The sequence below is a fragment of the Delphinapterus leucas genome, chromosome X (assembly GCF_059928025.1).
Source record: "Delphinapterus leucas isolate spDelLeu-1000000601 "Yukka" chromosome X, BTC_Dleu_Yukka2, whole genome shotgun sequence".
Taxonomy (NCBI): domain Eukaryota; kingdom Metazoa; phylum Chordata; class Mammalia; order Artiodactyla; family Monodontidae; genus Delphinapterus; species Delphinapterus leucas.
Window position 1 is genome coordinate 11,808,545 of NC_143150.1, and position 288,358 is coordinate 12,096,902.

Here is a 288,358-nt window from a genome sequence, read left to right on the forward strand (position 1 = left end):
TCAGTAATTATTAGAGAAATGCAAATCAAAACTACCATAAGGTATCACCTCACACCCGTCAGAGTGGCCATCGTCACAAAATCTACAAACAATAAATGCTGGAGAGGGTGTGGAGAAAAGGGAGCCCTCTTGCACTGTTGGTGGGAATGTAAATTGATACAGCCACTATGGAGAACAGTATGGAGGTTCCTTAAAAAACTACAAATAGAACCACCATGTGACCCAGCAATCCCACTACTGGGCACATACCCAGAGAAAACCATAATTCAAAAGGATGCATGCACCCCGATGTTCATCGCAGCACTATTTACAATAGCCAGGACATGGAAACAACCTAAATGTCCATCAGCAGAGGAATGGATAAAGAAGATTTGGTGCATATATACAATTGAATATTACTCAGCCATAAAAAGGAAAGAAATTGGGTCATTTGTAGAGACATGGATGGACCTAGAGACTGTCATACAGAGTGAAGTCAGAAAGAGAAAAACAAATATTGTATATTAATGCATATATGTGGAATCTGAAAAAACTGGTATAGATGACCTTATTTACAAAGCAGAAATAGAGACACAGACGTAGAGAACAAATGTATGGATACCAAGGGGGAAATGGGGAATGGGATGAATTGGGAGATTGGGATTGACATATATATACTATTGATACTATGTATAAAATAGATAACTAATGAGAACCTACTCTATAGCACAGGGAACTCTACTCAATGCTCTGTGCTGACCTAAATGGGAATGAAATCCAAGAAAAAAAATATATATCTTATATATATATATATATATACGTATATGTATACGTATATATACGTATATCTGATTCACTTTGCTGTACAGTAGAAGCTAACACAACATTGTAAAGCAACTATACTCCAATAAAATTTTTTTAAAAAAAGAACTAAGTAAGCAAATATTATCTGCATCTAAGTTTGGTCCCAAAGTGCTTCTAAGTTTGGTCCTTGGACATTCTGCTAGAGAATCACCTGACATTCTGTTGAAATAAACAGAGACCTAGAAGGCACTCCATACAGACTGACTTTTTAAAATTAAATCAGTGCAGCTCCAGCCACTGAATAGAATATGTTTCTTCCATTATAATTGGAAAAGTTTTGTGGTAACCACTCTTAGGTCAACCCTTGACCAACCAAGTGTGGCCAGAGGGGCAGCATCAAAATAGTTGCTCATGACCTCCACGTATGTGGGAGGAGTTTTCCCAGAAAAAAAAAGTGGGGCTAGGTCAACAAAAAAAGGGACATGAGATAAAAGTGTGTAAGACCAAATAGTTGCTGTATGCATAGTATTATTGATTAATTCCAAAGGGGATTTCTGTCAGAAACAAGCCCACTCTAGTTACATGTTTAAAAGAGCAGGGTGGCAGGCCTAGGTTAGACGTTAAATATATTTTTGGATTGTTTTAACAGTAAGAATTTGGATGGAGGTAAGATAAAATATAAATCCAGAAGTAATATATCTATTTTCAATTCTTTCCTGTCTTTATTAAACATTGGCCTTGATTTCAAAAACTTGCCAATATGCTGCTATTTGTTTGTATGGGACCCAGGGAAACAGCATTAAGCAACTTATTCCTTTAAACTATCATGTTGTTCTTAAAATTCTAATATGCAGCATCATGGTTATTCTTTCAAGCATACCAAGTTGACCTACTTAGCAAGGCTTACAGAACTCTTATCTCTAAAGTAAATCCACAGCCTCTGAATTTATGGAATAAAATATCCAGCATTAAATGGGAGTTCCTGAAACTTTAGATCAGTTAGAAAACTGGTTAAGCAAAATAACTAGTGAAAAGATTCTTTGATTTTTAATTATTTTGTTTCTATCTAAATTGTATAGACAGTAAACAGTTACAAAGATAGAGTTTAAGGTAGTGGTTCCTCAATGAAGACAAACATATGTTAAACTAATTTAATCCAGTGGTCTTACCTTTATCATAACAACTTTTATTTTTTTAATGAAAAGGAAAGAAATACATGTTATGCAAACATCAAATGCATTTCTGGCAAATATAATGAATGACTGATAAATAAAATTTATGAATTTTGTAAAAAAATAAATCTGATGAATTCCACCACCACCATCCAAGTTCAAATCTTCATCATTTCTTACCTGATTACCTACTGAAATAGCCTCCCAATTTGTGTTCCTTTTGCCACAATCCGTCAACCCCAATCTAAATCTAAATACATTAAATATGCAATCTAGATCTAATATACTAAATACCCAATGTAAATCTAACAGACTAAAACCACACTTTTATTTTTAAATAAGTGACATTATGATCTCCCCATGGTCAAAAACCATCAAATGGCTTCTTGTCTTACTAAGAAGAAAATTCAAAGTCCTCAATATATCTGTAAGGCTTTGCATGATCTGGCCCTTGGTTAAATCTCTAGTCCTCATTCTGTACCACTCTCTTCCCCACTCACTTTGTTTCTATAGCACTAGATTCCTTGCTGTTCATTGACCAAGCCAAACACATGCCTATATCAGGGCCTGGGCACTTACTGTTCCATCTTCCTGGCATTCCCTTTCACCAAATAACCACATGGGTTGTTCCTGAGTCTTGCTCCAATGTTACTCTCTCAGAGAGATCTTTCCTAATCCCTCTATATTGAATAGCACCCCTCTTCATCTTCTATCCCCCAACTGCTTTATTTTTCTTCATAGCATTTATAACTTCTTAACATATTATTTCCTTATCTGTTTGTTTATTGTCTTTCAATCCTCAAAGAATAAAAGTTCTATGAAGTCAGGAATTTTTCCTTACTTTGTTAAGTGGGTACGTAGCCTCCCAATAAATATTCATTAAATGAATGCATGAATAATCCTTAAAAGGTCAAAGTAGGTATGTATCTTACAGTTGAGAAAATATAGTGTCACAAAAGGATTTAAGCAAATAATAAAATTATAGGATGTTATAGATTTAATTGATAAATTGGTTTAAATGTATCAAAAGTTTTAAAGACTCCAAGGGTGAAATTGTGAAGCTATTAGCCACAAATGTAAACAGTCATTATAAATTCTGAAAGGATGACATTTGACATCTATAAGAAAAGTTTTAGTGGGCATTTTTACAGTTAAAGACTGACAAATTTCACCTGCATATCAGGCAAGTTAATGGAAGATAGATAGATAGATGATAGAATAAGTGAGTTACTAAAGAAGGTATAACATATTTATTAAAAGGAAATGTGGTTTCTATAAGGGGAATGATGTTCAGCTAATCAGATTAAGTTATTTGTGGATAACTAATAATATGAACGAAACAGAACAAGCAGATATGTTATATTCATTTTCAAAGCACATTTATATAATCTTCAACCAGAATTACCAGGAAGTTGAGAAGATTATTTTCATCATGAACAGAGAATTGTCTTACAGACAAGAAACTAAGATTAGGGGAAAACTGCTCTGGAGAGAAACTACAAATGAGGATATCTCCCAGGGGTCAGCCTAATCCCACAGTTTTTATAAGTGATTTGAAGGAAAGAATGCAATTGACACTAAGCTCTTCTGGAGACACCGAGATACCAAACTGGCAGGGAGAAAAATGCAAGAAAATTACATAAGCCTGTATAAAATGAAAGAAAATTATACATAAGAACAAGGAAAAAATATACTACTTTATTTCAAGCTATGAGTTAAATTATTACTATAAAAAGACTTATGGGTCTTTGGGTCTGCTCCCTAGAACCAAAAATGGTCTAGAAAATATTAAACCTTATTAGAAAATGTGTTGGAATAAAACAAAACCCAACATTCAACTGACATACAGGATTGTGGTATATTCACACCAGGAGTATTGTGTTATCACATCTCAAACAAGTCATAAAAGAGCTAAAGAAAATCCAGAGGGAGGCAACAGAAGTAATCAGTGAAAAGGAAGAACTGCAATACGAGAAAAGAATCAAAAGATTCTCTTTCTTCAACGTGAAAGATAAAAATAATGAAAGCATATCACTGAAGTCTATAAGGTCTTGAACGGGGAGTAGAGAAAGAGAATATGGTCGTGTTCACCACAATGTAATATATCAAAACCAGAGGGGCTCTCCTGAAGCGTGAAAAAAGTTAATTTTAAGGCAACGAAAGAGAAATTCTACTATAGAAAACTTATTCATCTATTTGAAGATTTGATGAGTGCCCGTCATAGCCCAGAAACCCCAAGTTATGAAAAAATTATTTTTCATTAAACATTCCCAGCTGGGAGTGGAAACAGAGATGAACAAGATGTAGTCCCTCTCTTCAATGGGCCCCAGGCTGTAAGGGGATAAAGACAAGTTAAACATCTAATTATAATTTTACCCTATCAGATATACCTGCAGATATCTCTTCAATATATTCATTTCTATTTCTTTATCACTATCCTAGTCTAAGCCACCTCCCACTCTTTGCTTGGGTCAAACAGGCTCTTAAGAAAAAATCACCCTCCTTCAACTCTTTCCTTACTCTGATCTATTCTCCTTACAAAATCCAGAATCATTTTAATAATTAAATCATATCATGATACATTTCTGCATAGAAGATTTCAATATCATCCCACCTCTACATGCAGGCCTCTAAGGACCTGCATGATCCAGCCTCCTGCCCTTCTTTCCAGTCTCATCTCGTACTACTCTTCCATGTTTTTACATTGGCCTTTTTTCCTGTTCCTATAATACGCCAGTCTCTTTTCCATCTTGGGGAATTGACACATGTTTTTTCCTCCGCCAGGACTATTCTTTCTTCTGCTGTTTAAATGGCTGCTTCTCATCCTTCTGAGCTTCACTTAAATGTCACCTCTTCAAAGAGCACTTCTCTGTCCACCAATCTAAACTAGCTGTCCTACCCCATCAGCCTCTATCACAGTACTATGTTTCCTTTCTTCATTGCTCTTAATAAAGCAACATGTCCATCTTTTTGTAACTGGACCATGAGTTACACTGGGGCAGATACAAATCTAACTGCCTTTGTTTGTCTTTGTGTCCCTAGGATGTAGCTCCAGTAGCTGGCACATAGTAAGCACATCTTAAATTGGAACAGAAAAAATGAATATGATAATTTCTATAAAAATGATATTGGGCATTTCAGCTACTTAAGAAAGAGTATAATTCATGGTGTATCTTTTATACGTTCATACATTTTGAATAGTATTTCACATAAATTAACCTTAAAGATGGGAATGCAGGAGAAGGAAGAAATTGACTATCTCATGAAACTTGAGCTAGTAAAAATGCTTAGCTAACTCCATGATTAAGTAACTACAACGTGTTATTAACTAAAACTGGGATGTTCGGGATGACATCCTAGCATTTAAGATCGGTATTAGGAAGTAAGTCATACCCTTAAATGTCATTCTCTTAGTTCCGCATGGACCTGACTCAGGCAGGAGGAGGTCTTTTTATGATCTTATACTCTTATTATGTCTACCAAATTTCCTTTAAAATTTTCATAATCGCTGACATATCCTTAAACATTTACATCTACAACAAAGAACAAGTTTATTTCGAGACAATTGTCAAGAGTCTAAGGTTTAGAAATCTAGTTCACATCGTTATTTTTAATGACTAGAGTCATATTAAAATCTTGAAAATGTTTCAATATTACACTAAAGTAGAAAAGTCTTCCTCAAAATTCAAGCCACTATCTCTCTGAGCTAAAAGGAAGCTCTCACTTCTGTGAGCTCTCAGAACATTTGCATGTCCCTATATTATGAAATACATTTGTTCATGCATTTAGGAAATAAATATTTATTGCCTATTTAATACATAGACTTAATGTGTCTACCATGTCCAGGTCTACCTGGCTAGATCCAGTGCTGTGCACACCTTAGAGTTTATATGGACACTCTAGCTCTGCAGCCCCTATCCTTGAGGGCCGAGTATGTATCTAATTCTTTACTGCATCTCTATCTGACAGAACTCCTAACTCAGTGCTTGACACACATGAAGTGACTGATAAAGGAGAATTGATTGAATCAAAGTAGTCCCTCTAAGACATCTCCCATGGATTTTGATTTCTGCAGCATTGGCTCTATACTTAAATGCTAAAAATCACCCGAAAAACATGTAAAGCCACCATTGGTGAGCATTCAGCCTCACTTTCACCTCTCAGTAAAACAAATCGAGAAGCAGATTTAATGAATATGGAATTCTCACGTTGACATTCCAAATTGGTGATTCTGCCAAGAGAACCTTTATGAAGCCTTATAAAACTGTTATTCTAGCTCAGCAAAATTGTTATTCTGAATCGTTCTTCTTTCTTAACCAAACAAATGTGCTTGACCTCATTAGACTATATTGTAGCAAATTAAAATGGCAGGAAAGAAAACAATTTTTAATGGTTCCTAATACGTATTTGTATGATAGTAATTAATGGATCCTAAGATACTGCCAGACTTTCAAACACACATTTAATACTTAAAATGACCCAAAATTTGGATTTACGTGATACATTTTAACAGGTCATGTGGGGAAATTAAAATCCAGTAGGTAAACTATGAGCAGTTTTAAAAGTCTCTTGTGGGACTTCCCTGGTGGTCCAGTGGTTAAGACTTCGCTTTCCAATGCAAGGGGGTGCGGGTTCGATATCTGGTCAGGGAGCTAAGATCCCACATGCCTCGCCATCCCACATGCCTCGTTGCCAAAAAAACAAAACAGAAAACAGAAGCAATATTGTAACAAATTCAATAAAGGCTTTAAAAAGAATAAAAATTGTTACATGTTCATGAAAGGGCCAGATAGGCACTTTATTACTGACATGGTGATTAGGACAACCATGTACTTTTTAAGAAGTACACCTTAATTGTTCAATTGCCACTATCATCTTTTAAAATTTTAACTTCACAAAAAATAAAGGATGATTCTCAGAATATTCTAAAACTACTGAGTGGCCCCAGTTTTGGTAAATCAGATGAACAATTTCCAATCAGTCACATAGATAATGTGTTATGAAAGGAAACAAATGTGTTTTTTTTCCCTTTACTATTAAAAAAATTATGTATTTGCCTGTTTTCAGAAATGATTTTATCTAAATTAAGGTGACCAGATAATTAGGTATACAGAGATTCAAAGTGTTGATGTTATATATAGAGAGCTGGGTTTTATTTAGGTTATCTATCTTTCTCTTAATAATCTTGCTTGATTTTCATTATCTTGAATGCTTTATCACAGCTGTAAAGTGGAGTCTTTGTACTTTCCCCCTCACAAGCTATTAGTTTTCTTTTCTTAATATAACCATGAAAAATCCAGCTGTGTAGGAAAGACAGCATACTTCATCTTATATTTTCTGTTTTAAGGGTTATCATTCAAAATTCACTTACCTACTTTGAATAGAATTTACCATCAATCAACTATGGTAGTGAGGTGACGCATCCTTTTGTTTTAATTACACAATCTCTGGTTACTTAATATCAAACCACTTTTCAAATCACTGTGAACCAGAGCGCCCAGCCCTACGGAAAAGCAGCCTGCTTAGAAATATTAAATATTCAAGAGTTTTAACGCAAGGCACATACTTTAAAACATTCTACTAGGTCAATTCAGAGAGGTTTACATCTCCTAATTCACAGAAGGATTTTTTAAATTTTAGTAAGAACACAACATGAGACCTCCCGTCTTAGCAAATTTTAAGTGCATCATACAGTATTGTTAACTATAGAGGCACAAGGTTGTCCAGCAGATCTCTAGAATATATCCATATTATAGAACTGAAACTTTATACTTTTTGAACAGCAACTCTCCATTTCCCCCTTTCACCAGCCCCTGGCAGCCATCATTGCATTCTCTGTTTCTATGAGTTTGACAATTTTAGATTCCTCATATAAGTGGAATCATGCAGTGCAGTGCTTGTCTTCTGTGACTGGCTAATTTCACTTAGCAAAATGATTTTGCTCTGTCTTTTTAATACAAGTTGAACTACATAAAGAATTGTTTTGCAGAGTCCACTGACCAAACAATAAACTACCCCAGAATTATAATTGTAGACTCAGGAGGATATCTCCTTGTAAGTTTCACGCTGAGGCTGGTTAAAAATCACTTCTATCTATAGGAGCTTTGCAGATAAAACTTTCTCAAAAGCTCAAGGAACAATTGTTTGGTGGAAAGAAAATTCCTCTGAAGAAATTGCTCTGACGAGCATGTGGATTGGGCCAGAATATCCCTAGGCTATATTCCTATACAGTCCTGATGAGCATCTAAGAAAAAACTATGAGGTCATCACCTCATGGAAATTTATTTTCACCTGTCTTCCCTTACATTTTCATTCCCTGAAATGAATGAAAAGCACATGGAGACTTGTCTTTATGCAATCTTCCATTTTTGTTTTTGGTAAGTGTGATCTGAAAGTGGTGCCCAAACAAATGCCTCTGTTTTCTCCTTCCCTCCTGCTACCTCCATCTGTTTGCCTTTAGTCTTCTCCTAGCCCTTTTCTCCAGCCACTGCCTCTTTCCTCAGGTGGATCAAAATCCCGTGGATAATGTAAAGAAGTCACCAGTGTTCCAGATGTAGATGACATGATGATGCTCTGAGGTGAAATGCAGGACTGTAGCACATCTGCTACCATAACATGCCCATACAATGTAGACATACCACACCCGTGCACTCTACTTATGTGTCTCACCTCTACGACACCTACAAAGGCAAGCCCTTGTCAGAGGAAAAAAAATTAGTGATCTGCAAGTAATCAACATCCAAGACACAGAGTCTCTCACAAATATGGGAAGCAAGATAAATCAAATCATTTAACAATGCATTAATATTCTACAGAATTGGACCAATTATGGACAGCCTGAAAATAAAATAACATCAGAGAATTAGAATGAGTGAAAATGAGAAATGACTTTTTTAATATATTGTATTATAAATTTAGAATCATATAATGTGAAAGACTGGGCTAAATGAATGCTGAGTTCTCTTTCATCTTTTTCATTTTGCAGATGAGGTCCTAAGAGGTGATTTCACCAATGTTTATGCTGTGTGATCTTGTTCAGATGCCTTGATCCTTCTAGACCTTTGGTTTCACATCCATAAATGGGGAGAACTGTTGAGAAAAATGAATGTGATAAATTCCAGTGCTTGACAAGTCATGTCCTGGTATTGGTGACTGAATGATCAGTTCATAAATAGGAGACTTAATGCTTCGATAAATTATCACTTAATGCATTCAAGGGCAATGATAATCAATCAATAATTAAATAAATAAATGCATTTAAATTATGCATGCTAGTTATCTTCTAAATGCTAGTCACTTTGCTGGGTTATTGAAATATAAAGATGGATAAAATATAATTCCAGTCCTTATCTGCCTCACTCACAGGTCTGTTTTGTATCCTGATTCATATATTTATATTTATCTCTCACCTATTTGTTTCTTTAGTTGTGTAGACTTTTAATTGTCTTAAATCCTTGCTGAAAAAAGATTCAGTATAAATAAATAAGGAAATTATTTAGTATGTATATACATGCTTACACACACAAACTAGCCCTTCCCCTTGTAGAACGTTTTTGGGGAGTCACACCCCTAAATAATTGCAACACAATGTGATATACACTGCAATCGAGGTATGTGCCAGGAAGCAGAGAGGAGGATTAGCTCATTTTGCAGTTAGGGGTTGTCCATTGGAGACTTCCCAAAAGAGGTAACATTTGAATGAAGCCTTGATGAATGGGTAAGTGTTTATCAGGAGGAGCAAGGAAACAAGTGAAGAGGCAGGAAAATGTCCAGGGCATGAAGAACTGTCTGGTGTGGTAAAGCACAGGAAGCAGGGCACTGAAGGGTGGTAGTCTGATGGTTAGGGCATGGTGAGTGATGAGGGGAGAGAATACAGAATAAAACCATTAATCAAAGTAAAACACACCACAGTTTTGAGACAACATCTTCAGTCGTCATTAGGTATATCCCAGTAGCCTTCCTGTGTCTACCTGGCATTGTGCACTAAGCAAGTACATTCTTTATCAAAGTAATTATTTAAAATGCCAGCTCCTTTTGCTGTTTAGGCATGAAACACCCAGATTTCCAGCAAGAATTTAGAGATTTCCAACTGAAATATATTTTCATAGTAAAATAGATAAAAGCTTTGCTTTACTGGCCTTAAATGAGGGTATTTTAAAGAAACCCGGGAATAGTTAGAAGCATTTCTGTTCTGACACCTTTTAGTCAGTTGAAGTACAAGAATCTCCTCTCACCACACAGAGCTAAACAAAAGGCTGTCATAGGTGATATGGGGAAAAAGCTTGCTTCGTTGTGTGCTGTTCACATGTTTATTTTTATTTGAAATCAAAATGATCTTTCAGTCCCTCAGATGTCCAGGTCCAATCTATCAGAGAGGCATAGCACATTTTTCCTTTTCTTTTCTGCATTTATTAATAACCCTCTCACCCAACTTCCGCCCACAAAAGGTGTTACAGTTGATCAGGTTATCAGTGGCCTGCACTCTGACTTCACAACCAAGAGGATGGTTCATCTCTAGTGGCTTACATTTAAAGTGAAATTCAAATTATATCAGGAGAATTTCTGGTTCACCTGCCAGACTACAGAAATTGCCTGCCAAAATGATGACCAACACAGTATCTGGTAAAACTTCTGGGCTCTGAATGGCCAGTAAGAGTGTCCTGGAATCCAAGTGGACTCCTCTTATGTTTAGACAATCTACGTAGAAACAAATGTATTTCTTCAGCAAAGAATGATAAGAATAAATATCATGGGGGAAATATCGTCAGTTAACTAGCAGTGATTTGATTCCTACCTATTTGAACTTAAGTAAGTCATTTAACCTATCTGTGTCTCAGTTTTCTCACCTATAAAATGAATATAATAATAGGTTTGGGTAGGATTTTATAAGGTAATCCAGGAAAGCACTTAGCACTATGCCTGGCACTTAGCATGTGTCATAATAGCTATGATTGTTATTAGTACTCTAGCATGACTCTACTGAATCACCAGAAACAAAGCCACTGGAATTACTTAGAAATTATTGAGCCACAATAAACTAATGTATTTTGAACATTATTTAATTCAATAAACATTTACTGTGGGTTTGCAAGTGCTGGGATCTGTGGTAAAGACACATGATGCAAACAATCTCTATTCCCAAGGAGCTTAAAATCTAAAGGGAAATACAGAAACATACATAAAAATTTGATACAAGATTGTGAAGGCTGCTATAGTAGTTATGGAGAGGGGATTGTGAGAACTTAGAAGCTACAGGGCTTGACTCTGATGACATGGAAGGTGTGACCTTGGAAGAAACATTTATTGAAAACTTTCTTTGGGCCAGGTTCTGTACTAGGCACTGGTCATATACAGCTGAAAACAAGACAGACATGATCACTATTGTCATTGGATTTATATTAAAATCCAAGAGGATTTGGTTTGGTAGGGGGAGATGAACTCAATTTTAAATATTTTGAGTTTGAGCTTACTATCGAACATTTAAGCATAGATACCCCTTTTGCACTTAGGATGGTGGAGGTGGAGCTCAAAAGAAAGATAAAGACAGGATTCCTGGAGAGCGAGAACTTTGCTATATTCACCATTGTAACCTCAGGACCAAAATAAAACAAAAAATTAAAAAACTTGGCACATAATAGACATTTGGTCAATATTTGTTGAATGAATTAATATCAAAAGACAAAGATATCATCATCATCATCATCTCTCTGTAGTGTCCTGACAAGATAACCAGAAACAAAGCCACTAGAATTGGCCCAGGTGAAATCCTAAGATTTAATGAGATCACTGGGGGCATTCAATGCTTTGTGTATGCAAGTGTGTATGGTTACTGTTGGATTTGCGTTTTTCTGCATTGATGTTAGCAATTCTTGGGAAATAATTCTAATCTACATTTTCTTATTTGTTTATTTAGTTAGTTAGTTAACTAACTTTGCCAAGCACTGCTGGGAATATGATGACAAACAAGTTATCTGTCTGTCTTGAAGAAACTTGCAGTTCTCAAGAGACATAGCTGACATCAAGGGCAGGGGTGACAGGAGAACATAATCAAAATATAGAAAAAGGGAACAATGATAAACAGTAGTCTGTCTCACCAGAAATATTTCTCTGCTTATTTCCAAGCACTGTTATCAATTTTCAATTACCAAATGTAAAATCAATCCATCTTTTTAAAGAAAATCCACGATCTAATTTCCCCATGATGACATCTAAATATAATCGAAGAGCATATTCAACTATGTCTTGGTAGAACTGCAGGGAGGGCTGCTTTTCATACACCAGAACACAGAGTCATTCTTCTGGGCAGATTAGAAATTCATCACAATGAGCTTAAGTTAATGGACCAAGTCTTTAAGTAAAGATAACAACATTGATTAATGAAAATTATGAAGCGGTCTTATGTTTTTGCACAAGCTGGTTAAAGATGTGCAAATGCTAAAAATGTAGAAAAGTGTCCAGCCTCCAAAGTGACTATGTGCGTAAGCTTTTCCATTACATGTAAAGTGGGGGGAAAAATCTATTCTAACAGCAAATTCCTGCTCAGTTATTTGGGGACAGGGATGGAGGTAGGAAAAACGAGCACTTTCTATGAATCCCGTGGAATAGATTAAAATTTTGGGTGCCCAAGATTTTCAGGTAGTTGGCCTTGAGAAATGAGGTCCAAAAAATAATATGATGATATGATATGGTTGAAAAGAAATTAAAATAGCGCTTCATGATTAGTTCTGTTTTCTAGAAATTTTTCAGAAGTGTATGTTATTTACAGAGATTTTGGTTATAAATATATATGTGTGTCATAGGATTTAACACACCTAATTCCCAGTCTAAATATGCCACCTAGATCATGAGATATACATAAGTATACATAAATATATACCACAAATACACATACCCTCATGGATAGTGTGACCAACTTGACCCAATTTTCTGGTTTTAAAATTGAAAGTTCCATGTCCCAGACGCTCCATTAGTCCTGGGAAAATTGGGACCATTAGTCACTCTACCCATTGGATACATTAGTTATGAAAACGGTACTGCTACACTAAGTTGAAAGTCCAGCATGTTTTTGAAGTATAAGCTGAAGAGAGAGAACTATAGAAACCTCACAAAACCACACATGCATTCATTTTCATTCTCTTCTTGAGTGTCCATCATTTTAGGAACACTGGATGAGCAACCTCTCCATGCTGGTTCATTTTCTTTGGGGAACATATAAGAAAAGATTGCAAAAAATGTTTTCAGAAGATCATTGACACAAATTTGCTCAACAGTGCCTGACACAGAGTAGGCCCTCAATCAATATTAGTTAAATACGATAGGTTACAATACAATATTCTCACTTCAAAGGATTAAATTTGTGGTAATAATAATTTGCAAGATCACTGCATTGGCTGATCCACATAGTCTGATTTATGGGAAAATGCATTTTTGCAATAGCTAGCATTAAACCTTCTGTGTTTTGGCTTTCCAGATGATTCCTGGCACTTTTTCTGATATCCATAATGATAATAATTGCCTTCTTTAAGCATTTAGCATGCTAATTAATGTGGTTGAACTTTTATGTACATTCTTTAATCTGCGCAGTGACTTTTGGAAGATAACTACTGTTATCATCCTTATTTTACAAATGAGAAGACCAAGGCCCAGAAAGATAAAGGAACTTGTTCAAGTTCACTTGGAAGAAGTTAAATTTAAGTCAGCTATATTTACCTAACCATTTAGATATACGGTCTCTCTAATGTATTTCTTCTATCCATTTATTCATTCATTCAGTAAATATTAGTTGGGCACCTACTGTGTTCCCAGCACTGTTATAGACAGTGGGAAATAACATTAATTCAACTAGATTAAGTCACTGTTCTCATGAAGCCAACACTCTGATAGGGGGACAGATAATAAATAATTATTCTATATAGTATCAGCAAAAGATATTGGTCTTGAAAAATGGAGTGCATTAAAGTGATAAGGAGTGCTGAAAAAGGAGGGCACTATTGTAGATTAGGTGGTCAAGGAAGGCCTATCTGGAGGTGATATTTGATCACAGGAGAGAACTGAACAAACAAAAGAGTTAAGAGCATCCCAGGCACGGAGAACAGCAAATATAATAGAGGCCCCAAAATGTGAACTTACTAGGCAAGTTCAAGGAATGGCAAGAAGGCCAATATAGCTAAGGCACAGTGGGTAGGGGGCAGAGTGCTAGGAGGCAGAGGCAGACTGTAGATAGCAATGCTAGGAAATGATGTTTTTCTTGGTAACGATGTATTTCAAAAGAGCACCAGGTACATTTTCCCTATTAATGTCGATATAATATAATTTAAATAAATTAATGTTTCTATTTAAACTGGCTTATTTATGACCATGAATGAAGCAGTAAAAGAGGAAAGGAATATAAAAGACAGTATGGAAGAAACACTTAAAATTTATTGAGACATGAATACCGGTGACCAAATGTGGATGGAATTCTATCAGCCAATGTAGATTAACAGTTTTGTCCAGGGATCAGCAATTTTTTTTCTGTAAAGAGCCAGATATTAAAACTTTTTTAGGTTTCTTGGGCCACATAGTCTCTGTTACAACTACTCAATTTCACTATTGTACACAAACAACCACAGAAAATACATAAATAGATGGGTGTGGTGCAGCTTTATTCCAATAAAACTTTATTGACAAAAATAGTCAGTAGGCCAGGTTTGGCCCATGTGTTATGGTTTGTCAACCACTATTGTAGTTGAAAGATATAATTCTACCTGAAACTATTTCTTTCTCTGCTACATATATCTTTACATTTTCTCTTCCTTGAAAAAGAGAGGCATGGCACGAAAACGAAGAAAATATAAAAGTGAAGGGCACTAAGAGTATATTTTATGAGATCTTCCCACAAGGCAGAAATGAGGTTCTTCCATCCACCCTAGAGCCTGGAGCCTTAGGTATGTATTAGTATGTATTCAGTCAATGCAAGTGGAATTTAATTGTTTTTTTCTATCTTTACTTGGTCATTTGGTGATATTTCATTTGTCTGGATCATCCTTACCATCACCACTGTCAGTGCATGTGAAGGTGCTATGTTATGATGCTATGCCAAACATTGTAAGCAGAGAATTCCTGCCCCAGTTATTATATCAGTTGTGAGAAGACAAAGTCTCTTAATAAAGATAATATTGATTTTTTAGACTCTGTATCAAGTGGCTTTCCATGCAGATAGACAGTACTGCTCTTCTTACAGCTTCCCTATGAGGAAATCTTATGTACTTAACCAAGGGCTAGCTATTTGGTGTTTGACCCAGAGCACTGAGGTTTCTCCTTCACTATGGTTTACCTGAACAGTCTGGGCCTTGATGTAAGAGTTTGCTCACTCTTTCTACTTATTTAGCGCTAAGAAAGTCCCTAGAAAATTGTATCAAATGGTATATTCCAGCATCTAAGTCCATTTTCTTTCACTCTATAAAATAACATGACCAGTTCTTGAGGGCTGGAGGAAGCAAAAAAAAAAGAAGTAGTACATTCAGAACCAGTCCATATAGTGCAAAACTACTGATTCACATATTAAAGAAACTGTAAATTAAACTGAAAATATTTTAGCAAATGATAAAAGCTTTAGTTAGTAGTTTAGCCTGAATCTAGTCTGTGTCTATTGCTGAGGGTTTGGACAAATGACAGTTCTAGTGAAAAAACTGGAGCCAGACTAAAGAGGCATTATCATACTTTAATTATTTTGGACAAGGACATTATTTATTAGTGAAAATAAGAGGGGGGAGTTTTGTTTACTTAATATAATTTTTAAAAAGGACTCTATAAAGTAAGAAGTAAAGATAAAGTAAGTCAAATCACTGAGAAGTAAAGGGAGTCTCTAATTGAATAAATGGAAATTAAAGAAAAATGAGTGAAATAAACAAAGAATATTTTTTAAAAACATCATATTTAATGGCAAAATGAAAATCTTTACTTGAAGCAGTGAAAAGGAGAATAAAGACTTCAGCTGTCCAACTAGCAATGTGAATGACATGTTTAAGAAACTTGACCACAATGCAGACACAGAGAATTAAGAAATGAAAATTATAAGAGAGGAATGTAGATATGGACAGAGGCAGGTTAAGTGGTGTTCCAGAAGAAGAGACAAGATGTAATGGAACTGAAGAATCTAATTAAGGACAGCTTTTCTGAACTCATGGAAGGGCTGAGTAAATACTTTGAAAGTTCTCATCACATGCCAAGAAAAAACAATGAAAAGGCAACCGCATCCAGACATATACTGGCAAAGTTTTTATGAGGTACAAGCATAAAAAAGCCTATAATTATCTAAAGAGGATTACAAGTTATTTTCAAAGGAAAATAAGTAGGCTTTTCTCAAATGTCTCATCTGAAAAAACTAAATGGAGAAAATGATGGAGCAATGTCTTCAGAGATATGGAGAAATATTTCAATCTAAGAATTTTATATACAACTGGAAATGTAAAAGAACAGAAAATGTACCTCCCTATATGATTTTCTTAAAAAATCACTTGAATTGTATTCAAAATAACTAATCTATAAAACAAAATCTAAAATTCCAAAAAGAAGAAGAGATTCGGTAAAATGACTGGCAGTGAGCATTTAGTGAAGTCTATATAGCTCTTTCAAACCTTGTCACCAAACCAAAGGCAAATATATTTTAAATATTCTTGAACAATACGTATATAATGTAAACATAGTGACATTATATGAGTTCACTTTGAACTTCTACAATTAAGGAAAATTGACTAAATAAAAGTTTTGAAAAAGATAGAGGTAACCTCCAGCACTATTTTGGAAATATGTATCTATTGAAGATCCTGGAAAAGACAAAAGAAAATAAAATTTAACAGGCAAAAGACTGACAACAGTGAAAACAGCAAGGGAGAATAAAAAGAAGACACAAAATAAGAGGAGATAAGTAAGTCTAAAAGTGAACTCATAACCCATTGATTTTTAAATTTACTTATTTGTAGAAATAATCATCCATTAACAATATTCTTGATCTATAATTCTGGGTATAGTAACACCAATACAGACTTGGATTGAGGGTCTGGCTACTGAAGAAAATTCAGTTAAATAAAGCCATTGTTTCTAGTTGTATTTCCTCTGATTTCTCTAATGGCTCAAGCTGCTGTATTCAGAAGTTAAATTATGGAGATATAAAAATTGGTCTTTTCTCTCTATATCATACAGCCTTATATGATCTCATCTACAATCACAGATTCTATACATTTAAAAAATGAATTCCTAAAACAAAATAATGGTAAATTGTACTACATTACATACAAGAACTTGTTTTCATTAAAAATCCTCACTGGGTAATGAGAAGGCAAGCCACTGGTTTGTATGATCTATTTGTAATGCATAAAATAGACAAGGGATTAGTATCTAGGATATAAAAAGGACTTCAACAAATCAAAAAGGGAAAGACAGATAACTCAATATTAAAAAAAGTGGAAACCTCAGAGTAACCACAAAGTAAAAACCTATAGTACATGTACAAACTACAAAGAGAAAAGAACCAAAGCATACCACTACAGAAAATCATCAAATCACAAAAGAAGATAGCAAGAGAGGGAAAAGGGAACAAAGGAATTACAAAACAACCAGAAAACACTTAATAAAATGACAATAGTAATTTCATACCTATCAATAATTGTGCTAAGTGTAAATGGAATAAATTTTCCAGCCAAAAGACAGAATGACTGAATGGATTAAAAAAAAAAATAAAGACGATCCAACTATCTGTTGCCTACAAGAGACTCACCTCAGCTTTAAGGACATGCATAGGCTGAAAGTGAAGAGATGGAAAAAGATAGCCCAGGCAAATGGAAACTAAAAGAAAGCAGGGGTAGCTATACTTATATCAGACAAAATAGATTTTTAAGTCAAAGATGGTAACAAGAGACAAAGAAGGTCGTTATATAATGCCAAAGGGGTCAATTCATCAAGAAGAAAAAACAATTGTAAATATGTATGCACCCAACATAAGAGCATCTAAGTATAGAAAGCAGATATTAACAAGTTAGAAGGGAGTAATAGACAGCAATATAATAATAGCAGAGGACTTCAATTACCCCATTTTTAACAATGGATAGATCATCCAGACAGAAGATCAATAAGGAAACATTGGACCTAAACTACATCTTTGACAAGATGTACCTAACAGACATATACAAAACATTCCATCCAACAGGAGCAGAATACACAGTCTTTTCAAATACACAAGGAACATTCTCCAGGATAAATCATATGTTAGGCCACAAAACAAGTCAGTAAATTTAAGAAGACTGAAATCTTATCAAGCATCTTTTCTGACCACAATGGTAAAAAATGAGAAATCAATAACAAGAAAAAAACTGGGAAATCCAAAAAGATGTGGAGATTAAACAACATGCTCCAGGATGGGTCAAAGAAGATATCAAAGGAAAAATCAAAAAAATATCTTGAGATAAATGGAAATGGACACACAATGTACCAAAACTTATGGGATGTAGCAAAAGAAGTTCTAAGAAAGAAGTTTATAGCAATAAATGCCTACCTTAAGAGAAAAGAAAGATCTCAAGTAAACAACCTAAGTTTACATCATAAGGAACCAGAATAATAAGAACAAATTAAGCCCAAAGTTAGCAGAAGAAAGAAATAAAAAATATCAGAGCAGAATAAATGAGAGACTAAAAAGACAATAGAAAAGATCAATGAAACTATTAGCTATTTTTTAAAAAAAATTTTAAAAATAGACAAACTGTTAGGTAGACTTACCAAGAAAAAAGAGAGGAATCAAATAAATAAAATTATAAATGAAAGAAAAGGCCTTGTAACTGACACCACACAAACACAACAGAGTACAAGAGACTACTGTGAAAAATTATGTGCCAACAAATTAGACAACCTAGAAAAAATGGATAAGTTCCTAGAAACACAACCTACCAAGACTGAAAGTTGAAGAAACAGGAAATCTGAATATAAGTGAGTCTACATCAAACTAAAAAATTTCTGCACAAAAAAGAAAACCATCAATAAAATGAAAAAAGACCCTAAGGAATGGGAAAAATATTTGTATACTACATACCCAATAAAGGGGTAATATCCAAGATATATGAGGAATTAATACAACTCAATAACAGCAGCAACAAAAAATAACCTGATTATAAAATGGGCAAAAGACCCAACTAGACATTTTTTCCAAAGAAGACATACAAATAGCCAACATGTACATGGAAAGGTGCCCAGCATCACTAATCATCAGGGAAATACAAAGCAAAACCACAATGAGATATCACCTCACACTTGTTAGGATGTTCATTATCAAAAAGATGAGTTAACACATGCTGGCAAGGATGTGGAAAGAAGGGAACCCTAGTACTCTGTTCGTGAGAATGTAAACTTGCACAGTCACACCCACTATGGAAAACAATATGGATGTTCCTCAGTAAATTAAAACTAGAACTACATATGATCCAGGAATATATGATATATTGTGTGTTTTTAAACAAAGGAACCCACAGAAAATGCTATGTATTTTCTGCATTGCGTGTGTATCCACATTGGTCTATATTTTATTCCTTGAAGAAACCAATAACACTGCTTTTGTTATTCTTGTGGTTCTTACTTCCTGGAATAGTTTTACCTGACTCATTCATCCTTCAGTTCTTAACTCAAAACCCACCTCAATCAGAAGGGCTTCCCTGACAATATAAAATAAAGTAGGATCCTACTTTCTGTTACCATTCTCTAGTCTTTTCCTTGTTGGTCTTTATAGCACTCACATTTAGGATTTTAAATAATTTTGTTTTCTTTCTTTATGTGTTTTTCCTTGGTTAAAGGTAAGAGAAAGGCAGAATTGTACTCTTAATTGTAAACATCTAGTAATCCTGCACATAACTAAGCTTCAGAAGACAAGTTCCACATCTCTTTTCAGTCTTCCCCCTACAGGTTAGACAGCCTTTGATCATTTCTGATAAATAGTTCTACTCTGAATAGTCTTTATTTTTCATTATTCTTCTTAAACATTTTTACCCCCCAAAACTGAGTAGATTGCTAATTTCTGTTGAGCAGAGTGAAGTTAGTATCTCTCTCTTAGACAAAATACTCTTTTTTATGCAGCCTAAGATAGCACGTGTTCTTTGGAAAATGACATGAATTATACCATGACTCATACTGAGTTTACCATTGACATTAAAACCAGATGTCTTCTACAAGTGCTGCTACAAATTTATGCATCCCAACATGGATGTGCACACTGGGTTTTGATCCCAAGGTGTAGATTTATGCTAATTTTTATTAAAATTCATTTTTATATATTTAGTCCACCATCTCAACCTTTCGATCTATTTTTGGATTCTGATTCACTCATCTAAACTACTTGTTATCCCTTACAGCTTTGTATTATCCATTAATTTTATAAACTAATACTCAACTGGTTTTTCTAAATCACTGATAATAATGATAATCAGGGCAGGGCTTGGGCTAGAGTCCAGTGATACATATTAGAAACCTCTGTCCAGTGGAACTACAATCCAATCAGTTCTATTCAACCAGGGAGAAACTCAAGTCGTGCTTATATTTCTTCATGCTGTCTACAAAGATACAATGAGAAATCTTTTCCAAATGAGCTGCTGAGATTCAGATGTATTTTGCTTGCTGCACAAACCTCATCTAAAAGACTACTGAAGTAACATATTAATAATAAATAAAAATGATGATAATAATAATGATAATAACCGTTTATGTTTATTGAGTACTTATTATATACTCCACAATATGCTAAGCATTTTATATACAACATTTCTTTTAATCCTCCCTAAAACATGAAAGATAAGAATCATTTTTACATTTTGAAGGTGGAAAACTGAGGCTCAGAGAAATTGTCAGAAGAAATTATAATTACTCTGAAATAACATCATTGTGAACTCAACAAGTTTTCATTGTTTGTAAGCTAAGAGTACACTTATACTCTTAAAGCAATAATATTTTGCCACGTAGCATATTCTCAAAATAATTTGAAAGTCAAAGTAATACTTCCTGAAACAACAGTGTTACTCACATTTAAATATCAGATGACTAAAGGAGTAAGAGCATGAAACATATTGACAGTTGTAAAGGAGCTGCAGTGCTGCCTCATTCTGGAGGAAATTTCTTGACAATTGTGATAGCCCAGCTACCTCAGGAGTTCTAGTAAGAACTCCATAGCCCATCCTAACGTAACGTTTATGATTCCATGATGCAGATGTTGTCCACACAGAAGACTTCAGTTCCAATCTTTTCTCCTCCTGCTACGTATTGTCACCAGCTCAGACTTGTTTTAAAGAGCAGCCTCTCTCTCATCAGCTATCAGAGCTGAGAGCTCTACCCATGGTTTACTAGTCCATGCAAACCAGAGAAAAGAGACAAGTTCCAGTTGGAATGTGAGAGCCAAGTGGAACTAACAAGAATTGTACTTTAAGAGCATAAAAAATGTAGAAACACTGCTTTCCTAAAATCCTGTTTTATTAACCTTTATCAGCTGCTGAGAAACTGGGACATGATGGAATTTTTGAACTTTCCTGTCAGCAGCGAAAGGGTAATGCTTGTTATGATTGCTATTTGGCAAAAACCCAGCCTCTCATTCCAAAAGGTCTCAAATTAATTCCATTCACGACTGATTAGAGAGCACAAAGCCTACAGGGTTTTGTGGGGGTTTTTTTGCTATTTCTGTGTCATATGTAGGTGAGAAATATTTGTTTCTCTTGATATAAAAGGATCTATGAACGTTGCTCAACAGCTAGAAAATTCTTGACTACCACTGAGTTAACGTAGAAAGTCATTCAGGGAGATCATTGAGAATGCATTAGAGTCTAAATGAAAATGATGGAATTTCACTTTTCCCCTGCTTTATTCATTGGAAAAGAAAAGAAGTTTCTCCTTATTAACAGTTTTTGACATATCCCTACAGCGAGGTTGCTTATTTTTAATCCCATCAATGAGAACCATTGTTTTCCCTCCAGTGATAACACACCCTAATGTGTGAAGGTGCAGACTAATGCGCCTGACTGTGGGTATGTCTGAAAGAAATATTTTTTAAAGGTCAAAGGCAAATTCCTATTTCAGTCTCTAAACCTTCCCAAGCAGCAGGCTTTAGCTGTTTTGCATTATAATGTGGCATCTAAGGCTGTGGGCTTCAGAATCAGTCTTCCCAGTTTGAATTCTGATTCCACCTATAGTTATTTATCCTCTCTCTGCTTCTATTCTCTCATTTTCAAAATGGAGATAATAATCATATAGTAGCTACCTTATTAGGCTGTTGTAGAATTAAATGCATTAATTTACATCAAGGGCTTAGAATACTGCCTAACACCTAATAAGAGTGTTCGCTGTTACTGTCACTAAGGAGTTATCACAGAAATGACTGTTCTAGATCAAGGTTCTGACTTAGCTCTACCATCTGTAACTTATATGACTTGAACAAAACATCTGGCCTCACTTCACTGGGTCTCAAGTTCCCCATCTGTAGCTTGGCTATAATAATGCATATTTCACAATGTTGTTTGATGACAACATGAAGTAATTCAGGCAAAGTACTTAGCATAGTATCTGGCACCAAGCAGGCCAAGGAAATCACTTACCATTAATATCACTGAGTGTGTGTGTAAGAATCATTTATATATTTTTCAATATGAATGAGAAAAAAAATTGCATTTTAAGTAATTTTTAGTGTGCTTACTAGTCATTTGTATGCTTTTTTTCCCTGAATTACTTCTTTATAACCTTTGCCTGATCATGAGTTTGTTTTTGGTTTCATCCTGATTTGTAGAAATATATATATATATATATATATATATATATTTACTGAATGTTTGTGTCCCCCAAAATTCACATGCTGTAGCCCTAACTCCAGTTGTGGCTGTATTTGGAGATAGGACCTTTCAGGAAATAATTAAATGTGGTCATAAGGGTTGGGCCATAATTCATTAGGATTAGTGTCCTTATCAGAGACACCAGAGAGCTCACACTCCCTCTGCTGTGTGAGGACACAACGAGGAGGCAGCCATCTGCAAGAAGTTAGGAAGAGAGCTCTCACCAGAAACCAATCATGCTGGCACCCTGATCTCAGATTTCCAGCCTCCAGAACTGTGAGAAAATAAATTCTGTTGTTTAAGCCATCCAGTTGGTGGTATTGTGTTATGGCAGCCCAAGCAGAGATGAATATATAGCTACATATATCCATATATTCTATCAAATAATATATATCATTAAATATTATTGGATTGAAAATCCCTTTTTACTAAATTTGTAGTATATCTTTATTTATTAAAGTTTTTATGGTATTTTGTCATCTACAGGTGTGTGTGTCTGTGTGTGTGTCTATGTGTATGTGTGTTTAATGAAGAAAAACCTATCAGTTCTTTTCTTTATGACTCCTGAGATTTTTGTCATTCTTAGGAATGTCAAAAATTATAACTCTCATATCCTAGATCTTCTTCCAGTACTTCACTGGTTTTTAATTTTCATGGTTTGAAATTTAACTCACCTGGAATGTATTATTTATATGTTGTAAGATTACTATCATATGTTTACCATCATATGGAAAACAAATTGTCCCAGAACACTTTACTTATCATTGTTTCACCACTGATTTGAAAATTCAACTTTCATATAAAATAAACATACCAAAGCCTTTATCTGAATTCTCAGATATATCAGATAGATCTATTTTCTCTGATAGCAGATAATCTTTTACTACTGGAATTGGATACAAGATCCCATTCAAACTTCTCAGCCTAACCTAGTCTGATGTATTTATTATTTCAGAAGAACGTTATGTTTAGTCTATCAATTTTTCATTGGTTGTTTTAAAATATTCAGAGAATTTTAAACTATTAAAGCTCGTGGTCTAAATTAACATGCAAAAACTAGTTAAAATACTGCCTTCATCTATTTAGTCTACAGAAGGTAATTATAGTGCCTGCTAAATTTCCAGAAAGTATTATATAACCACCACCATAGTGCGATAATTAAGAGCATGGACTCTGGAACCATACTGCCTAGGTTCAAATTCCAGGTCTGCTATTTGTTAGCTGTGGAACTATAGAAAAGTATTTAACTTCTTGGTAACTCAATTTCCCATCTATAAGATAGTGTTAATAAAATAACTTTGTCTCAAACTATTGTGTAGATTAAACAAACTGATATATGAAAATCCCTTAGGAAAAGTTGCTGGCACAGAGTAAGAGCAATGGTTAAGTGTTGGTCAGATAAAATAACTGCTTAGGATGGACATATATACACTACCAAACGTAAAATAGATAGCTAGTGGGAAGTAGCCACATAGCACAGGGAGATCAGCTCGGTGCTTTGTGACCACCTAGAGGGGTGGGATAGGGAGGGTGGGAGGGAGGGAGACGCAAGAGGGAGGGGATAGAGGTATATAGGTATATGTATAGCTGATTCACTTTGTTATAAAGCAGAAACTAATACACCATTGTAAAGCAATTATACTCCAGTAAAGATGTTAAAAAAAAAGAAAAGTGTGTTTGTTCTAAATAAATAAATAAATAAATTTCCTAACTGCTTAGGAAAGTTATTTCTCCTTCCTATGAAATGAAAAATGATCTATAAGGGCACTTGGTATTGACTACAAATTCCAGTTCTGTCAGTGATGGTATCTGGGGCATGAGGGGCACCCAAATTAGGGAACTTTTGGTTAATTTCCCTGGGCCATATAGAGCAAAGTGTTCTCTCAAATACTCTCTGGAAATTCGGAGCCTCAAATATGTTTGCCACCTTCCCCCAAGTCATCACATTTATTAACATCCTTGTCTTATTTTTCTAGAAGCAGGAGCTTCTCGCAGATCTTTTCCCTTTGTGAAAGGATGTATTTCTGTGTGAGGTAGATCTAGGCCACCTTAGTCTGTCCTCTAATGTTCACCTCAGTAGCACTCTACCTGGTTGATAATATCTTTGAGGCCAACTTCCTGTAATGTTTCACTTTTTTTTTTACTTTAGGAGCATTGTATAATAAAAACACCATTAAAGATGCAAAACCAAAGTGAGCCATGAAGCACGATGGGGCCTATCAGCATTCCTAAGTGTGTTCAAGGCAAAAGCATTTCAGAGAGAGGTAAACAACAGTCATTATAGCTATCTTTGTTGACCTCTGACCACATATGCCAGTCACTGTGTTTGATATACATTAATTCTCATAAAACTTCTGTCATGTTGACATTATTATCTCCCTTTTACAAATGAGGAAAGAGGTTCACATAAATTAAATGACTTTCTCAGGGCAACAGCTAGTAAGTTTCAGAGCTGGATTTGTATCCAAAATAAAGTGGGCTTTTTTTGGTTTTTTGACTCTATTTTCTTCTTAGTAATATTACATACATTTAATATTTATATGTATTAAAAAGGATAAAATAAGTTTGGACTCCTCTCTCACACAACATGAAGTTCTGCATGATCTAAAGATAAAAATGTTGAAGTAAAAAATATGTATTTTTGAAAACTTATGTATAATCTAGGAGGCAAGAAAACTTTCTATGCAAGCTGGAAAACCTAGACACTCTAGAGAAAGGACTGACATATTTGGGTGCTTAAAACTTAAAATGTAATCATATGGCAAACGTAAAGGTAAATAAAACCAAAAGACAAATAATAGAGGAACATATATTTGTAATACACATGACAGATAAAGGGTTCAATATCCAACATATAAAAAATTTCCTACACATTAATAAGAAAAGACAAACACCCTAATTGAAAGTGGTTAAAAAGGGTAAAAAGGGCTGTTCAAGGAGGCAGAAAACCACCTTGCCAATAAACAAGTGAAATTACTCAACTTTACTAGCAATCAGGCATATTGAAATTAAAATAACAAGGAAATATCACTTTAAGACCATTAAACATGTTATCACACATTGCTGGAGTGTTGTGGAGGTTAATATGTTATCTCATACATTTGCTGAGGGAAATGTGCAGTATATTAAAGCCATTTGGAATTCAATCTGGCAACCTCTATTAAAATTAAGAATTTACATAAACTTTAACTTAGCAATTCTATTTCCGGAGCCTTCCATAGAAAATAAAAGCACGTGGCATGTGGGATCCTCCCGGACCAGGGCTCGAACCCATGTCCCGTGCATTAGCAGGCAGATTCTCAACCACTGTGCCACCAGGGAAGCCCCAGATTTCCTTATTTTTTACCTAATGTTCTTTTTCTGTCCCAGGATCCCAACCAAGATTCTACATTAAATTTAGTCATTCCATGTTATAACTTCTTAGGCTCCTCTTGGCTGTGACAGTATTTTAGACTTCTTGTTTTTGAAGACTTTGACAGTTTGGGGTTTTGTGTTTTGTTTCTTACATTAGATCTGCAGATGTTATTGCTCTTATAGGTAAAAGTTTTTATAAGTTTCTTCTTCCAGAGAACCTCAAATCAAGTCAGTACCATCAGTGTTATGGACTTCCCCATGGCAATGGTTGAACTAATCTCTTGGCTTTGTCACAGACGTGACACAGATGTTTTTCTCTAGAGGTCTGAGGATCAGGATCATTTTTATTTATGACAGAGGCACAGGGGCAGCAGCAGAAGCATTTTGTAAGGTGCTAGTGAGTCATTTACTCTTAGAAGTATGACTTCAGCATCCCACATAGTTAACTGCTCTTCCTCCACACGAGTGACCATCCAATGGACCTGTATATTGAACAGACTGTCAGTCTTTCTCCTGAGCTCTATATAGAAAGGGGGCCAACATGTGGTTGAGACACAACCAGTGTTCACAAGGTAAGAGTCATTTCTTTGAGGTTAGTGTCAGTCACACCTTATTTTGGAATTGAAACACGTGATTCAATCTGAGAATCACAAATAGGTCCAGGTTGAGACACATGATTCAGGACTGCTTTAAGGAAGGTCCCAATCCAATAATCCTTTCACTGTATGCCAAGTGGCTAAACTGACTTATGTTGGTTAAAGCTTTAGCAGACACTCAGTAGGACTAACAAATGCAGCACAAAGAAGCAAGTTAAAAGCACAAGCTAGCCAGCAGGCAGTAGCCCAAGTGCACGTTCACCAGCATACAGCAGAGCCAGTTAGAAAGCCAAAGCGAGAGAAGAAAGACCCCTGATGGTAAGGGATAGCACCTTGATGTCCTGCTCACAGGGCCAATTGTTGTAATCACACCACAGAGACAGGATGAATCCTTCAACCAAAATTCGGTTTGGATGTCGAGACTGATGACACATACACCTAGAGAGTATGAAAAAATTTATTACATAAGGAGGCTTTCTGGGGAGAGCAGGGCAGGCTCTCGAGCAGGTTCAAGAATGGCTTAAGAGAACAGAAGGAGATTGGCTTGGCTTTTATGGTGGTAAGGGGATGAAGCTGGAGTGTTCCCACACATAGGTCAGGGCTTGCACAGTCTGAACTTCCTCCTGGCCCACAGAAGAGAGAGTACCTGAGCTTTCTTATCAGATATAGGTAACTAGGGGAAGAGGAAGTGGTAGGGTTCTTTTATAGAATAATGTTGTGTAAATGCAAGGTGTTTAGCACAGTTTAGAATTCTCATAACTATTATAACCACACTTATATTGTTTTCAGTTAAACTGCGTTTCACTAGATTAGTATTTCCCAAATTATGGTCCTTTAAATATTATTTAAGGTGGCTTAGAATTATCTTGGTTCATCACAGAGAAACTGTGTAGAAAGAGAAAAGACTGCTATCAAAAGGAGGTCTGACACACTGGTCACAAAAGAGCAGACTTAATTGTACTATCTGCTGAATTATGAGGGGGTTCTAACATTTTCCCCATCCTGGGTGAACACTGTAGCATCCAAAGACTGTAATAATAATTACAGAAATGAACATTTATTGACCACTAACTCTATGTAGGAATTATGCTAAATATTCATATACATATTTAATCTTTGTCACAACCCTATTGAGATAAGTGGCAAAATAGCGGTTTCTGTCATTTATGCCAGGACATCTCCATTCCAATTGCAGAAGCAGAAAAGAGCATATAGGAGGGCACATGGAAATATTTATGGGCTAGGCTCAAAAGGGGTATGCATTACTCCTGCTCACATTTCATTGGGAAAAACTCACATAGCCACATCTAACTACAAGAGAAAATGAGAAATGTAGTCTACCTAGTAGAAGAGGAGAACTTAAATATTGGAGATAGGCTAGCAATCTCTGTCTCCACCATCTTGTTCATCACTATCCCCAATATTTACAGTAGAGCCTGGCACATAGTAGGTGGCCATGAATATTTCTGTTGACTGAATGGGTTTGAACTTTTTTGGTCAGTTATGGGGATTAAAAATATATAGAACTTGGTTAAGCAATGGTTTCCTAGATATGACACAAAAAGCACAAGCAACAAAGAAAGAGTAAATTGGACTATATCAAAATTTTAAAATGTTTTCTTCTGCAAAAAAATACCATGAAGACAGCGAAAAGGCACACCAAAGAAAGATACTTGCAAATCATATATTTAATAAAAGTGTAGTATCCAGAATACAGAAAGAACTCTTACAACTCAACAACAAAAATACAAACAACCCAACTGAAAATCAGGTAAAGGACTTAAATAGACATTGTGCTAATGAAGATATACAAATAGCCAACAAACATATGAAAATATGCTCAATACCATTAGTCGTTAGGGAAATGCAAATCAAAACCATGATGAGATAACACTTCACACCCACTAGGAAGGCTATAACATTTTTAAAAAGAAAATAACAAGTATTGACAAGGATGTAGAGAAATTGAAACACTCATACACTTCTGGTGGGAACATAAAACGGTACAGCCTCTGTGGAAAACATTTTGGCAGTTACTCAACAAGTTAAACATAGACTTGCCATATTACCCAGTAATTCTACTCCTAGGTATACAATGAAAAGAGTTGAAAAAGAGGGAACAAAAAAACAGGTGAATTGAGCAACACAAAAGCAAAGGGCAGATAATGTTTCAAGAAGTAAAAAATGGTCAACTTTATTAAATACCTTTTACAGGTAATATAGGGACAGACAAATGACTATTGAACTTGTTAGTATAGAGGTCATTGGTAAATTTGATAAAAAGGAAATTGAAAGAGTGGAAAATATTTTAATATAAACCTGGATGTGTATTAAGGAGAAAATGTGAGATCAGAAAGTGAGGGGAGGATAGACAATTTCTTTTGAGAGTTTTGGTGCTAAGGGGAGGAGAAATATGGGACTATAGCTGGAGGGGGATTTGGTATTAAGAGAGTGTGTTTTTAAGAGGGTAGATTCTAGAACGCATCTAGCCAATATAAATGACTGAATGAAACTGATGATATAAAACACCAAAGGGATAATTGCAGAAGAAAAAATATTGAGAAAGCAAGAGGGGTATTCAGAGCACTAGTAGATGGGATCCATAGCAAATGTGGAAATGTTGGCTTTACATGAGAACAAGTAATATTTATAGATTTTACAGTGGAGAAGGAAACGATTATGGTATGATTACAAATGCAGGTAAGATGGTAGATTTGGTGGGGAAGATATAAAAGAATTTTCTCTTGACTCTTCAGTTTTCTCAGTGAAGGATGAGATAAGGGCATAAAATAACAAGAGTGAGGGTGGGGTTTTGAGAAATTGAGGGGAAGATAAAGTATTGGATATTCATTTTGTGTAATGGAAATGGGTGTATAATATGGAAGGATTGATAATTTATGTGTTCAAGAATTTAAGGTGATATCAATTACCTTTGTCTTGTAAATTTCTACAGCAACATCCATCACTTGTATACAGGAACAAAGTAGGTAGATAGCTAAATTTAACAAGGGTTGTGGTTTTGCCAGGGAAGTACTAGGGTGGGAAAGTGAGTAGGGAGATGAAGGTTTATGAAAGTAAGTGATACTAATGATAAATTGGTAAGCAATGAGGAAATGCGAAAAGAGAAATGTGGCTGATGCTGAAAAGTAGTAGAATTCACAGATTGGAGTTCAAAATTGAAGAATTTTTAGAGTTGGGTGTGTGTAGATATGTGTACCTGCATGTGAGAGAGGTATTTTGCTAGGAAGAATAATCAGTTGTAGCCCAAGAGATGTATGTTTTAAAATCAGGATTTCAGAGTTGCTGTAATTTTTGAGAATGTCAATGTCTAGTGCATGAGCGTTAGAGTGAGTGGCTTAAGTATGATGGAAGAAAAATATGATTGGAATTGAGGGCATGAAAGATTTGCAAAGCCAAAAATGCTGGATGAATATCCACATAGATGACAGATGTTGAAGTTGCCAAGATGGTGGCAGTAATAAAAGTAGAGAAGAAGAAGACTTAGGAAAGTGTCTAATGAATGAAGGTAAAGAAATAAGATGGGGTAGCACATGATATTATCTAATAGCAAGAACTACAAATGAGCTCTGACTTTTGAAAGAGAAAGGAGCAGAAATGGTTTGAAAGTGACAATGAGTCGACTCCTTGGGGTATGTGAGGAAAACTAACATTTGCTCAAGAGGACTGCAGGGGAAGTGATTTCCTCAAGGCACAGCCATATTCCAGTTATAAAACAGAGATTAAGGGAACACTGAGAGAAGAACTTGAAGCTCCTGGGGAGTTTCTTAATGATAGACTATGAGTTACAGAGGGCAGGAAAGAAGGGCTCATGAAGCTGGGGAGAGAGTTGGGTCCAATTTTGTCAAGTGCAGGGCAATATGTGAATAAGGGTCTAGTTAATGATGGATAATCTGCAGGGTGGTGACTTAAGTAAAAGTGATAAGACAAGATGGGCCTTGTGACTGCATGGCAGATTGGGAGGTGAGTAAAGCCCTCCAGACTGGAGATTGCTTAATCTAGGCTGACCTAGAACTAAGAAGAATCCAGAAACACCCATTGAAACCTGTTTCCTCTAAATATCATGTATCCTGTATGATGATCCAGCATTTCAAAGATAGACTGGTAAGGACATCTAGGAGGGTAGATTTGAAAGGAAAGGAGTGTGTTTGCTCAAGAGTGTGAGTGTGTATGAAAAATATCAGCAGCAAATTCTAATGTCAGAGGGTTCCTACTATAGGCTTATGGAGCCGTGCACTATTCTTGGCCAACCCAAGATGCCTGCACAGATGTGGCCCAGATGCAAGCACCGACACTTACTGGGCACCTGCAAAGCCAAAGCTGGGGAAGATGGAAGGCCAAGGGGAAGTGGTATTATCCCAATACAGGAATGTATTTACTCAGGCTTCCTAAATGGCAGGTGGACAAAAAATGGAAGAAAGGAAATTAAGCTTCTTTTTGCCTAACATCTCTCCTCAGGAAGAAGTACTTGGAGTTGTAGTTCCTACATAAATTCACCTGCTAAACCTCCAGGGAGCTCATCAGTGGGCAGATGTTCCCACCTAAGTATGGTTACCAGCAAACATTTAATCAAAATCATGGCTGCATCTGGCTCACATTAAAAGGGTTCTCTTTGTCATTGTCTTTTAAAAGAACAATTCCCATGCTTATAAATCCAGACTCAGAACATCAATTCAACCTACCTCAGGAGCCTTATGGCTACACCTTCCTGCTGGGAGTCAGCATGGTCCCCAGAGAATCAATCTGAGGAGTATTGCCAAAGTGCTTTCATTTTCAGTGTTTATCCACTGGAATGTCTAAGAGTGAAGAATAGACAGGGCAATACAATCCTAAGATTCAATCTCTTTCATCAAATACAAATAGTGTATATGAGCATCAAGGCAAGAGGATGGAGAACTTTAACTGAAATTCCAATAGAGATCTAAGCGCAAATCCTGGAACCATCCCATGCTAGCACTGTGAGTTAGGATAGGTACTTAACCACTCTGAGCCTGTTTTCTGATCTCCAAAAAAAAATAGAAGGATAATATCTCATACAGCTGTTGCAAAGATCAACTCAAATAATTCATGTAAAGAATATAGCACAACAACCTACAGAATGGGAAAAAATATTTGTAAATCATGTATCTGATAAGGGATTTTTATTCAGAATATATAAAGAACTCTTACACACCAGTGATAAGAAGGTAAATAGCCCAACTTTTTAAATGGGCAGAAGATGTAAATAGACATTTCTCCAAGGAAGATATACAAATGGCCAGCAAGCACATTAGAGATGCTTGACATCATTACTCAGCAGGAAAACACAAATCAAAACCACAGAAAGATACCATTTCATACCCATTCGGATGGCTAGAATCAAAAAGTCAGATAATCATAACTGTTGGTGGGGATTTAGAGAAATCAGAACCATCATACACTGTTAGTGAGAACGTAAAATGGTATAGCTGCTTTGGAAAAGTTTGGTAGTTTCTCAGAGAGTGAAACAGAGTTACTGTATGACCCAGCAATTCCACTTGTAGGTATATTCCCAAGATAAATGAAAATATATGTCCATACAAAAACTTGTACATAAATATTCATAGCAGCAATATTCATAATACCCAAAGATGGAAACAACCCAAATGCCCATCAACTGATGAATGGATAAACAAAATGTGGCAAATCCATACAACAGAATATTATTCAGACATCAAAAGGAATGAAGAACTAATATATGCTACAACAGGGCTGAATCTTAAAAACATTATGCTAAGTGAAAGAAGTCAGTCACAAAAGACCACATATTATGTGATTCTATTCATATGAAATGCTCAGAACAGGCAAATATATAGATACAAAATAGATCAATAATTGCTTAAGGCTGAGGCAGAAGTTGCTGGGAGCATAGGGGATTAATAGCTACAAGATACAAGGGTTTCTTTTTGAGGTGTTGAAAACGTTCTAAAATAGACTGTGGAGGGAGCTTCGAGACGTCGGAAGAGTAAGACGTGGAGATCACCTTCCTCCCCACAAACACATCAGAAATACATCTACATGTGGAACAAGTCCTACAGAACACCTACTGAACGCTGGCAGAAGACCTCAGACCTCCCAAAAGGCAAGAAAGTCCCCACGTACCTGGGTAGGGCAAAAGAAAAAAGAATAAATAGAGACAAAAGAATAGGAATGGGACCTGCACCACTGGGAGGGAGCCATGAAGGAGGAAAGCTTTCCACACACTAGGAAGCTCCTTCGCGGGCGGAGACTGTGGGTGGCGGAGGGGGAAAGCTTCAGAGCCACGGAGGAGAGCGCAGCAACAGGGGTGCGGAGGGCAAGGCGGAGAGATTCCCGCACAGAGGATCGGTGCTGACCGGCACTCACCAGCCCGAGAGGCTTGTCTGCTCACCCGCCGGGGTGGGCGTGGCTGGGAGCTGAGGCTTGGGCTTCGGAGGTCAGAGCGCAGGGAGAGAACTGAGGTTGGTGGCGTGAACACAGCCTGAAGGGGTTAGTGCACCACAGCTAGCCGGGAGGGAGTCCAGGGAAAAGTCTGGAGCTGCTGAAGAGGCAAGAGACTTTTTCTTGCCTCTTTGTTTCCTGGTGCATGAGGAGAGGGGATTCAGAGCGCTGCTTAAAGGAGCTCCAGAGACGGGCGCGAGCCACGGCGATCTGCGCGAACCCCAGAGACAAGCATGAGACGCTAAGGCCGCTGCTGCAGCCACCAACAAGCCTGTGTGCAAGCCCAGGTCACTCTCCACACCTCCCCTCCAGGGAGCCTGTGCAGCCTGCCACTGCCAGGGTCCCATGATCCAGGGACAGCCTCCCCGGGAGAACGCATGGTGCGCCTCAGGCTGCTGCAACGTCACGCCGGCCTCTGCCGCTGCAGGCCCACCCCGCACTCCGTGCCCCTCCCTCTCCCCCCCCCCCCCGGCCTGAGTGAGCCAGAGCCCCCGCATCAGCGGCTCCTTTAACCCCGTCCTGTCTAAGCGAAGAACAGACGCCCTCAGGTGACCTACACGCAGAGGCGGGGCCAAATCCAAAGCTGAGCCCCGGGAGCTGTGCGAACAAAGAAGAGAAAGGGAAATCTCTCCCAGCAGCCTCAGAAGCAGCGGATTAAATCTCCACAATCAACTTGATGTACCTTGCATCGGTGGAATACCTGAAAAGACAACGAATCATCCCAAATTGAGGAGGTGGACTTTGGGAGCAACGATATATATATATATATTTTTTTTCCCTTTTCCTCTTTTTGTGAGTGTGTATGTGTATGCTTCTGTGTGTGATTTTGTCTGCATAGCTTTGCTTTTACCATTTGTCCTAGGGTTCTGTCTGTCTTTTTTTTTTTAGTATAATTTTCAGTGCTTGTTATCATTGGTGAATTTGTTTCTTTGTTTGGTTTTTCTCTTCTTTCTTTCTCTTCTTTTAAATTACTTAAAATTTTTTTAATAATAATTTTTTGTTTTTTAATAACTTTTAAAATTTTTATTTAATTTTATATTTTTCTTTCTTTCTTTCTTTCTTTTAAACTTTTTATTCTGAGCCGTGTTCATGACAGTCTCTTGGTGCTCCTGCCAAGTGTCAGGGCTGTTCCTCTGAGGTGGGAGAGGCAAGTTCAGGATATTGGTCCACCAGAGACCTCCCAGCTCCGCGTAATATCAAATGGTGAAAATCTCCCAGAGATCTCCATCTCAATGCCAAGACCCAGCTCCACTAAATGACGAGCAAGCTACAGTGCTGGTTACCCTATGCCAAACAACTACCAAGAAAGGAACACAACTCCACCCATTAGCAGAGAGGCTGCCTAAAATCATAAAAGGTCACAGACACCACAAAACACACCACCAGACGTGGACCTGCCCACCAGAAAGAAAAGATCCAGCCTCATCGACCAGAACACAGGCACTAGTTCCCTCCACCAGGAAGCCTACACAACGCACTGAACCAGCCTTAGCCACTGGGGGCAGACAACAAAAACAACGGGAACTACAAACCTGCAGCCTGTGAAAAGGAGACCCCAAACACAGTAGGTTAAGCAAAATGAGAAGACAAAGAAACATACAGCAGATGAAGGAGCAAGGTAAAAACCCACCAGACCTAACAAATGAAGAGGAAATAGGCAGTCTCCCTGAAAAAGAATTCAGAACAATGATAGTAAAGATGATCCAAAATCTTGGAAAAAGAATTGAGAAAATACAAGAAAAGTTTAACAAGGAGCTAGAAGAACTAAAGAGCAAACAAACAATCATGAAAAATACAATAAATGAAATTAAACATTCTCTAGAAGGGACCAATAGCAGAATAACTGAGGCAGAAGAACGAATAAGTGACCTGGAAGATAAAATAGTGGAAATAACTACTGGAGAGCAGAATAAAGATAAAAGAATGAAAAGAACTGAGGACAGACTCAGAGACCTCTGGGACAATATTAAACGCACCAACATTCAAATTATAGGGGTCCCCAAAGAAAAAGAGAAAAAGAAAGGGACTGAGAAAATATTTGAAGAGATTATAGTTGAAAACTTCCCTAATATGGGAAAGGAAATAGTTAATCAAGACCAGGAAGCATAGAGAGTCCCATACAGGATAAATCCAAGGAGAAACATACCAAGACACATATTAGTCAAACTATCAAAAATTAAATACAAAGAAAAAATATTAAAAGCAGCAAGGGAAAAACAACAAATAACATACAAGGGAATCCCCATAAGGTTAACAGCTGATCTTTGAGCAGAAACTCTGCAAACCAGAAGGGAGTGGCAGGACATATTTAAAGTGACGAAAGGGAAAAACCTACAACCAAGATTACTTTATCCAGCAAGGAAGTTATTCAGATTTGACAGAGAAATTAAAACCTTTACAGACAAGCAAAAGCTAAGAGAATTCAGCACAACCAAACCAGCTTTACAGCAAATGCTAAAGGAACTGCTCTAGGCAGGAAACACAAGAGAAGGAAAAGACCTACAATAACAAATGCAAAACAATTAAGAAAATGGTAATAGGAGCATACATATCGATAATTACCTTAAATTTAAATGGATTAAATGCTCCCACCAAAAGACATAGATGGGCTGAATGGATACAAAAACAAGACCCGTATATATGCTGTCTACAAGAGACCCACTTCAGACCTAGAGACACATACAGACTGAAAGTGAGGGGATGTTAAAAGATATTCCATGCAAATGGAAATCAAAAGAAAGCTGGAGTAGCAATTCTCATATCAGACAAAATAGACTTTAAAATAAAGACTTACAAGAGACAAAGAAGGACTGATCAAGGGATCGATCCAAGAAGAAGATATAACAATTGTAAATATTTATGCACCCAACACAGGAGCACCTCAATACATAAGACAAATACTAACAGCCATAAAAGGGGAAATCGACAGTAACACAATCATAGTAGGCGACTTTAACATCCCACTTTCACCAAAGGACAGATCATCCAAAATGAAAAAAAAAAAATAAGGAAACACAAGCTTTAAATGATACATTAAACAAGATGGACTTAATTGATATTTATAGGACATTCCATCCAAAAAACTCCAGAGATAAACCCATGTACATATGGTCACCTTATCTTGATAAAGGAGGCTAGAGTATACAATGAAGAAAAGACAGCCTCTTCAATAAGTGGTGCTGGGAAAACTGGACAGCTACAGTAAAAGAAAGAAATTAGAACACTCCCTAATGCCATACACAAAAATAAACTCAAAATGGATTAAAGATCTTAATGTAAGGCCAGACACACTACAACTCTTAGAGGAAAACATAGGCAGAACACTCTATGACATAAATCACAGCAAGATCTTTTTTGACCCACCTCCTAGAGAAATGGAAATAAAAACAAAAATAAACAAATGGGACCTAATGAAACTTCAAAGCTTTTGCACAGCAAAGGAAACCATAAACAAGACCAAAAGACAACCCTCAGAATGGGAGAAAATATTTGCAAATGAAGCAACTGACAAAGGATTAATCTCCAAAATTTACAAGCAGCTCCTGCAGCTCAATATCAAAAAAAAAAAAACAACCCGGTCCAAAAATGGGCAGAAGACATAAATAGACATTTCTCCAAAGAAGACATACAGATTGCCAACAAACACATGAAAGAATGTTCAACATCATTAATCATTAGAGAAATGCAAATCAAAACTACAATGCGATATCATCTCATACCGGTCAGAATGGCCATCATCAAAAAATCTACAAACAATAAATGGACAACCTGGAAGAAATGGACAAATTCTTAGAGAGGGTGTGGAGAAAAGGGAACCCTCATACACTGTTGGTGGGAATGTAAATTGATACAGCCACTAAGGAGAACAGTATAGAGGTTTCTTAAAATACTAAAAATAGAACTACCATACGACCCAGCAATCCCACTACTGGGCATACAACCTGAGAAAAGCATAATTCAAAAGGAGTCATGTACCACAATGTTCACTGCAGCTCTATTTACAATAGCCAGGACTTGGAAGGAACCTAAGTGTCCATCGACAGATGATGGATAAAGAAGATGTGGCACATATATACAATGGAATATTACTCAGCCATAAAAAGAAATGAAATTGAGTTATTTGTAGTGAGGTGGATGGACCTAGAGTCTGTCATACAGAGTGAAGAAAGTCAGAAAGAGAAAAACAAATACTGTATGCTAACACATATATATGGAATCTTAAAAAAAAATGGTCATGAGGAACCTAGGGGCAAGACGGGAATAAAGACGCAGACCTACTAGAGAATGGACTTGAGGACATGGGGAGGGGGAAGGGTAAGCTGTGACAAAGTGAGAGAGTGGCATGTACATATATACACTACCAACGTAAGGTAGATAGCTAGTGGGAAGCAGCCGCATAGCACAGGGAGATCAGCTCGGTGCTTTGTGACCACCTAGAGGGGTGGGATAGGGAGGGTGGGAGGGAGGGAGACGCAAGAGGGAAGAGATATGGGAACATATGTATATGTATAACTGATTCACTTTGTTATAAAGCAGAAACTATCACACCATTGTAAAGCAATCATACTCCAATAAAAATGTTTAAAAAATATATGGAAAAAAATAAAGTAAAATAAAATAGACTGTGGTGATGTTTTCATGTATCTGTGAATATATTAAAAAATATTGAACTGTACATTTCAAAAGGGTGAATTGTACATAATGTGAATTATGCCTCAAAGTTGTTTAAAAAGCCTGTGTGGTAGGTAGAAAAAAAGAGTATAGCACATTACCAAGAACATAGTAAATGCTTATTATTATTCTATCGTGATTCACTATATTCCTCTGACAAATTAGTCAGGTTCAAAATCAAACTATGCCAAGTGATTAAATTACTAAGAATGAATTAAATGTGACTCATAAATCCTAATGATTGAGAGAATGATCTTTGGAGCTAGGCAACCATAGATCTACCATCACTAACATATGACCCTGAACAAAGTAACTTCTCAATTTCCTCATCTGTAAGATGCAGGTAATAAAAGCACCTGCTTAATTTAATATAAATATTGTTAGGAGTAAATGAAATAAGCTATGTGCTTAGGCCAGCACAGTGAGTAGAACATAATTGGTCTTAGCAAAAATTAGATCTCCCTATCTTGTGCCAATTTCCCACGTGTTCTAATCCCCTCAAAAGGTCTTTTCAATGTTTAATATGCTAACAATTTTTATTTTAAATGTCAAACTTTTCCTGAAAGTTGCTTCCAATAATGGTTCACTACTTGAATAGTATCAGCTGCCAAAATGTCAATTATTCCAGAAGGCTACATTCTTAGTCTCATTGTCCTCTACCGATAACTTGTTGATGGATACAAGTCACTGATGCTGGTTGAGTTAGGAGGTATTCTTCTTTTTTTTTTTTTTTTTTTTGCGTCACGCGGGCCTCTCACTGTTCTGGCCTCTCCCGTTGCGGAGCACAGGCTCCGGACGCGCAGGCTCAGCGGCCATGGCTCACGGGCCCAGCCGCTCAGCGGCATGTGGGATCTTCCCGGACCGGGGCACGAACCCGCGTCCCCTGCATCGGCAGGCGGACTCTCCACCACTGCACCACCAGGGAAGCCCGCTATTCTTCATTTTAATCAGCCACTGATGCATCTTTGCCATTTGCTTGGCTATCAATAAGAAAATCATTCATTGAGAAGTCAATGGAATAAAAGTGATTCAATAAATATGGCTGCCAACATTGGAAATGAAAACTGCTACCAGCTAATTCAAGATTGTGCTAAAGTGAAGTCTTCCACAACCAAGGTTTTTTTGTTTTGTTTTTTTTCAGATTTACTCAAAGTCAGTGACCTTAAATAACTAAAGAAAAAAACAGAACAAGATGTTAAAGAACATGTCAAGATGTGCTTGGAAATCAATACACAGTTGCTTTTAATAAAAAGAAAGGAAGACGAAACCTCCACAAAATCCCTGCTGGAACAAATCATGTTTTTCGCTCCAGGGATTAAAGAGAGGAGTAATTCTGTCACAACCATGTATCATCCATCCAGATGTGTGAATTTTTTTCAAGTCTATGAAACCTGCAAATTCATTCAATAAACCAGAAACACATTCATTTAATTTAAAGATAAACATATGTACTTTCATAATCAAGCTTAAATTATATTACAGTGGAATTAAAATACATTTTTATACCTTATAACCTTATTCAGAAATTCAGCATAGGAATTGGCTATAAAAGTCTCAGACTTCATAAATAGCTTCCAAAATTGTGCTTTGGCTCTGGAAATTTAAGTGTTTTTAACTAACTTAACAGAAGCATTAGCAAAAGGAAAACATACATTATAGGTTATTTCAGGGAAAGCTGTGCCCTGCAGCACGTCTCTAGACAGGGAATGGCACATATCAAGTTCATTGTCTTTTTGCCAACGTGTAAGCAAGCATGTGACAGGCCAGTGTGAGAATTTAAATTCTCAAAAGAAATGTCATGATGCTGCTTCTGAGAACAAGATGACATGAAGGTCATAGCGATTGTTCTTGAGGGGAAAATCTCTTCAAAGTTTCACTCTGGTCTGCACAAGTTAGTAGCTTTATTTCCGTCCACTCTTCCCCTCCCCAGTTTTAATTCATTGGGCCATGCTCACAGCCTCAGATATACCCTACTCTCTCCTTGGCTTTGTCTTTTCTGAAATGCCCCTGTCTGTTTTCTTGCTGGGCCATGCCAATGACACTGACCGTGTAGATGCTTCTGTCTCAGAAGTCCTCAGGGTTAGGTCATCCTGCCTCATGACCATGCCCTTATCTTGAACACTTTCTTCATGTTAATAGGTACTGTCATCAGAGATTTCACCAGTGCCAGACACTGTTCTAAGAGCTTCACATGCATTACCTTAATTGAGCCAACAATCCTAAGAAGTAGATTTTCTTAGTAGCTCCATTTTACCAATAAGGAAACTGAGGCTCAGAAAGGGTATATGTTTATAGGATATAGGATATCTGGTATTTGCCAAAGGACACAGAAAGTAGCAGAGTTGGTATTTGTAGTCAGAATCTATGATGCAAAATGTTATATAATACTGTCTCATTCATTTTTCATCCTTTGCTAAATTATAGATGAAAAACAGAGTATCTTAATTTGCATTTCTTGATTTCTACTGCAGCAGAAACAGAATGCTCCAGGAAATATGGGATATAAGATATACTGCATATGTTTTCTTCGATTTACTCTTTAAAAAACAAACAAACAAATTCAGAACCTTAGAAATTAGAGTTTAGGAGAAATAAAGGCAATATTACTGGAAAATGTGGCTGATCTCTTCCCCAGTGACTATTCTCAGGCTCTCAGAGGTGAGATCCCCAGCCACCACCACTGCTCTCTGAACTACTACGGTTCTAAGCATCCCACCTCCTCCACGGTCGTTGGTGTCCAAGGCCCTGCCACCTCAAGGCACAGCCTGGGAGGGCAGTACAAGTCCCTGACATCAGCAGAACTCATGATTCCTTGTCTTTTCTCCTCATCTGAAAGAGTCAGCCTTCTGTTCTTGAGTCACATGGCCTCCAAGCCTCCTGAGGGTCGGTCAGACTAACCTTAATTCCTTCTTCAGCCTAGTCTAGATGTTGCAAACTTCAGTTCTATAAGTCACATGTAGAACTACCAGTGAAACTTTAGTTCTACAAGCCAAATGAAGATGCCTCTTTGAAATCCCTCACATTGTTCTTCTCTTCTTAACATTAGTTTCCAACAATTGAAAACTGACAGCATTAATGGAAAAACCCAGACTTACTTCCTCTTCCTACCCTCAAAGATCTGGGAATACTAGTCCACATTCTTTGCAAGGCAAAATCTCTTGGATCCAATAGTAACTGCTTTCTTTAGACAAGCCATGCACACTCCAGTTCCCCACGTTTCTTAGGTAAACTGCCTGACCTCTACAGATATTTGAGTTCATGACTTTGAATCTAGAATTTCTAAACCAAAGTCTGTTTAGGGTTGACTTCTAGGTACCGGGAAATTCTGATTTTTTGGTTTTTGCAGGGGTGGGGGTAGTTACTGAAACATAAAAGAGCTATTAACATGCCTCTACCTAGGGATAAGCCTACATATTAGGAACAAAGTCCTAGTTAACACTCCTGGGTGGGGGAGGGGTTGTATACAGTGTCTAGCACATAGTAGGTGGTCAGTAAATATTTGGTGAATATATGGAAATGTTTGTCGTTTCACTACTGTCAAACGCAATGAGAACAAATATGTCAAGTAATTTTTCAGTAAGTAATCCACTTAACGCCAGTAAAATTAAAACATCCTTCTTAATTGACCATATATATTTTTCTTTGGGGAGTTACCTAACCAAATATTTGCCCATTTTCCTATTGGAACATTTATATTTTCCTTATTGTTTTCTAAAAACTCTTTAGTAATTCCTGTATGATACATGCATCCTTTTTTCTGGTTACTTAACTTTTCATTTTATATATGCTTTTATAGAGAAAAGTTTTAATTATTTTTATGCAGGAAGAGCCTTGCATTTTTGAAGCACACTTAATCCACAATGAGAATAATAATTATAATAGCAATAATAATAATATCAATAGATTTATGCATTCCTATTTTATTTTCACTACCCTTGTGGACAAATGGTAATGGTAGAAGAGCAATCTAAGTAGCAGGATGCTGGGATTACATGACTGATTACAGGTCAATTTACATAGGGAACTAAGAGAGTGAATTTCTGCCTTTTCCCAGTTCAAGGTTCCTTACGGGAATTGATGTCAAAAGATACAGTAGGTGAGACAATATATATTTCTAACCATATAATACCTACACTACCTTAAACTAAGTCAGTGGAAGAAGAATCAGATCAACAATGCCCAAAATCTTCTCCTGGAGTCAGCAGACTCAAGTTAACTCTTCTATACAGAACACCAGTTGTGTTCCTGATGTCCTCATTGCTTTGTCAATGGCACAAATTCCTCCCAATATCTTTCCCCTAAGTGGAACTAACTTGACCGAGTGCTGTTCTGCTTCTAATTATTCTTTACTTCTAGGACTAACAAATTTTTCTGTAAAGAGAATAGATAGTAAATAGTTTAGTCTTTGTGAGCCATATGGTTTCTGTCACTTCCCCTCCTTCTACTCATCTTGTTCTTCAAAACACATTTTTCTTTATGTAACGCAGTTAGCTTAGAGAGTGGAGCATGAATAAGAATATAAACCTTATTTTTTAATGGGCCGTTTCTGTTTACCTCAGGATCACCTACCTGTTCACTGCTTTTATATGTAGCCCAAATTGGGTGTAATCTAATGACTCACAGGCAGTGCTTTGCTGGTGCTGGAACAAACCAGCTTGAGAGAGTTGATTGTATATGTCTCTTCATAACTTTGTGTTTGGTGATAGTATACTGGTAGGCTGAAATTAGCCATAGCGAGAGTATTTGCTCCATGAAAATAGGCAAATGCTACAAATCAGGTGTATTAGTTTGCTAGGGCTGTGGTAATGATTACCAAAAACTGGGGGGTTTAATCAACAGAAATTGATTGTCTCATAGTTCTGGTGGCTAGAAGTCTGAAATCAAGACTGGCAGGGTTGGTTCCTTCTGAGTCTATGTGAGAAGGATCTGTTCCAAGCCTCTCTCCTTGGCTTGTAGATGGCTGTCTCCTTCCAATGTTTCTTCACATTATCTTCCCTCTATGTGTGTCTCTTTCCCTCCACATGGCATTCTTTTATTAAAGTCATGAGTCATATTGGATTAGGGGCCCAATCTACTCCAGTATAACCTCATCTTAACTTAATAATTATATCTGCAAAGTGAATATTTAGAAATAAGGTCACAGTCTGAGGTACTGGAAACTAGAAATTCAGCATATGAATTTTGGGAGGATACACTTCTACCCTTAGCATCAGGTCTTTAAGTTTTTTCAGAGAAATGGTTATTAAATATTTATCAGCACACCACTGCCTACAGGCCTGAGATTGCTCTATTCCTCAATTAGGATTCCACAGAGGGCAGAGAGGCAAGCGATTTAAAATAGAAAGGTGAACACCTGATGACTGTAAGTAACCAATGAGAACTAGTGGTGCTATGAACCCACTGTTCCTCTTTCTTGAAAGAAGGAACTAAAGAAAATGTAGAGACCTGAAACCATAAAAGTCCTAGAAGAAAACACAGGGGAAAAGCTCCTTGACACTGGTCTGGACAATGATTTTCTTGACATGACACAAAAAGCACAGGTAACAAAAACAAAAATAAACAAGTGGGACTACATCAAACTAAAAAGCTTCTGCATAGAAAAAGAAACAATCAACAAAATGAAAAGGCAACTTACAGAATGGGAAAAAATATTTGTAAACTATACGTTCAATAAGGGGTTAATATCCAAGATATATGAGGAACTTACACAAATCAATAGCAAAAGTAATAATAACCTGATTTTAAAATGGACAAAGGATCTGAATAAACATTCCTAAAGAAGACATACAATTGACAACATGTATTTAAAAATGTGCTCAACATCACTAATCACCAGGGAAATGCAAATCAAAACTAAAATGAGATGTCACCTCAAACCTGTAAGAATAGCTATTATCAAAAAGTGAAAAGATAACAAGTGTTGGTGAGGATGTGGAGAAAAGGGAACCCTTTTGCACTGTTGGTGGGAATGTAAATTCGTGCAGCCGCTATGGAGAACAGAATGGAGGTTTCTCAAATAATGAAAAAATAGAACTACTATGTGATCCAGCAATTCCACTTCTGGGTATACTTTTATGAAATCAGTATCTTGAAGAGATATCTGTACTCCATAGCTAAGATATGGAAACAATCTTAAGTGTCTGTTTACAGATGAATAGAGAAAAAAATGATATATATTGATATATAATTATATATATATATATATATATATATACACACACAACATGGAATATTATTCATCCTTTAAAGAAGGAAATCCTGCCTTTTGCAACAGCATGGATGAATCTGGGGGAGTTTAAATGAAATAAGCCAATAGATAAAGATGAATGCTTTATGATCTCACTTATATGAGCAATCTAAAAAAGTCAAACTTATAGTAACAGAGAGGAGAAGGGCAGTTACCAGGAGCTGGGGGACTGGGCGATATAAGGAGCTGCTGGTCAAAGAATACAAAATTTCAGTTACAAGATGAGTACGTTCTGGAGATCTAATGTACAGCACATTGACTATAGTTAGTAATATCGTATTGTATACTTAAAATTTGCTAAGAGAATAGATCTCGTGTGTTCTCACCACAAGAAGAAATGGTAGCTATGTGGAGCGATGAATAGATTAATTAGTTTGATTGTGGTAGTCACTTCACAATATGTATATATATATATATCACTATATATATATATATATACACACACACACACGTTGTATACCTTACATATATAAAATTTTTATTTGTCAATCATGCCTCAACAAAGCAGAAAAAATACACAGTTTTTCAATATAAGTGAAGTATCTCAAAAAACTAAAATGTAGAAGTAGTAGATAAGATTCTCCCACAAATTTAGGAAGGATTACCTAGGAATAAATTGTATATGTCTCATTAAAAGGCATCAGAAAGGATGACTACAGTGTCTGCGAGCGCAAAGTAGTTGTTGGTACCTCATACATACCTGACTTCAGTTTAGAAAGTACAGAAACTTAATATTATTCAGTTATCATTAAATTGATTTTATTAAATGTGAATAGCAATAATGACATGACAGGAGTATATCCACCTGAGTCTAAAGCAGATCAATCTATGAGCCTAAATGAATTCAGGAAAAAAATCAGTGAAAATGGTAAATTAGTCCCTCTCTATGGAATTTTCTACTTTTCAACCAATTACTTTGATATCACATTAGTTACAGGTAAGACCCTAACATATGCTAGCTGAGTAGACTGAAATAGCAGGGAATTAGCAAGGGAGAAGCTTGGGCAGACCTCTTTCAGAGCTGCATTGATTCTTTTAGAAATGGTGACTGAGCAAAGTCATGTAAGTTTGCTATGGCAACAGAGAGCCTAAAATAACTTTGCCTGAATAAAATGAAGGCTTCAGTTTGCCCCTCCAGAGTCATAGGGCATTTCATTACTGAAAGCAGCCTCTAAGGTGTAAGGTGGATACTGTGTGAAAGTTCTGGAGTCATATTTAGATAACTAGCAGCATTTTACCTTTCCTCTGTGCTGCTTAGAAACACATGGTGATTCACATTTCTCCTGCAATGCCATTTGTTTGGCCCACCAATCATTAGCATATTTTAGGGAAATTATTTTTCTTGCATGAAAAGCTAAGACAACAGCTCTCATGGCCAGATAGATGAGACCAGTTTGTTATAAAATCTAGCTAACCAAATACGGCTTGGCTATGCTCATTAAAAAAAAAAAAGACTGAGCATGCTCAATGTGATATTTTTTCATGTTTTTGGAATGGGCACTTAGTAAACAGGCCAAAATGTCTCACCAACTCTCTGGTCATTTTGGTCATTAAGGATGACCACCAAAGAAATTCCTAGGATCTCTTTTTCCGAGGACTGTAAGTCTCACAAAGAAGCAAAGAAGGATTATGTCTGTTGTCTCTCTCATTCTCCCTTCCTATCATAGTTCTTGGCAGTTAACTGATAACCAATACAAGTTTTGAATAAATGAATCAATAAGTCAAGCAAGCATTCAGTAATCAATGAATGCTTGCATTGGTGCTGCCTTCATGGGAAAGCTCTCTGTCATCTCTGGGGTCATCCTTACACTCTAGGTTCTTTTTTGTTAATTAAAAAAGTTACAGCTTTATTGAGGTATAATCAATATGCAAAAAACCGCACATATTTAATGTATACAATTTGATAAATGTGGACAATACATACACCCAGGACGCCATCACCACAATCAAGCTAAGAGTCCTGTGATTATATAGAGGAAACGAAAAACAAAAGAGGTATTTACCCTTTCGTAAAGGTATTAAGTCTAACAAAATAAATCACAATGTAAACTCAGAAATTGTCTTTCCCATAATGTATTTGGGGAACCAAAATACACAGTAAGTTAGTCAAAAGAAAGCTAAACTGTAAAGCATTTACAGATAAGGTTAAATGCAATTTCTCTTTCTGATAGAATGAATTAATAGGGTAATGTTTTGTTCAGAATCTTTTTGTTCATTCAGGCCTTGCTGATAAGCAATTCCAACTTCCATCTCCAAATAGATTAATCATATTTAATGTGTTCTTTGGCACAGTGGCATGCCTAAAGCAAGCAGGTGGAAACTGATTTTGCCAATGTCATTGGGATGTGTTTTTGCCAAGCTCTGAATATTACTTAATGGCAATTCCAAGACAGATGGCATATGTGTTTCAGCTGAAGGAATTCCTTTCACTCAAATTCATTAAATGTGTATCTATGCAGTCAAGTCTGTTTCCCTATGCATATACTAAGTAGGTTCCTTGAAATCCTATGTCTATTCTGAACCCAGAAACACTCTGCATCATTTTTTTCAATGTTGGAAAAAGCAGACATGTGACTTCATAGGTGTGTTATCCTAACTCCCTATTAGTGACTATAGAATAATGGTCGCCCAAAGATTGCCAAGTCCTGATTCCCAGAAACTGTAGGTATGATTTGCAGGTATGATTAAATTAAGGATTTCGAGATGGGGAGATTTTCCTGGATTATCCAGTTGCAACTGATACAACTGCAAGGGCCCCTACATGGCAACCAGGATGGCAGAAGAGTCAGAAACAGGGAGATGGCATCATAAGAAAGACTCCACCAGCCTTCGCTGGCTTTGTGAGAGGGCCACAAATCAAAGAACGTGGAAAGTCTCTAGAAGGTGGAAAAAGCAAGAAAACAGATTTTTCCCTAGAAAGGAACCTTCCAGAAAGGAAGGTAGGCTTGCTGACACTTTGATTTTAGCTCAGCTGAGACCCATTTTGGACTTCTGAACTCCACAACTGAAGATAATAAATTTGTGTTGTGTTAAGCCACCTAGTTTGCAATCATTTGTTACGGCAGTCCTAAGAAACTACAGCGAGCCTCCTAGATTCACAGGGAGAATGTCCATAGAAAGGACGAAAGATAATACTGTACACGTTTCCTGTAACAAGTCCTAGGCAACACAATTGTCAACCAACTGGGGATGACACTTTCGGGAATCAAAAGAGAGAATAAAGCTGTGAGAAGATGTTAGATCTTATTAGTTAAGAAAAACATCTAAACCATTATCTCTGTCTAGATTGGAGGAAGCAATTAGCTTGAAGGGCAGTAAAGTGAGTTTTTAGTTAATCTGCACCTAAATAATACATTTAATGGAGCATTTTCCAGCAAGAGAAAAGGAAACTTTGTGGAAAGAAGCTTCTGTAAAGGCAGTACTATACTGTCAGGAGCTTGACAGCTCAGATTAGCTGAATTCAACTCGAATTGCATAAACAATTGCATGAAAATCAAGCATGATTGAACTCTAACTCAATCATTATATTCCTTTTTCACTATGAAGAAACAGTGGATATGAAAACAGGGATTTATATGCCCAGTCTGAGGTATAGATGAAATCATCATCTCTTGCAATGCATCAAGGAAGGCTTTGTGGAGGAGGGAAGGAGCATAATGCAGTAGGCTAAAAGGAGGGTATCATAACCATTACACGTGTGACCCGACACGGTCACAGAGACAGGAATGAAATGATTACCATCAAAAAGAGGAAGAGGCAAATAAACTCACAGGTTTGATATAAGAATCTATTCAAATTTTCTGGATCTATGAGAAGAAGCCAATATGCTTTAGGGCTGGGATACCAGTGAGGTCACATTCAAGGCAATCCTAAGAGAGAGATTAACTTGGAAATACATGCACACTGAATCCCATCACCTGAATGAGATGCTGCATCTCAATCCCCCCCCAAAAAACTATATTTATTCTTAACTTATTCTTAAATTAATATAGATATCCAATGTTGTAGTTGAAGAAATAAGCCTTAGCTATTCCTCTAAGGAATTCCTCTAAGCTATTCTCTAAAGAAAACTTTAAGGAATTTGGGGAGCTCATGGGTAGTAAACTCATTCAAAATGCCAAAGAGATAACCTAATATGCTTGGATTTATGTGCAAAGTAGGAAATCGTCTGTCTGGAGACAGTGATGCCAAGTGGAAAGAGCATCAGTCTAGGATGCAGGAGACCTGGGTTTTAGTTCTGACACTGCCACCACCTGGCTGTGAAATCTTCAGCAAGTCATTTCTCCTCTCTGGGTCTCAGTTTATGTATCTTGAAGTTGAGGGGGATTTAAATAAATTGAGCAAAGGTAGGTTTGGAGAAAACATGATTCTCCCAGTTTCTTTTTCAGCAACGGTAGATACTCCTAATGAATCATGGCACCATTTTCCCTGAACCTGCATAAAGCCTCACAATTCTCAACTGAGCAATCCAGGCAGCTGCTAGCAGATCATCAGAGTTAATATGAAAGGTGAAACTTATTCCACTTCCTTGGAAATGATCTCTAAAATGCCTTCCAGTTCCAAGAACTTATGTTCCTGTGCTTTTTTTGATTTAATGATTCCTGTCCTAGCTATTTAAAAATAGACGTGATAAGCATAGATCTTCTGCAATTTCATTGACTCACTTCTCCTAAGAGTTCCTTTACAAGCTTTTATGAAATTTGGGAGCAGAGAAAAATTTGTGTATTATAATGAACATGGCTTATAGAGTTTTTCCTTGTGCTAAGAAAAAGGAAGACAAGCTATAGAGAATCACGGAACAGGTGACTGCTTGGCATTGATGCACCTGGCCTTAATCTGCCTCTGTTGTTCTACTGAAAGTAGATAGCAATTCAACAATAAACATAATGATGACCTGAGAAAGCAACAAAGTGAGTCTAGAAGGCTAAAATTTAGTTATACTATAAAGCTAACTAGAAGCAGGAAAACAAGATGCTCGGGAAATAAGTGGGCAGTCCTACGTGGTGAAAAGAGCACAGGCTCTGTAATCAGGCAGATGTAGGTTAAGAAACAGCACTGCCAGTTGAGATCTGTGCAACCTTAGGCAAGTCACCAGACCTCAATTGGTCTCTCTCTGTCTTCATATGTGAAAGTGGGCATAATAACTATTCAAGGGGGTTGCTATGAAAATTAAATGAGATGAATTTATTAAGGTCAGTGAGAAAGTTCTGCACATCACTTGATGTAGTAAGTGCTCAATAAATGTCAAACTCCTTCCTTTCTTCTAAAGAGAAAACATGATTTGAAGAACCTTTCCTTATGCAAAAGCCCGTATATAAAGACTGCTGCAAACTTACTTCCTGAGGTGAATTTTTTAAATTTAGAAATAATTTTTAGAAACTAATTTTGATGTAAAGAAATCACTGTCAGATTAACTGCTGCCAAAAGAGCCTTTCTGCATATTTATCTCAAGGTAGAGATTAAAAATTGGAATAGGAGGCCGTTTTGTAGCTCAGCTCTGAGAAACCGATTGAGCTGGGATTTTCTGATTAGGTTGGTGACATAAAAATGTTATTTGGTAGAATATAAAATCACTGGTAGTAATTCTACATCAAGCTGAATTTAAAAGACAAAGAATAGTACATATTAACCAACTCAGCTGGGGCAGAGGTTTGAAAAATGTGGCTTGCAGGCCTTATGGTCAGATGGTTGGGGGGACGAGGGAGGCAAATCAGCCATTCCTAGAGAAGTAGCCTTGTCACAGGATACGCTGCAATGTTTGCCAGCAAGACGACTGGGAGCTTTCAGGATACATTTTGCTGTCTTAGAGGTTACTATAGAAATGCAGGAACATAAGAATATAAAATAATGCAAAATCATGAAATCCTTTACCTCTTGAAAGGAATGGGAATAAAAATATGCAATATTGGGACCTTTGAATCCCACAAGCATGCAGTCTCCAGCACAATATGGCCTGTACTGAATAACAATCTCATCAGGATGCCTAGAGAAACATGATTGCTATTTTCACCCCTGCTCCCATCTCAACTGGCTTTGTCCTTGGCATCTGTATTTGCAGAGTCAAATATTGTAGTGCAATTGGAAGAACTAGTATATTCTCTGGAACGTAAATAGGATTTTTTTTTTGTTTATAATTCTTTAAAGTCTATTTATATTACAAGTGTTCTTTTTTACTGAATATATTTGACATATAACGGTGTGTAAATTTAAGGTGTACAACATGTTGATTTGATACACTTATTACTGTAGCATGATTGCCATTGTGATGATAGTTAGCACCTCTATCATGTCACATATCATCATTTCTTTTTAATGATTGGAATAATTAAGATCTAGTCTCTTTGATTATAATACAATATTGCTGCCTGTATTTGCTATAGTGTGCATTCTTTTTTTTTAAAGAGTTAAATAGATATATCCTTTACTTAGTGAATTAGTTCTCGTAAATAGGATTTTTAAACTCTTAGAAAATGGGTAGTTTGTGAAAAATTAATTCTATCTATGGAAAAAGAATTGTCATTTGAAGGATTTCCTATTATCAGAGTAAAGTTTGATGAGGTTCCCTTAGATCTTTAAATGCAATTCAAAAGATACAATAGGCATACATTAAGTCATACATGCACATCTTATGAAGAGCCGCAATTAAAATGGCAGAATGGTAGATGAGCAACACAGAAGGCACTTATTTTTCTTACCCTACATCTGATGGAAGATATTTTCCGGGTGCCATTATATTCCCTTCAAACTCCTACAAGGAGAACTATGTTAATGGAGGGGAGAAATGTTCAGAGCTGTGAGACAGGTATACAGCATAAAGTGCACAAAAATGTGTTTCCCTAAGACACTGTGATTGATTCCAACTCGCCTTGGGGCATAAACTATATAACTCATATTAAGGCCAGCTGCTAGACTCAAGATACAATCTGACAGCGGATTGCATTCAAAGAAACAATAATATATTATAGTGTGTGTGTATACATGTAAATATATTATATATATATATATTAAGTTATATATATATATATTAAGTTATATATATAAATATAACTTAAATTCTTTCCTTTTTCCTCTTTCCTTGACTTAGGCTAAAGCCTGACTGGCTGAGGCTAAGAAAGCAGTTGGGGCTGAGTTGTTGGCTAGAGCTGAGGAGGCAGCAAGTTAATATTGGGGCCCACAGAGCCAGGATAGGGGATGTACTCAAGGCCAGAGAAAGTAGCTAGAGATGGCAGAGCTGGGGTTGAGATGGCAGTTGGGGCCTCTCATCGGTTGCTGTTGTACCCTGTCACTTCATTCATGCGGGCTTTATACAGCCTCTCCCCAGCACAAACACATTAGGGAGAGTGGCTCCAATTAGTTCTTCTTCAGAATCATCTCTGATTCTGTCCCCGCTTTCTAACCTTAGGCCTACAATCCCAACTATTCCCACTACTTTGTGGCTCACAAATTCTAAGTAGGCCTGGTTCAATCCCTTTCCCCACCAATCCCTTAGGGCCTAAGCCTGTGTCTAGAAAGGATCACTACGGACATGGTGAGGGAACCAAGCATGGGGCACAGAGTCTTTTGTCCTTGCCACTTAGGCCACCAGGCTTCCCTGTGTCTACGTGTGAGTGTAGACGCTGGGTGCAGTGTGCCCAGAGCACTTAGCAATGACTGCAACTCAGGCAAGTTGCTGAGAAGAGGCTGAACTGTGGCCTGGGCTTTCTAGAGTGCTTGGTCCCCACAAAACACAAACATGACATAAAGGGGCAGAGGCTGCTAAACCTAGAAACATACTGAATGGCTTCTCTGATCCCTCCATATCTCCCAAATAATATCTCCCCAGTTATATCAAAAGAGTAACATTCCCCCATAGGGTTCATGTCAGCTAACCAGTTGTACAATACTATCCTCTTTCACGCAAAACAGCTCTATGTATAGGTATGTATAGAGTGGATTTTAATAGTTTCTATAAGGCCTTACTTAACATAATTCAGTGATATCACGGTTCTGATCTAATCACTGAGATCAGGGCTTATATACATAAAACAATACACTCAAGAAGTTTAGTGTATAATCAAATACAACCAAAACCAAAGAAATAGTTCCAGTCTCCAAATGCTAGGATACTATGATATCTATCCTTAAATGAGAGCATTTGTAGCATGTGATTATTTAGTGATCATGTCAACTAAACATTGTACATCTCCTCAGTAAATCCCAGAGCACAGTCTAGGCATCCTAGATCTTTTCCAGAATCGGAATTACTTGTTCTAGAAAACAGAAGATACAGGGGATGACATGATAGGACAAAAGAATGTCTCTTCAATAAATGATGCTAGGAAAACTAGTTAGGAAAAACTGGTTGGGAACGCTGTTAGGTAAGAACCGTTATCTCACTTCAAATACAAAATTCAACTCAAAATGGATTAAAGACTTAAATGTAAGACCCGAAACCACAAAACTAGAAACGTATGTTAGAAAAAAAAAGCATAGGGGAAAACTTCTTGACACTGGTCTGGGCAATGATCTTTTTGAATATAGCCTCAAAAGCACAAGGCAACAGAAGCAAAAATAAACAAATGGGATTGCATCAAATTAAAAATCTTCTGCACAGAAAAGGAAACAGTCAACAGAGTGAAGAGACAATCTAAAAAATGGGAGAAAATAACTGAAAAACATACACATGATAATGGGTTAATATCCAAAATATACAAAGAACTCAAACTCAATAGCAGAAAGCCCCCAAATAACCTGATTTAAAAATAGGCAAAGGACCTGAATAGACAATTCTCAAAAGAAGACATAAAAATGGCCAACAGGTACATGAAAAAGTATTCAACATCACTAATTATCATGGAAATGAAAATCAAAAGCACATGAGATATCACCTCACACCTGTTGGAAAAGCTATTATCGAAAAGACAACATGTAACAAGCATCGGCGAGGATGTGGAGAGAAGGGAACCTTTGTGCACTGTTGGTGGGAATGCAAATTGGTGCAGCCACTATGGAAAACAGTATGGATTTCTCAAAAGTTAAAAATAGAACTAGCATGTGATCCAGCAATTCCACTATTGGTATATACCCGAAGGAAATGAGATCAGTATATTGAAGAGATATCTACACTCCCATAGTCACTGCAACATTATTCACAGTAGCCAATATATAGAAACACTCAGGCATCCATCAATGGATGGCTATCATTATATATATATATAATGGAATACTATTCAGCCATGAGAAAGAAGGAAACCCTGCCATTTGTGACAACATGGATGCATGGATCAATCTAGGGGACATTATGCTGTGAGAAATAAGTCAGACAAAGACAAGTAGTATATTATCTCAGTTATACGTGGAATCTAAAAATAAAAGGTCGAACTCAAACAGAGAATAGAACAGTGGTTACCAGGGGTTGGAGAAGGTGGGGGAAATGGGGAGGTGTTGATCAAAGTGTACAGAGTTGCAGTTATGTAGACAGATAAGTCTAGAGATCTAATGTACTGGCATGATGATTATAATTAATGCTGCACTGAACACTGGAAATATGCTAAGAGAGGAGATTTCAGGTGCTCTCATCATGCATAAAAAATGGTAAATATATGAGGAGACATGTTACTACCTTGACTGTAACAATCATTTCACTGTGTATTTCAAATCGTCATGTTGTAAAGTTTAAATATATATAAGTTTTATTTAAAAATATATAAATAGGGCTTCCGTGGTGGCGCAGTGGTTGAGAGTCTGCCTGTCGATGCAGGGGACGTGGGTTTGTGCCCGGGTCCGGGAAGATCCCACATGCCGCGGAGCGGCTGGGCCCGTGAGGCCCGCGTACCACAAAAAAATAAAAATAAAAAAAATTATATATATATATATATATATATATATATAAAGAATTAAAAAGCTGTAAAAGGGAAACAGGTTCACAGATATAGAAAAACTAGTGGTTACCACTGGGGAGAGGGAAGGGGGAGGGGCAAGATAGATGTATGGGATTAAGAGATACAAACTACTATGTGTAAAAGATAAGCCACAAGGATATATTATATAGCACCGGGAATTATAGTCATTATTTTGTAATAACTTTTTTTTTTTTTTGCGGTACACGGGCCTCTCACTGTTGTGGCCTCTCCCCTTGCGGAGCACAGGCTCCGGACGCGCAGGCTCAGCGGCCATGGCTCACGGGCCCAGCCGCTCCGCGGCATGTGGGATCCTCCCGGACCGGGGCACGAACCCATGTCCCCTGCATCGGCAGGCGGACTCTCAACCACTGTGCCACCAGGGAAGCCCTGTAATAACTTTTAATGGAGTACGATCTATAAAAATATTGAATCACTATGCTGTATACCTGAAACTAATATAATATTGTAAATCAGCTATACTTCAATAAAAAATACAGAAAATAAATAAAGAGATGTAAAAAGTTAAAAAAAAAAGAATTTCTCTATATTAAGGCCTATTGTGCAGATAATGGTCCACTTTGTTCTATCTCTAGGAGACATGTTTCAAAAGGCTAAGAGCTATTTCACCACATGGGTAGCTATCTCCTCGTGTACCCACATCACCATACATGCTAGGCATCACCCTCATAACACCCTGTATACTTTCCTTATGCTACTTATCACAGATATAATCAAATATTTCTTTTTTTGTTAGCATCTGTTTTAAACTATCTACCCTAATAGATTTTAAACTCCACTAAGTCAGCAAATTTGTTTCATTTACAATTTTACATTCATTTACATTGTTTCATTTACATTTTACATTCATTTACAATTTACAATTGTATTCCTAGTGCCTAGCACAATTATTAATTCCTAATACATGCTCAGTAAATATGTGTGGAGAGGGAGGACTAGAGGGAAGGAAGAACAAAAGCCAGCAAGAAAGGAAAGATAAAAATAAGGCAGGAAGATGGAGGAAAAGAGATGGATATAAAAATGATTTAGATGGCACAGTCAACATGACTTATGGATGAATCAACCATTTTAACCTAAAGAAAAGCAATTTACATAGCAGTGCATGGCATCTATAGGACAATCACACTTTGTTTTAATATGTAGATTGGATTATGGACTATAACTTGTTTGTAGGAGTTTGAAACAGTCTTGGTTTCCTTATACTATAAATCTCCGTTTTCAAATGAATCCTGATCTGTGGAAGTGTCCTATCCAGAAGTCTTTAAAGTATACATATCATGCATTCAGTAGTGCTACTCAAAAACCTCCGAGTTGTTCTTGACATTTTTCTCATCCTTGCCACACATTTCCAATTCATTACCAAGTTCTGTCAGTGTTGCTTCCTTGATACCTTTTGAATCTGTCTTCCCCTTAGTCTCCACTGTCACAAGTCTACCCTAAGCTATCTTTCCTTTGGTCAACTGAAATTACTTCCTAACTGGTCTCCCTGTTCCTACTCCAGATCCTTCAATTCACTTTCGCTGCTCAAACTAGAGTGTTTCCAAACACAAAGATGGGCATGTCAACTTCATGCTTAAAAGTCATTAGTGGCTCAAGACTCTTAAAAGCCAAAATTCTTAGTTAATTCTTAGATAATGTCCTACAAGATGTTGTGTGGTATGATCTTCCCTTCCCTTTCAAGCCTCCTCTTATAGCACTCTCATCCTCACCCTCTACACTCTAGTCACTCTAGCCTGATTTCAGTGACTTTAATGTATCATTCTATCCTGCTACCAGGTTACTGTTATTGTTTCCTTCATCTAGAATGTTCCTGCATACCTATGCCCTTCACCTACCTAGTCAGGGCCTACTCATGTTTTAGGTCTGAGCTAAAGTAACACTTCTTCAGGAAAGCTTTCCCTTGGCCAACCTTGCCCGCTCATCTAGGTCAGGTTCCTTTTTAATATGCTCCATGTAACCATGTTCTTGACATTAATACATTTTTTCTCAGATTGGAATTATACACTTACTCATGTGATTATCTGATTAATATATATTTTGCTAATTAGAAGATAAAGTCCATGAGAACCACGTCTGTTTTTGCTCAACATTAAATCAACATTTCCTAGCATAATAAATGGCACATTGTTGATGATCAATAAATACCTTTGTAAGAGGTAAAAAAGTAAGTGCGATCAAAGAGGTATAATTTTTTAAATGTTCTCATAAAACAGGAAACTTTTTTGTAATTCTATTTTTAACCTAAAGTTGAAGACTTAGATTTAATATTCAGTTAACTTCCTCTACAACTTAAAAGAAGGGTAACATCACTATTTGGTGACAGTTTCTTTTTATGAAAAAATATTGAAATATCAGGGTTGTTATATTGTAACCTTGTGATGAAGCCAAATTAATAGGCTCTACATCTTGATCTTATCATCAAATCACCTTTCATTTGAATAATGAAATATCTCCATGGAGCCAAGGTTTTATTGTGTTCACATATTTGCCCAGGGGAGAACAGTTCGAGTATCTATTCAAATGGTATGAAAGAGTTAGGGTGATATTATGGGCTATGTTGAGAAATTGATTCACTGATCTATTTTGACAGAAAATGTCCTCAGAGACTGCTTTTACATTTAAAAGCACTGGGTCAGTCTTAGCAGCAACAAAGCCCCTTAATTGCTGTTATTTAAAAATTGTGATCTCTCTCAGGCTCCTCCTGGCTAGAACAACAAAAACAACAAAATAGTTTTCTTTATTTAACTACACATACTCTACTTTTTGTTTGCATCCTTAAACGGTGGGAACCATGAAGGTTGGTTCAGGATTATAGGAAGAAGGTATGGCTACTATTAGTGCTGGATGACTATAGCTTAGGGCTAAGCCAAAGGAGAGTCAAAGCAATTTAAATTGCAAGGTAGGACATACAATTAATACGGGACATAGCATTTACAATAAAAATAAAATCATCTATGGGAACACTGGGGGCTCTTAATATATAAAACAAAAGTGTCAAAATAGGTAAAGTAAGAAATAAGAATTTCTCTACCTCTTTTTAATGAATATGGGTTCTACCACCCCTAAAGTTCTTATCTGAGGACAGAAGATTTCAAACTTGTATTCACTTGACTTTGGAATGATCTTTTTTTTATCTTGAAAGGCCTTATTTTAAAAGTATGAAACTTATAACCACCTTCATCTCTTCCCACATCTGTCCCTTCGCCCGTCCCTCAAAAAGACCATTCACAATACTTTCCTATTCAAAACCTTTCAAGGATTTCTCATAACCTTCCAGATTAATTCAAAACATTTTAGGAGGACATTCAAGTTTCTTTAACATAATTTTCAAAGTGTTCCAAGATCTGGCCCCGGTTCGACTCTTGCCACTTCAACATTCAAATTGATACAAAAAGTGAACTCTTTATAGTTTCCAAATAGATCTTTTTCTCTCTTACTTCTCTGCTTCTGTGCATGTGCTAGGAATATCCTTTCTCCTAAAGTTAATTCCTGCTAGTCCTAAAAGGACCAGCTGAAACAAGAAGCTCTTTTACTGTCTCTGAAAATCTGCTCCCGGTACTACCACTTTGGGCGAGGTATTGCCCATGTGCTCCCAGCTCCAAATGTAAATAAAGAAGCTTTATCCCTTTAAGTACAAGAAAAAATTATTGTCATTAAGGATTTTTAAAAAGTTAACTGTATATATAATTAAATAAGAAGACTCAATAGTGGAACTGAAAAGCATATACATGTCATCTATTCAGCAAGATTTTAGCCAAAGAAGAAATTCCCACAGTTTAAGATGGCCACGTTGGCAGGGTTGGTATTGTTTTCGAAGGCTGCTCCACTGAGTAAATTACAGCTCATTTCCACAGGGAAACAGCAGCAGTGTCCTCCATAGTAACAGCAGGAACTGGTCATTCAATCAACAGGAAGAGAGATAGTGGTAGTGGTGAATGCTTTTGTTGTAAATACAATTGTATATGTGTGTTTGATACACCGAGGTTCTAGAATTAACTGATAGTAAGACTCTAATCTCTTCTCTCCAGGGATCTGACACCTGGATTGGAGTGTTTGTTCGCCCCAGTTGCAATCTCACTCCTAACTATCACTTGGAGATGGAAATGTCATGTAAATCAGCCTACAGCTCTGACACCATTTCCCACTCATAAGCAGGCATCACTAACATTTGATTTCTAGACAATTTTTAGAAATCCTATGTGACCCACAAAATGTACAAATTCTATAAACAATTTACTCATGAAAGTAGATTGAAATCTCTACTCCATGCACATTAGTGACATCAGTAAAGACAGTTGCAGTTCTAGATTTTTTATATTGGTGGAGTCTGGCATCAGCAATGATTGAGGAAAGGGAAGAGAAAGGCTTAATGACCTGTCCTGGGTTGAATTTGCATAGCAATCTCACTGTTTCTTACCTGCATTTGTCTCTTTGGGGAGGCATTTGTGGGGGAACCTAATGAATATTGTGTCCTAAGCCCTTTGTCATATGCCTTGGCATGATCACTCATGGCAGAAGCTACACCAAGCCTAATGTGCAGATTTATGAAGGAATAATTAGCATATTTCTGACCGTTGAGACCTCAAGTTTTGCTTTAAATTTGCTACTGTGTATTTGGGTGATGCTGAATAAGTTATTTTCCCTCTTTGGATTCCAGGTGTTTTTCTTTAAAAAAAAATGAGGACATTGGGCTCCATGATCCTATGGCCTCTTCCAGGTTTCATATCCTATGTTTGAAATTATTAGCTTCAATGAGGTCTGGTGCTTTTTCCTTTGTAAAAATCTAAATCTTGGTCCTAGATGTCTAATGCCATGAATTTCCCCATTCTTATATACTCACCAGTAGTATTTAGCAATTACTGAACACACACCAGGCCCTGTGCTAAGAGTTTTATATATATTAATTCATTTGTTTGCCACCACAACACTGGAAAGTAGGTACTAGTATTATTCTCATTTCTCATATGAAGAAACTAAAACTTAGAGAAGTTAAAAAACTTGACCTAGATCACCCAACTACGAAGTAGCAGAATCCAGATTTGAACCAGGCCCGTGTCCTTAGCTTTGTGCCATGTACTGCTAATGAACGTAATAGAAGTAATGCTAATAAGTATAACATTAATATAAGTCAGGTTTTATTACATTTGGCAATTTAATAAGCCTTACCACTATTGTGTAAATAAGTAGCACGTATAATATCATCGTTTTATAGATAAAGGAATTATCTATAATTCCCAAATATTACTACCTGGTAGTTCAGCATTCTTTCCTCTACATGTCAGTGCTTTCTAATATTGAAGTCTGCAATAACAAGTTCAGATTAACATGCGTTTATTCACCAAATATTTCTTGAAAGCTTACATGTTCCAGGCACTGTACTGAGACTGATGAAAAGGATCACATTTTTAAATAGAAGTAAAAGTATCATTTAGTGCTTTTCACCACTAACTTGCGGATGGCCTTTCTAACAAAGTGGCTTCTAAGTAGAGACCTGAGGGAAAATGATGATGTATAGCTGATACCTTGGAGAAGAACCTTCCAGACAGAAGAATGCAAAGGCCCTAAGCTAGGCTTATGCATTCTGGGTTACAGGAATCATAGATTGGTCAGCGTGACTGGAGCAGAATGATCCAGTAGTAGAATAATAAGCATTGAAGTAAGAGAGGTAATAGGTGACCAGACCATGTACAGTACAGCCTTATTAGGAATTTGGGTTTTATTCTATTCAAGATGAAAAGCCTTTGGCATTTTCATCAACTGAAAGACATGATCTGGCTTAAAATATATAGTAGGGGATCAAGCGTGTAAGAAATAATCATTGGCATTATTACTTTAGCAAGTATTTTCCAGCTGCTCAGATGTTTTTAGAAACATTTTTAACTACCTGACTTCCTAATAGCTTTTTAAAAATAGTTATCAGTACTCAGACTTGTGAAATTTTCTACCACTTCAGGTTTAGGTATAGCTTTCTTCTCTTCACTTCCCTTCCCTTATTTCAAAGGAAAGATAGCTTAGATGCTAGATAAGGGTGGGTGCAAGAGGGATACAAAAAAGAAGGGAGGAATTAACAGTATTTTATCTGACAAAATAGGGAGTTAAGAGAAACTGTTTCTGGTTGGTTAAACAAAAGAATGGAGATTTGAATACTCATTTTGAAGTAGAAGAGGTGCCTGGTGTAGGAACTCAGAATAATGATATACTAGTCCCAACAGGCTAAGTCAAGAGTCAACATCTGACCTGCTCCCTACTATTGTAAATAAAGTTTTATTGACCACAACTACCCTGTGTGTTTATGTATTGTCGATGGTGCCTCTCACACTGCAACAGCAAAATTGAGCAGTTGCAACAGAGTCCTATGTCCCTCAAGCCTAAAATACTTACTTTCTTACCTGTTACATAAAAAAAATTGATGATAACTTCTGTGCTAGATTATGCTGCAATAAAAATTTAGTCTCAGAAATAAAGGGGCCTACCATAACAAAGGATTTTTTTCTTGTGCACATCATTTTCAACACAGATCAGTAGAGACCCTGCTCCATGTTGTCATGCAGAACTAAGCTGCCTGAGTATCCACCATCTTATGATGCCTACATATCAGCACAAAGTTTTAGGGTTTTCCATAGTACAAGAAGAGGTCACACGAAAATGCCATGCCTTCTTTTGAATGCTTTGGGTTAGAAGCAACACATATTACTTCTGCTCATAACCCATTAGCCAGCACTAAGCACATGGCCCTGATAAACCTCAAGGTGGCTTGAAAGCATCATCTTCCATGTAGTTTTTCTGTGTGCTCAGAAGGAGAGGAACTGCCGATGATAGAAATATCTAGAAATATTTAGCATAAATGACATAACAATATTGAGAGGAGGATGGAGGGATAGGAGTGGGAGGCTGCAAAAGACCTAAGTACACATCAGTCATTGCAGGGAATCAGTAGATAATGTCTAAAGTCAATAAACAATGGTGTAACCACATTATTTAGAGATAAGGAATTAACAACAAGAAGAACTAATAGAAAGTCAAGAAGGTGGTTTCTTCTGGCGCACAGAACTGGGGGAGGAGTGGTGTGGGCACAGGACTACTGGGTGTCATTACAAACTCTTCTATAGTCCTCAAGAGTATTACTTATTTGTAACTTAATGCATGTATTACTTGGATGCTTTATTTAAACTGGATCACTCTGGGCATGAATATATAATCTGTCCATAACAGCTTACTGTTAAGATCTAGTGCCCTGACCTTACTAACGGGTTTCTCTTTTTCCCATCTAGCCCTCCTCCAACCTATTCTCCAATTTTTTGTCAAAATGAAATTCTACTTACTCTCTTAAATTTACCACTGTCTAGAGTTTCTGGAAAAATAAGTTATAAACTCAGTGATGTGCTGGTAAATGTTTATCAACTAGCTCTCAAAAAAAAAAAAAGCCCTGATTTGTATTGTTTGTATCTATTGTGTAAATACTACCATCATAACTGATTTCAAAGTACCAACATGATGTCACTAAACACAGAGTTTGGAGAGCTGCACAGTAGCACATCCTGATATAATATCCACCATATAGATACAATATAAGTAAATATCCTCAATAGCATTATAATAGTTAAATGGAATAAAATAATTAGGAAATGATTAGTTTTTTATAGATATTATCTTGGCTTTTCGTATATTCTATTCAATTGCATATTCTACATAATTTAATTTTAGTTAAAATTATCTAAAATTAATATTTTTTAATAATCAACTATAGGTCATGGAATTCTAGCACACCACTGTACATCTTCTTAGTAAGGTCCACAAAGCCCTTCATAAGCAAACCCCAAGCTTAGCTTTCCAGCCAATTCCATTCAGCATTCAGATCATAAATAATGATTAATGATTCCCTAAGTATACTGTTTTATTTCCTTATTCTGTGCATTTATTCTAAATTTCCTCTGCCTGGAGGGCCACCCTTTTTATTACAATAATGGGAACTCTTAATAGTCATACAAGATTCAGATGAGGAGTGATGGCAGTGAAAATAGTGGAATCAATACCTCCAGAAATTTCCTCCTTGGTAAAAGCAATGAGAAAACTAGCATTCAAGCATTATAAGAATCACCTATTTAAAAACGCTGGGAATTAACAAAAGACTAGTAACAATATGAGAATTATTTAATCAAGAAAAATGTTTGAATGCAGGTAAGAATGGTTAGCTTTGTGTTTTACTGAATTGCCCTAGTTCAATACCCAGTCCTTCAGCTCCACAGGAGCCTTGAAAACCAGCAGCCTGCATTCACAGTGAAAACCAGTAGGCTGGCAGCCATTGGAGGGACAGAATACTGTTGGATCTTCTTCAAAGCCACATTCCCAGATATATGTCATTACCTGATGTTTCTGGTATCTCCCTGGAGGATCCCACTTGTAAGGTGGTCTGTATTTGACTTCATTCAGAGCTCACCTACTAAGAAAAGCCTTTTCCTTGGAGTTTGAAGAAAATCATTAAAAATAATTGTTTAAATTCAAGACTGTCTGAGGAGGTGGAAGCAGCTGGAGTGAACAATGGGCTAATCAAAAAGCTTAAAAAGAAAAGCTAAAGAATGAGGTCACTATAAAGACTTAGAATCTAGTAGGCCAAGGGTATGCATAGAACTAAGCATATGGCCAGGGCTTTGTGCATGTTCTGGAAAAACCTAAGAAGACCCTATGACCTCACTTCTGCCTGACCTTGAGGTTTTGTACAAAGGGAAAGTGAAGGATAAGGCAGAGTTGTTAATTGCCTGGCTCAGTGTTAAAGGCATGCCCCAACATACACACAGAGCCCTTTGGCAAAGACCAGGAGACTTATTGGTTCCAACCATTTAAAACAACTTGTGTCCAATCATTAGTTGACAACTAGTCTGAGTAGAAACTTTAATAGTCACACATGACTAAGAATAGATATCTTAAAGAATTAGTTAAGAAAAGTCACTAAACAAATGAATGAACAAGAACAACAATAAGCAGCAACAACAACAAACCCTGAGGTAAAGGAAGAATTTGATTTCCAGAGTTGCTACACTATATTATTTAAAATCTCCAGTTTTTGACAAACAATCATAAGACAGGCAATGAAACAAGAAAGTATGGTCCATATGGGCACTAAAGAGCAATCAAGAAAAACTGTCCCTGAGGAGCAGACATTGGACTTATTAGAAAAATTCTAAACGTATTCAAAGAACAAAAGATAACCATTTCTAAAGACATAAAGGAAAATATGAAAGCCATATCTCACCAAACAGAGCATATCAAAAGATAGAAATTATTTTTAAAGTACCAAATAATAATTTTGGAGTCAAAAAGTATAATAACTGAAATGAAAAACTCACTAGAAAGGTCACTAGCAGATTTGAGAAGGCAAAAGAATCAGTGAATGTGAGATAAGTTAATTGAGATTATCCAATCTGAAGAACAGAAAGAAAAAAAATGAAGACAAACGAACAATACACGGAGACCATCATCAAACATACCAAAATATGCATGCAGTTCTAGAAGGAGAGAATGAGAAAGGGGTTAAATTTTTTTGAAGAAATAATTGCCAAAAACTTCCCAAATTTAATAAAAAATATTAATCTACACATCCAAGAAACATGGTGAACTCCAAGTAAATAAACTCAAAGAGATCTACACCCAGACACACGATAATCAAATTGACAGACATAAAAAGAGAATCATGAAAGAAAAAAGAAGCAACTAATTTTCTGTAAGCAATTCTCAATAAATTAACAGCTGTTTTCTCATCAGAAACCATTGAAGATCAGAAGGCAGTAGGATGACATATATAAAGCACTGAAAGATAAAAGCAGTGAACTCAGAATTTATATCCATCAAACCTATCCTTCAAAATGAAGGAGAAATTGACACTATCATATAAACAAAAACTGAGACAAGTCATCACCAGCAGACATGCCCTATAATAAATACTAAAGGAAGTCCTTTAGCCTGAAATGAATGGAGGCTAGAAAGTAATTCAAATCCACATTAAGAAATAAAGAGTAGCAGTAATGATTACTACAAAGATAAATATAAAAATAGCATAAATATTTTGGGTGTAACTTTTAAAATCCTTTTTGTGAATTATTATGAATCCATGTTGACAGGCATGTAATGTAAAAACATATAATTTGAATTACCATAAGAGCACAAATAGGAAGGAGGAAACATAGCTATATAGGAGCAAAGATTTTGTATACTATTGAAATTAAATTGGTATCAATCCAAACTACATTGCTGTTAATTAAGGTGTTAATTGCAATCCCCAGGGAAACCATTAATAAAATAAATTTAAAATATATTATAAAAGAAATGACACAGGAATTAAAATTATACACTATAAAAATCTATTTAACACAAAAGAAGGCAGTAGTGGATCAATAGAAAAACAAAAGAAACATAATACAAATAAAAAACAAAGAAATATAATGTACACATGAAATATATAAAGTTATGAACCAATGTTACCTCAATAAAAAATAAATCTTAAAAAATAGTAAAATAGCAGACACAAAACCTACCTTATCAGTAATTATATTAAATGTAAATGGATTAAATATTTTAATCAAAAGGAAGAGGTTGGCAGAACAGATTAAAAATAATCCAATTAAATTCTGCATACAATAGATCCACATGGAAAAAGATATTCCATGCAAGCAGTAACCAAAGCAAGATAGAATGGCTATAGACAAAATAGATTTCAAAACACATATTATTATTAGAGACAAATAAGGCTGTTTTATGATGATAAATCTGTCAATCCACCAAGAATATATAAAAATTATGAAAATAATTGTACCCAACAACAGAGTCCCAAATACATTAAGCAAAGACTGACAGATTTGAAAATAGATATAGATAACTCAGCCGTAATAATTGGAGATTTCAATATACCACTTTCAATAATGGATAGAAAAACTATGCAGAAGATGAACAAAGAAATAGAAGACTTGGACAATGCTATAAACCAAATAGACCTGACAGAAATCTATCAAACACTCCATGCAACAATAGCAAAATACACATTTTTCTCAGGTGTACATTGAACATTCTTTAGGACAAACCATATTTTTAGGCTATAAAGCAAATCTCAGTAAATTTACATACAATGTATATTCTCTGACCACAAAAGAATAAAATTAGAAATCAATAAATAAACAAAATTTGGGAAATTTGTATAAATTAAATAACACACTCAAGTAACCAGTGAATCAAAGAATAAATCATGGGTAAATTTAAGAAGCACTTTGAGATGAATGAAAATAGAAATACAACTAACAAAAAGTAATAGGATTCAGCCAAAGCAGTGCTTGGAGAGAAATTTATAGTTGTGAGCACCTATGTTTTAAAAAACTCAAATAGGCAAGGATGTGGAAAAAAGAAAACACTTGGGCATTGTTGCTGGGAATGTAAACTGGTTCAGCCATGATGGAAAACAGTATGGAGGCTCCTCAAAAAGTTAAAAAATAGAACTACTATATGATAGAGCAATTCCACTTCTTAGTATTTATTTGAATAAAATGAAAACACTACCTCAAAAATGTATCTGCAGCCCCATGTTCTCTGCAGCATTTTTTAAAATAGCCAAGACATGGAAATAACCTAAGTGTGCATAGATGGATACATGGATAAAGAAACTGTGGTTATATTTATTTAATGAAATATTATGCTGCCATAAAAAAGAATTAAATTCTGCCATTTGTTACAATGTGAATGGAACTTGAGGGTATTATGCTAAGACAAATACTATATATATATATAGTGGAGGGGTGGGGGACACAAAACAGGTGAAAGCGGTCAAAAGGTACAAACTTCCAGCTATAAGATAAATAAGGAAAAAAACCCAGCAACCTCAAATCAATAACCTAAACTACCACATTAAGAACTTATAAAATAAGAGCAACATAAACCCTAATCAAGCAGAAGGAAGAAAATAACAAAGACTAAAGTAAAAATAAATGAAATACAGATTAGAAAAACAACAGAGAAAATCAAAACCCAAAGTTGGTTCTTTGAAAAGATCAACAAAATCAACAAATCTTTAGCTAGACTGACCAAAACAGAGGATTCAAATTACTAAATTCAGAAAATAGAGGAAATGAGACATTTGTTCACACAAAACTTATACACAAGTGTTCACAGCAGCATTATTCATAATAATCAAAAGTAGAAACCACCCAAATATTCATTAACTGCAGAATGGATAAAAAAAATACGATGTATCCATACAGTGGAATATTATTCAGCTGTAAAAAGGAAAGAAGTTCTGACACATGCTACAACATGTATGAGCCTTGAAAAGATCAAGTCAAAGAGGCCAGACACAAAAGGCCACATATTGTATAATCATATTGTATATACATACTGTATATACATATTGTATAATCTTTTCCACATCCTATTTCCTATTTTTTCTTTCTGTGACTACTTTCTCACAGATTCAGCACTGTCATGATTTAAAGAGTAATTGGAAGAACTTATCACTTTTTCTACAGAAGACAGGAATAAATAAGGAAGCAGAACATTTAGTCTAGTCTCATCTGAGATCTTCTATGTGGGAGTAACTGAAGCAGTCAAAGGCGTGAACTTCCATAGACCCCTTTCACCACATCTACCCACCCAACTGCATCTGTACCATATACCACTCTCCTTTGATCTTGGTTACTCTGGATGAACCATTCTTACTTCTAGTTAAGGCCACTTTCTCCACTGAAACATTAGATGCCATCTTCTCTTGCCAGTTGAAGGATGCTGCTTTAGCAATTATCCCTTTATTTCCAGTATCATCAGATTCTCCCTCTCCATTGAATTATTTACATCAGTATATAAATACACTCTTCCCATATTACCAATCAACAAACAAAAACCATAAAAAACCTTTCCTGACCCTACTTCCTTTTACTCTCTGCCTATTCTCAAGTAAACCCACTCCAATCAGAATTTCACCTTTATCAGTCCATCTAAACTGTTTTTATGAGTGTCGCTAGTAATATCCACATTGCTAAATCCAATTTCAACTCTCAGTTCTCATATTATTCAACCTCTGTACAGCATTTGACACAATTGCTTATTCCCTCCTCCTTGGAAAACTTTCTTCACTTGGGTTTCAGGACACTGCTCTCTTCTTGTTTCCTCTTACTTTTCTTGTCTCTCCTTCTTAGTCTTGTTTGCTGGTTCCTCCTCTTTTCCCTGACCTGTAAGTGATAAAGATTCCTAGGGCTCAAAACTTATATGTCTTCTTATCTGTAAGTGATCTTATTCATTCACATGACTTTAGATACCATCTCGATGCCAATAACTCCCATGTTTATTTCTCCGGCATATACCTTTCGCCTGAACTCAACATTCATATCCCTAACACAACTTAACACATGCCCCAAACCAAGATTGCATTTCTGCTAAAACCTTCTTCACTCTGTCTTCTCCATCTCGTAAATAGCAACATCTTTCCAGTTGCTCAGGCCGCAAATATTGGAGTTACCTTTGAGTCCTCTCTTTCTCTCACTCCTTATATCCAATCGGTCAGGAAACCCTGCTGGTTCTACCTCCAAAATTAATCTGCAATTCATCCACTTATCATTATCCTAGTTGCCAATATGTTGATCCAAGTCACCATCATCTCTTGTTTATACTATTGCAGTAGCCTCTTATCTGGAATCCTGGTTTCAGCCATTTCCCTCCTTCAATCTGTCCTCTACACAGAAGCCACATTGGTCCTGATAAATTTCAAGTGAAATCAAGTCATTCCTTTTTTCAAAACACTCATCCTCAGAATTAAAGTCAAAGCCAAATGCTTCTGTGATCTGCCCACACCAGCCCTCCTTATTCACCCCCAGCTACCTCTGTGAACTCATCTCCTACTACTCTCCTCATTCACTCTACTCCAGTTTCACTGGCCACCTAAATTTCTTTGCATACTCTAGGCACATTCTCGCTTCAGTGTCTTTGAAGTTGTTTTTCCCTTTTCTGGAGTTTTCCTGAATGTTTCTCTCTCTCAAATCTACTTATTCATCCCTTTTCCAGCTCCATACTTTAGTCCCTAGGACAGATTTACTGGTATCTGTTCTTCCTTCCTTCCTTCCTTCCTTCCTTCCTTCCTTTCCTTCCTTCCTTCCTTCCTTCCTTCCTTCCTTCCTTCCTTCCTTCCTCCCTCCCTCCCTCCCTCCCTCCCTCCCTCCTCCCTCCCTCCCTCCCTCCTCCCTCCCTTCCTCCCTTCCTTTTCTGCGGTACGCAGGCCTCTCACTGTTGTGGCCTCTCCCGTTGCGGAGCACAGGCTCCGGACGCGCAGGCTCAGCGGCCATGGCTCACGGGCCCAGCTGCTCCGCGGCATGTGGGATCTTCCCGGACCGGGGCACGAACCCGTGTCCCCTGCATCGGCAGGCGGACTCTCAACCACTGCGCCACCAGGGAAGCCCATTGATTTATTTTTGAATAATAAAATATTTTAAATGGATGACAAGATCATCAGCAACTCAGCAGTCCCGGTAAATACCAATTGTCCCAAGAATTTTCCTGGTCCAGTTTTCCATTACACTTAATGGTGCTGTCATCCTCCCATGGGTCTATGCTCCCAGTGCGGCTGTTATTGTTGATATCCCCTAGCTGACAGACCTGTTCTCTGTTCCATTCCACATATGCCTACTGAAAGTATGATTATCACCCAAGTCCCAGTTGAAATGCTTCCTCTTCCATGAAGCATGGGCAAAACTTTCAACTAGAGATTGGCTTACTTCTTTTAAACTCTTATATTGCATTGTTGTTCTCTTGTAACATTTCACTATGAAATATAGGGAGGAAATTGTGGTGAAGTGGAAATGGCATTTGGACTTAGAACATGAAGGCCAGGGATTCATATTCTAGCTCTGTCATTTACCAAATCTGTGACCTTTGGCATCAAACTTTGTCTATATGGGCCTCATTCTCCTCACCCCCAAGATGTGGGTGATAACCCCTAAGTGGAGTTGTTTTGAAGATCTCAGTAGCTAATACATGGAGAAATATGTAACACACAACTTGAAATATAGCAGATAAATAATTATTAAAACACAAGACTCATATATTTTATCAAATTGAAAGTCTCTTGATAACCAGGGTCATGTCAATTCTGCTTTACACAGCTCTACCGCAGACCTAGTTAGGATATTGCTTGGTCTGTGGTAGTTACACTCAATGTTAAAAGTATTAATTTCTTTAAAAAAAAACAACTGTTGTCCAATACTGAAGACATGTTGTCCTATGGCTTATTCCCGAATCTTCACTTTGCCACTCTAGAATAAAGGTGACTTATCACATATACTGTCTTTGATTTTGGTTGTAAAAGATGTGTTTCAGGAGAGTAGATTGTATTGATTTTTCCTACACGATCACGGCATGTGATGATGATATATTTCATGTGTTAAAAGACTAAGCAGGACCTCACACCCTTTGATCACACACTGTTTATTTTTCATTTACACCACTGCTCTCAGAGCTACTGTGAAGGGAGCAGTAAGACAGTTGTATAACAAACCAGAAATAAGTTTTATTTAGAATGTAAGTTGGCTAATTCCTCGATTCAACTTTTTTCTTTATCTGTGATAACTGTATTTGCATTTGTAATATGGAAAACCTATAAATTATACTTTTCTGCCTGAAAGAAGATTGAAAGGAAAAGAGTAATATGAAAGATGTAATTATAATGTGCCAAAATAGGATCACTGCAAGTTGTTCTCTTTTTAAGAATTTATTTTGGATGACATTTAAATTAAACTGCATTTTAATTCAAGTACAAAGAAGGAAACCCACATCACTAACTAGCTTTGCCAATCAACCTGTCAATATACTAATTATCAAAAACTTTAGCAAGGAAGAATTGTCCCCTTGCAATTCTTGTACCCTGGCCCCAGACACAAAGGCAATTACTTTGTTCAAGTTGTCACCTTGTGACTAAAGTTTGAAATGCACTCCTCCGCAGTGTTAATAGGCCCTATCCATGAAAAAACTTGTAAATTTTGGTAGCTATAGAAATGGCATTTCTTAACTTTAATAGATTCAAATCCTTTAAGGGAACAATTCTGTGTATCCCTAAACTGATCCTATGCATAAAAAATTGCAAGCAATAAAATAACCATGTAAAACCAATCATAATAGCTGTCATTTATTAGACAACTACCAGTTTTAGATTTTTAAATGATATCTTTAATTTCCAAACTCTAAGAGATAAGTACTATGTCCCATTTAATAAGTAAGAAAGTGAGGCTCAGCTAAGTTAAGGAAACTCCACCAGGTTGCATAGTAAGGAAGTGCATAGCTTAGTCAGCTTTTACTGACTAAAGCCCTTGTTTTTTGTATTATGTCAAAACCAGAAAAAAAATTGCTAGCCTTATTCGAAGTGTATATTACTTATGAAACAACTATGGGGTATATAGTGACATCTCCCCTTTCATTCCTGATATTGGCAATTTCTGGCTTCTATATTTTTCTCCTAATTGATGGAAAAAATCTTTAAAACTCATCATAAATACTCATCATTTTAGGCCCTATGCTTTGTATAGATCCAAATTTTTATGTGGTATATGTCATTTTCCTTTAATCTGAAGAACTTCCTGTAACATTTCTTACACTTCAGGACTGCTTGAAAAATTCTCTCTGCTTTTTTGTTTTGTTTTGTTTCTGAAAGTTTCTGTATTTCTTCATCTCCAAAATATATCTTGACTGGATGTAGACATCTAGTTTGACAGTTTTGTTTGTTGTAGCACTTTATAAATTTTGTCAAAGTGTCTTCTGGCTTTCATAATTTCTGACAAGCAGTCTGTAATAATTCTTCTTATTCATCTACAGGTAATGTGCCCTTTTTCCCCTCCTGCTTTAATTTTATTTCTCTACTTATTTTAGCAATTTGATTATGATGACTTAGGCTTGGGTTTCTTTGTGTTTATTCTCCTGTGGCTAACTGAACTCCTTGGTTCTATGAATTTATAGTTTTTTAATCACATTTACAAAATTTTATCCATTTATCCTCAAATGATTTTTCTGCTTCTACGTTTCTCCCTTCTCTTTCCTGAACTCTTCATATACACATATTACATCATATAGCATCATTTTACTTATCCCTAGTGCTCTGTAGATTTTTTAATAAACAGTTTTAGGATAGTTTTAGATCTACTCTAAAGATATGAAACTAGTATAGCAAGTTCACATACAAGAAAATCCCACAGCCAGTTTTCCCTATTGTTAACATCTTACACTAGTCTGGTGTATATATCATAACAAATGAGGCAATATTGATTTATTATTATTAACTAAAGTCAATACTTCATTCAGTATTTCTTAGGTTTTACCTGTTGTCCTTTTCCTGCTCCAGGATCTCATGCAGGGCACCATATTACATTTGGTAATCTGTCTCCTTAGGCTCCTCTTAGCTATTTCTCAAACTTTCCTTGTTTTGTTTTTTTTTTTACATCTTTATTGGAGTATAATTGCTTTAAAGTGGTGTATTAGTTTCTGCTTTATAACAAAGTGAATCAGTTATACATATACATATGTTCCCATATCTCCTCCCTCTTGCATCTCCCTCCCTCCCACCCTCCCTATCCCACCCCTCTAGGTGGTCACAAAGCACCGAGCTGAAGTACTGGTGAGGTATTTTGTAGAATATCCCTCAGCTGGGATTTGTCTGATGCTTTCTTATTATTAGACTGAAGCTATAAGTTTTAGGAAAGAATACCACAGAGATGAACTGTTTTATTCTCATAACATCATATCAGGGCTACATGATACCACATGATATATCACTAATGACATTAACCTTAATTACCTAGCCAAAGTAGTGTATGCCATGTTCTCCACAGTAAAGTTACTAACCCCTCCCTTTCCATACACTATTTTTTCAAAGCAAATCATTAAATGCAGCCAACATTCAAAGAAGAGGGGAATTAAGTTCTACCTCTTGGAGTAGGGAGTAATCAATGTAAATTATCTGGAATTTTTCTGTATAGGAGATTTGTCTCTTTTCATCCATTTATTTATTTACTCAGTAATTTATTTATATCACTATGGACTCCTAGATATTTACTGTATAGTTTGCATTACAATTGAATACTGTTTTATTAATTTTGTTTTTCATATTATTCCAGCTTTGAACACCATATACGGTCAAAGGGGTGCTTTGTGCTGGTTTCTATGTCCTTTGGACATGCCCCCATTCTTTTGCTTTAGATTACTTTGTGGCATTACCAGATGCTCCAGGTTTATATTGTGTAATTCCTGCCCCAGCCCTAGAATCAGCCATTTCTTCAAGAAGCCCTGATTTATTTTATTAGAGAATGATATTAGAAACCAAATTCTGTGTCCTAGGTGTCTTGGTTGCTAGTGAGTTGTCATCAGTTCTAGGCTCTCTCAACTGATACAATGAGTGAGTATATGTATATATACACAATTTTGTATGTACCCATATCTACAAATATTTCTAAATGTATCTATATTAAGCTAAATATGAGTTTATACTGATATCTCATCTCTAACCCATCACCATATATATCATTCTAGCCTTTTGCCTTGCTTGTCTAACTTCCCATTCCAAAAGTGAGAAACTGAGTTCCCATAATCCATCACCTATTTGTTTAGGTGTCCAGTTCCAGTACACATAGATGTCGAGTAGTTTTAGAATTGTTAGCCTGTACCCCAACGGGAAATAATGTCATCCAATAGACTGCAGTGTTTATGTAAATTCTCTTGCTTTTAGTCTCATAGTTTCCATTCATATTCACCTTTACCCCCACCATCCTCAGTAAGGCTATTTAATACATTTGTAATACAGTCAGATTCTGTTATCACAATCTGAATTTTCTATTTTTGCTTTAGTTTAGATAGTTTCTATTTTTTTTCTTTTGCAGTGTCTAATGTTCTGGTAATTTCATCCACTTGGTTTTTAATTTCAGATAGTATATGTTTTATTTCCAAACTCTCATGTTTTGTTTTCTATTTCTCTCCTCACTGTGTTCATTTTTCTTTAAAATGTAGATCATAGTTATATTATTTTAAATAATTATGTTACAGCCCTCATCAGCAAATTCCATCATCTCTGATTTCCACCTGTTTGTGGCTCAAATTTTCCTGTTCAGTTTGTTTTACTAGGCAGTTAAATGAAGATTTTGATTTTAAGGATTTTTTTATTTGATTTTTTTGGATCATGATTTTAAGGCTTTGGATCTTGATTTTAAGGTTTGTTTTTAAGCTTTAGTAGGGTGAGTCTAGAGTAGCCTAAGCTCTTGGGCAAGTCTACTGATTGCCTAAAGGATTAAGTGAGGTCTCTCCATTTTCAGTGGTAGGATTTTGAAGATAGTTCATCCCTATGTGTGGGAAATTAAACAAACAAACAAACTGCCCTTGACATCTGGGAACTTATCTGACACGGCTCGGTTTCAGTGCTGTTAGAAGCTGGCCTGGCACTCATAGCTAAGCCATATTCTCTTCTTGGACATAAACAATCTCACAGAACACCAACTTCAGACCATGATAAACTGAGATAAAACAGGGCCATTTTGTCTAAGCACAAAAATAAGATCACTGTGTAATCCAAAAAGTACGAATATACCCCTCTCCCTGCTTATAGGTGTGAATACTGCTTGTTTTTCTAACTACAGATTTATATTTGCCATACTCTGCCCTCCTTCTATATAAGATTTATTTTGATATCAACTCATAGAATTGCCTCTAGATCTCTAGATTTCTGACCAAATCTAGACCAAAGCCTTACTTTCTTAGACTCTTTTTCAAATCACCCAACCAAAGCCTAAATCCTATAATAGGTTCTTTCTAACACCCTCTTACTGAGATGCCCTGGTGTTCATTCGCCCTCACTGCGATGAATAATAAACCTGACTAACACCATACACAAAAATAAGCTCAAAATGGATTAAAGACCTAAATGTAAGGCCAGAAACTGTCAAACTCTTAGAGGAAAACAGAGGCAGAACACTCTATGACATACATCACAGCAAGATCCTTTTTGACCCACCTCCTAGAGAAATGGAAATGAAAACAAAAATAAACAAATGGGACCTAATGAAACTTCAAAGCTTTTGCACAGCAAAGGAAACTATAAACAAGATGAAAAGACAACCCTCAGAATGGGAGAAAATATTTGCAAATGAAGCAACTGACAGAGGATTAATCTCCAAAATTTACAAGCAGCTCATGCAGCTCGATATCAAAAAAACAAACAACCCAATCCAAAAGTGGGCAGAAGGCCTAAATAGACATTTCTCCAAAGAAGATATACAGATTGCCAACAAACACATGAAAGAATGCTCAACATCATTAATCATTAGAGAAATGCAAATCAAAACTACAATGAGATATCATCTCACACCGGTCAGAATGGCCAACATCAAAAAATCTAGAAACAATAAATGCTGGAGAGGGTGTGGAGAAAAGGGAACACTCTTGCACTGCTGGTGGGAATGTGAATTGGTACAGCCACTGTGGAGAACAGTATGGAGGTTCCTTAAAAAACTACAAATAGAACTACCATATGACCCAGCAATCCCACTACTGGGCATATACCCTGAGAAAACCATAGTTCAAAAAGAGTCATGTACCAAAATGTTCATTGCAGCTCTATTTACAATAGCCAGGAGATGGAAACAACCTAAGTGTCCATCATCGGATGAATGGATAAAGAAGATGTGGCACATATATACAATGGAATATTACTTAGCCATAAAGAGAAATGAAATTGAGTTATTTGTAGTGACGTGGATGGACCTAGAGTCTGTCATACAGAGTGAAGTAAGTCAGAAAGAGAAAGACAAATACCGTATGCTAACACATATATATAGAATCTAAGAAAAAAATGTCATGAAGAACCTAGGGGTAAGACAGGAATAAAGACACAGACCTACTAGAGAATGGACTTGAGGATATGGGGAGGGGGAAGGGTAAGCTGTGACAAAGTGAGAGAGTGGCATGGACATATATACACTACCAAAAGTAAAATAGATAGCTAGTGGGAAGCAGCCACATAGCACAGGGAGATCAGCTCGGTGCTTTGTGACCACGTAGAGGGGTGGGATAGGGAGGGTGGGAGGGAGGGAGACGCAAGAGGGAAGAGATATGGGAACATATGTATATGTATAACTGATTCACTTTGTTATAAAGCAGAAACCAACACACCATTGTAAAGCAATTATACTCCAGTAAAGATGTAAAAAAAAAAAAACAAAAAAACCTGACTTCTTCATTTACACATGTGTTCCTGGAAGGCAGTGACAGTGAGTTCCGGAAAATTTTCAGCTAATGACTCACAAGGAGTCATTCTTTCTCAGATGTCACGAAACTCATCCTACAAATGTGTTAATTAGTAGTCAGACAAAGATTAAAAAGGCCTCCATGAAGATTTCTGGAGTTCTTTTTCTGTATAGCTCCCTCCTCTCCATTATTCTGCTATGCAAATTCCAATTATTTCAACCTACCTGAATTCTAATAACTACTCTTCAATTTAGTGAAACAATAGTGGTTTACTTGGGTTCCTTTTTCCTATGCCACAGTTCAAAATTTACCTCCTGGTAGGGAGCTGGAGTGATTGTAGAGCTCACCTTGTTTGTTTCCCTTCTCTTAGTGATCACAGCACTAATTTCTATACTGATTTCTGAAAAGAGATTATTTCAAATGTTTATTTTCTAATTTTCTCTTTTTTTTTGTATTGGGAGGGAAAGTTTTGGATTGGTTACTCCTTCATGGGCAGAAATGGAAGCTCTTTGTTTTTAACATTGAATCATATCATATATATTTATTTGCTATTTGCTTTCCCCACTTCAACTCTTTGAAAACATATCAAAAATATATTGTAGATAAAATTCTTCACTGTGTTTAATACCTGGTTAATATTTTATAAGATATAATGATTATTATATATATAATCAATGCACTTTTAATGAACATTTGTTTCCATTGTGTATGTTGGTGCATATGGTACCTTTTTTGCCCCTACACATAATGTTGCATTATTGTATTTATTCTGACATCCATATGCCCAACAAACATTCATTGAAATGCTATGTGCCAGGCAGGATGCATTAAAATGATCATGGTTCCAACTGCTAAAACCATGAAAAGTTAAAAAAAACAAAAAACAAAAAACAATGTAATTGGCTATTTCTGAGAAATGTACTTTAATTTTCCAGTGTTGATTTTCTGTAACATCTATTAGAACTACAGTTTATGTATTTTGGTGGATCTACTTTAAATATCTCCAAAATATCTTATTTCTCTCAAAAACGTATTTTAAAACCATAAGTTTATACATAAGTTGTGATTTTATAAGTGTAACTTCAAATGACCTTTCTGGATAGTCTGTAATTGAGAGAGTCAGATCTATTTACTCCATACATTTAATTTTCTAATACTCTATTTAGGGTATTGATGGAAGCAATGGGCTCTAGGTAGTTTGGGGCAGTAGGTTGTATGTGGTTAAATAAAACAAATGAAGAAGAAGAAAACCAAAAAACCTTGAAACTTTTGATTAAAGAAACACATTCGCTGGACTTTCCTGGCAGCGTAGTGGTTAAGAATCCACTTGCCAATGCAGGGGACACAGGTTCGAGCCCTGACTGAGATCCCATATGCCGTGGAGCAACTAAGCCTGTGTGCCACAACTACTGAGCCTGTGCTCTAGAGCTTGTGAGCCACAACTACTAAGCCCGCACCGCAACTACTGAAGCCCGTGTGCCTAGAGCCCATGCTCCGCAACAAGAGAAGCCACCGCAATGAGAGACCCATGCACCCCAACGAAGAGTAGCCCCTGCTTGCGGCAACTAGAGAAAGCCCGCACGCAGCAACGAAGACGCAACACAGCCAAAAATAAAATAAATTAAAAAAAAAAAGAAACACAATCACAAATTTTCACATTAGTCAGCTTTGAACTGTGGGATGAGAATGGCATATAAGGAACCAGAAAAGAATTATAGCCTTTTCTTCCCTCTTGGTAATTTCTTCTCTGTGCTACCTAAGTCAGGGAGAGGGCAGGCTTAGAAAAAGGAAAACTAGCACCTTTAATTAGTGGGAAACAGATAGTTTTTTCTCACTAGAAAATGAAGAACAAAGGCAAAGGTGTTTAATATGAAACTGGCTTTGAAACATAAGCCACAATCATAATTCACCATTCACTGTATTTAAAATGTTACTCTAAGACTTCTAACATTACTCATTACAGTTTATATTTATGTGTCAATGAAGAATTACGGGTTTTGAAGAAAAACGTTTAAAGAATGTTTGAGTAGAACTGTACTAATGTCCCTTTCAGTTAGTTATTTGCCACCCAACTTCCTTTCTAGTTTATGAAATCCTGAGTCTGTATTCTTTAATATATCTTGGGAGTGAAGATATATTCGGAAAAATAAAATGGGGAGCAAGTAGAAAAGAATCCAATGAAATAAATCATTGTCCCAGGCAACTTGAAATATTAAGTCAGCAATATGAACAAGCTATAATTTTTAAGTGCTTACTGTGTGCTAGGCAGACCATAGCTTTAAGCAATATCCATTTTTCCCCAGGTTTATTGAGATATAATTCACATACAACACTGTGTACGTTTAAGGTGTACAACACGCTGATTTGATACACATACATTTCAAAAGGAGTACAACTAGAGCATTAGCTAACATCATATCACACTATTGCCATTTCTTTTTGGTGGTGAGAGCATTTAAGATCTACTCTCTTAGCAATTTTCAAGAATACGATACACTATTATTAATTACAATCACCATTAATCTGATAACTGGAAGTTTGTACTCTTTGACCAATATCTCCTCATTTCCCATCCCCCTTCCCCCAGCCCCTGGTAACCACCACTCTGCTCTCTGTTTTTATGAGTTTGGCTTTTTTTAGATTCCACATGTAAGTAAGATCATGCAGTATTTGTCTTTCTCTGTCTGACTTATTTTACTTAGCTTAATGCTTTCAAGTTTCATACATGTTGTCACAAATGACAGAATTTCCTTTTTTCTCAAGGCTGTATAATACTCCATTATATATTATATATTTATCATTATATACATATATAATATCACTATATATGTACCATAATTGTGATTATGATACTACATATCACATTTTCTTTATCCATTTATCTGTTGACAGACACAGATTGCTTCTTTTTTGTTTCTTTTGCTATTAAGCACTATGCTTTTTAATCTTCAAACCAGCTTTATGAATTACATACTCTTATTATTCCCCATTTCACACATGAAGTTATTGAGGCTTGGAGAGGTTAAGTAGCTTGTGTAAGGTTATGCAGCTAATAAAAGGTAAAGCTAGGTTCCAAACCCAGGTCTGTGTGAATACGTCATCTTAATTCTTTCCTCCCATGTTGTGTTGCCTCTATATGGCATCTCTGTAAAATTCTTAGTCTTTTTAAAGGGAATAACTGTTTCCTATAGCTAACTTCCATTGAATGTTCTCAGGAGAAACATTTTACATAATGCGTATGACTTCTGGTTCTAGGACTAAGGTTGACACCATAACTTTGGATATCCATTTCCCTAATTCTATTCTTCTATTTGGAGGTTAATGTGGAGAGCTGAGGCAAGACATGGTTAAGAACTTGAAGACTCCACTTAATGTCAGCTCTGCCTCTAACTGCTCTGCTGCTCCTGATTGGTACTTGACTTTTCTACCCAGGGGCAGGAAATAAGGTTCCTATTACGCTAAGATCAATAATAAGACCTTTCCCAATATCCCATCATCTACATGGGTTTCAATGCCTTCTACTCTACAGAAGAGGGAACATATGTTCTTTACGTTGTGCCAATTGCTATGTAAGCTCAACAGATACCAAGGCAAATACGGCCCTTTTCCTGAAGAGTAGTTCACAACCCACTAGAATAAACAGACATTAAAACAAATAATTAAAATTGATGTGTCATGGCCTATAAAAGGCAATGTTTAGTAGAATTCAGAACAGAGAACGAGCAATTTTGTGAGAAAGAAATCAGAGACGGCTTCAGATAAAAAGTGATGTTTGATCTAGATCCAAAGGATACTAATGATAATAATAATAAAAATATTTGCTGAGTGTTTGTTATGGGTCAAATACCCTGGTAAATGCTTTATATGCATTATTTTCTTTAATTCTCCCATCAAAACTATAAGCCAATTACAATTATGACTATTATTTTACAGACTCAAATTCACACCGTCAGTAAGGGCAAAATTGCAATTCAACGCCATGACTCCTCATTTATCAATAAGTATATATTATTTCAGGAGCTGTTCTAGATTGGTTGTTCTCAACCATCTCAACCAGGGCTAATTTTGCCCCCTAGAGGATATCTGGCAAAGCCTTGGGACATTTTGGGCTATCTCCACTGAGGTGTACTGCTGGTATCTAGTGGTTAGAAGCCACTAAATATCCTACAATGCACAGGACAGCCATCCACAACAAACAGTTATCTGGCCCAAAATGTCAATAGTTGGTTAACAAATCCTGCTTATGTTTAAATGTTCAGGGTACAGCAGGAAAATAATGGCCCTAGGATCAATCATCCTACACTCTTTTAGGTACAGAGAGAAGACAAACAAAATTGATAAAACTATATATAATATAATGTCAGTTTGTGACAAGTGCTATGAAGAAATATAAAGCAGAGTATGAAAATGTGGAAAATATATGCTAATTTAGAAAGGGTGGTCAGAAAATACCTCTTTGTGAAAGTGACACTAGAGCAGAATGGAATAAAGGAAAAAGCCCTGTGGATGTCTAGGGAATAGAAAGTGCAAAGGCCGTGAAGCAAAAGCATGCTTGGCGTATTCCAGGAATAGAAAGGAGGACAGTAAGTCTACAAAGAGGTAAATGGTGCACAGAACGCTAGAAGATTATGACAAGGAGGGAGTGCAAAGCCAGATCATGTTAAGACTTTGTAATCCATGATAAAGAGACTGGAATTTATTCTGAGTATAGAAGGTAAATAACATAATGAGATTTGCACTTCTTTAAGAAGAACACTGTAGCTTGCATGGGGAGGCAGACCATCTGAGAAACCCCTCTTTCCATTAGTACATCTGGCTGAGAATCCAGACCAACATCCTACTAAAAAGAGGTTAAAATGCTGAATTAAAAACCACCTTCTTAAAAACATTGGAAAACTGGAAAGCTAGTAAGAATTTATCAAGCCAAAATATAAATGAAGACAGGATTTCTGAAACCAATGAAACTAATTTTGTTGCCAAACCTGTAGAATTTGAGCTTTCTTTGTATGATCTAAGAGGCTGCAGGTGAAAAAGGCAATGCCTAGGACTTTCACAAGATGGAGAGTCTAATAGGAGACCCTACTTCCATAAATGTTAGACCCCATAAATTTACAACTTCAGTGTAAAGGTGATCTAGAAGTAAACCTAACTTTGCTCCACATATATCGCTATTGGACAGCAAGGGAAATTGCCTTAGAAATGCATACAGATGAAGGAGGGAGACACATAGATTTTGTAGCTTACAATTGCTCTCTGGGGCTGTTCAATCCTGTTCTTGAATGCATTTCCTCAGTTTTACATTGGATTCCTGCTGGGTCTTCCTGTCCTTATGGATTGGGAGGTCTGACAGGATCCAGCTCTTAATGTGCAGCTCTGGCTCTGTGATCACTTGGAGTCCCATGGTTAGATATTCTGACTCTACCATCCAGTAGAGTAGCACAGCAGGAGCTGCTTTTCAATGGTTTATAATTCTCTGTTGCAGATGGCATAAACTTGAGATTAGCATCTGAGTGGAGAGCTACAATATGCACTACACCAGCCTACCATGAGTTGGAGAGTTGTGCTAATTGTAGATAATGTCTGCAAATCGTGCCATGACATTCGAGATCTTTCAATTTTGCAGTATTTCCCATTAGAGATCCCTTGCAACTCTAAAACAATCTAACAAATTCCATTTCACTAACCGTCTAATCTATGATCAAACCAAATGAGATTATTTCCTGTTGTATTAACTTGGCTGCTACTTCTACCTTTCTTACATTGTTCCTCCTTCCTTTAATCCTTTACCCTTCCACTTTCTCCCCATGTTTAAGTGTTGCTGATCCCTAAAAGGCCAGCAAAAATATTCCCTAAAGCCCTCCCTAATGCTTCTAGTTTGTCTTCTCTGAATTCTAATGGCACTTCATCTTATACGTTCCTTGCTTTAGAGTTATTTGTATCTATATATAACATCTACCAGACTGCTAGCTCTTTGGTGGAAGGCTCTAAGTTTGACAAAGCCAAAGAATTATTCAGTACACAGAAACAAGCAATTTACACTCCTTGAATAGCTCTAAGTACTCGGACGTGTTTCCAGTCCTCTCCATTATTAAGGGAAATAGATGGGAAAACAGGGCTGTGAGGAATATGTATGAACCAATACAGACAGTAAAACCTGAAGCATAGATGGAAAGGAACAAGATGTGTTAAATGGGATCCTCAAGGGACCCCTTTCTTTCTTGGCACATATTATCCAGCTTAGTTCTTCTTCATCTCCTATTTGAAAGTATGGGTGCCAGAGCAGAACTTTGCCTCACGTAGGTCAGCAGGAACATACAGAGTATTATCAACTGGATTTTATGGAGTAATAAACTCAGGCAGTAATGGCGACAGGTTCTCCATGTCATCTGGTAAGCCATCACTACGCCTCAAAGTACAAATGTGCTCATGTGGGCTGAACAGCTCTTCCTATGTCACATTAGGCATATTCTAATGCAAAATCAAAGTTAAAATTCCAACATGGCTAATAAGGAAAGTATTGAAATTTGTAGACGGAGAAGAGAGAGATGAGGGGAAATATTTCAATTATCAGGTAAGTATCACAGAAGGGTGGTTTCTTACAGGTTCCAGAACCTCACTGTGTTAACATATTCAAGAAAAAAGGAATAATCAGTCTCCGGGGACAGACACATGCAAACTAAACTCATCTTCGTTAAAGCAGAAACTTCTCTGCCACTTTAGAAATGGGAATTCTACCAGCCTAGTAGACTACCAATATGGAGTCACATAATAGAACCACAAAATGTCTGAACTGAAACATTTAATCACCATATTAAATTCTCTCATTTTATATAGAAAAAAACTGAGACAAGGAAAAGGGATGTGATTTGTGCAAGGTTACAGAGCTAGTTTGTGGTAGAGCTGGAGACAAAACTCAAAATTCCTAATTCATAAGTCAGTGAAATACAGCTGTAAATCATTATCAATTCAACACATATATGTGGAGCACCTGATAGGGGTCAGACACAATAAGTCACAAGCAGCAAAATGTGATGTGAGGGGCTGACTACAGCACACTGACACTGTCATTTTCCTGATGAAGGACCAGCAGCTGACTAGCTTTTCTGCATCGCCAAGTCCTACTTGAAATCCTTTCCAACAGGGATAATAACAGCAAAAGCTTTTTATCAACTTCTCTTTTAACCCATTTAAAAATCTCTCTTCTCTATACAAGTGCTGACCAATAGAAATGCAACATAAGCTAGAAGTGCACATTAAAATTTTCCAATAGCCACACAAGAAAAACATTTAAAACATTGAAATTAATTTAATAGTATATTTATTTAAGCCAATATATCTAAACTATTATTTCAACTTATAAAAAATTTTAATAATATATTAACATTATCTTAAGTGTACAAAGTTTTCAAAATCTAGTGTGTATCTTATACTTACAGCGCGTCTCCATTTGAACTACATGTCAAGTGTGCAATAGCCATGTGTGGCTAGTTCTAGCTGGTTACTACTGTATTGAACAACACAGCTGCATGTCATATACTAGAAAAATCAGCCCCTGAAGTATTTCAGAAAAGTAATTAAAATGCAACTCAAACATATTACATTTAATAATCCAATAAATTACAAAAAGTGGAAAACGCTTTTTCAGATGGGAGTCCTATGAACTTCAATTAAATGTTCTACTTCCCTTAGTTATTCTATACCATGCCTGAGCACACTAGATCACTGGAAAGGTTAAACGAAAAGAAGCAAAAAGAACATTAAAATAAAATGTTATATTAAACCCAATAGGTTTTTAACGATTTCTGGCCTTCATTTATTCCAAGTCTTTATAATTGGGATTAAACATTATTTTCACAGTGGCAAGTCAGAACAGATAACAGGAATAGAGCAACTTTTCTGGTAAGACATTAGGAACTAAACTGTCCATTCCAAATTATGGTTTCTTTTTTCCCAATATCACTGTCAAGACTAGTTTTCATAAAAGGAAGATCACTTTACATGGAAGGAATTGCTAAGCAGGATAGAGGTTCCAAATCCATTACCTGTTCATCACCTAGTTAATAGATGTTCATCCTCTATAACCTTGGAGAAATTCTGCCACAAAATTCAAATGAAACATGCAACTCATATTTCTGAGCCCAGTGCTGCAAAATACGGCTTGATAATATTAAAGAAACTTTCAAATGAGAACTTTCTAGAAATTCCAGAATTTATGGTTACAGTAACTGTAAATCAATGAAATGCTACAACAAATTTTGGGTCCCAGGAAGACGTGGCCTAACGTTATAGTAGTTGGCCAGGAGAAGGTAGTTTCTGCAAAATCATTAAACACCATCCTCTTAGGGGTACAGTTTTTCTATAACTCTAAACAGTAAATGTCGTGGGGAAAATGAGATACAAACCTTAGGTGTTTCTCAATTTTTTTTTCATGTATCTTGCTTCATGTATTGCCATTTGAAGAAATATCATTTTCCTGAAAAGTTGTAAAGAACATTATTTCATTTCCAGGTCTCTGGGGAAAAGAATCTTTACCTCTCATTCGCCTGCAATTTGAAAATGTGCTGCTCTAATTACTAAGGGAATAAACAATGAAAGTTTACATGCCATATAGTTTTAAATGACTAAAAGATTATGTGTTTAAAGGAAACGTCAGAAATTTTATTTTCAAAGGCGTTTCCTTTCAAATAGGGACAGCTCCATTTTTGCAAACCCGAGTGTCTGTAATTCTTTGGGGGCAGAAACCTGCCAACGATTTTGTTGCTCATTGTGTAAATTCTGCAATAGTCAGTACATTTAACTGGAAGCATTTGAAAACTGGAGGGTAGCCTAAAGAATGTGACCAGGATGTTACATAAGGAGAATCAAATCATGTCATGTGAGGAATGGTCAAGGGAAATGGAGAAAGGCTGTGGAAGATGCCAACTTTAACATTCATCTCTGCGTCTCTCACCTCCCAATTCTAATCCAACTACCAATCTACCCTCCTTATCAGCATAGTGGCTGAGGCAGAAGACCTACGGAGCCCCAAGACTATAAAAACTAAGCCCCAGCTCTGCTGCAGTCCTCACAAAGAAAATTAGAGGATGACTTTGCTGTTCTCTGGCTCAAACTAGAGCTTTGTGATTTGCTGCAGAGCTCAGGGATGAGGAGCTGCTGAGAAGAGTTTGGCGAGAGGAGATCCACAAGCCCTCTTAGAAGATGGGCAGTGGTCTCCCTAGCTCACCCTATGCTATGGAAAGATTTTAAAAAGTGATTTGAGTCTTCTATCCCCTAAAGGGATAATGCGGACATGTTTCCAGCTGCGGAGACCATAGAACAGAAATACTTCCTCCTGGTACCGCAACAGGCAACTGATGACCTGCTAGGTGGTATATCACCAACCTACACGGACAGAGACTATCATGCTACATGACACAGGCGGGACCAACAGTGTTTAATGTACCCCAATAGCTGCCTCTAAGCTCTGAGAGTAAACGGATCCATGAGCAAGTAAAGGAAAATAACTAATTTAAGATGACTCATTGGCAAGAAAACTACCAGACAGAGAAAAGGAACAGGAGATTACTAGTACAATGAAGCTACTGGAGGAGACAGATGACAACAACCTTAATAATAACAACACTTAAAGACATTCAATTATTGCATGAAAAGACTATGGAACAAGAAATATGTGTTTTGAAGTTAAAATTTCAGTTGATAAGATGAAAAGGATGATACTATTGAAACCAAAATTAAATGCCTGAAAGACCTAGTAGAAAAAATATCTCAAAACACAAGGCATAAATAAAAAGAGATGTAAATCTGAATAGAAGTCCTAAGAAACTTTGAGCACAGATCATAGAAATGAATAGGAGTTCAAGAAAAGGAAAATTCAACAGAAGAAGTGATCATTAGCCAAATAATTGAAAAGATGTGAGTGCATCTATTGAAAAGACTCAGGAATTTCCAGAAAGGACTCGTTAAGGAACATACAACTAGGCGTATCTTGATTTTAAAATTATCCCCAACTACAAAATAAATAGAAAACAAGCATCTGGACAGAGGGAAGTATTTTTTTAAAAAATCAGACAAATATTAAGCTTGTCGTCTCTAATGCTAGCAACTAGAAATAGTATACTATTAGGGACAAAGTACTGAAAAAAAAGAAGTGTGATTGCCAAATGTAGGCAAGGTATAAATCACCTGTCAGGTCCCCTATATCAACCACAACCCTTTCTGAGTAATATTTTCAAGAAAGGACTATGGGTCTCTAGTCAAACATCAAATGAACCAAAAAAGAAGCCTTAAGAGAGGGAACAATGATAATGAAAGAAAGGAAACTGAGATAGTGATAAATATTTCAATATACATGAGTAAATATAAATGGAATATTCCAGAGTTACTGGGAATGTGTAGCATATACATACTGGGAATGTATATAAGGAAAAAAATCAAAAAGAAAACACATACTACAAGAGAAATCTAATCACAATCTGTATCTAAATGTATTATCTCAGAAAAGTTGGAAATGGAAGAAAAAATCCAAATTTCCCACTGGTGGGGATGAAAACAGGAAGTACAGGCATTCTATTTTTTCCAGCTTTATTGAGATATTACTGGCATATACATATTTAAATTTAAGTCTACAATGTGATGATCTCATAGAGGTATAAGCTGCAAAATGATCAACACAATAAGATTAGATAACACCTCCATCTCTTCACATAATTAACTTTCTTTATATGCTAATAACATTTAAAATGTACGCTCTTAGCCACTTTCAAGTATATAATATAGTATTGTTAACTATAATCACCATGTTATATATTAGATCCTCAGAATTTACTAATCTTATAACTGGAAGTTTGTATCCTTTGACCACACCTCCCCATTTCCCTCACTCCTCAGCCCTGGGTAACCACCACTCTACTCTGTTTCTATGAGTTTGGCATTTGTAGAGTCCACATATAAATGAGATTATACAGCACTTGTCTTTCTCTGTCTGACATATTTCACTTAGCATAATGCCTTCAGGGATCATCCATGTTGTCACAAATGGCAATATTTCCTTCTTTCTCATGGTTGAATAATATTCCATTGTTTATATATACCACAGCTTCTTTATCCATTCATCCATTGACACTTAGGTTGTTTCCATATCACGGCTATTGTGAATAAGGCTGCAATGAACATAGGAGTATAGCTATCTCATCGATATCCTGTTTTCATTTCCTATGAATGTACACCCAGAAGTGGGATTGCTGGATCTTATGCTAGTTCTAGTTTTAATTTTTTGAGAAACTTCCATACTATTTTCCATAGTGGCTGCACCGAGTTACAATACATTCCCACCAACAGTGCACAAAGGTTCCCTTTTCTCTGCATCTTTGCCAACATTAGTTGTCTCTTGTCTTTTGGTAACAGCCATCTAACAGGTGCGAGGTGATATCTTGATTTGGTTTTGATCTCCATTTCCCTGATGATTAGTGATATTCATCTTTTCATGTACCTGTTGACCATTTGTATATTTTCTTTGGAAAACTGTCTATTCAAGTCCTTTGCTGATTTTTAAAAAAATTTTATTGGGGTATAGTTGTTTTACAGTGTTGTGTTAGTTTCTACTGTAGAGTGAAGTGAATCAGCCATATGTATACATATATCCCCTCTCTTTGGGGTTTCCTTCCCATTTAGGTCACCACAGAGAACTAAGTAGAGTTCCCTGTGCTATACAGCAGGTTCTCATTAGTTATACATTTTATACATATTAGTGTATATATGTCAATCCCAATATCCCAATTTATCCCACTCCCCTTTCCCCTCTTGGTATCCATATGCTTGTTCTCTATGTCTGCATCTCTATTTCTGCCTTGCAAACAGGTTCATCTGTACCATTTTTCTAGATTCCACATATGTGCGTTAATATACGATATTTGTTTTTCTCTTTCTGACTTTGATTGGATTGTTTTTTTCATTATTGAGTTTATCAATACCTTGTATACTTTTTATATTAACCCCTTATCAGATATATACCATTTGTAAATATTTTCTCCATTCCGTGGGTTGCCTTTTCATTTTGTTCACAGTTTCTTCTGTTGTGCAGAAGCTTTTTAGTTTGGTTTAGTCCCACTTGTTTGTTTTTTCTTTTGTTGTTTGTGCTTGGTATCATTTTTAAAACAATCATTGCAAAGGCCAATGTCAAGTAGCTTTTTCCCTATGTTTTCTTCTACATTTTACAGTTTAAGGTCCTATATGTAAGTCTTTAATCCATTTCAAGTTAATTTTTGTGAGTAGTGTAAGACAGGGGTCCGATTTCATTCTTCTGCATTGTGGTTGTCCAGTTTTCCCAGCACTATTTATTGAAGAAACTGTGCTTTCTGAATCGCCAAATATTAATTGACTGTATATGTATGCATTTATTTCTGGGCTCTCAATTCTGTTCCATTGGTCTATATGTCTGTTTTTATGTTAATAAGATGCTGTTTTGATTACTATAGCTTTGTAGTATAGTCTAAAATCAGGAAGCATGATGTCCACCTTGGTTCTCCTTTCTCAAGATTGCTTTGCTTTGGCTATTTGTGGTCATTTGTGGTTCCATACAACTTTCAGCATTTTTATTCTGTTTTTGTGAAAATTGCCAATGTAATTTTGATAGGGAATGCATAGAATCTGTAGATCGCTTTGCGTAGAATAAACATTATAACAATACTAATTCTTCCAATCCATGAGCAAGGGATATTTTTCCATTTATTTGCATCTTCCTCAATTTCTTTCATCAACATCTTAAAGTTTTAAATATACAGGTCACTCATTAAATTTACATTAAATATACCGGTCCTCAATTAAATTTATTCCTAAGTAGTTCTGATGCTATTGTAAATGGGATCATTTTATTAATTTCTCTTTTCAATAGTTTGCTGTTATTGATAGAAATGCAACTGATTATTGTATATTGACTTTGAACCCTGCAACTTCACTGAATTCATTTATTCGGACAGTTTTTTGGTGGAGTCTTTAGAGTTTTCTATATATAAGATCATGTTATCTGCAAACAATGAAAATTAAACTTCCTCCTTTCTGATTTGGATGTCTTTTATTTCTTTTTCTTGCCTAACTACTATGACTAGGACTTACTGTACTACATTATATTGAAGTGGTAAAAGTGAGCATCTCTGCCAATTTTCTCATCTTAAAGGAAAAACTTTCAGCTTTTCACTGTTGAGTATGATGTAAGCTTTGGGCTGGTCATACATGTCCTTTATTGTGCTGAGGTACAGTCCTTCTACAACTAATTTGTTGAGGGTTTTTTTATCATGAAAGAATGTTGGATTTTGTCAAATGCTTTATTTCCATCTATTGAGATGATCATATGATTTTTATCCCTCACTCTGTTTATGTGATGTATCACATTTATTGATTTGCATACATCGAACAATCATTGTGCCCCAGGGATAAATCCAGCTTGATTATGGTTTATAATCTTTTCAGTGTACAGTTGAATTCTGGTTGCTAGTATTTTGTTGAGGATTTTTGCATCTATGTTCATCAGTGATATAGGCCTATAACTTTCTCTTCTTGTAGTGTCCTTTTCTGGCTTTGGTATGATTTCAATCTTTTAAAATTTGCTAAGAATTCTTTTGTGACCTATCACAGAGGAGGTTCCATGTGCTCTTGAGAAGAATACACATTCTGCTGTTGTTTGAATGTTCTATATATGTCTGTTAGTTCCATTTGGTCTAAAGTATGGTTCAAGTTCAGTGTTTCCCTGTTGATTTTCTGTCTGGATGCTCTATCCATTGTTGAAAGCAGGGTATTAAAGTCCCCCACTATCACTGTATTGTTGTCTGTTGGTATTTCCTTCAGACCTGTTGGTATTTGCTTAATATATTTAGGTGCTTTTATGTTGCGTGCATATATATTTGCAATTTTTATATGCTCTTGATAAACTGACCACTTTATCGCTAAATAATGACCTTCTTTTTCTCTTGTTACAGTTTTTGACTTAAAGTCTACTTTGTCTTATGGTGGTATAGCTACCCCATGTTCTCTTTTGTATCTACTTGCAGAGAATAAATTTTTCCATCCTTCTATTTTGAGACTATGTGTTTTGTTAAGGCTGAAGTGATTCTCTTATAGGCAACTTATAGTTGGGTCTTGTTTTTTTGTTTTTTGTTTTTATGCATACATCCACTTCATGCTGTTTGATTGGAGAATTTAATCCATTTATATATAAAATCATGATTGATAAATAAGTACTTATAAACGACATTTTATTGTTTTCTACTCATTTTGTAGTTCATTCTTCCTTTCTTCCTTTCTTACTTTCTTTGTGAAATATTGATTTCTTTTTTTGTAGCGGTATGCTTTGTTTCCCTTCTCTTTATCTTTTGTGTATCTACTGTAGGTTTTTGTTTTGTGGTTACCATGAGGCTAAAGACAAAAATTTGTAGATATAATAGTCTATTTTAAACTGATAAAAACATAGCTTCAAATACACACAAAAATTCCACCCTTACCCTACCCCAGCATTTTACGTTTTTAATGTCACAATTTACATCTGTTTATATTGTGTATCTGTGACAAATTATCATAGCTATTGTTATGTTTAATACTTTTGTGCCTTAATCTTTATACTACAGTTAAGTGGTTAATATACTACCATATTACAGTTTTAGAGTATTCTGGATTTGACTATATATTTATCTTTACTGATCTGTCTTATACTTTCATATGTTTTCATGTTAGTAATTAGCATCATTTCATTTCAGCTTGAAGAAATCAAGCATTTCTTGTAAGGCAGGTCTATTGGTGATAAACTCTCTCAGCTTTGTGTGGAAAAGCCTATCTCTCCTTCATTCCTAAAGGAGAGCTTGCTTTGGTTTCAGTGTTTTTCTTTCAGCATTTTGAATGTATCATCCCACTCTCTCTTGGTCTGTAATATTTCTGCTGAGAAATCTGCTGATAGCCTTATGGGGCACTGCATTGTATGCTTGATTTTTTTTTTTTTTTGCTTTTAAAATTCCCTCTTTGTCTTTGATTTTAGACAGGTTTATTATGTGTCTTGGAGAAGGTATTTTTGTGTTGAATCTTTTTGGGAACCTATGAGATTTATAAACTTGGATTTCCAAATCTCTTCCCATATTTGGGAAGTTTTCAGCCATTACTTCTTTAAGTAAATTTTCTGCCCCTTTCTCCCTCACTTCTTCTTCTGGGAATCCAATAATGCTTAGATTGATTCACTTGCTGGCATACCATAATTCATGTAGGATTTCTTCACTCTCTTTACTTCTTTTTTTATTTGCTCTTCTCTGAATGCAGAATTTCAAATGACCTGTCTTCAACTTCAGAGATTTTTTTCTTCTGCTTGATCAAGTCTGCTGATGATGCTCTCTGTTGCATTTTTCATTTCATTCATTGTATTCTCCAGCTCAATAATTTCTGTTTTGCTTCTTCTAAAATTATTTCTACTTCTCTGCTAAACTTCTTGTTTTGGTCATGTATCGTATTCTTGATTTTTGTTGGATCATCTTTATGTGTTTTCTTGTAGCTCACTGAGCTTCGCTAAAACAACTACTTTGAATTCTTTATTGGCAAATCACAGATCTCCATTTTTTTGTGGTTGATTACTAGAAAATTATTGTTTCTTTGGTGTTGTCACGTCTACTTGATTTCTCATCAAGTAAATGGAGATGTATTGCATCTTGATGTATTGCACTACTGTCTTCACATTTGAAGAAGCGGTCACCTCCTCCAATCTCTACTGACTGCTTTGCAGAGAGAAATAGCTTCTTTTAGTCCTTCAAGAGATTCTGAGACTTTGTTAGACCTTCTTTATGGATACACCAGTTCCACACTTCTTGTTCCCTCTTATTGGGGGTCAGGGAAGGAAATTCCTAAAATTGTATGCCTTCTCTCAATCTTGTAAAGTCAGGCTGAGTGCTGACAGCCTCCTATTTGCTTTTCCTAGGGTGATGCTAATGTTCAAGTTTGTGTGCTTTCTTTAAATCCTGCAGAGTCAGGCCAGCTTTCTGTGTAAGCTCACTAGACATATGCAAAAGCTTGCACTCAAAGTCTTCAAGGGCATTCATGGGAGGCAGCCATGGTGTGGGGGTGTCTGTGAGTGAGATGTGCAGAGCATTGGGGGCTCCTGTGTGCCCACTGGTGGGATCTACAAGTGAGTCATCCTCTGTGACTTGTGGGCAGGCTTTCTGATAAATTCGGCAAAGCTCTTAGTAGGATCCACAACCCTATGATGCTTGGAGAGCATCTCCCTCTTGAAGAGCCCTGGTTACTGTTCTCCCAGCCCTTCCACACCCTCCAGTTGTGCAGCACATCTCTTTATTCTGGATAGAGTGAAAAAGAAATGAGCCTCTTTAGTAGCATCATGCACAGCAGGGGAAGCTGTTTATTCACTCATAAGCTCTCAATCTCCCTTGTGGCAGAAATTGCAGGTTGAGAAGTTCACTCTTGGAATTAAAGATGGTAGAAATTCCTATTCTGCCATTATGCTGATGTTACTCAAGGACTTGGAAGTTTCAAGTTAAGTCTTGGTAATGGTGCTTCTTGAGTAGAAAAATATTGTCTTTTAAGGTTATAAATGACCCTCTGGTAGATATCAGAATAAAAGCCTATGAGCTCCTTTGCTCAGGACTCCATGTATCTAATAGATTATTGCATTTGTCATCACTTTGGGGTTGTCCTCCAAAAGAACTGAAAGGAGACATTCAGAAGCTGCCCTATTTCAGATATCTCCTATGCCTAGCCTATCCTTCTATCATTTTTATCTTAATAAAACTTATGAGAAGAAACAATAGATGTCCATAAACTTCATTTTGGCCATTCCTCAAACCTGCTCTGGTCTTCTTTAACCAGAGCCTAAGGTATCATTACATGGAAAATGCTGGAGCTGCTAAGAATGTAGTGACAGTAATCTTAAAATCTTATAGCAAATTTCTATGATATATTATATCCAAAAAGCAATCACTAAACAGCATCATAGAATGAGATCTTATTAAATTATGGCTATATATTTAGACAGATATATAGGAAAAATAAGTAGAAAAATATATGCCAGCTTGTTCACAGGTCTCATCTCCAGAAGTGAAATTATGTTTATTTCCCCTCTTTGTAGTTTTATACATTTGCTACACTTAGAACAATTAATATTTATTACTTTGATAATCAGAAAAAAATGCTGTTTCACAAATACAATTAAATAATAAACAATGAGTGCTTAAAGTTAATTTATTTCCTATAGTAATTCTTAATTAGCCCACTTTTTTTAGCAATATGCTTGAAAAATCTCACTGGACCTGATGAGAATAATAAAATCCTGTGGGGGAGGAGAAGAACTGATTCATTTCTATTTTTAATAATGGTATCATGGATAATTTCTAATTTCTGATTATGAAACTAACATGAGTTGAATTTATCTAGGTATACCATTCATGTATGAGTTTCAATACATAAAATTGAAGTTCTCATTTTAAACACATGAATAATTCAGATTAAAATAATTCAGGACAGTTCATTTAAATCCTTAAGATTAAGCCTCTTAATTTAAATGAAGAAAATATATTATTTCCATTAAAATATTGTCTACTTGGAAAATGCAGCATAGTTCCTACAATGGGAAAAATAATAGACTGATGACCTGGATCTGCTAAATATCTCACTGTGAATTGGACAAGTCAAATTTATCTCTATATCCTACATGTGAATATGACCAGAAGTTTATATAGATAATACACGTTTCTACAGAACAGCTTTCTAAAATACATCACCATTTCAAAGTTTATTCCCTGAGCAGGACATATTTTCCTTATGTATGCAATGAGGAAGTTGTAAAAAATGACCTATGACTACTCTTTAACAGGGCAACTATCACCCTACACACCACACACCAGCTCCATGAAGGAAACCACATGAACATAAAGTTACCCCTGTCTTATACAGGTTTCAAAATACTTACTTAAGAACATACTTATCCCCATGAAGGAATGCCCTTCACCAATCTGATCCAATGACCATATTGAAATGTCCCTGCAATTTTAAAGCAGATTGGTCTTACCCACTGGAATAGCTCCTGCTCCACAGAGACTGCAATTCCCTTTAAATAATTCCTGTAAAGAATCTCCTGCCATTTGCAATCACACCAACACTTGAAAGGGTTCCTCAGGCACCATATCCTTAAGGGGCCTTCTATACATCTGGATGTACTAATTCACATCATCCTCTTATATTTTAGTTTTATAGGAAAATGTATACAGAAGCCTCATTTGCAAGTAAAGGATTACATTCTGTTGTTTATGAGAAGTGTCTAAAGGCTGTTCCATTTACCACTTTACACAATGTTATCAAAATATGCTATGTTCAGTGTTGATTTCTGCAAAGCAAAACTAACTGAAATCCACAAAAATACAGTTCAAGTAACTTAAATTGCATTAAAATTCCTTTTTACATCTAGGTGAACAGCATCATCATTAATTCTATAATTGTGACACTAATAAAATGAGCTTTTTCCCATTTAAATTGTTCCCCAGAACAAGAGGCCAATGCTTCTGAGTATATTTTATTAATTATTTCAAAAATTAAATTAGAATGTCTAACATTGCATCTCACAGTCATATTATCATTTAGTGAATCCATTATGATTAATATCACCACTATGACTATCAGGGGAACTAATAAATGACTATTTCTTTAGCATTTTACCAATGAAATCTAAAATGTACAGTCTTATCCCTTTTGCATGTGAGTTTTCTCTTTAGCTCATTCCAATAAATGAAGTCTTTCATCTACCATTGTTTGACACACAGTCTAATTTGGGTAATATGTTTCTATTTCTTTATCACACAACTCTTACTACCTCATTATGTCTTAAACTATATCATCAAATGTAATCAACTTATTAAGAGAGTTAAATGTTATTATAATGGTAAATAGTTATTGTACTATTGGATGCTTTTCTAATGGTTAAGTAAAACATTTCTTGATTGCTAAACATTAATTAGAGTAGGCATATAAATTCTCTTAGCCTAATAATTTCAAAGTTCCTATAATGATATGCCCCTTCTTGCTTAAGTCTGAGGAGCACAACAGTGATGATAGCTTTGAGGGTAGGGATACCAGTTCTAAGATGTCAGGGCTTTTGGAACCCTTCCTCAGCTTCCCACAGAAACCGCTGTCATTTGGGGCCTGGAGCCTGGGCCATGACCTCGGTTTAAGTGTGTATTGAATGCTGCTTCACTGAGAAGAAAGCCTGCACAAGGCTGAGGTTCCTCCCCCATAGACGTCCTACCCATCTATCAAGGACTTGGATGTATAATACTACTGCAGGTGACTGAATGATTAGAACTGGTAATTTAATCTATGACATTTACTACATATCAAGTGCTACATATCACTGAAGATACAGCAGTGCTCAGAACAAACAAACTCACTCTACTTCTGGATTTTAAATTGCAGTGATGGGGGGGTGGGCATAAAAACGATGAGCACAATCACAAGTGAATTTATAAAATGTTATACAATGCTAAGAATGTTAATGGTAGGATCTCAGTGGTGGCTAGATGGGTGTTCATTCTAAATTCCTTTCAGTTATGCTATATGTTTGAAAATGATCACAGTGAAATGTTAGAAAAAGTAAAGCCAGTTAAGGAGTTTACAGAGTGGTATGTATCCGTGATATTTTGGATAGGGCAGTCAGTGAAGCATTTATGAGGAGCTTACATTTGAGCAGAGACCTGCCTCATATAATGGATGAGTCCAAATAGAAATCTGGGGGAAAAGCTCTCCAGAAGGATGGAACAGCACATTGACAGGGCCTTAAGATCAGAAATGACTTGCTGTGTTCTAGGAGCTGCAAGAAAGCCAACAGGACTTAGAAGAGTAGTAGTGGATGACCTCAGTGTTAGGTAGCAACCTGATCACACAGGGCCTTGTGGCCATGGCTAAAGACTTTGCACTTTATTTAAAGTATCATGGGTAGTATTACAATGTTTTCATATAAACGGATAGTGAGCATGTGTGAACGTTTTATTAACTTCATTAATAAGGGAAAAAATTAGAAAGAAGAGCTGGTTCAAAGATTGATGAATAAGGATTTATATAGACAGACAGAAAAGAAATGCATAAGTAAGCCTGCTAAGTTAGTATATGGTTATGTATCTTTCTACAGGAAAGTAAAATCATAAGTTTTGGGTTAACTTTTCCAGTGGGCTTTCCAGTAAACTTATCATTTTCTACAGGTTAACCTTGAACCTTTCAGAGCTCTAAATTGATTTCGTCATTAATAGCTGCTGACGATTATTAACCAAATAAACTCTGACAATAAGGATACACTCCGATGAAAATGTGTGTCAAATGAGAATGAAGCAAGCCTCCTAGAACATGCTTCAGCATGATACTGACATATCAAACAATTAACATTTTGTGATTTTCCAAGTTTGGAATAAAACTTTCATTCACAAAAGACACTGGAGGAAGTGGAATGTTGATATTACATGACTTCCATTTAAAAGGATTTCCCTTTATGTTGTGTGGAGAAGAGACTGCAAAATGCAACGATCACAGTAGGATGACCACTTAGAAGCAAGCCCATTACATCTTCTGATGAGAGTCAATGGGGACTTGGACTAAGACAGGGTCAGTGCAGATGGAAAAAAATACAGGAATTCATAATATAATCTTGTTGTTGAGTTTTCAGGAATTGCTGATATGAGCTTTTATCAACATATGCCCTTTTAAGACTATGACCATTATTAGTGGCTTCCAAGGTTTATCAATGTGGGGAAGGAGGCCAGCTCTGACGTACCTCCCTTCCCTGATTTGTTCAGAATCTTTACTGGTAATTTATCTCCCTATTTATGTGATATCAAAATCAGCACCCAATTTTATCTATTACATAGTTGAAGCTCTCAGAGGTAATGAAAAGTAATGTCTTTTCCCACCCAATAATGTTGAGAAACAGGCCTTAATCATATCACTCCAACAATTCTCTCTTCAACAGCATCACATTTCCTTCTCTTCTGGATCAATATCATCAGATACAAATATACGATTTAAAACATCTTCACTAAAAACTTTTCTTGGCTCCTCTTCCTTGTTCATCTTCATGCCCATTTCTAGGAGGACAGCAAAACTCCTAGAAAAATTTGTCTGTACTCTCTTTCTATTTCTTCTAAAACCAAAATAAAGCTTATACTCCTACCACTCCAATAAAACTGTTCTTGTCAAGGTCACAGATAAATAAATTGAATTAAATTGAATCGAAACCACTATTTATTTTCGAGGCCTCATCTCATGTAGTTTCTTCTTCATGTAGTTTCCAGAATGTCACACACTTAGATTTCTTCCTACGTCTCTGACCACTCCTTTTTGGTCTCCTTTTCAGTTCTTCTTTATGTCCCAGACTTCTAAAAGGTAGAGTGTGTTCCAGTGCCCTTGAAGAATTTACCTACACTCATACCTTTGCTGTTCTTCTTGTCTCTTGGCTTAAGTGTCATCTATATGCTGACTGCAAGATTTACATCTCAAACCTAGATCCCTCCCCTGAACTTGATTTTTTTTAATTAATTTATTTTATTTTTGGCTGCATTGGGTCTTCGTTGCCACACGCAGGCTTTCTCTAGTTGCGGTGAGCAGGGACTACTCTTTGTTGCGGTGGCTTCTCATTGCAGAGCACGGGCTCTAGGAGCATGGCCTTCAGTAGTTGTAGCACACGGGCTCAGTAGTTGTGGCTCACGGGCTCTAGAGTACAGGCTCGGTAGTTGTGGTGCACAGTCTTAGTTGCTCTGCGGCATGTGGGATCTTCCCAGACCAGGGCTCGAACCCATGTCCCCTGCATTGGCAGGCAGATTCTTAACCACTGCACCCCCAGGGAAGTCCTGAACTTTAGACTTATATACCCAAAACTTAGTTGACAGCACAACTGGAATGTCTAATAGTGAGAATAAATAATAGTAATGATAGTAATAACAATAATAAAAACTAATGCTTATATGGTGTTTATTATTTTCTAGACCTCATTTTAAGCACTTTTTCATATATTAACTTACTTAATCTTTAAAACAACCCTATGAAGTATGTGGTAATATCATCCCCATTCTAAGAAGAGAAAATAGGGACACAGACATATCAATCAATTTTTTCTAGATAACATGGTTGCTGAATGGTGGAAAGAGAATTTAAATTCAGATAGTTTGGCTCCAGAATTTGTTTACTTAACCATATACCATCACTGCCAGTAATTAATAGACATCTCAAACTTATCATGTACCAAACTGAGTTCCTGTTCCGCATCACCTCCATCACCAAATTTGTTCTTCCAGAGTTTTCTCCATGTCAGGAAATGGTAACTCCAGTTGCTGAGGGCAAAAATATTGGAGTCATCCTTAATTCCCCAACATATCATGCAACCCACAACTGGTACATCAGTAAATCCTATTGTATCTAACTTCAAAATATATCCAGAATCTGACACCTTCTCCACAATCTCCACTGTTACTATGTTAATCCGAAACATCATTATCTTTCACCTGGAACACTATAATAGTGTCCTCATTGGGCCCCTTGCTTCCATATTTGCCTCCCCTGCTTCAAACTCTGCAGTGGACTCCCATCTCACAGTAAAAGCTAGAGTTCTTATAATGGTCTATAAGGTTCTGCATGAGCTTCCCCTATGTCTTTTTTTGTGTGTGTGTGGTACGCGGGCCTCTCACTGTTGTGGCCTCTCCCGTTGCGGAGCACAGGCTCCGGACGTGCAGGCTCAGCGGCCATGGCTCACGGGCCCAGCCGCTCCGCGGCATGTGGGATCTTCCCGGACCGGGGCACGAACACGCGTCCCCTGTATCAGCAGGCGGACTCTCAACCACTGTGCCACCAGGGAAGCCCCTCCCCTATGTCTTTTGGCTTCACCTCATACTACTCCTGTTCACTCATTCTGATCCACCCATACTGGCCTCCTAGCTCTTCCTAGAAAACATCAGGCTTCCTCCTGCTTCAGGGCCGCTATAATTGCTGTTCCATCTGCCTAGGATGCTCTTCTTCAGATATCTGCATGGTTCACTCCTTCACTTCCTTTAGACCTCTACTCAAATGTCACTTTATTAGTGAGGTTTCCTTGGCCACCATATCTAACTTAAACCATACCCACCTACTACACAATCCTTCCTACATGCCTATATCCTCTTATTAGAATGTAGCTTCTATGAGATTAGAAATTTCTGTTTATTTTCTTTGCTGCTATAAGCTCAATGTCTAGAATAGTACTTGTACATTGTTGGCACTCAATAAATATTTATTGAAAAAATAAATGAATTAAGCCCAATAACTAATTTTAACAGTGGGATACCAGCACAAAAACAGATAAGGTAGGTTTTCCCTTGGTTAAGTGGTAACTGGTACATCTAAGAGATCTCCTTTCCCCAGATTCTTCTGATTGCAGCCTCATAAATTACATTGCTATACACACTCACTAACCTGGGACTAAATTCATGAGGCAGATTGACGTCTCCTACAGGCTAGATTTGACCTACATAGAGCTAACTGGAATATCAAGCATAGATATTCAAAAGTTTTGCTAAACTTTGTTAATAGTGACTTTCCCAGGCAATATTCCTGTAGATCCTAAACTGGAATATCAGAGGCCTCAAATACTTGTCAGTGAGCTGCTTGTACTCTGCTGTCATCTTTTTAAACTCACAGTTGACCAGTAGATAAGGCACACTAAGGAAGAAGTTTCTTTCTTCCACAGTCTCTAAACATGTGAATTGTAAAGAGATTAACTGGAGGGAAAAACCCTCATTAAACCTTAATCATTAATATTGAGTACTGATAAAAAAAAAAAAGGAACTAAAAAATCCATCCTTTCGATCTCTTAATTCTAAGAAGAGATTTCCAGCTGAAACCCTTTCTGGCACTTGAGCTGAATGTTTAGGGGAATTTTCATTGAACTCCCTCAAAGACAGAGCTTCTATGTAAAGTATGAATAGTCTTTGCACACATCTTCATAAGTCTCTTGCTTAATAGTACTTATCTTAATGGAGGCATTCAAATATTACATTCACCTCCAACATCAGTGAAATTCAGTTAAACTTTTAAAATAAATATATGTCATAGAGCACCTAGTTTAGGTAGCAGCTGGCATGAAAGAAAATCTGTTGCAGTTTTAAGACGAGTGCCTCTAAGCATTTTATAGAAATCTCTTTATTAAGGCACTCCATTGCCCTACTATTTGAGCTGGCATTTTGGTCTTACCTTCAGGACGCAGAACTGACCCAAAAACCATTTCATGATTATCAGACAGTGGCTTCTGTAAAACAGTAAATGAGGTATTTTCTTCTCTGCTCCAGAGTTATTAGCCTTATATGGCTCAAGTACAGCAGTAACTGCTGATCCAGCTAGTAAAGTATGAAGGGAAATGAAGCCTGTGGTCTCTGGGAGATTCTGATTCTTCCGTTACCTGCCATTAGCAAAAGTAAGTTTTATTAAGCCTAGATCTGTTTAGTCAATTGGAGACTAATGGTGGGCTATAGCGTTGCTTCTAAGCAGTGCTTAGACTGGTTATTGATTTCAAAGTAAGTGGTGAGAACCAAGAGAAAATTGTACTCCATTAACTTTTATCTCTCTCTCTACATGACCTTGGATAGACTGGACATATTTTTTAGGCATGTATAGATTTTCAATATCCTAACACAAGAGGTCCTAACCCAAACACAAAAGAACAAAATGAGGCCCAGAGATCTTAATTGACACACCCAGTTAGTAGATACACAGCTGTGATAGAACCTAGATCTCTAGACTCCAGCCTAGTCTTCTTTCTAGTAGTCAATTTACTAAAAATGTATTGAACACCAGTGATGTACCAGGCATTGTGTTAGACATGTAGAGGAATACAAAAATGACCATCATGTTTCCTGCCTTCTAGATGCTTCTAAAAGCAAAATGTGTCCCAATCATACAATCTTACTCAGAGATTACATTAAATATCCAGGTTGAATGTTATACAAAGAAGAGAGGCTGAGTTTCTATCAAAGTGCTTCTAGGAGTTCAAATTCAAAGCTTCCTACCCCAGCTCCCACATAGAAATGAATGAGTTTTTATTTTTAAAAAAATGACATAACTGGATTTAAAATAAATAAATAAATCTCTGTACCACAAATGGAACAGAAATATAGAGTGGGTATATTAGCTTCCTAGGGCTGCCATAACAAAGTATGACAAACTGGCTGGCTTAAAACAATAGGTGTCCGTTTCCTCACAGCTTTGGAGGTTAGAAGTCAAGATCAAGAGCTTGGCAGAGTGCTTCCTTCTAAAGGCCTCTCTTCTGGGCTTGTTAATAGCCACCATCTTCCTGTCTTCACATGGTCTTCCCTAGGTGCCTGTATCTTTCCTTTTCTGTTTACAAGAATGCCGGGCATAATGGATTAAGCCCCAACCATATTACCTCATTTTACCTTAATTACCTCTTTTAAAGGCAGTATCTCCACATACAGTCATGTTCCGAGGTACTGGGGGTTAGGACTTCAACATATGAATTTACAGAAAACACAATTCAGACCCGTAACAATGGGTAAGTGGGGCTGACACCACAGAACAGGAAGTAGAGAGAGACTCATTTGACTTCCCTGAGGTAAAAAGAAACATCCTACAGATCAGAACTATCTCATTACATGAAGCTGGATCTGATTAGGTCTCTTGCTCCAAGAAAGGAGGATATAAAAAACTATACCCGGTACCCAACAAAGAGCACAGGTTCTGTTTGTACTGAAAGGAATAATTAAGTTTTAGACAATAACAAGGGACACAGGAGGTGGGGATTTAATCATTTGTTGAACATTCTAAGATCTTTGTCTTGCATTGTAGGAGGCTAGGGATACGGAATAACTTTGGAATTTGGTAGAAAAATTATATAAGTTAAAAATTTAAAGATAACTACCAGAAATATAGATGTATAAGCTATAGTTTCTAAAGCAGAACAAAAATAAAAGTAAAGAAAAAAAAGCTTTATCCTTCAACATAAATCAAGAAAGTTGGAAAAGTCAAATAAAATGTATGATAAGCAGAAAACAGAAAATAAAAAGATGTAAATAATTCCAAATATACAATATAATGATAATGAATTTTGATTAAATTCATCTATTTGATAAGAAAGATAATTATATTAGAATCTAAAAATCCAGCTATTTACTGCTTATGAGAAATGCACTTAAAAGCAAAACAGGAAACAAGAGAAAGATTGAAATAATTAGTGATATAAAAAGATATGCCAGGAAAATACTAACCAAATCAGGCTGGTATACCAATGTTAATACCAGAATATATTGAATTTAAAGTATAAAACATTGATAAATATAAGTAAGTACACGTCAACATGATAAAAATCATAATCCACCGAAATTGAACTTGTAGGAACTGGACAATGTAGCCTGAAAATATATGAAGCAAAATTTGATGAAAACACAAAAAGAAATCAATAGGGTCGATTTTTAAAATAATTTTCTCTTCAAAACTGAAAAATACAAAAATCAAATGACAAAAATTATTTGAACAATTCCATTATTATGCTTGATTGAATTTGTGTGTGTGTTTGTGTGTGTGTGTAGAAAGAGACAGAGAGGGGAAGAGAGAAAGGGGGAAGAAGGAGAGAGAATTTTTACCTGCACACAATGAACATTTACAAAAATTAACTATGTACTAGGTCAGGGGTCTGTAAACTTTTTCTGCAAAGAGCCGCCAGATATCTAGTAAATATTTAAGGCTTTGTGAGTTTTAAGGTCTCTTTCACAAGTGTTCAACTCTGCCATGGTAGTACAAAATCAGTCATAGATAACACCTAAATGAACAAACATGGCTGTGTGCCAAAAAAACTTTATTTAAAAAAAAACAAGTAGCCGGATGAATTTACTCTACAGGTCTTAATTTGTCAACTTAACCCTTATTTCAGGTCATAAAGAAAATTTCAATAAATTTTTAATAATTGATGTTTTACAGACTTCATTGCCACAAAAAAATAACTAAAGTAGAAAACAGAAATTAAAAGACTATTTTAAAAGTTTGGCAAGTAGAAAACTTGCTCTCACCTCACTCATATATTAGAAAAAAACCATGATACTGGAATTTACAAAATATTTAGAATTGAATAACAGAATTCTACACATAAAAATATATGGATCTCTGCTTTCACTTATGATATGGAAGGATTCAAAGTTGTTTTGAAAAGATCAATAAACTTGATATATCCCTAATAAAATTAGAATCAGAAGAAGAGAAAATACAAATTTCCAATGTCAGGAAAGAAAGAGGGGAGGAGCACTACAGATCCTATTGACAGTAAAATGATATTAAAGGAATATAAATCCAACTTTATGCCAATAAATTTGAAAACAGATTAAATGAACAAATTACTTGGAAGACCCAACTTATAAAAACTTACATGAGAAGGAACTGAGACATACATAGATATAGATGTGGATATAGATATAAAGACAGAGATATATAATCTCACATATGTTAAAAATTGAATTTGTAAATAAACAACATATGTGTAATTTTTAAAAACACCCCCTCTACACACACACACACACACACACGCACCCACAAACAGGCTCTGATGTCTTCACTGGTGAATTTTATCAAACATTAAAAAAAAATAATACCAAATTTATACAAAGTGTTTCAAAAAAGAGGAAAGCAAAATATTTCTCAACTCATTTTACAAGATCAGCATATCCCTAATTTCAAAATCTATCAGGAATATTACTAGAAAACAAAACTATAGATCAATATCCCTCATGAACATCGGCACAAACACAGCCACAGGATACAAAGCAGTATCAGCAAAGGGAAAAGTCATATGGGGCAAAGTCCAGAGGAAACCAGGAACAACATTCTGAGAATCCTCTTCTACTAAAATCACACAGAATGTGCTTAATTCCCACAGCAAGTCTGAAATAAAATCTGTGAAATGTTGTCTACCAGGAAATTTCATTAGAGACTCAATTTCAAGGGTATTTACTGGGGGGTTGATCTTCTAGCCACCATTTGTCTAGCACATACATTCCAGACTCCAAAAAGGAAAGCAGATGTTCAGCAATAACCACATTGGTTGTACAAACAATTCAAGCGCAGTGAACCACCCTTACCAGTTGGAGTGGAGAGAGACCTCCCAAAATCCATGTTCCCAAACACCAGTCAAAGGCAAACCATGCAAGCAAGCCTTTACAGTGATAGCAGTCTCTGACTACAGTGTTAACTCTTTTTTGAATAATGACCAAGTGAGATATATCCAAGGAACAAGAAGGTGGTTTATTTGATTAAAAATCAACTAATGTTGATTACCAATGTAATTTACCATGTTAACAAAATAAATTTTAAAAAAGAACATATGATCATTTAGATAGATTCAGTAAAAGTATTTGACAAAATTCAATACTCAATAATAGAAAAAACTTTTAATAAGCTGGACATAGATGGAAACTTCCTCATCCCCAGAAAAAGCATGTATAAACACCTATGGATAACATCACACTTAACTGTGAAATATTGAACATTTTTCCAAAAGGCTTCCAAAAAAGAAATGGATTTACTGGAGGTCCTAGACGGTGAAATATAGCAAGAATATTAAATAAAGGGTCTACATTTGGGAATAGAAGAGGTAAAGCTCTATTAGCAGACAACATGGTGGTTTACATGGAAAATTCTGAGTTATCTATAAAGCAACTAGTAAAATGAACAAGTGAATTAACAAAATTTACAGAACACAAAGTCAATATTAAAAATGCAGTTGTTAATCTACTAGCAGCCAAAGTTACAAAATAAACTTTAAAATACCATTTCTAGTAGCTTTCAAAAGCAGAAAATACTAAAGAATAACTTGAATGAAAAATTTGCAGGCTCTCTACAAACACTGAGGGAGGTGACATCAGCAAGATGGTGGAATAGGAGATCGTCTACTCATATCCCCCCTCAGCAACAATAATTTGGCAGCCATCAGTGGACAAAAGTGCCTTTATGGGTTTGGGATTCAGGTAGGAGATTGTGAAACCTGGTGGAGTTCAAGGTCAAGGAGGGCCGTTTTGAGAAGGCAGACTCATTACCAGGTGGCAGGCTCATTGACTATGGTCCTAGAAACAGCTTTGTCCCACTATGGACTTGGCTACAGCCTCATCTGGCCTTGATCCTGCCACCAGTACCATCTGCCAAGGGACCTAGGAGGAATCATGTATGTCTTTGCCACAAGTAACAGGCCTCCTGAACTCATTTCAAAAGCAGATCCTGAAATGGCCCTGTAAGTTGGCACCAGGCCCTCTCAGCCATAGTTGGGAGCAGTTCCATCAACCCAGGTACCTGGCAGGATACATGTTCCCCTATGCTCCAAAAGATAAATTCACCAAACTTAGTATGACTGCAAATCCTGAAGTAGCCCTATGATTTGGCTCCAGGCCAGCTCTGGTGCAATCCAGGGGAAATCTCGTCTGCCCAGGAACCCAGCAGGATGCACAACAGCCCATGGCCCCAAAGAGAGTCCTAAAGACCTCAGTCTCCATTGAAAACTCTGAAGAAGCCCTGTATTGGCAGGAGGCATCACATTTACTGATTTTAAACTATATTTCAAAGCCATAGAAATCAAAACAATATGGCACTGGCATAAAAACAGACACATAGACCAAAGACACAGAATAGAAACCCCAGAAATAAACCCATACATATACAATCATATATAGTCAACTAATTGCCATTGACAAGGATACCAAGAATATACAATGGGGAAAGGATAGTTCTTCAATACGTGGTACTGGCTGTGAAGACTGAATATACGTATGCATAAGAATGAAACTGAACCCTTGTCCTACACCATATACAAAAATCAACTTAAAATGGATTATGTAAGACCTGAAACCATAAAACTCCCAGGAAAAAAATAGGGAAAAACCTCTTTGGCATGGGTCTTGGCAACGATTTTTTAAATATGACATCAAAAGCACAGGCAACAAAAACAAAAATAAATAAGTGGGACTACATGAAACTAAAAAGTCTCTGTGCAGCAAAGGAAACAACCAGTAAAATAAAGGGCAACCTATGGAATGGGAGAAAATATTTGCAAACCATATATATGATAAGAAGTTAATATCCAGAAAATATCAGGAACTCATACAACTCAATAGCAAAAATAATACTATTACTACCACTAATAATAATAAACAATATTTTTAAATGATGAAGAGGCTAAATAGAAAATTTTCAAAAGAAAACATACAAATGGCCAACAGGTACATGAAAACATGCTCAAAATCATTAATCATCAGGGAAATGCAAATGAAAACAAGGAGATATTACCTCACACCTGTTAGAATGGCTATTATCAAAAAGACAAGACATAACAAGTATTGCCCAAGGGTATGGAGAAAAGGGATCCCTTGTACATTGTTGGTGTGAATGTAAGTTTGTATAGCCATATGAAAAACAGTATGGAGGGTCCTCAAAAAATTAAAAATAGAACAGCAATCCCACTTATGGGTATATACCCAAAGGAAATGAAACCAGTATGTCAAAGAGATATTTGCACCCCCATATGTATTGCAGCATTATTCACAATAGCCAAGATATGGAAACAACCTAAATGTCCATCAAGGGATGAATGGATAATAAAAACTATATATATATTTATATGTTGTATTTGTCTATATAAATAAATATAGATAATATTTTTATTTTTTACAGAATTTTTTTATTTTATATTTTTATTGAATGAAAGATTCTTTAAATTCTATGGAGCACTACAATTTTCAAAAGTTTCACACACATGATTTCATATACTCCCATAATAACCCTTTTTCTATCCCCTACCCCTGTATTGCCCCTCCCACCTTCCCTCTTCCCACAGGTAACCACTAGTTTGTTCTCTGAGAGTCTGCTTCTTTTTTTTGTTTTATTCACTAGTTTGTTGTAGTTTTTAGATTCTACATATAAGTGATATAATACAGTATTTGTCTTTCTCTGTCTGACTTATTTCACTTAGCATAATGCACTCCAATTCCATCCATGTTACAGCAAATGGCAATATTTCATAATTTTTTATGGCTGAGTAGTATTCTGTGTGTGTGTGTGTGTGTGTGTGTGTGTACACATACCACAGCTTCTCCATCAATCTGTTGATGGACACTTAGATTATTTTCATGTCTTGGCAATTGTAAATAATGTTGCTATGAAACCTGGGGTGCATGTATCTTGTACCTGACAACCATTCAGCCACAAGACAGAAATGAGCTCAAGTGGAAAAGAGAAGAATTAACCAGACAAATTCATCCAAGATCATCCAAACCCTAAAAGTGATGTGTATTAACAAAGGTTTACTTTTTATACCATTATTTTATGAGGTAGCTTGTTGCACAGCATCACTGTGTCAATAGACAACTGACACAGAAATTGGTATCAAAGTGATATATTGGCACTATTTATAAAACTTACAATAAGAAGCTGTCAGTGAAAACAGCAGAGTTATGAACTCTGAAAATCACCTCCTCCATAAAAGCTACAAAAATGCTGACACCATTATCAAAATCAATGTTTTCACTACTATGTAATTTAACCAAAGGCTCGTAGCGATTGAGAGTATTTATTGAGAAAAAAACAACTAAATCAGGGAATTAACAGTTAGCTTTTTGCGTTATAACTTTCTGTATTCACACTGCCTCTGCTCCAACTCCATGATATTCATGAAAAATAGCAGTCCACAATCACAATGAAAATGAGTGTCCTAGCAGTCACTGGAGAGAACAGAACAGAATTAGAGATCTGTTATGGACTGAAGGAATTAAAACTTGTACACTAGAAAATATCTACCTATCACAAAAGAAAGCAGTAACGGGAGAATAAAAGAACAGAAATGAAATTACATACAAAAAACAAACAGCAGTTATGGCAGACTAAATCCTACCTTATCAGTGATTGTGTTAAATGTAAATAGATTAAACACACCAATTAAAAGGCAGAAGTTGGAAGAAATAATTTTCAAAAACCCATAATTGAATCACTTACTGTCCAAAAGACACGTATTAAATCCAAAGAAACAAAGTTGAGTTGAATGTAGAAGTGAAAATATACACAATGTAAAAAATGACTAAAAAAGAGCTGGAATATATATACCAATGTCAGACAAAATAGACTCTAGAGAAAAATTGTTACTGAAGATAAAAATGGACATTTTATAATGATATAAGGGTCAATCCATGAAGAAGACATAAGGATTAAAATATATATGCACCAAAAGAAAGCCTGATCATAGATAAAGCAAAAACTGACAGAATTGGAGAAATAGACAACACAACAACAGTAGTTAGATATCAATGTCCTTTATAAATGCTGTCCCCCAAATCCTCAACAAAATGCTAGCAAACCAAGTATATAAAATGATTATATACTATGACCAAGTGGGATTCATCCCAGGAAGGAAAAGGTAGCTAAACATATGAAAAATCAAAGAATAAAGTAAAAAATATATATATCATCTCAATAAGGCAGAAAAAAAAACATTTGGTAAAGCTAAACACCCCTTCCTAATAAAAATATTCAACAAACTAGGGATAGAAGGGAGCTTCCTCAACATGATTAAAGGCATCTATGAAATCTCACAGCTAACTTCAATCATATTTACTGACAAAATCCTGAAAAATGTCCCCCTAAGATTAGAAACAAAGCAAGGATGTTTGCTCTTTCCACTTCTATTCAACATTGTAATAGAAGTTCTAAGCAGGACAAATAGGCAAGAAAAAGAAATAAAAAGCATCCAGATTTTCTAAAAAATTAAAATTTTCTCTATTTGCATATAGATCATGCATACAGAAAATTCTAAGAAGCCTGGAAAGAAACCATTATAGCTATTAAGTTCAGCAAGGTTTCAGCGTATAAGATCAATGCACAAAAATCAGTTGTACTGGTATACATCAGCAGTGAGCAACCTAAAATGAAAATAAGAAAACAATTCTATATACAATAGCATCAAAAAGATAAAACACTTAGGAATAAATTTAACAAAAGTCTAAGACTTATACACTGAAAACTACAAAATATGTTGAAATAAATTACACACCTAAATAAATGGAAATAAATCCTGTGTTCATGGATTCAAAAAGTAATCATTAAGACGGCAATACTTCAAAAATTGATGTATAGATTCATTGCAACCCCTATCAAAATTTCAGCTATCTTTTTAGCAGAAATTGATACGCTGATCCTAAAATTCTTATGGAAAGGCAAAGAAGCAAGAAAAAGGAAAAGAAAGTTGGAAGGGACACTTTCCTAGTTCAAAACTTACTCTAAAGCTACAGTAATCAAGACTGTGTGTTATTGTCATAAATATAGTCATATAGATCAATGGAATAAAATTGAGAGTCCAGAAATAAACCTATACCAATTTATGGTCAATTGATTTTCAAGAAGAGTGGCAAGTTAATTCGATGAAAAGAGCATAGTCTCTTCAATAAATGTTTTGAGACAACAGGATATCCCATGCAAATTTATTAATTTGGACCAGCTTACCAAACAGCTTACAGAAAAAAAAAGACACACACACACACACACACACACACACCCCTCTGGATATTAAGGAAAAGCCCTATTATCCTTGACTACTTCCCCTGCACCTTTTCCATCCAGATAGCTCACAAATATTTGGCCCAGGAAAACCTTTCTTCATTCAAAGATGTGCTCAAAAAACACCAGGCCCAAATCTGTAAAATGGATACTATGAGAAATAAAAAGGAATGGAACAGAGAAAAATTAATATCACATGAAGAATACTCACTGTTAAAGGTTGTCACAGATTCACCAACTTCTATGTTCCATATTGGCTTCTGAGGTTATTCGGACCAACTCCTCCAATGAAACAATTCTGGACGGAGGGAACATGAATAGTATTAAAACCTGGTAGGCTAGCTGAGCCTCCGTAGCTCTGGGGTTAGAACAGTGTTCTCGTAATAACTGGTAGGCTGGGAAGGAACTATCAGCCTCATATGAAGAGAGACTGTAAAGGAGGCCCAGAGCCTGCCTAAGCAAAAGAATTTAATAGCAGACTCTCTCCAGATGGATTTGAGATCTCATAGGACTATATCTTCATGGTAAGGGTAAAACAAAAGTAAACCCATTCCCATCTCCAATCTCAAGGAACTTCAGCAAAGGTTGTCTTGGTACTGAGCAGAGCAAGGAGTGAAACAGCAAGAATATGTATCCCTGATAAATCATAGCTGTAGTCTGGCTGTCACATATGTTTGTAGTTCAGTTCCACATTGCTTGAGTACTACAGGAAACCTCAAGATAGGAATTGGGGAGTGGGGGGCAGTTATCGCAGATTATCAGTGATCCCAGGCACACAGCAGAAGCAGGCTTCATACTAAACCTTTCACATTTGGGATTTTACTATTTGTTTCCTGAATAAGAGTGGACTTCAATTTTAATATCTTTTTCATACTTTGTGTGAGCTTGGTATCAAAGTTCTGCTAGCCTCATAAAATAAACTTAGGATGTTTCCTCTTTTTTTATTTTTTAGAATTCTTCATATAAATTGGAATGCTCTATTTGGAAAAAAAAATGCAGGTCTAGTGTTTTATCTGTTAGACCAGTTTTAATTAATTCTTCATTTCCTTTAATGTTTATGACTATTAGATTATATATTTCTTCTTGTATCACTCTTAGTAAGTTATATATTTATAAATCTGTCCATTTGATCTAATTTTTCAAATTTTTGGTATAAAGTGTTTAGTATATTCTCTTATTAGCTTCTTTTTTTTTTTTTTTTTTTGCGGTACGCAGGCCTCTCACTGTTGTGGCCTCTCCCGTTGCAGAGCAACAGGCTCCGGATGCGCAGGCTCAGCGGCCATGGCTCATGGGCCCAGCCGCTCCGCGGCACGTGGGATCTTCCTGGACCGGGGCACGAACCCGTGTCCCCTGCATCAGCAGGTGGACTCTCAACCACTGCGCCACCAGGGAAGCTCTCTTATTATCTTCTTAATCTATATTGTATCCATAGTTATGTACCCCTTTTAATTCTTAATCTTATTTGTGCTTTCTTTCTTCTTTTCCTTAATTCATCTTGCCTGGGGTTTGTCTATTTCATTATTTTTTTCAAAGAATGAAACTTTGGCTTTATTGATTCTATTTCATTTTATTAATTTCCACTGCATCATTATTATCACTTCACCTTAGTTTTTCAGAATTGATTGTGTTGTTTCTTTTTTAATTCTTAAGGTAGATACCTAGCACATTAATTTCCAAGTTTTTCTTCTTTTCTAGTATAAACATTTAAGCCTATAAATTCTTATTGAAACACCACTTTTGTTGCTAATCACAAGTTTAATCCCTAATATTTTCAAAATCATTAAGTTCTAATTATTCCATTATGATAATCCATGAATTGTTGAGAAGTATGCATTTATGTTGATTTTGTTATCAAATTCCAACTTAATTGTACTTTGATTTCCACTAGTTTTCAATCACAATCTTTTTACTAGTTGTCTAAATCTCCTCCCAAGACTTTAGTCACATCAATCGCTCTATCATCTTGAGGAACACTCTCCTGGAGCCTACTGACCTGCAAGAATCTTGACAGACTGCCCTCTATGTCAGGTTCAAACCTGTCATCCCAAGATCTCCCTTCACTGTTCTAGGGATTTCATTTATCTCTCCTGCACTGTGCCTCCTATTTTCTGCATCCCACATCTTCCTCTTTCTTGGTTTAATTCTTTCTTTTGGTGGAGAAAAATCTCCAGTAGCTTCCTGAGAAAAGCACACAGGAGGTTAACTATTTGAGAGTTCATATGTCTGAGAGTATGTTTTACATATATATTTAATTAGTTTATATATGTCCAGAATCATTTTCCTTACAAATTTTTAAAGTATCATTCCATTGCTTTCTGTTTTATATTGATGATGTTGAAAATTCTTAAGCCATTCTGATTTTATTTTTAATCCTCTGGAAATCTGTACAATTTTCTCTTTGTTCCCAGTGTTCTGAAATTTCACACTGATGTATCTTGGCATGAGTCTATTTTCATCTATTTTTGTGGGTGCTAGTCTTTTAATATATAAATGAACACCTTTAAGTTCTACAGATTTTTCTTGAATTATTTTGCTGACATTTCCCCCCCCCTCCATTTTATGTATTTTCTTCTTTCTAGAACTCATATAATTAAAATATTTGAGAAAATTTTCTAGGAGAAGAAAAGATAGCTACACTGATTCTGAGCTTCAACATTCTCCCCAGCTATAGAAAAATGAACATATGTGTACAGAGCTTTGGGATTAAAGATGAATAAATCATTGCCCCTGCCTTCAATGAGTTCCCAGTCCAAAGGGAGACAAGTAAAAATGATGTAGAAAAAGGGTATTTAAAGTGCTATGGGAAGCCACAAAAAGGACAGAGTAACTGTGACAGGAAACTTGGTTGGGGCAGTTGAAGACTAGGAAGTCTCAGAATGTGCTTCTACTGTGTCACATCTGAGCATAAGCAAGAAGAATGGAGCTTAATCTTTGTGAAGCCACAGACCTTTGGGGGGATGTAATGAAATCTATGACACTTCTTCCAATAAAAATACATGTAACACACATACACACACATGTATATTTTGCTTCCTAACTCAGAATGTGCAGTGTTAAGAGCTCTTGGTATAGAAGGATGTGTAGACAAGAAGAGGAAGAAAGTCCATACAGAGGAAACAGAATGTCAAAATCCTGCCTGCAGACATGAAAATCCTGTACATTATTGGAGTGGAGGAAACTGTAACATAATTGAGTATGATTGGAGCATAAGCTGTAAAGAGAGTCAGGCATGTCATAAGATGAAAACAGAAGATACATAAGAAGATAAACACGGATAAAGCATGAAGTACCTCAAATGTCAGTCAGGTACTCTGTTTACTCAGAGACTATACCATGATTGAGAGAGCTTACACAGGGCATGTCAATCCTCTCCTAACTGCTAAAAAATATAACTGGAAGAGCTAGTGCCCAGTGGAATACTAATTGATATTCCATGAGTGTGGAGTTTCACTGGCATTCACTGTAGGTGTTGAGTGTGCACTACTCACTTCTCAAGCTTACAGCTTTATGAGAGAAAAAAATGTTAGAATGAAATCAAAAGCCCCTGAATATCAATTATTTTACGCCTTAATAATGTACAGCAGAATGTCAGTCTTCAATAAACTGTAATGGTTCTCAACACTAGCAGCAAATTAGACTTACCTGGGGAAATTTCAAAAACCATACCATGCCTGAGGTCCACCCCAAACTAAATAAATTAGAATATGTTGGGTGTAGCCTGGGCCTCTGAATTTTTTGAAGCTCTCCAGATAACTTTAATGTGCAACTGGAATGGAGAACTACTATGTTAAGAAAAACACCCCACAAAAGCAAATTCCTACCTACTAGTCTAGTCTTAATTCTTTCTTTTATTTTTTTAACATCTTTATTGGAGTATAATTGCATTACAATGGACTGTTAGTTTCTACTTTATAACAAAGTGAATCAGTTATACATATACATATAAACCCATATCTCTTCCCTCTTGTGTCTCCCTCCCTCCCACCCTCCCTATCCCACCCCTCTAGGTGGTCACAAGGCACTGAGCTGATCTCCCTGTGCTATGCAGCTGCTTCCCACTAGCTATCTATTTTACATTTGGTAGTGTATATATGTCCATGCCACTCTCTCACTTTGTCCCAGCTTACCCTTCCCCCTCCCGGTGTCCTCAAGTCCATTCTCTACTAGGTCTGCGTCTTTGTTCCCGTCTTGCCCCTAGGTTCTTCATGACTTTTTTTTTTTTTTTTTAGATTCCATATATATGTGTTAGCATACGGTATTTGTTTTTTTATTTCTGACTTACTTCACTCTGTATGACAGACTCTAGGTCCATCCACCTCTCTACAAATAACTCAATTTCGTTTTTTTTTAATGGCTGAGTAATATTCCGTTGTATATATGTGCCACATCTTCTTTATCCATTCATCTGTCAATGGACACTTAGGTTGCTTCCATGTCCTGGATACTCTAAACAGAGCTGCAATGAACATTGTGGTACATAACTCTTTTTGAATTATGCTTTTCTCAGGGTATATGCCCAGTAGTGGGATTGCTGGGTCATATGGTAGTTCTATTTGTAGTTTTTTAAGGAACCTCCATACTGTTTTCCATAGTAGCTGTATCAATTTACATTCCCACCAACAGTGCAAGAGGGTTCCCTTTTCTCCACACCCTCTCCAGCATTTATTGTTTGTAGATCTTTTGATGATGGCCATTCTGACTGGAGTGAGGTGATACCTCATTGTAGTATTGATTTGCATTTCTCTAATGATTAATGATGTTGAGCATTCTTTCATGTGTTTGTTGGCAATCGGTACATCCTCTTTGGAGAAATGTCTATTTAGGTCTTCTGCCCATTTTTCGATTGGGTTGTTTGTTTTTTTGATACTGAGCTGCATGAGCTACTTGTAAATTTTGGAGATTAATCCTTTGTCAGTTGCTTCATTTGCAAATATTTTCTCCTATTCTGAGGGTTGTCCTTTTGTCTTGTTTACGGTTTCCTTTGCTGTGCAAAAGCTTTTAAGTTTCATTAGGTCCCATTTGTTTATTTTTGTTTTTATTTCCATTTCTCTAGGAGACGGGTCAAAAAGGACCTTGCTGTGATTTATGTCATAGAGTGTTCTGCCTATGTTTTCCTCTAAGAGTTTGATAGTTTCTGGCCTTACATTTAGGTCTTTAATCCATCTGGAGTTTATTTTTGTGTATGGTGTTAGGGAGTGTTCTAATTTCATTCTTTTACATGTAGCTGTCCCGTTTTCCCAGCACCACTTATTGAAGAGGCTGTCTTTTCTTCATTGTATATTGTTGCCTACTTTATCAAAAATAAAGTGACCATATGTGCGTGGGTTTATCTCTGGGCTTTCTATCCTGTTCCATTGATCTATTTTTCTGTTTTTGTGCCAGTACCATACTGTCTTGATTACTGTAGCTTTGTAGTATAGTTTGAAGTCAGGGAGCCTGATTCCTCCAGCTCCATTTTTCTTTCTCAAGATTGCTTTGGCTATTCGGGGTCTTTTGTGTTTCCATACAAATTGTGGAATTTTTTCTTCTAGTTCTGTGAAAAATGCCAGTGGTAGTTTGATAGGAATTGCATTGAATATGTAGATTGCTTTGGGTAGTAGAGTCATTTTCACAATGTTAATTCTTCCAATCCAAGAACATGGTATATCTCTCCATCTATTTGTATTATCTTTAATTTCTTTCACCAGTGTCTTATAATTTTCTGCATACAGGTCTTTTGTCTCCTTAGGTAGGTGTATTCCTAGGTATTTTATTCTTTTTGTTACAATGGTAAATGGGAGTGTTTCCTTAATTTCTCTTTCAGATTTATCATCATTAGTGTATAGTAATGCCAGAGATTTCCGTGCATTAATTTTGTATCCTGCTACTTTACCAAATTCATTGATTAGCTCTAGTAGTTTTCTGGTAGCATCTTTAGGATTCTCTATGTAGAGTATCATGTCATCTGCAAACAGTGACAGCTTTACTTCTTTTCTGATTTGGATTCTTTTATTTTTCTTCTCTGATTGCTGTGGCTAAAACTTCCAAAACTATGTTGAATAAGAGTGGTGAGAGTGGGCAACCTTGTCTTGTTCCTGCTCTTAGTGGAAATGGTTTCAGTTTTTCACCATTAAGGACGATGTTGGCTGTGGGTTTGTCATATATGGCCTTTATTATGTTGAGGTAAGTTCCCTCTATGCATACTTTCTGGAGGGTCTTTATCATAAATGGGGGTTGAATTTTGTCAAAAGCTTTCTTAGTCTTAATTCTATTACAGTGTTTCCATGCAGCATTATACAACTCAAAAATAATGTTTAAAAAAAATTTAAGTATATGTTTGGCCATTTGAATTCCTTTGCTAAGCTACCAAGAATGTCACATTAGGGACTATAGGGGTCTTGAAGGGAGTCTGAACAGTATGCTTGGGGATCAATATCAGGACCTGCAGGCAGCCAGTCTCTGCTGGAAATGTTCACAGTGGGCTTTTTCACATTTTACAGTTTCATCTCCTTAGTGTGCTGCCTGAGGCTATGGCTCTCTTCATAGCTTACAGATCTGTCTGGCAAAAAGGCTACATGCATCAACAGTTTTTCCTAAGGGTCTTGTGATTAATTGGATGGGCTTTTAGTTGGACAGTTTCTGAGGAAAAGGTTTTTCCTATTTTGGCTAGGAAGCCACAAGGATTAGTTGTGCTAAAATATTTAACATTACCAGAGCTAATAAGCCATCCATTGCCTTAAACAAAATATACAGTATCAAATATTTTCATTTTAACTATACTTAAACACTTTATGGGTTTGCAATCAATTATTTCTTATATTCTGTATTCTGTTGAACCTGAACATAGAACTGCAAGAAGAGGGTCATGCAATGATTTATATAACAAATATTTATAGACCTTACTATGTATCAAGAAGTGTGCTAAGTGATGAGATTAGAAGACAGCATGTATCCACCCTCAAGGTGCTCTCATTCTACTGTAATGGTATAATAACTCCATATTGAGTCATAAAAGTTCCACAAGAGAGGTACATCAAAAAGCAAACAAACAAACGGTGAATCCATGAGATGTCATACTTATAGCTGAGAGAGGTTAGAGCCAGGTCTTCAAGGGACATAAATGCCAGGATAGAAAGTTTAGAAAAAACTCTCTAGACAAAAGGGGAGGTTTTGTTTTTGTTGTTTCTTTGCATTGTTTTTTGTTTTTTTTTGGTTTTTGCATAGAAAAATGATAAAGTCCAAGGCTCAGGAAGGTTATAAGGTTAACTGCAATATAGAGAATGGACTGAAGATTGGCAAGAGAAGAAGCAAAGTGAGTTATGGATTTTATTAAATAGTTTAAGTAAGAGGTGATGTTGAGCAAAGGAAATGGAAGTAAGGACTGAAAGAAGAGACAGATGTTAGAATCATTATAGAGATGAAGTATAAAGGACTTGGCATGCATTTTCAATTTGAGATTACTAAATAAATTGTAGGACTATTAGCATTCATCTATCCCTTTAATCACTCAACAAATCTTTATTAGATAACTATTATGAATCAAGCACTGTGTTGTAGGTACATTCTGGAGGTACAGCAATGAATATAGCAATGAATGGTCCCTGCCTTCATATAGATTCATGTACTAGGAGAGACAAATAAGTAAAACACACAATAATTAACAAAAAGTTATAAGTGCTGTGAAGGAAGTCTTGAGATGCTGAAAGAGAACATCAGGCAGTAGTGATTGATGGTTGTGGTGATGGACAGAACTACCTTATATTGGGCATTAAGTGAAACCCTCTCTAAGGAAGTGTTATATTTCAGAGGAGATCTGAAGGATAGTATCAGAAAGAGCAAGCATTGAAGAAGCAGGGAAATCAAATGCAAAGGTTCTGAAATGGGACAATCTTGTTACATTTCTGTGTTTGAAGAGGGAACTGCTACTGTGTTTAATGAGGCTGCAAGTTGAGTAAGATGAAAATGGTAAACTGACCATTGTCTTAGTAGCACAGATGTTACTGTTGACCTTGGTGTAAGCAGTTCCCGCTGACTAAGGAAAAACACAAATTGGAGTGAATTGAAAAGTGAGTGGGAAGAAAGGAGGGAAGTGGATACAGTGTGTTTAGCTGAGGAAAGAAATGAGAGGGTAGCTGGAGGGGGATGTAGAACAGGTGAAGTTCCGGTTTGTTAAAGTGATATAAGAATTTAGATCCCATCTGTATACTGAGCTGGTAGAGAGGGAGAGAAAAGAAAACTGGGAGCAGGGGATAATGCCTTCTAGTACCGCCAGTTCACCCTCACCCTGTATCTGAGCTGGATAAATTACTCAAAGTTGATTCTTTCCAAAGTTGGGCTCTATTGGTAGAAAGATGAAGTAGGGAAGAGAAGGACATTGTAGCCTGCATACGGAAGTAAAGGTATTAAGCACCACAGAGGAAGAGAAGAGTGTGGGAAAACTGAGATTCTGGTCACCTAACTGCATGCTGCCTAATTTCTAGTGTAGCTTCATGTCAGACCTGCGCCAAATTCCAAAAGAACAGAGGTTGCTTCATTTGATCTAACCAAGTACTAAGTGGCAAGGTAGGGAGCATACTCTGCTCTTTCCCTACCTTTAAAAGCCAGTTTAGTGACCCCAGAATGTTATTCACCATTAAATACAATTTATAAAATATGTTGGAGAACCACCAATATTTTATTTTATCAACCAGGGACATTTTAGACATCCTACCATGTACATCTATTATCTCATGGAAGAAAGAATATTTTAGGACCAAAAAGTAGGAAGAACATAACATCAGGATTAAAAACAACAAATGCAGCTTCATAGAAAATTTCTCTACACTGTTTTCTTATTTTATTTTGAAGTGTGTCATGGACTGGTGAAAATACCATCCCAGTCTTGTGTCAGTATGGAAATTAGTGTTAGGAAATCACCGAACTGCATGACTTATAAAATCTCTTCCAATTCACATTCTATGATTCAGTTAATAGTAACGAAAAACTATCATATTTGAAGTAAAATAGTTTCTTTTTCATGTGCTATTCAATGATCTTATAAATAACTTTCCCCAAGTCACCTATGCAGTTCTCTCAGCCTTAGGGATCTAAAGCAATACTCTGCCATTCCCATCAGTTTCACACGCTCCTTCTCCCAAGTCTTCAGAAAGCCCAGGGCATTTACAATAAACACCTTTCTCAGCACAAGATAACAGCAGTTTCGACTGTTTTCAGTCAGCTTGAATGTTGAAGACCTCAGTAATCACACTCCACTCTTTACCAATCCAAAATCAAAAACACAGATTAATTTTCAAAGAACAGAAAGAAAAAACTGAAAGAAAAGAAAAAAAAAGATAAAGCTTCCTTGCTGAAAGAAGGACAGCAGGAAAGAAAGCTCACTGACTAGCTTATTTGGATATTTTTATTTCTAAGGTGTTCAAGTATCCTAGCATTTACATGCACTCTTAAAGCGAAATATTAAAATAGTATATCAAATAGGATATTTTAAAAGATGACTTAAGTTCTTACTGGTGAACTCAAAATACCAGAATTGTTACTCGCTTAATGAGAGCTCTGATCTGTGGGCATGTCCCTGATGACGCCTTTCTAATTCCACTAATAAGGGCCTAGAGCAGTTTCTTCCACTGCAGGGTCTGCTTTATTGAATTCCCTGCCTGTCCTAATTCTATATATTTCCAATTAGCTGACCTTCAAAGCTGACATTGGAGGAAGAAAATTGTTTTCTGACAAGCTAACATTTTAAGGCTAATGGTTTTTAATAAGCAATTGAGTTTGCAGCATTCAGCTCTTGTTATGTTTTATTGGGTTTTGAGTTTTAATTTGGTATGTGTGTTTTGGCATGACTCCATGGCAGGTGCAATTTTAAAGATGGAATCAGTAAGATTCACTGTGATGTATAATATGAGATTTCCAAGCTTAACTTTCAATACAAAATACTAGGCTTGGTTCTTTCCGGAGCCCTGCAAAGAAAATGTGTTGATTCCTTAGGACTTTGCTCACGGTAGTTTTTTGAAATCTTGTTCACACTACTCAAACGTCCAAATCTGCTCTCCTTTAAACAGCTCTCACTCAGGACCCTTGACCCTTGAAGAGATGAAGTTTACCTAGCAGGAGAGCCTAAGTACAGCTTTTCCTCTTTAAAATCTCTCTATTGCTTTCTAAAGTGTTGCTAATTAAGAGGGACTTAATAAATCTTTGTTAAATGACTAGTTGAATAAATTTTTCCTCTGTTCCTTCTTCTCTGATTCAAAGCAAGAGAAACTCTTTCTTTCCAAGACTAACACCTCTTAATGATATAGAATTTATCTGATTGCATCCCCTCCTGCCTTCCTCAAGACTTTGCTTCATCATGTATTCCCTCCTAGTCTAAGTATCTTTGATCTTGATTTCTCCATGAGTCACTTAGAGGCTTCCTGTAAACACAGACAGATGTCTCAAATTTGTCAAACTATGGTCTGAGGGAGAAAGGGAGTGGTGACTGGGATAGAGCACATGCCAGGGGTACTGTGTTGGGTGGCAATGTTCTATTGTTTGATATCTGAGTGGTAGATATAAAACCATATATTCCCACAAACTCATTTTGTGCTCTTTCTATATCTATGATTTATTTAACAATAAAAGGGTTAAAAGGAAAAAAAAATCACCTGAAGGGCAGGAGAATAATTAGAACTATTGATAATCAGCTTGAGAAAGTGAACAACTCTAATGACTAGACAACAAATCCTTTTGCAAGTCAGCTAATTTCTAATGCTTTGTTTTCAACAAAATGGAAGAATGACTTGCAGCTGTCATATAATTATATATAATATATAATTTTAAATATATATAAAGTATATAATTTTGAGTATGTAGCTAACAAAGTTTTTAAAAATTAAGTGAAATTTCCATAAAAGAAAAACAACTCTACCATTTCCATATAATTATTTATGAGAACAAAGTCTCTTTAGAGCTTTCATCTGTAAAAACAAAAAATGAAGATAGAATTAATAATGAATTCTTTCTCATTCTAGCAATTAATAATAATCATCTATGTACAAGAGTGAATGGAGGGAGGTAGAAACAATTGCATGCATCTCATTAAGAAATGCATTTTCAACAAATGTTAACATTTTATGTTTGGTAATTAATTTCCAAAAAAATTTAATACCTTATTTTTAATCCATTGTATACTAGTATTAATTGCAATTCTAAGTGAACTCAGAAGAAATTTAACACTAGAGCCTTATGTTCACTTGATATAAAAAATGTGTATATTTTTTTCTGAAATTAATTATCAGGTGATCCATAAAATGGCTTTTAAGTGTTAGAAAACAATGGCCTGCCATGAATGAAGCTTACAAATATAATGTTGAAGGGAAAAAAAGTAAGTCACAAAGAGTATACACTTCTCTTTATATAAAGTTGAAACACAGGCAAAACGAATCTATGTCAGGGATTGGCAAACCTTTCCTATAAAGGGACAGGTAGTGAATATTTCACATCTTGTGGGCCACACAGTCTCTGTCCCAACAACTCGATTCAGGCATTATGACAAGAAAAACACCAGACACAATACATAATCGAAGGTATGTGTCTGTGTTCCAGTAAAACTACAAAAAACAAATGGCAGGCCAGATGAGGCCTGTGAGCTGTAGGATGACAAACCCTGATCTATATTGTTTAGGGGGTGCACACACACATGCAGCCCTATAATGGTACTATGATACAGCTGAGGGAGAGGAAGAGTTACAATTGGCTAGAGGTACAGGAGTAAGTCTAGAATGACAGTAATATTTTGTTTCTTGACCTCAGTCCATTATTACAATGTTGCTCACTATACAAACATTTCTTAAATGTTATTTATATGTTTATGCCTTTTTCTGTGTATTACATTTCACAATACAATTTTAAAATAATTCTTCCATTTTATTACATATTGTTAAATGACACAACAAAAATCATATTAACTTATTTTATGCCAATAATGAATAAACATACTCCTTTCTTTACACACTCAACAAAGCATATTGCTAGGCTTTGACCTAAAAATCTAAATTCTAGGAATTTATCCCAAGAAACTAATTGAACAGGGAAAAACTATGTACAGTAGTACCCCCTTATTTGTGGGGGACACATTCCAAGACCCCCAGAGGATGCTTGAAACTGCAGATAGTACTAAACCCCATATATATTACATTTTCTCCTATACCTACATATCTATGATAAATTTTAATTTATAAATTAGGCACTGTAAGAGATATCTGAATTGCCAGCATCGCTACTCTTCTGCTCTGAGGTCATTATTGAATGAAATAAAGATTACTTGGACACAAGTATTGCTGATAATACGCCAGTCAATCTGATACCTGAGCCAGCTACTAAATGACTAACAGGTGGAATCCACTGGACAAAGGGATGATTAATGTCCCAGGCAGGACTGAGCTGGATGGTGTGAAATTTCATCTTGCTACTCAGCATCGCACACAGTTAAAACTTATGGTTCAACTAACTGCTGAACAATCATCGACAGGAAGACACTGGAACTCACCATAAAACATACGCCACATCCAAAGACAAACGAGAAGCCACAATGAAATGGTAGGAGGGGTGCAATCACAATAAAATCAAAACCCATAACTGCTGGGTGGGTGGCTCACAAACTGGAGGACACTTATACCACAGAAGTCCGCCCACTGGAGTGAAGGTTCTGAGCCCCACATCAGGCATCCCAACCTGGGGGTCTGGCAACAGGAGGAGGAATTCCTAGAGAATCAGAATTTGAAGGCTAGAGGGATTTGATTGCAGGACTTTGACAGGACTGGGGGAAACAGAGACTCCACTCTGGGAGGGCACACACAAAGTAGTGTGCACATCGGGACCCAGAGGAAGGAGCAGTGACCCCATAGGAGACTGAACCAGACCTACCTAGTAGTGTTGAAAGGTCTCCTGTAGAGGCGGGGGGTGGCTGTGTCTCACCGTGAGGACAAGGAAACTGGCAGCAGAAGTTCTGGGAAGTACTCCTTGGCGTGAGCCCTCCCACAGTCCACCATTAGCCCCACCAAAGAGCCAGGTAGGCTCCACTGCTGGGTCACCTCAGGCCAAACAACCAACAGTGAGGGAACCCAGCCAAACCCATCAGCAGACAAGTGGATTAAACTTTTACTGAGCTCTGCCCACCATGGCAACACTCAGCTCTACCCACCACCAGTCCCTCCCATCAGGAAACTTGCACAAGCCTCTTAGATAGCCTCTTCCCCCAGTGGGCAGACACCAGAAGTAAGAAGAACTACAGTCCTGCAGCCTGTGGAACAAAAAGCACATTCACAGAAAGATAGACAAGATGAAAAGGCAGAGGGCTATGTACCAGATGAAGGAACAAGATAAAACACCAGTAAAACAACTTAATGAAATGGAGATAGGCAACCTTCCAGAAAAAGAATTCAGAATAATGATAATGAAGATGATCTAGGACCTCGGAAAAAGAATGGAGGCAAAGATCGAGAAGATGCAAGAAATGTTAAACAAAGACATAGAAGAATTAAAGAAAAAACAGAGATGAACAATACAATAACTGAAATGAAAAATACACTAGAAGGAATCAATAGCAGAATAACTGAGGCAGAAGAACGGATAAGTGACCTGGAAGACAGAATAGTAGAATTCACTACCATGGAACAGAATAAAGAAAAAAGAATGAAAAGAAATGAAGACAGGCTAAGAGACGTCTGGGACAACATTCGTATTATGGGGGTCCCAGAAGGAGAAGAGAGAGAGAACGGACCGAAGAAAATATTTGAAGAGGTTATAGTCGAACACTTCCCTAACATGGAAATAGCCACGCAAGTCCAGGAAGTGCAAAGAGTCCCAGGTAGGACAAACCCAAGAAGAAACATGCTGAGACACATAGTAATCAAACTGACAAAAATTAAAGACAAAGAAAAATTATTGAAAGCAACAAGGGAAAAACAACAAATAACATACAAGGGAACTCCCATAAGGTTAACAGCTGATTTCTCAGCAGAAACTCTAAAAGCCAGAAGGGAATGGCTTGATATATTTAAAGTGATGAAAGGGAAAAGCCTACAACCAAGATTACTCTACCTAGCAAGAATCTCATTCAGATTCGACAGAGAAATAAAAACCTTTACAGAAAAGCAAAAGCCAAGAGAATTCAGCACAACCAAACCAGCTTCACAACAAATGCAAAAGGAACTTCCCTAAGTGGGAAACACAAGAGAAGAAAAGGACCTACAAAAACAAACGTATAACAATTTTAAAAAATATAATAGGAACATACATTTCGATAACCACCTTAAACGTGAATGGAATAAATGCTCCAACCAAAAGACACAGGCTCGCTGAATGGATACAAAAACAATACCCATATATATGCTGTCTATAAGAGACCCACTTCAGACCTAGGGACACATACAGACTGAAAGTGAGGGGATAGAAAAAGATATTCCATGCCAACGGAAATCAAAAGAAAACAGGAGTAGCAATACTCATATCAGATAAAATAGACTTTAAAATACAGAATGTTACAAGAGACAAAAAAGAACACTACATAATGATCAAGGGATCAATCCAAAAAGAAGATATAACAATTATAAATATATATGCACCCAACATAGGAGCACCTCAATAAATAAGGCAACTGCTAACAGCTATAAAAGAGGAAATCGACAGTAACACAGTAATAGTGGGGGACTTTTACACCTCACGTACACCAATGGACAGATCATCCAGAAAGAAAATTAATAAGGAAACACAGGCTTTACATGACTCAACACAACAAATAGATTTAATTGATATTTATAAGGACATTCCATCCAAAAACAGCAGACTACACTTTCTTCTCAAGTGCGCATGGAACATTCTCCAGGATAGATCACATCTTGGGTCACAAATCAACCCTCAGTAAATTTAAGAAAACTGAAATCATATCAAGCATCTTTTCTGACCACAACGTTATGATATTAGAAATCAATTACCGGGAAAACAACATAAAAAACACAAACACATGGAGGCTAAACAATAAATTAAAGAGGAAATCAAAAAACACCTAGAGACAAATGACAATGAAAACACTACGATCCAAATCTATGGGATGCAGCAAAAGCAGTTCTAAGAGGGAAGTTTATAGCAATAGAAGCCTACCTCAAGAAACAGGAAAAATTTCAAATAAAAATCTAACCTTATACCTAAAGGAACTAGAGAAAGAAGAACAAACAAAATCCCAAGTTAGCAGAAGGAAAGAAATCATAAAGATCAGAGCAGAAATAAATGAAAAACAAATGAAGGAAAAGATAACAAAGATCAATAAAACTAAAAGCTGGTTCTTTGAGAAGATAAACAAAATTGATAAACCATTAGCCAGATTCATCAAGAAAGAGAGGGAGAGGACTCAAATCAATAAAATTAGAAATGAAAGAGGAGAAGTTACAACAGACACCGCAGAAATACAAAGCATCCTAAGAGACTACTACAGGCAACTCTATGCCAATAAAATGGACAACCTGGAAGAAATGGACAAATTCTTAGAAAGGTATAACCTTCCAAGACTGAACTAGGAAGAAACAAAAAATATGAACAGACCAATCACAAGTAATGAAATTGAAACTGTGATTAAAAATCTTCCAACAAACAAAAGTCCAGGACCAGATGGCTTCACAGGTGAATCCTATCAAACATTTAGTGAAGAGCTAACACCCATCCTTCTCAAAATCTCCCAAAAATTTGCAGAGAAAGGAACACTCCCAAACTCATTCTATGAAGTCACTGTCACCCTGATACCAAAACCAGACGAAGATACTACAAACAAAGAAAATTACAGACCAATATCACTGATGAATATAGATGCAAAAATCCTTGGCAAAACACTAGCAAACAGAATCCAACAACACATTAAAAGGATCATACACCATGATCAAGTGGGATTTATCCCAGGGATGCAAGGATTCTTCAATATATGCAATCAATGTGACACACCATATTAACAAATTGAAGAAAAAGAACCATATGATCATCTCAATACATGCAGAAAAAGCTTTTGACAAAATTCAACACCCATTTTGATAAAAACTCTCCAGAAAGTGGGCATAGAGGGAACCTACCTCAACATAATAGAGGCCATATATGACAACCCATAGCAAACATCATTCTCAATGGAGAAAACTGAAACCATTTCCTCTAACATCAGGAACAAGACAAGGATGTCCACTCTCACCACTATTATTCAACACAGTTTTGGAAGTCCTAGCCATGGCAATCAGAGAAGAAAAAAAAAAGGAATATAAGTTGGAAAAGAAGAGGTAAAACTGTCACTGTTTGCAGATGACATGATACTATACATAGAGAATCCTAAAGATGCCACCAGAAAACTACTAGAGCTAATCAATGAATTTGGTAAAGTTGCAGGATACAAAATTAATGCACAGAAATCTCTTGCATTCCTATACACTAATGATGAAAAATCTGAAAGAGAAATTAAGGAAACACTCCCATTTACCACTGCAACAAAAAAAGAATAAAATGCCTAGGAATAAACCTACCTAGGGAGACAAAAGACCCGTAGGCAGAAAACTATAAGACACTGATGAAAGAAATTAAAGATGATACAAACAGATGGAGAGCTATACCATGTTCTCGGATTGGAAGAATCAATATTGTGAAAATGGCTATACTACCCAAAGCAATCTACAGATTCAATATAATCCCTATCAAATTACCAATGGCATTTTTTACAGAACTAGAACAAAATATCTTAAAATTTGTAGGGAGACACAAAAGACCCCGAATAGCCAAAGTAGTCTTGAGGGAGTAAAACGGAGCTGGAGGAATCAGACTCCCTGACTTCAGACTATACTAAAAAGCTACAGTAATGAAGACAACATGGTACTGGTATAAAAACAGAAATATAGATCAATGGAACAGGATTGAAAGCCCAGAGATAAACCCACACACCTATGGTCAACTAATCTATGACAAAGGAGGCAAAGATATACAATGGAGAAAAGACAGTCTCTTCAATAAGTGGTACTGGGAAAACTGGACAGTTACATATAAAAGAATGAAATTAGAGCACTCCCTAACACCATACACAAAAATAAACTCAAAATGGATTAGAGACCTAAATGTAAGGCTGGACACTATAAAACTCTTAGAGGAAAACACAGGAAGGACACTATTTGACATAAATCACAGCAAGGTCTTTTTTGATCCACCTTCTAGAGTAATGCAAATAAAAACAAAAATAAACAAATGGGACCTAATGAAATTTAAAAGCTTTTGCAAAGCAAAGGAAACTACAAACAACACGAAAAGACAACCCTCAGAATGGGAGAAAATATTTGCAAACGTATCAATGGACAAAGGAGTAATCTCCAATATATATAAACAGCTCATGCAGCTCAATATTACAAAAACAAAAAACCCAATCCAAAAATAGGCAGGAGACCTAAATAGACATTTCTCCAAAGAAGACATACAGATGGCCAAGAAGCACATGAAAAGCTGTTCAACATCACTAATTATTAGAGAAATGCAAATGAAAACTACAATGAGGTACCACCTCACACCAGTCAGAATGGGTATCATCAAAAAATCTACAAACAACAAATGCTGGAGAGGGTGTGGAGAAAAGGGAACCCTCTTGCACTGTTGGTGGGAATGTAAATTGATACAGCCACTATGGAGAACAGTATGGAGGTTCCTTAAAACCTAAAAAGAGAATTACCATATGACCCAGCAATCCCACTACTAGGCATATACCCAGAGGAAACCATAATTCAAAAAGACACATGCATCCCAGTGTACACTGCAGCACTATTTACAATAGCCAGGTCATGGAAGCAACCTAAATATCCATGGACAGATAAATGGATAAGGAAGATGTGGTACATATATACAATGGAATATTACTCAGCCATAAAAAGGAACGAAATTGGGTCCTTTGTAGACACATGGATGCATCTAGAGACTGTCATACAGAGTGAAGTCAGAAAGAGAAAAGCAAATATCGTATATTAACGCATATATGAGGAACCTAGAAAAATGGTACAGATGAACTGGTTTGCAGGGCAGAAATAGAGACACAGATGTAGAGAACAAACGTATGGACACCAAGGGGGGAAAGCGGTGGGGGCATGGGGGTGGTGGTGTGATGAACTGGGAGATTGGGATTGACATGCATACACTAATATGTATAAAATGGATGACTAATAAGAACCTGCTGTATAAAAAAATAAAATTCAAAACTTCAAAAAAAATAACTTATGGATTTTTATTTCTGGAATTTTCCATTTAATATTATCAGACTGCAGTTGACCAGAGCTGAGACAACAGAAAGCAAAATCGGGGATAAATGAGACTACTGTATGCATAAGGAAATTTCCCCCAATGTTACTTGTGTTGGTAAGATCCTGGAAACCTGGAGCAACCACTAATAAAAGGTTTGTGAAGTGAATTACGGAACTTATGTTGCCATTAAAAGTGATAATATAAATCTATATTTATTGATATGTGTCTATATCATGTAATGAAAAGCAGGTTATCAAATAAGATGCAGTATGATTTAATATACTTAATAATTTATGAATATATGTATATAGAAAATCTTCCTTAAAGTTCTGTTTGTGATTATCTAACCCTCAAGGATCAGAATGAAAACTATGATGCAGAATCCAGCCTGTACAGGAGCTTCTCTTTCTGTAGATGTATTTCTTCTTCATTTGAAAACAGTCAAAAGCAAGTGTTTAGACAGCAACGATGATTTGGCTAATTGTATATCATGAATCAAAATATTGTACTGTACCTGGTCAAGAGGACCCTGCTGTAAGAACGTCTGATTTATTAAACGTGTCTCCCTAAGAATGATAAAGTAGCTGAACCAATAGTTTTTGACCCCCTCTGCTCTGCCTGGCTCTTAGGAAGAAATAAACCAGTTAAGACACAAGGCCCCTAATTTTGATGTGGCAGCCTTGGGGAAAGAGCCCACTGATAGGTGTGGCTCTACTCTGAGTACATGAACATGATCCAACTTCCCATTGGGAGAACTGTTGCAAATGTTTTGAGCCCTGGTTACAGCCTGAAGTTGAGAATACACCCATGACCTCAGGATGAACCAAATAGTACTCCTCTTGATCACCCTGAGACAGAAAAGAAAGAAAGTTGGTAATGGGCATCCGTACAACTGAACCATGTCCAGAGTGAGACATTGACTTTGTATTAACAATAAATAACATTCATTCCACTGGGAAGGATTTTCAATTCATGAGTCTTCTATCAAGGGCCAATGAATAGGGAGAAAGAATTGGCAGTATTGTGTGACTGATGCCATTTCTATCTCTCCCTTTTTTCCATATGCATAACAAGTGGGGTCACTTTCTAATGTCTGGTATTAAGATTTGGACCATACAGATTAGGTATGGAGAACTGAAAAAAAAAACAAAACCATAAATATATGCATAGATAATTGTCTTCAAGTATGTGTATAAAAACAATAATGGTTATTTTTCTGTATTGTTGCTTTCCATCTGTTTTTTTTAAGTTTCTTCTTGTACTGTTTTACATTTTTTAATCTTTACAATAAGTCTGTAAAATTTTCCCACAAAAGAAAACAATAACATATTAAAAGCTATTTAAAAAATACTTTTTTTCCTGAAAATAGCACCCTCTAGATCTATTTTTCTTTTTTTGCATTCTTTCCTCATTATTGACTCTTCTTTTTTTCCATAAGACTCTCACCCCTACCACTCCATTGAAAATGTACTCTCCGAGGTCAACTGTTTCTTTGCAAAATCCTCAGTTCTTATTTTCTTTGACGGCTCTCCCCAGCATTCAGCATAGTCAACCCTTCCCAGCTTTGTGAAATGTCTCCTTGGCTATACATTCTCTTGCTTTTTCCCTAACTTTCTGCCTGCATCTCATCTGTCTTTTTGAGTGGCTTTATTTCCTCTGCTAGTTGTGAAATGTACTCTCCAGCCTCAATCATTAGAACACTGCTCCTAGATATGTCTCAGGGCCATTACATCCTGGTGAATGACTGTCCAGACTGCATTCACCATTCTGAGTGTTCCCTGAGCTCAAGCTCCATCTCTGTAACTGCCATTTCCACTGGGATAGCTTGACATCACCTTAAACCTAACATAACTGAAACTACATCTGTTGGCCCAAATCAATTTTCCCTCTAGACCTTCCTCTTTCTGCCCACAGAGCTAGGTCATAATTCCATGGCTTTTGCAATAGCCTTTGGCCAAAAACAAAGAAAAGGCACACAGTGATCTTTAGCTACAGTAGAAAGGTCAAAACAGAACAAAGAGTATAAATACAAGAATATTTTTTAGAGATGATTTCATAAAAGAAGCCAGACCAGTATATCATGATGTCAATTTAAGTGTAGCCATAGGAGTAAATTTAGCTCCAATTTTGGAGTCAGTCAGTCCCTAGAGAGAAATGTGTTCATTACCAGTATTAACACCTTATCCTCTAAGCCATGTGGATTGAGAATCAGGAGGAGGCACTATTCTTCTCCACCCTTATTCAGTCATTGGCCGACTCTTATCAAGTCTTTTCTCAGTGTCTTTCTTTGTCTGTTACCTTGTCATGCTCACAAAATATCTAATTCAGGTCTTGCTCATCTTACATCAAGATATTACAATGTTCAACTTTGTAACTTCATGACTGATACACTTTGCTTCCCATAGTCTGTTCCTCTTTTCATAAATTTAACCTGTTGAAAAAATTACCTTTGGCACTTTGCCGACTATAAGAGAGAGTCCATAAAGCTGAGTATATAAGGCCTATAAAATCTGATCAAAAACTGCCTTTGCAATCTTATCCCCCACTTAATTCCTTCACAAGCTATATCTGAGCAGCTTTTGATGAGTACTCTGTATGAAAGAAACAAAAGTAGTGAATGGACATGAAAAAAGAAAAACAACCTAGGAAGCAGGCATTGGGTGGGATCTAATGAGTATAGAAAAAGAGTAGACAGCCTAGGACCATGGTTTCAGGATCAAATAAAGTAGGAGCCAGTGAAGGAGAGTAAGAAAGAGAAGTCAGTGAGGCAGAAGGAAAACCAGATCAAATGTGAAATTACAAAAGAAAAAGGGAAACGATTTTAAATCAAAGATGAAGCGGTTAACTATATAAGATAAAGAATGATGGTGGAACATTAAGTTAGGAATATGGAAGTCACTGGTAACCTTGACAAAAGCAAGATCAGCGAAGTGGACAGATGAAGTCTAGAGTGGGATAAGAAGAGATAGGAATGTTGGGAAGAAGAAACAGTGAGTGTCCACAGCTCTTGCATAGTATTGCTGTGAGGAGAGCAGAGAAATTGGATTACAGAGAGATAAGTAGTGCGAAGGTAGAATATTATAGTATATTTGTATACTAAGAGAAATGATCCAATAAGGAAGGAGAAACTAATATTGCAAGACAAAGAGGATATAACTGAAAGAGCAAAACAGGTACATGAAAGAGAATGGGATTCTGTGCAATTGTGGAGAGACTGCCCTTTGACAGTAACAGAGATGCTTCATTAAGAAGCATTACTTTCTTGGTTGTAAGAGAGGACAGAAGGTATGCAAACATGAGGTGTGGAGATTTTGCAGTCAAAATGAAGCAGGCTCCTCTCCATGGCTCCTGTGTTCTCAGTGAGGTATAAGGCTAGGTGTAAGGGGATGGGTGGGGGGAGGGGGGATATAAAGTTTATGAAGAGAGAAGGTATGCAAATAAGGTTTCAGAGAGTGAAAAATTGAGCTTGCTATAGAGAAACAGTTGAAACTCCAGGCAGTACTGAGATCTAATTTGAGTTTTAAGAGTGCTACTTTTTTTTTTTTGGCCAGGCAGCGTGGCTTGCAGGATCTTAGTTCCCCGACCACAGATGGAACCTGGGCCCCAGCAGTGAGAGCACGGAGTCCTAACCACGGGACCGCTAGGGACTTCCCAAGATCGTTACTTTAAAATGAAATTCACTTTAATTTAAAGTGAAACCAGGGTGCCTGATGGGTTCATTTCCCCCAGGTACAAAGAAGGGGTAATTAATACATAGGGCAGAAATGGGACTCACCCCCATGATTTATTACTCTTAAGACCAATGTTCTTTTCATTAAATTATTTTTCTAATGGTATTTTTTCATATTTTCTTCTAGAAAAATCAGAGGTCAGGTTATAATTGAGTAAATTATTTTCTTTGAGTTAAAAAAAAATCTAAAAGAATGGTGAGCAGCAATACCTATGGGCAGAAATTAAAGAGGCTTCCAACATGAAACCATTTGTAACCTGTTTGCTAATCAGCGTACATTTCCCCCTGTAAATATTGCAAAATGTCCATACGCTCAAGCTGCAAAAACCCTCTTGGAGCCTTGTAATCAGGCCAGTGGACCATATTGTTATGCACAACCTAACCTCTTTCCTTCTTGGCCCCCAACAAAGGACAGCAGGCTGATAGAACTAGAGCTAATTAGCACCCTGTTCATCTTTCCTTATTCTTAGAGTGCCTAAAGGAAGCTTTTTTTTTTTTTTGGCTGATGGTAAAGCAGAATCAGTCTCTTTGCTTTCTGTGCTGAGTCATTTATCAATCATGATTCTGCAGACACACTGAGAAGTAAAAATGGTATAGATGTACATATACATACACACATTCCTATGTTTAAAATGTTTTATGGTGTATGTGTGTGTATTTGTACATATGTGTATTTAGCACCACATGGGGAGAAAAGTAGACATAAATGGGGAGAGGCTGAGGGAAGAAAAGTCAGACAACTGACTACAGCTATTCCCGGAGCGGCAGGGTAGTGTAGAGTTAAAAGCATGGACTGTTAAGTCAAACTTCCGGTGTCAAATCCTGGCTCTGACACTTACTAGACATGTGGCCCTGAGCAAGTAACTTACCTTTTCTGAAGCTCAGCTACCTTATTTGTGAAAGAGGAATAATGATAGTACCTAAATCAAAAGGTTATTGGGAGGATTAAAAGAGTTAACTATTTACAACTCTGGCACTTAGTAGCTGGTGAGCCTAGAGATATCATTTAACCACTTGAGGTTCAATTTCCTTATCAGTAAAAGTTATTTGGCTTTGTAAAATTTTTCCTCTCATAATAACCTACATTTTCTGGTATTTTAGCAATATGTTTGGCCAGATTTGTGAGGAAACAAATATTGTATTAGTTGTAGAACTTCTGCAAAATTATCTCTGTTACCTATGCCTATGTTCCCATCAGTGGCCAAAAAAATCTATCATTTTTATTTGATTCAGGGATGCCATATGTGAAACTAGAAAGCAGATATGTCTCCCTAAAAATGCATCTATGCTAATAGTTAAGTTGGCTTGCATTCTGTGAGGCCTTTAGCCAAAGAAGTATACAACTGAGGAAGCTCAGTCTGCAAAATGGACTGCATAGCAGATGCCTCACCTACAAAGCTGAGAGAAGTTATAGAACTGTCACTACCAAGAGAGCACTTAGTCTCCTTGCCTTGTGTCTTCTGGCTCTTACTTCATTAAGAAGCTCTGCTATAGCTCCATAAGGGCAGACCTATGTTTTACTCACTCTGCATTCTTGTGGTGAGAACAGAGATGGGCACAAAGTAAGTCTCCAGAATGTGTGAAAAGTGAGTGAGGAAGGGAATGAAAAGGCTCATTTGATCAATTTGTCTCATTTTTCATCTGCTTTAATGTCAGTTCCCATAATCTAAATCATTTGGGGTAAGGCTATAGTAAATATCCATTCTAATATGATGGAAACAGAGTAATAAATATGTTTGTGTAATCCATTCCTGGGCAGTGTTTAGAAGGCTCTCAAGAAATTCCTGATTATTTACAATGCCTAGATTACTATCTTTGCCTATAGCATAAAATGTTGCTTCTAATAATTTTGGTGCCCCCGCCACTTACATACACAATCACACACACACGTACACACACACACACGCATGCACACACAATCTCTTTTTGCAATAAAGACTCCATTTCAGCAATGATTAAAAAGACACATACTCAAAATGCTAAGGGAGAAAGCAAAACAACATAATTCTGGTTCATACTTAAGGCCCTGGGCCTTTGTGTTCCACATGGCTACTGAGCTTGCAACATAACAAACACAGATTTCAAAAGACCTTTAAATCCCTCTGTTTTGTGATTTGTGCAGTCGAGCATGTTAGAAAGAATAAGTAACCAGAACAAAGAGCTGACCAGCAAATACATAGCAATTTGTAATCATTGAAGAGAATACTTCCCTCTGGTTCCAAGATTCATTTTTTTTTTCTTTATTAAACCCTGTATTGCAGGGCAGAGCAAACACAATTGTATAGCACCTAATTATAACCAAGTGAAACCAGTACCAAATAAGACCCTGAATCTTGGGTAGACAAAGAGAGTCAATGTATTTTTAAAAAAGGAAGGAAAATGTGGGTGATTCCACAAGAGTCATTCGGATATAAAATGTTTGGCAATTATTTTTTCAAATACACTTTTGCGGCTTAACCATAATCTCATAAAGTCGTTAATGCTGCAAATTGCTTGGGGGATTCAGAGAACTTAATTTCTGGAAGATAGTGTGATCTACCAAAAATCATTTGTTAGAATGATTTTTATTATAGTGGAGCAAATAAAGAAAGAGTAAAGGAGAAAAGATATTTCATGCAATAGAAAGGATACTAGACTAAGGATCACAAGACCTGAAGTCTAATCTCAAGTCAACCCCCAGAGTTGCTTTAGGATCTAAGACAAATCAATTCTCCTCTGTTTTTGTTCCCCATGAAAAGAATGAGGTGATGAAAGGGAGTGTGCATTCATCCAGTTCCCTTCCAGCTCTAACATTATTTTCTTTAAGTCCTTCAAATTTACAGAGCATGTTTTAGTTTACAAAAGGCTCCATATACTTTATATCATTGATCCTTACAACAACTTTGTAAGATAAGAGTTATTATCTCCATTTACAGATGATGAAATCAACACCTGGAGAGATGAACAAATTGCCCCAAAACCATCCTGCCACTATGTTGCAAATTCAGATATTTTCACATCAAATGCAGTGCTTTTTCAACTATAGTACCCTGACTCCCTGATATTATCTGCCCTAATGTACATAGTATCTCTCAAAAGTTACATTATTGTATGACCCACACATGGTAATGCAGTACAGTAGTAAAGGATTACATGGGACTGGAAATGACGTTTTCTATTAAAACATAAAGCAGTTTGACTGTGAGCTACAACATTTTCATATTATTCTTTCAAAGTCCTCTAGCCAAAGACCAATAGGAACACACCATAGTTAAAGAAGTAGGATTTATTACTCCTTGCAATGGGAGATAACAAACACCATAGGGAAGCATGGGACGATTCAGTAAGAAGATAACAGAAGAGGCTTGTTATAGGATTTGTGTGTATATAAGATGATTGGGGGAATATTTCAAGGAAGCAGAGTTTTGCTCTGAATCAGATGCTCTCAGGAAATGGAGTTTTGCTCTGAATCAGATGCTCTCAGGAAATGGGGGTAATAGCATAACTAGGTATCTTAATAAATCTTATCTATTGGGAGGCCAGTCTAAAGCAAAGGTAAATAGGTAAAGAAACATCAGTCACTCATATTAGCCAGGATAGGGGAATACGTGATCATTTTTTGTGACTTGCACAATGTTCATTTTTTGTCTATATTCAGACATGATTATGGAGTGGTCTTATTTATTTCCTAATCCATCATGGTCACAGAGGGACCTTGTATGATGTTGATGTTCTGTGAAAGTGTTTATGTTCAACACGAGAATACCAAGCTATGAGTGCCAGGCCAGCTTGTAGCAACACCCAGGCCTAGCTCCTGGATGTCAGAAGCTGTTCTTCTCTTTTTCAAACCCACTTAAACACTTTATTGCTTTGCCCTGCAGGTGATGGATGAGGGAGAATTTTCAAAAGAGAAAGAGGTCTATTCTTCCTCAGAAAACACTTTTTCAAGCATTACTTTTATGGCAAATAGTGCCTTATACAAAGTTAAAACATAAAGAGGAGACTAGGAGAAAATAATTGCAGTGTGTATAATAGAAAATATAAAGTTATCATATAAATCAAAAAGAAAAAGCAAATAATCCAATTGAAAGAGACAGCGAACAAAGGGGTATGGGATTAAGAGATACAAACTACTATGTACAAAATAGATAAGCAACAAGGATATATTATACAGCACAGGGAAATATAACCATCATTTTGTAATAAGTTAAAATGGAGTATAATCTATAAAAATATTGAAAGAAGGAAAGAAAGAAAGAAAGAAAGAAAGAAAGAAAGAAAGAAAGAAAGAAAAAGACAGTGGATAGAAATAAGCACTTCACAGATCAATAACTACAAATGCATAAGAACAGATATTCAACTTCACGATTCATGAAGTAAATATAAATTAAAACAAAGGGGCAATTTTCTTCCATCAGATTGACAAAAACAATGGTGTGGGAATAGAAAATGCTCCAACACTGCTGGTTAGGTGTATACAAAATACAGTTACTTTGTAGAATATTTTGGCAATTCCTATCAAACTTTAATATGCATATTACATTTTTAGGAATCTTTACTATAGAAATGATAACACACGTGTACAAAGACATATGGTTCAAAAATGTTCATTGTAAGATTTGTAATACTCATAAAATTTGTAATACTCATGAATTTCATAAAATCTTTATGTACATTAAAGAAATAGCTAAGTTTTAAAAATGGTGCATCCATACTATAAGGTTCTATGCGGAAAATTAAAATAATTAGATCGGTCTATATTGCATATAGCAAAATAAATCAAAGATACAGAACAAAAAATCTAATTTATAAAATAATATTTAATATCTCATTTTGGTCAAAATATTTATGTAGACATAATGTTTACATATATGTGTATGGCTACATATATATATGATATATGCATGTATATACTTTAAATAAATATGAAACTATCTGTAAGTGAACATACCAACTGCACACTGTTTCCCCTAAAGAGTATGAATGCAGTTGTGTTTTGGGAGAATACAGGGTGGGCAGAATGGTGGGAATGCTAATTTTTCTGTATACATGTCTATTTTGCTTGAAATCTTTATAAGAAAATATTATTTTTATAATACAAAGTTAAATAATAAAATAATATCATAGGAAACATCTAGCTGAGATGGAGTAACAGGGAATGAAGTTATCCTCCTGGCAGAAACAACTAAAAACACTGGACAATATATACGAAACAATGCTTTTCACATGTTGGAGATTAGGTCCAGCAAGACAGGAAACAAAATGAAGACTTAAGGTTGTCCTGTCTTACTGCCTGGTGGGAGATTTCAGGTTGCATCACAGAGAGGGAGGACGTAAGTGGAACTCAGTGGCTTCCCTAAGCTAAGAGAGAGCTGAGAGTCTAAAGATGGAAAACAGTGAGAATGCTCAAGGCAGAATACAAGAGAAAAAGATGCACAAAGAGATGACTATAGAGATCTGTAGAGGGTCCCCTCAACCCCTTAGATGAGAACTGATCAGTGCATGAATATGAGAAAACTACCTGAGGCTGGAGAAAGAATCACCTGAAAAGAGCAGAAGGAAGAGTTCTTGGAGCTCACATAGGACAGGAAACATTTCCTATTCCCACAAGTCAGAGTGAAAAACCTTATATTTCAGACGGCATCGGGTAGTGTCCTCAGAGGGCATTGCCTCTGTCGTGGACAAAAATTAGTCCTAGATTAATAGCTAGTCTGGTCTTGTCTAATGAAGCTTAAAAATAAGCCTCATACCGCAAAAAAAAAAAAAAAAGCTTCAAAAGAATCAAATTGCTTCCAAGTAAATTAAAAGCACCTCAGATTTAAGTTTGAGAATAATTTTAGGGGACAAAATACAGCACCAAAACGGTAAAACCCACATTGTCTGGCATCAAATAAAAAATTATCAGAAATGCAAGAAAACAGGAAAATAGGACCAGTAATGAGCAGAAAAGTCATTCAACAGAAACAGACCAGAAAATGGCATGTGATCAAATGATTAGACAAGAACATTAGAATATCTATTATAACCATATTCCATATGTTCAAGTAACAAGAGGAAAGATTGAACATGTTAAGTAGACATATGAAAGATATAAAATAAATCAAACTTCTAGTAATGTAAATTACAGGTCTGAGATTAAAAATACACTGGATGGGCTATATAGTATATTAGACACTGCAGAAGAAAAGAACAGTGCTACAGGTTGAGCTGTGTTCCCCCAGAACCCATATGTTGAAGTTTTAATCACCATTACTTCAGAATATGACCTTATTTGGAAACAGGGTCACTGCAGATGTAATTAGGTAAGATGAAGACATTAGGGTGGATCCTAATGTAATATGACTGGTATCATTATAAAAAGGGGAAATTTTGACATAGAGGTACATACACAGGGAGAACAACAGGTGAAGATGAGGGCAGAGATTGGAATGATGATTTCACAAGCCAAGGAATGACAAAGATTGCCAGAAAATCACGAGAATCTAGTTGAGAGACATGGGATAGGTTCTCTCTCTCACAGTTCTCAGAAGGATCCAATGCTGCTAACATTCTGTTGTTTAAGCCATCCAATTTGTGGTACTTTGTTATGGCTGCCTTAGCAAACTAAAACTACCAGTAACCTTGAAGACATTGGAATAATAACTATCCAAATCAAATGCAAAAAGAAAACATTAACCAGAAGAAAGCTAGAGGGCTTCCATGGTGGCGCAGTGGTTGAGAGTCCGCCTGCTGAGGCAGGGAACGCGGGTTCGAGCCCCAGTCCGGGAGGATCCCACGTGCCGCGGAGCGGCTGGGCCCGTGGGCCATGGCCACTGGGCCTGTGCGTCCGGAGCCTGTGTTCCGCAGCGGGAGAGGCCATGGCAGTGAGAGGCCCGCGTACCGCAAAAAGAAAAAAGAAAGCTAGAATACCTACATTAATATCAGATATAGTAGGTTTCAGAGGCAAGAATATCGCCAGGCAAAATGAGGAAAATTATAAACTGAAAAAGGGACATTCCACTAAGGGAACATAAAAGTTTAAATATTTAGGCAAGCAAAAAAGCAGAGCTTCAAAATCCACAATGTAAGAAATGACAAAACTGCAAGGAGAAATAGACAAACCCATAATTATAGTCAGATATTCCAAGACCCTTCTTTCAATAACTGATAAAAGAGACAGGAAATCAACAAAATATACAGACTTGAACAAAAATATCAAACCACTAGATCTATTTGAATTTTATGAAACTTTCACCCCCAAAACAGCAGAACACAGTCTTTCCAAGTGCACACACAACACTTACCAAGATAGGACCATATACAGGATCATAAAATGAGTCTGAACAAAAATAAAATTATTCAAGTCATACAAAATATGTTCTCTGTACACCGCAGAATTAAATTAGGAGTCAATACCAGAAAAATGTCTAGGAAATTCCCAAATAATTCAATAGTAAATAACACACTTCTAAAGAGTATATGGGTCAAGAAAGTAATGAAAGGAAATTAGAAAGTATTTTGAACTGAATGAGAATGAAAATACAATCTTATCAAAATTTGGCAGATGGCTGCTTTAGCAATTTTTAGAGGTAAATTTATAGCACTAAAATTCCTATATTAGAAAAGAATTGTCTTAATGCAATGGCCTCAGCTTCTACATTTAGAAACTAAGATAAAAGAGCAAATTAAATTCAATCTAAAAAGAATAAAAGAAATAATAAAATAGAAAACAAAAAAAATTTTGAAAAATCAATTAAATGAAAGTTCTTTGAAAAGATCAATACAGGCATACCTCGGAGATATTGCAGGTTCAGTCTCAGAATACTGCAATAAAGTGAATATCTCAAAAAAGTGAGTCACACTAATTTTTTGCTTTCCCAGTGCATATAAAAGTCATATTTACACTATACTGTAGTCTATGAAGTGTGCAACAGCGTTATGCCTTTTTAAAAATACATACCTTGATTAAAAAGTACTTTATTGCTAAAAAATACTAATCATCATCTGAGTGTTCTGTGAGTCATAATAGTGACATCAAAGATCACTGATCACAGATCATCATAACAAATAGTGAAAAAGTTTGAAACGTTACAGTAATTACCAAAATGTGACACAGAGACACAAAGTGAGCAAATGCTGTTGGAAAAATGGCACCAATGGATGTGCTCAATGCAGGGTTGCCACAAACCTTCAATTTGTAAAAAGTGCAATCTCTGCAAAGAAAATAAAATGAGGTATGCCTGTTTAATTGATGAACCTCTAGCCAGACCAATCTAGAGAAAAATAGATATTTGGAGTGATGGAGATTGCATCACTAAAGGTTCTATGGATACCAAACAAATAATAATTGAATGTTATGAACAATATTTTGCCAATAAACTCATAAACTTAAATGAAATGATAAATACCTGCAAAACAGAAGCTATGAAAGCTCACGCAAAAATAAATAACCTGAATAGCACTATATCTATAAAAAGAAATGGGAGTGTTAGATAAAACCTTCATACAAAGAAAATTCCTGCAAAGGTCTTCTCATGGGAATTCTAACAAGTATCAAAAAAGTAAATAATACAAATTTTACACAAACTCATCCAGAAAATTTACAGGGAAAAAATGTTTCCTCATCATATAAGTCCAACATTGCCTTGATACAAAAACCAGACAACAGCATTACAAGAAAAGAAAACTGCAGACCAATGTCCCTCACAAACATAAATTCAAAGTCTTAACCAATTTTCAAATAAATTATACAATATACAAAATACATAATATACCATGACCAGGTGAATTTTATGTAGTGTTGGATGAACGTTAGAAAAATAATCAATGTTATTCACCAATTAATATACTATAAAAGATATGATCATTTCCATAGATGCAGAAAAAGCACTTGAAAAAACCCAACATCCACTCCTGATATTAGAACTAGAAAAGGACTTCCCCCATCTGATAAAAGACATCTATAAAAAAACTGAAACTAACATGAAAATGAGGAAATGCTTTCCCTCTAAAACAGGGAAAAGATAAAGATATTAATGCTGACCACTTCTTTTCTACATTATATTAGAGGTTCTAGTCAATGTAATAAGGGAAGAAAAATAAATAAAAGCCATCCATAATGAAAAGGAAGGAGCAACACTGTTTTTTAACAGGCAGCAGTATCACCTAAGTAGAAAACATTTTAAAATCTACAAAAAACTTCTAGAATGAGTAAGTGAGCTTGGCAATGTTGTGGAATATAAGATCAATATACAATAATCAATGGTAGGGCTTCCCTGGCTGCACAGTGGTTAAGAATCCACCTGCCAATGTAGGGGACACGGGTTCGAGCCCTGGTCAGGAAGATCCCACATGCCGTGGAGCAACTAAGCCCATGCACCACAACCACTGAGCCTGCGCTCTAGAGCCCGTGAGCCACAACTACTGAAGCCCGTGTACCTACAGCCCGTGCTCCGCAACAATAGAAGCCACCACAATGAGAAGCCCGCACACCACAACGAAGAGTAGCCCCCGCTCACCACAACTAGAGAAAGCCCACACACAGCAATGAAGACCCAACACAGCCAAAAAAATAAATAAAATAAAATAAATTAATTAAAAAAAATCAATGGTATTTCTATGTGTTAATAATGAAAATTAGAAACCAATAACACTAACATAAAAATATGAAATACATAGGAATAAACTTAAAAGATATACAAGAACTGTGTACGGTAGAAACAAAATATTGTGGAGAGAAATTAAAGAAAACTTAAATAAATTGAGATGCATATCATATGCATGGGTTGGAAGACTCAATATCGTTATGATTTCATTCCTCCCCAAAATTATCTACAGAGTCAGTGCAATCTCAATCAAAATCTCAGCAGTCTTTTTCAAAACAAACGAGCAAGCTAATTCTAAAAGTTATATGAAAATTCAAAAGACCTAGAATATTCATTAAAACTTTTAAAAAGAAGACCAAAATTGGACAACTAACACTATCCGATTTACAGAGTTATTGTAAAGCTATGGGAACCAAGATGGTTTGGTATTGACATTAAGATATACACATACATCAGTGCGACAGAATGTAGAGTCCAGAAATTGACCCACACAAAATGGTCAGTTGATTTTGACAAAGTCCCAAAGATAATCCAGTGGAGAAAGGATAGTCTTTTCAACAAATAACACTAGAAAAACTAGATATCCATATGCAAAACAATAATAATAGTATATAATAAAGAAGTGTAATCTATACCTTGCACCATATACAAACATTTACTCAAAGTGGATCACAGATCTAGATGTAAAACATCCAACATAAAATTTCTGGAAGAAAGTGTAGGGGAACATCTTTGTGAATCTATTTTTGGCAAAGATTTCTTAAATATAACACAAAAGGCCTGAAATATAAAATAAAAAATCAATAGCTTGCACTTCATGGCAAAAAAATTTTTCTTCCAAAGTCACTGTTAAGAGAACAAAAAGGCAAGTAGCAGACTTGAGAAACTATTTGCAAAGATCCCAGAGAGTTCCCTCACTCCTTTGCCATGTGAAGAGAGAGCAAAAAGGCACCAGCTATGAACCAGGAAGTGGGCCCTCACCAGCCACAACACCAGATCTGCTGGTGTCATGATCTTGAACTTCTCAGTCTTCAAATCTGTCAGAAAAAAATTTCTGTTGTTTATAAGCTACTCGGTCTATGGTATTTTGTGGGGTTTTTCTATCATTTTTTTTGTTTTAAAGTTATTGATTTTTCAGAAAAAATGTCAGCACTTGGGCTAATACCATCATTTAATGACTACTTTTATAACTTTGCTATATAGCATATTTTCAAAATGCTTTTAAATTTTGTTATAGCAGCCTCAACAGACCACAACTCTGTAAATGTATTTTGTAGACATTATTAAACACCATAATCAGTTGGCTTCAAGTAAGGGAGATTATTTTAGATTATCTGGGTGGGAATGATTCAGCCAATTGCAAGGCCTTAATAGCAGAACTGATGCTTTCTTAAAGAAGGAAATTTGGGACTTCCCTGGTGGCGCAGTGGTTGAGAGTCCGCTTGCCGATGCAGGGGACATGGGTTCATGCCCCGGTCCGGGAAGATCCCACATGCCGCTGAGCGGCTGGGCCCGTGAGCCATGGCCGCTGAGCCTGCGCGTCCGGAGCCTGTGCTCTGCAACGGGAGAGGCCACAACACTGAGAGGCCCGCGTACCATGAAAAAAAAAGAAGGAAATTTGCCTAAAGAGTACCATCAACTCAACCCTGAGAGCTGCAGACTGACCTCCCTGATGGCTTGCCTTATGGATTTCGGATGTGCCTAGCAAGCCCCCAAAATCAAGCAAGCCAATTTCTTCTAATAAATTTCTTAGACTGATAGATTATAGATACATAGATAGATGACAGATAAATAAATACATAGATACATAGACATATAGATGAATACAGATATATCCTATCCTACTAGTTCTGATTTTCTGGTTGAAACCTGACTTGTGCATTCAAAAGTAGGGTAGAGAAATAAAGAAATAGAAACTTAAAAAGAACTAAATAAAAATTCTGCAGATGAAAAGAACAATAAGTGAAAATTTTTTAAATTACCAGAGGGGCTTAAAACAGATTTGAATTATTTACACTGGTTCCATATAAAAAGAAAATGTGAATAGAGCTATAAAAAAGGAAAGAGATTGAATTAGTAATCAAAACCCTTTCCACAAAGAAAAGCTCAAATACAGATGACTTCACTGATGAATTCTACCAAACTTTTAAGAAGAATTAACATCATTCTTAACAAACTTTTCCCAAAAATATGAGGATGAATTACATCCCAACTCATTCAGTAGGGCCAGTATTATCCTAAATCCAAAATCAGACAAAGCTATCACAAGAAAATAAAACCACAGACCACTAACTCTCATGGATATACAAGCAAAAGTCCTTAACAAAATATTTTCAAACTAATACAGCAACATTTGAAAATGATTATACAATATGACCAAGTCAGATTTAACCAAGGAATGCAAGGTTGGTTTTCACATGTGAAAATTAATCAATGTAATATGCTATATTAACAGAATAAAGTCCCCAAACCACATCTCAATAGACACAGAAAAGGCATTTTGCAATCCAGTACCCCTTCATGATAAAAATACTCAAAGACTAAGACATTTTTCCAAAGAGGAAATGCAGATGACCAACAGGCACATGAAAAGATGCTCAACACTGCTAACTGTCAGAGAAATGCAAATCAAAACCGCAATGAGACATCCCCTCACACCTGTCAGAATGGTTATCATCCAAAAGAACACAAACAACAAATGTTAGTGATCATTCGGAGAAGACGGAACACTCGTACACTGTTGTGGGAATGTAAATTGGTACAGCCACTGTGGAAACAGTATGAAGTTTCCACAAAAAACTAAAAATAGAACTACCATATGACCCAGCAATTCCACTCCTGGGTATATATCCAAAAAAAACCAAAACACTAATTTGAAAAGATACACGCACCCCAATATTCATAGCTGCATTATTTACAATTGCCAAGATATGGAAACAACCTAAGTGTTCATCAACAGATGAATGGATAAAGAAGATGAGATATATATATATATATATATACATACACATATATATGTATACACACACAATGGAATACTACTCAGCCATAAAAAAGGATAAAGTTTTGCCATTTGCAGCAACATAGATGGACCTGGAAGGCATTATGCTAAGTGAAATAAGTCAAACAGAGAAAGACAAATACTGTATGATATCACTTATATGTGGACTCTAAAAAATACAACAAACTAATTAATATAACAAAAAAGAAGCAGACTCACAGATATAGAGAACAAACTAGTGGTTACCAGTGGGGAGAAGGAAGTGCAGAGGGGCAATATAGCAGTAGGGGGTTAAGAGGTATAAACTATTATGTATAAAATAAGCTACAAGGATATATTGCACAACATGGGGAATATAGCCAATATTTTATAATAACTATAAATGGAGTATAACCTTTAAAAATTGTGAATCACTATATTTTATACCTGTAACTTATATAATATTGTATATCAACTATACTTCTATTTTAAAAAATGAGTCTTTTGCATCCAGTATCTCATGGCTAGATTGTGTGAATATTTCCCTTAAGAAAGAATGGGGAGTGGGAAAGTGATGCAATAATTAAATATGTCCCATATATACAGTTATTATATATAATTATTGTTACGTTTTAATTTACTCTTTGATAAGCCTAAGATTCCACTCACTCCCCATCGGTTTACTTCTGAGTTACCAGTATACTGGATATTTGAATAGTTCTGATCTGTTTATTTAATATTAATCACTTCATTTAATGCAATATACTATATATATTCCTGCTGAATTTATGTCCAATTTTAAAAATAATTTGTTCACTTCTTTATCAAGTAATCAATATTTTGAGAAAAACAGAATTAAGATATTTAAGTCAACTACTGTGACTAAGTATTCTAAGTATTTTAAGTGGATACTTTCATTCTCTCCAAAAAGAGTTTGTTCCAGAAATCACAACGACAAATAAACACAATTTTTTTTCATTTCTTCAATGTTGTACATTGCTGGCATTTATTTGATTCTCTTACAAAGAAATCATTGAGGGAAACTACCATACACTATTAAGTTATGTATATTTTTAACAGATAAATGTACCTATAGACTACATGGAGAGAAACAAACACCAAAAATACTCTAAAACAGTAAAATCTCCCCTCAGTAAAATGCATTCTTAGCATTAAAAAAACAAAAAATAAAAAAGAGCAAAAAAAACCCCCAAACAGAATGGATTTTTAAAATCCATGTAAATAAACTGTATCCTCCCTATTATCTTCATTTATACTGTAAGACTATGAGAAGTAATTTCAAAATCTACAATACCATATTGTAAAGCAACTATACTCCAATAAAAATTTTTTTAAAATCTACATTACATTAAAGAAATCAAACAATTCAGCCTGTCTTTTTTTATCATCACTGTAAATATACTTACAAATAGATTTGAAGATACTTCCCAGATGTTTTTCATGTGATGCTTTTTTCAGACACAGAAAGCAAATGAGCATTTTCACAGAAAACTTGTTTTTTAATAAGTTGGTGGCTGATTGTGCAGGTGTCTGAATGAATTTCAAGAGGCTCCCAGCATTCCTCAGGGCTTGTCCTCCTTGGGATATATTGTAGGATACAAGCACAGGACTGGGGCCTCTGACTCCCATTTCAATACCAAAAATTGAAAGAGCCTCTCTGATTTTCCTACGGCCAGACACACAAGGACTTAGGCTATAAAAAAAAATCCCAAATGATCCAACTGTGATTGCTATTTTTGTCAGAACCAGCACTCAGTAATGCTCAGAATGTTTTGTCCTCCAAATTTTAATAGGCAATGTTTCTCCTAGACAAAGCCTAAGAATACTTTTTATATAAAGCTTGAGTAGAGATTTATAAATTACCCACACAAAGCTGTTTCAATATTTTGGAAGATAATGATGTATTATAACAATTATATTGAATTCACAGTAATTTCTGAGTGATGGGGGGTCTTATCTCTTTCATTCCAGTCACCACATTTTACAGATTTTACATCCCAGAAAAGAAATGACTTCAGGCAATTCATATGGCCAAATAGTGAGAGAACTAACAGTAGAAACCAGGTCTCCTGCCCACATTCCCACTAACCCCATATCCCTTGATCTTTCCACTATATCACTCCATCTACTGTTGAGTTCAAAGTAGAAAAAAATGGCTGAAACGTGCCCAAAATAGTTTCTTAATTTTTGAACTAATTATTCAATTTAAGCCTCGGAAGAGTATAAGAAGGGGCATTTTATTTTATAGCTAATAAACTAAAATATTTTTTCTTCTTAAGTAGAAAGGCAGAAAACAAGTTGACAAGTCTTGTGCACAGTATCATTTTCAAGCATATCCCTGACTGAAAAAAAAAATTGAAAGGAACATAACACTGACAGTTACATGAAGCATATGACAAGTTGGTAAATGCTTTTGATCCTACCAGCAGGAAGGAAAATGGAGTAGATAACCTCTATAAAACTGTAGAATTATTTACCCACACCCCTCCACCCTGGGAACCTGCTTTCTACATGCAAACAGAAAAGGAAATCAAAATAAAGCAAGCAGTTCATCCATGTATAACTAAGCTGAAAATATATGGTATATGGTACTGTAGATGAGTGTCAAGTGTGAAGTCAATCACCACAACAAGAGAGCCAGCTAACTAAATCAGGGAGAAAAATGGGATGAGGGAAAGGTCTTGAATAGCACTTTGGGCTACCAATTATAATAGACTAAGTGAGGTTATATACAGGTTCACAGAGACAAATATAATCTTCTCCACAGTGGAAAGCAGTGCCTTACTATAGTCCATTCAAATAAGACCTGGGGATTTTAGTTGACAGTTAATATGAATTGATTAGCAATTTAAGAAAAACTAATGTGATCTTAAGCACATACATTGAAATATGATATCCATAATAGGAGAAAGTCTAGTTCCACTCTGTTCAGCACAGTCTTGGGTAAATTCCTTAACTTCCATGTGCCTCGGTATCCTCATTGGCCAAATGAGGAAAAAAATGCTTAACTCCTAGTATTGTTGTAAGGATTAAATGAATTAATACATGTAAAATGCTTGGCATAGTACTTGATGCTCAACAAAGGACACCTTCTATTATTATGAGCATCATTATATATTATTATTATTATTCAGTACATTCTAAAGTACTGAATTCAGTGACACATTTTTTTTTAAAAAAAAAGGTAAAAAAAGATAAACTAGGAATTGTTCAGTAGAAAGTAGTCAAGAAGGTGGAGGGAAAAAAACCTTACAACCACATCAAATAAGGATCATACGGGAACCAGCACGTTTAACGTGGAGAAAAAATGACTTGGAGTATTGTAGAAACTGTCACCACATATCAGAAAGGCTGGCATGTGGAAGAGGAAGCAAATTTGTTCTCTGAGTCTCAAGACAGTGGGTAGAAACTACAGGGAGACAAGATCTGGTTTAATACCAGAAAAACTGTCCTAATCAACACAACTGTCCACAGATGGAGTGGACCACCTCAAGAGGTAGAGTTCAAGCATTAGTTGTATGCTTGTTTGGCTAGGATTTTCAAGACAGAGTTTACATATCAGATGGTTAGGTAGGCCTAAACGACAGCTAAAATTCAGTTCTTTCCAGACAGGAGGTTCTGTTATTCCACGTCAGTTCTCCAGATATACTTTAGTGGACAAGCTAGTCCAGTGATATGCAGCCCAAAAATTCTCTGAGTGAAGAGGACTCCCATTATCATACCACTAGTAACACTCTACAATGCAACACTGAGACCGTGGTTAACCAGATGCTTAGAACTGCAGAATGTGATCATCCACATGGGGAAAAAACCATAAATATATGAAAAGCTGCTCAAGCTCTCCAAACTCACAAAAATGCATATTTAAAACTGTTATTTAATTGTTAGTGTTATTAAAGTTTAATGATATTAAGGGCTGGCAATGGATATAGAGAAATAGGAACCCTCATGCACTGCTGGTGGGAATATAAATTGGTATTCCTCAGTATCTGTCTTATTAGAACACTCACAAAAAGCAAATATAGACAGGGTTGTGCATAGCAGCCTTGTTTGTCATAATGAAAAACTATAAGATATCCAGATATCCATCAAAATGTTATGGATTAATAAAATATGGTACACTGATACCATGGACAAGTTTAAAAGAAGGAAGTAGATCTACATGCACTAACTTGGAAAATCTACAAGACTCATAGTTAAATGATAAAAGTAAGCTGCACAACAATGCATACAATATGAGACAATTTAAGTTCAAAATACCCAAAAAGACAAAAAGCAAATAAAATATTTCTATAGAAACATCCATATTTATGTAAATGCATAGAAAATTTCCTAAAGGATATACATTAAATTGATGGGAAAGGAAAAGGCATTAACTCAGTGGTCAAAGGTACTTTAGTTTAATATGTAATGCTTGGAATTTTTACAATGAGAATTTTTCATGGTTTGCTTATTTAATTAAAAATAAATATTTAAGTTGGAAAATAAGAGAAAACTAGGGCTGGTAACGACATTAGAACTCATTGATCTAGCTAATTCATTTTACAAATGAAGAAAATTGAGGCTTAGAGTTGCTAATCAATTTGTTCAAAGCCTTACAGGTATTTAATGGTAGAGTCAGAACTACAGAACATTCCTGTAATAAAAACACATAGGCTTTGAGTCAAGAAGTCTGGATCTGGGTCCTAACTCTACATATTAGGTATATGACCATGGGAAGCACACTTAATATGATTCTTAGTTTCCTCTGCTGTACACTGAGGGCTGTTTATTCAGGATTCATTCAGTTACAAGGAACAGAAGGCCAACTTAAACTAATGGAGACACAAGGGAAATAAGTCATCTTAAAAAGAGAAGAGTGGGGCAGACCTCAGGCATCACTGCATTCAGGCACGCAAATAATGTCCTCAAGACCATTTGTATCCTTCTCCAGTCATTGCTATTCATGTGTTCATTTGTCCCCTCCCACTGCAGAGCCATGTGGTTCAGGTGGGATTGCCAATCGCAGTACCTTGCATCCCTCTGTGTATTAGGGAGGGGATATTTCCCCAAAGAAAAAGAGTTGCTATAATGAAAAAAATGGGGAAGAAATTTGAATGGGTATAAACAAAAAAGATCAATTGCTTAATCACCTTATGGTATTGATGAAAGGAGCAAAAAAGAAAATTTAAGAGATGGTATTGCACACACTGCATAGTGCTATGCAAACAAGGAAAATTATTGAACCATGTATCTAAACTCCTGGCAGCCTATAATTTCCACCCTTCCATGTTGTATCTTTGTTTTAGAACTCTGGTAAAGTATCATTACTGATATGCTCACTATGGTCCTCTTTCTCCCCAGTGTTTCTGTCATATGTTCCCTATTTGGTCAACATTCCATAATAGCCATTGTATTTCTATTAAAGTAGTTAGAAAATGTTCACTATAAAAATGTTCTTACTTCCAACTTTGGAAGTAGAGGAGCAAAGACTGCAAATTTTGTAGATATTAGCAACAACATTGAGAGAAGTTACCAGACTGGAGCTTTAGATCTAAAATAACGACACTGAGGAAAATATTCTTAAAGCTGTACCTTCTCCTGTCTTTGCTGCTCCTGTGATTAGAGAGGCCATACTGTTTATAATCCCACTCCAGTATCACTATAGCTTCCACTATCTGGAGGAAATGTCACGAACAATTATCAGCATATGCAATAAACATAAATGTCTTCAAACTTCTCCAAGAAGAAAGCCCATAAAAACCTAGGAGTCTTTTTTTTCTTCTTTCCATGTGTGCCCTGAACACTAGCAAAGTTTTTAGGCATTCATGTATATTTTCCAAGTCATTCCCATCTTACCTGATGTTCCTCAGCTCCCTACATTTTAAGGGAACACAAGGAAGGAGATAGAGCCCTAAACTAAAGTCTCTTTATAACCTTGACAGCTCTTAAACGTTTCAAACACTGTCACTTTCTCCAGGCACATTCTAGCATTTTAAACTGTTAGTGCCAGTCACTATTGGGATGGCATGTTGAAAATGCGACAAGAAATTGACGATAACTCAAAAGAAAGCAACCAGAATGATAGAAAGTTCAAAGCTAACATGTTAACTTTTTAATTTCTTAACCTCAGCCTCATTTCCCATTTTCTGATACTTCTTCCCCTCCCAATTTAAAAATAATTTTCTAGTGCTTACCTGGTCAGTCAACAATGGCTATAACAGGAATGAGAAAAAATTGTACTCCTGTACCCTACAAAGCTCTTATACCCCAACAGCTCACTGATTTTCATAGTAAGATTCAATGACTCAGTGAGGCAGGGAATATTGTTCCTATTTTGAGATGAGGAAGTTGAGGCTCATATAGATGAAGTGACTTGTGCAAAGTCACAGGGGTAGTAAATGCAAGGGCCATACCTTGGCTCCCAATCTAATACTATTCCTATGACATCATCATGCCATTCAACAAACATCTGAGCGTCCACTGTGCACAAAACATCGTGAAGAATAAATGGTATAGAATATATGACGAATTTCCATATATTCCTTAGCACCTAAGCAGACAGAGTTTAAATAATGGAATGTTCTGAAAAATTAGCAAAGGAAACCTTGGTTTATCTTATTCACCACAGCATGTCCAGCACCTACAATATGCCTGACATACAGCAGGTGCTCAGTAAATATTTACAAAGTATATGAATAAATTAATGAACAAGAAATCATATAAAGGTCAAAGTAACAATAAATATAAACTATTACAGTGTCAAGCATATAAGTGCTTGGGAGACTGTCATTCTTCAAAATCTTCCTTAAAATAGACTATGCAGTATAACACTTAAAAAGATTAGACATGAGGTTCTAGAGAATGCCACTTAAGATCTGTGGGACCTTGGGAAAGTTATTTAATCTCTTGAACAATTCATACCTTAATTCAGCAGATATTTGAGTCTATTATGTGACACACTGTCAGAGATTAATAATAATAGGCTCAAAGAGTTGTTATGCTGATAAAATGAAAGAAGACATAAAGTAACTAGCACATAGTAAGAACTAGATATATGGTAGATTTTACTTTTATTATCATATCTTCCAATATTCACTTTTGGGAAATACCTTAGACAAACGCTGAGGTGACAGAATGAGAATACTGTGTTTTCCCAATTGCAGTGCAAAATAAACAAAAATCCATGATCAAAAAGCCAACATAGATTTGCACTTGGATCCAACAAACCAGTTATACTGGTATAGGCTGGGGGTTATCTGACCCGGCAACGGCCACCAGTATTGGAGGAGACGGAATTATTACAACAGAATGTTGTAGGTAAAAGGAATCAATCATTTCTAGGAGGAAAAGTTTGGCAGGAGCTGGAGATATTTAGGTTGGAGAAGAGAAGACTGGAGTGTGGAAGTGGGGAGACAGTAGAGACCACAGAACAGATGGCATGTGAGCTGTTTCCAAGGGCATTAAGGGGGAAAGGACCTAAAGTTGTTCACGATTACCCCCAAGGAGGGCAGATCTAGGTGGCAGCTTCATGGAGGGAAAATTGGATTCATAAAATATGAAGTGACTGACTTTTAAGCAGACATATTAGGGAAAAGGGAGGCCAGAAGGGAGATCAGAGTGGCCCACCAAGACAATATAAAAAAGTCAGATGTCCTTTGAATACTACTATTGGTATTAGAGTGCAGGTGCCTTAGGCTGAAATCAGCGTTTGGGAGCTGGCCTGGGTCACAGTTAGTTGTAACACACACACTAATAGGAACATGTGACTGATATAAACCTATTTTATTTTATTTTATTTTGGCCATACTGCACGGCTTGTGGGATTTTAGTTCTCCGACCAGGGATCGAACCCGTGCCCCTTGCAGTGGAAGGGAAGAGTCTTAGCCACTGGACCTCCAGGTAAGTCCCTGACATAAACCAATTTTAGGAACTGAAGTTGGGTGCTGCTTGAAGAAAAATTATAGAAACACAAACCATGGAATTCAAAATCTATTGTCTGTCTTGTCTTAATTTGGAGTCAGTGGCTTGAGGTGGGGAGGAGGTGTGGAAAGTCCCTTGAAAGCAGCTTGAGTAGGAAATAGCTTAATGATGATAATCATGATGCCTCACACACACCGCAGTACACAGTTTTCTGCGTATTTACATATATCTTCTCATTCAGCCTATAGCAAAATAGTTCCATTGTAAATATTGTTTAACATTAAATGTAATTGCTGCACAAATCTGCTTTTATAAGCAGCCCATAACAACGATTCAGTTATTCTCTTTCACTGATCCATTAATCCTTCACTTCTCCACCAGGAGAGCAGACAGGTAAAAGTTTTTTCTATGCATTGCTAAATCTTATCTGAGCATCTCTTTCCTTGGGACTAGGTGCATCAAAAAAGCACCTGTAGAAAATTAACAGCTTTAGAAAACTGTAGGGGAAATAAAATTTGAAGGAGAGATAAGATAAAGTCTCCTAATAATGAGAAGCATGTCATAAACAAGCTAAATCAATAATCCTCATTAATTAATGAGAAAGGGCAAATGCCAGTTTAAAACACAGCAGGAAAACTTGCTTTTAAAATGGCTTTCAAGCGTTATTTTACTTCAAAAGATGTTCATGATATCAAAAGAGCCATGGGCTATATATGACACTCAATGAGAAGCTAAGAACAATTTATTGAAAAGGTATTTTGGTGAAAAGAAAAATCTCAGATTACTCACATTCTAAAGGCATCTTTCCCAAAACTCTTTGATTCTATTGATATATAAAGAATTGACCTTGATAATAGTAACATTACATGTTAAATCCAAATAAGTCCTCAAGATTCCAACTTGGAATCTTATGCTAGAAATCACCATATCAAATGCATACATTATTCTTGAGTGTATTCTTTATAGGCAAAAATAAGACTGAAAAAAATAAAACTGAATATGCAAACTTCCTGGCGTCAATAAAACGTCTTAAGATTATGAGATACTAAGGAAGTGGTCTTGTGCGTAGTACCACACATCATATAAAGATGAAGAATTCATGTGTACCTCCCTTGAGGAGTGCTAGTGTAATGTGAAACTGGCATATATTGACAACTGGTATACTACGGTGAGTTTCATAACGGAAGTACAGTGAACTTATATCTGTCCAATGCTACGTGAAGGTAAAGTCAAATTATGAACCAGTAATTGCAAAGATAAGTTGATGAAGATGTTGACAAGATACATTGTGCAAAGAAATATGGAATATCACATTAGCAAAGAAAAACCGTATGCAGAGGTTAAAGTCAAGCATGAACACTTTTACATTTTAGCATTGACATCCCACTTACTTAAGGGAAATCAAGTGACTAACTTTCTTAAAAATTGTATCAACCATACAGTTGTTAGATTTGGAATATTTAAGAAGACAAATGTCACACAGTTGCTGGAATCTCTATTAAACACATTTCAAAAATATAAAATAGAATCCTCTTTGCTTTCAGTCATGGATCATTTGTCTAATGAGGATCATCATTAAAGATGGATGGTTGTCACATTACATGAACTACCAAGAGAACCAAAAGAACGCTTGATCAGTCCGAGAACAGGTTCTGAAACAGAAACCTAAGATATAGTTACTGGCAGTTATTCAAAAGAATATCTTGTCATTTAAGCCTTATTTGATTTTTCTGGATGTCGCTTTATTACTCTCAGTAACCATTATACCCATTTCACTTGAACCACGAGCGACTGTTGATGCGTAGTGTTTATGAGAATTGGCTTTGGAATCAACAATCTTAGGCTCCAATCCAGACTCAGATATCTATCACCTATGTGACCTTTGGAAAAAACACTAGTTCTCAGAGCTGCATCTCCTCATATTTGTTTCCTGGATGTTTTATAGTTTGTTTGTTCCTTAATTCCTCTCTTGCTGCCTTAGCTTGTGAATTGAATATTTTCCATAGTGGTATGCTTGGATCCCCTTCTAGTTATCTTCTGTGACTCTACTGTTGGTTTTTGCTTTGTGGTTACCATGTGGCTTAACCATAATTTCTCAAAGAGTAATACAAGGAATGACTATGAACATCAGAATCTAAGCTGAGGGATGAGAATGGGGTGGCAAGGAAACTGGGGGGGGGTGTTACCTTAGGTAAAGTGATGAATTGCTAGATGTAAAACCGAAAGTACAACCCATAAAAGAAGAAAATTGATAGGTTGAATTTTATTAAAACTTAAAAGTTCTGCTTATGAAAGACACCTTAAGGGCATAAAAAGATAAACCACAAACTGGAAGAAAATATTTACAAAACGCCTACCTGATAATACATATTTGATAAAAAACTTTTATCCAAAATATATAGTGAACTCTTAAAACTCAAGGATAAGAAAACAAATAAGCTAATTAAATGAACTAAATATCACAATGGATACCGCATCAAAAAAATAAGCATATGAAAAGATATTGAACACAATTTTTCATTAGGAAAATGCAAATTACAATAATGAAGTCCCACTACACACCTACTAGAATGGATAAAATCTAAACACTTACATTACCAGTTGCTGGAGAGGATATGGAGCAACAGGAACCGTCATACCTTGCTGATGTGAATGCAAAATGGTACTGTCACTTTGGAAGACAGTTTGGCAGTCGCTTACAAAGCTAAACGTAATTTTACCATATGATCCAGTAATTGTGGTCCTAGATATTTACTCAATTGATTTGAAAACCTGTGTTCACACAAAAACTTGAATGTGAATGTTCATAGCAGCTGTATTCATACTCACCCAAAACTGAAAACAAACATGATGTCCTTTAATCGGTAAATGGATAGAAAAAAAATACTATGGCATACTGATGCAATGAAATGCTATTCTGTAATAAAAAGAAATGAGCTACCAAGTCGTGAAAAGATACAGAAGAACCTTGAAAGCATACTGCTAAATGAAAGAAGCCAGTCAGAAAGGCTACATACTGTACGATTCAAATTATATGACATTCTGGGAAAGGCAAAATTATAGGGAAAGTAAAGAAATCTGTGGTTGCCAGAAGTTTGTGGGGGGCAAAAGGGAAGAAGGTTTAATGGCTGAAGCACAGGGTTTTTTTTAAGGGTGGTGAATCTATTCTGTATGATACTGTATTTATGAACACATGACACTATGCATTTGTGAAAACCCATGTAACTTTACAGCACAAAGAGTGTACATTAATGTATGCAAATTTTAAAAAATCATTTATGAAACTGAGGGCTCCTAGGATGGAATGATGCAGACAGTGACAAAAAGTCATCTAATTGTATTACAAGAGTATGAAACAACTTCACTGAAGGGGATGGGAGAAAAGATACTGACCTAAGTAACTTTGGAAATGAGTGGATACCGTATGACTAAAGGCAAAAGAAACTGTACATAAAAGTGCTGTACTTTAGTTGGTAAAGTCATTTCCCATGGGGGTACAGGTCAATAATGTGAAACCACCAAACATGTATACTGGAAATGAACAATTTTAGTAAATGTAATATGGGGTCCAGGATGGGCTCCTGGAAAAGAAAAAGGACACTAAGTAACAAACAAAAAATTTGAATAAAGTATGGACTTTAGTTAGTAATAATGTATCAATATTGGCTCATTAATTGTAAAAACTGTACCATACTGTGGACAAAAAATGTCACCTGCCATTTCAGTAAACAAAGGATGTTGCCTGCCATTCCAGTAAACAACAAATATTGCCAGCCATCCAGCCATCAAGCCATCAGCTAGAGCGGGCCCAATCCACGGTACTCCCTGAGGGGAATTCTGGATGGAGAAAAACAGGATAGTTAAGGTGCATATCAAAGGAACGATTTCAATAAGCCCAGACTCTTGAGATGTCTGTTTTTGTGATTAGCAGTAATCTTTTGATGTTCGACTACAGGTGTTTTTTTTTTTCAGCTCCTATATCCTGGCTCCTCCCTTACCTCTTTAGAACAGTCCCTCAGAGCTATCTGAGAGGCTGTATCCTGGGCTTAAGTCCTCCATAAGTCCACCAAATAAAACATAATTCTCAACTTTTAGGTCATGCATTTTTTTTCACTCGACAATACTAATCTCAAATGTTAATAAAAGGAAATGAAACTGGTTATGTGGAATATAAGAACTTGGTTATGTTGTCAGAGGTTTTCTGTTTATCTAAAATGATCCTAAAATTAAATATTTATATGAAAAAGATATCTGAGGTCTAGCCCAGACAACCTAATCAGAGTTTTCAGAGTGGGAATCTCCATGTTAACAGTCGCTCCTAGGTGAGTCTTATGCATACTGAAATTTGAGAACCACTCCTCAAAATTTATACATAACTCCCAAGGATGATAGCGAACAACTGTAAATGAAAATACTACATTTTTGTGGAGGAATTACTTGCACTAAGAGAAAAAGGAGAGAACTGGCTTGGTTGTCATTCCTGCAGGCAAGGGTCTGGGGACTTCACATGCCAAAAAGTCAGAAGTTTAAGCCAAAACCGTGGTACGGGACAAGAAGTCCGGAAATGTGATGTTCATAGAGCAGAAAGTACAGTGCACTGTGTTCAGTGTGTGCTAGAGCAAAGATAGTCTAGAATACTCCATTCTTGTGGACCTGTGGCACAAGCCCAGACAGTTGGCTTTCTGTTTTGTAATGCAAATGACTGACTTAAGCTTTGATTGCTGAGGCATCCCTCCACTTCAAAGAGGCATCTCTTTCAAAGATACCTATCTCAAATAAACACATTGCCCATTGCCACCCACATGGCTAGATAAAGAGCCAGGCTGCCCTCATCCCCCAACACCCCTATTCCCTCAGCACACCACCCAACCTCCACAAGGCTCCTCTGTTTGAGAGATCTTGGTTGATTTAGATTAACTGACGATTTGGGTCTCTTGTTTTTTCTCTTCCGCTTTAAGTTCCCACTCTTATGTTTAAAACTCACCAATAAAGAGTGAGCCCAAGAAACTGCAGGCCCTCATCCTCAACCCCAATAAAAGCAGCACCCTAGGTTCACACTTTTTCTCTCTCCACTCCTGACCTCGCTGTGTGGCCCCAGGTGTGCCATGTAATTTCCAGGACCTGTAAGTTATAAGCCTTTTTTTTTTTTCCAGTTTCCTGATGGTTACTGTTGAAGGCATCTTGCAATGATAATAAGAACTTCAAGGGCTGGTCCAGCAATGACAGTGGCTATCCATAGGCTGACGCCAGCACACAACAGGGCCACATCTTTAGGGCAGGGCTATCACAGCCTAAACCAGAAGTTCTTAATCTGCAATTGTTACCAAACACAAGTTCATGTGCCCCATGCACAGTGAGGCCAAAGAAACCAAAACGTCAGAGTTTGGAGCAGAGAAAGGTTTATTTCAGGGCCAAGCAAGGAGAATGGGTGGCTCACACTCAATAACGCCAAACTCCCTGATGGTTTTGGGGAAGAAGTTTTATAGGCAAAATTTGGGGTGAGGGCTGTAGGGCATGTGACTTTCTTCTTGGTGGTGAGGTAACAGGGCGGTGCTCCAGTAATCTTGTGCTCAGCCTGAAGTTAACCACCCTCCACCTGGGTGGGGCCTTAGTTCCTACAGAAGAACTCAAAGCTATTGTTATGTATATCCCTTGAGCAGGAACCAGGATCCTGCCTTAAGGGTTGCACTATTGTTTCTTGATTGCTCCTCTTTTGATTCTGCATTCCCTTACCTCCCTGATTAATAACTGTTTAAATCTGCCCTTTGGTACTCTGGGAAGGTCTAGGAGGCTGAAGCCTTTATCCTGAAAATAACAAATGGGGGACCCGGAAAAGCTTTTGTACCCAGGAGGGCTCCACGGGATCCTGCTCTGTTTTAGAGCCTACAAATATACTTCAGGAGGATCATCAATAACTTGAAAATTTCTGCAAATTTAACGTTTATGTCCATACATTGATTTTACTTAAGGACAAAGTCCTTACATTTCATCAGATCCTCAAAAAACCCCATTACTGTCACGATAGTTAAGAACCACTGGTCTATTGTGTGTCCTGAGTAGTGCAGTTAAGACAACATGAAGATCTTTAGTCAACAATAGGATGCATCCTCCTGCTATGTGCATTCTACCTTTGTGGAAACTCTAGGTAATATGAGACCATCAAATCTATACCAGACATTCCTCTGCCATTACAGGTATTTACTATGCATATAACAGAAATAAAAATAAATCAGACAGGAAAAAGTATCTGTCAAAAATGTTCACTAAAAATGCAATACATTCTTTGGTTATGAAAAACCATTTAATGTTTCATTAATTTCCTTGGTCCTTATAAGCATAATGATCCTCACCTTCCCAGAACGTTAATATAAATGATTATGAGGTTCTGGGCTTTGTTTTGCACTTTCAGAGCTAGACAATGGATACCACAGATGCTGGTGGGAATGTAAATCAACAAACCCTTTAAAAAACAATTTGACAGTATGTGTCAAGAACCTGAAAAAAAAATGGTCTTCTCTGCTGGGCATCTATCCTAAGGGCTGGTTATGTTTATCACCAAATTATTGGCTACTATTTTTTAAAAAACAGAAAAAATCAAAGAAATAACTTCACTTAATAACAGAATATTTACAAAAACTGATAGATCCACTTGATGGAAACATATGCAGTCATTAAAATGTTTAAAAAGCATTTACAAGCATTAAGAAAAGAAAAAGGCAGATACAAATTTATATATAATACATCATTATAATTACGTAAGAATTATACATAATAAAAAGACTGGAAGGATATATACCAAGAATATTTATGAGTTGTCTTTTTAGTTTTTTGTACTTTCCAAAATGTTCTAGAGTCAGCATGTGATTATGGCTAAAGTTTAAATAGATTGATTAACTGCCTTCCCTCAGGGCCACCACCACAATAATGGAGAGCCTAAGAGCTTACCAGGAGACTTGACTGAGGAAGTATTTTAGTGATACTGCTGATTACATAAGACTTTTACGGACAAACCACCACTGAACCCCTTTTGTATCATGGGAACAATGTTGAGAACAATATTGGCTTGATTGTCTAGTTGCACTTTACTCTTATTGTTCCTGAATGTTAACTGGTTTAGCATTTTGTCAAGCAGGCTAACAGACTCTGCTGGTAAGGGACAATGGGCCCAGATAGATTGACAGAGTTTGTAATTTACCCAGACGGCAAAAGTAAGACCAACATGGTGCCAGCTTCATGCATCACTTGACCTACATGACAACACCAAATCAAAGACAACCACGTGAAAGACAACGTAACCAGTAGGTTGCTTGGTTGCTGAGGAGCCCATCCAGACTTCAGCTAAGCAGTCTTGTAGTCTGCAGCTGTGATTTAAGAAGAAGGGCATGAGGTGGAAAGTCCCATGCCTCCCAGCAGCCTCTCACAAGACAGGGAGTCAAATGAGAAATGCCAAGGCATTTCACCAAGACCTAGGCCAGTCTGTGTTTGAGTCTTGCCTATGTGGGCTATATGGAGCCATTCAAGGTTGTCAGAATGCCAGCATGGAACTACTGCCCTACATATTTGTCCTACCCTCTTTCACTCTTAAAAGTGCCCCTGGTTTAGACAATCACCATACAATTATACAATCACCATACATACCTAAAGAGGATAATCATCTACCTCTTTTCCACAAAACACAAAATATTGCACACATAAATATGCTTACTTATAGGTAGGGAGTAAGAAAAAATGGAGGAGTGAAAGCCCACCTCTAATTTATTTGTTAATGTGGTTTTTAGAACTTAACAAAAATGATTCTGAGGTTTACACACAATAATAGATGGACAAAGTTAGCTAAGCAAAGCAAAAAAAGGGACTCATATTAATATGTATTATAGAGACACAGTAATCAAACAGTTTAACACTGATAAAGGATTAGGTAGATAAACAATTGGAACAGAATGGAGAAATCAAGAGACAGAGCTACATTTCTATGTTTACACACAGGAGTATATATGAAACTGCACAACAAATAGGTGCAGAATGATGGATTCCTTAAGTAAATGGTATTGAAACAATTGGCTAAGTGTTTGAAAAGAGAGGGATTAGGTCCCTGCCTCACACCAAATAGCAAAATCAATTTCAAGAAGATTAAAGAGATAAATGTAAAAAGAAAAATGATAAAAGAAGTATAAAAGATAAGTTGGGTAAGCACTTTTTTATCTGATCAGGCATGGTCCTGCAACCCATGAAATAAAGGCAACATCATAAAGGAAAAAAACCCTGAAAGGTGTGGCTATGTAAATATGAAAAAAAGTATGTCAGAATAATACTAATGGCCACTTCACAGCATTATTATTCCCATTTGTCAGATGAGAGAACTGAGACTCAGAAAGGTTAAATTACTACAACCCTAGTACCATGGCACCAATGTGAGGTATAGCAATATGTCTCTAAGTAAACAGCATGTCCTAATTTGTCCGTGAGTGCAGAGATCATATCTTCTCCAGGGGTCCCCAGGTATCTGAATTCATGCTTCTCCTACAACTCTATAAGAGAGCTTAGTTAATGACCTTAGGTGACTGAGGTCTTAATTAAAATTCCAGAAAGGTTTGCTACAGCCAAGATGTGTCCCATAGAGAATCTGTGGGAAAAAGAAGCAATAAACATATGCAGTTTTTTTTGTTGGCCTAAAGATGGGTTATGACCTAAACTCAAAGCAAAAGGTTTATTTCTAGTCTTGATCTTATGTTGCTGATCTCACTCACGTAGGTTAATGCTACTAATGTCATTACAAATTACAAGGAAAAAATTTAGCAGCAAAGAAATTACCCAGGACATTCTGGGAGGAAAGTTTACTTTTGTCAAGTTTAAGTGCATCATCTGATATTACTCCTTTGCAAAGACAAACAATTGAATCTCAAAGCAAAAGATTATGGCCTCGAAGAAATGACTAGGCTAACTTAAGGTGTATTCACAAAACACTTTCTTCTAAGCAGTGAAACCTGAGCAACTTGGAGATAAATACATAGAATATTGTAATATTTTCTAACAAGAAAAACAAATTTGCAAGTGCAGGCTGTCTTTTTCATAAACTACAATGTCAAACTGCTTTTGAAAACTCTTAGGGGTCAGGGTCCTTCTCAATGAAATGGCTCTGGCTTCAAGACACTTAGAAATATGAAGAATACAAGCTAGAAAGGCTTTTAAAGACCAGCTGATACAACTTTATTTTGCAAATAGAGATACTAAGGTCAAGATTTTGAAAACCAGTAAGAAAAAGATGAATACATCATTACAACATCATCAAAGAACACGAATAAGAAATTCCTCCAAAAATAAATAGTAATGAAAAATAAACAAGGTCTACAAACTCCCTATTTTCTAAGTAATCCAAGCTAAAATAATAGGCAATATTTAACATTTATTGAGCACTTTCTATCTGCTAGGCACTAATTGCTTATTTAATCCTCACAGTGACATATGAAATAGGTACTATTTTCATCCACATGTATACATGATCCTTGAGGTTGGCCTACTTGGCCTATGGGGAAACATATAAGGTTGTCAGGGTCCAGTGTGGAGCTGCTTCATCACACAGTTGTTGTGCCTCTGTTCACTCTCCAAAATATCCTGGTTTGGATACTCACCACCCTTCTTATTCCAACCTCTAAGTGTAGGAGTGTCCTATGGTTTTAAATATCTTATGTCTCAAATGTTACCCCCCAGAGAGAACTTTCCTGAATACCCAATATAAAGCAGGTCATCCTGTTATTGTTTATCAAAGTACCATACCTATTCTTTCATAGCATTAACCACATCCTACAATTAGTCATTTGTTTAATCATTTGTTATCTGTGCCCTGTTCCTCGTTGTGTGGTGAACTCTTTCACAGGATAGAAAACATCTCAGTTACCTATCATATCATATGTGGTGATATGACATACCTGTCACCACACACAGTGTGACAAACAATAGCAGCTTAAAATAACTTTTCTCAGATTTCAGTGCCTCCATGCTACTCAGTATGTCATGGATGGACAACAGGAGTTTGTATTTAAAAAAAAAAAAAAAAGGATCCCAGTGACTCTGATGCAGGTGCTTTGCAAATTACCCTTTGAGAAACACAGGTATAAGAGATTGAATTTATTTAAATTAATACCTCTTTATTCATTCTAAATTTATTGAGGGTCTACAGTGTGCCAGACATTATGGTAGGTACTAAGCCAAAGAATCATTTGATAAGCCCTCATGAAGGCTGGAAAAGGAAATAAATCTTACTAATACAAAGGAAGAAAACACCATAAATCACATAAAGCAGAAAAGACAATGGGATAAAGAGCCCAGAAGGACACAGAAAAGTTTTTTAAGACTTTGGTTTTACTGGTAACATAATGTCTAGTCAAAAAGTGAGAAACCGCTTTAATATTTATATTTCACAGCAGGTTTCATGGACTTTCCTAAGTAATTATTATGTCTTGGGAGGCTTTATTTGGACACTGGGCAATTATAATACCACGTGTACTTCAAAATAAATGCTTTCAAACTCTACAGGATGCAGAAAAATCATGTTGATAAAAAGCAGCTTTTAAAATGTCCTATTTCAGTGGGTGATACCTTAGTGTCTTATCCTTTAGAATGCCCCCTCTTATTTCCTCACTCATTGGAGAGTGCAATTTTCCACACACGTGGTGTTCAATGTCTTTTTTTAGGTAAGGAAAACTCAAGAAACTATAAAATTTACACCCAAATTAAAGCCATTAAAACAAGTGGATTTGTAACATAAAAACTGTAAGGCATCACAGTCAGAAATAAGCAATTATAGGACTTGACTTTTATCCATGGTTCCCAACATGTTCTTCCTTTGAATTCTAAATAATCTTGAGAGGTTTTTTTAAAATTATTATTTCTCATAACTTCCTCTTCTATGCAGTGCTATTTAGAGAAAAATGATAAAATTTTGAGCTATTAATATAATTTGGTCATTCATTCACTTATTCAACAAATACTCATGGAACCCCAAATATGCCCTGTCTTAGGAGCTAGGCATACAATAACAAACAAAACAGACAGAAATCCATACCCTCATGGAGTTTCCATTCAAGTGTATGGTAAGTAGGTACAGTAAGTAAAGCACAATTTGAGTGCTACGGAGAAAAGCAGGGAATGTGAGCAGTATTGCAGGTAGTAGCATTCAAATTATAAAAAGGATGGTCAGGGAAGACATAACTGAGAGGTGACATTTGAGAAGATTCTTGAAAGAGGTTAGGGAGAGAGACATGCAGATGTCTGGGCAAGGGCCATTCCAGGCAAAATGAAGCAAATGCAAATACATCCTGGTGGGAGCATGTTTGGCAAATTCAAGGAAAAGCAAGGAGATCAATGTAAGTGTAGTAGTGGGCCAAGGGGAGAGTCACAGGAGAAGTTAGGGAGGTGGGCAGGAGTAGATCATGAGGACCTTATGGTAAAGCTTTTACCCTGGTGGAGAGAGGAATCACTAGTTTTGAATAGGGAAATAGCATACTCCTTTAGAAATATCACTGTGGCTGCTGTGTGGAGAACAGAGTGCAGACAATCAAATGTGGAAGCAGGGAGTCAAGTTAAGAAGATCTTGCTATAATCCAGGCTAGAAATTGTATCTTGGACCGGAGTGGTAGTAATGGGAGTGATGAATAATGAATGCATACAGAGTCTAAGGACTGACCCCTAGAGTCGTTCAAAGTTCAGAATTGGGAAAGTGGAGGAGGGGTTCATCAAAGGACACTGAGAAGGAGAAACCAGTGAGCTATGAGGAAAATCAAGAGATTACAATATCCTTGAAACAAAGTGAAGATATTGTATCAAGGAGGAGGAGGTGATTAACTATATCAAATACTGCTTGTAAGTCAAGTTACATGAAGACTGAGAATGGGCTTTAAGATTTAGCAACATGGATGAGATTGGTAACTGTATTAGGCTGCTAGCGCTGCCATAACAAAATACCACCGACTGGGTGGCTTAAACAACAGAGATTTATTTGCTCACAGTTCTGGAGGCTACAGTCCATGATCAAGGTGCTGGCAGGTTTGGTTTCTTCTGAGGTCTCTCTCCTTGGCTTGCAGACTCTTGCTGTGTCCTCACATGGCCTTTCCTCTGTGAGCACGTGACCCTGGTGTCTCTCTCTGTGTTCTAATCTCCTTTTCTTATAAGGACACCAGTCCTATTGGATTAGGGCCCACCCTAATGAACTCATTTTAATTTAATTACCTCTGTAAAGCCCCTATCTCCAAATAAGGTCACATTCTGAGGTGTTGGGGTTTAGGACTTCAACATGTGAATTTGGGGAGACTATTCAGTCCACAACAGCAACCTTTATAAAAGCAATTGTGTACAGAGTGGTAGGATTGAAATCCTTAAGAACAAGTGGAGAAGAATAGAGGACAGCAAGTGTAGACTACTCTTTAAAGGGTTCTTGCTATAAAGGGGAAGGAGAAGTGGGGCAACAGCCAGAGAGGGAAATGAAATCAAGAGAGGTATTTTGGTTTGTTCTATTAGAATGGGAGAAACATTAGTAGGTTATGTTTATGAGAAAGATCCAGGGAAAAAACAATGATATGGGAAAGGAAGAAGAGAATTGCAAGAGGGATATCCTGGAGTTGGTGAGCAGGGGTGGGATTAAGTGCAATGGCTTTAGCTGTTCATCCATAGGAACAGGAATGAAGGCTGAGCGTATGGGTACAGAAGCTGGTTGATGGGAAAATGTGGTGATAGTAGCTTGAGGAAAATTTCTTTTGATTATCTTATCTCTATTTTCTCAGTTAAACAGGAAGCAAGTGGAGGGAGTGGACATTTCATTTTTGTAAAGGGAGAACGCACAAAATAGTCATCTAGAGTGTTAATGGAACTGGCAAATATAGCATAATTGCCAGGCAGCTTTAAGGATCCACTTGAAGCTGGTGATCTTGAGTTTAAACTGAGACCACTCAGCAAGATTGCATGAGTTTCTCCAACCACGTTTGATTTAACAAGGCTTGGGATTTTATCAAATGAGTATGATTAACAAGAGAGAGGCAACATAGTTGAAGGTAATAATGGACTGTGGACACTAAGCCCAATGTGGATGGAAGTGAGAATATGTTCACGGCAGCAGTGGGGTGGGAGGTCCCAGTGGGATAAGATAGTTGTTGTTATCAGGATATCAGAGGGAACGAGTTGGTGGTCAAGTCGGATGCTCGACACTGACGTTATGGAGGGGTTGCAGTTATTGATAATAACAAGATAAGATATGGCCATAGGAACAAGTAGCTAAGTTGGTAAAGAAAATAAAACTGAAGAACAGGTCATGAAACTGAGAGGCCAGGTTGTGGGAAAGGTCACATACGTGAATATTGAAATCACCAAGGATTTAAACAATTGACAAGGGTGATAGTGTGCGATGAGGTAAAATGTCTTTAATGACTGAGAGGAGTAAACTGGAAGTCAGTAGATGACTATAATATAGAGGAGTGTATTAGCCAGGATTCTCCAGAGAAATAGAACCAGGAGGATTTAAAGAGATTTACTATAAAGAATTGGATCACAAGATTATGAGGTTAACAAGTACCAAGACTTGGAGTCAGCAAGCTAGGGGCCCAGAAGAGCCAATGGTGTAGTTCCAGTCTCAGTTTGGAGGCCTGAGAACCAGAAGATCTGATGATATGATTTTCAGTTCAAGTCCAAAGGCAGGGGGAAAAACAAACAAACAAAAAAACAATGTGCCAGCTCAAAGGCAGTTGGGCAGGAGGAATTCCCTCTTATTTGAGGAAAGTCAGCTTTTTGTTCTATTCAGGCCTTCAGCTGATTGAATGAGACCCACCCAGATTAGGGAGAGCAATCTGCTTTACTCAGTCTATCAATTTTAATGTTAAACTCGTCTAAAAGCACCTTCACAGACATAGCCAGAATAATGTTTGAACAAATATCTGGGCATCCTGTGACCCAGTCAAATTAACACATAAAATTAACCATCACAAGGTGTAACAGGAGATATCTAAAACAATGACATAAAATTCATAAGCTGGGAGAAGGAGGAAGAGAGAATATCAGCAAGGAGAAGCAATAAAAATACCTATCCTAACTCCAGGATCAATAGTAATTGGGGTGTGTTAGAGAAAAAAAAACCTACCATTTAAAAAGGCTACAGTGAGAGTCATTAGGGTAGAGCCAGATTTCATTTAGAAAAAGGAGGTAAAGGAAATATTAAGAGAAGTTACTGAAAATAAATAGGACTTTGCTGAACACTGACTCTGATTTCTAGAGTGAAAAGTAGATGTTTTTCAAGAGTTGAGAAATAGGTTTAAAAAAAAAAAAGATGTACACGGCAAATATGGAGATAGGGAGACCTGGGATACCTGTGGACCTGACATCAAAAGATAAAAGGACAAGCAGAGATTAGTCCTAATGGCTCCAAATGAAAATAGTGGAGGGACTCTGACCACTGCTGGCCAGAGAGGACGGGCGGTGGTTTTGTCTGAGAGCAGGGCTGTTTGGTTTTATTCTGCTCTTCATATTTTTCCCCCAGTATGGGGATTTCATCCCCTAATATTTATTTTTTTGCTATGGATTTTTATGAAAAAAATCCAGCATCTGATAACCTGTTATAATAGGCTCTTGCTTTACTCAATAAACTGTCATGCTGCTTAGAACATAATTTCTTTGAGGACAGAGTCTACACGGTGAACATTCACTTTAAAACTAGTTTATCCTATAGAATCTCTTAACTTTTCTATCAATGATTTTATGTTGGCTGGTTTGTGCCAATGGGGATAACCTGTTACACTGCTTCAATGTACCCCTTGTCTATTCAACTTATCATTAGACCTATCTATCTCTTCAGGCCTTTGAGAGAGCTCCAACAATTCCAGCTCCTCCAGGAAGCCACAACTGGGAAAAGGAAGGCAAATACCCTGGTCCAACTCAGTCTGACCACAGAAGTCCATTACCCACAGGCTGAATGGTACCCCCCTCAAATTCATGCCTATATTCTAATTCCTGGAAACTGTGAACATTACTTTATTTGTGAAAGAGATATTTGCAGATGTAATCAAGTTAAGGGTCTTGAGATGAGGAGATCATTTTGGCTTATGGGAGCTATCCCTAAATCCAATGACAAGTGTCCTTGTAAGAGTGAGGCTGAGGGAGATTTGACAGACAGAAGAGGAGGAGGCAGAATGACTATAGAGGCAGCGATTAGAGTGATACAAGCCACTATAAGCTGGAAAAGAGAAAAACAACAGACTCTCTCCTTGAGCCTCTGATGAGAGCACAGCCCTGCATACACCTTAATTTCAGACATCTGGACTCAAAAACTGTGAGGGAACAAATTTACGCTATTTTAAGTAACCAAGTTTGTAGTAATTTGTTTCAATAGCCACAAGAAACTTAGACACTCACCCTTCAAATGTCACCCCTCTCTTAAATATACTCACTCCTCTATTATATGTTTATTTGATGCATATGATTATTCAAACAGAATCATAGTGTGGTGGTGCCTTTGGGATCACGTAGAGCTGAGTTTGAATCCTGGCTCATAAAATCTGGGCAAGATTTTATATCTCACTGAACCTCAATTTCCTGTTAAATAAGAATAAAATTATTTTGAAAAATCGTGATAAAGGTTAGAGATCATATGTTATGCATAATGTACACATTCAGAAATGTTATTATATTCAGTACTCCGTGGGACCACATTAGTGATGTCTAACACTAAAATGTCCAAGGGATTGATAACCATATCTACATAAGCAAGTCCACCCAAGACCCAGGACACATCCCCCCTTCTTGCCAACTACTTCCATCTACACTCTCCTTTATCAATATTTCTTAACAAGAGCAAGAGCCCAGGGATTCTAAATTCTAATCTTAATTTTGAGGCATGCTTGTGAGGGTAATTCTGGGAACTTCCAATGGTCTTTATCTTCCTCAATTTCAGTGTCTCCAAAAAGCCTTACTATGCCTCCTGAGATACACAAAGATCTATAAGCAAATAAAAGACCATAAACATTTTCATCCTTGATGTGAACTGTGTCATCATAGGGCCATTAACAGCATTGACACTGGACATCGTTCAGTTACTTTTTGCAAAAAAGAATCATGTATCCCAGGGATTTAAAAGCTACTTCAGCAGCAGTCAAATCATTGTGTCAGCAAAACCAAGGCCATATATTTTATGTCTTCTTTCCAGAGGTATCTCTGCAAGAGAAATTCTCCCATAGTGTATAGCCCGATGTACAGCCAGAAACAAAATGGGTTTCAGTATATTGTTATCTTTTTCAAGTACATCTGTAGGTGTTTTTAAAGTATCGAACTCATAATTGACAATGGCCTACCAGTCAATGATTTTGAGGAGTTTACTTACATCCTATGAGCATTTTTCAAATTCTATCTAGCAATGCCTTGATAAAAGAAGATATCAAGGTATTATTCTGAGATGACTACCATGGAGGGAATTTTCCAGCTTTATGTTAGCTTCAGAACTACATGTCCGTGAAACTGTCTTTCTCAGAGTCAGGGCTCTGGTATTGGTATTATTAGAGAAAGGGCAAAGTAAAGCTCAATAAATAGATACTCTCTTCCCTCTTTAACTCCTAAAAATGTGTTGGCTGCCCTGCAACTGATCAAAACATTTCCCTCAGGTTTTCTGGAATAATCCAATTTAAGTGCTAAAGGAGTATAAGGGAAGGGCAAGATTGAGTCTGTTGTGTGTATGTATGTGTTCAAGGGAAGTAGGCTGAGACCTACTTCATTGAGGAAGTAAACATTTGAAACAAAGGACCAACTGCCATAGAGCAAAATGTCATGCAAATGCTAGATATTGAATAAATATTTCTATCACAATTTCCAATTGGAAATTTAAAAATTACTACCAACGATGTTTATGTTTTCCACGTGCAATTCTGCTAAAAGAAAGTTTAGAAATGACCAAAAATTAATATATACAATGCTTAAAAGACAAGAACACTTAAAGTAGTCTCTCAAATTCCATTGAGTCATTCGTATGTATGAGGGTAGCTACCGTCCCAGAGGCAGTTATACCAAGCTCACCACAGAGTGGAATGTTACATCCAGAATTCTTTTTATTGCACCTTTAGTAATTTTTGACCTAAATATGTATAGGCTGAGTGTACTCACACAAGCTACTTTAACTGCTCCATGGCTGACTGAAAAGGGGGGAAGTATACAAAAAAAGAAAAGGACTTGGAAATAGGAGGTATATAAGAAGAAAAGCAACTTCACAATAGTCAACTACTGCATGTAGATAAACATGGCTCCTCTGTTGATATTTTTAAAAACGCTTATCTTTTTTCTCCAAAAGTGTCCTTTAACCTCAAACTTAAATCAGTGACATTTCCTGATTTCCCCAGGGTGGCAACATGAATCCAGTGTTTTCAATGATAATGAATTTTTTTTCAAATGCACTTATATCTCCAACAGAGCATAAGACTTTAATGCTACCATTGACAATAAAGTGATATGGAACGCAGAAGCTGTGTACATCATTAGTAAACCTCAGAAACTTTTCTACTCCCAGTTGTCCTTGCTTTACTACTTTTCTTCGGTAAATTAAATAAGGAGATAACAATGGCTCATGAAGTGCTGAAAACACTTTACAACAAGAGCTCCACGTCATCTTTCTTTCGCAGAAAGGCTTACTTCGCTTAGGGCATGCTCATTGCAGTCTCCCTCTTTGTTGTATTTATTAAAGTAATGATGTGTGAATTTTCTGATTTCCCTCAGCCTCTGATTATCTCACGCACCAACCTCTTTCACAATGCTTGTTTAAAGTCACTCATTCATTCACTCGTCCATTTATACAACAAATATTTGCTAGTGCATACTAGGTGCTCAAGACTGTTCTAGGTACTAATGATACAGTGGAGAATGAGACAAGCAAGAACCATGCATGACCTCACAGAGCTTTCATTCTAAGAGACGATAAAAAAATTACGTAAGTGATTCTTTTACAAATGCTCCAAGGGAAAAGTACAGCATAGTGAGAGTTTATAACAGAGTAAACTGGTGTTGTTCAGGAAGCAGAGGCATTAGCCAGATAAGGCCACTCTGGGAAAATTACATTTAAGGTAAGATCAGAAGATTGTTGGAGTTAGCTAGATAAAGAGACGTGGGAAAAATTGTCCAAGGAAGAGAAACAGCACGTGGATGTCCTTCTGGAAGGAAAAATTTTGGCAGTCTTAAAATTAAAGAAAGTCATTCAAGCTGGAGCTCAGAGTGAAGAATAGAAAGGGAAAGATGAATTAAGAGAGGAGAGGTGGCGGGGGGAGTGCAGGCAGATTGTACACAGCCATGGCAAAGAGTTTGGATTTGACACAATATTCAAGGCACCCCTTGAATTAGATAAAATAAAGACAGTTAGGCTAACTAACTTGCTAGAACTCTTTGTACCCATTGATCTGAAGATAAATGCACATCAAAATGAAAATGCTTCGTACTGCCAAAATGTGTATGTTTATATCGATATACTATTGAGTTTATTGATTATAACATATTGAATTATATTATTTTACACTTATATTTTCCCATTCCTAGCTACTTTAATACAAGTACTCAAGTTTAAGGTACAAGAGATGATGCACCATGCTCATCCCTGGAATTTCGATACATTGTAGAAAGTATCTGACATCACATTAAATCTGTTCTTACAGATATTTGGAATTTTTGTTTGCTTTAGTTTTTCTTTTTAATAGGCCTATCTTCAAAATGGCTGATAACTTAAAGCCAATCTAATCTCTACGTTAGGTAGGTACGTAAATGGAGGATATACTATAAATGAAAGCACGTTCCACAAATCATAATTACTCTGTATGCCGAAAGCCTATTTGAATTTTATGAATCAATGGTTAAGGCAGTCTTATCCCATGATGTCCTCTAAAGGATATGTGTGCCGGGGTGAGAGAGAGAGAGAGAGAGAGAGAGAGAGAGAGCAGGTGATTATCTAAATGGACATACACATATTACTGCCTTCCATCACCAAGGATTCTACTTGTAGTGAGACCCAGTAGTGTCACAGTATGACAAAAATAGATTCAAAACCAAATTTTTTTTTCCCTACTGAACATACATGTAAATTAATCGTGAGTTAAAATGTTTGGCCAACTATTGACATAAAGACAGTGAACTACATTTCAGGGAAGCACTATGGAATGAACAGAGTATATTATGAAAACAGTAGATCTAGTTTAAGTTCTTCTATTGCTCCTCACTAAATGTGTGGATTGGGCGAGCCACTTAATGCTTCTGTGCCTCAGTTTTCTAATCCATAAAATGAATATAACATATTCAGAAATTTGAAGTGAAGGTCAAACTATATAATATAAAAGTACTTATTAAATATTTTATTAAACTATTAACTATTATCAAATATTAACTATAATTAACTATTAAACTTATAATAAACTATTTATTAAACAGAGTACTTTCAAATATCACCTATTTTTTGCCACTGGAGAATTCTGATGCACTAACTTTGCAGTGACTAATTCGTTCAAACAGATTTTTAATTGAAACTGTATATGAAAATCTTACTGTTACTTAAATTGTTCCAGAGTGTAGTAAAAGGAAAACTTTCATTTTGTTAATGAAGGAAGTATAATATTGATACATAAACCTGATAAAAACACAAATAGGAAAACTACAGACCAATCTCATGAATATCAATGAAAGATTTTGAATTATATTAGCAAGCAGATTCCAACTACACATTAAAAATAAAGAGATATAGGAATTTCCTGGCGGTCCAGTGGTTTGGACTTGGCGCTTACATTGCCAGGGGCCCAGGTTCAATCCCTGGTCAGGGAACTAAGATCCCACAAGCAGCATGGTGCAGCCAAAACTTTAAAAATAAAAATAAATAAATAAATAAAAATAAAGAGATATTATGACCAAATGGGATTTGTTCCAGAAATGCAGGGATTGTTTTATATTAAAAAATTCATTATCCACCATCTTAATAAATCTAAGTAAACCAAAACAAGATATTCTCCATAGATACTGAAAACAGGCTGTACAAAATTCAGCACTGCTATGTAACATCTCTCTCTCTCTCACACATACACACACACACACACAACACAAATATATATGTTTTTATATATATGTGGATACGGAAACATTTAGGAACATTGTCACTAAGGAGAAGAACAAGGGAAGGATTTCCACTACCTTCAGTACAATTTCATGACAAGAGAAAATGATTGGAGGTATGAGAATTGGAAAAGAAGTTTGGCACATAATATAATATCTGGAAAACACAAAGAAAATCTACAGATAAACACAAGGTCACATGGAAATGTAGTATATGATAATCATATCACATAACTGAGAATAAGAGCCATTTGCAAGAAAAAATTAAATTGGATACATCAGACACCATAATAAACACCAAATACAACAGAAATGTAAATGTTCAAAAATTGAATCCACAGAAATATTAAAAGAAAACATTGGGGGAGATTCCTGTATAACTGGATATGGGGAAAGAAAGTCTTCTAAATATAACTCAAAATCTAGAAGCAATAAAAGACTAATGATTCTGTCTACATAAGAATGCAAAATTTTGGAATAAAAATAAATAAATATCATGAAAAGGTAAAAGACAAATGAAAAACTGGAATAAAATCCATGTGACTTATAAACAAAGGGCTATTCCCCAAGTACATAAAGAGCTTTTAAATAATGAGAGAAGGGGCTTCCCTGGTGGCGCAGTTGTTGAGAGTACGCCTGCCGATGCAGGGGACGCGGGTTCGTGCCCCGGTCCGGGAGGATCCCACATGCCATGGAGCGGCTGGGCCCGTGAGCCATGGCCGCTGAGCCTGCGCGTCCTGAGCCTGTGCTCCGCAACGGCAGAAGCTGCAACAGTGAGAGGCCCGTGTACCGAAAAAAAAAAAAGGAGAGAAAAAGGAGAGAAACAAGATAGAAAAAAATGGTCAAAATACATGAACAGATAATCTATAGAAAAGAGAAATTAAAACAGCCCTCAACATATAAAAAAATACGTCACTCACAATCAGAGATATACAAGTTAAAACTACACTGAGATACCATTAAAAAATATCTATCAGATAGTCAAAAATTCAAAATAGCCCTTATCCTGATAATGCTACAGGACAAGAGGCAGTCTCATCCATTTCTGGTGGGTGTGTAAAATGCCAAAAACATTTTGGGAGGGAATTTAGGAACATCTAACAGACTACATATGTTCTTACCCTATGATCTAGCAATCCTTTTCCTAGGCACCTACTGTAAAGGTATATCTCCACAAATATAAAACAAAATATGCACATTGTTATTAATGGTGAATCTTAATTTTGTAATAACAAAATATTTCCCGTACATAGGACCATACACAGGAGAATTCTGAATAACTACGGCAAATCCACAGAGTTAATTATGCTGCTGCACAAAAATGAGGAAGGTAACTCTGAGTTGACAGAGTTACTTCTGAATTTACAATTAAGTGAAAAAAGCAAGTGCAAAGCAATGGATGCAGAAAACTTCCTAACTTATTTTATGAGGCCTAACTTAGAAAACTTCCCAAGTTATTCTTAAACCAAAACCAGAAAAAGAGGTCACAAGAAAAAAATTACATGTCATTATTCCTGATGAATATAGACAAAAATCCTCAACAAAATACTAGCAAACCAAACCTATCAACATGTAAACAGGATTATATTACATGACCAAATGTGATTTTTTTCCAGGAAGGCAAGGTTGACTCAACATATAAAAATCAGTCAATATTAATAGAATAAAAGAAAAAAACAGAAACCACATGATCATCTCAATAAACACAGAAAGAGCACTTGACAAAATCCAACATCCTTTCAAGATAAAAAAACACTCAACAAATGAGGAGTAGAAGGCAATTTTCTCAACTTGATAAAGGGCATCTATGAAAAGCCCACAGCTAACCTCATACTTAATAGTGAAAGAATGAAAGTGCTCCCTCTAAGATCAAGAAAAGGATGTCTGCTCATGACACTTCTATTCAGTATTGTACTAGAGGCTCTAGCCAGAGAAATAAAGCAAAAATGAATGAATGAAGGATAAAAAGAAAGAAAGACAAGAAATAAAATGCATCCAGATTGGAAAGGAAGAAGTAAAACTATCTATTTCCAGATGACATGATCTAGGATATAGGGAATCCTAAGCAATCCACAAAGCAAAATATTAGAGCTAATAAACAAGTACACCAAGGTTGTATTTGTATGATATCAATAAACAAAAATCAAGTGTACAATTGATCCTTGAACAATGCAAGGGTTGGGGGTTCAACCCCTAAGCAGTCGAAAATCCATTTATAACTTTATAGTTGGGCCTCTGTATGCATGGTTCCACACCCACAGACTCAACCAAGTTCAGATATTGTAGTACTGTAGTACATATTTACTGAAAACAATCCATGTATAAGTGGACCCATGCAGTTCAAACCCATGTTGTTCAAGGGTCAACTGTATTTCTATACACTAACAACAAGCAACCTGAAAAAAAAATTTTTTAATTCAATTTAGAATAATAGCAAAAAGAATAAGAAACTAAGAAATAAACTTAACAAAGTAAGTGGAAGACATATAATAAAAATAATAAAACATCACTGTAACATATTAAAGAAGACCTAAATAAATGGAAAGATATCCCATGTTCACTGAGTAGAAGACTTATTATTAAGATGACAATATACCCCAAATTAATACAGATTCAGTACAATCCCTATCAAACGCCAACTGTCTTTTTTGAAGAAATGCACTATCTGAGCCTAAGGTTCATACTAAAATGCAAGGGACCCAGGATAGCCAAAAACTGCTGAAAGAAAAAAGTTGGAGAACTCATGCTCTTCAATTTCAAAATTTACTACAAAACTACTATAATCAAGACAGTTTGATACTGGCACAAGTATAGATACATAGCTCAACAGAAAAGAATTGAGACTGCAAAAATAAATCTATACATCTATGGACAACTGATTTTTGATAAGGGTGCCAAGACAATTCAATGGGGTTAAAATAATATTCCTTTCAACAAATGGTGCTGGGACACTGGAAAGCCACATGCAAAAGAATTAATTTAAACCACTACCTCACACCATATATAAACATTAACTCAAAATGGACCAAAGACCAAAATGAAACATCTAAAACTTAAAACTCTGAGAATGGTGAAAACATAGAGGTAAAACATAAAAACTATGAAAACGTAGGTGTTAATTGTTGTGACTCTGGGTTAGGAAATGGTTTCTTAAATACAACACCAAAAGCACAACTAACCAAAGAGAAAATATATAAATTGGACTCAATCAAAATTAAACACATTTGTTCATCAAAGGATACTATCCAAAAAGTGAAAAGGCAACCCATCAAATGGGAGAAAATATTTGTAAATCATACATCCAATAATAATTAGGTCTAGTATCTAGAATACATAAGGAACTCTTATAGCTCAACAATAAAAAGATAGCCCAATCATAACTCAATAAAAAGATAATTTTTAAAAAGAGTAATCCAGACATAAATGTTATGTTACGGAATTTAAGTACTTTCTGAAGATATGGGGATCACAGAAGGATTTTGAATAGAAAAAAGTGGTAAGGTTTATGTTTCAAAAAAGCAACACTAACAGCAATGAAAAGAGCAGATTAGAAGGAAGAGAGCCCATAAGAAGAAAAGTCATCTAGGAGTCCATTCAAATAAACCTGGCAAGCAACGAGGGTTTTACTAAGGAAATTACTGCCAAAAAGAAAGGGACACAATGAAGAGGTATTATAGGAATGACCTATTTCTAACTGCACTGACCAGACTTACTACTGAAATAATAGCTTGAGTATAGGTTGTTTTCATTGATAAAACAGAGTTTTATCATCAATTGTTTAGAAGAATTGAAGTAACATAACAGATTCATAAAACCAATTATGCTTATTTTATAACAAACTGTGAATAAGTTTATGGTTCCTACAACATGAATTACTGTTTCCAAAAGAGAACTATTTTATAATGGTACCAACAGTTGCTTTTCATTTTCACCAAAACCTATCCAGAATAAGTACTAATTCTATGTTTTAAATTACATTAGTACTCATTGTAATAAATCTGCGCAATACAGAGTAAAAGAGCAAAAATTTTCTTTCATACTACTCCCCTGTCTAGGGTAAACATTGTTAAAATTTTGTCATTTATCTTTCTGTTCTTTTTGCCTTTTGTACATATATGTCGACACATACACACATGCATACACATATAGGTTTTAAAATATTTGTAAATATCATCATACTCTACATGTATTTATGAATTACTTTTATGCTTAACAATTCCTATTGGAACTTCCCCTCAAAAATACAAAGAAAATATTATTTTTACCTCTGTGAAGTAGCTCATATCAGGATGTACTTTATCATTGTTTAAGTCTATCTCCTTTGATGGACATTTAGGTTTTTGGGGGATTTTGGGGGGAGGTTGCTTTAAAAAAATGAGCAATCCCAGAATCTTTCTCAAATCTCATACTGTTTCCTGTAAGTACTCCAGCGTTTGTGCAAAATGGAGATAAAATTATAGAGGTTCAGAGTTGGAGTGGACAGTGACAGTTGCTCATTTTAAGGGCTACTTTGTTATTAAATGAGAGAAGAACCTGCAGAGTGGCCCACTAATGAAAATACTTCAGATTATAAACGAGGAAACAAAGGTCCATGGAAGATAGGCAACCTGAACAAGGCATTACTTCCAAAAGGCAGCATGAAACTGTAAAAAGAGCACTGGACTTGGGGTGAGAATTCTGGCCCAGATTCTGACATTTTTACCATGGACAAGTCCTGGAGCATCTCAGAGACTTAATATCCCAATTTGTAAAATGTAAATAAAAATATCTCTTCACTGAGTTGGCATGAGTCCCAAATAAGAAACTGAATATGAAAGTGACTTTTAAAGTGTCAAATGCTGTTCACATGTCAATTAATTCTTAATATCCAACACTTTAATGTGTTGACCACACTTCCTCCTGACACTCCAAATCCCCCAATATCAGTGTCTTTCTACCAAAACCCACAACACTACCATAACAGCCAATCTTACACTCTTATTTTACTAAATAATATCTATTGAAGAAAAGAAGAATGGTGTTAACATTTATTGACTACCAGATAAGATACTAGGCAGTTTTTTCTTATACTAGTCCTAAGATATAATTATTCCCATGATATAGGTATAGAAGTTTAGAATCACAGAAGTCAAGTAAGCTGTCTGGGCTTCACAGAGCAAATCTAAGGCAAAGCCACAACAGGGGCCACCAGCCTTTCTGATCCCCAACACATTCTCACTGAACTCAAACTTTGTGCAAGGAACAATCCATTCTCAACTCACAACAAGCCAAACTTTCCATATGTGCTTTTCTATCTCTTCTAAGGCCCATTTTCTGATACTAATTTCACCCTTCTTACTTTTTATTCCAATGAACAACAGATTTTTTTCTTTTTTCCCATATACATATTGATGGGATCTCCTACATATGTGGTACCTCTTCTCCACAGATGACTAAAACCATTCGATTTTTCTTCTTGTTACACAGGGGGATAAAAAGTTGTTCCAAAAATTGAGAATAAAATTTATCTTATTTTTTGAAACACACACACAGCTGTAGTGAGAAAGTATTCTAAGTCATTAATATTTCATTTTTTACTTTTCAGGTTCTTCCACCCCCAGAGTTGAATCTTATTCAATCCCTCTCAAAGGTTAGCTCAACGCTTCTCAAGGATACAGATTATCCCAGGCGATTAAGACATCAGAACTACTGAGCAGCAGGGGCGAATACAGAAAGTACAGAACGCTGACTCTGAAAATAATGTCGGAAATCATCTAGGTACATTCAGGTACAGTGAAAACATGAGAGTGCTATTGAAATGTTTAAAAAAGGGAGTGGGGAGTCAGATCTGTCTCGTTTCAGGAAAATGGGAAGTATGCAATGTACAAGTCACTAACACTGAGTTATTTCTGCCAGAGAAAATGCTGTTGGGACTGGACTGAAAGAGACAAGAAAGGCTGACTTGTAACTTCTTTACTGAGGAAGAGCAGCATTACTAGGAAGGAGGCAAGATACTGAAGGGTTCCTAGAAGCACTTCCATAGGAGGGAAGGAACAGGAAAGAAAATGGCAAATAACACTCTCTAGCAAAATACTGCCAAGAAACAGATGTGACTTATATCACCATCATATCATAACATAGCACATATCACCATCATATCATAACATAGCACACTGCCATCAACTTAAAAAAAATAAAGGATCCATAGCTGCACAACAAGAGAACAAATAAGAAATACGTGATTCAGGAATATGCACGAGTCAATAGAAGCTAAAGCATGAGCTGGCAGCACTTGGCAAAGAAGTGGGAAACAACAAACCTGTCACCAAACTGAAGCCAAACTAGAAACAACACGAAGAATGACAGATACTTCTGAAATCATTGTAAAGGACAGAGAGAACAGGATTGATAAAAGTAAAGAGAATAAAGTGGAAATGAAGAAAACATTAAGAAAAGTCTGAGAAAATTTAAAATACAGAGGCCAGGTAAAGGAGAGTCAACATAAATAAATATCAGTATATATTATACATATTTAAAGAAATAATTATGAAAACTTTGAAGAAGGGAATCAGGTCTCGAATCTACATGTTAAATGGTCACACCAGTTTCCACAAAAAAATGACAAAAAATGAATAACAATTAGATATATCCTGTTGAAATATAAAGAAAAAAATTCTCTGAGAAATCAACAAAAGTATCAAATCAGTTATGGATGAAAAATATTAGGATGGCCTCAGACTTCTACAAAATAACATTCAATGCTAAAAAGATAGTGGAGCAATGAAAGAAAGAACCTCTACCCATAACAAAACTGTTATTCACCATCGAAACCTCAGACGATATATTTCCCAGGAGTTTTACGGGGATTTTTTTCCTTTTGAAGAAACAACTAAAAATGGAAAAAGAAACTAGCTAACAAAAAAACACTGAATGAAAATTGGACAAGGTAGTTATTATTAAATTCATTTGTCTGATATATTAAAATTGAAACACATGCAGGGATTATGTTCAGGGGGAAAAACATGTAACTGTTACAAACACTGACAACACAGAAACAATGTAACTTACAAAGCTGAGAGGGAAATAGTATTAGTGTATATGTTGAGTTCCTCATCTTTCATGGCTGAGAGTCAAAATAGATCACTCGTATCTGAAAAATAATAGAGGTATATACATGATTTAAAGGTATAAACACTAAGAGAAAGAATATAACCAAATAAATTGGGGAGCACAGAAATGGGAGGATACTGGAAAAAATGGAAATATATTAAACATTTTCACAAAAGCCTGAAATATCAATACCATAAAGAAAATAAAAAGACCAATGATAGACTGGGCATAAATATTTGCAACATAAGGGATTTCCCTGGCAGTCCAGTGGTTAGGACTCCATGCTTCCACTGCAGGGGGTGCGGGTTCATCCCTGGTCTGGGAACTAAGACCCCACGTGCTGTACGGCATGGCCAAAAAATTAAAATAAGTAAATATTTGCAATAAATATCACAGATCCCTAATAAATAAAGAGCCTCTAGGGCTTCCCTGGTGGAGCAGTGGTTGAGGGTCCGCCTGCCGATGCAGGGGACGCGGGTTCGTGCCCCGGTCCAGGAAGATCCCACATGCCGCGGAGCGGCTGGGCCCGTGAGCTGCGGCTGCTGAGCCTGCGCGTCCGGAGCCTGTGCTCCGCAACGGGAGAGGCCACAACAGTGAGAGGCCCGCGTACCGCAAAAAAAAAAAAAAAATCCGGAATATAGGAAATTCCATAGGACAAATGACCTGGTTTCCTCAACAAATAATTTGTAGGGGAAAAAGGATGGAGGGCAATTGTTTTTAGTTAAAAGAAGGTTTTAGAGATATATAAACCAAAAGCAGTGTGTCAACATTTTTGAAACCTAATTCAAACAAATAATTAAAAACACAATTTTAAGACACTGGGGATATTTGAATATGGATTGAGTATTAAATATTAAGGAGTCATCGTATTTTAGTACATACGATGATGATATTATGGATTGTTTTTAAAGCCTTATCTGTTAGAGAAACATACTGAAATATTAAAGGGTGAATTAATATGATATCTGGGATTTGAGTTTAAATATTCCATAAAAATTATAAGAAAGAAAAGGGATAGGTGAAGCAAAAATGTTGGTAAGTTTTGAATCTGGAGATGGGTCTATGAGGACTCACTATATTATTCTCCCTACTTATGAACATGTTAAAAATTTGTGTACATTCAAATGAGCAGTTCTAAAAGTCCTGTATGGCAGTGCAATTATCTGTGTCTAGAGAACAAATAAATCAGAAATATCCCAATTACTTCAGTTACCACTGAAATATAATTCCCTTTGATTTCTTTTACTGGTATGATTTTTTTAAAGTAACAATTTTAAATGAGGCATATAAACAGTCTTGTGACAGTTTTTTATCTTGAGCTGACTGGTTGACTCTGAACTGACTGGTCATTTGAACTGACTGTATAGGGACTTTGGCTAAAATAGAATTATATTATTGCAATTCTGTGCATGAAATCCTTTGTCATTTAGGGCAGGGGAAGAGAAGATATGAAAATATTGTGGAATAATCATAAGAAAAATTAATTTGTTATTGATCGTAGCTCGGATACCAGGAGGTACACAAATGTTGCAACATCTCACCACCACTCCCCCACCCAACTAATCCGGGGCAGGGCTTTTGCTCCTCTAACAAATCTTGCTCTGCTGTTAATAAATACTTCAAGCAAGCTATTACCCATCACAGGCTAACCGCATTTTTTTTAAGTCTCTGGACAATCGAATATTTGAAGATAAATGAACAAATCCTAACAGAGGCATTTCAGACAGGAGGGAAAAAAACGCAAGGGGGATGATCAGAAGTAAGAAGTAGGGGGTCACCAGCACTGTCGAAGGACACCAAACATAGTTGATTGTATCTACCTTTAGGACTAAGTGGGCATAAGACTGTAGGGAATATACTTGAACTACTGAGTAATGCAAACTACCAGACACTTTTAATGCTACTTTAGCAAAATTCATATTTCAAAGCAAATAATATATATACTTCATACAATTGCCCCACATTGATCATCCATCAAAGAAAACATTCTCAGGACCTTGAATTGATACCCTTTTATTAGCTTTAAGTGCTTTAAGAACTTTAAAAATTGTTTAAATTCATTTGTTAAAAAATAAATATTCCACTAATTTTAACAACACATCTCCCTCTACTTCCAAATTGCTGAGGTTTTCACTATGTTGTAATAGCAGAAAATAACCAAACACAATGTGCATCATGTACCTCTAGCTGAATATATCATCCGGCAAAACACAGCAACACAGAATTAATGGTTGGCACTACTTACCTATTCAAGTGATTAGAGAAATCCAAACATACATTGGAAGATTTAATAGGATTAAATGATTATGACCTTCAATATGATTAATTTCATTTCATTAATAGCACAATTTCAGTGATCGTTTCAAGTCCAGTGTGATGGGAATTCAGGAGTCTGAAGTTCATATTTGCTATTTCAACATTTTCACCTACTTTTAATAGTTTTCATTTGAGTGGTGATTTTATCTTCAGATATGCTTATTTACTTCTCCAATTCTCTTCTGCTATGCCTTATGCCACTATCTCACTACCATGAATTCCTCCCGTGGTGGTAAAGCCCTTGCCACTATCTGTGCTTTTATTGCAGAATCTGCCAAGGCAGCCAGATTCTTAACACTGTCCTTCTCTGCAGCTCACAGTATAAACCGCTCTTCCATGATACATGAAGGACATTAACACACACACACACACACACACACACACACACACACACTGAGTCAGCTCAGGCATGTGCATACAAGCCCAGGACATGTACGTTTCAGATTCCAGAAGCTCCTGGCCTAGCTGTCATGAGTGCTACTCAGGTGCTGCATTGGCATCTTCACTGACCAGAAACCCCTTCCTTCTGCACAGAGCATGCACACACGTGGTTTGGTGGTGGGGAGTAGATCTCATCTATTCATGCCTTCAACTTTCACCTTGGAAAGGTCACTCTCAAATCTAATCACAGTCTAGATTCTCTTTCTGGACCTTACCTGTAGCAAGGTATCCCAATTCTGGCCCAAGGCACCATAAAAGCAACAAACTGGAATGACCATGAGGGCAAGAACCACTTTTCTTTGACCACCGTATCTCTAACTCCTCTAAGTCTACCTGGACCACTGATTATTTCGAATGACTGATATTTGGTCTCAGTGGGTCTCACCTAGCTTTCAGCACTTGCCCACTACTTCCCCAGATCCACCCCCAGTATGGACCTCAACCTCCTTTGCTACATCATATCTACCCCTGTCCCACCCTCCAGAAACAACTTTCCTAGACTGGAAAAATGACTCCTGCTCTGGACTTTGCCTGTTCACTTAGTAAACCGGCTTTCTATCTGACTTCATGTCAGATCCCAAAGAGTAAATGAGGTCTTGTCATGCTCTCATTTCCACTCTTCCTGAGCCTGCTCTGCTCCTATTGACTCCTGACATTTTCCTAAGGCCAAGGTCATAGCAAGAGACCTGTTTCTGGAATGATGCTTCGGTTCCCAGGCCTGGGAGTAAGAGCCCATGTTTACTGAGTGCTCATCACGCAGCAGGGACAGTTCAAAATACCTCATGGGTGCAATCTCATTGAATCCACACCTCTTGAAGTACCCGGTATGATGACCAGTATCTCATTTAACCCACAATGTGAGGTTTACGTCACAATACAAATAAAAGAATACCCAGACTCAAAAGGTCTTAATCAACAAGAAAATTTATTACCTAAATTAATTAGAGGTTCTAAGGTAGAGCTGGCTCCAGACGTGGTACAATAAAGACATGGGGGCAGATAGAGATAAGAATGAGAACTCGGAACCTCCCAAATGCTCCTGACAGCTCCTGGCTGGCAGAGATAGGCCCCACAAATCCCCTAACCGAGCTTCCCTGATTTAACATTTCAGTGACTTAACCTGGGGTAACTGCCTCACAAAGGTATGCAGATTCTTCTCAGCACTCACCCCACTCCCTTAGTGCCTCCGAGCAATCCAGGCCCACAAAGAAATCTCAGCATAGCTCAGATAGCAGTATAAGATCTAGTTCAGGAGATAGCCAGGCATATTGTCAATTTCTACAGGCAGGAATCTGGGGCACATGGATGGGTGGGGATTCTAAGGGTATCTGCCCAAGGAAGATGAAATGTTCAAATCAGGCTCCGTTTATTATGGGTGCATTTACCCAGGATCTAGGATTTAATGTTAGCTCAAGCACCTCAAAGGGGTATTAAAACAATGTGCTACGTTGTTAAATGAAGCCTGAACTCAATAGCACCCCACAGGTACTAAGGGTTAAGGGGCAGAACTTGCCGTGCTGAGGAAGAACCCAAAAGCTCAGGAAGACAGGAATATTGTGTGTCCTGATTTATGCCTGCTGTCCCAGTCTAATAATTAATAGTGTCCCCTTTAAGCTCTCTCAAAAGTGTCCCAGTTTGGGATGGTGTGCCACCTGCTCAGCCACACCTTACACATGTCATCTTGGAAGCCCCAGAGGACACTCCCTTCACCAGGGCTGCAAGAAATGCTTTGGTGAGGGGAGTACCAGATTCCCCATAAAGCCCTATGTTAGCTGTCCTCTGTAGCCTACACATGACAGTGGGGAATACTGGGATTGAACTAGGTTCCCTGATATCAATGAGAATATGGGAGTCAGGGTGAGTAGGAGAGGCCAATGACAGCCCTTAACCATTAAAAGAGACTCTTTTTTCGTAGTGCTTGATATTTATTGAAAAGAATGCAAATGCTTTTTCCAGGTAGTACTAAGGAGCTGAGCTGAGTGCCTGCTTTTGTTTGTATTGTTTTGTTTTTAGTATTTTTGTCCAAATGCACACATCTGTGGGATTGCTGCAATTTTGAAAGATAAATGACAGTTGTGCAAAACTGGTGCATAGGAGAAATGTCAACAATTTGGCTGCCAGGCACAACAAGGCTCCTGCAGCAATCTGGTGAGGCAGGAGAAGACCTTGGGCGTTAGCAGGGAACTAACCAGCTTGAAAGATTAGCCCCTTGGGGGAAGGTGGTGAGCAGTCCAAACCAGTGTCCCAGGAGGTGTAGCCAACTAAGGCATCTTCTAGGTTGCTACTTATCTCCAAAGGCCTGGTCTGTCGCTGTAATGTGGTGGAGGGTGCTTAGGTGGCAGCGTAGGTCTCTGGGCAAGATGTAGGCCTGAGAGTTGGCAGGGCTGTACGGCACAGCTGTGCGTAGTCCAGTTGGTAACAGGGGCCTGGCCTAGAGTTGGGGCTCAGAACACAGTTCAAGTCAGCAGGAGAGGGTCCTGGGGCTGGCCAGAGTGGGAGGCAGCGCACTTCAGAGAGAGGCCCAGGCCTCAGCAGCAGGTAACTGGAGCACTATCCCCGGAACAAAGACAAGCACTACGGGGAGGAGGGGGGGAGGAGGAAGACAACCAGAGGCAGGGGTAGGGAAGGGGATCGGAGCGCTAGGGGAGCGCGGCGGCTCCGGGCGGGGCAAGGCGGGGAAGGGGGAGGTGGCGGCGTGCAGGGCCCTCCCCCTAGGCCCGAGGGTCTCCGGGCCTAGTAATCATCTACTTCATCTTCGTCGTCGTCGTCTTCGTCGTCATCCCAGCCAAAACACTGTTTCATCTCATCGAGGAAGGCGCGGTAATCACCTAGGATGGGGCTATCCATCTCAATGTAGGGCACCGCCCACTCCTCGGCTTCCCCGATGAGCAGGCTGATTAGGAATGCCACCTTCATGGCGTCGTTGCAAAATCGGTTCTCGTTGACAAGCATGTAAGACGCCGTCTGCACGATAAACTCGGGGAGCCGGGAGCTCTCGCCGTCAAAAGTTTCGGGGAAGGGCACCGGACAGCTCGGCGGACGTACCTGGCGCAGTAGGGTGGCCCTCTCGCACACCAGCAGCCGCAGCTGTTCCATGAGCTGGCTGTTCTCGATGCTCAAGGCGCGGTGCCGCATCAGGAGCGCATGCAGCAGCAGCACCAGCTCGTCCACCATGGCGAACAGCTCGCAAGTGCAAGGCAGAGTTCAGCTCGGCTCGGCTCGCCTAAGGTGCGCACAGAGGCCTCGCAGGAAGTGCGTGTCCGCGGAAGCGCGCGGTGGCTAGGGACGAGAGGCGGTGCGCGCAGGGGTCCCGGCGGCGACGCAAGCTCCGCCCACACAGCCGCTCTGACGGCCGGCGCGCCGGCGCCGCCCGGTTAGAGGGGGGCGGGCGCCCGGGAAGGCAGGGGGCGGGGCCGGGGTGGCGCGGGTTGGGTCACGGGCTGCGAGCATGTAGGTCTCCAGGCTGGTGGATAGGGGCGGTGGGCAGAGACCCAGTCCTGGATGTGAGCCCGGCCTTAGCCAGGACTGAGCGAGCGCTAAAGACCCATCTCTGAGAGGCTCAACCTGCTCAAGTTTAAAGGATCAACCACCCTTCAACCCAGCCGACTCATACAATCCAGTGTTTTTGGTGGGTCTGTGGCCACCAGATTCCGTTTCCGTGGTTTTCACACATTTTTTGCTTATTTAAATCTCCCTCACCCAAAGAACTATTAGCATTGCTGGCTGCACCACGGGAGTCACATCCTTCAAGAGTTATGAAAGATCCTCAGGGGTCCTGTCCTTTTTTTTTTCCTTTAACATCTTTATTGGAGTATAATTGCTTTACAGTGTTATATAAAAAGTGAATCAGCTGTATGTATACATATATCCCCATATCCCCTCCCTCTTGCATCTCCCTCCCACCCTCCCTATCCCACCCCTCTAGGTGGTCACAAAGCACCGAGCTGATCTCCCTGTGCTATGCGGCTGCTTCCCACTAGCTATCTATTTTACATTTGGTAGTGTATATATATCCATGCCACTCTCTCACTTCGTCCCAGCTTACCCTTCCCTCTCCCCGTGTCCTCAAGTCCATTCTCTACATCTGCGTCTTTATTCCTGTCCTGCCCCTAGGTTCGTCAGAACCATTTTTTTGGGGGGGATTCCATATATATAGGGGTCCTGTCTTTCATGACAAAACAGTATTTAAACAGGGATTCCTCTTTAGTTGGAAAATAATATTGTGTACCTCTATCCTTTTGTTTAAAATTATTTTTGTAAATAGCAAAGTGTAAAAAGTTCTGCAAAATTTAGCATCCTATCTTTGACTCTATTTCCTGTCCTAATGTTAGTGTTCCTTGACTACTGGGTATTATTCTTTGCTTAACAATGAACACTTGTGTTTTTAAAATGGTTTTATTTTTCTACTTTGAATGTTACTATTCAAATAGTTGACAAATGAGTCGAATGAGGACCTTAGGGCCAACACATTCTGTTGGCTCTCCTTTTAAAATATATCCCGGGGCTTCCCTGGTGGCGCAGTGGTTGAGAGTCCGCCTGCCGATGCAGGGGACGCGGGTTCGTGCCCCGGTCCGGGAAGATCCCACATGCCGCGGAGCGGCTGGGCCCGTGAGCCGTGGCTGCTGAATCTGTGCGCCCGGAGCCTGTGCTCCGCAACGGGAGAGGCCACAACAGTGAGAGGCCTGCGTACCGCAAAAAAAAATAAAAATAATATAAAATAAAATATATCCCAGATTGAATCACTTCTTGTTACTTCTACCACTACCACCCTGCTCCCAGCCCTCCTTTCTGACAGACTGTTGCAAATAATCACTTGGCTTCCTCTCTTCTCTTCCTATAGTGTATATATTCCCCAGAGTAGGCGCAGGAATCCTTTAAAACAAAAGTTAGATCACTTCACTCCCCTACTCAAAACCCTCCAATAGTTTTCCCCTCTCACTCAAAATAAAAACCAAAGTCTTGGTAATGGCCTAGTAGGCCCTGCCTCATCTCCTATGCCTCCTCCCAGTTTCTGCTCTGCTCTAATCACATTGTCCTCCTTGCTGATTCTCACACACATCAAGTAGCTCTGTCCTCAGGATCTTTGTACTTTCTATCCTTTCTGCCTTGCAAGGCTCTCTCCTCATTTAACTTCCTGACTCCTTCTCCCACTGTTTTCCAAGAGGACTTTCCTAACGACCTCATCTATCAGAGCACCCCACTCTCTGCCAGTAATCTCTAACCCCTTACCTTGCTTCATTCCTCTACATAGCATTTATCATACCAGCAGCCATCATATCATACAGCACTTTGTTTATTGGTCTGCCTCCACTTTAGAATGTAAGTCTATGTGGACAGAGACTTTGCTTTGTTGGTTGCTCTATCCCTAATGCAAGAAAAGTGCCTGGCCCATGGTAGAAGCTCCATAAATATTTGGTGGATGAAAGAATCTCACAGGGTACAGATGTTAAGGTAAAAATTAGAAGTGGTGGCTGCACAAAGTGTTCAGAAATACTCTTCAAATTGTCCAGTATGTTCTATCTCCGATCATGAATAGTTTCCATCGTAATAAATGGCAAAATAAAATTTTTAAACCCTACTCAGTTCTTTTACAATAGAATTGAATGGGCATCCATGGAAGTGAGGAGGAGAGAAACAAGGCCAAGGTCCAAGTAGGGAGAGGAGGGGGATCGCAGTGCTGGAGGGTGAGCAGGGCAAAGAACAGGTAGCAGGGAATATGAACCCTTGGACTATCCTGGGATATGAGCTCCCCCACTGGTTGAGAAGGCCCTAGAGGCCAAGCAGGGACCCTCTCTCATTCATCCTTTCATCTTCTACATCTGAAAGCACTTACTAGGTGCTCCATAAATGTTCAGTGGCTGGAATGAAGAAGGGACAGGAAATGTCAGAGGTAGGCTTCTGGCCATCCTGCTCATTCACAGCTCAGGGTAGAAGGTGGACTTGCCTGGGGCAGCGGTGCAAGTATCCATCTCTACTTACTAGGTCTAGACCCTAATCCAGGAGGAGATGTCCAGAGTTCTACTCCGAGGAGCACACATTCTATGGCAGGCACTAGATCTGGCGATTGACATGGGCTGCCTCATTGACCCTTGCACAAGGACCATATATGGGGATGGGCACTCTGGGAGCCTGAGACCCAGGAGTTAAAGGCTAGCCTAAACCCAGGAGAGCAATATGTTGGTGATACGTTAGATACCACAGTCTCAGCTTCTCTGACTCTGATGCCCATGCGTTTCCATTGAAAATTATTATGCACTGTACTTCTGTGAATCAAGGTCTGATGGGGACCCAGAGATGATTAGGCCCGTGCTGCCCTAGCCCTCTTCATACAACCCCATGACAGAGGGAGTCAGGGAGGAAACCACAGGAAGCAACCACTAGTATTATCTCTGAGGTGCCTCTGAGTTCCTAGACAACAAGAAATGCCCAGGCCAGAACTGGCCACAGAGCTGAGCAGCGATTTTGTGAGGTGCTTCCCAACTTGGAGGGAGGGAAAAGAGACAGGCAGTTCATCAGTGACTCACAAGGGAAGCAGTCAGGAAGAGGTGAGCAGTATCACTATATAAATTATATAGAATTGCAATGTTCATGTTAACCAGCTTTGCAGTGCCCAGGAGGCTCTCCCACCAAGGTCTAGGCCTGCCAGCCCTTCTTTGCCCATTCACCCTGCTTATGACTGTATGTTGCCTTCCTTATTCCCCTTTCTCCTCTAAAGTGACCCTTGAATGTTCCTTTACAGCTGTGTGAAGATGCTGGTGGCAGAGATAAGTACACCATGTGACTTATCTCAGACTCAGAAACTTTATCAGAATAGCTCTGGCCCAGAACGTCCCGAGAGGGGCTTCAAACCCCACTCTTTGGCATGAGCACGGGCCCAAGGCCAAGGGAGTGATCCCTGGTGCCTATCACTTCTACCACCTTCCAAGCTCCAAATCCTGCCCTGGTATACACCTAGCAGCAAGGCTGTAAGATTCCCTTGAAATAAACATGAAAACGTCCCTAGATTTTTCATCTTCCAGAGGAATGTGTACAGATTGCGAAAACCATCCTGACACTTGAATATGCAGCCAGGAGCAGAAAACACCTTTGAAGGGGATGTTTGTGAGAGGGTCAGATGGATGTCACTACGATCTGGGCCTCTGCCCTAGACCCCGCCCCCTCCTTCTTCTTAAGCAGGTGCACCTGGGGCTATGTTTGACAGTAACCACATCTAGAGGGCTATGGAGACCTCTAGCCTGAAGAGAGAAATAAGAAGGTACAGGTTTCTTCCTCGTATATTCATCCTCTCCAGCTTACCAAAGTGCCCTGAAACATTTTTACATGTTTATTTAAGTACTGAAAAAAATATATTCTTATGTTAAAAGAAATTAAATAATACTGGCATGTTGAAATAAAAAGGAAACATCCTCAATAGCTTTCGTTCTCCCCACAGATCTCACTTAACAGGATTGTTGAAAATCCAAACTTTGGTTTGCCTCCTTCCATTGTATGTGTGTGTGTGCATGTGTGTGTGGATATGTGTATATATATATATGTGTGTGTGTGTGTGTGTGTGTGTATACGTATACACACACACGCACACACACATAGTTTACAGAATCCTAACACACACACGCACACACACAGTGTTTACAGAATCCTAATACACATAGTTCTGCTAACAAATATATGTCAAACCCCCTTACAAGTCAGGAGACAGAGATAGGATGCACAGAGCTATGTCTTCTTAATAATTGCATAATAAATACTCCACCTAAATTTCCCAGGTACGCTCCTGCCTCAGAACTAAAGAGGCCCAACTTAGCTCAGTTTCTCAGATGATGCAGGATGAAGGATGGCACCAAATACACTCACAGTCCCTCAGATGTAGAACTGGAAAATCAGATTTCTATAACTGAATTATGAGTTCTGTGAGTTAATGTCTTATTATTAAGTAGTTGGTATTCTTCATGTATGTTTTTATATTGCTGTAATACAGAATTTATTGCCCACAGTATATTGCACTAGATTTTTGTTCTCATGTTTTCTCATTCCTAGTTATTTTAATATAATTAGTCACCTTGAACATACAAGAGCTTATACAGTTGGTTTGTTTCTGGCATTTTCATACATTTTAGAAAGTATCTGGCATTATTATAAATTTTTTGTTATAAATATTGAGTGTGGCCTGACATAATTTCTGTTTATTGTTTTAGACTAAATTTTTCTTGAGGCAGAATGGGTGTGGTGAATTGAAGATGACCATAAATTCTTTGCCACTTAACCTTTCAAAAGGTAGAAACAATTTCCTCTGCCCCTTTAATCTGGGCTGGCATTGTGACTTGATTTGACAAATAAATTGTGATAGAAGTAATTTATAACTTATGAGGCAAAGCCTTAACGGTCTGAAGTTTCTGTCTGCCGCTTGGAATGCTCCCTACTGGGACCCAGCCACCATATAAGAGGTCTAACTACCCTGAGACCACCATGCTTTGAGGAAGCTCAAGCTAGCCACATGGAGAAAAAGAGGTCATTTGGAAGAGCAGTAAGGCAGCCAACAAACAGGAGAATGAAGCTCCCCCTTCAACATCCAGCCCAACAGAGCCACCACCTGAATGCAGCTATGAGAATGACTCCAGCTGACTATAAAGAGAGCCAGAAAAACATCATGAATTCCAAAACTACATGAACTCCAAGGCGACAGAATCATGAGCAAATAAAAAGGCAGTTGCTCTAAACCACAAAGTTTTGGGATGGTTTGTTTCATGGCAGTAGAGAACTGAAACATGGAGAAACTCAGGATATGCTGCAGATAAAAGCATGAACCCCATATCTAAGAACTGATACTATGCTATGAATGTACAGTCCTGTCCTATTTTCTTAATGCTGTATTTGTCTATTTGGTATTCATTAATTTCAGGGTCAAACTAACAGCCAAAGTTGTTTATGTCTCCCCTGAAGTCCAGACCTCATACTCTGAAACCATCCCCTTGATCTAACTCTCGCACGCCAAATCAGTATTTCCCCTGACTTAAATCAACTCAGGGTCAGGTACCAGACAACTAGGGACAGTCCCTATTCCCCACAGCTCACTGGAATTGTTTAAACTAGCTAATCCTAAACTGTTTACCTAGCCTTGCCTAGCCTTTCCCATGAAAACCCCAATAAAGTGTCTGGCCTAAGTCTTCGCCCTCACTCCTTTCTGCCTTTTGACTAAAATCTGGTGCTTCCCCATGTGTCCCTGCTTGACATGGCATGCCCCCTCTTCTCAACGGCATTGACCTCTCCATGTCCTCTTTCAGTCACCTCCATAAATTAAAATTCTGTGGGTACAATTGAGACAAGTCCAAAATAATTGTCTCCTGTAGGGAACTCCTAAGGGGAGTGCATGTGCATGTGCACATCTGTGTCATTGTGTGAGTGTCTGTATCCAAGTAGACATACACATATTGCTGCCCTCTACCACCCATGATGCTACTTGTAGTGAGAACTGGCAGTGTCACAGTATGACAAAGACAGAATCAAAACTGACCATGTTTTCTCCAAGGAATATGTATGCCTATGTAAAAGCAGTGAAGCACAGTTCAGGGAAGCATTAGGAAAAGAAAAGAAATTTTGAAATTTGGGTTCAAATCCTCATATTCTTGCTTACTAACTGTGCGGCTTCAGCAAGTCACTTAATTTTTCTGTCTCAGACTCCTTTTCAATAAATATGCATAATAATAGGATCTAAATCACAACGCTGTAGTGAAGATCAAATGATAAAATACAAAAGTATTTGTCAAAATACAAAGTGCTATACACAGATTACATATTATTTTTCACTGGAGAATTGCAATTTACTAGTCTTGAGGTGACTCTACTACCTGCATTTTAAATTTAATGTATTCACCTCTCTTAATTTAAATTTAATAGTTCACCTCTCTTATTTTATCCTGGTGTCTATAAATTTAACTGTGATGTTTAAATTTTTAAAAATGTTTACTCTTGAATAAGAAGTAGTTGGAAGAATAAAATTAGGTTTCATTTTGGTCTTGCTTTCTGTCAGTTCAAAACATGCTGCTCTCATAATGATGAGACATAAGGTTTTAGTTTTTGTTTTTAGGGAAAACCAGTGTCCATTCTAACATTCTTAAAGCCAACCTGTAACATTTTCTATTTCCTCTCTCAATCTTGGGAGAACCTGTGCTACATCTGTGATGTGGATACATGATGCTCTCTCAGAGTAAAGAGGCAATTGTACTTCCAGAAACTTTCTTTCATCACTGTGCCACCATGGTGGTCACCCTGGGAGAGGCCAGCAGCCCCAGCGGCATCTGAGAGACAGGAAACAAGGTTTCTCTCAGCCCTTGGAGCATCTCTGGTCATCCTTCAGCTGAGTCCCAGAATCCTCTCCTCCCAGGTTCCCTAGGGATTCCTGCTAGCCTCCTTTAGGTCCCTTGTCTCCTCTTTATCCACTCAGTGACTATTTCTCTCAGTACAGAAAAATGAGTTCTTTGAGTAAAAAGTCCTCCCTAGGGAAGAGGAGGCACGTGATGTATAAGAGTAATCCCTGCATCTTTCTCAAATCCCATACTGCTTCCTGCAAGTACACCAGTTGTGCAAAATGGCAGTGGAAATCACAGAAGTTCAGAGTTGGAGGGGACAGTGCCAATTTCTCAGTCTAAGGGTTCCAATGTTGTTAAGTGAGAGAAGAACCTGCAGAGTGGCCCACTAATAAAAATACTTCAGATTTCAAATGAGGAAATGAAGGTCCATGGGAGAGGAATAACACGCACAAGGCAAACATAAGATATTATCTTTAAAGGCAGTGTGGAATTGTACAAAGAAGACTAGACTAGGGGTGAGAATCCCTGGCTCAGCTTCTACATCTGACATGTTCTTTCAGACAAGCCCTTGAGCATCTCTAAAACCCAATTTCCTTATTTATAAAACGTGGATACAAAATGCCCCCCCACAGAACAGGTGTGAGTCTCAAATGAGAAAATGAATATGAAAATAAGTTTTAAAGGGTAAAGTGTTTTTCACACATTAATTCTGAATATTCATTCTTTTTAAACTTGTTTTGAAATAATTTCAAACATACAAGAAACTTGTACGATTTTTACAAATCCCTACATATCCTTCCCCCAGGTGAAACAACTGTTAACATTTTACCATATTCGGCTTATCTTTTTCTCATAGTCAGTATATGTGTGTACATGTGTGTGTTTGTATTATCTTTTTTCCTAAACCACTTGAGAGTTGCAAGCATGAAGCCTCATTTCCACGTATTATTTCAGCATGCATTTGCTATAAATAAGCATACTGACCTACAAAACCTCAGCCTAACTATCAAAATTAAGGATATAATGCTATTATTTAATCCACTGATCATATATATTAAGATTTTCTCCAATTGTCCCCAAAATGAAATGTTTAGGTCCAGGATCCAATCCAGAATCATGTGCTACATTTAGTTGTCATGTCTCTTCAGTCTCCTTCTGTCTGGAACAGTTCTCCAGTCTCTCCTTGACATGACCTTAGTTTTCGAGATTGCAGGCTTTCTAGTAACTTTGCAAAGTGTTCCTCAGTTCCTGATATTTCTCCATTATTAGACTCATAGTATGCCTTTGGGGCAGGAATACCGTGGAAGTGTCACTGTGTTTTTCTCAATGCATCATATCAGAAAGCACACAGTATCCTTTTGTGGTGGTAACTTTTAGCAATTGGTTAAGATGGTTTCTGCCAGGTTTCCCCACTCCAAAGTTAAGACAATTATCTTGTACTTATTAAGAAATATTTAATATTAGCTTACATTCTACTTTAAAGGAGATTTTTCCATCCTCTTTTATTCATGTTTATTTTATTGGATTCCTATTTTATTCCATAGATTATGACCCATTACTATCTTTATTCATGTCGACGCTCAAATTTCCAAGATTTGTCCAGTAGGAACAGTTTTAAGCTGGCTCCTATGCCCTTTTGACATGCTTACCTTATTCTTTGAGAACTTTTTCTTTCTTGGACGATAAGATATTCCAGGCTCATCTTGTACTTTTCTGGCCCCAGCTCTGGAAATAGTCATTTCTCCAAGGGACCCTCATTCCCTATAACAGAGAATGGTTTTCAGAAATAAAGATGTCAGGGTTAGAAATGAAAATTGTTATTTGTATTACAGATTTTTCGCTTCTGGAACAACTATATAGCCATATGGGAAAAAGATGAACCTCACGCCCTACTTCATTCCATAATTAAACATTAACCTAAGATAGATTATAGACCCAAAGTAAAAGTTAAAACTATGAAGCCTCTTTCCAGGAAAGAAAAACATTATAAATTGGACTTCATAAAAATGAAAAATATATTGTTTACCAAAAGATGCTGTTACAAATATGAAGAGACAAGCCACTGAACATATATACACACATATACACACCAAGAACTAATATACAAAATAGGTAAATAAATTGTAGAATATTTAAATAGAACATGTGTATCAAGAATATATAAATCACTCCTAAAAAACAACAATAAAAAGACAAACAACTCTTAGAAGACAGTTTTTCAGTTTCTTATGAAGCTGAACATACCATAAAATCCAGCAATTGCATTGCTTGGTATTTACTGAAATGAGTTGAAAATTTATGTCCAAACAAAAGTCTGCACATGAATATTTATAGCAGCTTTATTGCCAAAACTTAGAAGCAACCAAGATGTCCTTCAACGGGTGAGTGGATAAACTGTGGTATATCCAGACAATAGAATATTACTGAGCAATAAAAAGAAAATGAGCTATCAAACCAAAAAAAGACACGGTAGACTTTAAATGCATATTGCTAAGCGAAAGAAACAATCTAAAAAGGCTGCATACTGTATAATTCCAACTATATGACATTCTGGCAAAAGCAAGACTATGGAGGCAGTAAAAAGTTTAGTGGTTGCCAGGGGTAGGGTGAAGGGTAGGAATGAATAGGCAGAGTACAGAATATTTGTAGGGAGTGAAACTATTCTTTATAATAATATAATGATAGATACATGTCATTATACATTTCTCAATACCCATAGAATATACAAAGAGCGAACTCTAATGTTAGCTACAGACTTTAATTAATAATAAGGTATCACTAGTGGCTCATCAATTGTGACAAATACACCACACTAATGCAAGATGTTAATAATAGGAGGAACTTGTGGGCGAGAAGCAGGGGGAATTTGGGAACTCTGTACTTTCTGATCAATTTTTCTGTACACCTAAAACTGCTCTAAAAATAAAGCTTATTCATTAAAAACAAAGGCACACAACTCGATTTTTTTTAATGGGCAAAAGTCTTGAATAAACTAATCTGCAAAAGAAGACATAGGAATGGCCGATAGGTATATGAAAAGGTGATTAACATCACTAGTATAAGGGAAATACAGTAAGATACTATTTTATACTCATTTAGAATGGCTAAATTTTTTTTAAAAACTGATAATTCCAAATGATGTTGAGAATGTGAAATGGCTGTAATACTCATACACTGCTGGTAGGAATGTAAAATGATACAGCCACTCTAGAGAGCTGATTGGGATTTCTTACAGTTAAACATATATCAACACTATGACCCAGGGATTCTGTTCCTAGAATAAAAACATATGTTCACAAAAGTTTTCTACTAGAATGCTCATAAAGCATTGGAAACAACCCAAATGTCTATCAACAGAAGAATGAACAGAACAAATTGTGGCACATCCCTATAATCAATACCACTCAGCAAATTACTAGTACACACAACACAAAGGTGGATCCCAAAAGCATTATTCTCAGTGAAGGAAGCCAGTCATACCTGCATGGTTCAATTTATATGGAATCCTAAAACAGGCACAACTACTCTTTGGCAATAGAAATCAGAACAAAGGTTGCCTGAGTCTGGATGTTCAAGGGGGACTGATTGCAAAGAGACACAAGGGAAATTTTGAGGGTGATGAAAGGGTTCTATATCTTAACTGTGGTGCTGGTTACATGGTTCTATACAATTGTTAAAACTCATCCAACTGTTTATAGGTTTTTTGATGATGGCCATTCTGACCGGTGTGAGATGATATCTCATTGTAGTTTTGATTTGCATTTCTCTAATGGTTAATGATGTTGAGCATCCTTTCATGTGTTTGTTGGCAATCTGTATATCTTCTTTGGAGAAATGTCTATTTAGGTCTTCTGCCCATTTTTAGATTGGGTTGTTTGTTTTTTTGATATCGAGCTGCATGAGCTGCTTGTAAATTTTGGAGAGGGTGTGGAGAAAAGGGAACCCTCTTGCACTGTTGGTGAGAATGTAAATTGATACAGCCACTATGGAGAACAGTATGGAGGTTCCTTAAAAAACTAAAAATAGAACTACCATACGACCCAGCAATCCCACTACTGGGCATATACCCTGAGAAAACCATAATTCAAAAAGAGTCATGTACCAAAATGTTCATTGCAGCTCTATTTTCAATAGCCAGGACATGGAAGCAACTTAAGTGTCCATCAACAGCTGAATGGATAAAGAAGATGTTGCACATATATACAATGGAATATTACTCAGCCATAAAAAGAAATGAAATTGAGTTATTTGTAGTGACGTGGATGGACCTAGAGTCTGTCATACAGAGTGAAATAAGTCAGAAAGAGAAAAACAAATACCGTATGCTAACACATATATATGGAATCTAAGAAAAAAAAAGGTCATGAAGAACATACGGGTAAGACGGGAATGAAGACACAGACCTACTAGAGCATGGACTTGAGGATATGGGGAGGGGGAAGGGTAAGCTGTGACAAAGTGAGAGAGTGGCATGGACATATATACCCTACCAAACGTGAAATAGATAGCTAGTGGGAAGCAGCCGCATAGCACAGGGAGATTAGCTCAGTGGTTTGTGGCCACCTAGAGGGGTGGGATAGGGAGGGTGGGAGGGAGACACAAGAGGGAAGAGATATGGGAACATATGTATATGTATAACTGATTTCACTTTGTTATAAAGCAGAAACTAACACACCATTGTAAAGCAATTATACTCCAATAAAGATGTTAAAAAAAAAAACTCATCCAACTGAACACTTAAGATCTATGCCTTCTAATTTATATAAATATACTTAATTTTTTAAAAAAAGGGCTCTGCAGTATTATCTTCAAAGACCTTAACAAAAGAAAAGCTGACACAAAATTCCAAACATAACAAATCTGACATTCAATAATAAAGACAAAGAGTGTTTTTAGCACTTGGGAAGAAGTAATGAAGCATAACTCTCATGAGTCATTTTGGAAGATACTGCTAAAGCTCATATTTTAGCTCTATCTCTCAGGGTCCATTCAGGTAAACAGAAGACACTCTCTTTTTGTACAATTTGTATTTGTACAAATCTCAGTTACCATGTGTTGTCGCCTGAATTGTGTCCTCACCCCAAAATTCATTTGAAGTTCTAACCCCCAATATGTCAGAATGTGACCTTACACAGAGATAGGGAATTTACTAAGGTCATTAAGTTAAAATGAGTTCATTAGGGTGGGCCTTAATCCAATATGACTAGTGTCCTTTCACAAAGAGGAAATTTGGTCACAGACGTATACAGATGGAAGATGATGTAAAGACACATGGAAGAGGCAGCCATCTACAAGCCAAGGAGATAGGCCTGGAACACATCTTTTCCTCATGGCTCTCAGGAGGACCAACCCTACAGATACTTTGATCTTGGACTTCCAGCCTCCAGCAGAACTATGAGAAAATAAATTTCTGTTATTTAAGCTATAAATTTGTGGTACTTTGTTGTGGCAGCCCTAGCAAACTAATACACTATGGTTAACCTTATTAACACCACTGCCCAAAAATATGGTTCAAATTTCAGTTACCACAGTATATCAGTTGAACAACTGCATAAAGTACAGATTTTGCTGCTAAACTCTTAAGTCCACATATCACTATGTAAATAACAAATACACATCATGATAAATGACCAGTCACATCACTTCTCACACAATCTGTCAGTGATTGGTCATTAAACATCTGATACCCAGTTCAGACACAGACAGCAGAGCATGCATGCTAAGTGTGTTACATACTTTCCTGCCAGTGATAAAGCCATGTGACATTTTACAAAAATGGATAATAGAAAAATGGAATTGGCCAACAAATGAAGGTGTAGCCAGGAAACAAAAAATAAATAAAACCAAACATGAAACGGGAAAGTGGTTGTAATGGAAAGGAAGAAAATGTCACAGAAGAAATGACATGTTCAAAAACACTCACATTAAAGGAACCCAGAAAAATTTCACAGTATTGAAAATGCAAAGGAGCTGATCCATACTTAGAAAGAAGTATGATAATTTGTCAAGGTATAGAAATGATGCTTGTTTCCTATCATATGTTACTTATATGCTGGGAAGCTGTTGTGATTTTCAAGGATCTCGAGGAAGCTCCCAATGTATATCCCTGTCTGCCACTACAAAGCAGACGTCTCTCAAGAGCTTACTAGGAATCTCCTGAGAATCTCACATCTGCCTATGCATCTGGCTGCAGCTGCTGCCAGAGTATAATAGACTGCTCCACCCTCTAAATCTCATGCAAGTGCCTCTCATTGGCAAACTTTAATCCAGAACAATTTAGGAGAGGGGATTCTGGGAAACTATTGTCTGGCTTCTCTTCTGTGATGCAAAAATAAAACAAAACAGCAACAAAAAAAACCCTTAAAATATTTTGACAGTTGTAGTAGGAAGAATAATGGCCACCCAAAGATGTCCAATCCCTGGAATCTGTGGATGTTACCTTACAAGTGAAAAGGAACTTTGTGGATAAAACTGTACACTTTTTTTTTTCTTTCTTTTTTTTGTGGTACACAGGCCTCTCACTGCTGTGGCCTCTCCCGTTGCGGAGCACAGGCTCTGGACGCTCAGGCTCAGCGGCCACGGCTCACGGACCCAGCCGCTCTGCGGCATGTGGGATCTTCCCAGACCGGGGCACGAACCCGTGTCCCCTGCATCGGCAGGCGGACTCTCAACCACTGCGCCACCAGGGAAGCACCAAACTGTACACTTTTAAAGGGTGAATTGTAAGTATGAAAATCATCTCAATAAATTTTATATATATATATATATATATATATATATATGAAGAAGCACTCACGGTTACACACTAAGAAGCTTAGTGTAGGGTTACACAGTATTGTAGTCCATGCACATTGTCACTGAGAATCAGGCTTGTAGCCCCACCTTGGCTCCTGCTGGACCTTCACCTTCAGTTTCTCTAACTTCTGGATGAGATGTGTTCAGCTTCCTAATGAAAGACATTGGCTTCTCTTGCAGTGCATCTGCATCATCAAAGAGGTGGCGGGGCTTCCCTGGTGGCGCAGTGGTTGAGAGTCTGCCTGCCGATGCAGCGGACACGGGTTGGTGCCCCGGTCCAGGAAGATCCCACATGCCGCGGAGCGGCTGGGCCCGTGAGCCAAGGCCGCTGAGCCTGCGCGTCAGGAGCCTGTGCTCCGCAATGGGAGAGGCCACAACAGTGAGACGCCTGCGTACTGCAAAAAAAAAAAAAAAGAGGTGGCGCAGGAGACTGATGTGGGTATTAGCTTATTCTTGTAGATTCCTGTTTGTCCATTCTCCCCTCCATCTTACACACACTTTACTTCTCCACGTTGCCAAACTACATGGAAATTCTTCCAGCTTTTATCTTATGACAATAGTCTCTCAAAGTAACAGATCGTGCCTTAGCTGCCCCCTTAAAACCACATTTTGCCACTTCCAGTCTCCACCACAAGCAAGTGATATGAAAATAATACTTATTATTTTATTGAATTAATGTGCATTATTGGGGATCATTTTTTGTATGCTAGTTATTCTCTGCTCTGTCTTATAAGTTCTCCCAATCTATGAACTTTTTCATTTGAAATGAGAATTTTTTATACCAATTGATTTTCATTAAAAGGCACTAGACTATGTTCTGAGTCAGAGTAGAGGTGGGGGAATATTAGTGTCCACACTTATAGATTTTCACACCAGTGGAAACCTGATATTTCTCTGCTAGTTTTGGATAGATTTATTTTGGCAGCCTTGTAGTGAAACTTAGAAATAATCAACACAAGCCTTAGACATGGAAGAAAGTAGAGATAATGCCCTGGGGTTTAAGCTAATATCCTGTGAGATATGCTTTTTCTTTTCATTTAAGATCTGCTATTTTCCTTGGCCTCAAAGACAAAAGAAAAATCATACATTGGAGGAAGAAATGACCAAAATAAGGCCAAAGGCACTTAGTTCCTCTGTATTAAAAAGCCCGGTCTTACTCCAAAAAGAACGGCCAATAAACCTTTGAGATAGCTGGCCCCATTTTGTGAGCAAAGTAAACCAAAACTGCAATGTTGAGAATTTAGCGCTACTTGTTCATATAACAAATTGAATGAGATATGCACATTATTTCAGTGAAAAACAGCCTTAAGTGATTCTTCAGGGGAGATGTTCATTATAACCAAAGAGATAAAATATGAAAGTAGTAGAAACTGATAATGATTTTTCAAAGTAACACTAACTCTTATCAGACTTTCAGAAGAAACCACTGCAGTAAATCATAACTTTGCAATAGCAGGTCCCTAGGCTTGCAGAGAAAATAGGATGGATGCATTGAAGGTAAAATTAAAGTTTGCATTACCATTAACTTGTAATTAATCAATTCTATACCTACCTCTGAAAACATAATAGCACTCTCTGGAAGCCCATTTTTGATGGACAGTTTCAAGACAAAACCTCTATGTTACTTCTGTTGTGATGAGACCTGTTATCTCATTATAGCAGCTCACTGGCAAAAGGAGCTTTGTGACTGATCTAGAATATTAGTAAGAACTGAGGACAAAGGAATTTAAAGTAGCACTGTGTTTCACAAGGGTTCTAATGAAAAAGTGCTCTCAGGCATTCGAATGGTTTGGAAATGTATTGCCTCATTATCTCATGGAAGTCTATAGTTTTTTTTTTAATATATTTGACACAACATTGTATAAATTTAAGGTATACAACATGTTAATTTGATATATTTATATATTGTAATATGCTTGCTATTATAGTGATCGTTAGCCCCTCTATGGCATCACATAATTATCATTTTTTTGTAGTGGGAATAATTAACATCTGGACTCTTAGCAAGTTGGATGATTATAATACAGTATTGTCTATATTCATTGTACAGTGCTCTGGGACTTATTTGTCAGCTAGTTGCACGTTTGTATCCTTAAACAAGATCTCTCCTATTCCCCTACCCCTCAGACCCTGGTGAGTTTGGCTTATTTAGATTCCACGTATAAGTGATATCACACAATCTAAGTGCCCATAAATGGATGAATGGATAAAAAATATGTGAATATTTTCAACCATGAGAAAGAAGGAAATCCTGCCATTTGAGATAGCACAAATGGATCTCGGAGATATTATTTTAAATAAAATATAAATCAGACAGAGAAAGACAAATACTGAGAATCTATATTTTTAGATCTGGAAGGGACCTTGGAGGTCACTGAGTCCAAGGTCTAGAGTTTGTAGACTTGTTCCATTAACAAATGTAGAGGGTGAAAATTACTAACAGAGTAAGGAGCTGTGAAGAGATAACCACAGGACCAAGTGAAGGTGATTGGAAGATGGCTTTGAATTTCAGTCTGAATTTCAGGTCAGTCTTTCTGACCTTGCTGCCATATACCAGGAAAAGCATAGGGTTGCTTTATGCACCTGGAGCTAGGCCATAAACATTATGATCACCCCTCTTCCAATCTGCTCAAGACCTATGTGAAAAGAACTTCAGAATGAAATGGGGGACTTTTCTGTGCAAGGTTCTTATTTTATATGTGGGCCTTCTCACCCTATCCTTATCTATTCAAATCAGAAAACTACTTGAGATAAGATTTTTTTTCTGACCCTTTCTTTTAGTTTGTTTTTATTTGTCTTTCCCTTTAGTTTTAGTAAAATTATTAATTTTGAAAATCCCAGTTTGTCATACCTTGGTGAAAAGGAACAAAAAGGAAAGATAGTTCAAAAAATTTGTTGTTGTTTATTCTTTAGCTAGAAAGAAAGCGGGTATAGATTTCTCTTGACATGAGGTTTAATAAGAAAAGTTGGAAGAGAGAAATGCCAAGGAGAAGACACAAACTCAGAGTAAAAGATGGGGGGGGGCCCTGCCCAACCTCTCCCATGGGCTTGGAGAAATTGTTTCAGGAGCAGCTCAGGTGGCAACAACAGAGTAATGGTAAGAACACTGGGAATAATAATGAACAGACTTAAGAGCGCGGGCTGTGCCATGTGATTTTAGGTAAGTCACCTGACATCTCTACTATAGCTTCCCCTACAGAAAAATGTACTGCCAAATTTTAAAAATTATCATGTATATTAAATCAGATAATGGATATTAGTAGTTCATAGATAATAGGCATTCAATGGATGTTTATTATTATTGTCTCTATTTGAGTGTGAGTTAAATAGAGTGTTTTTCCAAACATGTTATGTAGTTTCTTAAGCAGATCACTCTTGACACAGAAATGTTTGGGTGTTTTGGGGCTTCATATTCTTTTAAATATCAGTTTTGGACATTGGCCTTCCATCTGAATTTTGTCATAATGGAAGTCCCCTTCCAACAGAAATTGTAATGCTCTGTGTTCATTATAATTTGTGGCTATTCTAGAAATATTCACGGTGTAAATGATATGTTTATTGCCCAAGAGAAATACAATCTGAACTACCCAGTTGAGCTAGAACTAAATCAACTTTTCCAAGAATGAATCATAATGCTCACGAATACACTTTGACTGCTGTTCATTATGCATGTAATTGTGGCTGATACATTTATTGAAATAGTCCCATCTAACTGGACTCTCTGAACCAGCTAGCATATGATAGATACCCCGTCTCTATCAAATCTTTTGATATTGAGCAAGAGTAAGGAACTAAATGCCAAGAAAGTTCTAGGCTATGTAACTCATGTTTTTTTGGTGTGTGTAAACCGTGAGAGAAAATTCTCTCATAAGAGGAAAAAGGATATTGTCCATCATTTTTGAAAGTTAATAGACTTTATATTTTAGAGAAGTTTTAGGCTTACAGAAAAACTGAGCAGACTACTTCTCTCTTCTTTCTATGTTGTGAAAACTTGATGTTGAGCCATTTCAGGTGAGCAGTTTATTGTCTGCTCCTTTCACTCCTGAAGAATTTAATTTTAATATCAAATCTGCTCCAAAATGAAATGGCATTCAATAATCACATATTACTTCCCATTATGAGCTCATCAAAAGTGTAACTTTCTGGGCTTCCCTGGTGGCGCAGTGGTTGAGAGTCCGCCTGCCGATGCAGGGGACACGGGTTCGTGCCCCGGTCCGGGAAGATCCCACGTGCCGCGGAGCGGCTGGGCCCGTGAGCCATGGCCGCTGGGCCTGCACGTCCGGAGCCTGTTCTCTGCAACGGGAGAGGCCACAACAGTGAGAGGCCCGCGTACAGCAAAAAAAACAAAACAAAAAAACGACTCTACTTTGGGCTTCCCTGGTGGCGCAGTGGTTGAGCGCCCGCCTGCCCATGCAGGAGACACGGGTTCGTGCCCTGGTCCGGGAAGATCCCACATGCCGCGGAGCAGCTGGGCCCGTGAGCCATGGCCGCTGAGCCTGTGCGTCTGTAGCCTGTGCTCCGCAACGGGAGAGGCCACAACAGTGAGAGGCCCACGTACCGCAAAAAAAAAAAAAGTGTAACTTTCTGCTACTGATAACCATTTGCAAAGAAGAAAAGGAATGAAAAATGTAGGATTCCAGTTCTGAATAAGAAAAATATCCAAGAAAGATTTTCATGCAATCTTCCTGTGCCAATAAAAACACCAACCTCAGTTCAGGAAACATAACTGGCTCTGTGAGTTCAAAGAGTCACTTTACTTGGCTAAGTCCCTCTTTCCTTAGCTGCAGAATGAAGAAGTGGAACCAGCTCAGTGGTTCTCAACCTTGGCTGCTGCATATTGTAACCTTCTGAGATGTTTCTCAATCTCCCTGAGGCTGGGCCTCAAGAACAGTTTGTATAATACACGGATGATCTCTTCCTTAAAGGTTTGGCAGAACTTGACTGTAAAACTGCCTGGGTGGGATGTGTGCATATGGGTTTACGTGTGGGTGTTGTTGTAGTTTACACAGGCAGACTTTAATCCACTGATTAAATTTCTTTAGTGGTTATATGTTTATTCAGATTTTCAATGTTCTTGTGAAACACTTGAGAATTTTTTTTCTTCTAGGAAATTATCCATTTCATACATGTTTAAATGATATTGGCAAAAAGTCATTCACAGTACTCTCTTATGTTTTTAAATCTTCTCCTCTAGCGGCAGTTATGTTCATATTTTCACACTTAATATTGTTTATTTGACCCTTTTGTTTTTCTTTTTGATCCATATTTCCAGTTCTATTATATTTTACTTACAAAAAGACAACTTTTTGTTTCTCTTCTTTGCTTCCTGTTTTCTTTTTCCTTTATTTCTGCTTTTAAACTTATTTCCTTCTTTTTTATTTTCTTTGTGTTTTATTCTGCTGTTTTTTTTCTAGTTTCTTGTGTTGCACATTTTGATCACGAATTCTAAGCCCTTCCTCTTTTCTTATATATGTGTTTGAGCCTACAAATTTCTCTCTCATTACTGCTCTGGCTACATCTCACAACTTTTGATATGAAGTGCTTTCATTGTAATTCGGTTCAAAATATTATTTGATTCCATTATAGCTTTGTATTTGCTCCAAGCATTATTAGAAATATATTTTAATATTTCTAAATATATTGGAAGTTAGTTATCTTTTAGTTATTTCTGCCATATCATTTCATATTAAACAAAAATACTGTCTGGTCTGTATGATATTGTCTGATATTGTTAACATTTACTTTCTAGGCTAAACCACGGTTCATGTTTTTTCTTGACAGAATCTCATTAATTAATTAATTAATTAATTTTAATTTTTTTTGCGGTACGCGGGCATCTCACTGTTGTGGCCTCTCCCGTTGCAGAGCACAGGTTCTGGACGCGCAGGCTCAGCGGCCATGGCTCATGGGCCCAGCCGCTCCACAGCATGTGGGATCTTCCCGAACCGGGGCATGAACCCGTGTCCCCTGCATCAGCAGGTGGACTCTCAACCACTGCGCCACCAGGGAAGCCCTCATTAATTTATTTCTACACAATATGGTTTTTACCATTTTTATTGAGGTATAAATTGACAAATAAACATTGTACATATTTAAGGTATACAATGCGATGATTCGATATACATATACATTGTGAAATAATTGCAAGAGTCAGGCCAATTAACATATCCACAACCTCACAAAGTTATCGTGTATTTTTTTTAACATGGATGAGCTAATGTATAGCATGGTGATTATAGTTAATAATACTGTATTATATACTTGAAATTCATTAACAGAATAGATTTTAAGTGTTATCACAAAAGATGTATCTACTTTTTATAATGTTCCATTTGTACTCTGAAAAACATAATTTATTCTGTAATAACTGAGTGTGAAATTCTGTATATGTCCATTAGAATAGGCTTGCTAATTTTGCCATACAAATATCCTATAGTCTTAATACTTTTACTGCTTGATCCATTAGTTTCTGAGAGATAAGTATGAAAATATTCTACCATGATCATGGATTTATGATTTTTCTTTGTACAAGTTCTGATACTTTTGGTGTTATGTGTTTTGATTCTATGTGTTAGGTGATTATAAATCATCAATAATATATCTTTAATGTAACTTTTAGCATTATCTTATCCCTAATAATCCTTTTATTGCCTTAACATCTATTTCATTTGATACTGATATATCCATGGCATATTAATCCTGATGTATTCTCTTTCATTACTTTATCTTTAGCATCACTAGGTCTTTGCATTTCAGGCATATCTTATAAACAACATATGGCTAAATGTGTATTATGTGCAATATAAGAACCTTGCTTTTAAATGACAATTATAGACATTTATATTCATTGTGATTACAGATATATTTGGATTTATTTGTATTATTTTATTTTGCTTTTTTTCTTTTCTATATCCATTCTTTGTTTTAGTTTACTTTTCCTCCTCTCCTGAATTCTATTAGTATCCACTCCTCTTTGTTTACCTTTTCCCTTCCTATTGGTATAAAAAATATGCATTTTATTTCTATTGTTATAGTTGTTAGCCTTAAGATTTTAAATAACTGACTTAAAATCGAAATTTTAGCAGTATCTCTACCCTCCTTTGGAATAATTCAAAACTTCAGAAAACTTTTATAGAGATCATTTTCTTTCATTCTTAAATGTCTAGCATTTTAATTCCATTTTTTAAAAAAAATTTTAATTTAATTTTTTTTTATACAGCAGGTTCTTATTAGTCATCAATTTTATATACATCAGTGTATACATGTCAATCCGAATCTCCCAATTCATCACACCACCACCACCCACACCCCTGCTTTTCCCCCCTTGGTGTCCATAGTTTTGTTCTCTACGTCTGTGTCTCAATTTCTGCTCTGAAAACTGGTTCATCTGTACCATTTTTCTAGGTTCCACATGTATGCGTTAATATACGATACTTGTTTTCCTCTTTCTGAGGTACTTCACACTGTATGACAGTCTCTAGGTCCATACACATCTCTACAAAGGACCCAATTTCGTTCCTTTTTATGGTTGAGTAATATTCCATTGTATATATGTACCACATCTTCTTTATCCATTCGTCTGTTGATGGACATTTGGGTTGCTTCCATGACCTGGCTATTGTAAATAGAGCTGCAATGAACATTGGGGTGCATGTGTCTTTTTGAATTATGGTTTTCTCTGGGTATATGCCCAGTAGTGGGATTGCTGGGTCATATGGTAATCCTATTTTTAGCTTTTTAAGGAACCTCCATACTGTTCTCCATAGTGGCTGTATCAATTTACATTCCCACCAACAGAGCAAGAGGGTTCCCTTTTCTCCACACCCGCTCCAGCATTTGTTGTTTGTAGATTTTCTGATGATGCCCATTCTAGCTGGTGTGAGGTGATACCTCATTGTAGTTTTGATTTGCATTTCTCTAATAATTAGTGATGTTGAGAAGCTTTTCATGTACTTCTTGGCCATCTGTATGCCTTCTTTGGAAAAATGTCTATTTAGGTTTTCTGCCCATTTTTGTATTGGGTTGTTTTCTTCATATTGAGCTGCATGAGCTCTTTATATATTTTGGAGATTAATCCTTTGTCCGTTGATTTATTTGCAAATATTTTTCCCATTCTGAGGGTTGTCTTTTCATCTTATTTATGGTTTCCTTTGTTGGGCAAAAGTTTTAAGTTTCATTAGGTCCCATTTGTTTATTTTTGTTTTTATTTCCATTACTCTAGGAGGTGGGTCAAAAAAGACATTGCTGTGATTTATTTCATAGAGTGTTCTGCCTATGTTTTCCTCTAAGAGTTTTATAGTGTCTGGTCTTACATTTAGGTCTCTAATCCATTTTGAGTTTATACTTGTGTATGGTGTTAGGGAGTGCTCTAATTTCATTCTTTTACATTAGCTGGCCAGTTTTCCCAGCACCACTTATTGAAGAGACTGTCTTTTCTCCATTGTATATCCTTGCCTCCTTTGTCATAGATTAGGTGACCATAGGTGCGTGGGTTTATCTCTGGGCTTTCTATCTTGTTCCATTGATCTATATTTCTGTTTTTGTGCCAGTACCATATTGTCTTGATTACTGTAGCTTTTTAATATAGTCTGAAGTCAGGGAGTCTGATTCCTCCAGCTCCGTTTTTTGCCTCAAGACTGCTTTGGCTATTCGGGGTCTTTTGTGTCTCCACAGTAATTCTAAGATTTTTTGTTCTAGTTCTGTAAAAAATGACATTGGTAATTTGATAGGGATTACATTGAATCTGCAGATTGCTTTGGGTAGTATATTCATGTTCACAATATTGATTGTTCTAATCCAAGAACATGATATATCTCTCAATCTGTTGGTATCATCTTTAATTTCTTTCATCAGAGTCTTATAGTTTTCTGCATACAGGTCTTTTGTCTCCCTAGGGAGGTTTATTCCTAGGTATTTTATTCTTTTTGTTGCAATGGTAAATGGGACTGTTTCCTTAATTTCTCTTTCAGATATTTCATCATTAGTGTATAAGAATGCAAGAGATTTCTGTGCAATAATTTTGTATCCTGCAACTTTACCAAATTCATTGATTAGCTCTACTAGTTTTCTGGTGGCATCTTTAGGATCCTCTATGTATAGTATCATGTCATGTGCACACAGTGACAGCTTTGCTTCTTCTTTTCCAATTTGTATTCCTTTTTCTTCTCTGATTGCCGTGGCTAGGACTTCCAAAACTATGTTGAATAATAGGGGTGAGAGTGGACATCCTTGTCTTCTTCCTGATCTTAGAGGAAATGCTTTGAGTTTTTCACTATTGAGAATGATGTTTGCTGTGGGTTTGTCGTATATGGCCTCTATTACGTTGAGATAGGTACCCTCTATCCTCACTTTCTGGAGAGTTTTTATCATAAATGGGTATTAAATTTTGTCAAAAGTTTCTTCTGCATCTATTGAGATGATCATATGGTTTTTATTCTTCAATTTGTTAATATGGTGCATCATATTGATTGATTTTCATATATTGAAGAATCCCTGTATCCATGGGACAAATCCCACTTGATCATGGTGCATGATCCTTCTAACGTGTTGTTGGATTCTGTTTGCTAGTATTTTGTTGAGGATTTTTGCATCTATGTTCATCAGTGATATTGGTCTGTAATTTTCTTTTTTTGTAGTATCTTTGTCTGGTTTTGGTATCAGGGTGATGGTGGCCTGATAGAATGAGTTTGGCAGTGTTCCTTCCTCCGCAAAGTTTTGGAAGAGTTTGAGAAGGATGGCTGTTAGCTCTTCTCTAAATGTTTGATAGAAGTCACCTCTGAAGCCATCTGGTCTTGGACTTTTGTTTGTTGGAAGATTTTTAATCACAGTTTCAATTTCATTACTTGTGATTGGTCTGTTCATATTTTCTATTTCTTCCTGGTTCAGTCTTGGAAGGTTATACCTTTCTAAGAATTTGTCCACTTCTTCCAGTGTGTCCATTTTATTGGCATACAATTGCTTGTAGTAGTCTCTTAGGATGCTTTGTATTTCTGCAAAGTGTGTCTGTTGTAACTTCTCCTTTTTCATTTCTAATTTTATTGATTTGAGTCCTCTCCTTCTTTTTCTTGATGAGTCTGGCTAATGGTTTATCAATTTTGTTTATCTTCTCAAAGAACCACCTTTTAGTTTTATTGATCTTTGCTATTGTTTTCTTTGTTTCTGTTTCATTTATTTCTGCTCTGATCTTTATGATTTCTTTCCTTCTGCTAACTTTGGGTTTTGTTTGTTCTTCTTTCTCTAGTTCCTTTAGGTGTAAGGTTAGATTGTTTGAGATTTTTCTTGTTTCTTGAGGTAGGCTTGCATAGCTATAAAATTCCCTCTTAGAACTGCTTTTGCTGCATCCCATAGGTTTTGGATTGTCGTGTTTTCATTGTCATTTGTCTCTAGGTATTTTTTGATTTCCTCTTTGATTTCTTCAGTGATCTGTTGGTTATTTAGTAACGTACTGTTTAGCCTCCATGTGTTGGTGTTTTTAATGTTTTTTTCCCTGTAATTCATTTCTAATCTCATAGCATTGTGGTCACAAAAGATGCTTGGTATGATTTCAATTTTCTTAAATTTGCCAAGGCTTGATTTGTGACCCATGATGTGATCTATCCTGGAGAATGTTCCATGTGCACTTGAGAAGAAAGTGTAATCTGCTGTTTTTGGATGGAATGTCCTATTAATATCAATTAAATCTATCTGGTCTATTGTGTCATTTAAAGCTTGTGTTTCCTTATTAATTTGCTGTCTGGATGATCTGTCCATTGGTGTAAGTGAGGTGTTAAAGTCTCCCACTATTATTGTGTTACTGTCGATTTCCTCTTTTATACCTGCTAGCAGTTGCCTTATGTATTGAGGTGCTCCGATGTTGGGTGCATATATATTTATAATTGTTATATCTTCTTCTTGGATTGATCCCTTGATCATTATGCAGTGTCCTTCCTTGTCTCTTGTAACATTCTTTATTTTAAAGTCTATTTCATCTGATATGAGTATTGCTACTCCAGCTTTCTTTTGATTTCCATTTTCATGGAATATCTTTTTCCATCCCCTCACTTTCAGTCTGTATGTGTCCCTAGGTCTGAAATGGGTCTCTTGTAGACAGCATATGTATGGGTCTTGTTTTTGTATCCATTCAGCAAGCCTGTGTCTTCTGCTTGGAGCATTTAATCCATTGACGTTTAAGGGAATTATCAATATGTATGTTCCTATGACCACTTTCTTAATTGTTTTGGGTTTGTTTTTGTAGGTCCTTTTTTCTCTTGTGTTTCCCAGTTAGAGAAGTTCCTCTAGCATTTGTTGTAGAGCTGGTTCGGTGGTGCTGAATTCTCTTTGCTTATGCTTGTCTGTAATGCTTTTGATTTCTCCATCGAATCTGAATCCTTGCCAGGTAGAGTAATCTTGGTTGTAGGTTCTTCCCTTTCATCACTTTAAGGATATCATGCCACTCCCTTCTGGCTTGTAGAGTTTCTGCTGAGAAATCAGCTGTTAACCTTATGGGAGTTCCCTTGTATGTTATTTGTCATTTTTGCCTTGCTGCTTTCAATAATTTTTCTTTGTCTTTAATTTATGCCAATTTGATTACTATGTGTCCCAGCGTGTTTCTCCTTGGGTTTATCCTATGTGGGACTCGCTGTACTTCCTGGACTTGGGTGGCTCTTTCCTTTCCCATGTTAGGGAAGTTTCTGACTATAATCTCTTCAAGTATTTTCTTGGGTCCTTTCTCTCTCTCGTCTCCTTCTGGGACCCCTATAATGTGAATATTGTTGCATTTAATGTTGTCCCAGAGGTCTCTTAGGCTGTCTTCATTTCTTTTCATTCTTTTTTCTTTATTCTGTTCCACAGCAGTGAATTGCACCATTCTGTCTTCCAGGTCACTTATCCGTTCTTCTGCCTCAGTTATTCTGCTATTGATTCCTTCTAGTGTAGTTTTCATTTCAGTTACTGTATTGTTCATCTCTGTTTGTTCTTTAATTCTTCTAGGTCTTTGTTAAACATTTCTTGCATCTCCTCGATTTTTGCCTCCATCCTTTTTTTTGTTTTTTTTTTTTTGTGGTATGCGGGCCTCTCACTGTTGTGGCCTCTCCTGTTGCTGAGCACAGGATGCAGACGCGCAGGCTCAGCAGCCATGGCTCACGGGCCCAGCCGCTCCACAGCATGTGGGATCTTCTTGGACCAGGGCACGAACCCATGTCCCCTGCATCAGCAGGCGGACTCTCAACCACTGCACCACCAGGGAAGCCCTTGCCTCCATTCTTTTTCTGAGGTCATGGATCATCTTCACTATCGTTATTCTGAATTCTTTTTCTGGAAGGTTGCCTATCTCCACTTCATTTAGCTGTTTTTCTGGGGTTTTATCTTGTTCCTTCATCTGGTACATAGCTCTCTGCCTTTTCATCTTGTCTATCTTTCTGTGAATGTGGTTTTTAATCCACAGGCTGCAGGATTGTAGTTCTTCTTGCTTCTGCTGTCTGCCCTCTGGTGGGTGAGGCTATCTAAGAGGCTTGTGCAAGTTTCCTGATGGGAGGGACTGGTGGTGGGTAGAGCTGGCTGCTGCTCTGGTTGGCAGAGCTCAGTAAAACTTTAATCCACTTGACTGCTGATGGATGGGGCCAGGTTCCCTCCCTGTTGGTTGTTTGGTCCGAGGCAATCCAACACTGGAGCCTACCTGGTCGTTTTGGTGGGGCTAATAGACTCTGGGAGGGCTCACACCAAGGAGTACTTCCCAGAACTTCTGCTGCCAGTGTTCTTGTCCCCATGGTGAGCCACAGCCACCCCCCACCTCTGCAGGAGACCCTCCAACACTGGCAGGTAGGTCTGGTTCAGTCTCTCCTGGGGTCACTGCTCCTTCCTCTGGGTCCCAGTGCACACACTACTTTGTGTGTGTCCTTCAAGAGTGGAGTCTCTGTTCCCCCCAGTCCTGTCGAAGTCCTGCGATCAAATCCCACTAGCCTTCAAAGTGTGATTCTCTAGGAATTCCTCCTCCCATTGCCGGACCCCCAGGTTGGGAAGCCTGACGTGGGGCTCAGAACCTTCACTCCAGTGGGTGGACTTCTGTGGTATAATTGTTCTCCAGTCTGTGAGTCATCCATCCAGCATTTATGGGATTTGATTTTACTGTGATTGCACCTCTCCTACCATCTCATTGTGGCTTCTCCTTTGTCTTTGGATGTGGGGTATCTTTTTTGGTGAGTTCCAGTGTCTTCCTTTCGAAGATTGTCCAGCAGCTAGTTGTGAATCTGGTGTTCTCACAAGAGGGAGTGAGAGCACGTCCTTGTACTCTGCCATCTTGGTTCAGCAGTTTCATCTGCCTTTTAGATGTAACTATCAGCCTAGGTATGGAGGTCAGAGTCTGAAATCAAGGTGTTAGTGGGGTTGAATCCTTCTGGAGTCTGCTCCATTTGGTTTTATACCCCTCTGAAATTAGCCACAATTATGGTTTTATGCAGCCCATGCCTAAATTCCTTGCATATTTATAACTTTGTTAGTTACCATTGCTTTATTTTTTATAATTTTATTTATTTATTTACTGGCTATGTTGGGTCTTCGTTGCTGTGTGCCAGCTTTCTCTAGTTGCGGCTAGCGGGGGCTACTCTTCATTTTGGTGTGTGCTCTTCTCATTGTAGTGGCTTCTCTTGTTGTGGAGCAGGGGCTCTAGGCACGTGGACTTCAGTAGTTGTGGCATGTGGGCTCAGTAGTTGTGGCTTATGGGCTCTAGGGCGCAGTCTCAATAGTTGTGGCGAACAGGCTTAGTTGCTTCGTGGCATGTGGACTCAGTAGTTGTGGCTTATGGGCTCTAGAGCACAGTCTCAGTAGTTGTGGCGCACAGGCTTAGTTGCTCCTTGGCATGTGGGATCTTCCTGGACCAGGGATGGAACCCTTGTCCCCTGCACTGGCAAGTGGATTCTTAACCACTGCACCACCAGGGAAGTCCCACCATTCCTTTTTAAATCTCACTCCTTTCTTCTGAGTTCAATTTCTATCATTTTGAAGTAGTTCCATTAATAGTTGTTTCAGTGAATTTCTATGGCTAGTGAACTCTCAGTCTTTATTTATTTGAAAAATGTTCATCTTTACCTTACAAATTAGCTATAGAACACTAGATTGACAATTGTGTTGTTCCATTATCTGAGGTAATGATTTTATTGTTTTCTGGCTTCTATCACTGCTTTTGAGAAGCTTTAGCCTGTCTAATGGTCTGTAATTTCTTTACAGGCAGTCTTCCCTTCTCTGGTTACAAGATGTTTCCTTTGTTGTTAGTCTGCAATTTCCTATTATATGTCTACAAGTAGTCTCAGTTTTATCTATCTTCTGGTGATTCATTATACTTCCAGTGACTGAGGATTCATATTCATAAATTCTAGAAAAATATTTGACTATTGCCTCATTCCTATTCTATTTTCTCTTTCTGGAACTTCTATTGTATATTGAAATGTCTCATTCTATCCTCCATGTCTCCTGATATCTCTTTCACATTTTCTACTTCTTTATCTCTCTGAAATGAACTCTGGATAATATTTAAAAATCTTCTAGTTCACACATTCTATATAGATTATATACAGTTGTGCCCAATATTGTGATTTTAAGCTCAAAGACCATAGTATTCATTTCTGGAAGTGCTACTTGGTTCTTTCAGATATACTCATTCATTTTCTTTTTTATTTGTCTTGTTATCTCATGAGTTTTATTCCAACTAGATCTTTAATTATCATAAACATTTATTTTATAGTCTATTATATAGTCTATTTTAAGATGTACTGAGTGGAATGAGGGAAGGGTGTGAAGCTTCCATTTTGCTGTGTCTGCTGTTCTCACTCATGATGGATCATTTCCTTCTGTGTTTCTAAATTTTGGATTGTGAGTTATTTTCTGTACAACTGTGTATGAAGGAATTGTGGATCACCTGGCCTGGAGGCATATCTCTTCAGGATGATTTTGTGTTTGCCAATGTCCAGGGACAATAGGAGCTTATCCCCAATCTTATGCTGATTTCTTGGCTTGGAACTTCTTGCATCACACAGGTGGAGGGGACCTGTTAACCCAAATCCACATGTGTTGCAGACCTAGCATTTTGAATTGTTAAGAGAGATATTTTGAAAATTTTCTACCCAGAGACAAAGAGACAAAAATTCTTCCTGGGCTTTGGGAATCTTGATTTGTTTTGTGTCTTTTTTTCCCCCCATAATTCATCCTTTAGCCCAAACTGTAGCTTTTCCATGGTCCTATCTTTAGATCACCATCTTAACTTCAAATTGTTTCCCTTGTGTGAGCCCAAGGCCTAATCTCCTCTCCTTAGATAAATGTTAAAAACCCTAACCCTTAGATTATTGACACTCATAACCCCTTATCATTCCTATCCCTATAATAGTTACAGCATTAAGTCATGTACTTTCTGCTCTGGTTATCAGGTTTCTCTTCATTTCTGATACCAGAAACTATGATCTCAACTATGTACATAAAAGAATTCTGTTATATCCAATTAAGCATTACTAGGTGTTCATTACAGGAGTATTTTCATTTCTCTTTACCATTCTGCTGCAATCAGAAGAGTAATTGTTTATTTTGGCTGTCTGTCTTTCACAGTAGACGGAGAGTTTCTCTACGATACAGCTAGAGTCAAGACCTCATGGAAGCTGTGTCAGGGGCATTCATGGAATGATAAGAGAATGTTCAAAAGCATGGAATTTAAAAGTCTAAGCTGTTTTCTGAGAAGAGTCCAGTGTGGTTTATATTTTGGTTATGTGAGGATAGGCATAAGAAGCTATGACAGGTGACAATGATGATGTTCATTTCATTCCATAATAAAAAATTTGAATTTCTCTACCAATAAAATTGAAGCCATTAAACAGGTTTAAACAGTGAAATGTCATAATCTTATTTGTTACAGGCTGAGCACTTTAATTTCTCTGGGGCTGGATTGAGTGTGAGAAAAAGTGGATGTGGAGAGACCAATGAGATTACCACCATAGTCCAGGAAAGAGTGAATTTTTAATCAGCCAATTTTCAGTATCACAGTTTGATCTCTAGGTTTCTGGAGAATAGAAGAGGTACTTCATAGAAATGTATTGTGCACACATATACCACCGTTTCCCCCAAACTTTAAATAAAACTTGGAATGTTTATGCGCTCAGTAAGTCATTAATTAATGCCTAATTGATTTGACAAAACAGTGTACTATTCCATAGCCTCACCCTAGCTACAACACCAAGTCTTTATGAATCATATTAATCTTCCCAATGACATGAAAAGAAACTGACGTTTAAAATAAATAAAATAATGAAATCCTTAAGATAGCCTAAGTCAGAAAAGTGGTTATGTGTTTGTCTGTGGGAATGGTACTCTCTCTTTTCTGGCGACTTTCAGCTAAGCTGCAGAGCTATTTTGGCATACTGTGTCACTAAATCAATTGCCTGTGTGGACAGTTAACACCGTCTATCAGTGAATTAACAAGGGTGTGAGAGTTCTCCCCCCTATTAAATTACCCTAAGACCTAAAATAAAATCCCCCCTTATATAAAACTTACTGTCTTCCCTAAGTAACCCACGATGAGTGACTTCTGTAGGAGAGAGGTTGGCTGTCGAGATAAGTCTGTTTTCTGGAATGCCTATCTACCCTCCAGTGAATACCTTTTAGCACACACTCAGGTTTGACTTTCTCAACCAATTCCCTAGATTGTCTGATGGCATGGAGATCTAGTGGTGTCTAACCTGTTTTAGTCTCTTCAAACAGCTACTGAAGACAGGTGGAGTTCACATCAGTAGGCTCAGAAGGAACAAAGATATATAAAAATATACCCAGGTGGGCACAACATAACATTTTCTTTCAAATATTCTGCACTTGTGGCCTGCCAAACATTTCAAGAATATTTTTCTACCGTCTTTGGACAAAGTTCTTCTGAGTAAATGAGCCTCATACAAAACAATGAATAGGATAAGAGAATGATAAGATATTAAGAATTATATGAGTAAGCAGGCTACTCATAACACTATAATATATAAATCACATACTGTTGCTTCAACTAAGAGTAGTGTGATGATTTTTTAAAATTTTCTGAGAAGAAAAATACCCTTTCCATCTCTCATCCTTATTTATCCCTTTCATTATTTTTAAGGTTCATGAACAATGCATTTTTCTTTTTCTGATTTACAATGATGGCCTTGTTACTTTCAAATAAGGATACTATGTCAGGAACAGGAAGGTTTCCTTAAGAATACTCTGCTAGTAATGTAAGCAGTGCTTCCAGGAAAGAAGAATATGGAACACCCAGCTAGTTGCGACGATCATGGAGAAAAATCAGGTGTCTATGGGTCACCCTTGTGTTTTCAGTGGGTGCAGAGTCATTGCCTACTGGCACAGGGGTCTTTTTAGCCTCTCTTGACAGGTTGTCTTCCATAAGTGCCATCCACTGAGCCTACATGTGCCCTATCCTCTGTGCATTCATTTAGAAAACCTGTATTGCAGTCTTAACATTTATCTTGCTCCAGAGGCAGTACAATTTGTTGGTTTGGAGCAAGAGCTCTGGAGCTGGGCAGTCAGGCTAGGTTCAAATTCTGGCTCAAGCAATTATTCTTTGTGATCTTGGGCAATTTGCTTAATCTCTGTGCCTTGATCTTTTCATCTGTAAATTGGGGAGTAATATTACCTGTTCAAGTGATTTGTTAGGATTAATCACTTAATATATAGTCAGTGCTTAGAAAAGTACACAAACACTAAAACACTGCTTATTATTTCCAGACACTGTGTTAATCACTGAGGATATGGCTCTCAGGTTCCCTGTTCTCAGGAACCTCGAAATCCACTTATGGAAACAAATACCTAAACTGACATAACAATAAATTATGGCAAACATTTGACATGGAAGTTCAGGGGGTTATGGGAACCCCTACGAGGGGGATCTAACACATTCTCAGATGAATCACTGCTCATAAGTGTCATTGGAATGAATGAAAAAGCCCTGAGGCAGAAGTGTGCCTTGCATAGTAGTATGAAAACCAAGTAAAAGAGAAGGCAATAAGCTAGGAGGGGTAGTAGGAGATGAAACTCAGAGATAACAAGGGGCTGTGGGACCTTTGTAAGCCATTGTAATGCTTTGAAGATATGCTTTGAAGACATGAAGAACCTTTGAAGGGTTTTGAATATAGGAATGATTCAATCTGACTACATTTCAGCAGTCATCCTGACTACAGTGTTAAGAATAGATGGTGTGATGGCATGTAGCAGGGAAAACAGTGAGAAGACTATTGCAATAATTCAGATGAGACCTGAGGGTAGCTTTGAACTGGGTGGAAGCAGTATTAGATAGGCCCACCCCTAAAATATGTGGTGCTAAGAAAAAAGTTTAAATAGAAGCCCACATATGTTAAATACGATATATTTTACCTCGGTATTTTACCTTCATGTTGAGAATTTTTTTAATGTATAAATATATGCTTTTTATATTACTAAAAGCAGGGAAAATATCAAATGTGACAGAATTAATATATTATTATACATGTCCGGATGTTCTGTTGGTGGGCTGACAATATATGCATGATTAATAATATAAAATAATTTATAGTTTATTGTATATCTGTTCTATAATTTTTTCTTGCCTTTATTTCAGTGAAATTATTGTTATTATAATCAAGATTTTCACATAATACTTATTCTATTCATGATAATGCCAGGCTGGATATCCCTTCTTTTCTTTGTTTTTCAGGTTTTATTGAATATTTTGCTCCCTATACAGTGGCTTTTATCTTTTTTTAATTTTTTAAACATCTTTATTGGAGTATAATTGCTTTACAAGGGTGTGTTAGTTTCTGCTTTATGACAAAGTGAATCAGCTATACATACACAAATATCCCCATATATCCCTTGCATCTCCCTCCCACTCTCCCTATCCCACCCCTCTAGGTGGTCACAAAGCACCGAGCTGGTCTCGCTGTGCTATGTGGCTGCTTCCCACTAGCTATCTATTTTACATTTGGTAGTGTATATATATCCATGCCACTCTCTCACTTCATCCCAGCTTACCCTTACCCCTCCCCGTGTCCTCAAGTCCATTCTCTACGTCTGCGTCTTTATTCCTGTCCTGCCCCTAGGTTCTTCAAAACAATTTTTTTTTAGATTCCATATATATGTGTTAGCATACGGTATTTGTTTTTCTCTTTCTGACTTACTTCACTAAGTATGACAGTCTCTAGGTCCATCCACCTCACTAGAAATAACTCAATTTCACTTCTTTATATGGCTGAGCAATACTCTGTTGTACATATGTGCTACATCTTCTCTATCCATTCATCTGTCAATTCATCTTAGGCTGCTTCCATGTCCTGGGTATTGTAAATAGAGCTGCAATGAATATTGTGGTACATGACTCTATTTGAATTATGGTTTTCTCAGGGTATATGCCCAGTAGTGGGATTGCTGGGTCATATGGTAGTTCTATTTTTAGATTTTTAAGGAGCCTCCATACTGTTCTCCATAGTGGCTGTATCAATTTACATTCCCACCAACAGTGCAAGAGGGTTCACTTTTCTCCACACCCTCTCCAGCATTTACAGTTTGTAGATTTTTTGATGATGGCCATTCTGACTGGAGTGAGGTGATACCTCATTGTAGTTTTGATTTACATTTCTCTAATGATTAGTGATGTTGAGCCTCCTTTCATATGTTTGTTGGCAATCTGTATATCTTCTTTGGGGAAATATCTATTTAGGTCTTCTGCCCATTTTTGGATTGGGTTGTTTGTTTTTTTGTTATTAAGCTGCATGAGCTGCTTGTAAATTTTGGAGATTAATCTTTGTCAGTTGCTTCGTTGGCAAATATTTTCTCCCATTCTGAGGGTTGTCTTTTCATCTTGTTTATGGTTTCCTTTGCTGTGCAAAAGCTTTTAAGTTTCATTAGGTCCCATTTGTTTATTTTTGTTTTTATTTCCATTTCTCTAGGAGGTGGGTCAAAAAGGATCTTGCTCTGATTTATGTCATAGACTGTTCTGCCTATGTTTCCTCTAAGAGATTTATAGTGTCTGGTCTTACATTTAGGTCTTTAATACACTTTGAATTTATTTTTGTGTATGGTGTTAGGAAGTGTTCGAATTTCATTATTTTACATGTAGCTGTCCAGTATTACCAGCACCACTTCTTGATGGGGCTGTCTTTCCTCCATTGTATATTCTAGCCTCTTTTATCAAACAAAAGGTAACCTTATGTGCATGGGTATATCTCTGGGCTTTCTGTCCTGTTCCATTGATCTACATTTCTCTTTTTCTGCCAGTACCATACTGTCTTGATTACTGTAACTTTGTAGTATAGTCTGAAGTCAGGGAGCCTGATTCCTCCAGCTCCATTTTTCTTTCTCAAGATTGTTTTCGCTATTCAGGGTCTGTTGTGTTTCCATACAAATTGTGCCATTTTTTTGTTCTATGTCTGTGAAAAATGCCATTGGTAGTTCAATACGGATTCTATTGAATCTGTAGATTGCTTTGGGTAGTAGAGTCATTTTCATAATGTTGATTCTTCCAATCCAAGAACATGGTATATCTCTCCATCTGTTTGTATCATCCTTCATTTCTTTCATCAGTTTCTTATAGTTTTCTGCATACAGGTCTTTTGTCTCCTTAGGTAGGTTTATTCCTAGGCATTTTATTCTTTTTGTTACAATGGTAAATGGGAGTGTTTCCTTAATTTCTCTTTCAGATTTTTCATCATTAGTGTATAGGAATGCAAGAGAGTTCTGTGCATTAATTTTGTATCCTGCAACTTTACCAAATTCATTGATTAGCTCTAGTGGTTTTCTGGTAGCATCTTTAGGATTCTCCATGTATAGTATCATGTCATCTGCAAACAGTGACAGCTTTACTTCTTCTTTTCAGATTTGGATTCCTTTTATTTCTTTTACTTCTCCTATTGCTGTGGCTAAAACTTCCAAGACTATGTTGAATAAGAGTGGTGAGAGTGGACAACCTTGTCTGGTTCCTGATCTTAAAGGAAATGGTTTCAGGTTTTCACCATTGAGAATGACGTTGGTTGTGGGTTTGCAATATATGGCCTTTATTATGTTGAGGTAAGTTCCCTCTATGCCTACTTTCTGCAGGGTTTTTATCATAAATGGGTGTAGAATTTTGTTGAACGCTTTTTCTGCATCTATTGAGATGATCATATGGTTTTTCTCCTTCAATTTGTTAATATGGTGTATCACATTGATTGATTTGCATATATTGAAGAATCCTTGCATTCTTGGGATAAACCCCACTTGATCATGGTGTATGATCCTTTTAATGTGCTGTTAGATTCTGTTCACTAGTATTTCGTTGAGGATTTTTGCATGTATGTTCATCAGTGATATTGGCCTGTAGTTTTCTTTCTTTGTGACATCTTTGTCTGGTTTTGGTATCAGGGTGATGGTGGCGTCATAGAATGAGTTTGGGAGTGTTCCTCTCTCTGATATATTTTAGAAGAGTTTGAGAAGGACAGGTGTTATCTCTTCTCTAAATGTTTGATAGAATTCACCTGGGAAGCCATCTGGTCCTGGGCTTTTGTTTGTTGGAAGATTTTTAATCACAGTCTCAATTTCAGTGCATGTGATTGGTCTGTTTATATTTTCTATGTCTTCCTGGTTCAGTATTGGAAGGTTGTGCTTTTCTAAGAATTTGTCCATTTTTTCCAGGTTGTCCATTTTATTGGGATATATTTGCTTGTTTCTTAAGATCCTTTGTATTTCTACAGTGTCATTTGTTACTTCTCCATTTTCATTTCTATTCTATTGATTTGAGTCTTCTCCCTTTTTTTCTTGATGAGTCTGGCTAATGGTTTATCAATTTTGTTTATCGTCCCAAAGAACTAGCTATTATTTTTATTGAACTTTGCTACTGTTTCCTTCATTTCTTTTTCATTTATTTCTGATCTGACCATTATGATTTCTTTCCTTCTGCTAACTTGAGGGTCTTTTTGTTCTTCTTTATCTAATTGCTTTAGATGTAAGGTTAGGTTGCTTATTTGAGATGTTTCTTGTTTCTTGAGGTAGGACTGTATTGCTATAAACTTCCCCCTTAGAACTATTTAGGCTGCATCCCATAGGTTTTGGGTCATCGTGTTTTCATTGTCATTTGTTGTTAAGTACTTTTTGGTTTTATTTTTGACTTCTTCAGGGATCTCTTGGCTATTAAGTAGTGTATGGTTTAGTCTCCATGTGTGTGTATTTTTTACACATTTTTTCCTGTAATTTACATCTAGTCTTATAGCATTGTGGTCGGAAAAGATACTTGATATGATTTCAATTTTCTTAAATTTACCAAGGCTTGATTTGTGACCCAAGATATGATCTATCCTGGAGAATGCTCCATGAGCACTTGAGAAGACAGTATATTCTGTTGTTTTTGCATGGAATGTCCTATAAGTATCAATATAAGTCCGTCTTGTTTAATGTATCTTTTAAAGCTTGTGTTTTCTTATTTATTTTCATTTTGGATGATCTGTCCATTGGTGAAAGTGGGGTGTTAAAGTCCCCTACTATGACTGTGTTACTGTTGATTTCCCCTTTTATGGCTGTTAGCATTTGCCTTACGTATTGAGGTGCTCCTATGTTGGGTGCATAAATATTTACAATTGTTATATCTTTTTCTTGGATTGATCCCTTGATCATTATGTAGTGTCCTTCTTTGCCTCTTGTAATAGTGCTTATTTTAAAGTCTATTTTGTCTGATATGAGAATTGCTACTCCAGTTTTCTTTTGATTTCCATTTACATGGCATATCTTTTTCCATCACCTCACTTTCAGTCTGTATGTGTCCCTAGGTCTGAAGTTAGTCTCTTGTACACAGCATATATACGGGTCTTTTTTTTGTATCCATTCAGCCAGTCTATGTCTTTTGGTGGGAACATTTAATCCATTTATATTTAAGGTAATTATCGATATGTATGTTCCTATTCCCATTTTCTTAATTGTTTTGGTTTTTGTTATTGTAGGTCTTTTCCTTCTCTTGTGTTTACTGCTTAGAGAAGTTCCTTTAGCATTTGTTGTAAAGCTGGTTTGGTGGAGCTGAATTCTCTTAGCATTTGCTTGTCTGTAAAGGTTTTAATTTCTCCATCGAAACTGAATGAGATCCTTGCTGGGTAGAGTAATCTTGGTTGTAGGCTTTTCCCTTTCATCACTTTAAATATGTCTTGCCACTTCCTTCTGGCTTGCAGAGTTTCTGCTGAAAAAGCACCTCTTATCCTTATGGTGATTCCCTTGTATGTTATTTGTTGTTTTTCCCTTGCTGTTTTTAATATGTTTTCTTTGTATTTAATTTTTGATAGTTTGATTAATATATTTCTTGGTGTGTTTCTCCTTGGATTTATCCTGTATGGGACTCTCTGTGCTTCCTGGACTTGATTGACTATTTCCTTTCCCATATCAGGGAAGCTTTCAACTATAATCTCTTCAAATATTTTCTCAGTCCCCTTCTTTTTCTCTTCTTCTTCTGGGACCCCTATAATTCTAATGTTGGTGTGTTTAATGTTGTCCCAGAGGTCTCTGACACTGTCCTCAATTCTTTTCATTCTTGTTTCTTTATTGTCCTCTGCAGTAGTTTTTTCCACTATTTTATCTTCCAGGTCACTTATCCGTTCTTCTGACTCAGGTATTCTGCTATTGATTCCTTCTAGAGAATTTTTAATTTCATTAATTGTGCTGTTCATCGTTTGTTTGCTCTTTAGTTGTTCTAGGTCCTTGTTAAAAGTTTCTTGTATATTGTCCATTCTATATCCAAGATTTTGAATCATCTCTACTATCATTACTCTGAATTCTTTTCCAGGTGGACTGCTTATATCCTCTTCATTTGTTTGGTTTGGTGGGGTTTTACCTTGTTACGTCATCTGCTGTGTCTTTCTCTGTCTTCTCATTTTGCTTAACTTACTGTGTTTGGGGTCTCCTTTTCGCAGGCTGCTGGTTCGTAGTTCCTGTTGTTTTTGGTGTCTGCCCCCAGTGGCTAAGGTTGGTTCAGTGGGTTGTGTAGGCTTCCAGGTGGAGGGAACTAGTGCCTGTGTTCTGGTGGATGAGGCTAGATATTGTCTTTCTGGTGGGAAGGACTTCATCCGGTGGTGTGTTTTGGGGTGTCTGTGACCTTATTATGATATTAGGCAGCCTCTCTGCTAATGGGTGTGGTTCTGTTCCTGTCTTCCTAGTTGTTTGGCATAGGGTGTCCAGCACTGTAGCTTGCTGGTCATTGATTGGAGCTGGGTCTTAGCGTTGAGATGGAGATCTCTGGGAGAGCTTTTACTGTTTGATATTACATGGAGCCAGGAGGTCTCTGGTGGACCAGTGTCCCGAATTGTGCTCTCCCACCTCAGAGGCACCCATCCTCTGTGTGGGAATCTCTCCGCCCTGCCCTCTGCACCCCGGTTTCTGTGCTCTCCTCCATAGCTCTGAAGCTTCCCCTCCACCCACCCCCCGTCTCTGCCAGTGAAGGGTCTTCCTAGTGTATGGAAACTTTTCCTCCTTCACAGCTCCCTCCCAGAGGTGCAGATCCCGTCCCTATTTTTTGTCTCTGTTTTTTCTTTTTTCTTTTGCCCTACCCAGGTACGTGGGGGTGTTTCTTGCCTTTTGGGAAGTCTGAGGTCTTCTGCCAGCGTTCAGTAGATGTTCTGTAGGAGTTGTTCCACATGTAGCTGTATTTATGATGTATTTATGGGAAGGAAGATGATCTCCACGTCTTACTCCTCTGCCATTTTGAAGGTCTCTCTGGATTGATTTCTTTATTACCAATTCTTACTCTACAGAAAATTAAAGTGTGAGTTACCCTCCAACATGTGTGAAAACAAAAGAAAAATATTATCCTCAATATGTCTTAAATGTTATTGGATTGATTGTTCTTTCCCAGCTGCATGGTGAGCATATTAGGGGTGACAGCTCTGTGTTTATACAATATATTTCAAATCCCCATTTGGAATGCAGTGACAGTCCTAGTGCTATAAAAGTATTATACTACTAAATAATTAACTAAGAAATTATGAAAAACAAAATGGAGAATAAAAGACAACCGCAGAGCATCTATCACAACAAAATAGTTGTCTTTTATAGTTGATTCTGTTTATTTTTTTGTGACTGAAGAACAAATATCAATTATGGGCAGATGGCCATTAGCATAATCCATAATGCCAGAAGACAAAACAATGCTTTGTATCAATCACCTTTGATTAGTAGCATAATGTTTTATTAGGCTCTGTAAAAATAACACAGAGTAACAGAATATGTGCTTTGACAAAGCAACAGTTTGTTTTCAATAGCAGCATCTCTGTTAGGAAATAAAAGAAATGAAGAAAATATCATCCAAATCTTCAAACATGGATCAAAGTGTGGGATGTTCCTGATTTGCTCAAAGCCAGGGTACAAACTCAGTATATAGCAATCCAGTTAATGATTAACATTTCCGTGACAATCTTCTTTAACAAGATAAAACAATTTGGGCTTTCTAACATAAACACAAATGGCTTAAGTAACATACCTATATTCTAAGTGTTTGAGTGAAAGTTTACAGTTTCAAACTTGGTGAGCTTTGGGATTCCTATCTTAGATTTCACCTAATGGGCCTCTGACAGCCTCTACTCTATGAGGTTTCTTTAACCTTCAGTGCCCTCCGATCTATTCCCACCAGGAGGGAAAGAAATCAAAAGCCACAGACAACAAAACCTAAGGAGCCTCCATCCCCAGGATTTAAGATGCTCCCATGCTTAGATTGGCTGACTTACAGCTAATAGCAAATTCAGGTGAACATCTTTCCTAAATAAAATCTCTGTAGGAAGAGTGGGCAAAGGCTATAAAGGATGAGACTGAAAATTATTTAATTCTACTCAAGTACAAAAGTTACAACCACTTTTATAACCTGCATGAAATAGAGTAAAGTACCAGTGAACCTGTAAAGGGACCAATTTTAAATGGAACTATGTCAGCTAAGGGGATGACTTATGGTAGAAAAAGCAGAAGAGGATCTCTAGGGGGGAACAGACTCTCAGTAATGGAGGAAAGTCTTCTAGGCAGTGCTCAGCAAAGATTGCTTCTTTTCTCTACCTATATCCAATGAGATAGCCATTTTGCTGCAGATGTGTTTTGCAGATGGCACTGGCAGAGCCAGTTTGCACTAAAGGAGAGTTGCAATGCCAGCATTCCACAAAGCTACGAAGATAGTAACTAGCGTCATAGAAATATAAAGATAGGATATTGTGCAACTTCCATTATATTAAAAACTCTTTGCAGTTAATATTTTGGAATTTAATGACTAGAACTTGCAGACCAAGTAAGAAGCTCCTCTCGCTGTCTGGTAGCAGTACCCCTAAAAAACCTCTATCTTGCTCTTAATAACATTTATGGTTTTATTCTGATCACAAGAACTATATTTGCTCATTATGTAAATTGTAAAATACCTAAAAATATAAAGAAAAGGAAAAATTCTATCATTGCATGATTATACAGTCTCTATATTGACATATATTCACCTCGGATTTTTTTTGTCATTTTGAATTTCATTTTGAATGTGATAGTGTATGTGCCTGTGTGTATGTGTCTCTGTGTGTGTCTGTGTCTGTGTTTTAAAACTGGATCATATTCCAAAAACAATTCTGTATTGTTTTAAATTAATGTGTGACTAGTATTTCCCATGTCATTAAGTATTCTCCAATAAGGTCATTTTTAATGGCTGCATAGTATTCAGATGATCTCTAAAACTATTGAGCATTAGTATAAAAAATATTTTCCTCTATCTGTTTGGAGTAGTAGGTAATGAAATAAGATAGCAAAGTTAAATATGTGGTATACATTTTAGAACATGAGACAAAATTAATATTATTTAAGACGCTATAATTGTATACCCAGAAAATCCAAAATCTTACTTGGGTAAATCAACTATTAGGATAAGAAAATTTAGGAAGTTGGCTAGAAATAAGATAAGTTTTGTTTTATGCTAACAGTATACAATTAGAAATTGAAATTCAAGAAAGAAAAAGAAAATCTACTCAAAATTGCTGTAAAATCTATAAAATACCAAGGAATAAGTGTTATAATGAAAAAATGTAAGAACTGATCAAAGCCATATAAAAGTACCTGAATATATGGATAGATATACCATGATCCTTGGAAATGAAGACAATACTTTAAACTTGTAATAAATTTCTAAATCCCAATTTTAAGTTTCTGTTGTTTGGATTGGATTCTGAAAAATATCATAGAGGATATTTAATATGGCATGAGATAAAATGTAGACCATGTGGCTTAGAGGAAACTTATTTTGGAGGGTTCAGGGGCTTACCTCCAGGAATAAAGCAAGTGTCCTCCACAGCAGTTGGCACAAGCACAAGATAGCCATGTGAGTACTCATCAGTAATGACATGTAGGAGGCTACAGATACAGAAAACATACGAGCAGCAAATCACAGGATCAGACATCATGAATTGCAAATTTTGATTTGCAATCAAGATGATTTTCCCACCTGAATAGCAGTCTCTATGGTTAAAGAGCTAAGATTTATTTATTTAATGTTAGTTGATAATAGCAATGCTGAGCAATAGAGTTAGTTAGCATATTAACTTATTTTCAATCAAAATTTAAGTGAACTTTTTTGCAATTATAAAAATTTTAAAATTCTTATGATAGAAGAAATGTACAAGTGCCAAGACATTTTTGAAGAATAATATGGGAGGACTTGACCTATCAGATCTCAAAATATATTGTAAAGCCACTGTAATCAAAGGACTACGGTATTGACAAAAGAACAAGACAAATGGACAAGTGGAACAGAAAAGAGAGTCAAGGGACAGATCCGTGTACATATAGGAATGAAACATATTAAAATGGGGGCAATCAGAGAGGTGAGGGAACAAAGGATTATTCAGTAAATCTAATTAAATCCATTGGAATACACACCTTTGGAAGAAAATTAATTTAGATTCTTACCTACATATATTTTAGAATGATTAAAAATTAAACTGGAAAAAAGCCAGAGGCAGTAAGAGGATAATATTTTGTAAATTTAGTATGGGTAAGGATTTCCCATCAAGATAAAAAATCTAGAAGGGATAAAATAAAAAACGTGATCACTTTAACCACATAAATATTAAAATTTTCTATGCATCAAAAGATTCTATAAATAAATTCAGATGACAATAAAGAGGATAAAGCATTTAAAAATATAATAACAAGCAAAACATTCACTTCTAATACACAAAAACCCTGCAAACAATAATTATTTATTATAGAAAATATAATTATACAATACAAAATAGGCAAAGCATGTGAATATAATGTTCACAGAATTAAAAAATAATAAACATACTAAAATATGTGCAACCTCAGTAGTTGTCAAGGAAATGAAAATTGAAATATCAAAGGGATATGATTTTTTGAAAATTAGAGTGGAAAAATTAGAAGATCTAATGATAGCTACTGCTAGAGAGGGTACAGGAAAAGGGCAATAGCTCAACGATGTTGGCAGGAGTATAAATTTGCTCTAACCATTTTGGAAAGTAATTTGGCAGTAACTATGAACTTTTTAAGAGTGCATACCTTTTGATCTATCAATTTTATTTGTAGAAATCTACCTCAACAGTATAAATGGATATATGTACACGGATGTTCATTATGGCACCCCTGAGTTTCCTAGACATTGCAAGGATTATTCATTGTCCCAAAACCCTCGAAATAATTTGCCTTTCTGAGCCAATAATTGACCTGTAACGTTTTACTGAAAAAGCAGGCATCCAAACAATGCTATCAGAGTTGCATATTCAACTTATTTGACCAAGGCAATTAATCGTTTTGTAAAATTTATTGAAGTGCACTGAACTTCATAGAAACACTTTCTTAAAATCCCAGCAGTAGACATGGGCTTTAGGGGTAGACAAAAAATGTTCAGTCTGGTCTGTACTATTGTTAGGTCTTTTATCCAGCTTCATCCTTTTAATTCTCTCTCTATGTATATATCTTTAGATGTGGAATCAAAATATGATACTGCATGATATAGTGTGATTCTGGTCTTCCACCAATTTTCTTACTGCCCAGTTAACAAAGATATAAGATGAGCTCAACTATTAAAGAAATTCTGTTTTGTAATGCTTTTAATAAGTTAGTTTGGATAATTATTTATATCATAATATCACTAGTATAAATTAGACCCTTGATAAATATTGATTGAAAGAACGGAAAATATCTTTTATTGTGGGGAGGAAAATGTGGAACATGAGAAGGGGAAAGACATAAATCATACATGCAAGTATTTGCTATATGTCTTAAATTCTTATTTTTCTCCAAATACTTATGAAGCGCACTTTGTGTTAGACACCATTCATTTATACAACAAATCTTTCTTGAGCACCTATGATAAGCTAGTGCTGCTCCAGGAACAGAGGACCTAACAATGAATAATATAGTTGATGGAGCTTGCACTGTATCATAAAATTTCTTAGCCCTTATACATCCACTGCCTACCTAAACATTTTTCCAGCATGCTTCAGAAAATAAAAAACAAAATAAAACAAAATACAAAAACCTCCCAATAGGGACTTCCTTAAAGCTGAAAGCTGTTTTGTATTTCATTCATTCATTCAATTCAATTAGCACATATTTTCTGAATGCCTACTACTATGAGAGAGGCACTGCTCTAGGCACTGGGAAAACATGAGTAAATGAGAAAGACAAAGTCTGCCCTCAAGAGGACTGTGTTCTAAATACAGACAAGATAACTTCAGATATTAATAAGTGGCATGAATAAAATAATGGGGGGGGTGGCTAAAAGCTAGGGTGGTTTGTAGAGGTGACATCAGAGCTGAGACCTAAATGACCAGAAGGAGCTAGCCATGGAAAGATATAGACGAAGAGCTAGAGCTAGATCTCCAGAGAGAATAGCTTCTGCCAGAATGAATGAACTCGAGGTATTCTAGGAAAAGAGGAGCAAAATGATCAATGGAGGGAGTGGTAAGTGATTATTTCAGAGAGATGTCAGGAGACCAGATCATGTTGGACCTTGTAGGCTAAGAGATAAGGAGCATGATTTTTACTCTATTATAGGGTAGAAAGTCATTGGAAGGTATTCAATGGCAGAGTGATGGAATAAGATTTACATTTTTTGAAGATCACTCTGGCTGCTTTTTAGAAAACTGGCTATATGGAAGTAAGGGTGGAATCACTGTTGCATTATCCCAAACTAGAGATAATGATAGTTTGGACTGGAGTGGGAGCAGCAAAGATGGTATGAAGTAGCTGAATTCTGGATATATTTTGCAGGTAGAGTGTTTCAGGAACCCCAAGACCACCTTCAAGTTTGTTAATTCACTACAAGGACTCACAAAACTCAATAGCTTAATCCGAATGATAAGGTTTATTACAGCAAAGGATACACAGCAAAAGCAATAGGCAAAGATATTCATTGGGCAAAGTCTAAGAGGCTAAACACAGGCTTCCATGTCCTTTCCCATCTGGGGCCACACAGTGCATGCTATGTGTCTAGAAGCAAACTATGGGGACACGTGTGGAATGTATCAGTCCAGGAAAGCACATCTGAGTCTTTGGGCCTGAGGCTATAATTAAGAGCTGGTCACATAGGCACATCATACTACATAACTAACCATGGCAATGGAAACTCGGGATTCCAACAATACAACCAGGTGCACATCATTGAACTTCATGCTTATGCAAAGCAAACTGTCAAGCTGGTACAGCAGAGTCCATTTCTCCAGGTGAACAAAAACACAATAAAATCATAAATCACTGACATAAATAACATTCTGAGGGTCACATTTCCAAGGGTTGACCAAGGGTCAATGATGGTTCCAGTTTCCTTCGACATGCAAGGTATAAGCAACCAGATCTTCTGTGTTAATTCTTTCCTCACATAGAACCAAGAAGATTTCCTAAGGAATAGGATGTGGGGTGTGTGATAAAAAGAGGAGTCAAGGAGGTTTGTGGCCTAAGTAACTGGAATAATTGAGTTGGCATTTCTGATACAGAGGAGAATATAAGAGAGGCAGATTTATTAGGGATGGGGAAGATCAGAAGTTCAGTTTTGGACATGTTAAGCTTGAGATGCTTATTAGACATCTAAATAGTGATGGCGAGTAAACAGTTGGATCCACAAGCTCAAAGGAATGGTCAGAAATGGGGACATAAGTTTGAGAGCCCTTGCCATACAGCAGTTATCAGACCCATGGTTCTCAGTGAGACTACCTAGGGAGATTGTATAGATGGAGATGGTTATCCAGAACCAAGTTAGCAGAGGAGGAGGAGCCAGCAAACGCTGAAAAGGAGAACCCATAAGGTAGGAGGAAAAGAGAAGCAAAGAAAAAAATATGTTATTCTAGAAAGAAGTGATCACATGAGACAAATGTTGCTAAGAGGTCAAGTCTTTGAAGACAAAAACATTGACTCTTGGTTTTTGCAAGTGGTAGGTCACAGTAACCTTGCTAAGAGTATTTCAGTTGAATGATATAAATAAAACCCTGATATAAAGGGGTTATAAAGATGATGGAAGGTGAGGAATTAAAGTGAGTACATACAAATCTTTTAAGACATTTTGGTGTGAAGGGGAACCAAGAAATGAGGAGTTTTCTGGAATGTGTCATATGTCAAGGAAGTTTTTTGGTCTTAAGGTTGAAGATACTACAGCATATTTACATGCTGATGGGAATGACCTAGTAAATATTCAAGAAAGAAGGAAATATATATAGGTCCTTGAGAAGGGAACAGGGACTAAGATACAGAACTCAAGTGGAGTGTGAACCTTTAAATAAGAGCATGGTAATTAAAACCGTATGGTACTGGCATAAAAACAGACACATAGATCAATGGAACAGAATAGACAGCCCAGAAGTAAACCTACACATATATGGTCAATTAATTTACAACAAAGGAGCCAAGAGTATACAATGCAGAAAGTATACCTTCTTCAATAAAAGGTGTTGGAAAAACTGCACAGCCACATGGAGAATAATGAAACTGGATGACTATTTTACATCATACACATAAATTAACTCAAAATGGATTAAAGACTGAACATAAGACCTGAAACCATAAAACTCCTAGGAGAAAACATAGGCAATAAGCTCCTTGACATAGGTCTTGGTGATGATTTTTAAAATATGACACCAAAAACAAAAGCAACAAAAGCAAAAATAAGTAAGTGAGACTACATCATACTTAAAAGCTTTTGCACAGCAAGGGAAACCATCAACAAAACAAAAGGCAACCAACTGAATGGGATAAAATATTTGCAAATCATATATCTGTTAAGGGGCTAATTTCCAAAATAAATAAAGAACTCACACAACTCAATAGCACAAAAGCAAACAATCTGATTTAAAAATGGGCAGAAGATCTGAATAGACATTTTTCCAAAGAGGACATGCAGATGGCTACCAGGTACATGAAAAAATGCTCAACATCACTAATCATCAGGGAAATGTAGATCAGAACCAAATTGAGATATCACATCACACATTCTAATGGCTACTATAAAAAAGACGAGACAGCAAGTGTTGGTGAGGCTGCAGAGAAAAGGGAACCTTTGTGTATGGTTTGTGGGAATGTAAACTGGTGCAGCCACTATCGAAAAAAAAATAAAGTTTCCTCAAAAAGTTAAAAACAGAAGTACTATATGATCCAGCAATTCCACTTGTAGGTATTTATTCGAAGAAAACAAAAACACTAACAAAAAGATATAAGCACCACTATGTTCCTTGCAGCATTGTTTACAATAACCAAGACATGGAAACAACCTAAGTGTCCATAGATGGATGAATGGATAAAGAAATTGTGATATATACATACATATACATACAATGTAATATTATTCAGCCATAAGAAAGAATGAAATCTTTCCATTGTATATAGATAAGAAAGAACATAAAATTAGTGAAATGTGGATTGTCAGACAATGTGGAAAGGTAAGGGAGTTTCCATCAGATTTTTACAAATACCTTGCAGGCAGTATAAAAGGAGATATAGATGGTGGTTAAAACCATGTGCTTTGGAGTTAGACAGACTTGGGTTCAAATCCAAGCTCCACCTCTTACTGTGTGAACTTGGACACATTACTTCATATCTCTGGGCCTCACCTTTCTCATCTGTAGCAACAAGGCTATTTTGAAGACTAAATTATATTAATGCAAAACATTTTTTTCTACAGTGCCTATCACCTTGCTGGAACTAAATAGATGGTCATTTTAAACATTATTATATGTTTTCTCCCAACTCTGGTATCCAGCACTATACCTTGGCATAGAGCAAATATTTAGTAATTATTGAATGAATGAATGAAGTGATTGAATGTATGTCAAGGTGGAAATCTTGTAGCCAGAAATTGGGGTTTGTGAAGCATGACTGAGTAAGGACCTTCAGTTAAAACCTAAGGTCCCTAAGATGTAAAGCACAAAGTGAGATTACTAATATTCTAAAACAGGGCAGATGGGGGAGAAAAACTAAAGCCAGTGAGCTCCTCCCATTTTTCTTGCTGGTAGCATCGTGTCCCTACCTGATAAGGGATTTGGCAGAAGTTCCTGGTGCCCACTAGATACTCTCATTTATTCATCTGATCCAATGCTAATGAATAAAGTAGATAAAGCTGTTATCAAAGATCATATTGACGGTGGACCCTTTTGTAGTGTTAGTTCTTGGTGGGACTGGGGCAAAGAATCAGATTTTCAAGTGTTGGAAAGGACCTCAGAGCATACCTCATGTAATCTTCCAAACAACACAGGAATTACCTCCACAGCATCATTGAGAAGCATTTATTGAATCTCTAACTGATACCCCAGCACTTCCATGAGTTGTTCTGGAATGGCCTCAGGCAGTGTTTCAAGACTAGAAACAAGGACTCTAACCAGGAGACTTTTGAGGATGATAGAAGATGAGGGCCTCAACTCAGAACTTTTTAGTAGAAATAGAAAAGAGGAAATCGATTTGAAATTTGGTGATATGAGGCTAAGAACGAGGAATGACTGGAGCATGATTCCCATATCTCTGGTTGGGTGATGAGATGGCCAGTAGTGCCTTTCCTGAGAAACAAAGGAAGAGGAGTATATTGGGGGGAATCTTTTACTCAGTGAGTTTGTAGTATGGGAGGACCGCACAAGGGTCTGGGGAGAATTCTGAGCGAGAGATACTTACACACACATGACACACTCACATACTTGTAAATACTCATTCACAAACACCTTCACACACTCATACACATACACACACATCATCACACTCACACACACTGACAAATACACACTCTCTCTGGCACACTAACTCACATATTCTGTCACATATATCTTTGCAGGTCTCACACACATACACACTTTCCCACGCTCAAACATTCACTCAAAAAATCTCTTACAAGTTGTCTAACACTAACCTTCACACATTCTCACTCTCATCCACTACTACATATACTCACACAATCACACTCACACATAATCTCACACTGATACAGCCACACATTCACACAGACACACAGTCACACACATGACAGACATCCGTCATCATTGTTGCCATGCAGTGTTCTAGACTGAAGGATATATGAAGAAAATTACAAAGACCCTTTGGAGTTTATATTCTACTGGATAGCAATAGATAACCAAACAAATCATATAAAATCAAGTAGTGATATATATTATGACAAGTTGAGTAGAGTAAAGGAATAAAGTGCAGGAGTGGTATTTTAAGTACAATGGCTTGGGAGGTTTTCAGAACATTTGAGCAGAGATGTGATATGATCATATTTATATTTTAAAAAAATAAATATATGATAAGAAGAACACAATTAGATGATAATCATAGAAGCAATTTTCTGGGCAAGAAATGATGGTGACTTGGACTAGGTAGATAGCAGTGGAAGCTCTAAGAAATGGTTATATTTTAGATATATTTTGGAGATAGAGGGAATAGAACTTGCTGATAGATTAGAAATGAAGGATTAGGGCTTCCCTGGTGGCGCAGTGGTTGAGAATCCACCTGCCGATGCAGGGGGCGCGGGTTTGTGCCCCGGTCCGGGAAGATCCCACATGCCGCGGAGCAGCTGGACCCGTGAGCCATGGCCGCTGCACCTGCGCATCCGGAGCCTGTGCTCCGCAACAGGAGGGGCCACAACAGTGAGGGGCCCGCATACCGCAAAAAAAAAAAAAAAAAAAAAAAAAGAAATGAAGGATTAGAAAAAGAAAGTACCTAAGGATGATTCTAAAGTTGTTGGTTAGAGCAACTGGAAAGATGGAGTTACCATTTACTAAAATGAAAAATACAAAGAGAAGCTGATTTGTCGTTGAGAGGACGGAGGTACAGTGGGAACCAAGGGTTTAGTTTGGACATGATACGTTTAAGTTGTCTATTGGTCATTCAAGCAGAAATGAAGATTAGGACATAGCACACATGAGTCTGGAATTTAGGGAAACTTATTTATTGAGTGTTCATTAATTCATTCAACTAATAATTATTGAGCACCTCCACTTTGCAAGGCTCTGGAGATTCAAAACCAAACTCAAGTCCCTGCCTTCACACAGCTTGCATTTTGGCAGGGGAAAGTAGACTATATACAAAGAAATATAATGTATAATATAATGGTAGTAATAAGTGTTATGGATTAAAACAAACAAACATGTGCTTGAAACTATAGTAAGTACCTTGCATTCATTACCTCATTTAAATCCACATAACAGGCCTGAGAAAGAGCTATTGGTATTATTCCCAATTTAAAATTGGTGAAAGCAAGCCTCCCACAGGCTACTTAGTAAGTTGAGGTTTAATGAACAAATTAGTGAATAACTATTTTAATGTATCTGACTGTACAAGAACACCAAGGCTTCGTTGAGTACTGGCATGGATCATTCTATTTTGTTCTCAAGCCACCACGCCTACCTACCCATCTGTCTTGATTCTGAAAAGTAGCCACACCACAGCAAATGGGCACTAAAATATCATGAACACCTGAGGTCCTAAAAGTGTATCAGGTTGGAAATGCAACAAATGAAACCATGAAAAGGAAAATTTCAATAGCCCTTCACATTTGAATGGATTTACAGCTTACAGAGCTTTTGCACTCATGTACAAATTTACCTGATTTACATAGCTCAGGGTTTAAAATAGGGTTGCATTCAGCAAAGGAAACCATTGACAAGATGAAAAGACTACCTACTGAATGGGAGAAGATATTTGCAAATGATATAATATATAATATTATATATAATAAGGGATTAATATCCAACATATATAAACAGCTCATACAACTCAACATCAAAAAAACAAGCAACCCGATTAAAAAATGGGCACAAAAACCGAATAGACATTTTTCCAAAGAGGAAATGCAGATGGCCAACAGGCGTATGAAAAGATGCTCAACATCACTAATCATCAAGGAAATGCAAATCAAAACCACAATGAGATATCACCTCACATCTGTCAGAATAGCTATCATCAAAAAGAACACAAATAACAAATGTTGCCGAGGATGTGGAGAAAAGGGAATCCTCATACACTGTTGGTGGGAATGTAAATGGGTGCAGCCACTGTGGAAAACAGTATGGAGGTTCCTCAAAAAACTAAAAATAGAACTATCATATGACCCAGCAATTCCACTCCTGGTTATATATGTGTGTGTGTGTGTGTGTGTGTGTGTGTGTGTGTGTATATATATATATATATATATATATATATATATAAACACAAACACTAATTTGAAAAGATAAGTGCACCCCAATGTCCACAGCAGCATTATTTACAATTGCCAAGATAAGGAAACAACCTAAGTGTCCATCAACAGATGAATGGATAAAGAAGATGCAGTGTATATATATACAATGGAATACTACTCAACCATAAAAAAGTATGAAATTTTGCCATTTGCATCAACACAGATGAACTTAGAGGGCATTATGCTAAATGAAATGTCAGACAAAGAAAGACAAACACTGTATGATGTCACATATATGGAATGTAAAAAAATAAATCAAACTAGTGAATATAACAAAAAAGAAGCAGACTCAAAGATATAGAGAAAAAACTAGTGGTTACCAGTGTGGGGGGACATTACAGGGGTGGGGTAGTGGGAAGTACAAAATATTAGGTGTAAGATAGGCTCAGAGATGCATTGTACAAAACAGGGAATATAGCCAATATTTTGTAATAACGTTAAATGGAAAGTAACCTTTGAATATGGTATAAAAAGTAAAAGAAAAACTAAAGTTCAAAAAAATTTTTAATAAAATAAAATAGGGGTGCATGCATCATTTCATTGGTCCTTGTAATACTAGCCTCTGAAAATTGCCAACTAAGCATGGCCTCTTCTCCTGAACTAGAAAGCCCTACGCTGAGTACTACTTCATCCACAGATCACACCCACATTTGGAGGAACCCACTACCATTTCCATGGGGGCTGCATTCTCTCCCAGAAACAACTGGTGAGATCAATGTACTGGAGCTTTCAATGTGCCACAGCTGCAGAGTTCTGTGGAAAAATGGAGAAGATCACCTCTCTACCTTTCTACACTGTAATTAGTTAGAGAAGTCCCAGAGCAATACTTCTTGAGTCCCAATATATTACAGGCTCTTTAATGAAATACCCATGCCAGTTTTTGCTCCCAATTCTCTATTTCTTTTGGACACAGATATAAATCTGTTGGCAGGAGTGGAGGTGGAGTGATGTTCTTTCCCATGTTATCATGTTCCTAAATGGGGGGACATACACTGGAGTAATACCACTGGCCTTTCTCCCCAGGAGGAAGACAGTCTTCACTCAGCTTAACACTTCTTGCTTCTCCCTTTCGGACAGGCCTGCCGTCAGGAAGCTAATAGTCTTAGTTCTGCACACCATGAGCTTTAGAGATGCAGGGCCCCATTGGATGGGGTGTGCTGCATTTGTTGAGTGCTTCCTTTGACTAGGTAACTCTAGCTCATTCTGGGGTGCAGAATTAGGAGGTTCATTCTTGCTGCACACCTAAACTATGTTCTCTAAATCCAGCTGTTTTTAGGAATGAAGATGACATTGTTGATCTCCATCTGTCTGAATCTTTTAGTTCCAAACTGGGGTAGAAAAGAGTATTACATTTACTGCGCCTCACCAAATCCCACAAAGTCTATGGGAACCAAGCTGGAGAGAGTTTTGAGTGACAGACTTTCCTTAAAACTACTGCTCTTTTTTGATATTGAGCTGTATGAGCTGTTTGCATATTTTGGAAATTAATCCCTTGTCAGTTGCAGTGTTCGCAAATATCTTCTCCCAGTCCCTGGGTTGTCTTTTGGGTTTGTTTATGGTTTCCTTTACTTTTTCCTTTGCAAAATATTTTAAATTTAACTAGGTCCCATTTGTTTATTTTTGGTTTTATTTCTATTACTCCAGGACACAGATCCAAAAAGATATTGTTGAGACTTATGTCAAGTTCTGCCTATGTTTTCCTTTAGGAGTTTTATAGTATCTGGCCTTACGTTTAGGTATTTAATCCATTTTGAGTTTATTTTTGTATATGGTGTTAGAGAATGTTCCAATTTCATTCTTTTACATGTGGCTGTCCAGTTTTCCCAGCACTACTTATTGAAGAGACTGTCTTTTCCCCATTGTATAGTCTTGCCTCCTTTGTCGTAGATTAATTGACCATAGGTGCGTGGGTTTATTTCTGGGCTTTCTATCCTGTTCCATTGATCTATATGTCGGTTTTTGTGCCAGTACCATACTGTTTTGATTACTGTAGCTTTATAGTATAGTCTGAAGTCAGTGAATCTGATTCCTCCAGCTCCATTTTTCTTTCTTAAGATTGCTTTGGCTATTTGCAGTCTTTTGTGTTTCCATACAAACTGTAAACTATTTTGTTCTAGTTCTGTGAAAAATGTCGTTGGTAATTTGATAGAGGTTGCATTGAATCCGTAGTTTGCCTTAGGTGGTATAGTTATTTTGACAATATTGATTTTTCCAATCCCAAAATACAGTATATCTTTCCATCTGTTTGTGTCATCTTCAGTTTCTTTCAACAGTGTCTTATAGTTTTCAAAGTACAGGTCTTTTGCCTCCTTAGGTAGGTTTATTCCTAGGCCTTTTATCCTTTTTCATGTGATGGTAAATAGGATTGTTTCCTTAATTTCTCTTTCTGATCTTTCATTGTTAGTGTATAGAAATGCAATAGATTTCCGTGTATTAATCAAAAAATGGGCAGAAGAACTAAATAGATATTTCTCCAAAGAAGACATACAGATGGCCAACAGGCACATGAAAAAATGCTCAACATTGCTAATTATTAGAGAAATGCAACCAAAACTAAAATGAGGCATCACCTCACTCCAGTCAGAATGGCCATCATCAAAAAGTATACAAATAATAAATGTTGGAGAGGGTGTAGGGAAAGAGGAACCCTCCTACAGTATTGGTGGGAGTGTAAATTGGTACAGCCACTATGGAGAACAGTATGGAGGTTCCTTAAAGAACTAAAAATGGAGCTACCATATGATCCTGGAATCCCTCTCCTGGGCATACAGTAAGTCCCCCACATACAAACCTTCAAGTTGTGAACTTTCAAAAGATGTGAACGTGTGCTCCATCAATGTCAGGCATGAGTGAAATTGCAGCTTGCCTTCTATCTCCTATTGCTGATGATCCTTCACCTCTACCACCTCCCACCTCCTTTCCCTCCTCCAGTCAGTAACTCTTCTTGCCTGTTCACTCGATGCCACCCCCTATATGCCAGCTGTTGTACTATACTACTGTACTTTTCAAGATACTATACTGTAAGATCAAAAATGTTTTCTTGGGCTTCCCTGGTGGCACAGTGGTTGAGAGTCCGCCTGCCAATGCAGGTGACGCAGGTTTGTGCCCCGGTCCGGGAGGATCCCACGTGCTGTGGAGTGGCTGGGCCCGTAAGCCATGGCCGCTGAGCCTGCGTGTCCGGAGCCTGTGCTCTGCAACGGGAGGGGCCACAGCAGTAAGAGGCCCGCGTAATGCAAAAAAAAAAAGTTTTATTTTTTGTGTTTGTTTTTTATGTATTTTTTGTGTGAAAAGTATTATAAACTTATTACAGTACAGTAGTATATAGCCGATTGTGTTAGTTGGGTACCTAGGCTAACTTGGTTGGACTTATGAACAAATTGGACTTATGAATGTGCTCTCAGAATGGAACTCATTCATATGTAGGGGACTTACTGTATATCCGGAGAAAACCATAATTCGAAAAGTTACATGCACCCCAATGTTCACCGCAGCACTATTCACAATAGCCAAGACATGGAAGAAACCTAAATGCCCATTGACAGATGGATGAAGAAGTTGTGGTATATTTATACAATGGAATACTACTCAGCTATAGAAATGAATGAAATAATGCCATTTGTGGCAACATGGATGGATCTAGAGATTATAATACTAAGTGAAGTAAGCCAGACAAAGACAAATATCATATGTATCACTTATATGTAGAATCTAAAAAAAAGGTACAAATGAACTTATATACAAAACAGAAATAGACCCACACAAATAGAAGACAAACTTATGCTACCAAAGGGGAAAGGGGGGGAGTGATAAATTAGGAGTTTGGGATTAACATATACACACTACTATATATAAAATAACCAACAAGGACCTACTGTATAGCACAGGGAACTATACTTGATATTTAGTAATGACTTATAAGGGAAAAGAATCTGGAAAAAGTATATATATATGTATATATATATATATATATATATATATATATACATACACATATATGTATATATATATAACTGAATCACTGTGCTGTACACCTGAAACTAACATGACACTGTAAATCAACTATATTTCAATAAAAATAAACAAACAAAAAAAACTACTGTTCCTCTCTTGTCACTGAATTCTGTTTACTGCGCTGATCAGCTGCCTATAACTCCTTAGAGGAATTAAAGTTTAATGATATTTGCAATGTTTGTTGAGCTCTTCATTTCTTTCTTCCTCCTTTCCTTCAGTAATATTTTATTAAATGCATGTTTTGTTTCAGGCTCTGTCCAGAGCTCTGACAATTCAACAGTGAACAAGAGAGACATAGCACCTGCCCTCATGAAGCTTACAGCCTAGCAGTCCAACAGATGTTAATGAAATGATCCCCCAAGTCTTATAATGTATAATATCAACAAAATAAGTGCTACGAGTCCTCTGAACCCTGATATAGTCTGAGGAATCAAGGAAGGCTTCCTCTTGGAAATGGCTCTTCAGTTGAGATTTGAAGGATGAGCTGGAGACAACAAGATAGACACAGGGTGAGAGAAAGAGCGTATCTTAGACAAAGGTAAGAAACAACCAAAGGTCCTATGGTGGTAGGGAGTTACTGTGTTACTATGTGCCAAGGTTTGTACAAATCTGTTGTTTTAATTCACTCAACAATCATTTCTGCAAAATAGCTAAGCCTCCATTTTACAAATGAGAATATTGAAGCACAGGGGGTTACTAGCTGCATGACATTGAGTAAGTGAATTTAAAGCCAGTATCGAGTGCCTCTAAGGCAGTGGTTCTCAGTTGGACCCCTACCACACTAGAGCACATTTGGCAATATCTGGAAGCAATTTTAGTTGTCACAACTTTGAGGGGGGCTGGGGTGCACTACTAGGTTGAGGCCAGAGATGCTGCTACGCATCCTACAATGAACAGGACAGCCATCACAATAAACAATTATCTGACCCAAAATTTTAATAGTGCCCAGGGTGAGAAACCCTGGCACTACTGAAATTTGGGTTAAACCCAAGCTCTTAACCCTTCCACAGATGTGCCTCTCTCCCTGGAGGCTTCTCAGTCCTTTGTGCAAATAGACTTCTGGTCAGTCAGTTCCAATAAGCCGTACATGCCCAGTAGTGGACATGGATTAGACTTAAGCAGGGACCTCTGCTACTTGGCAATTCTTTCAATGATCCACACCAGCTTTGTATTGTCAGTTCCATCTCATAGATGAAGAAACAGAGGTTAAATAACATGCCTTGAGTCTCAGAAGTCACAGTGACAGAGCAACTGAGTCCAGCTCTTTTGAAAATGAATCTGTTATCATTTTCCTTCATAAGGCAGCCCTTCAAAGGACAAATGCTTAATCTCGGCCTCCTCATGTAAAACTGGCAAAGGCTGGAGATACAGGTCTGGATCTGGGCTGCAGGGGCGCTACAAAGAGTTTGTCAAATTTAGTGCCTGAATTATTTTTTTAGGAGCTTGAAAATCAGCCCAGTGTTATCCAGCTTGAATTCTTCTCTTGGTAGGCTCAAACTCACACCAGACACACAATCTGCTGTTTGTGTAGAGAATGTATCAGGAGAGAAAAGAATAGCACCCACATGTGAGCATCTGCTCGAAAAATCCATTTCACCATTAACCATACAATTGAGTGAGAAAAACATAAAAACATCTGTGCCTGCTATTGCAGATGTAATCATAAAACCCAAATGTAGCAATGGAACAAACTGGAAGAGGGGCAGAGGACAAGAAAAGGGAGAAACACATAGCTTTGTTGTCAGAAAGGGATGGGTCTGTGGCTGGGCTCCTGCACTGAATACTCTTGTCTTCACCTTTCAGACACCATCTATAGGAAACAGCAAGATCCTAAGCAGGCAAATTATGCAATACAGCTCTAAGGAAGCAATAAACAAGGCAGGGGAATCCCAGAGACTGCAAATCGACAGCAAAAAATATATCTAAGTATATGCTGGTGGTATTTCAATGTTAAGGCAGTTGACAGAATCGTGGAACAAGAGACCGTAGAAAATGTCAAATCTGAAGGGCCCTCAGAGGTCAACTGGTTCAATCCCCAGTCTTACTCATGAGGAAACTGAGGTGCAGAGAGGGATGTGACTGCCCAAGATCACACAGCTAGTTACTGGCAGATGATTCTAGGCAGTTCTGGGGAAACAATTTTTTTTTTCAGACCGGCAAGAGAGAAATATTTTACAAAACTTTATAAATAACTGAGAACATCAGCTTGAAAGCACAACTCTGCTACAGCTATATAAATTTATGCCTTGATTCAGGGGGCCAAAAGCCAATGCTGATCTTCGCCCAAAGTGCTAAGGTGTAATTCTGCCACAGGGTGAAACAGAAACACCTACTAGATCTCAGCAACTAACACTGGCTCTACTTCTGCTGGACTGCCAGTTTTAAAGAACCACACAACTTTAATCTGAAGGTGGAAAGAAAGGGAAACCAACAAGGCCCACGGCACCCCAGGCCACACTCCCTTCATTGGCCCATGAAGAATCTGCACCCAGGAAGTCAGGATGCTAGGCTTTGCCTTTGGTTCTGCCTACAACCAGCTGTATGACCTTAGGACAAATACAGACCACTGAACTTGAGCCCTCCAAAAGCTTTTCTCCTCAGGACAAGAGGATAATAAGAAGCAAAAGGAAAGGAGAAAATAGAGAAATGTATGGGAAGAGGTGGTGGGAAGAAGCAGGGTTGCCCTCTCTCCCTGCCCATCCCCTCAAATGCCAGCCTAACTGTTATGGAGTCCATACAACACCCCTCCTAAATTCAGCCTAGGTTGTATCATTCATTTGATGGCTATTCATGGCCATCTTCTTTCATGAAATATCTGTTCAAATCTTTTGCCCATTTTTATTGGTTGTTTTCTCACTAAGGAGTTGTAAAAGGCATTTATATATTCTGGATATAAGTATTTTGTCTGATATAAGTGCTGTGTATATTTTCTTCTATTCCAAGGTTTGATTTTTCATTTTGTCAACAATATCTTTCAAAGAGCAAAAGTTTTTAATTTTGATAACATTAAATTTATCATTTTTTAAATACTTTTGTGCTTTTTGTATTCTATCTATGAACTTTTACCTACCCCAAAGTCACAAAGATTTTCTCCTATGTTGTCTTCTAAACACTTTAGAGTTTGGGGCTTTATATTTAGTTCCATTTAGAATCCATTTACATTTATTATCCATTTCGAGGTGATTTTTGTGTATGGCACAAGGTAAAATTTCATGTTCACTTTTTTCCTGTATTGATATCTGGTTGATCCAGCACTATTTGTTGAAAAGACTATTTTCCCTCCACTAAATTGCTCTGGCACCTTTGATCAATTGGCCATATATGCATGGTATCTTTCACTTTTTAGCAGACCTATCCTTCAAGGACAGTACAAAGGAGGACACGAGTCTACATGTACATTTGCACTAATTCCAACTCAGTGGGACTCAACTCATGAGGTCAGACTGTTTAGGACTTCACAGTTCTGCCCATGGCGAAAGGTGGAAGGACAGAAGACCACTTAACGATAGGAATTATAACAGACGCACATGATTGGGACAATCCTCTTTTGCATTTCATATGCATCACATAATTGATCCTTCAAAACAGCCCTGTGAAAAAGCAATTAATATGATCCTCACGATTTAAAGTGAAGCTCTGAGAGTTAACTGACTTGTCTAAGGTCACATAGAGCTGGACTCTGAACCTAGACTCTACGATGCCAGAGCTATGTTTTCAATCACTGTTTCTATTGCTTCTTTTAGCTCCATTACTCTTATCTCCATAATTCGATGTGATGGTTCTCACCTGAAACAACCTCTTACTGTTCCCATCCATCCCAGATGTTGAGGGCTAACTAATAAAATAGTTAATATTTGTTGAATACCAAGGATTCGGTCTCTTTGTATATACACATTTTTTTAGTGTATAGACATGTACAATTTTATTACAAAGATTCTCACAAAAATGAAAACAGTATCTCAAAAAGGAACCTAGACTAACAATCTTCACCTGCAGAATTGTGGGAGGACAGAGAGGGCAGGCAGTGTGAGTTTCTTGGCTTACTGGGGGCCAGTAGAAAGGTATGAGAACAGAACCAATCTAAAAATGGCTGATGTTACCTTAAGGAGCCTGAAAAGACCAGGGAGTCCCTGAAGATCCAGTCACCCCTTCTAAAATGCTCAATAAGGGCACCTTTTCAAAGCTACTAAGCAGGCACTTCAAGATTTTGTCCTATGGGTGCTTAAGTGTATCCCTTCTAGCCAGACCTGGCACCCGTTATGGTTCAAAATTAAGAATTCAGGAGGGATGGGTGGTGAGGCAGCTACTAGAAAAGCTTCACCTAACACATGTGCCCTGAGCTCGGGGCCCTGGTTCCTGTCTAGTCCCTGGGGATATTTATATTTAATATATTTTTATATAAATACACAGAGAAATAGAAAATATAAAATCCGAGGGGGTGCAAGATAAAGGTGGGGAACTTGGCAAGAAGCCAGAACCGGAGAGGTCTGCTCAGACCCTCTTGGCTTCTTGCTTCTCCTCCTTGGTTTTCTCCTCTTCTGTGACTTCTTTCTTTTCTTCTGGGTCTTTCTCTTTCTCATATTCCGTTTTGACTCTCTTGGCTTTTTTGAAGTTGGAAGAGTTCTTGCGACCTCCTTTTCCCTCCCCATCAGAGTCAGAGAACTCTTCCTCACAGGCAATTTGTTTGTCCGAGGAACACAGTGAGATGTGCTTGTCAGGGTCTTCTTCATCCTCATCACCACTCTCCTCGGGAATGGCATCCTCAGGAATGGCCTGCATTTGGACTCCGGGTATGCGGGTCAGCATTCTCAGGTTCTCAAACAGTCGTTGTTTGAGCTTTTCCAGATACTCATTAGTGTTCTGGTTAGTCATATTGGAAAGACTGATGTGAAATTTGAAATCTGGTCCAAAGTATTCAAAGTAGTCGTTGTATGAAAGCTCATTAGGGATCTCCATGTCCAGGGCCACAGCTGTTTCATAAGTCCAGCACCGGGAGACATTATAATGGTGTAGCCACCTCCTCCCAGCATCAGCATAGGCAGGTTAAAGCTCTTCACAAATTCCACACACTTGGCTTGCCCTTTGATGGTCGAATCGAAGCAATCTAACTGATCCCCAGACAGGAAATCAGAGCCACAGTGTAAGACGACTGCACTGACCTGGAACATCTCCACTACTTTGGACATGACTGGCTTGAAAATGGCCTCATAGAACTCGTCATCAATCCCATCTCAGAGAGGGTAGTTAACAGCATAATACTTGCCTTTGCCAACCCTAATATCCCGTAGGTCCCAAGTTCCTGGGAAGTACTCTCCATATTTATGAAAGGACACAGTCACGACTCGGTCTGTGGTATAGAAGGCCTCTTCCACGCCATCGCCATGGTGAATATCAATGTCAATATACAGCACTCTCTGGTGATACTTCAGCAGTTCCAGGATAGCCAAGACGATATCATTGACATTGACGTAACAGAAGCCAGATGCCTCGGACTTCTTTGCATGGTGTAAGCCCCCAGCCCAATTCACAGCAATGTCCGTCTGCTGTTTATTTTCAGGGCACTTGCCACAGCGCCACCAGGAGATAGCTGACAGAACTCAAACAGGCCATCAAATACCAGACAGTCCTCACCAACGTAGAATCTCTGCATCTGCTTGCTGTACTCGGACATGTTATCTGGGCAGATGGAGCACAAGAATTTAATGTAGTCATCAGTGTGGTACTTGGTTCTCTCCTCAGCATTGGCTTTGCGAGGGTGATAAATTTCCATCTTTCGGTCGAGGCCATAGTTAAGGAGCAAATTGTGAGTCATGCAGATTCAGTGAGGCTTCATTGGGTGGCCTTGTCCATAATATACAACGTAATTGGAAACTACATCCAATGTAATTTCCAACATCCCCTCACTATATCTCCAGGGAATTCACTCCCACAACAGAAAAATAACCATCACTACTCAGAATTATTGTAAGTCACAGCTCACCTCGTGCACGTCATTACACTTTATGGTGTCAAAGCACATTCACATTCATTTTCTTACTGGATTCTCACAAAAACCCATCGTAGTAGTAACAGACTTTCCCCCTGAGTCTGCGCCATCTTGCTCCCCTCCGTAGGTCCCTCTGCCCTCCTGCCAGCGTCTCTGCTCAGCCTCTTTACATATATTAACTCATTCAATCCTCCCAACATCCCTAAATGAGTTGTATACTACTGTCATGTCCATTTTAATGGAACCTGGAACCTCAGGCTCAGTGAGTTTATGTAACTTACTCTCGATCACACAGCTATTAAATAGCAGAGCCAGGATCTAAAGCAATTATTTACCTTCCCTTACATCTCTTGCTCTTGGCCATTACAATATACCACCCTCTAGACTTCAGGTAGATTGTCCATATAAGATAACACAGGGTAAGGACACTAGCCAGTCATTAATGTGCTATCAAGGCCCACAACACGTTGAAAAAAAAAAAAAACATAAGTCACCTTGGCCCTGTCAGCACACAATGGCTACTGTGTTTGCCAATTCTGCCTTGTATCTGCCTCTTTTATCACCCAAAGCCATGGGAGGATATGAGCATTTGGGATGCTCCCACAGCAGATTTAGAGTTTCTATGGAAATAACTACCTTCAGAAGATCAAAGGTTTCCATATTATAAAGGGACATAATTTGCTCTATTCTTCTTTGAACTTCAAGAAGAACAATATATACAAAACAATTCACTTTGATAAGCTGATATGACCTAACCTAACAACATAAAAATTAGTCAGGATTTTCCTAATAATCCTTTTATGTTTAATCGTTATGGTCTTTAAAAGCTTCCACCAGTGCTCTTTTATTTGGTTTTTCTCAACCTTGCAAGATAAGCAGAGGAGATCATATTATCTCCAATTTACTGATAAAGAAACTGAGAATCACGTGGAGATAAGTGACTTGTCCAAGTACACAAAGCTAACATGCAGTGGAGCTAAGACTGAACCCTAGGTCCTCTAATAGCCTGCTACTAAGTTTCAAATTAAAACGCACTAATATTACAATCATTGTTTCTTAATATTATGTCTCAGGATGTTCAGAGGGAACATATAAACATCACCAAGGTCTCTAAATATTTTCTTTAATAATTCTTTCCTCAAATTATGAGTGTCCCAGTATCACTCCCTGGACACGAGGATAAAGACAGCTGCTCCCATGACCTTTCAAGTGATGTCACGTTAGCAGGCTTTTAAAAGACTGGGCCAAAGAAAAAGATTCCTGAGAGGAAGAACATGTTACCTTGAAGAGTAATCAGTTATGCGAATGGTTTCATTGCCTGTTATACCATGGATTATGCTTTCATTTTTCATATTAATGTTCTTTATGTTTTTCAATTAGTCACGGCAAATTACCTGTCCTTCGCCTTGGCAAGAACAGCTCAGTGGGGCTCGGTGGAGTATTTTCCAAGTTCTGTCTGGTGAATTCTTGCTCACATTCTTCTTGAGGCATTAAGATGTAATTTTTTGAATGAATGAATGTGTTTCATTTGACACCATCTCATTCATGTAGGAAATTACCTATTGAATAAGGAATTGGAAATTTTTTCCTTTCTTTTTCTGTAATGGTGCATTGCAAAAAATTAATTTTAGTTAAATATTAAAAAAGAATTGGAACATTAAAGAAAATTAAAATTCATTCAGCATTTCTTAGTCATTCTAACAGAGAGGACTTGTGGCACAGAGCATACAAAATAGCAAATTCTCCAAAATCCATGCCTACCTCCATTTTCCCCTGCCCAGTCCTGGCAAAGTGCTTGCCCCTCCTCTACTCCATCCCACTGTCCCCATATTTCCCATATGGCAATACCTGACTAGCTGCATTTTAATCACCCGTTTACCCAAGCGTGTACCCACCCCTTACCCAAGCGTGTAAGACCTTCTAGGACAGGAATAATGTCTTAATCAGGACTGAATCCCTAGCTCTTAACACACTGCACAACACAGAAGTACTTAGTAAGTAATGGGTGAATGAAGCCATTCGCCTTTGGAAAACATGAATATATCCTTGTTAGCTATAGCCTTATCTCACAAATTAGGCTTTGTTCAGTCTATAATTTAACCATTATGTTGCATTCCCATAATCCTCTATGGGGAGGGAAACCAAATAACTTCTCTGTCCTTGAAGATCTCACAGTCTAGCAAAGCTCTGCCAAATGTTAACTTTCTAAAGACCACATGGTAGCCTCCCTTTAGAGTACTTTGTCAAAAAGCTGCCATTTTCCTTTCCTTTGATGTGTGGCATGGTCCTTAAGATTAGCAAGCTCCTTCAAACACTGCTAGGATGGTGTCTCAGAGGTCAAATACTTTGTTCCCACAGGCTGGTCAAGTCTTTTGAAAGACATCTGCATATGGTGGAGATGAGGGGAGGCCTCTTTTTCCTTAAACAGACTGGTTTTATTATATTTTTTTTGGTTGGTGGGGGCACTGTAGAAACTCCAGCCCAAGGCCTACCCACAGTTACATCTCTGCTCCTCGTCAGAGGATAGTTTAAATTTCTTTACACTCCACTTCTTTTGCTACTGTCATTTTATAACTTTGGAGAAGGGAGGGGAGAGCCTCTGTGGACTGCCTGAGTCTCTTTAAAGAACTCTGAGTTATTATTAAACCAATATCTTCACTATTGAAATACCTTGTTGCTATTAATAATTATTGCAATCCCCAGGGTGGAGAGCCATAGAAGAAAATGCTATTATTTGTTCAAACTTCAGGCTAGTTAAGCCCAACACGTGATATATAAATAGATCCAAAAGTATCTCTAATTTTTATGCATTGTGCAAATAAGCGAATATCCAGTGAGGAAATGTTTACTCGACTTGAGAGACAAGTAAACTACAAAAGATCTGGAAAAGAGCCTACAAGGTCTCTCTTTCCAGAGAAGTCTTCAAGTGATACTTGCCGCTAATGGAGTAGCATTTGGAAATCATCAGGAATAACAGAGTTGAAGAGTTGTAAAAAAGTCTGAGAAAATTTCTGTTTTCCTCAACTTTGGTACAGTGTAGGATCAGTACAGTTTGGTACAGTGTAGGATTATTTGCCCTTCTCTAGAGCTCTCTAGGAAGCAGAAATGCCACTTACCCTCAGTTACCCATTCTTCCAACTTAACATACCAACAAGCAAAAAAGTTCCTTCCTATGACTAAGGAACAATTTTCCTGCTTAGATGTAAATTCAGTTCCTTGTATTGTGATGTTCTGCTGCAAAAAGAACAACTAATCCCAATTCCTTTTGTAGAAATTGTTCATGCCCTTTAAAACCTTAAAAAGATGGCTCTGATCCTCATATCTCCAGACCAGACAAAACCTAGTTCACTCCATTCTCAGTCTCTTTAGTTTTTCTTCCTTTAATCCTGTTTAAGGATCAAAACAGGAACAGCTCCAGAATCTACAATACTTTCTCTATTCCTGGTTCTTAGAACTACTTGGAGACTGATACAAACTGAATTCTCCACCCACAAAGTCATTATATCATGCCCACAATCACACATAGGTAAACTGCCTGGTTAAAAACAAAACAAAACAGATACACAAAGAATCCTGGAGAGAGGCAGGCTGTATATGTGCATGTGTGTGTGAGTGTGTGTGTGTGTGTGTGTGTGTGTGTTTCGTTGAGGGTTAGAATTGAGTAGACATGCAAATTTTGTGGCATTAACTCTGAAGTAGACAATTTCAAAAATGAATGACAAGAAATTAAAGGCAGCTCATTAGACATACAAATTTTATGTCAAAAAAGTAGGGTTTTCAAATTCCTAGAGAAAGGCAAATCACTATGAATCAAAATTTCTACCAGACAGAAAGTTCAACAGTATAATGCAGATGTGGTAGAGTAGGAAAGAGGAAATTAAGGTTCATATTTTGTTTGATGTTGGTTGTCTCTTAACCTCTATCATCCTATAGTAAACACCTCTTGGAATGGTGCCCCAGCTTACAATTCTCCTTTCTCTGGGAATGGCCCCTATATGCAGAGGCGATAGGCCAACAGTGGTCATGTTAATTCCATGAGATCCTAATCCCTTGGCCACAGTTGTTGATCCAGGGGTGGGCACAGGATCCACACCAAGTAAATAAGATTCATTCTTTCTTTCAGGAATTGAAGGTCTTGAATAGAAAACACAGTGCACTGCATGCAGTTTCATTCTGTCTAGCCCATCTGAAATGAGTTCTTTACATGTTTTTCGCTTGACATTCATTTCCTTCAGGGCAGGATCTTTGTCATTTATCCCTCTATGGAATAACAGAGAGAACATTTTATGTTGATGTAAATATTAATTATCTTGATTATGGCGATGATTTCAGGAATGTATACATATGTCAAAAATCATCCACTTTTACACTTTACACATGTACAGAATATTGCATGTCAGTTAAACCTCAATAAACTTATTTTAAAATGTTATGGAAGCCCATAGGAAGGAGCAATTAATCTTGACTGGTGTGAATATGGGAAATATTGGTTTCAGATAAGAAAGTTTTATGGCTTTTCAGTTAGCTCTGAGTACTTTGTGCCAATATTGTCACTCTCATTGTCCTCTCCTAAGGGAAACTGCTCTTTCCATAGCTCCTGCTAATGAAATCATCGCTGGGCGGCTGCTTGAGCAGGGGATAGCGCTTACTGTATCACAAGTGGACCGCCTGATTCAAGGAGGGCTAACCCCATCAGGTAATTAGCTAGACCAATCAAACTCTTTCCTGCTAGTAATTGATTGGATAATAAGATAACCTTCTTGTTGGTAGCAGAAGAAAATATTTGTAATTGAAGAGAAAGAAGTCAAGATTCCATGAGAGAGAGAGAGCCCTGTATCAACAGTGACACTTTGGTGGCCCAGAGAAACAGAGCCCCAGAGCAGGGTTACTATGGTAACTTATAATAACTCCATGATTTAGGGTAACCTGTGTGAGACTAACTTTCAATCAAAACACCTAAATTATCCCAATGTGGCATTACATTGTCAAGATGCCCACTTGGGTCAGGAGCAGTATGGTATCTGATTAGACTTCTCTCTCTTGCCATTCCCATTTCTTGCCAAATAAAAACATTTCTTTAGCAGCAGCAAACTTACTGGTGGCATGCAGCATTAAAGCAATCTGCCCCGGGCTTCCCTGGTGGCGCAGTGGTTGAGGGTCCGCCTGCCGATGCAGGGGACACGGGTTCGTGCCCTGGTCCGGGAAGATCCCACATGCCGCGGAGCGGCTGGGCCCGTGAGCCATGGCCGCTGAGCCTGCGCGTCCGGAGCCTGTGCTCTGCAAAGGGAGAGGCCACAACAGTGAGATGCCCGCGTACCACAATAATAATAATAATAATAATGTAAAAAGATAGTTATAAATGAAAACCATGACATGAGTAATTATTTTTCTTAAAATCCAAGAGGAAAATTAATTCAAATATTACTCTACTTAAAGTGCACAATTAGTAAAGTTTTGGAATGGCCCCAAGTGACAATTTCAATCTTAGCTCTTCAAATAAAAGCTGACGTATTTTTAGACAGTAAAACTGACTAAGATGCAAGTGGCTCGCAGTTAAAGTAATTGCATATCTGGTGGTGGTAAGTGAATTACAGAAGTGACAAATGCTGTACTTAAATAATTTGAAGCAAACAACGTCTCCCTTCTGCACAGAGCAGATTCAAAAGAGCAGAAGTCAGGAAAACATCTGCCTCATTTATTCTGTTCTTGCATACATGGCTGAGGCCCAGTTCCTAGTTTTAGCTGGAGTTATCCAAGCACACAGTACAGGCAGCAGTGCTGTCCAACCAGCAACCTGAAAACAGCAGATATGTCAAGACTGATTTCTAGTAGCAGTCAGCTTACTTTTTATAAAATGAAAAAGTGATGAAAGTATTTCTAAATGTACATTTAACCTTGACAAAAACCTTTTTTCCAGTTTCAATGAAAAAGGACTCTGCTGTTCAAGAAATGTGAAGAATACCACTCTGCCTGGAATGCCTGTCATTGCCAGCTATTGGAGTCAGCAACCTTTCTAACCTTCAAGGCCCACTCAAATTTTACCTTTTCTTTCAGCCCCTCTCACAAGCATCCTCTATGTTCTATAACCCTGGTTTATATGCTATTGCTTATCATTCTGTGTTCTATTAGCTATGCAAGCATCCGTCTTCCTAAATAATTTGCTAAAGTATAAGGTCCTGGAAGACAGGTAACAAGATCACAATACCACTTCCAATATCTAAAATAGTTTTTGGCACATAGTAGTATAATAGAGGCTTGCTGAATTAGATACCAGAAGTTAAAACTTTCTTTAAGCCAATCACTTGAGATTTTTGACATAATACCCTGAAAACTGACTGCATCAACATGTGTAGTGAAGAAACTATTCCTGAACCATTCAACTGATCCTCTTAGTCAGAAGTCAATCAGCCTTGGTCCAAGTATGGTCTACATCCCTGAGTCTCTGTCAATCATGTTCTTCTAGAAGGTCCCCAGTTGCTATGTTTGACAAATCCATGGTTGGATAGGTTTGGGGATAGTTCTGCTGCCCATCTGGTAAACAGAGTTTCTGTGTTAATATCTGGAGCCTTTTTCTGGGGGGAGGGGGAGGATTAAAAAACAAAAATTGCAGAAGAAAAATTCTGGTATTTATCTCTTTTTAAGTTCACAAATATCTATTTACTTTGAAAATACCAGCCTAAATAGCACTAATTTACTCTTCAGAATAAACTAAGAATATAAATTCGTTTGATATGCATTTTTTGATTATCACAGTCATTGCACTGGTTCCATTAAAATATGCAAGCTGATTATTGATTAAACTTTTTATGCATTCAGCTAAGCTAATAACTTATGTGGCTTCATCATCTATTCTGCAGCTGGATCTCTGAAACATGAAATTGGATCAGCATGATATAACTGTTTTGTTAATATCCAGAAAAGGTAGCAAAGCATACATCCTGAGTATTAAGCTTGTAGAGTCAATCAGCATAAAAGTATGATTATGCAAGTACAGGGAAGAATAAATGGTGTGCCACACAAGCCATGCATTGTGCATCATTATTCTCAAATTACACCCCTTTGTCACTAGGTCTGTCTAGCACCCTACCAAATTGAATTATAAACAGGAAAAGATACCTGTCCATGTGACTTTCATGGGTCTTCCAGAAGAGGAAGTTCTTTCAATCTTATTTCTTTCCTCTTAAGCTTTTACTTGGCAAAATACTGACACTTAGTGAGATTACCAAAGTTGTATCTAAATATACACACAATTTAGCTGGAATTAGACATCAATTTTTAAAAACTGATTTCATAACACCATTTTTTTGTTCCCTGCTCCTTTTTACATGAACACAGATATTTGTAACTATTGTCTCCCTATTTGTATAGGTTACTATAAAAGGGAACTAAAACTACCCTAAATATTTCACCTAACATGTTATTGTAGACTAATAATTTATTTTATAAAATCAACACTAGAAATCACCTCTCCCATTCTTATATGAGAGGTTCTTATACCTCTATGTTCTTATGTTAACATGTGTTATTTATTTTAAAGTTCGTAACAGCTTTTTCATAACACCATTTTTAAACCTTCTTTTTGATCAAAGGAGGTAAGAGCTTTTCACCACTCCACCCACATAAAGAATTTTTTGACGGTTACTCTGTCAACCAGAGGCTTTAGTCTGACAAACTATTCTTAAATATGTAATAGATTGTTTTCCTTGAGATTAAGTGATGCAGTGGGGCCATACTACCTTAACATAGGTATTGATCTTATTTATTCATGGAATAAACTTGGGAACAATGGAAGCAGAATTCTTTCCCTCTTTCATCAAAGATATAACTCTCTCCTTGACTTCTACCTTGCACATCACTCAGATAACACACAATTGGATGGAAAATTAGATATGTTACCCCAGCCTGAGGAAATTTAGGAGTACAAATAAATTCCAGATATCTAGCATTTTCTCCAGCCTAGACCATCATATTATAACATTCTTATCCTAGGATTCACATTTTCCTTTTATTTACTTATATATTTCATAGCTTCATTGAGATATATTTGACATATTACATTGTGTAAATTTAAGGTGTAAGACATGTTGATTTGATACATTAATATATTGCAAAATGATTACAATTTTGGCTGTGAGTTTGTCATATATGGCCTTTGTTATATTGAGGTATGTTCCTTCTATACCCAATTTATTGCACATTTTTTCATGAAAGGATGTTGTAATTTGTCAAATGCTTTTTCTGCACCTATTGAGATGGTCATATGATTTCTTTCATTCTATTAATGTGGTGTATCACATTTATTGATTTGTATATGTTGAAGCATCCTTGCTTCATAGATAAGTCCCATTTAGTTGTGGTTTATAATCCTTTTAATGTGCCGTTGAATTCATTTTGCTAATATTTTGTTGAGAATTTTTGCATCTACATTCATTAGAGATATTGGTCTGTAGTTTTATTGCAGTGTTCATATCTGGATTTGGTATCAGGATAATGCTCACCTTATAAAATAAGTTTGAGAGTGGTCCCTTCTCTTCCATTTTTTGGGAGGAATTTGTGAAGGATTGGTGTTAGTTCTTCCATAATATTTGGTAGAAGTCACCAATGAAACCATCTGGTCCTGGGCTTTTCTGTGTTGGGAGGTTTTGATTAGTGATTCAATCACCTCCCATTGGTCTGTTCAGATTTTCTACTTCTTCATGATAGAAAAAACTTTTACTGAGTTAGTATGTTTCTAGGAATTTATTTCTTCTAGGTTATTCAATTCATTGGTGTATAACTGTTCATAGTGATCTCTTCAGATCCTTTGTAATTCTGTGTATCAGTTGTAATGTCACCCATTTTATTTCTGATTTTATTTGAGTGTTCTCTTTTTTCAGAGTTAATCTAGCTAAAGGTTTGTCAATTTTGTTGATTCTTTCAAAAAAACAGCTCTTTGTTTTGTTGATCTGTTCTATTGCTTTTGTGCTGTCTCATTTATTTATGTTTTGATCTTTGTTATTTCCTTCCTTCTGCTAACTTTGGACTTTGTTCTTTTTTCTAGTGCCTTGAGGTGTAAAGTTAGGTTGTTTATTTGAGGTCTTCCTTAATGTAGGCATTTATTGCTATAAAATCCCCTCTTAGAATTGCTTATGCAGCATTCCATAGGTTTTGATGTGCTGTGCTTCTATTTTAATTTGTTTCAAGATATTTCTTCATTCCCCTTTTGATTTCATCTTTGGCCCTTTGGTTGTTCAGTTGTGTGTTGTTTAATTTCCACATATTTGTGAATTTTTCAGCTTTCCTCCTATTATTGATTTCTAGTTTAATACCAGTGTGATTGGAAAAGATACCTGGTATGATCTCAATCTTCTTAAACTTGCTAAGTCATGTTTTGTGACCTTTCATTGATCTCTCCAGGAATGTTCCATGGGCACTAAGAAGGATGTGTATTCTGCTGCTGTTGGATGCAATGTTCTGTATATATCTGTTCCATTTGGTCTAAAGTATAGTTCATATCCAATGTTCCTTTGTTGACTTTCTTTCTGGATGACCTATCCATTGTTGAAAGTGGGGTATTGTGGTACCTCACTATTACTGTATACTGTCTATTTCTCCCTTCAGATCTGTTAATATTTTCTTTTCTTTATTATTTAGGTTCTCCAATGTTGGGTGCATGTATAATTGCAATTATTATTTACTCTTGATGGATTAAACTAGGTTTTTTTCCTCCAGATTGATAGTAATTATTGTGTATAGGTGTGGTATTCTCCCCTAGCTAAAAAGAATGCTGAATAAAGAGAGGAAAAGCTCTACTAATCATTTGTTGTCCTGAGATATAGTTTTTAAGGAATAAATACATTGCTAGATATAGGAATCTGTGCCTACAATGGCAATGTTGCTATAACATCATGGTGTAGAACCCCAATGAATTCCATTTTGGATTTTTATGTATTAGCACTTAATCTATGCTCTGTTATACTTCAATTTCTTTTAGCTATTTTTTTCTTTGTCTCTCCATTGGATTGGATACATGCATTTCTACTGGTACCTGAATAACACCAGCCTTATGAACAGTCTTATACAAAGATTAATTGAAAAATATGTGTATATTTCCTGTTCTACTCCTCACTCCCCTGCCTGGATGGCCTGACCCAGGGTGATGATAGTCATGGAGAGCAGACTAAACTTTGTGACCTCCATGCAGTGTATCAGGAGAGTGAGCATCTCTTTTCCTAGTCCAAGTTCTCTAGTTTCTCGAGTTTCTTCCCAAGTAGTGGTGCCAGAGTAGGCCAGTGACACAATGTGGATATATAATCGTATAATTTTTACCTCACACGGATTCTAGCAAAATCAGAGAGAGAAGCAACAGTCCCCTAAGTATGTGGATGTCCTCTCAGAAGCATAAGCCCAGGTAAACTCTTTATTAAGTACCTACTCATGATACCATTTTTCTTTGCCTTATGTACCTCTCCAAAACTCCCTTCTCCTACTTCCCTCCAGGAGGAGTTAGCTAGGATATGTCACTCTAGCCCCAATTATTGTTTACTTTGTTTACTTGTAGCTTTTTTCTGATTTTTCCATTTGATTTCCATTCTGATCATTATTTTTTCCTTCCTTCTACTGACTTTGGGCTTTATTCTTCTTTTTCTAATTCCTTTATATGGTAGGTTATGTTGTTTATTTGAGATTTTCCTTCTTTCTTGAGGTAGGCCTGTACTGCTATAAATTTCCCTCAATATTATTATATTGAGAATGGTTCAATATTAAGAAATTTCTTAGTTTATTTTATACCAGTAATAGGTCAAAGGATAAAACCCATATCATCATCTCAATAGATGCCAATATGATAAAAATTCAAATATTTGATAAAATCTAACATCCCTTCCTGATAAAAAATATCTGTTCATATGTAGTAAAGAAAGACAATTTCTTACCATATTTTTCTTAAAAATACCTATGTCAAACATACATCTAACTTCACACTAAGTGATCAAACAGTTGAGAGATTCCTATTAAAGTTATGATGAGAAAAGACCATCACTATCTCTATTTCTATTTATTACTGGTGTGGAAGTTGGAGGAAGAAGTCAACCAACACCATGGTCTTGGTTCCTTGATTCCAGTAATCTTTACCTTTACTTCACACTCTAGACTTTGCATCATCTGGAAAAGGTCCACTGCTGACATCGTAAATTCAAATATGTGATTCTCTAACCATTACTTTCTACCACTCCTACTCTCTTATTCCAATGCTCCCTTTCCACTCGTTCTTTAACTTCATTTCCTCCATTCCTTACCCTCTTCTATTTCCTCCAGTGCTTTTATCTCTTCCCTCATCACACTTCTTTCACTATCTAACTTACCTAGACCCTTTTGTGTATCACTTAAACCACTATTTGCTAGCATACTCCACTCTATTTCTTTGTGCTGGTACTGTGCCTATTCAGCAAACCTCCAATCCAAACCAATTCAACCACCTGCCCTCTTTGCCCCTACACACACAAACCCTGCACTTTACAGTTAGGTGCCACCACAAACCCATGGTCTCCAACCTTAGCTGGCCACCAACACTACTTGGAAGCATGTCCCTGATCAGATCTCTCAGTATCATTGTCTACCTTTCTTTCTCAACAAATAACCTTATTTACTTCGCTGATTAACTGGAAGTAATTAGTCATCAGACATAAGAAGTCCTAAACTTAGAATTCCTTCTTCTAGTCCAAGATAAATTCCTGCACCTGAGATATTCTGCCTTTAAAGTGTATCATTAATAATAACTAACAATTATTAAGTACTTATTGTGTGCCAAGCACTGTGCTAAATGCTTAACGTTTATTAATCTACTTAATCCTTCCTTCCAGCAACCCTATGGCTTAAGAACTATTATCATCTCCAAGTTACAGGTAAGGAAAATGAATCCTAGAATGAGTAAAGTTGCCCAAGTCACAGAGTTAAGAAGTAGTGGAGCCAGGAATTAAGCCTTAAGTCTGATGTATTCCCATGTCTATGCTTTTCTATAACCACTCTATCATTTATCAATGATAAACTTTCTTCTTTGTCTTTAACATTTTCCCTATATTGGCACTTTACTTTTAATATATAAATACATTGAATTCCTTCATATATAAAAATGCGTTCCTACATTGATCCTACATTTCACTCTCTTCACTGTATCCACATCCTTGCTTACTTTTATTCCTAGCCCAATTTTTATCCGCCTGGATCAGCACTGTCCAATAGAATTATAATGTGAACCATATGTGGGCCACACGTGTACTTTTTTAATTGAAGTATAACTAATTTACATTGTTAGTTTCTGGAGTACAGCAAAGTGATTGTTATATATTGGGCTGGCCAAAAAGTTCGTTCAGGTTTTTCTGTAAGATCTTATGGAAAAACCTGGATGAACTTTTCAGCCAACCCAATGTGTGTGTGTGTGTGTGTGTATTCTTTTTCATATTCTTTTCCATTATAAGTTATTGCAAGCTATTGAATATAGTCCCCTGTGCTATACAGTAGGTTCCTCTTGTTCATCTATTTTATATATGGTAGTTTGTGGGACTTTCCTGGTGGTCCAGTGGTTAAGACTCCAAGCTCCCAGTGCAGGGGCACAGGTTCAATCCCTGGTCAGGGAACTAAGATCCTGCATGCTGCATGGTGCAGCCAAAAAATATAGATTATATATACTAATTTGTAACTGCTAATCCCAAACTCCTCATTTATCCCTCCCCCTGCCCACCTTCCCCTTTGGTAACCATAAATTTGTTTTCTATGTCGTGAGTCTGTTTCTATTTTGTAAATAAGTTCATTTGTGGCATATTTTAGATTCCACATATAAGTGATATCATATGATATTTGTCTTTCTCTGACTTCACTCAGTATAATAACCTCTAGGTCCATCCATTTTACTGCAAATTGCATTATTTCATTCTTTTTTATGGCTCAGTAGTATTCCATTGTATATATACCACATCTTCTTTATCCATTCGTCTGTCCATGGACCCTTAGGTTGTTCCCATGTCTTGGCTATTGTGAATAGTGCTGTGATGAACATTGGGGTGCATGTATCTTTTTGAATTATGGTTTTCTCCGGGTATATGCCCAGGAGTGGGATTGCTGGGTCATATGATATTTCTACTTTTAGTTTTATAAGGAACCTCCATACTGTTCTCCATAGCGGCTGTATCAATTTACATGCCCACCAACAGTGCAAGAGGGTTCCCTTTTCTCCATACCCTCTCCAGCATTTATTATTTGTAGTATTTTTTTAATGATGGCCATTCTGACCAGTGTGAGGTGATACCTCATTGTAGTTTTGATTTATATTTCTCTAATAATTAGTGATGTGGAACATTTTTTCATGTGCCTATTGGCCACCTGGATGTCTTCTTTGGAGAAATGTTTATTTAGGTATTCTGTCCATTTTTTGATTGGGTTGCTTGTTTTTGTTGTTGTTGCTGTTGTTGTTATTGAGTTGTATGAGCTGTTTGTGTATTTTGGACATTAAGCCCTTGTTGGTTACATTGTTTGCAAATATTTTTTCCCAGTCCGTAGGTTGTCTTTTCATTTTGTTTATGGTTTTCTTTGCTATGCAAAAGATTGTAAGTTTGATTAGGTCCCACCTGTTTATTTTATTTCTATTCCCTTGGGAGACTGATCTAAGAAAATATTGCTATGATTTATGTCAGAGAATCTTTTGCCTGTGTTCTCTTCTAGGAATTTTATGGTGTCATGTCTTATATTTAAGTCTTTAAGCCATTTTAAGTTTATTTATGTGTATGGTGTGAGGGTGTGTTCTAACTTCATTGATATACATGCTGCTGTCCAGCTTTCCCAACACCACTTGCTGAATAGACCGTCTTTTCTCCATTGTATGTTCTTTCCACCTCTGTCAAAGATTAATCGACTGTAGGTGTGTGGGTTTGTTTCTGGGCTCACTATTCTTTACCGTTGATCCATACGTCTGTTTTTGTGCCAGTACCATGCTGTTTTGATTACTGTAGCTTTGTAGTGTTGTCTGAAGTCTGGGAGGGTTATATCTCCAATATTGTTCTTCTTCCTCAGCATTGCTTTGGCAATTCTGGGTCTTTTATGGTTCCATACAATTTTAGGAATATTTGTTCTTGTTCTGTGAAAAAAAATTCATGGGTAATTTGTTAGGAATCACATTAAATCCGTAGATTGCTTTGGGTAGTATGGCCATTTTTAAAATTTCTAATAGCCACATTAAAATAATAAGAAGAAACAAGTATAATTACGGCTAATATGTTAATCCAATATATCAAAAATATTGTCATTTTAGCAAGTAATCAGCATCAAAATTACCAGAGAGATATTGTACTGGGCAGCACAGGCTAAGAGCACTCCACAGTAACTGTGTTTGAGGTGGTCAACACTGATTACTTACATGCTAAATCCAGTGAGCATATTTTTTGTAGGCCACACTGTGTGGCTTGTGTGATCTTAGTTCCCTGACCAGGGATTGAACCCAGGCCCTCAGCAGTGAAAGCATGGAGTCCTAACCACTGGATACCAGGGAATTCTCCAGTGAGCATTTTTAATATTCTTACTTTACTGAATGTTACAGAACAGTTAAGACCGTTAACTACTTCCTTCTTGAAACTCTCTGCCTTTAGCTTCTAAAACACCAGTCCTTTTTGGTTTTTCTTCTACCTGTTTACTGCTTCTTAATGTCTTTTCCTTCATCTCAAACCTTACATTTTAGTCTTCCTTGGGGTTCTGTCCTTATGCAAAGGTCTACCACTGGTGGATCTTAGGCTAAAACTTTCTGAGGACTTCTAAAGTCTACCTCTGTGCTTTACTGCCTTGTTATTCCCAAGTGGGTTCCCAGCACACACAGCATCAGAATCACCTGGGATCTTGTTAGAAATCCATAATCTCAGGCCCTGCCTCAGACCCACTGACTCAGAATCAGCTTTTTGATAAGCTCCACAGGTAATTCATGTGCATGTTAAAGTTTAAGAAGCACAGATCTCTTGGGCTATTCCATCTATTATGCCTTCCCTATTATGTCTTCCTGACAATTGTCTTATTCTCTACAATTTAGCTCAGTTTTCATTTCTTCTGTGAAGTCTTTTTTTTTTTTTTTTTTTTTTTTTTGCAGTACGTGGGCCTCTCACTGCTGTGGCCCCTCCCGTTGCGGAGCACAGGCTCCGGACGCGCAGGCCCAGCGGCCATGGCTCACGGGCCCAGCCGCTCCGTGGCACACGGGATCTTCCCGGACTGGGGCACGAACCCGTGTCCCCTGCATCGGCAGGCAGACTCTCAACCACTGCGCCACCAGGGAAGCCCCTGTGAAGTCTTTTTAAAGATCCCTCTACTTTCCCCCAAATATAGAGCTAAGTACTCCCAGTTCTCTTTGCTCCCTGTATATTATATCTCTATTATAGCATCTTTGTATTGCAATTACTTTTCTACTGGTATCTTTCCCAATAGAAGATGATGTCTTTGAGGACAAGCATTTTAAGCATGTTGTCTAGGCTTTTTGGAGTCGTTCATCTTCATTTCTGCATATCACAGTTTCTTATATTAGAGGCTCAAAAACGTTTGTTGAATAAATTAACTGTGGGGCCAGGGCAAATAGCTCACCCTCTGTGAGCTTCAGTTTCCTCAAGTTTAAAATGGATATATTAATGAGAGTTACCTTAATCACAACAGGTTGCTGTGAATATTAAATTAGAATATTAGCTTCCTGTTTCCTAAGTAAGGAAAATTACCTCTAAAGTCAGTAAATAGACAACTCAAGTCAATCTAAATAAGGATCTCAAAATACTTGCATATTAGTTGGTTCTTACAGATATATTCACATTCCAACTCTTTCTGTGACAGTTATTAGGCCAAAATGCAACTCTGTTGAAATTCTGGAGTTCTTTACTTCCAACCCCTTCCCAAAATATCCTGAATTTCTTGACTGGAAATAAATATATTTTGATTTATTAAATTTTGTCACTATAAAAATATCTGGTGATGAAGAACATGATCATGACCAGTAATCTTGGACTGAGTTCCTTTCCTTAGAAGCACTGCTAAATCCTTCCCCTGCTTAAAAAAGTCATCTTCAGCCGCAATATTTTCAAGAATTTCACAAAGAACCATGTCATATTTTGTTATCAGCTCCCTCTGAAACTTTCAGAAAATGAATAGTGAAGATTTTCCTCTGATTTTCTAGCACCTTTGTACTGCAAATTGCTCAATTATTTCTTAGAAATTTGTTTTGCACATTAATGTTTTCTTTTGTTTTTCTCCTCCTGGATTTAGAGATTTGCATCATTTTCCAGAAGTTGTAACTTTATTCCATCTATATTTTGTAGTGGAATAGTTTACCTCTTATTGGTCTTTTCATTTTCCGTTGATGAGTTTGTATTATATGTCTTCCTGGCTTTGTCTGCTATGAAACAGAAGGGAGCTAATGATCAGATTGAGCAAACATCCTGATCTCTAAAGGGGTTATGCATGCTGGACACTAGTGTTGCCAAGGCCAACCTGACTCTTTCTTTGTCCAATGACAATCATGATACACAATGTTTTTCTTCTTGAGGAGAGACTGTGAGTGCATTGTAAAAGCTTTCTTTTCTAAAAGTTTAAATTGTTTTTATTTGATAACATAAGCAGCAAACATGCTTATCCAACACTGCAAACAGGTTGCCTAGCAATCTGTGAGAACAATGAGCAGATTAAAAAAAACAAAAAAGGATATAAGTCTTCCAGGGCCTGAACCAAAATGGCAGAGCAGAAGGATGTGCTCTCACTTCCTCTTGTGAGAACACCAGAATCACAACTAGCTGCTGGACAATCATCAACAGGAAGACACTGGAACTCACCAAAAAAGATACCCCACATCCAAAGACAAAGGAGAAGCCACAATGAGATGGTAGGAGAGGCTCAATCACAGTAAAATCAAATCCCATAACAGCTGGGTGGGTGACTCACAGACTGGAGAACACTTATACCACAGAAGTCCACCCACTGGAGTGAAGGTTCTGAGCCCCACGTCAGGCTTCCCAACCTGGGGGTCGGGAAAGGGAGGAGGAATTCCTAGAGAATCACACTTTGAAGGCTAGTGGGATTTGATTGCAGGACTTCGACAGGACTGGGGGGAACAGAGACTCCACTCTTGGAGGGCACATACAAAGTAGTGTGAGCATCGGGACCCAGGGGAAGGAGCAGTGACCCCAGGAGAGACTGAACCAGACCTACCTGCCAGTGTTGGAGGGTCTCCTGCAGAGGCGGGGGGTGGCTGTGGCTCACTGTGGGGACAAGAACACTGGCAGCAGAAGTTCTGGGAAGTACTCCTTGGCGTGAGCCCTCCCAGAGTCTGCCATTAGCCCCAACAAAGAGCCCAGGTAAGCTCCAGTGTTGGGTTGCCTCAGGCCAAACAACCAAAAGGGAGGTAACCGGGCCCCACCCATTAGCAGTCAAGTGGATTAAAGTTTTACTAAGCCCTGCCCACCAGGGCAACAGTCAGCTCTACCCACCACCAGTCCCTCCCATCAGGAAACTTGCACAAGCCTCTCAGATAGCCTCATCCACCAGAGGAGACAACAGAAGCAAGAACTGCAATCTTGCAGCCTGTGGAACAAAAACCACATTCACAGAAAGATACACAAGATGAAAAGGCAGAGGGCTATGTACCAGATAAAGGAACAAGATAAAAGCCCAGAAAAACAACTAAATGAAGTGGAGATAGGCAACCTTCCAGAAAAAGAATTCAAAATAATGATAGTGAAGATGATCCAGGACCTCGGAAAAATAATGGAGGCAAAGATCGAGAAGATGCAAGAAATGTTTAACAAAGACCTAGAAGAATTAAAGAACAAACAGAGTTAAACAATACATTAACTGAAATGAAAACTACACTAGGAGGAATCAATAGCAGAATAACTGAAGCAGAAGAACAGATAAGTGACCTGGAAGACAGAATGGTGGAATTCACTGCTGTGGAACAGAATAAAGAAAAAAGAATGAAAAGAAATGAAGACAGCCTAAGAGACCTCTGGGACAACATTAAATGCAACAATATTCACATTATAGGGGTCCCAGAAGGAGAAGAGAGAGAGAAAGGACCAGAGAAAATATTTGAAGAGATTATAGTCGAAAACTTCCCTAACATGGGAAAGGAAATAGCTTCCTAAGTCCAGGAAGTGCAGCGAGTCCCATACAGGATAAACCCAAGGAGAAACATGCTGAGACACACAGTAATCACATTGACAAAAATTAAAAACAGAGAATAATTATTGAAAGAAGCAACGGTAAAATGACAAATAACATACAAGGGAACTCCCATAAGATTAACAGCTGATTTCTCAGCAGAAACTCTACAAGCCAGAAGGGAGTGGCATGATACACTTAAAGTGATGAAAGGGAAGTACCTACAACCAAGATTACTCTACCCGGCAAGGATCTCATTCAGATTTGATGGAGAAATCAAAAACTTTACAGACAAGCAAAAGCTATGAGAATTCAGGACCACCAAACCAGCTCTACAACAAATGCAGAAGGAACTTCTCTAAGCAGGAAACACAAGAGAAGAAAAGGACCTACAAAAACAAACCCAAAACAATTAAGAAAGTGGTCATAGGAACATACATATTGATAATTCCCTTAAACGTCAATGGATTAAATGCTCCAAGCAGAAGACACAGGCTTGCTGAATGGATACAAAAACAAGACCCATATATATGCTGTCTACAAGAGACCCATTTCAGACCTAGGGACACATACAGACTGAAAGTGACTGGAAGGAAAAAGATATTCCACGCAAATGGAAATCAAAAGAAAGCTGGAGTAGCAATTCTCATAACGACAAAATAGACTTTAAAATAAAGACTATTATAAGAGAAAAATAAGGACACTGCATAATGATCAAGGGATCAATCCAAGAAGATATAACAATTGTAAATATTTACACACCCAACATAGGAACACCTCAATACATACGGCAAATGCTAATAGCCATAAAAGGGGAAATCGACAGTAACACTAGTGGGGGACTTTAACACCTCACTTACACCAATGGACAGATCATCCACACAAAAAATTAACAAGGAAATACAAACTTTAAATGACACAATAGACCAGATAGATTTAATTGATATTTATAGGACAGTCCATCCAAAAACAGCAGATTACACTTTCTTCTCAAGTGCACATGGAACATTCTCCAGGACAGATCACATCTTGGGTCACAAATCATGCCTCAGTAAATTTAAGAAAATTGAAATCATATCAAGTATCTTGTCTGACGACAATGCTATGAGATTAGAAATGAATTACGGGGAAGAAAACGCAAAAAACACAAATACATGGAGGCTAAAAAGTACGTTACTAAGTAAACAACAGATCACTAAAGAAATGAAAGAGAAAATTAAAAAATACCTAGAGACAAATGAAAACACGACAATCCAAAACCTATGGGAGGCAGCAAAAGCAGTTCTAAGAGGGAATTTTATAGCTATGCAAGCCTACCTCAAGAAAAAAGAAAAATCTCAAATAAACAATCTAACCTTACACCTAAAGGAACAAGAGAAAGAAGAACAAACAAAACCCAAAGTTAGCAGAAGGAAAGAAATCATAAAGATCAGAGCAGAAATAAATGAAATAGAAACAAAGAAAACAATAGCAAAGATCAATAAAACTAAAAGCTGGTCCTTTGAGAAGATAAACAAAATTGATAAACCATTAGCCAGACTCATCAAGAAAAAGAGGGAGAGGACTCAAATCAATAAAATTAGAAATGAAAAAGGAGAAGTTACAACAGACACACTTTGCAGAAATACAAAGCATCCTAAGAGACTACTACAAGCAACTGTATGCCAATAAAAGGGACAACCTGGAAGAAATGGACAAATTCTTAGAGAGGTATAACCTTCCAAGACTGAACCAGGAAGAAGTAGAAAATATAAACAGAACAATCACAAGTAATGAAATTGAAACTGTGATTAAAAATCTTCCAACAAACAAAAGTCCAAGACCAGATGGCTTCACAGGTGAATTCTATGAAACATTTAGAGAAGAGCTAACATCCATCCTTCTCAAACTCTTCCAAAAAATTGCAGAGGAAGAAACACTCCCAAACACATTCTATGAGGCCACCATCACCCTGATACCAAAACCAGACAGAGATAGTACAAAAAAAGAAAATTACAGACCAATATCACTGATGAATATAGATGCAAAAATCCTCAACAAAATACTAGCAAACAGAATTCATCAACACATTAAAAGGATCATACATCATGATCAAGTGGGATTTATCCCAGGGATGCAAGGATTCTTCAATATATGCATATCAATCAATGTGATATGCCATATTAAGAAATTGAAGAAGAAAAACCATATGATCATCTCAATAGATGCAGAAAAAGCTTTTGAGAAAATTCAACACCAGTTTATGATAAAAACTCTCCAGAAAGTGGGCGTAGAAGGAACCTACCTCAACATAATAAAGGCCATATGGGACAAACCCACAGCAAACATCATTCTCAATGGTGAAAAACTGAAAGCATTTCCTCTAAGATCAGGAACAAGACAAGGATGTCCACTCTCACCACTATTATTCAACACAGTTTTGGAAGTCCTAGCCATGGCAATCAGAGAAGAAAAAGAAATAAAATGAATACAAATTGGAAAAGAAGAAGTAAAACTGTCACTGTTTGCAGATGACATGATACTATACATAGAGAACCCTAAAGATGCCACCAGAAAGCTACTAGAGAAAATCAATGAATTTGGTAAAGTTGCAGGGTACAAAATTAATGCACAGAAATCTCTTGCATTCTTATACACTAATGATGAAAAATCTAAAAGAGAAATTAAGGAAAAACTCCCATTTACCATTGCAACAAAAATAATAAAATACCTAGGAATAAACCTACCTAAGGAGGCAAAAGACCTGTACTCAGAAAACTATAAGACACTGATGAAAAAGTGAAACATGATACCAACAGATGGAGAGATATACCATGCTTTTGGATTGGAAGAATCAATATTGTGAAAATGACTATACTACCCAAAGCAATCTACAGATTCAATGCAATCCCTATCAAATAACCAATGGCATTTTTTACAGAGCTAGAACAAAAAATCTTAAAATTTGTATGCAGACACAAAAGACCCCAAATTGCCAAAGCAGTCTTGAGGGAAAAAAATGGAGCTGGAGGAATCAGACTCCCTGACTTCAGATTATACTACAAAGCTACAGTAATCAAGACAATATGGTACTGGCACAAAAACAGAAACATAGATCAATGGAACAAGATAGAACGCCCAGAGATAAACCCACACACCTATGCTCAACTAATCTATGACAAAGAAGGCAAGGGTATACATTGGAGAAAAGATAGGCTCTTAAATAAGTGGTGCTGGGAAAACTGGACAACTACATGTAAAATAATGAAATTAGGACACTCCCTAACACCATACAAAACAATAAACTCAAAATGGATTAGAGACCTAAATGTAAGACCAGACACTATAAAACTCTTAGAGGAAAACATAGGAAGAACACTCTATGACAGAAATCACAGCAAGATATTTTTTGATCCACCTCCTAGAGTAATGGAAATAAAAACAAAAATAAACTTATGGGACCTAATGAAACTTAAAAGCTTTTGCACAGCAAAGGAAACCATAAACAAGATGAAAAGACAACCCTCAGAATGGGAGAAAATATTTGCAAACGAATCAATGGACAAAGGATTAATCTCCAAAATATATAAACATCACATGCAGCTCAATATTAAAAAAACAAACAACCTAATCCAAAAATGGGCAGAAGACCTAAATAGACATTTCTCCAAAGAAGACACACAGTCAGCCACGAAGCACATGAAAAGCTGCTCAACATCACTAATTATTAGAGAAATGCAAATCAAAACTACAATGAGGTATCACCTCACACCAGTTAGAATGGGCATCATCAGAAAATCTACAAACAACAAATGCTGGAGAAAGTGTGGAGAAATGGGAACCCTCTTGCACTGTTGGTGGGAATGTACATTGATACAGCCACTATGGAGAACAGTATGGAGTTTCCTTTAAAAAGCTAAAAATAGAATTACCATACGATCCAGCAATCCCACTACTGGGCATATACCCTGAGAAAACCATAATTCAAAGAGACACATGCACCCCAATGTTCACTGCAGCACTGTTTACAATAGCCAGGTCATGGAATCAACCTAAATACCCATTGACAGACGAATGGATAAAGAAGATGTGGTAGATATATACAATGGAATATTATTCAGCCATATAAAGGGACAAAATTGGGTCATTTGTTGAGACGTGGATGGATCTAGAGACTGTCATACAGAGTGAAGTAAGTCAGAAAGAAAAACAAGTATCGTATATTAACGCATGTATGTGGAACCTAGAAAAACGGTACAGATGAACTAGTTTGCAGGGCAGAAGCCGAGACACAGATGTAGAGAACAAACGTATGGACATCAAGGCGGCAAAGCCGCAGGGGGGTGGGGGTGGGGGTGTGATGAATTGGGCGATTGGGACTGACATGTATACACTGATGTGTATAAAAATGATGACTAATAAGAGCCTGCTGTATAAAAAATAAATAAAATTCAAAAAATTTTTAAAAAAAGAACAAAAGAAAAAATACAAGTCATGTAATATGATGTGACCTCTTCTTTGGGTCTTAAAGTCTAGACTTGAATTATTTACTCAGTGGGAAAGAGGTAAAAGCTTATTTCAGTTCTTCATTAAAAATAATCTAGGAGTTTGTTAATTTTTTAAAAACATACATCACACTCATTTCAGTGCGAGGTAAAGAAAGAACTCAAAATCAAACCTTTATCCTTAAGTTCTGAGTAGTTCTTAGGAACACTGACTATAAATATCTTTTCCTCTTCTTCTTTTTTAATTAGACAAACTCAATCAATTTTCACCTATGCAGTTTACTAGGCATATGAGTGTGGCCAGTTAATTCACTCTCTGTACCTGAGTTTCCTCCTGAGTAAAATACAGAAAGCAAGAAAACCTTTAGGATTTTCATGAGGATAAAACTAATGTTTTAATATTTTATAACCTGGGGAGCTATACACGTTTTATTAGTAATAGCAAGCCCTCATGGAGGAGGTAGCAGTTGAATTAGAAATTAACGGATGGGCTACATGAGCAGGATGAGGGTAACAATGTTTGAGAACATTCACATAATTCCTGCTATGTGTCAGGTGCCACGTCAGACACCTTCCCATGTCACATTTTCAAAAATTTTGAACAAAAGCAAGGAGGCTGAATTTTTAGAAAGGGTCACTGAGTAAAAGAGATTAAGGGAATAGAGCTAGAAATGTAGGCTGGAGCCAACTAGCTATGGTCACAAGTACCAAGCTCAGGACTTCCATTGTTATCCTGACAGGCAACAAGAACCATATCACTGACACTTGGCTCAGTGCAGTGGCTCACCACTATAGTTGACTCTTTAACAACAGGGGTTTGAACTGCACAGGTCCACTTATATGACAGATTTTTTTTCAGTTTTCAATACTACAGTACTACACAATCCGTGATTGGTTGAATCCACAGATATGAAAATATGGATATGAGGGAACCATGGATTCGGATGGCTGACTCTAAATTATTCTCGGATTTTGCATTGCGTGGAAAGGTGGCACCCCTAACCCCGCCGTTGTTCAAGGGTCAACTATACCACTAGTGGTGTTGATGAAGGCGAATTTGCTTGCTAGGGGATGGGGAGAGTCAGGGAAAACTGGTACATATGGGAGGCTCTTGCATTAGCCCAGGACTGAAGTAGCTTGGCAATCCTTTAAGATAAACAAACAAACAAACAAACCAGAACATTGAGTGTAAGGTAGAATTACTTTAGTTTTAATTAGAAATAAAACCTTGTATTTTTCTTTACACAGACTGCTTCTTAAAACTCTGTGGAAATGTCATCATGTGAAGTCTACTTAGACTAGCAATCAGTTGGGCCTGGTTCCAGACTTGACATCTATGCCGAGAGAATTCAGGATGCACGCTTAACCTCGCATTTCTGTATTGTTCCTCATCTCTTATTATCTGGACCCCTGGCTTTGTCATGTATGGAACAAGAAAATGGCAGTTTCTGGGAGGAATGATCTTTGAACAACATTTAAGGAAGGGAATGAAGATTCTAAGTTGGCATGGATAAGTTTTATTCATTCTTCAACTGTTCCACCTAAAGCTCTGTTTACGGGTTGAGAATTGTCACCTTTGCAAATAGGCCACATTTGAAAAGCTCATCTGGGAATCTGTAGAGTCTTTTCACAGTCCTCAAGTGAACATCTTGACAGGCCATGAGGAAGCAACAGGACAGAGAGTCACGCCTCAGCAGTATACTTGGTCCAGTGTGACCAGAAGTCCCTCAGACACAGTCAAATAGCAGAAGCACAGTACTCCAATCAGCAAGATGATCAGCCATCATGTAGCTGCCTCCTCACACCACATCCAAAAATGTACCTAACAGATGGCTGGTTACCATATAGAGACGGGTACACCTGCCTTCCTGAGCTGCACATAGGAACATGTGCTACTGAATATGCAGAACATTTCAGAGTCAGCCTGCTCCAGGGCCCAGCAGTTGCTTACGGCATGCAAATTTGAAAGGGAGATTCCAAGAAAGAAACCTTTCATTTCATTAGTGCCGACAAAGATTCTCCCTGATGGTTCTCTTTATTAATTTTGTATCCCATGCCCTCACCAAGATGCGGAGACTTCGGCACCACTAGTAGAGAAATGTCCACTTACAAAGCAAAGCACTATTTGAAGCCCAAATGCCTCCCTGAGAGCTGCTTTGCATTGACCCTGAGAAAGTGGAATGGATGACTTGTTTTTTACTTTAAGAAGATTTTATACACTTTTGCCAAGGTCTTTAATGAGTGGCAGTTGGTCTTTGCTTTAATGGAAGATCAGTGGAAAGTCTTTATGTCGTGAATATCAGCACTTATATTTTGGATTTTGAGACTGAAAAATTGCTTTACCAAACTTCTCTGTCCTGCCACTCAAGGCAGTGGCAAGGGCAGGCAGTGTGTGTGGGGAGGGGTGGAAAACTACTATATTTAAAATAGTATACTATTTTACTATACTTATAGATAACCAACAAGGACCTACTGTATAGCACAGGGAGCTCTGCTCAATATTCTATAATAACCTAAATGGGAAAAGAATTTGAAAACAAATAGATGCTTGTATATGTATAACTGAATCACTTTGCTGTACACCTGAAACTAACTTAACATTGTAAATCAACTATATTCCAAAATAAAATTAAAATTTTAAAAATAAAAAAAAAATTTTAATAAAATAAAATAAATGTCAGCCCCAGAGAGATAAGGATTCATGTTGATTTTTCAGATCATAAAATCAGCTATAAAACCAAATTTGATAAAACATGCAGCATTCTCCACATAAGAACACAAATAGACTTAGCATGGTGCTTTTTCCTTCTCCTATTAAGGGCAAAGGGAAGACCTATTTAGATGTTCTAAAAGGAATCAATAAAAATGAATGAGCAAGGGAAAACATAGCACACAGTCTAAGCACACACAATTTGCCGAAATCCAGCTCAAGGTAATTACATGAAGCCCTTTTCTTCTCTACATCACCCCCTAATGATAACACATTAAAGCCAGGCCTCTCACACTTATATGCCTAGACATGGCCCTCAAACATATACATGGAGTAACTTCCTAGAATGTTACATTAACTTGAAGATTTGGATTGGAAAGGCATTTTTGTATTAAAATAAAAATAGACATAATGTGAGATAGAATTTTTAAATCATGTATTTTTTAAAATAATGAAAATCTTCAAAAAGCTTGGGGCTTACATCTGCTGCATCAGGTCATATGTAAGTCCAGCCAAGGTACACATTCTCATTCCTCTGTGTGGAAGAATTTTCAAATCACTGCAATGAATATAATTCCCCAGTCCCTGGGGATTCTCTTGCATCTTTAAGCCATACAAATGTTTTTCTGATCTAACCTTTATCAGACTACCATTGGAAAAAAGCCTTCTCTAAAATGGGGTTCAAACTGGAGAACTTGGAGTCTGAAAACAAAATTCTCTTTAAGCATGTATAGCAGTTATTTACTCATTATTCTAATTTTATAGATGAGAAAACAGAGGCTTATAGATATCAAATGACTTACCCAGCTAGTAAGCAAAAGAACTGTGACTCAAACCTACGTTGTTTCCCGGAAAGGTGTGCCCACAGCATTCTGCTCCACAGAGAATGTGCTGCCTCATGTCAAGGTCACAGCTAGTCAGGAACCCTTTCAAAAACTCCATTTTTTTAAACATCTTTATTGGAGTATAATTGCTTTACAATGTTGTGTTAGTTTCTGTTTTATAACAAAGTGAATCAGCTATACGTATACATAGATCCCCATATCCTTTCCCTCTTGCGTCTACCTCCCACCCTCCCTATCCCACCCCTCTAGGTGGTCACAAAGCACCGAGCTGATCTCCCTGTGCTATGCGGCTGCTTCCCACTAGCTATTTTACATTCGGTGGTGTATATATGTCCATGCCACTCTCTCACTTCGTCCCAGCTTACCCTTCCCCCTCCCCATGTCCTCAAGTCCATTCTCTACATCTGCGTCTTTATTCCTGTCCTGCCCCTAGGTTCTTCAGAACACTTTTTTTTTTTTAGATTCCATATATATGTGTTAGCATATGGTACTTGCAAAAACTCCATTTTAATCCTGAAGTGATATGTCACGATGCTGCTTCTGACAACAGACTGACCTGAAGGACATAGAGATTGTCTCTGAAGTAAATATCTCCTCAAAGTTTCATCTTATCCTTGGAGAGTCAGTACAAAGATAAGACAGCAAAGAAAATTCCTTTGCCCAGTAGTTAAAAGTTTTACCCTAGCTTCACTCAAAGCTTTTGCCTCTAGTTTCTCATTTAAAAAAATAAAGTTGGGGCTTCCCTGGTGGCGCAGTGGTTGAGAGTCCGCCTGCCGATGCAGGGGACACGGGTTCATGCCCCGGTCTGGGAAGATCCCACATGCCGCGGAGTGGCTGGGCCTGTGAGCCATGGCCGCTGGGCCTGCGCGTCCGGAGCCTGTGCTCCACGGCGGGAGAGGCCGCAGCAGTGAGAGGCCTGCATACCGCAAAAACAAAAACAAACAAAAAAAAGAACAAAAAAATAAAGTTGAAAATAACCACAGCTGATACTATGATTGGATAATAATAATGCTTGCCTTTATGTTCTAAATATAGAACAGGTTTTGTGCTAAGTGCTAACTAAGCCTAGAAAATTCAGGAGGGGCTTACTGGAGGAAGTGACATTAGATTTGTGTCTTAGAGTAAACAAAAAGATTTGATATAGAAAAACGGAAAACACTCCAGACCAATGAAATAGCATATGAAAAGGCATGGTATACTGGGAGAAGTTCAGTGTTGAAAAGGTTAGAAAGGTAGGCTAGAATCAGTTTGTGAAAGGTCCTGCTCACTGGGTAAGGATTTTGGATTTCATCCTGACGAAAACAGAGAATGATGAATTTTATGCAGGTTGGTGCCATGTTCAGTTTTGCTAGTTCAGAGCAGCACTCCATGAGTGAGATGGAAAATGAAATGGAAGGGTACGAGAACATGGAGATAGAGGAGCAACTGGAGGCAGGCAATCAGACTGAAGTCTACTATAAGTAAAACACTCATAATAATATAAGTAATGATTACACCAATATTTACTTGAACTCTAGCTATATGCCACTTGCTATGTTAGGGAAACAGCAATAAACAAAGCAGACCTTTTGAATGGAATCTCCAGGACTGAGTTCCTGATAACTGAGGATTTTAAAGTTTCCTGGGTAATTTCTGATCCATAGCTAAGTTTGAGAAACACTGGATGAGGGCACTGCCTGCTAAATCTCATCTGTGATTAGCAGATATTAATTCATTTAATAAATATTTATTGAGTACCTATTATGTAACATCTAGCAGAAACTGATTCCTGGAAAAAATGGCTCAGGGCATGCGGCATGGTGTGGGAAGTACTCTAGATCTGGTGACTGGTGACTTCTGAAAGGAGGTAACATTTGATCTAAAAAGAGAGCTGAATGGCAGGAAGGCATGATCGAAAGGCGGTCACATTTTTTAGCTCTTTGTAAGCATATCTTCATAAAGTGTTATGTTTTACATGCATGCTTATTTATTTGCAAATGTATGCTTCTCCCAAAATCAAACTTAATGTGTGACTATACATGTGGGCATACAGGAGTACAAATGCACATGCATGCAAGCACATTCACAGACACACACACACACACACACACACACAATCATCTCATACTCATAAATTTAAGGTAGCCAAAACTGATTTCTTATGGAAGTATAATTTTGGAAAAGTTTTAATAATTAAAGCTAATTTTTCTAAACTAGATTATTTCTACAAATAGTCTGGTAAACTAATGCCATTGTTAGTATAGACTTTGTAGAACAGACTACTACTCATAAACTTTAGGAAACATATAGCCATGTTATAAAGTTTTAGGGTATTATAGAAGAGTCAGATAATCATAACTGCTATTAGTAGTGAAAAACTTAAAATTATTTGCCATGCTAAAATATGTAATAATTTTACCATTTAAATCATGCATGAGTTATGTTAAAAGAGAAACCCAAGTGAAGTTCTGTGATTAATACTGAACCTTCAAAATTAAAACACAAGCCTTATGGTCTTACAAACTTTTATGAAATGTGGTCATAAGCCATTTAAAATACATGTATTTTGTAGTAAAGGGAGTTGTCACTTTTAAATATATAATATTTTATTAATTACTACAAAGTATAGCCTTTAAAGATGCTATATAATGCAAATGGATTTTATATTTATCTTCAAAGGGTATAGAATGTAAGTAATCTGATGCCAAAATGCAATCAATTATAGATTGTTATCTAGACATCTCAATTTTATAAAGCACTTTCTTTCCATTTGGGAATAAACAGTAAGAAACACACAGATATCACCTAGGAAATAAAGCTTTTTTTTTCAAATATGATAATTATACGAACATTCAGATAAATGATTGAATTTAATTTAATATTTGAATAGGAAAAAAACCTGATACCTTATAAATCTTAGTGTTTTTCCACTAAATTTAATAAACCATTTGCATCCCTAATGATAATATTAGTAATTATGACTATGATAATGAAAGCTAAATTTATGGAGTGCCCATTATAGTACAGACATTGTGGTAAATGTTTCATATGTATGATCATGTACATCCTTGAATATAATCTTATGAGGTAGGCACCATTAGCTGCCCCCATTTTGCAAAGGAAGAAACTGAGGTTAAATATTTCATGCAAGATCATAACAGTTACCAAGTGGGATTTAAACCCATACTGTCTAATTCCACCACCTAAATGTTTAACAAGCATACTCTACTGCCTCCTATGAGCATGTCATTTGCTAAATGCTACAGAGGACACTAAGATGATACCGCATATTTCTCTAAGAACTTGCAATTTTGTGGTTATGATACTAGAATCAATACTTGTGACTCAAAGCAGAATGCAATAATTGTCAAAACTGATGCCCTTGTTTGCCCCTAATTGTTCTCTTAGAACAAAAATGACTATTTCATACAAAATATTAAGTGATGTAGTTGTTTCAGACTTGGGAATACAGGAATTCTTATGGAGGAAGTGAGACCTGAGTGAGGTTTTCAAGAAAGAATGAAAACGATATCCACAGAAAAATATGAGGGGGCAAATAAATGTCAGAAAAAGGGAACAACCAGAGATAAGACATGAAAATGAGAGTACAGAACAAATTCAGGAAATATATTAATCCATTCAACAATTACTGCAAACTAGAATGTACTACACACCAGTCACTGTTCTACACCTGGAGGACAAGTTACAAACAAGATTGCCAAAGATCTGACCTCATGGAGCTTTGTAAATTCTAATCAGAGAAGACACTCAACAAAACAAATAAATAAACAAGAAAACATGCCGTAACCATAAATAACACACAGAGAATTAAAATAAAGTATTGAGAAAGACAGAGATGGAGGGGGTGCTAGTTAGATTAGGTGGGTACAGAAAGCCTTTCTGAAAACATTGATCTAAGTAGGGTAAAAAGAACTGCACCTGGTGAAACACTACTTTATGTGCTTGATCCTAGGAAGAAGTAAAATACACAGTAGATGAGATGGACTGATGTGTTTGGGGTCTCACCAGACCCAGGTTCATGATGTTCTAGGAGTGGTGCATGTGGAGCCCATACAGTGCCTTAAAAAAGGTACATTTGGGGCTTCCCTGGTGGCGCAGTGGTTGAGTCCACCTGCCGATGCAGGGGACATGGGTTCGTGCCCCGGTCCAGGAGGATCCCACATGCCACGGAGTGGCTGGGCCCGTGAGCCATGGCCACTGAGCCTGCGCGTCCGGAGCCTGTGCTCCGCAACGGGAGAGGCCACAACAGTGAGAGGCCCATGTACCGCAAAAAAAAAAAAAAAAAGGTACATTTGTTCTGGCCAAGTCAGCCAAGTACATAACAGCAATGTCTTGCTACATGCCCAGTGTTGGAGACGCGATCTCCTCTCAGCACCAGGAGTCACACTCCATACTCAATTACTTCTTGTTTCTCCTGGCTTTGAATCTTCAACTTGTTCTTATCATGATGTTTTTGCCTTGCCCATTCAACGCTACACTCTCTAGATCTGCTTAGGATCTAGGCTTTCCCCAAGATAACATTCTTCTCTCCAGTGTAGTTCAGTAAAATACCTTGGGTTGTGACTCTTCAGGCTTGATCCACCCCCAAGTGCTCTCTCTCTCATATGCTGACTCCATGGAGACAGCTTTCCGTCTGGCCTGTCTCAGCCTTGCTGGACACTCTGATGATAATTGTAACAATATAACTATTAACATTTGTTTACTGAGCACCTACCATGTGCCAATCCTCTCAACAGCACAGTGAGATAGGTATTATTATTATTCCATTTTCTTATAGCTGATGAAATAAGGCTCAGACAGTTGAGGAATCTGCTCCAAGATCACAGAGTTTATAATCCACAGAACTTAGCATGGGTCTGAATACAAAGCCTATGTTATTAACCACTGTGCTATATCAGAGCTTCTCAAACTATATAATGTGCCACTTCATCACCAGGGAATTTTGTTAAAATGCAGATACAAATTCAGTAGGTCTGGAGTGGGACTTGAAGATATTCATTTCTAAAAAGCTCTCAGGAGATGCCAATGCTGCTGGTTCCATGCGGCTGACTTTGTGGAACAAGGGACTACATGGGGTGGAGCATTTCAACGAAACAGGTGTTTTGGCAATGTCTTCCATATGCAATTTACAGAAGAAATGCTATAAATCCACCCTTCCACATCTGAGTATTTTTTATGGTAGGTGAGCAATGAAACTGTTGGCAGTTCCAGGTAATAACAAATGCCCCCACCATTTAGTGAGTGCTTCCTCATTTTCAGTCACTTTTCTAAGTGCTTTACATACATTAACTCACTTAACATCTACAACATTCCTATGCACAAAGTCATACAGTAGTAAAAACAAAGGAATTGGAATTTGTATGTAGAGAATCTAGCTCTAGAGCCTACACATAAACAATATGCTGTTCTTCATCACACTCAATGGTGAAAAGCTGAAAGTCTTTCCTCTAAATTCAGGAAAAAGACAAGGATATCCATTCTTACCACTTCTATTTAACACAGTATTGGAAGTCCTAGCCACATCAATCAGATAAGAAAAAGAAATAAAAGGCTTCCAAACTGGAAGGGAAGAAGTAAAACGGTCACTATTTGCAGATGACATAATACTTTATATAGAAAACCCTAAAGTCTCCACCCAAAAACTATTAGAAATAATAAATGAATTGAGCAAAGTTGAAGTATACAAGATTAATATACAGAAATCTGTTGCTTTTCTATACACTAATAATGAACTATCATAAAGAGAAAGCAAAAAATAATCCTGTTTAAAATCACATCTAAATGAATAAAATATCTAGGAATAAACTTAACCAAGGAGGTGAAAAACCAATCCTCTAAAAACTATAAAACACTGATGAAAGAAATCAAAGATAACATAAACAGATGGAGAAACATACCATGTTCTTGGATTGGAAGAATCAACATTGTGAAAATGACTATACTACCCAAAGCAATCTACAGATTCAATGCAATCCCTATCAAATTACCAAGGGCATTTTTCACAAAATTAGAACAAAAAATTTTACATTTTGTATGGAAACACAAAAGACCCCAAATACTGAAAGTGCTCTTGAGAAAGAGAAATGAAGCTGGAGGAATCAGGCTCCCTGACTTCAATCTATACTACAAAGCTACAGTCATCAAAACAATGTGGCACTGGTAGTAAAAACAGAAATATAGATCAATGGAACAGTATAGAAAGCCCAGAGATAAACCCACGCACATATGGTCACCTTATCTTTGATAAAGGAGTCAAGAATATACAATGGAGAAAAGACAGCCTATTCAATAAGTGGTGCTGGTAAAACTGGACAGCTATATGTAAAAGAATGAAATTAGAACACTCCCTAACACCATACACAAAAGTAAACTCAAAGTGGATTAAAACCTAAATGAAAGGCCAGATACTATACAACTCTTAGAGGAAAATATAGGCAGAACACTGTTCGACATAAATCACAGCAAGATCTTTTTCAATCCACCAACTAGAGTAATGAAAATAAAAACAAAAATAAACAAATGGGGCCTAATTAAACTGAAAAATTTTTGCACAGCAAAGGAAACAATAAACAAAACGAAAACACAACCCTCAGAATGGGAGAAAATATTTGCAAATGAAGCAACTGACAAGGGATTAACTTCCAAAATATACAAAGAGCTCATGCAGCTCAGTATCAAAAAACAAACAACCCAATAAAAAAATGGACAGAAGACCTAAATAGACATTTCTCCAAAGAAGACATACAGGTGGCCAAGAAACACATGAAAAGATGCTCAACATCACTAATTATTAGAGAACTGCAAATCAAACTACAATGAGGTATCACCTAATACTGGTCAGAATGGCCATCATCAAAAAATCTACAACCAATAAATGCTGGAGTGGTATGGGGAAAAGGGAACCCTCCTACACTGTTAGTGTGAATGTAAATTGGTACAGCCACCATGGAGAAAAGCATGGAGGTTCCTTAAAAAACTAAAAATAGAGCTACCATATGATGCAGCAATCCCACTCCTAGGCATATATCTAGAGAAAACCAAAATTTGAAAGGATGCATGCAAATAGCCAGGACATGGAAGCAACCTAAATGTCCACCAACAGAGGAATGGATAAAGAAGATGTGGTACATATATACAATGGAATATTACTCAGTCATAAAAGGAACGAAATAGTACCATTTGCAGAGATGTGGATAGACCTAGAGACTGTCATACAGAGTGAAGTAAGTCAGAAAGAGAAGAATACCGCTCGTGTTATACGCTGAATATTGTATAACACTGCTTATATGTAGAATCTAGAAAAATGGTACAGGTGAACTTATTGCAAAGCAGAAAGAGTCACAGATGTCAAGAACAAACTTTTGGTTACCAACGGGGGGAAGGGTGTGGGTGGGACGAATTGGGAAATTGGGATTGACACATATATACTACTATGTATAAAATAGATAACTAATGAGAACCTACTGTATAGCACAGGGAACTGTACTCAATGATCTGTGGTGACCTAAATGGGAGGGAAATCTAAAAAAGAGTGGATATATGTATACATATAACTGATTCACTTTTCTGTACAGCAAAACTAACGCAATATTGTAAAGCAAATATACTCCAATTAAAAAAAAAACAGAAGAACAAAAAAAAGAAATAGAAAGCCAACTGGAGGGGCTTCCGTGGTAGCACAGTGGTTAAGAATCTGCCTGCCAATGCAGGGAACACGGGTTCGAGCCCTGGTCCGGGAAGATCCCACAAGCTGCAGAGCAAGCAAGCCTGTGTGCCACAACTACTGAGCCTGCACACCACAACTACTGAAGCCCACCCACCTAGAGCCCGTGCTCCACAACAAGAGAAGCCACCGCAATGAGAACCCTGCACACTGTAACAAAGAGCAGCCCCTGCTCACTGCAACTAGAGAAAGCTCACGCACAGCAACTAAGACCCAATGCAGCCAAAAATAAATAAATATATTAAAAAAATAATAATAATAATAGAAAGAAAACCGACTGGTGCTTACCAAAGGGGAGAGGGAAGGGGTGAGGCGTAAGTTAGGGGTATGTGATTAACAGGTACGAACCATTACGTATAAAATAGATAAGCAACAAAGATGTACTGTATAGCACAGGGAATTAGAGCCATTATCTTGCAGTAACCTACAATGAAATATAATCTGTAAAAATCCTGATTCACTATGCTGTATACCTGAAACTAATATACTACTATAAATCAACTACTCTTCAATTTTAATTAATTAAATGCCCATATAAATTTTTTAAAATATGCAGTTCTTAAGTATTGAAGAGTGATATAAGAGCAGTTTAGGGCAGTGGTTTTAAGAGTGGACTCTGGTACTGGATTTAAGTCTAGATTGATGACTTCTTAGCTTTATGACCTTGTATATGTTCTTTAATCTTTCTGTGCTCATTTTTCCTTTCAACCACTTTCAGTTCCCTGTCCAGCATGTAAGGAAATTGAAGTTGCTACCACATCCTAAAAAATGTATAAACCTGAACAAACTGAAAAATCAACACCTCTTGTTAGATTCATCAAAGGAGTGAGGTCATAGGGCAAAACACTTCCCCAAGAACACAGAAAGGGAAATACAGAAAAATCACAACTTATAGGAGCAGAAACTCATGTCCAGAAAAATCTCTATGGGAACCAGAGCAAGAATAGGAAAACCTAAATAACTGATAAATTACCAGAGGCTCTGAGTAGACAATTCTGAGAGCTAAAAATCCAAGGGGCTCCATAATAAGGGCGTCCCCACACTTTTGTAAGTTTTACCTCTAAGAACTCTATCAGGCCCTCACAGTGAATATCAGAGAAAAATCTTCTTGTGCTTCCTGCAGGGAAAGGGATAAAGGAACCATTTGGAAAATACACCAGAGCATTCTGTTTTTCTTAACAAAGTCTGCCTTCTTAAGAAGCTATTTTAATAGAACTTAACCTGCTGGGGTTTTATCAGAGGATAATCTTCCTAGGAGAAGGGAAACACCCAATTCCAGCCCCCCTCTAGCCATCCTGTACCACATAAAGGGGAAAAAAAGCAACACTTCTGGAGTTCATAGTTCAAAGGCAAAGGCTCACGAAAAGACTAAGACATAATCATAGGAATATAGAATGCTTCCCTTCCTCTACACTTTACCACCACATTACTAAAGTCCTATTTATAGAAGTCCCTTTTCCTAGTACATTATGTCTGGCTATCAAGAAAAACCACAAGACATACTACAGACCAAAAAACAAAGAGACAGAGAAAATATCAGAACCAAAATCAGATATGACAGATATATTGGAATTATCAGACCAGGAATTTAAAACAATTATGATTAATATGTTAAGTAATAGATAAAGTAGATAGCATACAAAAACAGATGAGCAATGTAAGCAGAGATATAGAAATTCTAAGAAAGAACAAAAAGAAATGCTAGAGATCAAAAAACACTAATAGAAATGAAGAAAGCCTTACACAGGATTATTAGTAGACTGAACACAGTGGAGGAAAGAGTCTTTGAGTCTGAGGATGTAAAAATCTCCAAAACTGAAAATCAAACAAAACAAAGATGGAAAAAACAAAGCAGAACATCCAAGTATTGTGGGGAAACTATAACAGCTATAAAATATGTATAATGGAAAGACCAGAAGAAAGAAAGAAAGAAAGAAAGAAAGAAGGAAGGAAGGAAGGAAGGAAAGAAAGAAAGAAGATAAAAATTTGAAACAATAATGACTGAGAATTTCCCCCAAATTAACACCAAACAACAGATACTGGAAGCTCAGAGATCACCAAGCAGGTGATAAATGGCAAAAAGAAAACAAAAACACAACAACTAAATCTAGGCAATATCATATTCAAACTTCAGAAAATCAAAGGTAAAGTCTTTGTAAGTATCCTGAGGAAAAAGAAACATTACCTATGGAGGAGTAATGATAATAGTTACATGTGACTTCTCCTCAGAAACCATGAAAGCAAGAAGAGTGTGGAATAAAAGTAAAGCGTTGAGATAAAGAAAACAAACAAACAAAAAACAACCAACATACAGTTCTGTACCTTGCAAAATTGTCCTTCAAAAGTGAAGGAGAAATAAAGACTTTCCCAAACAAATAAAAACTGAGGGATTTATTGCCAGTAGACCTGCCTTGCAAGATATGTTGAAAGTAGCTCTTCAGAGAGAAGGAGAGTTAAGAAAGAGAGTTGGATTTACACAGGGAAAGGAAGAGCTGCAGAGAATGAATAAGTGAAGGTAAAATCACAACTTTTCTTTCTTAATTGATCTCACATAGCAGCTTGTTCAAAATAATAGCAACAATGTATTTGAATTTATTTATGTGCCTCTATATATAAGTGAAATGAATGACAATAATGATTCAAGGGAAGGGTAAAGGAGGTAGGAATTATAATTATTTTGTTACTATAAGGTACTCACACTACCCATGAAGTGCTGTAGTATTATTTAAAAGTGGACTTGGATTAGTTGTAAATGTATATTTCAAACTCTAAGGCAACTATTAAAATTTTTTTAAACATGTATAATTGATATTCTAAGAAAGGAGAGAAAATGGAATCATATTAAATGCTTGATTAAAACCACAAAAAGCAGACAAAGTATGGAAGACAAAAATAGGAGCAATAACAAAGGCAGCAAATAGAAAACAGTAACAAATATGGTACATATTAATCCAATTATATTAGTAACGACTTTAAACATCAATGGTTTAAATACACCAATTACAAAGGATTGTCAAAAACTGTCAGAGTAGATCAAAAAACAAGACCCAACTAAATGTTTTCTACATGAAACCCATTTTAAACATAAAGACACATATAGATAAAACATAAAGAGGTAATGAAAGATATACCATGCTAACACTAATGAAAAGAAAGCTATATTAATTTCAGGAAGAGCAAACTTCAGAGCAAGGAAAGTTATCAGGGATAAAGAAGAGCATTACATAATGATAAAGTGGTCATTTCTCCAAGAAGATATAACAGTGCTTAATGGGTATGTGCCTAACAACAGAGCACCTTGATACATCAGGCAAAAACTGATAGAGCTACAAGGAGAAATAGATGAATCCACTACTATAGTTGGAGACAGTTTTCCTTTCTCTAAAATAATAATACTAGTACCTACTCAACAGGGTGAGTATGAGGATTCAATGAATTAACACATATAAAGTCATTAGATACTGTCTGATACATTGTAAGAACATGAAAAAATGGTAGCTATTATTATTAGTCTACGTAGAATCATTATTATTTTCTATGTTTGACACACAGTTCACTATACTAATCTGTCATTTTTGCGTCTCTTCTGGAAACCTGGTAAAAACAGAGGGGAATAGAGGAGTATAGAGATGATATATTGTTTTAAAATAGATCACGGAGTGAAACCATTTATTCTTCTATCCTCACACTCAACATGACCCCTGCTGAACTGAAGGGAGAAAGAAATTTGCTGACAGAATAGATCAATAAAATTTATTCTTCCTCACTTTCATCCCCTGCTGTTTGAATTCATCCCTTAGGCTGGGTATATGGCAGGATTTAGGAGTCAGAAGAGATGGGATCATTTCCTAGTCCCTGAGTCATATTGCCCTTTGTCCAGCCTGGACAGAAATACTGTGGAGTAGTAGGGAAAGTCGCACATGAATTCATAATGGAATTGGAAACAGAGTAAAACTACATTTAGAGCAAAAAAATGAAAGGGAAGAGAGGGACAAAATACATAAGTTTACAATGAGGCAAGTAGGCGGCATCTTTTGTTGCTCTTGAAAGAAATATTTGCTACATAAAATCTTCTGAAGAATTCACTCTGGAGGAAGCCTGTTTTGTTGTTGTTATGGTTGTTGAGTAATTCCTGTATACGAGGGTGCATTAAGTGTAAATGGTAGTGCCCTTGTGATTAGAAGCAGGGAGGAGCTAACCTTTATTGAGTAACTACTATGGGAAAGGTGCCTAAGTTTATAAATCCCCTGACAAAAACCAGCAAGGTAAAATTTGTCCATTAGACATGAAAAAACTGAAGTGCAGAGAGTTTTAAGTGAATTGCTGAAGTTCACATAGCAAGTAAATTGCACATCTGGATTCAAACCTAAATCTGTCTGATTGCAAACTCTTTCTGATGCTTTCATACTACCTTTAGTTAAAAAAAAAAAAATCATGCCTAAAAGGGGAATTTAGAATTCCCCTAGAAAGCCAGTATGTGATATAAAATTGTACTTCTTCATACATTTCACGTCTTAGAATATAAGTTTTTGTTCCTGATGCCTGGAAATTTTCTTACTAATCTGAGGTCCCCTCCATCCAGAACTCTTCAGATATGTGGGGTTGACTCCTCTGAGACTGTCCTTCTCAGGCATGCAGACTTACAGCAAAAACAACCTGGAGTTGAAATCAGTCAGTCCTGAGTTCCAATATTAGTTTCATAATTTCTCTATAACATTGGGCAAGTTTCTTAGGTTCTCTGAGCCTCAATGCCCTCCTTTTTCTTTTCTAGTTCCCTTCTTCCTTAACTCATTTGGAATAGATAAGAGGTATCTGTCATCTTATCTTTGGTCAATCCCTCGGGTGTGTTAAACATTGCCACTATAATTAAGTGTAACAATCATTGTCCAAACTCTGTGCCTTAAAGTTATTCTTACAAATCTCTGGGTTGGCTGGGTGTTTCTACTTCAACAGTATAGCCGTTGGAGGTATTCTGCCCTATGTGTTTCCTGCCAGTGCCTAGGTTAAAGGGTAACCAGCTATCCTGGAATAGCTAGGATAGTTCTCATGGTCATTGCAGACGCAGAGGAGGGCAAGCACAAACATGAGTCCTCTTAAATTATAGGGTCAGAACAGGCATATTGTTACTTCTGTCCCATTCTCTTGGCTAAAGCAAGTTACAAGGCCAAACCTGGCCAAGTCAAAAAACAAGGTGTGGCAAAGTACCTTCTATGTTCATTATTGGCATAACAAAAGTGTGGATGCAGGGGAAGGTGAAGATTGAAGTTGACAAGTCAATCTCTCACCATCTTTGATACTATTTGAAATGTTCTTTATCCTTCTCAAACTTACTATTCTACTTCATCCGGAATAAAATCTTTCAATTCCTGACTTTCCACCTACAAGTTTCTGTAGCTACACTTACCATTTTCTCTTTTCTTCCAGTCTCAGATTAAGATACAACATTCAACCTGTGCTTTGAATTCCATTCCCTTCTCACGCCTCTGGAAACTATCAATTATCTCTTCTCTCTCCCACATACTCAACTTAGACTTTTTTCTTTTCTCCTTCTTTTAAAATGTCAGTTTTCCCACTCAACAACAACAAAAAAACTAAAAACAAATTTTAGGATTCTTTTGACCTAACATCTTCCATCTAGCAACTACCCTACCTTTCCCCTTCCCTTTTCAGCCAAGCATTCAAAGAGTATTATTTCATTTTTCTCATTTCATGTACTCCTCATCGTATTGAAATCTGGCTTCTTCTCCCATCTCTCTCCTGGTAATGTTCTCTCAAATGTCACTGTATATCATTCCTTTCCTGAAATGCTCTTCCTCTGGCTTACATATTACTCTCTTCCTCTACTCCTCTTAAATCACTGCTCTTCCTCAATTTCTTTCACTGAATCCCCTCCTTTGCCTCATTTTTTAAAATGTTGTTTCCTAGAGGTTGGACCGCAGTCCACATTTTATTCATTCTTTTTCACAAATGATCTATTTCCCAAGTTTTAACTATCTCTATCTTAATTTAAGATCTCTCTTCTAGTTTCCAGGTATCTCCAAATGACTATCACACAGGTAACTGAAACTGAATCTGTTCAATTCTGAATTCACTACTTCCTAGATAACACACACTGACCCTTAAAATTCACACAGGGTTAAGCTTGCCAGCTCTTCTCACTCAGTCTTCCAAACCAAACCTTTCACCCATCCTTGTTTCCTCCTTTTTGATCTCTCTACATCCAACCAGTCACCAAGTTAGATCAAATTGAAATCAGTCATTTACTACCATTGCCATACTTTAGAAGATTGTCATTTCTTGTGTGGGTTTTGTTGTTGTTCTTTGTTGATTTACTGTTTTTGTCAGGGACTATTTCAGTAGCTTCCTAATTGGTCTTTCTCCATTTTGCTTCTAGGGGTAACCTTTTTACCATCAAGTGCCAGCCACAATACTTGATATGCTTTAGGTGCTCAATGTGAGTTAGGTCTCTTCCCCTTCCTCATTCTCAAGGCAAATACATAGCACTAGACTTGGACCCAAATGAAATTCACTCTATGAATTGTTGATTCTTCTTTTGAGAAAAGGCTTTTTTGGAAGTAAAAATTAGGCTTGTTTCTGGCATCTCTGGTCTCCCATTTACTTTTTAGGCCTTGTCTCCTTTATTTGGATCTCAACGTGCTTACAGTTTTTCACTTCTCTTTTTCTATCTAGTCCTTTCTTCAGGGTAATATATAATTAATGCTGTCAGGATGAATAAGCTTAAAGAGAATAGACCTTAAATGTTTTCACCACACACAAAAACTGGTAAGTATGTGAGGTCATGGATGTGTTAACTAATCTTATTTTGGTAATCATTTTGCAATATAAACATATATCAAATCATCACCTTATACACCTTAAAGTTACACAGTGTTATACATCCCATCAGTCATATCTCAGTAAAGCTGGAAAAAATTAGTGCTGTGCATAGCAGAGGAATGAGTTGTTAGTTTTAGTTGTCAGGGAATATCTTCATGAAAAAGAAGTACATTAAAATACCAAATTATAGTTTTTTAAAAAACATAAAGCATGACTTCTTTCAGAAGGATTAGTATTTTAAAAGGCTCCAAAGTCTTATAGTAAAGGAGAAATTCTCTAATAGCAGAACTTCAGGACTCTGTAATTGGTTAATGGAGGTGTTTGTGGATGGTGTTGGGGGGGTGCCCTGAAATCATTGCATCTCCATGGCCTACTCCCATCTTCTTGCTGGCTCTGTATCTTGTTAAAGGTTATTGCTATAAACAGTGATTACTTTATAGTTTTCTGTTTGGAGATGCAAGGTAGATTGCAATGGTAGCTCAAGTGCCTTCTGCCATCAGGTTCAGACAGAGTTCAGTTTCCTCCAGGGGCTCCTGAATTGTTATTTTAATTGGTCAATTATTACCCATATCACTGTTGGTGGATTACAATAAAATACCTTGTTGACTAAATAATTTTCAAAACAAATTAGAATGTGAAGGTGAACTTGACTGTAAACCTAGACTATATTTGAATTAATTTGTAAAATAACAGAATAGTGTTTAGTACAACAGCATCAATTCTGAATATATAATCATGAAACTCAATGACCTTGAACAGAGATGATGTTGGAAAAAATTAGGTTATGTGAAGAAATAATAATGACTAGTGGATGAAATTCACAAAAGATACACTGCTAATTCTGGTTACTGATTTAAAATTGGAAGTGGCAGCAAATAGCATTATCATCTTCATTTTGTTTCCTTAAATGAAAGAATAATTAGGAAGCCAGATTAATTTACAAAACATGCTGAAATCATGGCTAACAGGCTGCTTGTATTGTTTTCTTAGAAATGAAAAGATCTCCTCTATCATGACATATTTAAAAGTCAATTTGTGCCACTGTTCTTTTTTTTCCCATCAAGTTTTCATGAAAGCCTCTTCTCTTGTTCGATCCTCAGTCTCTTCTTGTTGACAGAGGTGGAAAAGAGGATCTTTGTTTAAGAAAAAAGGTTACATGAAAAAGATTCTGGATATACTCCTAGAGCAAATGCATCCTTAGGTTCTTTACTTTGTTTCGAATGACTGAAGCGTTAATTTCAGATTTACTATGTCAGAATTGTCATTAACTGAAGATAAACCATCAAAATGAAGCGTTGTGAGGAATAATACTCAAATCCTAATGTCTTTGACTACATAGATTTGATGCTGGTATAATTTTAGGACAGTAAATTTCTCCTTATTATTTTTATATTTTAGCCAGACAGACACGGATTTGAATCCCAACACTGCTTTTTACTATAAGTGATTCAGAGTAAATCTTTGATTCTATTTCCCCATTTGTAATTTTAAAATGGCATGCCTTAATATATGAGAACATTATGATGGTTAAATAAGATAATTTATAGATATAGGTACCCTTCATATAAAAATATAGGTACTCCATAAATGCTTACCTTCTTTGCTTAATGCTCCCTCTTCGATCATGCTCTCTTTTCCTCACATGTAAGTAATATTACTGATATTTTACAAGTGAATGAGATCTCATATTAATGTTAAATGTGTTATCTACTTCAGAGTAAGTCTTTAGGGAAACTATACTCATTTTCTAATACTGTTTCCAACACTCAAGATATCTGTAACTGCTCTTTAGAAATTCATGTCAAGTCAGTCTCCACATGAATAAACCAGTTCATTACTCCAAAACCATACCTTTTCAGCCAGAGGCAAACAGTAAAAAATATGTAACCAAGTTTGATCATCCGCTTCAAATATTTTTTATGTTTATTCCTGTTTCTTTTTCTTTTAGGGAACTCCAAAGAAACATATAAAACTTGATATTGTTCCCAACTCATATGTCTCTTCATTTTTTTCAGCTTGTTTTTTCCTTTTCTGTGCTTTCATTTGGGATTGTTTAGTTTCTATTGCTATGCCTTCTAGTTTACTGATCTTTGTTTCTGCCGTTTTTAATCCATTAATAATGCCATCCAGTGTGTGATTTTTTTCATTTGTTTTTCTCATATATGGAAGTTTGAAATTGGCTCTTATTTATGGTTTTGATATGTTTCTACTACTCTCTAAGTCATAGGCCTACCTATGTAATCTAATGTTCCACCTTAACTGTTAGTAGTTACAAATTGTTCTATACTCTGAGTTTCCTACGCATTTTTGAGTTCTGATCTTATTGATCATTTTACCAAGAGAGCCTAGTTAGACCTCCCTGGTTAGTTCATATCCTCCCTAACACTTTTACTACTCCTTCAGAGCATTCATCACTGCTGTAATAATACATCTTTGGGTACAATTTAATTAATGTCTCTTTTTGATCAGTGGTATATCTCCAGCACTCAGCACACTGTAATGCTTGGCATATTGATGGTACTCAAATACTTCAACAATGTTTACAGGAAACTGAAAAATTTAAAGATGTATACTCAATGTTGTCCAAACCCTCCAGAGTTAGTAGTGAATAACCTCACGTATATTAATAATGACCATCATGAGTCATAAACTTT

The 288,358-nt window shown here is 37.1% G+C and overlaps 1 protein-coding gene, 1 long non-coding RNA gene and 1 pseudogene across 2 annotated transcripts; all 3 read right to left on the minus strand.

Annotated features, from left to right (window-relative positions):
- Window positions 1-8,823: 8,823 nt before the first annotated feature.
- LOC111164552 (uncharacterized) lies at window positions 8,824-181,118 on the minus strand. The gene is made up of 3 exons (XR_002642112.2): window positions 178,409-181,118; window positions 109,022-109,108; window positions 8,824-9,044 (listed from the first exon to the last, which is right to left on the minus strand). It is a non-coding gene; the product is annotated as an uncharacterized LOC111164552 (long non-coding RNA).
- A 1,000-nt stretch (window positions 181,119-182,118) lies between these two features.
- Window positions 182,119-184,528, minus strand: LDOC1 (LDOC1 regulator of NFKB signaling). Its single transcript, XM_022554287.3, has one exon. It carries the CDS (start codon window positions 184,379-184,381, stop codon window positions 183,941-183,943), a length of 441 nt encoding a protein of 146 aa, XP_022409995.1. The 5' UTR covers window positions 184,382-184,528; the 3' UTR covers window positions 182,119-183,940.
- Window positions 184,529-243,456: 58,928 nt separating this feature from the next.
- On the minus strand, window positions 243,457-245,068 carry LOC111164567 (histone deacetylase 1-like; annotated as a pseudogene).
- Window positions 245,069-288,358: the final 43,290 nt, after the last annotated feature.

Bases quoted from the DNA above. Each gene is read 5' to 3' on its own strand.
- LDOC1 (XM_022554287.3), bottom strand. From the start codon at position 184,381: ATGGTGGACGAGCTGGTGCTGCTGCTGCATGCGCTCCTGATGCGGCAC.